The 288,358-nt window shown below is 36.4% G+C and overlaps 6 protein-coding genes, 5 long non-coding RNA genes, 2 other non-coding genes and 1 pseudogene across 24 annotated transcripts; 9 read left to right on the top strand and 5 right to left on the bottom strand.

Moving 5' to 3' along the window:
- Positions 1–94,034: 94,034 nt before the first annotated feature.
- On the bottom strand, positions 94,035–95,179 carry LOC147477639 (deoxyhypusine hydroxylase pseudogene; annotated as a pseudogene).
- Positions 95,180–111,170: 15,991 nt separating this feature from the next.
- Positions 111,171–111,575, top strand: LOC147477638 (protein NDR1-like). The gene has a single exon (XM_086586048.1). The coding sequence runs from the start codon at positions 111,171–111,173 to the stop codon at positions 111,573–111,575; it is 405 nt and encodes a 134-aa protein (XP_086442174.1).
- A 2,676-nt stretch (positions 111,576–114,251) lies between these two features.
- On the top strand, positions 114,252–148,530 carry LOC147477633 (uncharacterized). Of its 3 annotated transcripts, none has more exons than XR_015209598.1 (6): positions 114,252–114,402; positions 115,204–115,337; positions 116,564–116,629; positions 145,010–145,091; positions 147,389–147,648; positions 148,253–148,530. It is a non-coding gene; the product is annotated as an uncharacterized LOC147477633 (long non-coding RNA). The 3 variants fall into 3 exon arrangements; XR_015209596.1 differs by having other exon boundaries at positions 115,190–115,337; XR_015209597.1 differs by having other exon boundaries at positions 115,190–115,337; positions 116,133–116,629.
- LOC147477637 (uncharacterized) lies at positions 118,384–121,799 on the bottom strand. The gene is made up of 2 exons (XR_015209599.1): positions 120,021–121,799; positions 118,384–119,930 (listed from the first exon to the last, which is right to left on the bottom strand). It is a non-coding gene; the product is annotated as an uncharacterized LOC147477637 (long non-coding RNA).
- On the bottom strand, positions 122,002–125,841 carry LOC147477636 (putative sodium/metabolite cotransporter BASS5, chloroplastic). 10 transcript variants are annotated; one of them, XR_015209593.1, is made up of 8 exons: positions 124,768–125,840; positions 124,598–124,671; positions 124,452–124,508; positions 124,237–124,270; positions 124,067–124,136; positions 123,897–123,981; positions 123,034–123,723; positions 122,002–122,860 (listed from the first exon to the last, which is right to left on the bottom strand). XR_015209593.1 is itself a non-coding variant. In XM_086585005.1 (7 exons), exons 1-5 carry the CDS (start codon positions 124,841–124,843, stop codon positions 123,978–123,980), a joined length of 258 nt encoding a protein of 85 aa, XP_086441131.1. In that variant the 5' UTR covers positions 124,844–125,841; the 3' UTR covers positions 122,002–122,860; positions 123,034–123,723; positions 123,897–123,977. The 10 variants fall into 10 exon arrangements, 4 of the variants coding, with proteins under 4 accessions (XP_086441131.1, XP_086441132.1, XP_086441129.1 ...); XR_015209595.1 differs by having other exon boundaries at positions 124,598–124,639; XR_015209590.1 differs by having other exon boundaries at positions 124,598–125,840.
- Positions 125,997–136,822, bottom strand: LOC147477635 (uncharacterized). The gene is made up of 2 exons (XR_015209600.1): positions 127,206–136,822; positions 125,997–127,125 (listed from the first exon to the last, which is right to left on the bottom strand). It is a non-coding gene; the product is annotated as an uncharacterized LOC147477635 (long non-coding RNA).
- On the bottom strand, positions 137,019–138,294 carry LOC147477634 (uncharacterized). The gene is made up of 2 exons (XR_015208863.1): positions 137,982–138,294; positions 137,019–137,412 (listed from the first exon to the last, which is right to left on the bottom strand). It is a non-coding gene; the product is annotated as an uncharacterized LOC147477634 (long non-coding RNA).
- Positions 148,531–162,270: 13,740 nt separating the features above from the next.
- Positions 162,271–162,365, top strand: LOC147477632 (small nucleolar RNA Z157/R69/R10). The gene has a single exon (XR_015210007.1). It is a non-coding gene; the product is annotated as a small nucleolar RNA Z157/R69/R10 (small nucleolar RNA).
- Positions 162,366–162,450: 85 nt separating this feature from the next.
- Positions 162,451–162,580, top strand: LOC147477631 (small nucleolar RNA snoR80). The gene has a single exon (XR_015210002.1). It is a non-coding gene; the product is annotated as a small nucleolar RNA snoR80 (small nucleolar RNA).
- Positions 162,581–170,863: 8,283 nt separating this feature from the next.
- On the top strand, positions 170,864–172,691 carry LOC147477630 (putative F-box protein At3g25750). Its single transcript, XM_086582289.1, has 2 exons — positions 170,864–170,961; positions 171,306–172,691. Exon 2 carries the CDS (start codon positions 171,318–171,320, stop codon positions 172,581–172,583), a length of 1,266 nt encoding a protein of 421 aa, XP_086438415.1. The 5' UTR covers positions 170,864–170,961; positions 171,306–171,317; the 3' UTR covers positions 172,584–172,691.
- Positions 172,692–174,103: 1,412 nt separating this feature from the next.
- LOC147477629 (putative F-box protein At3g25750) lies at positions 174,104–175,733 on the top strand. Its single transcript, XM_086582288.1, has 2 exons — positions 174,104–174,269; positions 174,376–175,733. Exons 1-2 carry the CDS (start codon positions 174,249–174,251, stop codon positions 175,624–175,626), a joined length of 1,272 nt encoding a protein of 423 aa, XP_086438414.1. The 5' UTR covers positions 174,104–174,248; the 3' UTR covers positions 175,627–175,733.
- A 1,172-nt stretch (positions 175,734–176,905) lies between these two features.
- Positions 176,906–183,724, top strand: LOC147477628 (F-box protein At2g26160-like). Its single transcript, XM_086582290.1, has 4 exons — positions 176,906–179,135; positions 179,264–179,311; positions 182,667–182,823; positions 182,916–183,724. Exon 1 carries the CDS (start codon positions 176,906–176,908, stop codon positions 178,127–178,129), a length of 1,224 nt encoding a protein of 407 aa, XP_086438416.1. The 3' UTR covers positions 178,130–179,135; positions 179,264–179,311; positions 182,667–182,823; positions 182,916–183,724.
- A 1,474-nt stretch (positions 183,725–185,198) lies between these two features.
- On the top strand, positions 185,199–187,086 carry LOC147477627 (uncharacterized). The gene is made up of 2 exons (XR_015209477.1): positions 185,199–185,337; positions 185,934–187,086. It is a non-coding gene; the product is annotated as an uncharacterized LOC147477627 (long non-coding RNA).
- Positions 187,087–207,278: 20,192 nt separating this feature from the next.
- Positions 207,279–211,304, top strand: LOC147477626 (cysteine-rich receptor-like protein kinase 10). The gene is made up of 7 exons (XM_086582038.1): positions 207,279–208,089; positions 208,168–208,296; positions 209,057–209,178; positions 209,301–209,511; positions 209,640–209,877; positions 210,025–210,175; positions 210,371–211,304. The coding sequence occupies exons 1-7, from the start codon at positions 207,312–207,314 to the stop codon at positions 210,674–210,676; spliced, it is 1,935 nt and encodes a 644-aa protein (XP_086438164.1). The 5' UTR covers positions 207,279–207,311; the 3' UTR covers positions 210,677–211,304.
- The last annotated feature ends 77,054 nt before the right edge of the window (positions 211,305–288,358 follow it).

Below are 288,358 nucleotides of genomic sequence, written 5' to 3'. Positions count from 1 at the left end.
GTAGAGCTATGAGATATGAATATTATATTGACTTTCACTAAAATTTTGATGTGGACGGTTCTTTGTCTTTTTCAGTTTGGTTGTTTAATTGTTATCCACATGTTCTGCTTTATCATATAATTTCCCTGTTTGTGAAACATAAATAGTGTTTTGCAATGCCAAATGAAATTCTCATTCTTATAACGGGGAATACTTAGCATGGGCATGGTTTAAAGGCTAACGAATGGTTGTTAGTTAGACTTATTAGGATTACCAACTATCTTAACTTTGATGATCTTGCTTTATATTAAATTATTATAAAAAATATTAGTAACTATGTAGAGCTATGAGATATGAATATTATATTGATCACTCATCTATATTTTATCCAACTTGAAATCCCTACTGTCCATAAAAAGAAAAAAACCCTCATTTGATAAATCTCTTGGACTTATTTTTGTTGTTTAATAATAGAATTTTGATTGAAGTTATATAAAAATGTTCAATGAAGCGAATATGATATTGCCACTATTTTCAATGCAAAACTATCCCTACTACGTTTTTATCACTATAGCAGAAATTCCCCAAAACTTGGTGGTGTTGATGAATATCAGAAACACATAAAAAAAACAAAGTAAACTTATACCAGAACTTAGCAATGGAAAATTTTCAAACAATCATGAAGGTGATCAATCAAAATTTAAGCAATCATAAACCAATCATGAAGCCATACATAAAACACCGTAAAGTTTCGTAAACAACAAATTGCTGTAAAAACACAATATCTATAAATAAAATCCTATAACCTCATGGTTTTTTATCACAAAGCCCAAGATCTTAAAAGAAAAGCCCAAACGTTGCGTGTGATTGGGCCTCATAGTTAGTTAATAAAACCCAAATATAATACATGAATAGCACGTGTCATCAAGTAAGATATATTTTTGTTGATGTTTAACACATATGTGAGTTGTTGAAGTGAGTAAAGTAAATGGTCATCCTCTCTCTCTCTTCCTCATTTTCTGAAAATCAAATTTCAATGAAGCGAATATGATATTGTCACTATTTTCAATGCAAAACTATACTTGGCGAGACATCCTTACTACATTTAATCACTGTAGCAGAAATTCCCCAAAACTTGGTGGCCTGGTGTTGATGAATATCAGAAACGCATAAAAAAAAACAAAGAAAACTTATACCATAACTTAGCAATGGAAAATTTTCAAACAATCAGGAAGCTGGAAATAATAGTAGGGTATCTCAATCGACACGCGTTGTTAATTTAATGAGTTGTTAAATTTTTCCTTAATTTTGACTGCCATGTGTGTGGTTAATAATCGTAGAAAGTAATGACTACACTATTTTCTATATCATTGTTGGGAGTTTCCATTTTCGTCAGTTGTCAATCACTCTCTCAATCTCTCTCAGGTACTGTTCTTCATCTACTTTAGTGAAACAAACTAAAATGTGCTGATATGCATGTATCATGTATGTGTATGTTACTTCATATTTTTTTCTCAAGAATTAATCTTTGATCTTGTTGTGCTCATGACTTCATGTTCTTATTATATATATCGTGGTGGTTCTAATAGTTATATATAATCTTGGTGTCTTACGAACGGGTGCCATTATATCATTATAGAATGGGCACTTAGCCAGAGTCCCTTGATCATACCACCCAATCAATTGCCATTGTGACTCCTAAAAATAAGTTTGATAAGCAAAAAATGATACCTAGGTTTATGTAGTCATAACCAAGTACTACTGAGAGGCTAAGATAGTAGACAACATTGCATCAACTGTGAATCAAGTATATAAGAACAAACCTAGAGAAAAAATGATGGCGGTATCAAGAAAATAATAAATTTATTGGTAAATGCACCTACCCAATCTCCTTCCCATGGGTAGCGATCAGAGAAAGCGAGTGATCTCATCCTAGTTGTGTAGTTAAATCGCTACTTTGTCGATACTCGTTTGAAGAGTGATAAGAGCCCAAAACTGTAGTTTTAACCCCTTAAGAATATTACTTTTAGACCAATTATATGATTAATAAGTAAAAGTTAGCACTGTTATCGTGTTCTTATGTATTTCAAGCATTGGAGTGGAATATGTGCAGAAATGTGGCCCTTTTACGAGATAAAGGAGCAAGGGTTGGTTGCTAAGAAGTTCTATGATAAAAGGCCAAGATTCAAGGATAAAAACATTTTTTAAAGCCCGGTCAAAGCTAAAAAGTCAAAGTCAACGCGGGCAGAAACAACACACAAAAGTCAGCAAAACTTCCGAAGGCCGTATCTTTGGACTCAAACCTCGGAATTGGGCTTACCTTATGTCAAAACGACTAGCTTGGAAAGCATTTTCCAATGGTCCAAGCCTTGACCCAATCAAAGGAGCAGAAGTGGACAAAAAGGGCTATTGAAGTCATTTCCAGCTGAAAAGCCCTTTGTAGACTGAAGTAATGAGGTTTTGGGCTCCATTTTCCGGCCCAAAACATGGCTCCTCAGCCCATGTACGAATTTGTGGATCTGGTCTCGTCCATATGAAGAGACAAAGACTTAGCTCTTAAGCTACTTAGATTTAGATCAGAGAAAATTAGTTTTTAACTTAGTTTTTACTTAGCAACTTAGTTTCTACTTAGTTTTGAATTAGTGAATGATCAAATACTTAGTTTTAATTCATTAAATTAGTTTCTATAGATTAATCTAGTTAGTTGTCAATTTTATTAGTTGTTAGAACAAGTTTTGAATTTTAGAATAAAATACTTAGCTTATATTTCAATATTTAATTTCGAATTCAATCTTTCATTCATAGATTTAGTTGTTTTAAATTGATAATTAGTATTTATACTCTTAGTTCTAAATTAGTTTTAAATCGAGTTTTAATCCATTTTGAATCTTAGACTATTGTTCAATTAGATTAATAAAGTTAATTAGCTATTCAATAATGACTTGTTTTGATTGTTCTTGTTTTAGAAATGATAGTATAATTATTCAAGGCTAAAACCTCCATTAGAGGGATTTGAGGAAGCCTTGATGAAACTTGATTGTTGTTAGCGTAGAATTGTTTGTAATAATCTATTCTATTCTAGAAAATAATTAGTTCACCATGAGAATGAGGTTGATTGCTTCACATGCTAGTTGTTAGTTGATAGAGATTACCATAAACAATTAGGGATTAGAAACACCCAATTGTTATGCGATAGCATTGCAATTTGGATTATGATATTTCTTCATTAAGTTATTAAGTCGAATCAAGGTGGAATCAAATTTCCCTAATTCATTATCATATTGTCAATTTAGTATTGAATTACCATAATTTCATTTAGCGCATCTTGATTAGTATAAATTCCATCGTTACTCTCATTGACTTTGATAGACTGATTATCGTAGTTAACGTGAATTCTAAAGAACTAGGAGTGGAACGAATTCTCTACTCCACTTATTGCAATAGCATCGAGAGTGTAGAACTTTGATACATTAGCCTGAAATTAGCTTTAGTTTTACTTACCTTTGCGTAATTATATTCGTAGGTAAAACTATCGTTTTTACCTTTTATCAAATGGCGCCGAGAGTGTAGAACTTTGATAATATAAAGCATTGAAAATAGTTCTAGTTTTACTTACGTTTGAGTTTCATCGCTTATTCGTAGGTAAAACTATCATTTTGACCTTTTATCAAATGGCGCCGCTGCTATCTTAGATATATTTAGATATATTTTCGTTCGTATTGTTAGTCTTCCCAAAGTCCCATTAAACCCACCCACCCTTGTTTGGTTCTAACAGTGATTGTTTAGTTCAGAAACTAAAATAAATTCCCAGAAAAAGCCTGAGCGCGCCCTGCACCCATCCAAGGCAAAGTTCGAGCGCCCCCTGCGCTGAAATGCCTGGAACTCGAGTTAGTCAGGAGAGCGACCTGCGCCCTATCAAGGTTATTTCTGAGCGCGACATACGTGTTAGTACAAACTTCCATTTCTTCAAGTTATTCAGTGTTTCTAACTTGTTAAATACACTGAGCTCGCATATAGAAGATGTTATTCATAAGCGAAGCAAGGAGGCATTCAGGTACTTCTTTCTTCCACTCCTCGCCTCTCCTGTTAGAGGATTTATACTAGCATATCAGGATTATTTTGAGTGTTGTCGTGTTTCTTCAATATTGGACTTAGCCTTGCATGAGATTAAGGTCAGGTCGAAGAAAAATGCCTAACGTAATCAAACGTCAACGTCAACAAACACACCTATCTAGTATACCACTCACTACACCTCTAGCTAGTATACCACACACTACACCTGAAATAATGGCTGAAGAAAAAGAGTCTCCTCTCTCTAACTTTTACAAAGCCTTGAACGATAGCCCAAAATCTTGCATCGTTCTTGCAGACCCAGTGGGGGATTTCCGAATCCCCCCAAATATATTTAATTTGTTACCCGTTTTTCATGGGTTAGACCATGAAAAACCTTATCAGCACATGTGTAGGATTGAACAAGTCCTTACCACATTCCATCATCCTACGGTTAGTGCGGAACAAATTAAACTGAGGGTGTTTCCTTTCACCCTAGCCGACAAGGCAGCGTCTTGGTTAACTGCCCAAGCGCCTAATTCTGTGGACTTATGGGCCAAACTTGTTCAACTATTTATGGAACATTTTTACCCACCACTGAAGACAGATGAAATGCTTTCCAAGATTCATTTTTTTCGACAGAATCCTCATGAATCATTTTCAGAGGCTTGGAATCGTTTCACTGACCTTCTTACAGAGTGTCCACATCATAACCTTGCGAAAGACACGTTAGTTCGTGCCTTTTTCAAGGGACTGTTACACCACCATAAAGAGGTCCTTGATATAATGAATATGGGTAGTTTTCTCAGTAAAGGAGCCTTAGAGGCTTCTAAATTTTTAGAAGATCAAACAAAGCGTAATAATAACTGGGTAGTGACAATATCTCCCGCTCCGCTAGTTCTTCTTCAACAATTAAGGCTGCTGATATGTTTGAGATTAAACCCGATCCTGAGCTTAAAACTTTAATCGAATCTCTCACTAAAAAGGTAGAAGCTATTTTTGTTTAACAAAGGCCTATCCCCGTCATGAATGTCAACTCTAATCCATGTAATTTCTGTTTGAGTCCTGAGCATCCCGACTCCTATTGTCCTCTCGCCTATGAACAACAAACATCACAACCAGATAATGTTTGCTCAATTAATAGCTATCCTATTCCTAACGCCCCTTGGAGACAACATCCCAACTTCAGTTGGAGAAATAATCAATAAGTTACACTTTCAGGGTATAATAATCAAAATGTTAGGCCAGCAAACAATTACAACCAAGCTCCACCACGACAAGGACAAGGACAAGGGAATTATAATAATTATAACAATAATAATGATAATGATAATAGAGGTATCGTTCCTGTTAATCATAACTATCACAACCCACCTGTTAATAATCAACGTGACATAGTTCCTGTCACACAACCTGTAACAAACACTCCTCCTCAACCGGATTGTTTTAACGCCTTTATGCAAACCCAACAACAGATTTTACAGTCCATCCAACTTTCCTTATAGCAGTTAACACAAGAGAAAGTACAACCAAAAGGTGTGTTTCCAGGTCAAGCGATACCAAATCCTAAAACAACAAACACAGCTTTTGAGGTAAACGGTAATACTAGTAAGGAAAATGCAAACGTAGGTGAGCTAAATACCATCACCACTCTCCGTTCTGGCAGAGTGGTTGATAACGCCGTAACTATGCCTATAGTTACCCCACCAGTAGTCCCTACACCGGATATTGAACTAGATACCGAAATAGAAACTGAAGATCCTACCCCTGTAGAGGTACCAGTTAAACCACAACCTAAGAAACAAAAAGCCAAGGTTAGATATCCTGTTGATCTATACGCTAAATATAGAGAGAAACCACCGTTTCCCCAGAGATTAGCAATGTTAACCAAGGATTCAAATTTCGACGAGATTAGGGAAGTTTTTAAGAATCTAACGATAAACCTACCTTTTCTTGAAGCTATAAAAAAGTTACCACAACATGCTAAGTTTCTTAAAGAGTTGTGCACTACTAGGTGTAAAACAAATATTCCAAAAGACGTCTTTCTAATTGAACAATTTCTAACTTTATCTGAAAATAATGGAATCGTTTAAGTACAAGGACCATGGTCGTCCTACTGTACAATGCACCTTAGGAAATTCTCACACGACCACTACTTTATTAGACCTGGGGGCAAGTGTTAACTTACTCCCGCATTATCTATACAAACAAATAGGTCTACAAGAGATGCAACCTACTAAAATGATGTTGCAATTAGCTGATCGGTCTATTAAGTATCCTAAGGGTGTGGTTGAAAATGTGTTTGTTAAAGTTTAGGATTTCTACTATCCTGTTGATTTTGTTATCCTCGATACAGAAGTCGCTAACTACTGTTCGATCATTTTAGGCCCCCTTTCTTGGCAATCGCTAACGCCACTATATAAACCGCCATGATGGTTCGATGTCCATGTCTTTTGGCCATCTTTATGTTGAGGTAAATGTTTTTAAAATGACAAAACAGTTACTTGGTACAACTATTTTTGGGGAGGTTAGCATGATTGAGAGTTTTAGCTCAAGATTATTTTAATAACACATTTCCAGAAAACCAAATGCATAAATTCCTTTCTTTTGAAAGTTCAGATTTTGAGGATGACTCCTACGTAGAGGAAGTCAATGCCCTCTTCAAGTCTACACCTACTTTAGACCCTTCTGTCACTCCATATACTGAGTTTGAAGACTTGCTCCCTAAGCAAGTCTTCACTACTCAAGATGAGGACCCTCTAGAAGCATTTATCGACATTCCTCCCACCCCGGTGCTTAAACCTCTTCCTTCGAAGTTGAAGTATATTCAACTTGATCTGGATGGTAGTCATCTAGTAATTATATCTTCTTTGTTATCTGTGGATGAAGAGGCACAGTTGATTAGGGTAATTAGGGAACATCGTTCTGCGATTGGTTGGTCCCTAGACGAGATTAAGGGAATTGACCCTAATGTTTGCAATCATCGTATCCATTTGGAGGATAACGCAAAGACTTCTCGCGAACCTCAGCATCGCTTGAACCCTGCCATGAAAGAGGTGGTCAGGGAAGAAGTCTTATGGTTACTCGATGCGGGTATCATATACCTAATCTCCGATAGCGAATGGGTAAGTCCCATTCATGTAGTTCCTAAGAAATCAGGGATTACCATGATACGTAATGCTAAGGGTGAATATGTTTCCACGCATGGTCTTATGAAATGGAGAATATGTATCGATTACAGACGTTTAAATGTCATGACACGAAAGGATCATTTTCCTTTACCCTTTATAGATCAGATGCTAGAACGTCTAGCTGGTCATGCTTTTTATTGTTTTTTGGATGGCTACTCTGGCTATTTTCATATTATTATTGATATTGATGACCAAGAAAAGACTACCTTCACATGTCCTTTTGGAACATATGCCTATAAACGAATGTCTTTTGGCCTTTATAACGCTCATGGTACCTTCTAGCGGTGTATGCTTCATATATTTAGTGACATGGTAGAACGCTTCATAGAAGTTTTCATGGATGATTTTCCTATCTATAGAGACTCTTTCACTGACTGCCTGTCTAACCTGTCTAAGGTTTTGACACGGTGTGAAGAGAAGAGTCTGGTTTTAAATTGAGAAAAATGTCATTTCATGGTTAAAAAAGGAATTGTCCTAGGTCACATTGTATCTAGTGATGGCATCGAAGTAGATAAGGCCAAACTAGATAAGATAGTGTCTCTACCTATACCACGGACTATCCGTGATATTAGAGCCTTTCTAGGCCATGCAGGTTTTATAGGCGTTTTATCAAAGATTTTTCAAAAATAGCTAGGCCTTTAACTAATCTGCTTTTAAAGGATGCCATCTTTGATTTTAATTTTAATTGTAAATAGGCTTTTGAAACTTTAAATGCCATCTTAACATTTGCACCCATTATACAGCCTCCCGATTGGTCTAAACCTTTCGAACTCATGTGTGATGCTAGTGATTATACTGTTGGTGCTGTGTTGGGACAGAAACTAGATAATAAGTCCACACCATTATTTATTATGCTAGTAAAACATTAAACGATGCTCAAAGGAATTATACAACTACAGAAAAAGAATTCTTAGCTGTCGTTTATGCTTTAGATAAGTTTCGTCCTTATTTGGTTGGTACTAAGATTTTAGTTTATACAGACTATGCAGCCCTTAGGTACCTTCTTGCAAAGAAGGATGCTAAACAGAGATTAATCCGATGGATTCTTCTCCTGCAAGAGTTCATATTAGAAATTAAGGACAAAAAAGGGTTCGAAAATGTAGTTGTCGACCACTTATCTAGACTAACAAATGACGATGATAGTGATTCTGAGTCCATACCTGACTCTTTTCCTTATGAGCATCTGTATGATATTTTTTCTACACCATGGTATGCTGACATTGTGAATTATTTAGCTTCTAATATTATTCCTGATGTTTGGTCAAGAAATGAACGTAAAAAGTTCTTGGCTAGAGTTAAGCTATACTACTGGGATGAGCCCTACCTTTTTAAGTATTGTGCGGACCAAATTATTCGTCGCTGTATTCCCTAGTGGGAATATAATGAGGTTCTATCACTCTGCCATGACAAAGAGTGTGGTGGCCATTTCAGTAGTATGAAAACAGCTACTAAAATTCTTCAATGTGGGTTTTATTGGCTTACCCTTTTTAAAGATGCCCAAGTGCATTGCAAGACGTGTGTTCGTTGCCAACAGCTTGGGCAAATCACCAAGCGTAATATGATGCCATTAAACCCAATCATGGTGGTAGAAATTTTTGATGTATGGGGCATTGATTTCATGGGTATTTTTCCTGTTTCCCACGGTTTCATTTATATTCTAGTTGTCGTGGACTACGTGTCTAAATGGATAGAGGTCATGGCTTGCCGTAGCAATGACCATAAGACAGTTGTGTTTTTTGCTAAGGAGTATATTTTCTGTCCATTTGGCATTCCTAAAGCCATCATTAGTGATGGTGGAACACATTTTTGTAATAGAGTTATTGCGTCTCTAGTTAAAAAGTATGGAGTTACACATAAAGTGGCAGCTCCTTATCATCCACAAACTAGCGGCCAAGTAGAAGTTTCTAATAGGGAAATCAAAAAATCTTAGAAACAACTGTAAATCCTGATAGGAAAGATTGGTCTAAGCGTCTAACTGATGCCTTATGGGCGTATAGGACTGCTTTTAAAACTCCTGTAGGTATGTCTCCCTTCAGACTTGTATTTGGGAAACCTTGTCATTTGCCTGTTGAATTGGAACAACGTGCTATGTGGGCTATAAAAAGCTTTAACTTCAATATTGATGAGGCGGGTGTCAAGCGTAAGTTGCAATTAAATGAGCTTGAAGAAATCCGTAGCGATTCTTATGATCTCGCAAAGGATTATAAAGCTAACATGAAACATGTTCATGATAAGCAAATCTTGCGCAAAGAGTTTGTGGTAGGTCAAAAGGTCTTGCTTTACAACTCCTGTCTACATATTTTCCTGGGAAATTAAAAACCCGTTGGTCTGGTCCTTTTTTGGTTACTGAAGTCACCCCTTACGGGGCAATCACCTTGGTAAATCCCAAGGACAACAATGCCTTCCAAGTCAATGGCCAACAGTTAAAACATTTTCACGAGTTAATGTCCCCTGATGTAGAGGAAGTCCTTTTACAGGACCTTGTCTATGAGGACTGACCTTTGTTGTTTGGTGTACTTCCTTTCACTTCCATACATTAGTAAGTGCACCATTCAGGTAACCGGGCCCTCCCTATGGAGTGTGTGGCTATAAGTACCGGATCCTAAGACCACGTTTAACATAATTCACATTTTCCACTCTTGCATATTTTCTCGGTTTTTGAGTCATGTTCCTCTATGGTGTGAATTATGTCTTTATTGCTTTTTGTTTTTCTTATATTAATCCGTAGTCATAAAAAGAAAAAATATTAAAACCATAAAAATTGTAATCTAGGAAGTCTCGGGAATCTGACTTTAAAAGACCCACGTTTAAAACAAATTTTCTAAACTCTGTTCTATAAAATTTGTTTGGGGGTGGGGTGTTGGTCTTTCCATCCTTGATTGCTCAACTTTCCATTTTTGTTGCTTATGCCATTTAATCATATTTTGATTCGGGTTGATATTATCTATAAATTTAGATTTCATTTGTTCGCATAACTTACGTCATTCACACACTTTGAGGCATTTTCCATCTTTTTATACGTCACCCACAATCAGAATAGAGTATTTTATGGATCATTGGATTGGAAATCCTCTGCTGATCGTTTTCATAACTCATTCGCAAAAATCGAACCGGTAACGAATCAAGAATTTCAGTTTTAAGTTTGCGTGCATAAAAACGGAATTGTTAAAAATCGAATTGGGCTTGGGCCCAAATATCGCACGCACGAGCGTCTTCCTCAAATACAAAACCAGTTCGCGATTTCATCTTCTTTATTCCGCCATTAACAAAAACCAAACCCTAACAAATATATAAAAACCACCACACCAAAAAAGTTTCCCCCACTCCAAATCTTCTCCACCACCATTATCAACAGTTTAAACCACCGAAAATATAAAAAAACCCAACAAATTCCAACCACCACCGTGCCCACTCCAAATTTTTAAGTGAGTTTGATTCAAACTCATTCCCCACATTGCACTCAAGCCCACAAATCGACTCCAAACTTCAATGGCTCAAAAACGACGAATTTTGCCGGAACAAGCTTTTAAAGCCGACCACTTTGCGCTGTTTTACAGTAACGAAATGATTCAACGGAATTGGAAAGTTTTTTGGTATTCGGAGAACGACTTTTATCACTTCGATTTGGTCGAACAATTCTATAAGAAGAGGGAGTTGGAGGGTCAGAAATTTTTTGTGAAGGTGGCTGGGACGAGGAGAGAAGTTTCTAAAGAGTTGTTGGTTGATATTTTAGGCATTACGCCAGAACACCATTTGGAAGCCACCTTGCAGGAATCCCAGTATGATGGAGTTCCTGTATTGATGAGAGACACCGTCTTGGAGGGACAGTACAATCCGAAATCTCATTGTGTCCGACAGTCATATCTGCGAACCAACCAACTGGTTGTAGCTTAGTGGATTGGTAAGAACGTCATTGGGAAAGAGAAAGTCAGCGACATTGGTTTGAACTGTCTACACATTCTCTGGATATTATAGGAGAAGAGGTATAAATTCTGCATCCTCGATTTTATATTAAATATGATTAGAGGAGTTGGAAAAAGTATTGCACCCTTCCCAGTATTGATCACTAAGATCATGATGTCATTTAGAGCTGTTACAAAATCTGATCGTATTATGTTAAAGTGGCATTCAAATGCAACTATTAATACAGAGTGTATCCAGAAGACTTGGAGGTTGCCGGAGGATAGGGCAGTTGATTCGGATGATGAGGAGGAGGATACGACATGTTTTGATGCCAATGACTTGGAGAAGTGTACTTCTGATTTAGAACGCATGTCAGTGCTGCATCGTGGCTTGCGTTCCCTTAATAATATTTGTCAAGACTTATGGACTAGGCAGGTTAGAATGCAACTAACCAAAAGAACCTTTAGATGAATTTTGAATTGCTCAACTATGGTCAAACGGATCTCCAGGCTAACATGGAGACTATCGTCCAGCGTGAGGATGAGCGTTAGGTAAAGATAAAGGCATTTATGGAGGTACAACGCCGGTTCCAAGTGGAAATTCTAGAACGCATGCCACCCATGGGGGGTTCTTCCTCAGAGGAGTCTGTGAGGCATGAGCGTCGTCGCCGAAGGACCTAGGATGGTTCGGGCCCATCTTCATCTCGTGGCTAGTGGTTTAGGAAAATTTGTGTTTTGATGTTGTTTTTATTGTTTTTAGTAGATTGGATGTTAAGTTGTTAAATTCAGTAGTTAAATTTGAATTCTGTAGTTAATTGTTATTTGAATTTCTATTTTAATTTAAATAGGGTTTTGTCTAAGCATGCAATGATTTTTGCGTAAATCCCACCTTCCCGAATTGTTTGGGGGTGGTATTATTATTTTTAGCATTGCTTTTATCGTATCCACCATTTTAGAAGTAATTTTGCAATCTATGAAAAAAAAAATGAGTTGGTTGAGAATGTTGCAAATATTGGTGTGGCTAGGATTAGATATTGTAGTAGAATGAAATTTCAATGAGTTAGGAAGTTGCTATTCTAAATTCAATCTAAAATATATTAGGTTTGTTTTGGAATAATGAATCTGGGTTGCTTCCGTTTTAGGTTTTGGAAATATTTTGTTTCCGACAATTGCCTTAATTTTTTTTTTTTTGCAACTTGTTAATTCGTTTTAGAAACTAAAACCCTATATATACTTGATTCATTCTACACTCACAACCCACACATCTCACTTTCATCTCTCACCTTGAACCTCTAAATTTTTCCTTTTATTTTTCACTTCATCCTGCTCAGAGTACACAGAGCGCGCCCCGCGCCCTACACACACCATTCCAGAGCGCACCCTACGCTGAAAATACTGTAACTCGAGTAAGACCAGAGCACGCCCTGCGCCCTACCAAGGCCATTCCGGAGCGCACCCCGCGCCCTAACCTTCGCAGCCACTATAATTTTCTGATTTTTTGTGAGTTTTTCTAGTGTTGTTGCAGCACTTCTAGAGAGTAGTTATTGTGATGACATCTCCTACAGTCATACCTGAGCAGTCTTTTGAAAACTTGTTGGGAAGTGAGACCCATGGAGGTTGGTTCCGCGATAGGATCTTGCAGTTACGATGGCGGCATGTACTGGTAAGTGATGACGACTCGTATTCACCTCAGCTTACTGCATATTTCTACAATAATGTTAAATTCTTTTGTCAACCTGATGGAGAACAAAAATTCTCCGTCATAGTTAATGACACGCCACTGGAATTCAGTAAGTCTTTGGTAGCGTTGGTTTCAGGATTGCCTTTGCCTGATCCTACAAACACGTGGGGATATATGACTGATAATGCATACCTCTATGACTATGCGTATTTCCACGAGTATTATGGGGGAGGGGTGTTTTGTGTAATGGACCAAGGGCAATATAACATAGCCCTTGGTAGCCTGTCCCTGAATGTAAACACCACCATGTTATTCATCCTGATGAATATTTTAGGGGAGTGGTAGTTTACTTCTGCAAATAGTACCGCTAGCGACATTTTCCTTGCTTTAGCTGAGGGACGTCACCTATATGACATTCCCAGAGTTTTAGTGGCTAGTCTAAAGAGAGCCCATAGCATGAGGCATAAGTATCTTCTTATGCCTATTTTGGTTTGTCGCATCATGTGCGGTTGTTTACCTGTATTCTGTACCCAGTTCACGGATTAGGTTAGGGTTGAAGTCATGACACCCACCAATTGTTTGGTTCATTTATTTCGAGTTATGACTTGGCCGGGATGGCAGGTGCAACCTCATTTGGTTGCTCCTTACACCCCATCAGACCGAGTAACACTAGACAGGTTAACACGGATGGACGACACACGGCGAAGGGCTTGGCAAGTTATCATAGCGTGCCAGGACGCAAAAGAACCGTGGTCCTATGAAGAGGAGGATGATGACACTTAAACGCTAGAGATAAGGTAACTTTTTAGTTTCAATTAGTGTCTGCTTATGTTCCAAACAATTTAATTCTTGTTATCCCCATAACGGGTGGAACTCATATAGAGTTGCGTCTGTTTTTCTTTATCAATATTAGTATGTTTTAACTTTGTTTTGCAGATGCTCTAAATTTTCACGTGTTTCAATGGTAACTCCTATCCTCCTTAATTCTTTACTTTGAGGACAAAGCATGTTTTTGTTTGGGGATGGCATAGAAACACGCGTAAATTAAGGCACCTATTAGGATATAGATATGTACAATATGCACTTGTTTTCTAGTAAAAAGTTCAAAAATTCAAAAAAATAATAAATAAATAAAAAGTTGTGCTATACACTTAGGAATATTGGTATTGTTTTCTTTCTCTATGCTCTTAATAATCTAGAAATCTCATGTTAGCTTTTGCATTAGAATAGTTTTTAGAAACTTAGTTTAATATGTAGGTAATAATCTTTGCATCTTTCTATAAATATATTACATGAGTATCTATGATTGTTTGGCAGTAAGTTTCTGAAATCTAGGCTAGAGTATTTACTCTACAAATCCTGTGAGAATATAGCCTAAAGCCTTATATGAGTGAAATATTTGAGAAATGACACAAGGGAGAAGTAAATTATGGATAGAGAAATCACACGTCCACTTGCTTGATCACTATACCATATCCTAAGCGAGAATTTAGGCCCTCTTTGGATCGATATAGCCAAAAATTCAAATCTATAAATTATTTTCCGCTAGTCGCCCCTCTGAGCCTTTCTTTAGCCTTTCATAAACCACAATTCCTTTACCCTTTTACAAAAACAAAACAGAATAAAAAATCAACCTACCCATTTTAGAATGAGTCTGAGAATAGGATGAGTGAAGAAAAGAGAAGAGAAAAACCTGTGTAAACAAAAATTAGTTAGTTGCTTTAGAAAAGAAAAAGAAAAGAAGTTTCCATCCAAAGAAAAGAAAAGAAAAAAAAATAAAAATAGAAACAAAATAAAAAATCCAAAAAATATAATAAAAGGAGTCAAAAAGCCAAAATAAAAGGGCTAAGGATGGAAACAAAGTGTAGAAGCAAAAGAACAAGGGTTTCTCTAGTTACGTAATATGAAGACCCTATTATCTCAGACTTGTCCTTTTTGAATATCCATTTCCTTCCTTCTTAAACTATCTCCTAATCCCCACAACACCTAATAAAGACCTCTAGCTCAATTGCGAATAGGTTAGTGTGATAGTAAGTGGCAGATGTGTTTGATCGACTTCGGCTTCCTTGTGTGTCATTGAGTTTGTAAGGTAAAGTGTGCCCACTGCACACTGGAGTAGTGAAACTTGAGCGAAAAAATCAGAGTATTTTTGTCTTGACTTTTATGTGAGGACCTATTTAAGGACGTTATTCCAAAGTTTCAGAAATGGACGTGTTAATGCATTTCATAGTATTACTCATTGTATATATGTTTATTTGTAGATGATTGATTATTATGCATATGTTAGCTTAGGTTTCGACTTGATTATTATGTACTCATTGCTAGTGAGATGTTTAGATAATTGAAATATAAATAAGGAAACAATAGTTTTATTTCTTAGTCGTTGTAGTATAGATGAAGTTTGTGAGTACCTTCACTGGAAAACTCTCATGAGGCTATAACTCGTCCACTAGGGAATTCCTAATGGTTTAAGGCCTTGTTACATATGGTCAATGCAATCGCACTCGGCGAAACGAGATTAGTTAGAACTCCATTTTTGGTCACTTATTCTAATTTCTCATATTTGCTTGAGGACAAGCAAAATGCTGTTTGGGGGTGGTTTAATAAGTGCCCAAAACTATAGTTTTAACCCTTTAACAATATTACTTTTAAACCAATTATGTGATTAATAAGTAAGAGTTAGTACTGTTATCGTGTTCTTATGTATTTCAGGCATTGGAGTCGAATATGTGCATAAATACGGCCCTTCTGCGAGATAAAAGAGCAAGGGTTGGTTGTTAAGAAGTGCTATGATAAAGGCCAAGGTTCAAGGAGAAAAAGCCTTTTTTAAAGCCCGGTCAAAGCTGAAAAGTCAAAGTCAACGCGGGCAGAAACAGCGCACAAAAGTTAGTAGAACTTCCGAAGGCCGTATCTTTCGACTCAGACTTCGGAATTGGGCTTACCTTATGTCAAAACGACTGTCTTGGAAAGAGCTTTCCAATGGTCCAAGCCTTAACCTAATCAGAAGAGAAGAAGTGGATGAAAAGGGTTGTTGAAGTCATTTCCAGCTGAAAAGCCCTTTGTGAATTGAAGTAATGAGGTTTTGGGCTCCATTTTCCGACCCAAAACATGGCTCCTCATCCCATGCATGAATTTTTGGATTTGGTCTCCTCCATATGAAGAGACAAAGACTTAGCTCTTAAGCTACCTAGATTTAGATCAGAGAAAATTAGTTTTCAACTGAGTTTTTACTTAGTAACTTAGTTTCTAGTTAGTTTTGAATTAGTGAATGATCAAATACTTAGTTTTAATTCATTAAATTAGTTTTTATAGATTAATCTAGTTAGTTGTCAATTTTATCAGTTGTTAGAACAAGTTTTGAATTTTAGAATAAGATACTTAGCTTATATTTCAATATTTAATTTCGAATTCAATCTTTCATTCATAAATTTAGTTGTTTTAAATTGATAATTAGTATTCATATTCTTAGTTCTAAATTAGTTTTAAATCGAGTTTTAATCCATTTTGAATCTTAGACTATTGTTAAATTAGTTTACTAAAGTTAATTAGCTATTTAATAATGACTTGTTTTGATTGTTCTTGTTTTAGAAATGATAGTATAATTATTCAAGGCTAAAACCTCCATTAGAGGGATTTGAGGAAGCCTTGATAAAACTTGATTGTTGTTAGCGTAGAATTGTTTGTAATATTCTATTCTATTTTAGAAAGTAATTAGTTCACCATGAGAATGGGGTTGATTACTTCACATACTAGTTGTTAGTTGGTAGAGATTACCATGAACAATTAGAGATTAGAAACACCCAATTATTATGCGAAAGCATTGCAATTCAAATTATGACATTTCTTCATTAGGTTATTAAGTCGAATCAAGGTGGAATCAAATTCCCCTAATTCATTATCATATTGTCAATTTAGTATTGAATTACTGTAATTTCATTTATCGCATCTTGATTAGTATAAATTCCATCGTTACTCTCATTAGCTTTGATAGACTGATTATCGTAGTTAACGTGAACTCTAAAGAACTAGGAGTGGAACGAATTCTCTACTCCACTTATTGCAATAGCATCGAGAGTGTAAAACTTTGATACATTAGCCTGAAATTAGCTTTAGTTTTACTTACTTTTGCGTAATTGTATTCGTAGGTAAAACTATCGTTTTTACCTTTTATCAAATGGCGCCGAGAGTGTAGAACTTTGATAATATAAAACATCAAAAATAGTTCTAGTTTTACTTACGTTTGAGGTTCATTGCTTATTTGTAGGTAAAACTATCGTTTTTACCTTTTATCAAAGAGCGAGTAGCAATTAGGTTTATGCTAACTAAGAGTGTAAAAATGTTTTTCGTTACAGACGTCATCCTACTTATTTAAATTAGAAACGGATAACTATATAAAATAGAATTGTTTTTAGTATGGTAAAGGCCGGACCAATCCAAGTTTAGTACGGTATTTGCAGACTTCATTGGGGCAATATATTTAGGTATATGAATCTAAGAATCTTGCTTTCCGTCACAATCATCTATCATTACTATGAGACTTATTAATGACAGTAGAATTCTTTCCTAACCATAAGACTTCATTGAACGCCCCATAAAACTTTATTGAACACCCAAAGCTCCATCCACATCCAACAGGTTCGCTTAAACCCCAAAAGCCCAATTGTCGAGTCTCTCGAGATCGCCTTTTCCTTGAGGGTGAAAGTGTGAAACAGTTTGTTGTGGTGTTGTTCACCCTCTGCCATGCTAACTCAAGAAAGCTCTCCATTTCCAGAGAAGCTGCAATTGTAGAATATAACGCAAACAATCAACCCAAGCTAGACCACAATAGTAGCAAAACCAAGGGGGGAAAAACGACATTATGAATATAGAATAGGCACTCAGCTAGAGTCCCTTGATCATACCACCCAATCGACTCAGACAATGTCATAACCTCATAATGAAAGCAAGTTATCATTTGATTTCAAGACTCGTCGAACCAAACGAGAAACTGTGCACAATAATCTGACCTACATAGTGATATTTGCTTGATAGGCACTAAATTGTAAGTTTCTTAGTTAAATTATTACTTCTGTAGGTTTTTATCACCATCTTTCTTTAAACAATGTGTCTTTATAAGATAGAATGTCGCATGATACTAAACTTTATCAAGTATTTCTACATAAGCCTTAAGAACCTTACCTTATGAACAACATTCACCAAGAATATGATCGAACTGTGATAAATTAGAGAGAGAGATTGATTTGAGAGAATATTTACTTGATTGATTTCTACTGTTTACACAATTGTTTATATAGAGATTACAAGTTCCTAATACGTACACATTGTTTCTATCTACATTAATAGAAATCCTAAAACAAATAGGAAACAAATGGTACAAGATGCGATATTGGACTAGAAGGCGCGTGCGCGCTCTAGTTGTTCTATGTCAGAGCGTGTGCGCACTCTGTCTTCTAATACTCCCCCTAAAGTTGGAGAGTGAACGTCAAGAACTCCCAACTTGCGAATTAATCTTAGAAAGGTGTCCTTGCCGAGAGGTTTAGTGAAAATGTCAGCCACCTGATCTGAGGATGGAACGAACGTAGGAGATAATAACTTGGCATGTATCTTGTCGCATAAGAAATGACAGTCCAATTCGATGTGCTTCGTTCGTTCATGGAAAACTGGATTCTGAGAGATGTGGAGTGCGGTCTGATTGTCGCAGAACATGGTCATCGGAGAAGGGTGAGAGATGCCTAAGTCATGTAGAAGATACTTCAACCATTGAAGTTCACACGCAAGAGTAGCCATGGATTGATATTCGGCTTCAACAGAAGAACGGGATACAGTGCTCTATTTCTTTGTTCTCCAGGAGATAGGACTAGAACCAAGAAAAGTGCAATAACCACTAATAGAACGACGAGTGACAGGACAGCCAGCCCAATCAGAGTTGCAGAAGCCGGAGATGTGTAAAGAACTAGTAGCGAATAAGAGAATCCCTTTGTTGGTCGAACCTTTAAGGTAGCGGAGTATACGATGAGTAGCATCGAGATGTGGAGTCCGTGGGGACTGCATGAAATAGCTGAGATAATTAACAGAATAAGTGATATCTAGTCGTGTAATTGTGAGATATAGGAGACGCCCAATCAAGCGAGGATAGACAGTAGGATCCTGAAGAAACGTGCCATCATTGGCATTGAGGTTGATGTTTTGTTCCGTAGGGAACTCAGAAATACGACCACCAATGGTACCACAACCAGACAAAATGTCCAAAAGACATTTGCGCTGTGTAAGAAATAATCCTTCTTTGGATCGAGCTACCTCAATACCCAAGAAATATTTAAGACGTCTCAAGTCCTTGATATAGAACTTTGCTTCTAAAAATTGCTTCAAGTTCTGAATGAGAGATGGATTGTTGCCTGCTGTGATTAGAATGTCATCCACATAAACAAGAAAAAAATGTAGAATTAGAACCGTGAATATGAGTGAACAGAGAATAATCAGACTTAGACTGAGTGAAGTCGGCATTGACAAAAGTGGTAGATAGTTTGGCAAACCATTGCTAAGAAGCCTGCTTGAGTCCATATAAGGACTTATTGAGGTGACAGATCCTATGCTCCCCTTGTTTGGCGAAGCCAGGAGGTAAGGTCATGTAGACAGTTTTATCCAAATCGCCTTGGAGAAAGGCATTGTGGACATCCAGCTGATGAAGGGACCAATGTCTGATAGCAGCAATGGAGAGAAGTAATCGAATAGTGACTAATTTAGCAACAGGTGCAAAAGTGTCATGATAGTCCTGTCCTTCAATCTGATTGTAACCCTTGACAACAAGACGAGCTTTGTAATGCTCAATAGATCCATCTGCATGATATTTAATCTTGAAAACCCATTTACAACTAATATACTTAAGATGAGGGGATAACGGAATAAGAGTCTATGTGTTATTTTGTTCCAAAGCTACAATTTTAGCAGCCATAGCAGCTCTCCATTCTGAAATTTTTACAGCTTGAGAAAAAAATGTTGGAACAACTGAATAAAACATTTTAGACAAAAAAAACTTTATGACAAGTAGAAAAATTAGTGTCATAAACATAGAAAACCGTAGGATATGGAGTGGAAGACCGTGTTACCTTAGAGTCCGATTGGATGAGGCTGGCCGAACGAGGGACTGTAGGTGCCTTGGTGAGAGTAGGGCAGCGATAATTTTTTATGAGAAGTGGTGGGGGGTTTCGCACTCTAGTAGATCGAGGTGAGGTAGGAGGGTTGGGGTGTGGTGGCTGAGGGAGTTCCAAAATTGTAGGTGACGGAGCTGACTGAGTTGGAAGATTGTCAGGAGGGAGGGCATGTGCGCGCTCTGTTTGTATTGGATCAGAGGGCGTGCGCACTCTATCTACTGGAGTTACAGGAGGGAGGGCGCGTGCGCGTTCGATTTGTGCTGGATCAGAGCGCGTGCGCGCTTGTCTACTAGAGTTACATGAGAGGATTGAATGTTGAAAGTTTCATTGTCTAGGATGGGTAAAGGATAAACTGGCAGATGTGATGGTAGGGAAGATAAATGTTGATAGGGGAATACATTCTCATGGAAAATCACGTCATGCGGAAGTATAAATTTTCTTAGAAGATAAATCATAAATGCGATAGCCTTTCTGAGCATAAGGATAACCAATGAAGATGCCAGATTTTCCGCAGTGATCAAACTTATTTTTAATGGAAATGTTGTGAGCAAAACATAAACAACCAAAAACACAAAGATGGGCAAAAGTGGGAGTTGTTGTAAACAAAATCTCATGAGGTGATTTGCCATTTAATAAGGTGCTAGGAATTTTGTTAATGAGATAGCCTGCGGTGAGAATGCATTCACCCCAGAAGGATAACAGGATATGAGATTGAAAACGTAATGCTCGTGCAACGTTAAGTAAGTGACGATGTTTTCTTTCAACAACAACGTTTTGTTGGGGAGTAGCAACGCAACTACGTTGGTGGATAACCCCATGTTTGGAAAAAAAAATTGTTGTATGTTATGGGATATAAATTCGGATCCATTGTCAGATCGAAGGACTTGGATTTTATGAAAATGGTCATCAATGTTGCTATGACCAGATATAAGCAAATGTATTGTAGAATGAAATTGAGTATGAACCATGGCAAAAAAAGATTGTAAATGCATGGTAGTTTCATATTTGACAGTCATAAGATAAATCCATGTAGCACGACTAAAATCATCGACAATAGTTAAGAAAAAATGAGCATTGGAATAGGATGGTAAATGAAAAAGACCCCAAATGTCACAATGAATCATTTGAAAAGGTCTAATAGTTTTTATTGAACTATGAGAAAAAGATAAACGTGTTTGCTTAGCTTGCAGACATACATTCCAAGTAGCATTATTGGAACTAGAAATGAAAGGAAACTGCTTAACTAAAATCTGGAAAGGCGTGGAAGAGAGATGTCCTAAGCGATAATGCCATAAATTATTGGTGGTATAGTTGTGGGATGAGCAAACGGAAGCTAGTTGGATATGATAGAGTCCCCAATTAAGTCGTCCCAATCCAATCTTCTTCTTCGATAACTGGTCCTGAAAAAGGCAAGAATCATTAGTGAACGTGATAGAGATAGGCTGAGACTTGAGTAGTTCACTAATGGAAAGCAAGGTAAAATGAAAAATGGGAACAAACAGAACGTTGTCAAGACGTAATAGAGGAGAGAGAATAACACTACCAACATGAGTAATTAAATGGTCTGTTCCATCCGGAAGTTTAAGAGTAGAATGTGTTAAACAAGTATGATAATGAGAAAATATATGTAATGATGAACAGACATGATTGGTAGCACTAGAGTCAATGATCCATATGGATTTAGAAAAACACGAGAGAGAGAAATACCTATCAGGTTTGCTTGTGAAGTGGTGCTACCTGAATCAAGCAAACTGAGAAGTTGGTTGTATTATTATGTGGAGAAAACAGGAGAATTGGAGTTCGTAGCAACCGAATTGGCTTGAGCAGGTTTGGGGGGATAACTGTGTAGTTTGTAACATGTACCAATATGATGTCCAACGCAGTTACAGTGATTGCAGAATGGACGAGCGCGTGAGCACGCTCTGGTTGCCTTGTATCCGAGGGCGCGCGCCCTCGAAGCTATTGTGAACTAGTGTTGTGTTGCGGAGGTTTAGTTGGGCCTAATTTCGAAGAAGAAGCCCAGTTAGTCATTTGAAAGTGGGTACTCAGGGTAGCAGCGTCTAGAGCAGAAGGAAGAGAGAGTGTATGAATCTCTTGTTGCTTCTCTTCCTGTCGGATTAAAGAATAAATCTTGGACATACTAGGAAAATGATCCATTAAGAGAATTTGACTACGAATGGATTGAAAATGAGTATCTAGGCCTTGCATAAATTTCATAGAACGACCGTCTTCAACCTCTTTGGCAAAAATAGATGCATGACCACAAGTACAAGCAGTCATAGTAACCAATTGTAAGGATTTCTCCACAGCTCAGGATCACATGTCAATCAATAAAGAAAATGAATTGAAATAGGACATACCTGCATCGATAGTGGGTGACCAAGTAAATCCTATAAGCAGCGGAACGTTGTGGTCTTCCACTCCATAACCCTTCTTGTGTTCTCTCACAATGGATGGAAAATTATGAGATTAAGAATAGGATTTGGGGTGGGGACCTCAACTTATATATTATGGGTTTATTTTTATTATGAGCCCATCATGATAATAGAAATATGCTTAAGCCCAAAAAGTGTCTGCACATATAGTTAAGACCATACTCACTTTATACATGTGTCATGACCTGACACGTGTGATTTGAGACATGTAAATGACTCGGTCATGTTACTTTAAGATCACGGTTTAGTGAGTCTTCCCAATGTCACTCGGACGTAGTTCGACAATTAACAATTGTGTAATGTGTATGATCTATGTCGGTACACCTTAAAGAGAAAAGTTCTAACAATCTCCCACTTGTACTACATAGGTCATAACCTGATATTAAACAATGTTGACCTTAAGAGCTCTAAATTTTATTGTCGAAATAATGAGTGACGTCTCAAAAACACAATCTGGTCCATTGAAAATAAAAATATAGGATCACAACGACCTTTGCCACATTTAGCATGACTAGACCCATCTGTGGTCACAATACTAATATCTCCAACGACATAGATTAAGTATGGATGTGTAGCATGAAAATGAACATGTAATGAGACAAAGAACATAATTCATCCCATAAAGATTTAAGCAAAGTGAAGTAAACAGATACCGGACGATTGTCTTGTTTGAGAAGAGTGACGGAATCCTTTAGTTGAAAGACCTTAGGTCCATTAGTTTGTGAAAAACGGTCATCTAGATCTTTCCAGATTTCGGATGTAGAGTCAGAATAGAGGCCGGATGCTTCCATGGATATCTGGAGTAACAAAATTGAGAATCCATGAAGCAACGAGGTCATCACATCGCGACTACTTGGATTTTTCTTTGGGAGTAGTGGGAGGTGTGACAAAGCCATCGACAAAACCAAACTTATTATTTGCTCAAAGGGCTCTAGAGATAGACCGTAACCAAGTCGGATAATTGTCACCGAATAACAGAGGGGAGACGAGAATAGCTGTGGGACTATCTGAGTGGTGTACAAAGAAAGGATCATCGGAACTTGGAGGAGAGTCATTAATTATTGGTGTTTGAGGCGTCGGCCATTTAGAATTGAGAGGAAGCGGAAGCTTGGAGCGGTTAGGATAATTAGGGTTTGAATCGAAATTAGGCTGATACTATGATAAATTAGAGAGAGAGAATGATTTGAGAGAATATTTACTTGATTGATTTCTATTGTTTATACAATTGTTTATATAGAGATTACAAATTTCTAATCCGTACACATTGTTTCTATCTACGTTAATAGAAATCCTAAAACAAATAGAAAACAAACGGTATAAGATGCGATACTGGAATGGAAGGCGCGTGCGCGCTCCAGTTGTTCTATGTCAGAGCGCATGCACGCTCTATCTTTTAATAAACTGTCACCAGGTAAGTAGATCTGGTTCCACTTTTATATTAAATATCGTTGTGATATTGAACTGTCGCATATGATATTTAACTGTCGAGTGATAGTTGTGATATTGAACATTTTAATCGTCGAGTGTAACATTGAACAGTTGACTACGGCGTTGAATTGTCAAGTGTGACATTAAATTGGTGAGTCTGACACTAAATTGTCGAGTGTGACATTGGACTATTGAGTCTGGCATTGAATTGTCTAGTGTGACATTGAACTGTCGAGTCTGGCATTGAATTGTCTAGCGTGACGTTGAATTGTCGAGTATAATACTGAAGTGCTTTGTTTGGAAAGAACTACACGTAGCTTGATCCCTCAATGGTACATAAGCGCCACTTGGCTCAGCCACTTTATGTTAAGTAGAATTGGTTGTTTTTATATTATTTGTATATGGTAAATTTCTCGTCAGTGTATATTTTCATTGTTCTGTGTTGTTGAGGACTGATGTCTCGATTTGTGTTCATCGAACCCACTTGCGACCTTGCTTATTGATTGTGAATATTAATCTCTTTTTTATTATATCGTTTGTTGATGTGTACTTTAGTGATCTCTTTTTATAAACTAGTTACTTGATTGTTCTGCATCTGACGAGACGGTTAAGTAGTTAGATTCTACCACTCATTATGTTTTGGAAGAGTTAATCATTAGAAGCATATTGTTTTGATTTGCATGATTATGACAAAATTTATATTTATGAAATATCAAAAATACAGAGAAAACTGCCGAATTTTATAAAAAAAGTCATATATCTTATGTATGTTATTGCTTGATATTTGGAGTGTTGATATTTGGGGTGTTATAGATGGTATTAGAGCACTGGATTCAAGTGTCCTTCTGGGCATTGGTATCCTAAAAGTTTTCATAACCACGTTAGCCACGCTTAAGTTCAAGATTTGGGTACTAGGTACATGAGAACGTCTACTAAATATAGTATGTATTGGTTTTGTTGGAGGCTGTGGTTGGTAAAGTTTTGAGTTGTTTATTTATTCCTTGTGGATGGGTGGATTCTTTTTTCTTTTCTGTGGCATTTTTTGTTCTTACTAGATTTCAATTATGTTTACGGATTGTAATTAAATGACGTATATTATTGGCGAAGAAAACTTGTATTATATTCTTTGATAGATAATGTTTGGAGGTTGTGATTAACTCATGCTTTTGTTGTTTTGCTGAGTGAAATGGAGTTGTGAGTGTTGCCACAATAAGATGGCGGTTTCTTTGCTATTTGTTGCATGTGAAAGACATATAGTATCCAGGTTACGTACTTGATTATAACTTGCGTGTTTAAATCAAGTTAGTATTTGAATTTCTTGGTTCTTGAGAGTGTATACCTGGAATTATTAGCATTGTTGAACGACGACAAGATTGCTAGAAATTATTTTCTATTCCACAGAGTTCAAGTTGTTGATCATTTCAAGCTTCATAAAGCTAATTGAGACTCTAGTACACGGTGGAGTCCTTTGGAGCGAGTAGAACTCTAATGAACATCGTATGGACTCTTTTGGAGCGAAATTTAATTAATTTAGCATGTATTTCGACTCATTTAGAGCGTATAGAGCTCTATAGAGTGTAATTGACTCCTTCGGAACGTGGGGAGCTTTATTGAGCAGATGACTCCCTTTGTAGCGTAATTGACTCCTTTGGAGGGTGTGGAGCTCTATTGAGCAGATGTCTCCCTTTGGAGGGTGTGGAGCTCTATTGATCGGATGACTCCCTTTGGAGTGTAATTAACTCCTTTGGAGCGTGTGGAGCTATATTGAGTGGATGACTCCCTTTGGAGTGTAATTGACGGCTCCGTTTGGAGTGTGCGGAGCTCTATTGAGCGGAGGACTCATTTGGAGAGCTGAGAGCTCTATGAACGTATTGACTTCTTTTGAGCAAAGTTGACCCTTTGGGCATATAGTGACCCATAGTAGTATATTAGTCTAATTATGAGTAGAAATACTATTTGTGCGATAATGTTAGCAAGCTAGGGTTACATTATTACTTTTATATTTGTATATACTCTCTAATATACTATGATTTCTTACTTTGGAAGAGTATGTTAAGAGCATTTCTAGGTGGTGGTAGCATACTCTTCATATTTGAAGAATGCGACCACAGAAACTGGTCACAAATTTCGACCAACTCTAGGTGGTCGCAAATTCGATTACCAAAAAACAACCCACGCGACATTAGCACTGTCGCGCGACAGTTGTAATGTCGCCTATGTATAATTTGAAAACAACCCACGCGACATTAGGAGTGGCGCCAGTAAACCCCCACGACATTAGGAGTGGCGCGCAAGTAAAAAAAAAAACTACACGACATTAGGGTGGCGTCGCGGCGATGCTGTAACCGGGCGTGTGAATCTTGGTCAAAGTCAAAAAAGATGTGGGGCGACATTTGCAATGGCGCGCGATATTACCAATGTCGCTCCGCATCCGCATCCAAATTGCCAAATTTGCGAACAAGAATGCGGACAGACAGGTGATGCGACCACAAATACGTCCACCTAAAGATGGTATTTCCGGAAATTCTGACGCATTCCTTCAAATTTGAAGGATGCGACCATGGATACGTCCACCTAGAGATGCTCTAAGAAAGGTAATGGGTATTGGTAATCCTTCATTGACTAAGTATTCTCTTAAATTGTTAAACATTGTTTCATTAAGGAACTATTCTACCTTAGAAACCGTGAGTTTTAATTTTAGGGTAATTTTGACTTAACCCCCCACAGATGGGTAGCGGTTTGACTAAACCCCCCATTTTTAAAATCATTTGAGTTTGCCCCCCACTCCGTCAATTTTGTGTGTAACAGACGTTGGTATTTTAGCTATTGACCATTTTACCCTTATGAAATATTGCCCCCCACATTAACACGTTAAACCTAGCTTTGCGAAAACCCCCCAAACGTTGCCATTATTTAATTCTTGCACTCTCTCTCTTGTACTTTACATATTGGCCATTTTGCCCTTATGTTGGGTTTCCCGCCACATTAAAACGTAATACCCATTTGGGAAAACCACCCAAATATTGCCCTAATCTAACTCTCTCTCTATTCTCTCTCTCTCTCTCTCGATTCTCTCGATCTCTGTATGTGGAGATTGTTGGTAAGTCTCGTTCTCGTTTATCTCTCGATCTCTGTATGTTGTAGTTTCAGAGAAAATGGCTGCTTTAAGGTATCGAGTTCTTAGATTGCATATTAATGGTGAATGGAGAGAAGCTACTAGGGATGGTGTTAGGCGTAATGTTATGGGTGGGCATGAACTAAATACAGAGTTAGTTGATGGCGAGAAGGCAAACATGGCAGAATTAGTTGAGTGGATCACAAAACATGTTGACTGCAACTGTAACCCTATATTGGAGATTAATTGGAATAAACGAGGAAATCTAAGGCAACTAGTTTCTGATGATGATTTGAAGTACATGTGGGTTCATGCAAAAGCCGATAGAAGTGGATATACTAATTTGTATGTGAAAATTACTGAGGTTGAGGAATTGTCGAGTAGTAGTGCTGATGAGGAAGAAGTAAGTGACGATGAGGAAGAAGTAAGTGATGATGATGTTGTAATTGTAGGAGGGAAACCATGCAAGAAGGGGATTGAATTTGATCTCGATGAGTGGCCAACTGTGGAAGAAGTTAATAGGATTGTGGACTTAACAAGTGGTTCATGTAAGGGTAGAAAACTTTTAAAATACAATATTGATGGTAGTAGGTCTCAGCCCCAGACTTTAAGTGGTGAATCACTTGGAGGGGACCATTTGGGTGGGGTAGAAACCCAACCTAGTTGGTCTACTGAAGGAAGACCAGAAAGCTCTAAGTCCCAAAGCAGCTCTAAACAGAGTCAAAAGAAAAGTAAGGCAAACTATACTTCCCAAGCCTCTTCTTCTCAAGTTGCAGGTACGTCTTCATTTATTGGGTTTACTTCTGAGCTTATTTTTCATTTCTTCTTCTTACATATTTCATTACCCCTTATTCATTAGATGAAGTTGTTGATGACTACTTCAACTTGGATTTTCTAAACTTTGGAGTGGATGACCATGTTGCTGGTACTGCTAATGTGACCACTGATAATGGTATATTAATTAGATTGGTTTTAATTTCATATGTGACCTTTTTCTGTTATAGTGTCTAATTACATTGGTTTTAATTTCATATGTAGATGAAACCCAAACTGGTGGAGCACATACAGAAGGGGGTAGATTAAATGTGGATCAAATTGATGCAGAAGAGGCTTACCATAGTGAGTTCTCATCAAATGAAGAATACATACCTGATGCAGTAGAGAGTGATAGTGAAGAAGAATAGTTGGTTGAAGAAAACTTGAGAGGAAATGATAATGTTGTAGATGAAAGAGATGTTGGTAGGATAAATGAGGTCTTGGAGAGAACATACAACATACCAACTGATGAAGGAGTGGTTGGGGTTCCACAATCTTTGAAGTTGGAGGTTGGGCAGTGCTGGAAGGATAGGTATGAGTGTAGGGATTATGTCAGACTTTATGCTATTAGTAATAAGTTTGTTGTTGAATACACAAGAAATGATAGTAATAAGATTGAATGGAAATGCAAGGCTGATGGCTGTCCCTAGATGATTTATGTGAGGGTGTTACCAAATAAACATACAATAAAGTGTAGGAAGTTGGTGAACACACATACATGTGAGTCTGATAGGGAAGACAAGAATCCAATGGCAAATGCAAGCTGGATAGCAACCAGACTTGAGAAAGAAATGAGGCTTCATTATAGGGTATACACACCTAATGATGTTATGGTGGAAATGATGGATAAGTATCAGGTTAGGATTAAGTATTGGCAAGCTTGGCATGCAAAGAACATGGCAATGGAGAAGATCCATGGTTGTTATGATACTTCTTATGCAAAATTACCTGAGTTGTGTAGGCAGCTTTTGCAAGCTAACCCAGGAAGTGTTGCAAAGCACTCTAGACATGAAAATTTTCATAGTTTTATGACTGTGTGTATTGCATTCAAGGCTAGTCTAGATGGTTTTGTGCAAGGCTGTAGGCCTATGATAGGACTTGATGGTTGTTTCTTGAAGGGGAAGCATGGAGGTGTCTGCCTATCTATTATTGCATTGGATGGTAACAATGGATTGTTCCTTGTTGCTTTTTATTTGTGTATTGCTGAAAATACAGAGACGTGGACTGATTTTCTAGAGAAGATGGCACCACACTTAAATAGGCACCCTCAGAAGTTGACTATTATCTCTGACAGGCAGAAATGATTGTGTTCTGCAGTTGCAACTGTTTTCCCTGATTGTAACCAAAGGTATTGTTTCAGACACATGATCAAGAACATGAAAACTAAGTACAGAGGAGTTGAGCTTGAAACCTGGAGTGCTGCCAAAACATATTCAGAGTCAGAGTTTACAAAACTGATGGATGAGCTGGAAAAGCTTGACAGTGGAGCAAAAGACTATCTGATGGGTGAAGACCAAAGGTTGTGGGCAAGATCATACTTTGATGAAGTATGTAAGTCTGATCATTTGTCTAACAACTTTTCAGAAGCATGGAATAGTCATATATTGATGGCTAGAGACAAACCCATTGTCAAAATGATTTCACAAGTGATGATCTTGCAAATGAAGTTATTATATGACAGGAAAGAGAAATGTGAGCTATGGAATGATAATGATTTAGTGCCAAGGGTTAAGGATATTATTATTGACCTTAGCAGCAAAATTGGAAATTTGAATGTGAGTGGTTCAGCAATTGAAGGCACATTTTTAGTGACTAATGTCTTTACTGGAAAATGGTGGAATGTAGACTTAAAGAGACACACATGTGATTGTCATGAATGGCAAGTCACTGGCATTCCTTGCCTTCATGCTGTAGCTGTCATTAAACCAAGGAGGCAACAATGGATTGAGTAAGATCATTGAATTTCTCTTTCTGTGAATCATTTCTGTCTGTCTTTTTGTGAATCATTTATATCTATCTTTACATTAATCATTTTACGTCTGTCTTTACTCGTGAATTATTTTTCTACGTGAATTATTTCTCGTCTCTTTACATCAAGGGAATTTTGACTTAACCCCCCAAAGTTTGGTAGCGTTTTGACTAAACCCCCCAAAGTTGGATAGTGTTTTGATTAAACCCCCCATTTTAAAAATCATTTATGTCCTGTCTTTCTATGAATCATTTTTGTGAATAATTTCTGCTATACTGTGAATCATTTATGTATTTTTGTGAATCATTTCTGTCTGTCTTTCTGTGAAGGGGTCATTTATGTATTTTCTATCTTCTTCTTTCTGTGAGTCATTTATGTGAATCATTTCTGTCTTTCTGTGAATCATTATACCTCCATATATTTGTATTGTTTTAGGTATTGTAGCCCTTATTTCTCTGCAGCAACTTACAAAAGAGCTTGTGCTGGTCACATTGTACCTTACTTGCATGAAGATGAATGGCCTATTGTAAGTATAGTTGCACTCCATTTCATGTTTGGTGTTATAGTTGTAGTATGTTATCTGATAGTAGTGTGTTTGTAACAGCCTACTCAAGAAGAGTATATCTATCCACCAATCAGACAAAAACAGCCTGGCAGGCCAAGGGTGAATAGAAGAAGAGGTGCAGATGAATCTAACGAAGTAAGGTGTTCAAGGTGCCAAGTTTATGGGCATAATGCCAGAGGTTGTCAAGGAGGTCAGGTGGGAGATAATGCCAATGCAGAAGCCACTGCCATTGCAGCTGCTACCAGAGAATCTCATAGAGGAAGAGGAAGGCCTGGGAGACCAAGAACAAGGCCACTCCCAAACCCCTTTCTTCTTAGACCAATCAATGCACAAGATGGGAGTCAAGTTGCTGAAGGTGATTTGCCAGCAAGAGGTAGAGGCAGAGGTGTTAGGGGTAGGGGTACAAGTGGTGAGGATGAGAGCCAACTGCCTACAAGTGAATATGGGAGTCAAGTTGTTGAAGGTGATTTGCCAGCAAGAGGTAGAGGCAGAGGTGTTAGAGGTAGGGGTAGGGGTAGGGGTACAAGTGGTGAGGATGAGAGCCAAGTGACTACAAGTGAAGATGGGAGTCAACTGCCTGCAAGTGGGAGAGGAAGTAAAGGTGGTAGAAGCAGGAGTAGGGGTAGGGGGAGAAATGCTACAGATGGGAGCCAAGAGGGGACTGCAAGTGAGGATGGGGGTGGAAGAGGTAGATGCAGAGGAGGTGCTAGGGGTAGGAGGAGGGGGGGAAGTTCACAAGGTCCACAACCTAGCCAGTCTGAACCTATTCAAACTCAAGAAAGTGTTGCTCCATTGAGGCCAGCCCTGAACATACCTGCAATGCCACCAATGCCACCTCCAAGAAAGAGGTCCAGGAAGGGTACAACATCCTCTCAAGCTTCTTCACAGGCAGAGTCTTGACTACATTAATGCTATGTTTTTTATGGGGTTTTGTAAGTGTTGTGTTATGGATTTGTTGTAAGACTGAGGTTAACTTAAGTGTTATGTATAAGACTTCAATGATTTGCTGTAAGACTTCAATGATTTGTGTAAAATGTACTTGATTTGTTGTGTCAGGCTTGAGTCAAGTGCTATGTAAAATATACTTGATTTGTTATTCTATTAAGTGTTAGAGAAGTGTTATGTATGCTTAAGTGTTGTGTTATGGATTTGTTGTAAGACTTCAATGACTTAAGTGCTGTGTTTTGATCATTTTAAGGCATGTTTGCTATTATGCATTTTTGATCATATTAACATGTCAGACTTAAATGTAGACTTGAACACTATGTCAGAATTAAATATAGACTTGAACATGTCCATTACATTAAAATGCTAATTTCCTCACAAGTTCAGTTACATCAGACACATTGCCTTCAATATTCATCTTAATAACACCATCAATACACAACTTAAGTTTCCCCTCCTCTTTAGACTTCTCTTTGTTCTTCACTTCATTCCTTTCCACTTCCACTTCCACAGCCTTCCCTTTTGCTTTAGTTGGTACATCTATCCATTTGTAACCATTGCATCTTGGTGCACTATTACATCTGGGGAATCTCAATCCTTTAGTGTGTTCTTGCCCACTCCAGCGAACCCTCATAGTATCTGGACATCCTAAAACACAGGGATAATCAAGCCAACGACAATCAACCTTCCAGTGCCCTGCATCCCCACAAAGAAAACAAGACCCATAGTTGATTGCTTTTGATGATGACATTGCAATCTGAAAACAGAACAAAACAAATTAAGGTTGAGGTTTAATATTAGTTAGTGTAAACCCCCCAAACGTCAATATGCTATTTGCATAAACCCCCTAATGTTTAAGTAAACAGTCAACGAAGAAGAAGAAGAAGAAGCAGAAGAAGAAGAAGGCCAAGAAGAAGATTAAGTGTAAGAATATAACCTGAGATGGTTGATTTGTGTTGCTAACCTCGCAAGTGCCACCGCCCATAAAAATGAGATGAGATTTGTGTTGATTTCAGACTAAAGGGTCGAGGAGGAGGAGATGTTGATTTATACAAACTCAACGACTATTTCATAAGGGCAAAATGGCCAATATGTAAAGTACGAGAGAGAGAGAGAATGCAAGAATTAAATAATGTCACAGCCCGAATTTCTAAACAATAACAAAGTGAATATTTGAGATAAAGAAAATCTCAAACATCACTAGGTTCACTTGTTTAAAAACCCAGACTATGACAGGGGATACTACACATACAAAACCCTAACAGCCATGTCATAAAAGAATCAACTTAAATAACAAAAATCCTAACAATTATCCGCAATTTCTTTATTAAGATAACATCCTTCCAAATAAAACATCAAACAACTCTCCAAATAAATTCCTCACTACCATGTTCTCATTCCATGAAAAAGATAAACTACATTATTACATTCTTCCAATAAAGAATCAGACCTAAAAGAAAACTAATGGACTACTCCAGGCACGAATCCCAATCACACGCCGCGGTTCCACTGCCTTCCACCTATGTTCCCAAGAACACACCCACGTTGCCAAAACAAAGCAAACATGGGTCAGCAAAATGGAATTTGCTGGTATGAGTAGACTAACTACATATAAACATTTCAAACTTTACTTATCCAACTAACACTTTAAATCTATCATAACCTAATCATTCTCAGCTTGGAAGACAGGTAGTTCCGTCATCTCAAACGGCAAAGTTTCTTCCCAAGCAAAACTTCCATTTTATTAACTTCCATCTTATTAACTCATTCTAATAACTCCTTTTTATATCTAAATAATTGAATTACACTTACCGATATCCGCTGCTGTATAAGGGTAGGACCGCGTCCCTACACAAAATATTATTAAGTCCTACCCTCCTACAAAAGAAAGTTAGAACTTGTATATAACATATGTACATATCCTATCTGTATTCAAAAGTAAGCCCAAACACACTCGCATCATCAAATCAATTTCTCTTATCACTTAATCAATTACTTTTCTTATACACCCACCCTTTAGTACCTACTCCACGATTTGCACTCCACACATTTGCCAAATCACACATTTCTGTGTGCCTCTCTCCCACCGAATACCACAATATCATAGCCATCTCGGGGCTTTCATACCCATCTATTTAATGTGGGGGACCATATTTCAAAAGGGTAAAATGGTCAATAGCTAAAATACCAACGTCTGTTACACACAAAATTGACGGAGTGGGGGGCAAACTCAAATGATTTTAAAAATGGGGGGTTTAGTCAAACCGCTACCCATCTGTGGGGGGTTAAGTCAAAATTACCCTTAATTTTAAAGGTGTATTCCTAATCCAAATATGAGCGCTTGATCAGATCTACAAGTGAAGATACAAATTATATAGCAAATAACTTTGAAACTTGCTCTTGCATCCCATGATACTACTAGGCATACTCACATATTGAACATTAGTTTATACAAATATTATTCAATAGTTCATTTGGCAATGAAAAGGAGTGGGTGCTCGTGTATGTGTGCATATGCACATGTAAAAGAGCCCAAAGTATAGATATTGAAGCAAACCAAATAGAAACTGATTGAGGCTTGCATTTGGTACAAATTCATAGATGAGAAGCTTTTCATTCCCTTCCAAGCAGAAGCGTAAAAGCCTTACAAGATTCATGTGTGTTGAAGTTTGGCTAGTGACAGAACGACCTGAGTTTCTAGAGAGCCTCTTTACAGTTATTTCCTGCCCATCGGAAAGTTTACCCTATAGATAGAGATGGGGGTGGGGAGTGTTTGTAAAAGTTTACCCTATAGATAGAGACGGGAGGTTTTAGTTTAGCATACATTTAACAAGAAATTGGGCCGAAGTCTAATTTGGATTCAAAACAACTCTAGAGGACTGGGTTTTTTTTATAATCACTCTCAAAACCATTTACATCGGTCGAAACAACTTAGGAACCCAATTTTTTTTATTTTAATAACTTTTAAAGACAAAATAATTTGGCCCCGTATATATATTTTTTTAAATACCACTTTCACCCTTCGATTTGTTTTATAAGTAATCAAAAAAATTTAAAATTACCATTCGTCTTCTTTTCTCCGGAGTGAGTGAGAGAGAGGGAATCGGCGACTAATGGAGTAGTAGTTACTCAGATGCAATCATGGTGATGTTGGTAATAGACCAGCATCAACATCTTACTCTTTAGAATACCATTTTGGCTTTAAAGCTTGTGATCTATCATTTTTTTTTCTAACATATCTAACATCTACTTTTCTTTTGAGTTGATTGACTGTTCGGAATATGGTGTGATGAACTAGTGCTAGATGCAGAGATTTCATATTTGAAGAGAGTTTTTTAAGGTTTCAGCCGTGAGATGAAGTCGATCATCTTTTCGTAAAGTAAGTTCTCGATCTTTTACTCCTTTTTTTTATTAGATCTTACTACCTCTTTATATGTTGGTGATATGGATATGTGTTGGGGATTATACCAATACCAATCGATTCCCCACTACACAGATAACTTGTATTTGAACACAATTCAACTCCGGACAAAATCTTAATATCAACTACAGCCTATACTAACATGCCCAACTCGCTAAACAACTATTAACAACAGATAATAATGTAAAGCAGTAAAAGCAAACCACAACACAAAGATTTACCGTGGTTCGGCCAATGATGCCTACTTCCACAAGAGCCAGTTCTTTATAAAGTGGGAAGGAAGATTACAATCTCTCCTTTCAGTCTCTCACCTTACTAGATCACTCTTATCTCTTTACAGGGTTGTATCTCTGTAAAGGTTATCTCTCAATCTTGATAGCTTTCAAGATTGGGTTTCTGTCTCTTTGTTTTAGTATGGATTCCAATCCTTCTGACTTGTTAGGTTAGGTTTTTCCAAAAACCTTGATTTTGGTTTTTATCTCCAAAAACCAAATTTCGCGGGTACTGTAGCAAAAGGCCCACGAAATTAGACACGGCGCTGGCGCCCTCTTTGAACGCTGGCACGCTTGGACGTCTTGGAGTCCGAGCGCTGGTCGCCTAGCCTCCTCTGGAACTGGCGCGAAGTCGCCCTATCTGCCTGGCGCGCTCTGACATGCACGATGCCGAATTTGCCCCGTTTCTCTCCAGCTCTGTTTTCTCTCCTCATGTGAGGGGATAACTCAACAATCTCCCCTCGAGCGGTGAGGGGGATACCTCCATGCAATTGCCAAATCAACAGGAGGAGTCTGCTACCATTCCGGCGGTAGCACAACAACTATCAAACTTACCTTTCGGTAAGACTTTGGTCATCATATCCGACCCGTTCTTGTCGGTATGGATCTTCTCGATACACAAATATGCTTGTCTTCGAAAGTACTTCTCTAATCGATGATAACGCATTATGTATGTGCTTGGATCTAGAATGAAAACTCGGATTCTTGCTCAAGTGGATGGCGCTCTGACTGTCACATAGAACTACAAACTGTTTCTGCTTTAGCCCTAGTTCGTCGAAGAACCTCTTCATCCATAGCATCTCTTTGCAACACTCAGTGGCTGCAATATACTCGGCTTCTGTAGTGGAGAGGGCAACACACTTTTGCAACTTAGATTGCCAAGAAACTGCTCCCCCTGCAAAAGTAACTAGATAACCGGAGGTGGACTTCATCGAGTCAACATCACCTGCCATGTCTGCATCAGTGTAGCCTTCAAGTAAGGGCTTACTTCCACCAAAACACAAACATGATTTGGAAGTGCCTTGGAGATATCTCAATATCCACTTAACATCTTCCCAATGTTCTTTACCCGGATTTGACAGAAATCTGCTTACAACCCCAACGGTGAAAGCAATATCCGGTCTAGTACACACCATGGCATACATCAAACTGCCCACTGCGGATGCATAAGGAATCTTTTCCATCTGACTCTGTTCATGCTCACCTTTAGGACACATCTCTTTGGTCATGCAGACCTGGCCACCAAGCGGACAACTGACTGGCTTCGCTTGATCCATGTTGAATCTCTTCAACACCTTCTTAATATAGCTTTCTTGAGAAAGCCATAACTTCCCACTCTTTCTGTCACGAGTGATCCGCATCCCAAGTATCTGCTTTGCTTGACCCAAATCCTTCATCTCAAAGGACTTACTCAAGTCTTTCTTCAGCTTGGATATCTTGTTGATGTTTGGGCCAACTATCAACATATCATCCACATACAACAATAGCACTATGAAATCTCCATCTGGAAATCTCTGAAAAAACGCACAATGATCGGAAGTAGACTTCTTGTATCCTTGCTTCGCCATAAAGGAGTCAAACTTTATGTACCACTGTCTCGGTGCTTGCTTCAACCCATACAAGCTCTTTATCAGCTTGCATACTAGGTGCTCCTTGCCTTTGACCTCAAACCCCTCTGGCTGGTCCATGTAGACATCTTCTTCAAGGTCTCCATGAAGAAAAGCTGTCTTAACATCTAGCTGCTCAACCTCTAGGTTCATACTTGCGGCCATACCCAATACCACCCGGATAGAAGTCATCTTCACTACAGGAGAGAAAACCTCATCAAAATCAATTCCTTTCCTTTGACCAAATCCCTTCACAACAAGGCGAGCTTTGTGCCTTGGGTGAGGATTGTTCTCCTCATGCTTGACTTTGTATATCCACTTATTCTTGAGAACTTTTCTCCCTGTGGGTTTCTCAACTAACTCATAAGTGTGATTCTTATGCAAAGAATCCATCTCGTCATGCATGGCCTTCAACCACTTTTCTTTGTCTGTACCTTCAAGTGCCTCTTGATAGTACATAGGTTCTCCACCATCCGATAGTAGCGTACGTATGTGGTGGATACCTGGTTAAAGCTAGTCTCTCTCTGTCAGACCTCCTTGCCCCATCTGCTGGTGCCTCAGGAGGATGCACTTCTGCTTGCTCTGGTGGTGGTTCATGCATCTCATCTGCATCTTCTATACCAATAGGTTCTATCCCATCATGAGCAATAGGATTCTCATCATGAGCTTCAAACTCATGGTTCTCAGCATTCTCAATGCGCTACGCGCGTTCCACAGTAGGAACTTCTGGTTCGAATCAACAAGATCATTGGTGAAAGCCTGTAGCTTCTCACCCTCCTCAAAGTCTACTATGGTTTGGTCTTCTAAGAACACAACATCTCGACTTCGGATTACCTTCTTGTTAATCGGATCATAGAGTTTGTAACCAAACTTTTCATCTCCATAACCCAGAAAAATGCACTGCTTGGCTTTGTCATCAAGCTTGGATCTCTCATCCTTAGGAATATGCACAAATGCCCTGCACCCAAATACCCTCAAGTATCCATAATCAACATCTCTGCCTGACCATACTCTCTTTGGATAATCACTATTCAAATGCTTTGCCAGCGACAGGTTGATCACATGCACGGCTGTACGCATTGCTTCTACCCAGTAGCTTCTAGGTAGCTTAGAGTGAGATAGCATGCATCTCATCCTCTCAACAATGGTACGGTTCATTCTCTCTACTATTCCATTTTGTTGCGGTGTCTTGGGAACGGTCTGCTCATGACGAATCCCATGACTCTAGCAATACACTTCAAATGGCCCAATGTACTCACCCCCATTATCTGAGCGAATACACTTCAACAACTTCCCAGTCTCTCTTTCCACCATGCTGTGGAATTTCTCAAACACGCCAAGTACTTCATCCTTGGTCTTCAGACTACAGGCCCATATCTTTCTTGGCGATCATCAATGAATGTCAAGAAGTCTGAAAACTCCACGGTGGGACTTCACTCTCATAGGACCACATAAGTCCAGGTGCACTAGTTCAAGGACGGTGTCCTTTCGTGAAGAGACGAGGAATCTTTGGAAAGACACCACGTGTTTCCTTTCCTACCAAACGATGAGTACATGTATCTAAATGTGTACCTTTAATGTCCGCACGGCCTTTTGCTTAGCAAGAACTTCCATCCCTTTTATGCCCATGTGACCGCGGTCTCTTGTGTCACAGTTCGGATGAAGCTTCTTCTTACGCGCGTTAAATTACTTTACACAAAACTAGCCTGTGTTTTGTAAAGAGAGCAAGTTTTCTTTCTCTCGGCTGCTACAATGGAACCTCTGCTTTCGGTTTCCATACCCGTTACCAAACGAGTTTACAAAGCCATCGTCATCTAATTTCCCAAATTTAAATTAGGCTTAACGTATATGTCGGGGGACATGTCGTACATCCTTGAGTGTCAAGGTGTAGCCGACATTGGTTTCTATATGAACATCTCCAATGCCTATAATCTTGAGACTCCACTGTTACCCATCCTTACTTCACCATATTCACCACGGTTGTAGGTAGTGAAGAATCTCCGTCGGCGATTAATGGCGTGATAGGATGCTCCCGTATCTATCACCCACTCGTATCGACATGAGGTACTGAGGCGGCACACACCACAATCGACACAATTCCTACTAGGTCGCCGACTAGTGCGGTAGTATCTCTGCTTTGTGTTTCCGTTCCTCGCACCATGTCTTCATGTACCGCGGTTATTTTCTCATCCCTCTTGATTGTCCGCACTCATATCTGAAGTGGCCTTTGGTGGCACAATAGTAACATTGCCTCTCGCCTTAGGAGTTCTAGCTTCACCCCTAGATTTATACGTCATCACCTCTAGAGCGAGATGGTTTTCTGTTTCGACCTCTCCCCCATTTCTCTGTGAAAAGGATCTCTGAGTGAGAAGTGCTGCTTCTTGCACTCCTTCTAGTCTCCTCATTCAACAAAGACGTGGTAGCCATTTCCATGGTAACAATTCCATCCTTGGCTGCTCCATGTAGAGAAACTGCTAGTGTCTCCCAACTTTCGGGTAGAGAGCCTAATAGAAACAAAGCCTCAACTTCGTCTCCCAAATTGATCTTCATCAAATGCATATGATTGATGATATTCTGTACTTCATTAAGATGCTCAGACATTTAAGAACCTTCTTGGTACTTCGTGTCTGCAAACTTCTTAACGACTAGCACTTTGTTTCCACCCGACTTCCTCTCATATAGGTCTTCGAGTTTCTTCCACAGACTGAAGGCTGTAGTCTCTTGGGGCACATGGTGAAAGACATTGTCGTCAATCCACTGTCGAATGTATCAAATCGCTTTTCTGTCAAGCTTTTTCCACTCAGCCTCATCAGTCTTTTCTGGTTTTACTCCCTCATTCTCAATGGGAAGTGCCAAGTCCTTGCAGTATAGCAAGTCTTCCATCTTGGCCTTCCAGATGGTGTAGTTCTTCCTATTCATACTCATCATGCGAATGTTCACGGAATGGTCCATCTCTACAAGTTATTTAACCTCAAATCTTCTCTTAGGAATTTCGTCAAACACCTTCTGACCAAGATTCGGATAACACCCTAGGCTATTCTAACCAAGGCTCCGATACCACTTGTTGGGGATTATACCAATACCAATCGATTCCCCACTACACAGATAACTTGTATTTGAACACAATTCAACTCCGGACAAAATCTTAATATCAACTACAGCCTATACTAACATGCCCAACTCGCTAAACAACTATTAACAACAGATAATAATATAAAGCAGTAAAAGCAAACCACAACACAAAGATTTACCGTGGTTCGGCCAATGATGCCTACTTCCACAAGAGCCAGTTCTTTATAAAGTGGGAAGGAAGATTACAATCTCTCCTTTCAGTCTCTCACCTTACTAGATCACTCTTATCTCTTTACAGGGTTGTATCTCTGTAAAGGTTATCTCTCAATCTTGATAGCTTTCAAGATTGGGTTTCTCTCTCTTTGTTTTAGTATGGATTCCAATCCTTCTGACTTGTTAGGTTAGGTTTTTCCAAAAACCTTGATTTTGGTTTTTATCTCCAAAAACCAAATTTCGCGGGTACTGTAGCAAAAGGCCCACGAAATTAGACTGGCGCTGGCGCCCCTCTTTGAAGCTTGGTAGCTCAACGTACTAAGTCTGGAAATAGCTGGTCGCTTCATATGAGCGAATTCGCCTAGCCCTCTTGGAACCTGGCGAGAGTCGCCTATCTGGCCTTGGTATCTTCGACATGCGATGCGAATTTGCCCCGTTTCTCTCCAGCTCTGTTTTCTCTCCTCATGTGAGGGATAACTCCAACAATATGTTGTGACCAAAATTGAGCTCATTTCTGTAAATGGACCAAAAATTTTATCATATTAATTAGTTATCTAAAGTTGCAAATTGAATGTGAATTAGGAAATTTGTATTTTTTTCATAGTTCTTGATGAACTGGATTTTATCTTGCTGAGTTGATAAGTTGTTGATTGCATTATCAATTGCCATCAGTCATTAATTTGGTTTACTTTGATAATAGAGATGTGGGCAGGTCCAAGTTGATTTCTAGTTTGTTGAACCTACTTGTACATGCAGGTCAAGGATGCATTGGTGAATATGGATTGTAGCATCAAGGAAGCTGCATATCACGCTTGGCTTGGATACTACAATTCAATTAAGGCGATAGGATGTGATAAAAATACACTAGTAAAAAAGCGCGAAGTCGCTTTACGTGACTCAATTGGCTGCATAAGCCTCCCCGCACTTTTCAGGAAAATGGCAGTCAAGATGGGTTTGAGAGACATCCCCGGCATCCGAATAAGAAAGTAGAATGTGTACAATCAACCATTCGGACCTCGATGTGAGTCCGACACTATTTATATTTTCAAGATGTAGTCCGGCGCTATTTTTCTCTCTCTCTCTCTCTCTTTTCAATACATCTTGTTCTAGAGAAATGTCAAATATGTTGTAATTTAGTTGCTTTTGGAGCTTAAAGCACGTTTCTAATGTCAGTTCACTTCTGTACCTACACATTACATTATATATTACAAAGTTATACCAGTTTATTTTCTGTTCTTCATTTAATAGTAATCTTCCTTTTGTTCTCTGTGTAACTTGCTTTGTTGAATGTGGATCGAGGATGCCCATACCTGCATCTGGATAGCAAATGGCAGTTCGAATCCGCCAAGATCCTTTGACAAGATAGACTTGAAGCAGCACATTGTAAATTCTTCATGTTCTAACAAAAGTACAAAAGCACGTACCCCACTTCAAATTACTGGGTATGAATAATGATTGTTCATATTCCAATAGTATTCTCACTGATCATTCTTCATGTTGTTGAGATATGAACAATTATTGTTCATAGTTCAATATGGGTATGAACAATCATTGTTCATAGTTTAATAATGTTCTCACTGATCATTCCTCATGTTGTTAAGGTATGAACAATCATTGTTCATAGTCCAATAGTGTTCTCACTAATCATTCCTCATGTTATTGAGGTATGAACAATAATTGTTTAGTATGAATAATCTATCCAATAGTGTTCTCAATGATCATTTTTTATGTTGTTAAGGTACGAACAATAATTGTTCATAGTCTAATATGGGTATGAACAATGATTGTTCATAGTCCAATAGTGTTCTCACTAATCATTCCTCATGTTGTTGATTATTGTTCATAGTCCAATATGGGTATGAACAATGATTGTTCATAGTCCAATAGTGTTCTCACTGATCATTCCTCATGTTGTTGAGGTATGAACAATCACTAGGAGTATGAACAATGATTGTTCATAGTTGATCCACTAGGGGTATGAACAATGATTGTTCATTGTGAACAATCATTGCTTTCATAGTCCAATAAGTATGAACAATCATTGTTCATAGTCTACTAGAGATATGAACAATTATTGTTCAGTGAGAACAATGATTGTTCATAGTCCGCTCGGACTATCATGGTCCAATAGGTATAGGAATGAACAATGATTGTTCACAGTTGATCCATTAGGGGTATGAGCAATGATTGTTCAGTGTAAACAATCATTGTTCATAGTCCACTAGGAGTATGAACAATCATTGTTCATAGTTAAATAGGTATAGGTATGAACAATGATTGTTCAATAGGACTATGAACAATCATTCTTCATAGTCCACTAGGGGTATGAACAATTATTGTTCATAGTCAATCCACTACGGGTATGAACAATGGTTGTTCAGTATGAACTATGATTATTCGTAGTGCAATAGGTATGAACAATCATTGTTCATAGTCCACTAGGAGTATGAACAATGATTGTTCATAGTCGATCCACTATGAGTATGAACAATGATGGTTCACTACGAGTATGAACAATGAACAATGATGGTTCACTATGAGTACGAGTATGAACAATGATTGTGCATAGGTATGAACAATGATTGTTTATAGTCCACTACGAGTATGAAACAATGATTGTTCACTGTGAACAATGATTGCTCATAATCCACTATACTTATGAACAATGATTGTTCAGTGTGAACAATCATTGTTCATAGTCGAAATAGATGGTGAGCATATTACAAGGTTTTTAGAAATGTATTATGTTCAAATTGAAGTAAACAATGTGTATTCTTTTTTCTTCTCGCCTTAAGCAAGGAAATGACACTAACTCCCTCCTCTATAGAAAAGAAAACATTTGCTCACACTATAAGATCATCTCTACAATTGTAAAAAAGCCTCCCCTCAAATATAGAATTCTGGTTCCCCAAAAGCTGTGATGGTTGTGCTTGCAAATTGCATCAACGGAAAATCAACAAAAAATTCTCAATTTTAGGAATTAATTGAATTCCTAGTGGTTAGCACAGCCACATGTGGGGGTTTATTTGAATACTTTAGAATGATTAGTTGATTGCGCCTCAGTTTCTTTCAGTGTTTTGGGTTGTGCGCGCGATAATTGGGGAGTTTCCAATTTTGGAGGGTTTTGAAGAACAGACGAAGGGTGGTGGTGGGGGTTAAGTTGGCTTTTTAAGTTTTAGGGGTAGATTGGAGATTTCATCTACCCGGTCCGTATGCCTTATTATGAAAAAAAAGAAGTGGTTATGCGGGTGATTATTTTGTCGGTTTTGTCCTTGATACTCACTCGCTGTACATTTAAACGGTCCTGTTAAGTTTATTATTGAGTATGGAAATATTGTATAACCTTGTAAACAAGACCAAAGCCACCTTCCCCAAGCTTATTAGAATCGCATAAGTCCTCAGTGGCAGCTCTTACTGTATCAAAGTTGAATTGCAGGGATTCAACACTACTTATCTCATCCACATCTGCCAAAGTAAACATCAATAACAATCATAAGCAAAATAATATATCGTACATCTCTTCATCTTATAATTCGAGAAAAGGACACTTCACTGAGGAAACAAAGATAAACAAATAAATAAAGAAAATAATCCTGCTGACGAGCTTCTTGGTTATTGATTTATCCGCAAACTAATTGAGATAAAAGAAGAATCAAATCTATACTTACCCTTGACCATATCGATTCCCTTCTTTTTGCGCAAACAGAAGGAAATGGTGATCATGAATAGAAGCAGCAGTACCACCACAATTACTGTAGTAACTGTAGAAACCGTTATGGTTTTGCCGAATGATTTACTACGAACCGCGAAACACCCACGCGCAGCGAAATAAGGGGCGTCACGGTTTGGTTAGAAATTTACCTTTAGATCAGCTGTGATAACTCTAAGAATCCAGAATTAGCAACCTCTTGATTTTCTGTTGTATTCCTATGCACATAGTGGACATTGTGTGGGCAACGATCTTCCAACCTCTTCTTTTCACTTGGCCTCTCTCTCTCTCACAACCTTAGAACCGAATTGGATCTGTTTTTTCTTGAGTGATGTCTAAGAAAAAAAAAAGGGCCAGAGAAAGAGGTTTCTTTTTATGGACTACAACAGGGACCATGAGGAGAAATTAGGGTTGAGCCTCCTGACGGGCTTGGGCTTCCCATGTTCGCCGAGAACACGTCCAAGTCCGTCAACAAATGGCTTATTCCACTAAAGGCCATTGTTGCACTACCGCCCCAATCCCAAATTACGTGTCAGCGTTTATGGGCTCCATATTTTATGCTCGTTGATCTTCTCGTGTTTAAGATATCGAATGCCCGTTGATTAAGTCAAGTTACTGACAACTACATTAATCAACTTCTTATGTCCTTGAGTAGTACCACTCAACCTCATTGTCATGTCGGATCAAATCCACCTGCAGGGTTTACATGACAATCCTTATGAGCTCCTCAAGGGGACATTATCAGCCCAACTTCTTGCAGGACACGGATTCATTCTATAATCAACAGCACACCTTACATACAATGTCATTACCCAATCCATCGAGTTTGTTGATTCACAAATGAATCTCACTCATTGATGATTTAAAGTAATGTACAATGCACGTAAGTGCCCGTTATTATATCCGGATTAAGAGGACAAGCATCCATAATAACAGAGGCGTTTGTTCTCTTATATAGTCAGTATAAAGATAAACAACCTCACTTGGTCCTGTTCAATACACACAAAGTGTACTAGTATAATCCTATAGTCAAGATAAATTAATACCAGATTATACTACAATCATACCAATGGTTTGTCCAAATCCATCTAGGTTGTGAACGTTACTTATACTTTATAAGATACTGATGATATGATCTTCTGTGTGTCACCACACACCATATCATCTACAACATAAAGTATTAGACACATGCATATAACTAATAACATATATAATATGCATAACATTTGCCCATATGATTCTCATTCAAAATATAAAGAATTAGAGTTATTACAAAAGTAATGCTTTTAATATATAACCCTATCAGGAACTACTATAATGACGATATTTTTGTTAGGTGTGAGTCCCACACCATCTGGCATGAAGATGTACTGTTCGTGTGAAAAAGTCCGAGCACACGCGTGGTTAGATTGGCCTTGCCCAAGGCGTGTCCGCGCCCTTGCCGTGAAAAAGAAGATAGTATTTTTTTAGCCTCTCACGAAACATGTCTACTGGAGTTTGGGAAAAACTGAAAATATAAGAGGGCGCATGCGCTTAGATTGGCCTTGCCAAGAGCGCGCCCGCGCTTATGCCTATACATACCGGGTTCTGATTTTCTACCATAAAATCAAGATCGTGATTTTCACTGATATTTTCACCCCCAATATAAATAGAAGAGTTTCAGGTTTTGGGAAACCAAGTCTTGAATAGAAACCCAATTCTATGAGCAACCAAAATTGAGAGGAAACCCTTGCAAAGAGAAAAAACTTGTAAGGAGAGAAGAGTGATCTAGTAAGTTTGGAGAGACTTGAGATGAGTGATTATAATCTTTCTTTCCACACTTATAAAAGGATTTACTCTTGTGGAAGTAGACATCATTGGCCGAACCACGTTATATCTTGTGTTGTGGTATGTTTTACTTTCTTTATATTACTATTGTTTGTTTATGATAGTTATATCCATAGTTTAGGTTTGTGGTTATTGGTTATAGTGAAAGTTTAGATTTTTTTATTGGAATAGTAAATTGTCTAAGTGCAAGCTATCTTAGTGGGGATCGATTGGTATCGTTTTCCCCAACAATTTTTCGATGATTTCTTCCCCTGTCTTGGAAAAAGACAAAACGGATAGGTTGATGAACACGTACAAAAGTTGACATCAACTGTACAAAAAGATTCTGCTAGTTACCTGATCATATTTTATATATTATACTTGCATAACCCAGCTCCGTTATGCTTTGGTATGCTTTAGTGCCTTACCACCATTCCCATGGCGTTTTCTTCTAATCAAATAATTTACTGGACTAACTGAATGAAGGCCTACGCAACTTGGTAAGACATAGCATTTTACTAACTCGCAAACTCAATAAGTGCGCAGTCCTCTTTACATACACAAAGTAGGACCCTGTATTAGAGAAATCTTAACAATGTAATAAAGTAGTTTAGAAATAACTGTTTTCTGTTAGGCTGTTATGCCAGCTGTCTGTTCTGTTATAGTTAAGTTAGGATTCTATTTCTGTACAAGTATATAAACACTGATATTAGCTTGTAAAATTTTCATTCAACAAAAATATAATTTTCAGACAGAATCTCAAATGTCTTCATGGTATCAGAGTCGCAACCATGCGGTCTTCTTCTTCGATCCAGTTCCGCCATTAAAGCTTCAAAGCTAAGCTTCTTCAATTGTTAATTTCAATACTTAGTAGTTATTGAAAAGATCTATGCAAATTTGATTTCAATTACTTGTTCAATTCGATTCAAAACCTAGAAGTTCAATTTGATTCAATTCTTTTATCTCAAATATCAATTTTTCTTTCTTGAAACTTCAATTCAGTTCGTATTATCTTCTTACTGATTTCGTATAAATCTTGTTTCAAGTTCATATCTGTTTCAAGTCAAATATGAATACTAAAGATTCAATCTCTTCGTTAGTCATCAATATCACAAATTTTGTTCCTATTAAACTCAACACAGAGAACTTTCTCATTTGGAGACAACTATTTCTTCCTCTTATTCGAAGTTTTGATCTTGGTTCTTACCTTGATGGCTCTTTTTCTTGTCTTGAAAAATTCAAGAAAGATGCTCAAGGTGTAATTACAAATGTTGTTGATCCCAAATACACTGAGTGGATTAGAACTGATCAAACACTCATGATTTGGATCAATTCTACTTTATCAGAATCAGTGTTACCTTATACTGTTGGTGCACCTAATGCTAGAGCTCTTTGGATAACACTAGAAACTCGATTTGCTCATATATCAAGGTCTCATGTAATTCAATTGAAAGAAAGACTTCAAACTGTTAGTAAAGGAAACAAGTCAATGGCTGAATATCTTCAAAGTGTTAAAGGGATATGTGATGCACTAGCTGCTGCTGGAGAACCAGTTCATGATAGTGATGGAATATTCCATGTTTTAAAAGGCTTACCAGAAGGATATGAGGCATTTGCCACTTCAGCTAGGATGCATTTACAGGACTTAACTCTGGATTCTTTACACAGTTTGATTCTTAGTGAGGAAATTGCTATTCAAAGCAGACATAGAAATATTCTTACTTCAGAGAATGGTGCTCAAGCCTTTGCTGCAATGCAAGGCAACTTTCACAGTCAAGGAAGAGGGAATTTCTCAAATTTCAGAGGAAACAATTACAACAGAGGAAGAGGAAATTTTTATATGAATGGAGGAAGAGGAAGAGGAAACTTTAATCAGTTCACTTCATCAAATTTCAACAATGGTGCATCCTCAAGTAACAACAACTTCTCAAATGGAACTTCAAATTATAACAACAATGGCACTAGACCAGTGTGTCAAATCTGCAACAAAGTTGGACATCTTGCAATTGACTGTCATAATCGCATGAATCATGCTTTGGCAGGCAAGATTCCATCTCAAAAGCTATCTGCTATGATAGCAGAAAGAGCAGCTTACAACACTTATTCCTCCTTCTACAATGAGAATTTCAATCCTGATGATAACTATAACACACCATCAAATGACAACTCTGCTTCTGCATTTTATGCTTCATCTGGCCCTCACACAAACACTACTTATTATACTGGAAATGGTGCTTACAACTCACAGTTCAATGGAGCAAATGCATCTACTTCTTATGGACAAAGTTCAGCTCAGCCAACTCAATGGTTTGCATACACTGGTGCAACTAATCATGTAACAGCTAATCTCAATAATCTTTCTCTGCATGAGGATTACAAAGGCAAGGATGCAGTGACTGTTGGAAATGGTAAATCTCTCACCATATCTAATACTGGTTACTCTTTAGTTCATCCTGCATCATCACACACAAACTTTGCTTTAAAAGACATTTTACATGTACCTCATATTTCTCAAAATCTATTACCAGTCCATCGATTTACAACTGATAATAATTGTTCCATAACCTTTGACTCATTAAAATATGTTGTGAAAGACAACATCTCGGGGAAGATGCTTTTCCAAGGACCACATAGACATAGTCTATATCCCCTCAAGCTCTTTCCTCATAAGAAGTTTCACTCATCAGCACAACCTTCTCAACAGCCTTCCTCACAACCTTCCAGTCCATGCACTTACATTGGTGAAAGGACTTCATCTGCTACTTAGCATGCCAGAATTGGCCATCCATCTCTTGTTATTTTGAATAAAATTGTTACTTCAAATAATCTTCCTGTTGAAGGACATATTGTACCTGATTTCTGTACTTCATGTAAGCTCGGTAAAAGCACAAAATTACCTTTTCTTTCATCAGATTCCAAATATAATAAACCATTGCATCTTGTTCATTGTGATCTTTGGGGTCCTGCTCCAGTGGCTTCTATCAATGGTGTTTTATACTATGCTAGTTTTGTTGATGATTATTCAAAATATTGTTGGATATATCCTATTCATAAAAAGTCTGATTTCTATTTTGTGTTTCAAATCTTCAAAACCATCAATGAAAACTTACTCAGCTCAAAACTTAAAATTCTCAGAACAAATCAAGGCGGTGAGTTTACAAGTACAAAACTTGAGATTTATCTTCAACAATCTGGTATTACACACCAGTTTTCTTGTGCTCACACACCTGAACAAAATGGTGTAGCTGAAAGGAAACACAGACACATTGTTGACATGGCTAGAACTCTTTTAGCTCATAGTGGTGTTCCTCTCATCTACTGGTCTGACCTTTTTCAATCTTGTGTTTTCCTCATTAACAAGTTACCATCCAAATCCCTTCAATACATTTCACCTTAGGAAACACTATTTCAAAAGTCACCTAATTATAATTTTCTCAAAGTCTATGGTTGTTCATGTTATCCTTGGCTTAGACCATATAACTCCAACAAACTGCAACCTAGAAGTATTGAATGTACATTCATTGGTTACAGTCTTCAACATCTTGGATATAAATGTTTAGATTCTAAAACTGGTAGAATCTATATTTCAAGGCATGTAGTATTTAATGAAAAATCATTTCCATTCAAAAGCTCACCACTTTTATCTTCTGCTTCCTCTCCCTGCTTATGTCCTCATGATATTTATGTTCCACATGTCTCTACTTCCATTCCTACTAACACACCATCAACTTCTATTCAAAATGCATCGGCATCTGAACATATTACAATTCCTACTTCTCCTCTACAGTCCACTTCACAACATCACTCTTTAACTCCTCATCACTTACCTATTAATCTTAATTCTGAACAATCCACCTCTTCTTAACAGTCATCACAAAATTCAACTTCTTTAGCTTCAACACGCAACATTATACCTATTCCATCACCTCCTCCACAACCAGTGCAAAATCCTAATCAACATACCATGATCACTCGAGCCAAAAATGGTGTACACAAACCAAAGAAAGTACTTATCACCACAAAATATCCCATGACTGCTTTTACATCATCACTTCAGTCTTTACCAGAAGTTCCAACAAGTCACATTCAGGCAATGAAGAATTCTCAATGGAGACAAGCAATGACAGAGGAATTTAATGCTCTACAACAAACTGGTACATGGTCCTTAGTTCCATTTGATCCTTTATATAATTTGATTGGAGCTAAGTGGGTTTTCAGGCTTAAACTACACTCTGACAATTCCATTCAAAAATTTAAAGCTAGATTAGTTGCCAAAGGATATCATCAACAACCTGGAATTGATTTTGGTGAAACCTTTAGTCCAGTTGTCAAGCCTCAGACTATCAGAATAGTTCTAGCTTTAGCAGTTCAATATGGTTGGAAACTTAAACAAGTGGATGTGTGTAATGCATTTCTGCATGGGCATCTTCAAGAAGAAGTATTTATGGTTCAACCACCAGGTTTTGTTGATCCTACAAAACCTACACATGTGTGCAAGCTACACAAGTCTCTCTATGGCCTAAAACAAGCACCTCATGCTTGGTATGCTGAATTACATCAAGCTCTCCTCAGTCTGCAGTTTGAAACTTCATCAGCAGACACTTCTCTTTTTGTCAAGTCTGTTGGTACATACATTATCATCCTTTTAGTATATGTTGATGATATAATACTTACTGGCAGTTCTGAAACACTGATTCAAGAAGTCACTCATCAGCTGAGTAAGAAATTCTCTATGAAGGATCTTGGTAAGCTAAATTATTTCCTCGGTCTTGAAGTTCACAAAAAAGCAGATTCTTTACATCTTTGTCAAGCCAAATATGCTAGAGAACTTGTTCAGAAAGATAAAATGGATGGAGCCAAGCCACTTTCTACACCATGTACAAGTTTTAAACTTGACTCTGAATTAGGAGATATCTATGATGATCCTTCCTTATACAGATCATTAGTTGGAGGATTACAGTACTTAGTCTGGACAAGGCCTAATATTAGCTTTGCAGTAAATCAGGTCTCACAATTCATGCATGCTCCAAGGACATCTCATTTCAGTGCAGTTAAAAGAATACTTAGTACATCAAAGGCACTTTAAGTTATGGTGTTTGTTTCAAAAGTGGACCACAACAACTTATATCCTATTCTCGATGATCGATCAATGGGCTCTCCACATGACAGAAGATCAACAGGTGGTTATATTGTATTCTTGGGAAACTGTCCAATAGCATGGTCAGCAAAGAAACAATCAACAGTAGCAAGATCCTCTACTGAAGCAGAGTACATATCCTTGGCTAACACAGCTGCCGAACTCTATTTTCTCAATCAGATACTTCTCAGTCTTAGAGTGCACATTAAGGATTCTCCAATCATCTGGTGTGACAATATAAGTTCCATTGCTCTTGCTTCTAATCCAATATTTCATGCCAGAACTAAGCATGTGGAAGTTGACTACCATTACATTTGTGAACTGGTGACTAGTAAAGTGTTGCAGGTCAAGTACTTGTGCACTCAAGATCAAGTAGCTGACATCTTTACAAAAGGTCTCACATCTGCCAGATTTCAAGCATTAATGTACAAGCTCTCAGTGTTGCCACTTCCAGCTTGAGGGGGTGTATTAGAGAAATCTTAACAATGTAATAAAGTAGTTTAGAAATAACTGTTTTACGTTAGGTCATATGTTATGCCACCCCTGCGATACATTATAGTTAAGTTAGGATTCTATTTCTGTACAAGTATATAAACACTGATATTAGCTTGTAAAATTTTCATTCAACAAAAATATAATTTTCAGACAGAATCTCAAATGTCTTCACCCTGCACCTATTGGTAAAACTAATCTAAACTTTTCAGATCAAATAAGATGAACACCAACTTCAACCAAAAGGAATTAGACTTTAGATCAAAGAGCAAATATGTTTCGGTTATATTACATATATAGAGTGCACTCCGTAAACAACTTTGTTTGCTTTTTGGTGACAAGTGCAACAACTTAAGCATCATGAGTGATCACTTCACATGATACACAACTTTATTTGTAAGACTGAGCAACCCGTTTGCTATGACTGAATGATAAATCTTCTATCAAATCTTGCATCAATAAAGCTAGCTGCATTGCAGGGTTGTAGCAGAGCCCCATCTCAGAAAATCAAGTGACCAAATTAAATTTAGTTGCATGAAAATTCGTTTAATATAAGTTTGATTGCTTACCGTTGGTTGTATTCGTGTTTGTGGTGCTGTTATTCGAGGAGGAGGAGCTGGAGCTGGAGGTAAAGCAGGAATGATTGTGCCGAGTACAAAGAAATTGTAAATCTCATACCTTACGTTACAACTTGGTTTAATAACTCTTCCACCTCGTCTCCTATCACAACAAGTATGAAGCTCAAAAACAGATCTGTTTAGACATCTACCAGTCAGTTGTACTTATGTAGGATTGTATCGATATCTCATGCGTGATTCCTATTATATATACAATTACGTTATACCACATGCATAAAATAGCGCAGCGGAAACAGAAGATCATACCTTGGTCACAGCTTTCAATTTGAAGTTCCAAGCTTTGATCTACAGGAAAAGATGTTCTTGGAACACTCAAGATCTTCTTCTTCTTAACTTTGCTGGAGTCAAGTTCCAACCACGAACGGGAAGCAACCTTTTTTCACGAACCAAGAACCAAGAACTGACAATGGCTAGGGAGGATACCACCTATGGAATCTCCACAAATTACTGGCTTCTACTTTAGAAAATGTTGGAGGCTGCCATTAAAGGAGAGAGAGCTTTTCTTGTTGTTTGGATGATCAATATGTGAGAGGTGGGGGGTCTATTTATAGAGGTTCCCACCTCCTCAATATTGGATAGGATAGAGTCCTATACTCATCTAATATCAGATAGGATAGAGTCATATACTCATCTAATATCTGATAGGATAGAGTCCTATACTCATCTAATATCAGATAGGATAGAGTCATATACTCATCTAATATCTGATAGGATAGAGTCCTATACTTATCTAATATCTGATAGGATAGAGTCCTATACTCATCTAATATCAGATAGGATAGAGTCCTATACTCAGTGGCTTATCCTTATCTTGGTGGGCGTCTATCCAACCTTATTTCCAACATCCCCCACTCGCCCACAACGGCGAAGAAGGTTTCTAAGAGAAGCATTTAAGTAGAATGCTTAGCCATTTGTGTGTCTCACACGGCAAATGGTTCGTGTGACCCTAGCACACGTATCATGATATCTGTGAAGTAGCAAGTCGCAATGAAAAGCACGACACAGTGATCTACCATGAAAGTGATCTTAAAGAAGACGAATCCAGAAACCTAATATCCGGAGAGTGTGTGTATACCCCAAGATCTGTTTGTTTCATCACTTTGACAAATAGCACTCATCCCTATGAGTCCACACCATAAAGTCAAAAACGTATCACATGATTCACAATTATCATCAATTGTCCCGCGGGTAGAATCCGAAAGTGATTGTGTGATAAACCTTCCAGTTCTTTTACCCTTTCTTTGCATAAAGTCATTGTCGCCGAGTTCTACTAACTTCCCAAGATGCATCCAAATAACCTTTTAGTAAGAGCTTGTGGGGAGCAAACCAAAGTTACGAGTAGTCCTCTTATTTTCTTGACAAGGTCAAAAGTTTATGGAGGGTACCATTCGATATGTTTTAAACAAAAAATATATCAATAGAGCTCACATAGCAAGAATTTTAGGGATATTTCTTTTCTTGCTCTCAGGTGGTCAACTATACACATGTTGTGTGAAAACATGTCATGGCAAGAGTATCTAATTTGTTTACTCAACAATAGATATCTGTATGTCCACTCATACCATGCAAGTGTTGTCATCCCTAATGACAATTCCAAGGATACTATGCTCCCACTTGGCAACAACCGTTTGTAGGTTTAGGCGAAATCTTCCCTATGAAGCCTGTTTCTTCTTATCCAATTATAAGAAGGGGCATGACTCGGCACTAGGTCCACCCTTCCTATAAGGTTTAGTGACTTGTCAAGCTAAACTCCCACTGTTTAAAATGGAAGTGACTGTTCATGTGAGTGAACCAGTCAACCCTACTGACATACATATGAGATGATAAACAGTATAATGAGAATGCAATCGATCTGGAAAGAATGCACTTTTATTCATTAAACCATCAAAGTGTTCTTAACATAATCACATCCTCTTTAACCCAAGCATTTTTACATGTGCAAGGAAGAGTTCCTTTGGAATAGGTTTGGTCAATGGATCCACAACCATCTGATCAGTGGATATATGTTGTAGAACCACTTTCTTCTTCAAGATCATTTGTCGATGCGTGAGTGGTATTTTTTACTCTATATGCTTGGTTCTTCCATGGTACTTTGGATCTTTAGCATATGCAAGAGCAGCCATCTTTGTCGATCCGGATGTGAACTAGTTCAAGACTCTTGAGAACACCGACAAGTGTTTGATGAATCGTCCCGAGCCACCACGACCTCCTATGTGGCGAGCAACATCATGAATATACTACTCGGCTTCCATAGTTGAAAGTGCTATGGAAGTTTGCTTCTTCTTTGCTCCAGGATATAGCACCTCCATTCATTATGTAGGTATATCCCGAAGTTGACTTCCTCTCATCAAGGTCTCGGCCCGGTCGACATCGAGTTACCCAATCGACTTAAGATCTTTCCCTTGGTAGACAAGTGAGTAGTCCACGGTGCCTTTTAGATACCTCATTATCTTCTTGACAGCCTTCCGATTAATGCGACCCGAGGATTTGTTTGGAACCTTGATACTAACCCAACTGCGCATAGCGGATATCCGGCCTTGTACACAACATTGCATACATAACACTTCCTTCCATTTGGCTGAGTATGGTACATTTTTCATAGCCTGAGTTTGAAAGAGGATTCTTGGGAGACATTTTAGAACTCAAAGACTCTCCTAGGACTTCTTTGGGAGATCCACTTGCTTACAATCACTCATGTTGAATCTTTCCAAAACCTTCTTGATATATGTCTCCTGAGACAAAGATAACAAGCGTTTGGGCCGATCACGAGTTATTTTAACTCCTAAGACATAACTAGCTTCACCCATGTCCTTCATTTCGAAGTTTAATGACAACCACTCCTTAGTGGAATTTATCAATGCCTTATTGTTACCTGCTAACAAAATGTCATCCACATATAGAGATAGAATCACAAAACCATTTTTACATGTCTTGACATATACGCAATGGTCCTCATTTACCATTTCAAATTTGTCTTGAAGCATTGCTTCATGGAATCTCAGATTCCACTGTCTAGAGGCTTGTTTTAAACCATATATGGATCTGTTCAGTTTACACACTTTGTGTTCCTGACCCTTGATTGAAAAACCAGTGGGTTGATCCATATAGATTTCCTCTTGTAATTCTCCATTGAGAAAAGCAATTTTGACATCCATCTGGTAAAGCTCTAAATCTAAATGGGCAACCATTGACAAGAGGAGACGTATGGAGGCAAATCTCACTACTGGTGAGAAGGTGTCCTCATAGTCTATTCCTTCTTTTTGGGTGTAACCTTTTGCAACAAGCCTAACTTTGAATTTGTCTATGTTCCCTTCCGCATTTTTCTTGATCTTGAGAACCCACTTGTTCCCAATAGACCTCCTGTTTGGAGGTAGATCAACTAAGTCCCATACTTTGTTTTTCTTCATAGACTCCAATTCTTCCTTCATAGCTTCCATCCACTTACTTGTATTGGACCCAGAAATAGCCTCCTTGAACGTTTTAGGTTCATCAGATATTTCTGTAAGTGCAAACCAGTTCACATCTGGACTGATAGCATGGCTGCTCTTGAGAACACTGACAAGTGTTTGATGAATCGTCTGAGCCACATAGCCTCCTGTGTGGCAGAGCAACATGTAATATACTCAGCTTCCATAGTTGAAAGTGCTATGGAAGTTTGCATCTTGCTGCTCTAGGATATAGCACCTCCATTCATTATGTAGGTATATCCTGAAGTTGACTTCCTCTCATCAAGGTCTCCAGCCCAGTCGGCATCGGAGTACCCAATCAACTTAAGATCTTTCCCTTGGTAGACAAGTGAGTAGTCCACGGTGCCTTTTAGATACCTCATTATCTTCTTGACAGCCTTCCAGTGTGCGACCCCAGGATTTGTTTGGAATCTTGATATTAACCCAACTGCATAGCAGATGTCTGGCCTTGTACACAACATTGCATACATAACGCTTCCGACTGCGCTTGAGTATGGTACATTTTTCATAGCCTGAGTTTCAGTAGGATTCTTGGGAGACATTTTAGAACTCAAAGACTCTCCTAGACTTACTGGGAGATCCACTTGCTTACAATCAGTCATGTTGAATCTTTCCAAAACCTTCTTGATATATGTCTCCTGAGACAAAGATAACAAGCGTTTAGGCAGATCACGAGTTATTTTAACTCCTAAGACATAACTAGCTTCACCCATGTCCTTCATTTCGAAGTTTAATGACAACCACTCCTTAGTGGAATTTATCAATGCCTTATTGTTACCTGCTAACAAAATGTCATCCACATATAGAGATAGAATCACAAAACCATTTTTACATGTCTTGACATATACGCAATGGTCCTCATTTACCATTTCGAATTTGTCTTGAAGCATTGCTTCATGGAATCTCAGATTCCACTGTCTAGAGGCTTGTTTTAAACCATATATGGATCTGTTCAGTTTACACACTTTGTGTTCCTGACCACCCTTGATTGAAAAACCAGTGGGTTGATCCATATAGATTTCCTCTTGTAATTCTCCATTGAGAAAAGCAGTTTTGACATCCATCTGGTAAAGCTCTAAATCTAAATGGGCAACCATTGACAAGAGGAGACGTATGGATGCAAATCTCACTTTTGTGAGAAGGTGTCCTCATAGTCTATTTCTTCTTTTTTGGTGTAACCTTTTGCAACAAGCCTAGCTTTGAATTTGTCTATGTTCCTTCCGCATTTTTCTTGATCTTGAGAACCCACTTGTTCCCAATAGATCTCCCCGTTTGGAGGTAGATCAACTAAGTCCCATACTTTGTTTTTTTTTTCATCGACTCCAATTCTTCCTTCATAGCTTCCATCCACTTACTTGTATTGGACCCGAAATAGCCTCATTGAACGTTTTAGGTTCATCGATATTTCTGTAAGTGCATTGGTCATATTTATCTCCCTTCAATCTCAAACCGGCGTTTGGGGATATGGCCTCTAACACTCTTACGAGGTTGGGATTGATCAATCATTTGACCAATGTCATTGTTACTAGAATCGGGGTTGATGAAAGTTTCATCTTCGCCTTGTTCATCGCCAGCTTATAAGGTTATCAACTTCAGTAAAGTTGTATATCCTTATCAACCTCACCCCTCATTGGGTATTGATCCTCTAAGAATCGGCGTTACGTGCTTCTATTTACGTGACATGCCCTTGAGTATCCTCCCCTAGGAAGACATACCCCTTAGAAGTCTCACTGTATATTATAAAGATACACTTCTTTCCAGGAGCACTCAACTTTCCAAATTCTCAATTTTGAGAAGTGACAAAGGCAGCACACCCCCATGGTCTAAGGTAGTTCAAAACGGGTTATCTACCAGTCCATAGTTCATAGGGTGTTTTGTCAACAGTTTTTGAAGGAACTAGGTTAAGTATGTGCGCAGCCGTTAACAATGCATCACCCCAAAATGAGATAGGTAAGTTAGCCTGAGCCATCATAGATCTAACCATGTCCAGCAGGGTTCTATTCCTTCTCTCAGAGACACCATTCTGCTGAGGGGTATAAGGAATAGTTAGCTGTCTAGCTATACCCTTATTTTCACTGAGTTCCTTAAACTCATCAGAAAGATATTCACGTCCGCGGTCAGTTCTTAAGGCCTTTATTGTCCTATCAAGTGATTCTCAACTAGGTTCTTGTACTTTTTAAAACAGTCCAAGGCGTCTGATTTGTGAGACATCAAGTACACGGTCCCATAACGTGTATAGTCATCTGGGAAGGTAATGAAATACAAAGCCCCATGCCTTGTTGTTACAGTCATTGGTCCACAGATGTCTGAGTGAATAAGTTGTAAAGGATAAGTTGCCCTTTGGGCTTTCCCAAAAGGTTTCTTGGTGGTTTTTCCAGCAAGACAACTTTCACAGGTTTCTATTTTTAACAGAGGTTAAGTTACCTAACAACCCTCCCCTTGCTAAGCGGTCTATCCTACTGTGTCCAATATGTCCTAGTCTAGCATGCCACAATTGGCAACCAACCATTTTAGACATGAAAACTTCAGTTTGTGCTAAGTGTAATGTCATAAAAGAATTCATTAAATAAGCATGACCTATCAAACTGTTATTTAAAGATATCTCAAGCGAGTTCTGGGAAAAATTAAACACATAGGATTCTTGAAGTAATTTCAAAACTGATAAAAGATTTCTCCTAATTGAGGGTACAAAGAGTACTTCTTCAATAAGGATGGATCTCCCACTCGCAAAATCCAACCTACAAGTGCCTCGTGCCCAAAACATCAGCTACACTTTGGTTTCCCATGTGGACTCTCCGAGTTCCTTGTGGAAGTTTCCGGAAATCTTCAAACAGGGACCTATCCCGCTTATGTGTGCATCCATTGCTGAATCTACAATCCAATATTGTGATGAATCAGACAGCATGATAGTACTTATCACATTGACAGTACTTAAAGTAAAACTCACCTCAGGAGAAGGACATGCCCTAGCATAGTGTCCCATCTGATGACAACGGAAGCATTCAACACTAGTCATGTCTATCGACTTCCTAGGTTTCTTTTGTTGTGGGTTAGGCTTGGCCTTTTCCTTGCCTTTCCCTTTTCCACTTTTCTTGTTCCAAGGAGCCTTCCTCTTTTTGGAGTTGACAACATTTGCTTCAGTTTGAACAACAGGCTTTTCATTGAGAAGCCTTTGTTCCTCAAGCTCACATTTCCTTTGCACCTGCAAAAATTTTGTGATATGTCGTCATCGTCAAGATAAGGCGAAATTGTTCCCAAGTTTTAGGTAAAGACCTAATGACATCTTGAATTTGTTGTTCATTTGACAGACTCATCCCGCTTAGGCTAACTTCGGAACCATGTTTCTCATCACCGTGTAATGTTGTGTCATAGAGGTATGGGGCAGCTTTGATAAATTTGTCAAAGCTCATTTGTAGCCTCCTCACTGTGCGTAGTCGTACCCCCAGGTCCGCCTTTATCGCTTCCCATAGCTCTTTTAGCCGATCCAAGGCCATCATACCGCATCATGAAGTCATTCCTCATGGTGCCAAGTATGGCAATTCGGGCAACATTATCTTTGCTTGTATACTCATTGTACTTCTTAAGTACAAAGGCAGATAAGCGGCTTGTGTTAATCCTTCAAATGTAGGTTACGCTCTTGTCTCGGTTATTACATCAATGACCTTCCTATCTCGCAATTAGCCTAACTTTCCTAGACCAAAGTTCGTAATTCTTATTGTTTAACAAGTCCTTTTCGGGTAGCATCGTAAAACGGGATTTTCCATCGGTGCCATTCTATCAAGTTTGAATTCCAAAAATAAGATACTACGAATAAGAATCATCTCTTAAATTAAATCTAAGTAATCCACATTTTCACATATGAGATGATCATGATAATCTACTAGCATGATTCTAGCCATTAAATAAAATCAATGCATTTGACTATCAATAACATAGAATATGCAAAAATCTACTACTTAAATTTCCATTTCATAAAATTGTTTCTACAAAAAAAAGAGTTTCCTATCTTTCAAAACCAATGTAGAACTAAAATGAGCTAGTCAACCATGAACATAGAAGCCACGGGTGCCGTGGAGTCATCCTCATCCTCACAATCACTATCACCATTTTGAAATTACTAGCCACTTCCTCTGTTTCCCCGTGAGGTGGGAAAATAAACCCGATGACACATCATATGGATTTGGTTCCTTAGCATCGCCCCCATAATCGATGTAGGAGAGATTTAAGTGGTCGAGCCTCATTCCTATCCCGAATAGGACTTGGGGCTCTTTGGTGTATATATTCGGTGATGGTGGCTCTGTCTCTATCTTATCGATTTCAAGACAAGACTCTTGAAAGTTCTCCTATATTGCTTAGCGATCATGCGTTTCTTGGAAGCCCGCCTCCCAAGATCCGGTTCCGTTTTCCTACAAGTTTGGTCTATGTGACTTAGGCATTGTGCCTTAGTTTTCATATGACCGTTGATAGAAAAACAAACAATTTTATATACATGCAATAGTAAAAAATCAGATTCAAATAATTCTCGCATGGTAAAAATAAACATCCTAATGTCAATTTTTAATTGTGGAAAAAATACATGTGAAAAAAATCCTAAAATTTATAGAGAAATAATCTCGAAATAAATTCCTATGTAAAAATTTCTAAGAAAAAAAATTTCCTAGAAAAAAAAAATTTCCACTAATTATTTCCCATAAATAATTTATTTTGCAAAAAAAATTAAGCAATATCTAATTAATTTTAAACAACCTAATTATTTAAAAATTAATTAAAAGATTTTGAAAAAACCGCAGTTTTTCAAAAATTGTAGATCACAAAATCAAAACCGCAAACAAAAGCATGCAAACCATGGAAAACTGGCTCGATGCCAATGTAGGATTGTATCGATATCTCATGCATGATTCCTATGATATATACAATTACGTTATACCACATGCATAAAATAGCGTATCGGAAACAGAAGATCATACCTTGGTCACAGCTTTCAATTTGAAGTTCCAAGCTTTGATCTACAGGAGAAAATGTTCTTGGCACACTCAAGATCTTCTTCTTCTTAACTTTGCTGGAGTCAAGTTTCAACCACGAACGGGAAGCAACCTTTTTTCATGAACCAAGAACCAAGAACTGACAATGGCTAGGGAGGATACCACCTATGGAATCTCCATAAATTACTGGCTTCTACTTTAGAAAATGTTGGAGGCTGCCATTAAAGGAGAGAGAGTTTTTCTTGTTGTTTGGATGATCAATATGTGAGAGGTGGGGGGTCTATTTATATAGGTTCCCACCTCCTCAATATTGGATAGGATAGAGTCATATACTCATCTAATATCTGATAGGATAGAGTCCTATATTCATCTAATATCTGATAGGATAGAGTCCTATACTCATCTAATATCAGATAGGATAGAGTCCTATACTCAGTGGTTTATCCTTATCTTGGTGGGCGTCTATCCAACCTTATTTCCAACAACTTAAATCTTGAGTGCACTGGGCAAGTCCAAATATATTATTAGAGCTTGTAAAATAATTTTCACCAACTGCAAACAAACTGGATGAATTAGAAACAGCTCGTGCCACTATGCCTTCCATCAACTCGTTTGGTCTCGGAGTGAACTGATTCGCGTCGCTAATATCTCTTGTATTAACCAAATAAACAGTTGGATCAAGCTGCATAGTAGATATAAAAGGCTTGTCTGAGTAGTGCATCAAACACTCATCGTAAAAAAGAACTGATTCTTTCTTGAACGGGCACCGAATTGTGACCTCTTCAGTTGCAGTGATTGTTCAGATGTCTTCAGTTTTGGAGTCTTGGTTTCAGAGATAATAAGTGGTCAGAAGAACAATTCTTTCTATTATTCAGAACGTGCCGAAGACCTTTTAAGCTATGTGAGTATGCCATGGTTGTTATTTATCCTTTTTCTTTATTCTCTATTTCTCTTTAAGCTATTGTCCTCACTGTAAGAACAACAAATAGAGCTAAGAAAATGAAACTTAAATACATATATTCTTGGACACTGTCGAAGATACCACTGCTTTTACTTTTCCTGAAATAATCCTATGATGAATTGTTGCAGGCATGGAGACGTGGGAGGAAGGGAATACTTTAGAGTTGATAGAACCAACACTGAGAGAACGCTATTCAAGAAATGAAGTAATGAGATGCATACACATCGGCTTGTTATGTGTTCAAGAAGATATAACAAGGAGACCTACGATGGCATTGGTTGTTCTAATGCTAAACAGCTACTCTGCCACCCTTCCATTACCTACTGCACCTGCATTTTTTGTACGTAGGTAGTAGCAGAAAGGAACTTTCCTGGAAAACCGGGGAGCATGGACCAAACACAAATAATTCAAGCCAATCAGTTCTGCTAGACCGATATATTAGTAGTTTCATGTCAGAGTCCATTACCGAATTATACCCTCGTTAACACTCATGGATGGAGTTTTATGAATTAGAATATGTTACTTATTTGTTAAGGTTGCCTTTCGAGACATATTAATAATGGAAGTAATCATAATTGTACACGTTCATGCGATTATTAGCCATCTACAATTGAATGACATTATGAGCCATCTACAAGTGAATCTTTTTTCATAGCTACTGTAAGTTCGAATTGAAGTTAACTATGTGATGCAGAAATGTAGTACTTGGTTAGACTCCTGTTTCAACCAAATATGATCAAAACATTAAGTGGTTACGAGATACATGAATAACGTAGAAAAGTAGTGAAAAAAGTGATAGAGAGAATGATGATACTGTACTTTTCGGTTGCCTACGTACCCAAATTATCGATCGGATCATGTCTCAAGAACGTAGTTCTTTATAAAAAATAGTTTGGTATTTATATGTCTAGACTAAAGATTTTTTGTAGCTCAAGTAATTGTAATTGAATATGACTCTTAATTGATTATTATCTCTTTGATATAAAACGAATCTAGCCATAAATTAATGTACGTAAGTGGCAAGCCATGTGGCTAGGGTTCAGCCCTAGACACATGAGTTAATGGGCATGTACATTGATCTATGATATTGCAAATTAGGCCTTAGCCCTGTTGATTAAATGAATAAAGTGAAAACTCCTATCAATGGACGTTTGCTACGTAGGTGTGGGCCGAAATACCGCCCCCTCTTTGACATGTGAACGAAGTCTATATGGCAAAGAAAAGAAAATTAAAAAAAAAATGTAAAGAAAAATCGTAAGAAAAAAGAACGAACATAATGATTTGTAAAGCGGTAGACGAATAATGGTGTGAAATGACAAATTAGTGTGGTGGTGGTGGTGAGATGAAAGTAATGGCATAAAGAATGAATGTAAAGAATTAAAGATGAAAAAGAAAAAATTGCAAACTAATTTGCATGTAGGCGTCGAATGTGGAATTAAGTGAAAATGGTGAAGTTAAAGTTGGTGGCATAGGGCAATTAAAGAAGGGTCACGGTATTGACACCCCATAAAATAAAATTGGCACCCCTTTGACCAATTCAAAGGTACTAGCACTCCTCTATTAATCATACAAAAAATACTGACGGCAAGCGGTTGCTGCGTGATCGCACAATCCACGGCATCGGGTTGCCGCGAGATCCCATATCCCACGGAAAGTGGTTGGCGTGGGTCCTTTTTTCTTTTAAATTTTTTTTAATAGCCACCGTAAAAAAAGTTAGTTGCCGCAAGATGATTGTGTTTACTAAAATAGAGTCTTTGCTTGTGTTAATTATCAAAACTCTTCTTCATTAATTTGATCACAAAATTTTCTTATAACATATGAAAATATTTGCCGCGAGATAGCAAATTATGGCTCGATTGTACATTTTTTTTGTCATGGTTTTGGTGTTGTTCTTGGAGTGTATAAAGAAGCTTTAAAGAAGAAAATTAGGTATCCATATGTCGTGTGTGCTCAATACGCAAAATTTGAAGTGAAAAAAAACAAAAAACACAAAAAAAAATGTTCTGCAGCAACTGCCTGCCGTGGGATATAGGATCTCGCGACAACCCAATGTCGTGGATTGTGCGATCTTGCAGCAACTGCCTACCGTGGGATATGAGATCTTGCGGCAACCCGATGCCGTAGAACTATAGGCATGTGGGGGTGTAAAAGGACATATAAGAAATAACCATTATTGTTTTACTTTTTGCCAAAGGGGCTCCAATCCCTTAAAGTGGGGTGCTATTACTGTGCCCCTTAAAGAAAAAGAATTGGCTAATAAAGGTGTTCATAACCAACAAGGGCTTAGAATATGATTGTGAGTAAAAACAAATTTTGGCAAAAACATGTGCACGTGGGCCTAATAATGATTAGAATTGGTGTGGCTGTGAAATTTAACCGGATTGGAAAAGAGATAGAGCTAGTGTCCAAGTATAAGTTGAACTTGAATAGTAATTGCACATGATTCTATTAGGATTTGAAGAGAGAGAAATTGGAAGCAGAGAAAAATAAAATAGAAAAACGTATCTCATCTCTCCGAGCTCAACGCCTCGATAATAAAAAAATAAGAAGAAGAAGCTAATTATTATGAAAATGAATACGGACTTTCTCCTTATATGATATATCATTATAGTCGTCATCTTTTACTTCCTTCTTTCGGTGTACAAGCTCAGTCGAAACTATTGAAGTCTTCAATTTTAGTGGTTGGAGCTGGAGGTTTGGGTTCATCTGCTTTGTTATATCTTGCCGCCAGTATTGTTGGGCAGTTGGGTATTATTGATAATGATGTGGTCGAGCTGAACAATCTGCATCGGCAGGTCATCCATGCTGAAGCGTTTATTGGTCAGTCGAAAGTGAAGTCTGATGCTGCAGCTTGCCAAGCGAAACGCTAATTCTAACAAATATGTTTCGGAGCTCTTTGAAGAGAACCTTATTAGAGGAAGAGGTATCTTTTTTCTTGGGTTCCTGCTGCGTTTGAAACAATGATGCTTGCAAAAGATGATGTGGCAAAGAGTATGCAAAAAAAGAAAGATCTCAATCTCTTATAAAAAAATAAAAAAGCTGGAGAAAATTTTCGGCTCAGAAATTTGATATAATTCGAATTTTTGCCGCACGGAGAAACGATGGTATTATGAACAAAATATATTCACAAAAAGAGTCGACAGAGAAAATTTTCGTGCAGAAAGGTGTCAATTAATGTCGTGGAAGAATTAAAGAAGCTGACAGAAGTTTCGTTGAGAAAGATCGGCTCAATGCCTTAGAAAAAATAATGAAGTTGTCGGAAAGTTTTAATTCGCTCGGAAAGATTCACTCAGAAAAATCAGCTCAAGCCTTAGAAAATATAATAAAACTGTCGGAAAGGTTCGCTTAGAAAGATCAGCTCAATGCTTAGAAAAAATAATGAAGCTGTCGGAAAGTTTCAATTCACTCAGAAAAATCGGCTCAATGCCTTAGAAAAAATAATAAAACTGTCGGAAAGTTTTGCTTATAAAGATCTGCTCAATGCTTAGAAAATAATTAATTCGGAAGATATTTAACCGAAAGCACTTAGAGAAGAAAATGAAGATTTAATCGAGCGACCATAAGACTATTGACAGAGACAGTAACATAAACGGGAGATGAACTAGAACGTGAAAAGATAAATTACAAAGATTTGTACGAGTTGTCTATGCGAAAAACTAGTAAGGAACCATTGGATTTTCCCAAACCAATGATTATGTGATTGCATGAATGTAATTTCATAGAGCTAAAAATTCTTTTGATGAAAAATAAAAATAAAGTACGTATGGGTTTGCTATTGAATATTGTTATTGTGTCAGAGAACATACCTGTGAAAAACTGACAGTGTTATTGATTTACGTAGTTGAAATGGAATAGAATGAGACGCCCCCATGTAGAAAAAAATGCCCCCAATGCTAACTGAACTTGGCAAAGAGTTTGTCGTAGCGATAGTAAAAGCGTGGTAACTTCGTCAGATTTTGTCGTAGTGACAATAACGTATTAAGCGAGCGTAACAACGTTCAAACTTAGACTGACGAAGCTAAACGTGGTAACTTCGTTAGATTTTGTTGTAGTGATAGTAAAGTACTAAGTGAGCGTAAAAGCGTTCAAACTTAGACTGACGAAGCTAAACGTGGTAACTTCGTCAGATTTTGTCGTAGCAATCGTAACAAACTAAGTGAGCGTAAAAGCGTTTAAACTTATACTGACGAAGCTAAACGTGATAACTTCGTCAGATTTTGTCGTAGCAATAGTAACAAACTAAGCGAGCGTAAAAACGTTCAAACTTAGACTGACGAAGCTAAACGTGATAACTTCGTCAGATTTTGTCGTAGCGATAATAACGAACTAAGCGAGTGTAAAAGCGTTCAAACTTAAACTGATGGAGATAAATGTGATAACTTTGTCAGATTTTGTTGTAACGATAGTAACGAACTAAGCGAGTGTAAAAGCGTTCAAACTTAGACTGACGAAGCTAAATGTGGTAACTTCGTCAGATTTTATCGTAGCGATAGTAACGAACTAACCGAGCATAAAAGCGTTCAAACTTAGACTGACGAAGCTAAATGTGGTAACTTCGTCAGATTTTGTCGTAGCGATAGTATGGTGATGAGAAATTGTGACTAATCTTAAAGTTAAAATAAAATTGTGAAATTTCTTCGACGACATATTATTTTCTATTGTCAGAAGTCAACAATGATGGAATACCAAAACGTCAAATAATGTCACTCCATAAGAAATTTTTAACGTCTAAAACATGGATCTGGGCTTTCACTCACTTAGTAAAATAATTAGTTGTGACGAGCAAGAAACGAACACTGTCAGGGGCTGTCAGAAATAAACCAACAATGTCAAGGCCTTATTTCGCAAATGACCAAGGGTTATGGATTGGATGACGTTTCTTCATCAGACTCAGATTGGGCTGGCAAAAGAGATAGAAGATCAACACCGGGTTATTTATTTTACCTTTGTTGGAGGTAATCAAGTTACTTGGAAGAGCAAGAAACAAAAGGTTATTTCATTATTCAGTGCAGAGGACGAGTATCGAGCAATGGTGAAAGGCATTTGTGAATTACTTTGGTTAAAAAGGCTTATGGGGGAGTTGGGTTTCTCTTCTGGAGAGCCTATGAAGTTATTTTGTTAACCAGTTTGCAATTAAGATTGCAGAAAACCCAATACAACATGAGCGAACAAAGCATGTGGGAATAGACCGGAACTTTATCTATGAGAAGTTGGAGAACAAGGAAATTACAGTGCCATTTGTTAATACTAAAGGTTAGCTTGCCGATATGTTAACAAACGCTCTCTCGAACACAGCATTTGTCGATTCTCTTGTCAAGTTGGGTATATATGATATATATGCTCCACCTTGAGGGGGAGTGTCATAAGCGCATAAATGTTATATATTTACGCTCAATTTTATATTAGTTAGTTTATTTAATTTATTCGTTTGATTTAGTTAGTGTATTTTTGATGATTTTGCATAATTGGATTTGAGTTGATTAAAAGTGCCGAAACTATCGAGATTCGGGATGTTAGTGCGTGAGTTCGTGGTTAGGTGCTTGGCGTTGGTTATTCAGTTCTGGAGAGGTGCCTGGTAATGGTTTGTTTGCGTGCATTAGATTTGGCTGCTAATGAGAATTTAAAACCAATGGAGTCGTTATTGATCTCGACTTGGTACCTTAAATTAGCACCTGATCGTAACAGAGAAACAAGGCTATAGCTATGAATAGGCACATAAAGACGAAACTTAAGTGGGCACGTGACGAAGGTGGAAGCTTACATGCCGCATGAGCCAAGGGGGGTTGACTTAATGAGATGGTTAAAAATATGGGCCAAAGTTAATGTTCAGGCCCAAGAGCTAAATGTGGACAGACCAGACCATGTGCAACTACTTGAATCTTCAAAGCCCACATTAGTATCTAATCTTTGGACCACCTGATCAAATCCTTGTTTCTATTTTTTCACTCACAAACAGAAACAAAAAGAGGAACAAAAGACCGAAATTCCTTGTTCCAATCAAACTGATCGAATCTGAAACTCTCGTTACCGGATTAGAAACTTCTAAATTGCATTCCAAATCAAACACTGTCCTAACCAAACCACTATATATACCAGTAAAAACCAAAATGAGGGGGATCTTTGGAGAGCATGAATTGGAGCCATAAGCGAAACTCGAGCAGAGACATGAGTTTTTCTACACTTTTATTTAATTTTATTTCAATCATTATGTGTAGCTAAACTCTGTCTAGGACTTTGATGAAATTTTAGATTACTGTTTGTGTATTGGGATTGATTTTGATGATTTCCAGTTGGTTTAATATCGTTCTATTCTTCTAAGTTCGTAATTTGATAGCAAGAATTTATCTTTCATATAGTATGTCACACATGCGATATAGTTCGATATTCGTCGTTATTGATTAAGCATGTTTTAACTGTTTGTATCAAGTTTAGATATTACTCGTGCCGTAAAAAGACAAGTAATCTTTTGAGTTTGATCATTAATGCTGGACTTTTAGATAGTACATGTTTAGTTAAAAGTTATCACGATCATATCATCGAGAAAGAAATTGATTCTCATCGATAATGCTACTCGTATAAAATCTGGAATATTGAAATTGATTCTATAAATACAAACTGGGGTCTAAGGTGGATTCAACAGTCCTAGAATTTTCTCCATTGAATTTCTCAATTTAATTTATTGCCTTCGTAGTAATTAGTTAATTAGTTAATAGTTAATAGTTAATAGTACTTCCATAAAAAGAATATTGTTCGAATTAGTTAAGTATAATTTTAATACTCATTTGTTCTAAGTAGCAATTCCTGTGGGATCGACCCGTTCGCCGCAACTATTTTCAATGATAGATGTGGTTTAACTAGGGTTAGATTAGTCTATTTATTTAGGTTGAGAAAAATGGTCTATCAAGTTTTTGGCGCCGCTGTCGGGAATTGCAGTGGTGCAATCAAGTTTAGGTTTAGTCGTAGTTTAGTTTTAATCCGTAGTCTATGTGTTTGCTTTTGATTTTTACAGGTTTAGGTTAAGAAAAAAAAAATAAAAATAAATAAATAAATAAAAAAAAAATATATATATATATATATATATATATATATATATATATATATATATATATATATATATTAGAGCATATAGGTTCCAAGCTTAAGAGAGGAGAATCAAAGGAGCTTGCTTGTCCTCACCCGGCATCGCAAGTGGCCTTTGAAGGCTCACGACGGAGGTACGCTTTTAACTTTGTGGGGTTGAACTTGTGTGTTTGTTTGTTTTCGTTTTTTTTCTTGCATCTAGGATTGGTTAAGTCACCTTTAACTAGCCTTACGCATCTTGTATTAGGATAGGTTTTAGCCCGCTCACTAGGAACACTACAAAAAAAGTGACTTTTAGCATCGGGTTTTTTTTGCTACGGCCAGGGTTTGGTTGCTAGAACATAGTTGTTGCCATGCCAAGTAGTATTGGTGGCAAGAATTACCTTTTAGCCACGCCTTTCACAACCCGTGCCCAGAAGTGCACTTCTTGCAACCGGTTCAGTCTAATCGTGGCTTTAAGTTACAGCTCTTACAACAAGTTAGTTTTGGCCGCGGCTTTAAGTACTTGTTCCCGCTGCTGTTTTCATTCTTTCCCTCCGTTTGTTTTGGTAAAAATTGAATCTTTTTTTTTTTCGATAAACTTAAAAATTGAATCTTGAAACCTCTCAAATAAGTGAATAACAAAAGAAAACGAAGAAAACTAAGATATCTTCACTGCTTCTGCTTCTGTAACCGGCTTCTACCTCGTTCTTCATCTCACAGCTTCATCGAACTTTATCACTCCTTCTTTGCTACACTTGTAGGTAATCAATCTCTTTCTTTGCTGCACTTGTAGAATTGTAATAAGATGCTTTTTTTGTGATTTGTTAGAAATTGTTCATTAGTAGAAAAAATGGAGTAGCATTCTTTTATCGATCCTTTTCTTAATTGTATGTAGATGTGTAAGGACATTTGATCTGATCTTTCGGTAAATGATTTGAATTTTCTAGTGTTAGAATATTGAATATAGATGAGTTTCTAATCAAATCGATATTATTTTTGGGTAAAATGTTTGACTTTAAGTTTAAAGCTTTAGCTTTGTTTTATGTAAAGGTAAAGTTTAGAACTTGTGCATTAAAATTTTACATATAAACAGTTTCAGTCAAAGGCCGTTGTCCAGGAATATGTCAAATCCTATTAAGATGTGGGTGTAGTTTCAAAGGTGCTACATTTTCAGTAGTTTCTAAATGACTTGAGTTTTTGTTGCAACGAGGGCTTTTAGTCTGTGTCTTAGTTCTATAATTGAGAGTTGCGAATGCAAATTTTGAACCAATTGCATTTGTTTTTTATTATTTATAATTTGCAACTACCTGTGAGTTATAACTTGTCGTTTATGATTGGTTCAACTATTTGTTAATTGCTGAAAGTTGGGAAAAACACATACCAATTTTACTTACATCTGCTCTATGTGATTGAGCTTTATGATAATGTAGTCAGCCATGCTTGGCTTAGGTTACTGTGAGTTGTTCAAGGTGCTATAACTACCTCATCTCTGAGTCCTTTTAGACAAATGAATTATGTTTAATTTCTTAGGTCCTACAGTGAGACCTCATCTCTGATGATTCATTTTCAGGAATACTTGGGAGCAACACCTTGAAATGTTGCACTTCCAGTTCTAGCAGCAATGTTTCCAATTACTGACTGAACAAAGTCTTCCGACTCTTGTTCAGCTTAGCATTTTCATACGTATGGATCAAGTTCTTTAGCATTCTTTTTATTTAAAGGTAAATTTTAGAACTTGTGCATGGAAACTTTATATATAAATAATTTCAGTCAAAGTATGAGATATCAAATATGAGGATTGAGCTAACCAATGTTTGAGTGTTCATGAAACAGTAACACTGAATATAATGTGTTTCAAGGGTTAAAACTAGTTGTATCAAATTTAATTTCCTGAAATTTTATATGTTTTTCGCTTCAGTTTAATCTTATTTTGTTTTTATAGTTTGGTCTACATGTTTATTCTTATATTTTGGCCTATAACTTTTGGATCTTGGTACTTAATCTCTTCTCTAGTGGTTCAATCTCGTATAACAGTTGAATTTTTGCTGTATTTCTTAGGTTTGGCGTCAACACCAACGGGTCAAGAAAGTAATGTGATTTTGGCTGTATTTCATCTCTTCTCGAGTTGGTTCAATAAATGTTTCTTTCTGTGACTTATTCAAGTTCTACATTTCTTAAACTGAATGCAATCTTCTATTCCTTAGTTGAATGCCATCTTGTAATTCTTGGCTAGTCATTTTATAATTCTGACAATAATATCATGTTAAGTCGTTTGTCAAAGATATATATATATATATATATATATATAATATATATATATATATATATAAACACTGATTAAAACACTGACAAGAAGAAGACACGATAGAAGAACACTTGATTAAACTGAACTTTTATTTATAAGATGGAGGTTTATATTACAGGGGGGAAAAGTGAGAGCACACTGGGCTTAAAACAAAATGAAAGATAAAAAGAAAGATAAAATTGAAAGGTGTCCCTCAACAAGGGTGAGGTATCCCTTTTATACTAGTCAGATCTCAAAATATAATTTGGAGTCCGCACAGGAAGTGGCTACGTGTGCTAAAGAAGTCGCAATCGACTGGGCCACCTTGACAAGGCATACTTGTCTTTTACTTCTGTCTTGAAAGGATAAGAATCCTTATAATGCTTAACTTTTGACTTTTGAGAAAAGCAAAAGGTAGGATGTCCCACTCAGGGGTCCCACATAGACAAAAGCATTGAAAAATTCAGCTGTAAGGATAAGAATCCAAAGCAAGATAATGCTGATTCTGTTACTGGTCCTTATCATGGGTCATGATGTTATGATAATTTCTTCTCTTTATGGAGAATAATACCGTTTGATGTCCTCTTCAAGGGCCATAGATATTCTTCTGGAAAGTCTAGAGGACTTGCTGTTAAAACCTAAACTTTTCTATTTATAAGAAATGGGCTTGGGCTCCTGCTTAGCCTTAAGAGCTTCTTTGAACTTGGCCCAAATGTCAATAGGTTCTGCTGGAGGTTTAGAAGAACTCGGATATATCTGAGTTAAAGTTTCTGTAAGATCAAAATTGTCACCCAATTCCTCTTCTGGCTAACCTTCTCCTGCTAAGCAAGCAAATTGGTTTGCTTCTTCTTGACTATTAATTGATGTCATAGAAACATCATCATGCTGAGAAGAGACCATTGCATTTTCTGAAGGTGAAATTTCCTTAGTACCAGGGGATGCTATAGTTGGTAACTTAAAGGAATTCAAAAAATGACTTTTAAGCTTTTCCATGCATAAGTCATTAATTTGACTCTCTGAGAAACTAGGATTCTAAAATTTGATAAGATTCTTCATCATATCAAAAGGGTTATCTGTATCCACATCTTCGATAGGATTAATTCTGGGAGTCTGTTCAATGAATGACTTCAAATCATTCTCAATGCTGATAATGGCTTCTTCTGTTGGAAAAGTAATCCACCATCTTGAATAAAACTTCCTTTTGAGAACTGGAATTTTAAGGTGATTATATTCACATTTGAAATCCCACTTGAAAATCCATGGTATACCATATATGGTAAAAAAAGGTTAAAGATGATAACCCTCTTGGCCTTTTATCATCACCTTTCAGCTGAGGATGATAGTCCGACCATTTTAGAAAAATATCTAAAAGGTTCTCAGGGAGAATCTCCAATTCTGGTCCAAAATATTCCCACCACTGGAAAATCCAATATGGATAGTCAGTCTTGATAGATTGGGGACATAGTTTAATAAACCATGAATGTTTCCTGTAAGCATTCTGATAGAAAAACACATTAGTAAAAGCTGAGATATAGTCCCAGTAATTATAAAGGATATTTGTCGACTCAATTTTCGACACTTGTTGGGATCCAAACCCCACTTATTATAAGAGATAATTCTCTTAAATATTGCTTTGCTGTAAGAGATCGAACTATATTCCGAATCAGGTTTTTGTAATGTATGGTTAATATCCATACTAGAAGTAGCCGAAACTAAAATTTCTTCATAGATATATCTATGTTTGCCGTCAACAACAGGATACTGTTGTGTGTCAAAATATCTTCTTTGAATTTTCCAAGGATCAGGCATCCACTGCTCATCACCTGGTTGAAGATAAATGACTGTCTGATCAGCCCTTTTATTAGGGACATAAGGAGTCAGAGGAGTAAGAACTGCCTCTTTCATTGACTTTCCTTTCTGCTGTGATAATGGAGGAAATTGCTCCGTATTGTCAAGATAATTATATTTTCCTTTGCTTTTTCCACGGCCTTTGCCTCTTTGAGAGGTGCTCATGATCCCTGCAAATATTTTCTAGTTAGAAAATCTGGCAAAGAATTAAAGTCACCCTTGATATATTCAATATCAAAATCAAAGGCAGAGATATTAGCTTGCCATCCTGCAAAAATCTATTTAGAAGCAATATTCTTGATATCTTTTTGTAATACCTGTTTAACAGCACTACAATCAATACGTACCAAGAACTTCTAATTTAATAAATCATCCTGGAATTTATGAATATATTTTACCAGGGAGAGAATCTCCTGTTTTATAGTACAATAATTAATTTGTGCTTTCTTCCAAGTTCCAGAAGTAAAACGGATTAATTCTTCTTTACTAGAAATAGGATTCTTTAGTTTTAAGATACCACCATAACCAATATTGGAAGCATCTGTTTCAACAATTTTAAACCATTCAAAATTAGGCAAAGATAAGCAAGGTAATTGCTTTGCTTTAAGCTTAATCTTTTGTACTGCAAGAGTATGGGCTGTACTCCAAGTGGTTGGAACCTTAGTCAGTCTGGAGTATATAATAAAGGTATCCTGTGAAAGATTCTTATAATAGTCTGCCAAATAATTAAGACTACCAAGAAATCTCTGTAATTGAGTTTTGTCTAAAATTTCATCAAGAAATTTAGATGCAAACTCAATACTTCTGTCTATAGGAATTATTTTTCCTTCAGTAATGTTATGACCAAGAAAACGAACAGTTGTTTGAAACAACTTCATCTTAGGTGCAGACACTACTAAACCATTACGTTTAATAAGCTCTTTAAAAATCTTTAAATGTTTAATATGCTGGTCTAGAGATTTAGAATAAATCAGAATATCATCAATATAAATAATAGAAAAATCCGAATAAAGATTACAAATATCATTCATAATATTCTGAAACTCAGAAGGAGCATTCTTTAAACCAAAGGGCATTACGGTCCATTCATAATGTCCAAAAGGTACAGTAAAGACAGTTTTATACCTATCTTCAGGAGCTATCTGGACTTGCCAATATCCTGACTTAAGGTCAAACTTTGAGAAGATGATTGCTGTTGATAAGCGATCTAATAAATCCTTTTTATTAGGAATAGGATATTTAATCCATTGTAAGGCATCATTAAGAGGTTTGAAATTAATAACCAGTTTGGGAACACCTCTTTCCTTCTCAGCTGCTTTGTTGACATAAAAAGCTATACAACTCCAAGGAGATTTACTTGGAGTAATCAACTTCTTATCCAGAAGACTCTGGATCTCTTTTTGACATAAAGTCAAATAATCTGATTTCATTTGACTAGGTCTAGCTTTAGTGGGAATAAACCTTTCATTAAAGGTTGATTCATACGGTAAAGAGACAATATGCTTTTTTCTTTCCCAAAAAGCATTGGGGATTTCCCCACTACAAACTTCAGTAATAAACTGATTTTTAATCTGTTCAATTTGTAACTGAAATTCCTTAGTGTTAAGTCTCTGTTGCAGTTTTAAAGAAGTTATTTCTTCTTTGAGAAAGTTTAATTGACTTTCTTTAGCTATCAAATTATTATTAATCACAGCAATCTGCTTCTGCACAGGAGGAGTTATAAATTCAAAAATAACTCTTTTGTTATTAATAGTTGCATGAATACCTATATTAGTAATACTAGTAATACTAGTAATAGGCATGATGGAATTAAGGAAAGGATTCCCTAATATAGTATCCTGAGACATATCTTTAACCAGAAGGAAAGTAGAAGATAAACAATATCCTTCTTTGCAGATGAATACATCTGTCAACTTATATGCAACCTGCATGGGTGCACCACTAGCAGTAGAAAGGTTTTGAGTAGATTTCTCAAAATATTTAGTAGGCACTAAACCTTCTTGAATGCAATTCAGATTTGCTCCACTATCAATAAGAGCTATATGATTAGTAAGAGTATATTCTCCTTTAATAACCAAAGTGACATAAACATTCCATCTTTGGAATATAGTATTATCCACCTTGTTATAGTTCTGAAGGACATAACTATCTGAAAGATTCTGATTAATCTTTAAGGCTTTTATTTCTGTTTTAAGGTTATTAACCTCATACTGTAAATCAGGAACATTAGTAATACGAGAATTACCCTTAAAATAAAGAGTACTCGGAAGTCTCATATTATTATAATAATTAAGATTCTGTAAAGTCATAAAGTTCTGAAGATAATTAAGATTATATATCTTATCTTGTGGATTAATCTTAAATTTTCTTATCTTCAAAAGATTATTATAGTCTTGTGGTCTAGTAGAACACTGACTAGTCTTATGACCATGATGATCACATTTACTACATAAACGAAGAGCTTTGGCTTTAGGCCTGAGTCTCTTCCAATGCTGCTTCTCTTTAAGACTTTTTGGTTTCTTATAAGATTTAGATTTATTATTAGCCTCAGTAACTAATATGTTACTATCCTTTATATTTAAAGGAGTTATTGGAGGATTAACAGAGGAAATCTTCTTATTATTTAATAGAATACTTCTGATCGTATTCTAACACTCCAATATAATTATTTACAGGTTCATCATTCTTATTAGCCTGAGAATTTACTGTGATATGAGATAAATCTATTTTTACCTCCGATTGATTGGGTAAATTATTACCCTGAGAAATAGGTTTTACCATATTATTATCTACAGGAGTAAAGGTACATTTTTCAATAGTAATAGTCTGCTTTTCTGCAGGAATTACTGGTTGAGAAATAATCTTTCCCTGTAGTTGATTATTGCTTACCTCTTTATTAGGTAAATTAACCTCTTTATTAATTAAGGTATTATTATCAGGTAAATCCATCTTTACCTTGGCCATTAGCCTAGCCTCTTGTTTGGCTTTAAGATAATCACTAATATCTTTTCTCAGAGTTGCACGCTCAACTCTACCATTCAGAATTTTATGATTATGATACTCTAGACAAAACCATTTTGCAAGAGTAGTATGATTTCTCTAATGATAATCATAATAATAATCCTAAGGTCTAAGCATAGGTTTCAATTATGTAGGAGTAAAATATTTACTCAACTCTTCATATTTTAATTTATAAAATTGATAAGTTTCATAAGGTGTATAATCCATTATAAAACAAAATCCATTTCTGACGCTGTGGGAGATTCCCTAGCTTTCTGTGTATAAATACCGTGCGGTATTTGTTTATTAGAGATACGAATCTCTTATATAGATTGATTATATTGTGATATGGATTCAGTATCTGAAACTGAATGCCTAGAAGATTGTGGTATGGAGATCTTATAAGAGGATCTCGAAGACAAACTTCTACCAACAAAATGTTTCTTAAAGTTTAATATAACTTCACCTTCTGTTGATTGAATTATTTGATCTAAATCATTATTAATGATTGGCTATGGTTGAACAGCGTTTCTGCAAATCCATGAATTTGGAAATTGAATTTCACTCCAAGGAATCATCCTGGGTGTTGCTACACTAGAAGTTAAAAGATTTGTATCTATTAACATAGTTTTACCTAATGTAGTTTTATACCGTGCATTAGGTGTTAAAGTTTGTAACACCTTATAGTGAATTTTGTATGTAATTCCTATCACCTCAAATCCAGGTAAAAAGTTATAACCTTTAGCCTGAATTTGCAATGATAAAGAATCATAAAGATTTCTATCTGACAAAGATAAACTTAAATTAGGATAGACATCAAAATAGACTAGTCCATGACAAAGACTAGTCTCTACAGCTCCCATGAGGGACAGTAAATAGTCGAAACACCTAGCATCTCTGAGAGTTGCTTGAATACAAGCATTCATACCCAAAAGAGTCAAAGGTCTGAAAGCAACCTGTATTAATCCTACATAAATAAATTTATAATTTTTCACATAAAGATATAAATCACGAGGACTTAAAAGATGCAAATTATTACTCATGGAATTTAAACTAATAGTTTGTTCCATAGTTTTTACAGCAATTTTACTGGTCAAATTTTCAATCCAGTTACCATATTTATATATGGTTTTGGGATCCATATTAAGAATCATCCATTTATTCATTTTGTCCTGTGTGTCGAGATCATACTCGATTAATTCTGCGTTTTTAATTGAACTCAGATCATCATTATTTGATGACTGTGCCATGGGTGTTGAGGTGTTAGTGCAAAACAGATAGAGTATAATGAATTATAATCATACCAAACAGTATTAAAACTATTCATGATGCAATTATTGATACATCGTCTTCTTCTCCAAATATTATAAACAATACAATCAAAATCAAGTCTTCAGTGTTTATATTAAGTAAAACCACGTCTGTCAACGCTTTACGGGGAGCAAATGGCCTAAACGTATATCCTGCTAAACGGCACTGCAATATATATATATATACCCTACGCGACTTGAGTGACGTCCCAGAGTTACCAATATAAACGTAAAGAAACAATAATATATTTGGGCATTGCAAAGATTCGTTACGGTTTTCTACCGTTACAAAACTATTCCATATGTAAAAAAAATAATTTCCCCCAAAACCACTATTTTTGGGAGACTATTGAACCTGCATAAAGATGCCCCCACTTATTGGGTATTCTACAATCATCCATAACATAAATAAGAAATCTCACAAGTACATCCAATCACATAATATTTTATTAAAATAACATTACCAAAACCTCTTTCATAAATAGGACTTGCCACGAATGAAATACACATTGTTTTCCAATAAATGGGACTTGTTTTAAACTCAAGCTCTCAAACGTCATTTGTACAGAACTCCCACCTTCAGTAGTTGCAAGCATCAGGGGATGACTTTGGGATGATATCATCAGAAAAGTCCCTTTCATCATATACACCAATAAAAATAAACAAAAGAGAGTCAGGCAATAGAAAACAAATATGTATAGATATATACTTATATCCTATTCTTAAGTAGTAGCTCCTTATACTCAAACTACGGAATTCATAAAAGAGAGTATGGTAGGAGACTACTAGCAATAGAAGCATAGTATAGACATGAAAGTTTATGTAACGCCCCAAAACCCTATAACCTTGTCAGACACCTTGACGAAAGACATAAATTTTTTGGCAGAGTCTCCTTTATATTTTCAACATTTCATAGATATAAATCCTGTCATAACCTGAAAATCAAATAATATATTTCCATAACATATATTAAAACCTCACTCAAATATATATTGATTCATAGAACCAGACTACTTAACCATCTCGACCAATGCTAGTTAAGTCAAATAACCAATCCTCGAATCAAAAGGACACCATAAATTATATTCCAAAATTAAAATGAAAGCAATATATACATCACTTCCACTTATATCAGTGTTATACACCTCTATTAGTTCCAATCAGAGATACCACATTTTGAATATATACACACTACTCACATACCCATCTTCCAAAACAAAACTCATGAATATTCTAACATCTGGCATACAATTGTCACATATGAAATGAAAGAAAACCACACAAGGACCTTACCTTTCATTAACTGCTCGACCTCCTGTTGTTGCTCTACATCTACGTTCCGGAACGCTAAAGCTAGTTCCTCACTCGGAGGTATTTTAGTTCCTTATTCCTATAACAAAATAACTGAAGTAACATATACGTGATTATACACAATAACTACATTTAACATTACATTTACCTTTAACCGAGTTAGTTTCATAAAGTAGACATAACACAAAAAACCAGTCCAATCAACACAAAAATTCAGAACCAGCACATTCACTTGATCAAAGACAAAGATCAAACCATGATTGCTCAGTCAAAACCCACAAAATAATTACACCAAAAGAAATGACACTATCATGCTAGCCTATTCATGATTATGCAAGTACAAGGTCAATCTAAATCAATGTCTATACACAGAAGAATATACTCACCATGCCATGCTTGGATTTCTTTTCCCCGAAAACTTTCATCTACAAATCACCGCCACCGATAATACATAATTTCTATGCATGCATCATTATTGGTTTTTAAATAGTTCCCTTAACAAAAGCTAAAATCAGCTCAATGATCCAAGAAAAAAAAGCACTACACCAAGTATCATCGTAATAACATCCAAATACATAGTGCAAGTAATAAAAGCATTAAGATTTTAAATCTGCTATAAACGACTAGAAAGGTATAGTAATAATCTCTAAACATAACAACTGTACCTTGAAAGATCTTTCCATTTATTTCAACCTCATTTGACTCCATGACCTCCTGGATTGCAGCGCCGACATCACACAAACCTACATCTATTCCAGCTTCCTTCAGGATATAAGAGAAACACCACATAACAGATACGATGTATGGACATTAATGTAGAGCAAAATAAATTACGACACATGAGCATATTGTTGTCATTAACCTTAATAATTACCATCCATAATACTAGAATATGCAATGCAGTTTACTTTCAGAGCTAGAAACTAGAAGAAGAAAATGTACTACATACTAATTCCAAGTTCATATATGCATTCATTGTGCAGTGATACATCTAAAACATATAAAATAGAAATGGGTTGAGTGGCTAAGGTTTTATGTACTGAAATGTTAGTTGTTTTTTTTTATGTAACATTAATTAAGTAAGTAAATATGCAAGGATGAGATGATTCTTTAAGTGTTCAAGAAGAATTCATTGCAAGATCAAACATTATCAACCAATGTAGAATTGTATGCAAAGACTGTGAAGAAATGGGATACCTTAATTCCAGTATTGGTTGCCTCTCGCGATGCCTCAAGTAACGGATTAAACATGGGATTAAAGGCTACTGTAAATGCACAATCAACTATATGTCCTGGAAACATTAGGAATAGAAACAATGATAATTAATCTGAAAATAAAATATCTAATTGCCCAAAAAAAAGTAAAACCCCTAAATACATGTTTAGCCTTCCTTTGATTAGGTCCGATTAGCAATAGAAGAAAACTTCTGCCACATAAGCCTGATAGACTGCTACAAGATTATAGCCTCACCTCAATTAGATGAACTATGAGAATTAATAATGGATGACGACAGATAAAAAGTATAACATCTCATATTGAAAATAGAATGTCTCATGAGTTGTTTCCTTGGATTAGTTTGGGATGGTGTCAAATGGGTTGATTTGCTCAAAGTGTCGGACTATAACAGAAGGAATCAACTGACAAGCATAAAAAGATGATATGATTTGTGCACAAGAAATTGTTCCACATTAAAGAAGTGTAAAACACACAAGTTTAAGAGAAGGAGCAATTTAGGCAAAGTGAACTCTATTTCCACAATTTCAATGGAAAGGATTTTGGGGTGGGAACTATTTTGGGATATAACCCCAACTCTAGGAACAAAAATAAAGTTAGATCTAACTACGCCAACCATGAATCAATACTTGACTAAGTGAAAGAAAACAAATATGAAAGCACTTACTTTGGCCATGACTTAATGCCTAAATTCAGCCAACATACAATACTACGATTTCATTCAGATGGATCCCTTCCACCTACAAAGGCTGAAGAACACCATAAAGGCAACCCCATCACCATCTTCTCCATCACTTCATTAATTAACTCTCTCCCTTCAAGTGTTAGCTTTCATAAGGAATTAACTAGACGAGTCAAAAGTAATTACAGCCTCACTTTTATGACCTAAACACATAGAATGTGAAGCACATTATCTGGCACAAGTTAAGCATCTAGAAAACACGTTTGAGTCAAATCATTAAACATGTTGCAGATGTAAAGGGAGAACAATCCGCTCATAAATTTAAATAAGTATCCCCAATCAAAATTGCATTAAGCAAAATCTGTCAAAATATATGATTAAGTAACCCCAATCAAATATGAATTTGTAACCAAATATTCCAATCAAAATATAAGCTTGAAAATAAAAATCTAATCATTAAATGATATGAAAAATCTTTAATAAAAGAACCATCACTGAATCTAATAATGTACATTCATAAACTCGACCAACCACATACCTGTTAAGTTTAGAAGATACCCACACGAGACCTGTGGAGGATGGGTAGAAAATTTTAAACTTTTCACCAAGGTTCCACTTCTCAGCAAAGGCCCTTCAATATTCAGCAATGATCAGTAGCTGACCTGCAATCATAAAAGATCAGCAAAAACACGAAATCAAAATCAAAATGGACAGAGGGAAAAAAAAATTGAAACCAAGTATATTAAAATTAAACAACTCTGGTAAGTGTTTTGTCTGACTAAGAGATCAAAACAAAACAAGATTTATGGCAGTTAAGAAGAAAACTTAGAGCTCTTCAACAACCAACACAAAACCTCAATTCCAAAATTGAAAATTTGAGCGACAAAATCGATAGTTCTTATCATAAACACAGTAATTCGTTTTCCAACGCATCAACTCAAACCCTAAGTATGCAAAAACAAAAACGAGAATTTAAACGAAAAGGAAGACGAAAAAAATCCAAATTTTCACAACGTCTAAACAAATAAAGAAGAAAAGAGAGACGATCACAATAAAGAAAGAACATTTATCTATAAGACATATCGGTCATGATTTGAGCAGCCCTTTATCTGATACATTGACGAGAGGGAGATGAGCATGGGCTTCAGACTCATTAGGCTTAAGCTTTGGAATTATGTTTCTTTTTTATTTTATTTTATTTTATTTCTAATTTTTGACGTTTCCAACGGCAAGCATGTGTTAGTATACCGTAAGAAAATAATTAAACTAATTGTTCGATATTCACAAACGGAAAACTATGATTGCTTACGCTTACCTACCGTTAGCACACTACTAACGGTTAGAAACCGTTAGAATGTCAAAATTGTGTGCGTTACAAAATCACCCAAATGGTGTAGTGTAGTAGAGCTTATGCATCAAAATCGATTAAACAAAGATATGGAAAGAGAACCCGATAAAAAAAGTAATTAATTATATCTATTTTTTGCTTCCACTTATACTTGGACCCGACATTAAAATGATATTTTCACAAATGAGAAGCCGCAATCGGTTTTAATCTAGGGAGGGTAATCAAAACGTTCATTTAAAAAAAAAAAAAAAAAAAAAAAAAAACTATTGTGTATTTCTCGATTGCTCAAAGCCAACATATGAGAATAATAAAAACAGAGATATTCAATATCATCAAAATATGGTTGTATAGAATGGAGGTGAAGAAATGATTTTTTGTGGGTTTTTTCCATGGAGAAGTTTTAGGGGTTTCCATCTCATTAAGGCTATCCCCATTATCATTCCCAACCACGGCCACCCCTTGAATGGAATGGAGTTTAGATTGTTATAGTTGTTCAGGAATGTAAAAACCTTGAAAGACGGCGCAATATTCTAGTTGTGAAGGAAAAAGCATAATAAGTTGTAGGTTAAAGGAAATGCGAAGATTATATTATGATATAATCTGAACGGTATATATAGTTAAACCAATCCTTATATATATTCAGACACTTGGTATAGTGATTGAAGATGACATTACTATGAATAAATAAGAGAAAAAAATAAATTGCCTACTCAAAAACTATACCATGAATGAAGCACCATTAAAATACATTGTTTAGTTTCAAACATCCCACATCATACTAGAACTTCAAATCCTACAATCAGTATATGCCAAAGCCAGATGATGAATATAACATATCTAGGCGCAGTCTATTCAAAGAAAACATATGTAATTGATCTATTTAACTTCTTTTTCAATTAGGAAATGCAACTTTTTTTTATCAGTGGTTATTAGACTATCTAAACAATCACAACACTACCAAACAAATTATTCAAATTATAAAGTATTACACAAACTTTAGGAAAGGACATTGCCAAAGTCACTTAATATACTACTCAAGATATGAACATGACCTTGGTGGATGATTTGAACCGCACCATCTCTTGAGATGTATTTTCGCACTCAAGTGCTTTTCCATTGAGCTAAATATCCATTTTAAGATATTTCGAAATATAATGTGCAGGAAAAAAAATATACACTATTTATCCACAACAACAGTCATATACAAAATCAAATTACATAAAAACAAAGCACCACCCTAAATAAAAACAATATAAAAGAAAGAGATTTATTAACCTATTTTTCACCTTAATATTTTAGACATGGATGCAACCACAATTGCACTTAAATGTAAAAAAAGTACACATTAGTCCTACTAATACATAAAATCCACGTAACGCATAAGCTTGAATCAACTTACAATTTTCAATCTGGGAGAAACATCTAAACAGTACATTAATGATAGCAATAGTGGATCTGTGAATGCCAAACTCACTACCTTTTTGCCAACTTCATCTTCTTCTTTTTTCAACAATCTTTATGCCATCTTTATCTATCTGAAGGAGCTTTAGTATTCTTAGATTGGAGCAGTGCAAACATTTCATTAGTTGGAAGGCCATGAATGAAAGACGCAAATATGTTGAAAAATTTGTATTGGGTTTTTCAATGGCTCTTCAGCTTCATTTAAACATCATCTTTAGACTGCATTGGTTCAAAAGTAATGTCGCTAGGCCCTTCAGTTTAATTTCATTTGACCATCCTCTTTAAGCAGCATTGGTTCAAAGTTAGGGTATTATGGTGTTATATGAGTAAGCAATTAGATAGGTGACGTAGACATTCTAAACAAAAGGTGTGTTCCATATGATAGAGAAGTCCCTGTTAGTTAATCTAAATAAAAAACTAATTGAATGAAGATAACAAACAATTGAGCTTCAAGCAGTTAAATATGCAACCCTACAACAAACCTCTTATATAATCTAATAGAGATGTCATCAGTTAATAAGGTTTATTGACAAAGCAAGATGAACAGAGAAGTCCAAGAAAGGAACAAACATTAATACTTTATGAACATGACTCACTTTCATTTTGCTAGTATAGATACCCGTGTTACACACTGTTTTGACATACTACAGTGGATGCCTTTGAATCAATCCTCTGGTTTACATTTTGCTACTATAAATACACATGTTACACATTAATGCACCCCAATCCAGTTTTGCGTTCTTGTAAAAAATCAGAAACTTAAATCTCTAAGCAGAAACACTATAAATTAAAAATATGTTTTTACTTTTTGACATGTAAAAGAATATATAAAAACTTGCAAGGGATCCATTTATAAGTAATTAAGCCACTTGCAATAATTGTAATTATCCTAGCGCAACTCAGCAAACTCTTCTTTCAAGATAAACATAGTATTTTTTTTTTTGGGATAACATAATAGTATAGGGAAACCATTCTTAAACAATATGACTATTGAAAATATATAGGACCTAAACACTATCCTAATTCCAGCATATGAAGCAGGAGATTAAGTTACCAATCAAGTAAAGTGAAATGAACTAAGTAAGAGCATGTAGATAATTTTGTTTGCAAATTTGGAGCAATAACACCAACAGCTAGTGCCAAAGATTGACGTCGTATGTATTGTACGCCAACGATAGTTATTTCTCTTTGTCAGCCTCATTCTTGTGAAAGCATGTAGTATCCAACTTTAGAAGATATACATAGCTTATAGATTGGTTATGTACCAACAATGGGAAGAATATAGATTAAACCCAAAAGCATTAGCTCTTAACGAAAAATAGGACAACCTTGTCGCTTATAATAAAATTAAATCCGGTTTTGACTCAAAGTTCCTAGCTAGGACCTATGGTGGAGAAGGGAAATAACCTTATCCATTACAAAATTCTATGTACTGATGTGATTAATAATAGACAAAATAATGGGTTATAGACAAACTCTAAATAATGTAATGTACTTTTAAAAGGAAATACAAATCAAGTCCTAAGCTCCTAAACCAAAGAACACGTTTCACATAGAATTCTTCTATTTATCATTCCCTGGTTATATCTCAATTACATAGATTTATATCATGTAATACAACAACACAAATTTAAAGGCACAACAACCAGACTATGATAATTTCAATTCCATTATATTAAAAAAAAATATACTACACTTGAATAAAAACTATTGATCAATGTACGTGCGAAGAGGGTACTTGGAACCAATATAATAATTGTTGGTATAGAAATGATATCACCTTTCAGTAAAATCAACAATGGCACCAAGTTAAATCTCCTAACCTCGCATACTACAAATGTTCCAAATTAAGCCATTCATTATCTTAATGAAATAATGTACAATCTAAAAAAAAAAAAAAAAAAAAACTAAGAAAACCCAAATTCACAAGAATAAATAGAATTGCAAAACTAATCCAAACAATATCATATAAAACAATTTGCTGAAATCTAATCATTCATCTCATCTCAACCCATATTAGAAACAGAATAACACATAAGACCTGCAATCAAAACTAAATAATTTACGAACAACCCTATCAATCAAGTGATAATCTCAAAAGAAATTATTTGATAGATGATAAGAGAATGTCCATTAATAAAAAAAAAAAGGTAAAAATAAACTAAATGTCTCCAAAATGATGATTCAAAAATATAATAGAGTGTGTTAGACAAAGAAAATAAAGACAACGATTGATTGATTCATTGGTCGAGAATTAAGAGTTTGTTGAAACAAAATACACCAATAACATACCGAATGTACAAAAATCTATTTAGACCAATATAATATTTTCTTGATATACCACCATAAACTCAAAACTCCATAATTGGTCAGTTTCAGGTTCAATGTGTATGTTAAGTGAAGGATAAATACTTTTCACTTCAGCGGAGTTTTAATGTACTCACCTTGCAGGCAAGCTTCTACATTAGTCAACTAACTCCACAAAACTTGCGCCATATCACCATGTTTTGCAATATGACTCGAATCAATAGCATGTCCACTTTTGTTTAATTAGCCTATTAAAGCCATGACTGTGGATCCCTAGTTGGTAGATTAGTGCAAGATGAAATACAGTGCTATAAATAAAATACATCCATTAGCAGTAAATTATTACCATGCGGAGTAACAATCTAGAAAAAAGCTTAAGATAATACTTTGATAGCAGCATGGAAGTGACTAACCCACACATCCAAATCGATAAACCACTTGAATCTTTCTGAAGCAATATTTTCAGTAGAAAACAACATTTCCCAACTATCATAGACCTGTAATTCTAGATAAATAAGCACAAAATCATTAGGCAGAATAAGATTGTATTTTGTATCCCTTTATTGAGGTTTCATTATGAGTCATCAAATTTGAAGAAGAAGGAAAAAAAAAGGTTTAGTTGTAGACAGTTAACAAATAAAAAGGTAAAATAAAAAATAACAACAAAAATAAAAGAATGGAGATGCAAAACCGGTTGAGTTAAAAGCCAACGCATATGGAAATTTACACCTATAACTAATTCATTCTCTTATAAGTTAATGGAGTAAACTCCGCAGTGATGGGACTCTGAGAGGTTATGCTTCTCTATTGGGTTAAAGAATATGCAACTATATATCTCAACAAACACTCAAACTAACTCCATACATCAACCTAAATATATTGAGATATTCTTATCTTGTAACTTATACACTTGTTTGAAATGGATATTCCTCATGAGTTGTTGAGCCAGTTTCAATTATCTGGTACATGAATTACAACACTATGGTTAGCTACCATGCAACCTGTAAGGGGGGGGGGTGTAAAAATCAATGAAAAGTAGATTTTACAATATCAAAATAACAAACACCTAGAAACACGCCAAACAATATAATAAAGCATAGTGTTATCTGATTAGCTCCATCTCATTTTCTCCACTTTTTTCATTCATAATGATGTGCTCTACTTCTCAAGTGTGAGGGCAGTTGCCTTCGTTTCATGTACTATTCCATATCTCACCAGTTCAAGTTACATTTTCCTCTCTTTCACCATGATTGCATGATAAAGCGCCTACAACATAATGTGTAATCCCTATTAGCTAATATGAGTTATACGATCCCATAATACCATCCATATAATAAAACTTGAATAGTTATATTTAACGAATTTGAGTAACAACTTCGAAAGGGTTACTCAAAAACTATACCATGAATGAAGCACCATTAAAATACATTGTTTAGTTTCAAACATCCCACATCATACCAGAACTTCAAATCCTACAATCAGTATATGCCGAAGCTAGTTGATGAATATAACATATCTAGGCGCAGTCTATTCAAAGAAAACATATGTAATTGATCTATTTAGCTTCTTTTTCAATTAGGAAATGCAACTTTTTTTTATCAGTGGTTATTGGACTATCTCTATCCTATCCATCTCTTACCATTCCTTTAAACAATCACAACACTACCAAACAAATTATTCAAATTATAAAGTATTACACAAACTTTAGGAAAGGACATTGCCAGAGTCACTTAATATACTACTCAAGATATGAACATGACCTTGGTGGATGATTTGAACCACACCATCTCTTGAGATGTATTTTCGCACTTAAGTGCTTTTCCATTGAGCTAAATATCCATTTTAAGATATTTCGAAATATAATGTACAAGAAAAAAAATATACACTATTTATCCACAACAACAGTCATATACAAAATCAAACTACATAAAAACAAAGCACCGCCTTAACCAAAACAATATAAAAGAAAGAGATTTATTAACCTATTTTTCACCATAATATTTTAGACATGGATGCAACCACAATTGCACTTAAATGTAAAAAACGTACACATTAGTCCTACTAATACATAAAATCCACGTAACGCATAAGCTTGAATCAACTTACAATTTTCAATTTGGGAGAAACATCTAAACAGTACATTAATGATAGCAATAGTGGATCTGTGAATGCCAAACTCACTACCCTTTCTGCCAAGTTCATCTTCTTCTTTTTTCAACAATCTTTATGTCATCTTTATCTATCTGAAGGAGCTTCAGTATTCTTAGATTGGAGCAGTGCAAACATTTCATTAGTTGGAAGGCCATGAATGAAAGACGCAAATATGTTGAAAAATCTGTATTGGGGTTTTTCAATGGCTCTTCAGCTTCATTTAAACATCATCTTTAGACAGCATTGGTTCAAAAGTAATGTCGCTAGGCCCTTCAGTTTAATTTCATTTGACCATCCTCTTTAGGCAGCATTGGTTCAAAGTTAGGGTATTATGGTGTTATATGAGTAAGCAATTAGATAGGTGACGTAGACATTCTAAACAAAAAGATGTGTTCCATATGATAGAGAAGTCCCTGTTAGTGACTCTAAATAAAAAACTAATTGAATGAAGATAACAAACAATTGAGCTTCAAGCAGTTAAAGATGCCATCCTACAACAAACCTCTTATATAATCTAATAGAGATGTCTTCAGCTAATAAGTTTTATTGACAAAGCAAGATGAACAGAGAAGTCTAAGAAAGGAACAAACATTAATACTTTACGAACATGACTCACTTTCATTTTGCTAGTATAGATACCCGTGTTACACACTGTTTTGACATACTACAATGGATGCCTTTGAATCAATCCTCTGGTTTACATTTTGCTACTATAAATACACATGTTACACATTAATGCACCCCAATCCAGTTTTGCGTTCTTGTAAAAAATCAGAAACTTAAATCTCTAAGCAGAAACACTATAAATTAAAAATATGTTTTCACTTTTTGACATGTAAAAGAATATATAAAAACTTGCAAGGGATCCATTTATAAGTAATTAAACCACTTGCAATAATTGTAATTATCCTAGTGCAACTCAGCAAACTCTTCTTTCAAGATAAACATAGTATTTTTTTTTTGGGATAACATAATAGTATAGGGAAACCATTCTTAAACAATATGACTATTGAAAATATATAGGACCTACACACTATCCTAATTCCAGCATATGAAGCAGGAGATTAAGTTACCAATCAAGTAAAGTGAAATGAACTAAGTAAGAGCATGTAGATAATTTTGTTTGCACATTTGGAGCAATAACACCAACAGCTAGTGCCAAAGATTGACATAGTATGTATTGTATGCCAACGATAGTTATTTTCTCTTTGTCAGCCTCGTTCTATTGAGAGCATGTAGTATCCAACTTTGGAAGATATACATAGCTTATAGATTGGTTATGTACCAACAATGGGAAGAATCTAGATTAAACCCAAAAGCATTAGCTCTTAACGAAAAATAGGACAATCTTGTCGCTTATAATAAAATTAAATCCGGTTTTGACTCAAAGTTCCTAGCTAGGACCTATGGTGGAGAAGGGAAATAACCTTATCCATTACAAAATTCTATGTACTGATGTGATTAATAATAGACAAAATAATGGGTTATAGACAAACTCTAAATAATGTAATGTACTTTTAAAAGGAAATACAAATCAAGTCCTAAGCTCCTAAACCAAAGAACACGTTTCACATAGAATTCTTCTATTTATCATTCCCTGGTTATATCTCAATTACGTAGATTTATATCATGTAATACAACAACACAAATTTAAAGGCACAACAACCAGACTATGATAATTTCAATTCCATTGTATTAAAAAACAAAACTACATGCAGTTGAATAAAAACTATTGATCAATGTATGTGTGAAGACGGTACTTGGAACCAATATAATAATTGTTGGTATAGAAATGAAATCACCTTTCAGTAAAAATCAACAATGGTACCAAGTTAATTCTCTTAACCTCGCATACTACATATGTTCCAAATTAGCGCCATTACTGCTACTGAAATAATGTACAATCTAAAAAAAACTAAGAAAACCCAAATTCACAAAAATAAATAGAATTGCAAAACTAATCCAAACAATATCATATAAAACAGTTTGTTGAAATCTAATCATTCATCTCATCTCAACCCATATTAGAAATAGAATAACACATAAGACCTGCAATCAAAACTAAATAATTTACGAACAACCCTATCAATCAAGTGATAATCTCAAAAGAAATTATTCGATAGATGATAAGAGAGTGTCCATTAATAACAAAAAGGTAAAAATAAACTAAATGTCTCCAAAATGATGATTCGGAAAAATAATAGAGTGTGTTAGACAAAGAAAATAAAGACAACGATTGATTGATTCATTGGTCGAGAATTAAGAGTTTGTTGAAACAAAATACACCAATAACATATCGAATGTACAAAAATCTATTTAGACCAATATAATATTTTCTTGATATACCATCGTAAACTCAAAACTCCATAATTGGTCAGTTTCAGGTTCAATGTGTATGTTAAGTGAAGGATAAATATTTTTCACTTCAGCAGAGTTTTAATGTACTCACCTTGCAGGCAAGCTTCTACATCAGTCAACTAACTCCGCAAAACTTGCGCCATATCACCATGTTTTGCAATATGACTCAAATCAATAGCATGTCCACTTTTGTTTAATTAGCCTATTAAAGCCATGACTGTGGATCCCTAGTTGGTAGATTAGTGCAAGACGAAATACAGTGCTATAAACAAAATACATCCATTAGCAGTAAATTATTACCATGCGGAGTAACAATCTAGAAAAAAACCTAAGATAATACTTTGATAGCAGCATGGAAGTGACTAACCCACACATCCAAATCGATAAACCACTTGAAGCTTTCTGAAGCAATATTTTCAGTAGAAAACAACATTTCCCAACTATCATAGACCTGTAATTCTAGATAAATAAGCACAAAAATCATTAAGCAGAATAAGATTGTATTTTGTATCCCTTTATTGAGGTTTCATTATGAGTCATCAAATTTGAAAGAAGAAGGCAAAAAAAAAGGTTTAGTTGTAGACAGTTAACAAATAAAAAGGTAAAATAAAAAATAACAACAAAAATAAAAGAATGGAAATGCAAAACCGGTTGAGTTAAAAGCCAACGCATATGGAAATTTACACCTAGAACTAATTCATTCTCTTATAAGTTAATGGAGTAAACTCCGCAGTGATGGGACTCTGAGAGGTTATGCTTCTCTATTGGGTTAAAGAATATGCAACTATATATCTCAACAAACATTCAGACTAACTTCATACATCAACCTAAATATATTGAGAGATTCTTATCTTGTAACTTATACACTTGTTTGAAATGGATATTCCTCATGAGTTGTTGAGCCAGTTTCAATTATGTGGTACATGAATTACAACACTATGGTTAGCTACCATGCAACCTGTAAGGGGGGTGTAAAAATCAAAGAAAAGTAGATTTTACAATATCAAAATAACAAACACCTAGAAACACGCCAAACAATATAATAAAGCATAGTGTTACCTTCTTGATTAAATCTAAGCATAGATATAGTTTGATGTCCCTTCTTAATCCCACATGCAAATATCTGATTAGCTCCATCTCATTTTCTCCACTTTTTTCATTCACAATGATGTGCTATACTTCTCAAGTGTGAGGGCAGTTGCCTTCGTTTCATCTACTATTCCATATCTCACCAGTTCAAGTTGCATTTTCCTCTCTTTCAACATGATTGCATGATAAAGCGCCTACAACATAATGTGTAATCCCTATTAGCTAATATGAGTTATAAGATCCCATAATACCATCCATATAATAAAACTTGAATAGTTATATTTAACGAATTTGAATGCAATTTGACCTGAATATTTCCTATCGATAGAGTGAAAGGTAATAGTCCACTGAGTACGTTAATTACATTGAGTAACACCTCCAGATGCAATTGAGAAGGCAAAAGTACAAAAGAATAAGTATCAGAATACAAAGAGCAGGGGTATATTTGTACAAAAGAGCGCGACTGTTCCAATTTCAAAAAAAGTTCTACATAAAACATTAAATCTAAAATTAGTAGTTATTACACTATCAGTATTCAATGACTCGCTTTAGTACTTTGAAAGGTTTTCGCTTGCAACTTGGTAGGCTAAAGGAGTGGACCTGATTTTATGGGCAATAGTTATTCTTGGGCATACAATACATTTTGACTAAAGACATTTGGCAGAAGATATAGAATTATGTATACTCTGAATTGATCTGAATGAGATCCATTTCATTTCCTAAATTTTAGAGTTGAGCTCATATCCAAAGTGTACTGAGCTTAACATATTGTAGAGATGAGAACTTTGTTCCAACCCCGTGTTTAGGTAGCACCGAGATTGGCTACAGAGGCATGGCCAAAGTCTCCTTGGAAGATAGCTCTTATTAATTACGTCTAAATCATATTTTCCTAATTCCAATTACATGCAATTAATTAGGAAAATTATCCATGTCCTGGAGTACACATCCGCCTTTAACTTATGTCAACCCAATTCAAAAATTATATGGGCCTATAAGGGATATAAAGATGGCAATGCACAAAGTTCTTTTAGATGTGCTAAAAATAGGGTCGAGGTTCTTAATGGAAAATTAATTGCTATAAACCACATGGAATGCCCAGTGGTAGATCCCATAATGAAAAGGCACACAAAAACATTAGGTGTTGGGGATTGGGAGATATGTTGAGTTCGTTGTTATAAACATGGGTTGTCTAGATGATCTGCTCTATATGATGTTCAATTTTATTTAGTTTTTATGCAAGGCGATTCATGTCATTTAATTGTATTTCATGCTAAGCGCATGTCTTGTGGTAGTCAGTATACTTTTTTTTTTTTTTTTTTTTTTTTTTTTTCCATAGTCAATTATGGTTCCTTTCCTCAGTCTTACCCCTAATCATTTACATTAAGCTAGGGGAACAATCAAAAAATTCTTAAAAAGAAAAACTTGTAATCAAAGAAACTTGAAAAAATTTCTTGTGCTACCTTTTAGATAATACTTGTCAATGTATATGATCCTTATAATTTTGGTTGGCGCCTGAACTCAATAATTGCCTACAATGAGCTCTAGATCATCATGTATGAAATGATGATTCACTACATATCAAAAACAAAAAGTAACTTTTTTGAGTTTCATCTTGAGAGTCATACATTACATACCATCAAAAATAATAATTCAATATCAGTTTCAACTTGAAAGTGATGCTACTTAAGTAGTTGCCAAAGTCACACTGCTATACATACATTAAATCTGTTAAACAAAATCAGGTCAAAGCTAGTACCTACATTTCAGGGGAAGTACCAATATTTAGTAAAATTAATAAAACATTACTCGAGTGATATTAAAAATTGTATTACATATATCATATATGATAATTAAATTAAACTGGTAAAAGGTGTATTACATACATGCTCTATCCATCATTCTCCTTGGAAAAAAAAATTTAGTTGAGGCAGGCATGAATAAAATCAATTTTAATATGATTTTCTAATAGTAGTATTCAATATTTAAATAGTTTACTAATACGCAAAAGTTGATTACTAATAGTTTACTAATGATATGTAGTATAATTTTTACTATGTTAAGTTTGTTAACATTATATTTAGAAAGTTCAATGCCCATGGTCCCGGGATTAGTTGAGGTGCACGTAAGCTAGCCCGGACACCCGGTTAGCCAAAAAAAAATGAAAGTTCAATGCTGGATAACCAAAGCAAATGGTATCAAAATTTTCAGATCTATTGTTCTCAATGTAATGACCACAATGTTGCACTTAAGTGGTTGTGAAGGATAGGCAATATGGATTGTGGGAGATGTATGCTAAATCATACCATGATAATGATATAGGCTACAGGTTGGGTGTTAGCGACTTCGTACAAAGGTTGTTTTTGCATGCATCCATCCCAACTTTACTTAGAATATGATGATGTAGCATTCATATAGAACATCTTTCCTAAGTCAGATGATAATTACAGTACATAGAGGAGGCCATGAAATAAAAAGTGAGTAAACAAAATCATACATCAACATGGGTATTTTTTTTTTCTTATGGGTATTAAAAGAGAATAAACAGAAACATGCGAAAAGTACACATATATAATCGAAGAAGAATAATAAAGGAGTATGATCGTGACCTGGTCACCAGAGAACATGCCGAATTGAATATGCCTTATTGGATACTTTGCTAGATTTCTTTGCGAAGAAACTAAAAAAGTAGAACCCATAAGATTTCATTTAATGACTCAATTTTCTTTTAACGATAGTATAAGCATGTTAATTGGAACAATTGTTACCTCTTGTCTACCTGATATGCACATATATAAACATGTCCATTGCTTGATACATGTTCATGCAGTCATATCCAATACAAAATACGGAAGGTTTAAAGCAGTAATGATAGTATGCAGGTGATAATATGCAAGGTCTTATGTCTTACCACATAAAGCATGGTTGAATAAGGAAAATATTGTAGCATATAAACCTTTTACCCAAAGAAAATTCCATTCAACATAGATATCTAACTTTCATGCTTGCTACTGATGGATATAATCTAAGTCCCAATAATTTTTCAAGTTATAACAGGGCAACATGGGTTAATTCCAAGACGATGAATGGTGTAGCCATTAGCACTTATTTAAGTGAGTGCTCATAATATATTACTTACAGTCAATCAATGTATCATCAACCATTGTACTTAATCAGCAAAACTGAAATAGTCAATTGAAATTTAACTCTTAACTCATTAATTAAATCAAAATAATAATAATAATAATAAATTAATTAAAGAAAACAAAATAGTAGAAGAAGAACATAGAGAAAGCACCTGTGATGGAGAGAGATGTCATGGTTGCAGAAGACTCATGAGGAGGATTGGCGTGAAGAAAATCGCTAAAAAAAGTTTTAAAAAAAAAATCTAATTTAATTTTCCAATTTTTGCGTCATTGTAAAGAGCACGGAGGAACAACCTTGTATTTTTGGGTTTAATTTTTATTTTTTCTTTTTATTATTTCTTTTGTATGTAAGGCAAAGGTTTGGGGATTTTTTTTCTTTTGTTTTTTCAAAAAATTGTAGCTTTATACATAATTAATCACATGAAGGGAGAAAATTGAAGAGTACATTTGAAAAGTTCCTCTCAAGAAGGCACTTAAAAATAATCCCAATATGAAAATCAATTGCAAGTGTCCCATGGGTGGGTAGACGCGAAGTCGCATATTACTCAACCTAGCTAAATTTGGTTGACACATGCCTAGTAAATGGCACACTACTGCCATTTGACTGATAAAAAAACATGCAAGGCATCGAAGTCTGATAGAGCAGGCTATTGCACCTGAGGTGTCTACATGAAGAGATACTCAAAGGACTTTCCAGATTTTCAAACTCCAACATGCTGAGAGCAACTTCACAGCTTTGGGAGACAATGGGTTCAACATCCTTTGCAAACTCCTCAAGAAGCTCGACACTTTGGCTATCTGCAATTGATCCAAGTGCTTCAGCTGCTTCATGTCTAACCATCGGATGCTCACTAACATCCTTTAAGTACTCTAGAAAGGGCAGCAGTGGTAGCTTTATTTTGAAGTTGGCCTAAGACATATGCTACCTCATGTCGCAGAAGAGCACTTCTAGCACCTAAGGAATCAACAATGGCATTGAAAGGTACATCTTCACAACGATTTCAAAGAGCAAAGAGAGCCGCATATTGCTGATACATGCCTCTCTCTTCATCCAGAAGAATTTCCCTTAGCTGATCTACAGAAGAACAGCAAGAAGCAGGTGTGGCTGGATCAACAGAAAGAAACGGTGATGCTACCTCTTTTGTTGAATCCTCATTTTGACAAATATTCTTCTGTTGCTCTATTCCTTCAAGAGCTAACTCACATGTTTCTCTCACCTCCTGAGCAGGACACCAATGTCTTTTCTAGAAGGGGAGTATTACCTTCCAAACCAATAGCCCCAAGAGCTTCAGCAGCCTCGTGGCGAACAATGTGGTGTAAAGAAAGATCCTGGAGAACCTTTTCTAAAGCAGGAACCACTTCCGCATCTTGCATTTGACCTAACGCAAACACTGCCTCATGGGCAAGCATATTTGAAGAATCTTTAGTTGCAAGAATAAGTGCTTCACGCGGTCCAGAGCCACGTAGATTACTAAGTGAGAACAAAGCTTTAAAACATTTTGATATTGGTTAAGTTTGGTCGAGTAATCTTTCGCAGAGGAACTTTTCGATTTCGGGTGATGATTCGAAGATTTTTGCCAACGCCATTTTTTTTTTTTTTTTTGTTATTTCTTCCTTAGTCTCAAGACATTGCTCTAAGATTTGAGAAAGCATTACACATGGGTTGGAATAAACTTCTTGGGTCGAATATGACTCTACTGCAGCAGTGATGGCCTTCCAAAGCATTTGATCAAGTGCATTGGAAGTCAAGGGCTACTTGGAACCGGATTGGCACATGATCATCAGCACATGGAGGGAAGTCAATTTTGAAGTAGAATGCTATGCAAGGAAAGGAGGTACTCTGCCTATTCTCTAAGAATTGAGAAAACATTACATATGGGTTAGAAGAAACTTTTTGGGTCAAATCTAACTCAACTGTAGCAGTGATGGCCTTCCAAAATAATCGATCAAGTGCATTGGAAGTCATGGGCTACTTGGGACCAGATTGGCGCATGATCACTAGTACATGTAGGGAAGTCAATTTTGAAGCAGAAAGCTGTGCAAGGAAAGGAGATACTCTGCCTATTCATTTTGTTATAAATCAAATCAATTACCTTTAGCGAAAAAATGAGACTTCCATGGTTAGTCTCATTTCTCCCAATGAACTAAGTTGTGAGTAGAGACATTACACAGCTCGTAGTAGCTCTAACAGTAGTAGAATAATTTTTTTTTACATGAACAAAAATACTATCTATGGTCACCAAACCCAGTTGAAAGAGTTGGAAGTCTTCAAAAATAGTTTCACTGCTTGTCGAGCATCCCCTTCGAAATTAACAGCCTCCATTCTACTTTGCCTGGCTACATTGACTGTTAGTCTCATTTTTTTCCAATGAATTAAGTTGTGAGTAGAGACATTACACAGCTCGTAGTAGCTTTAATAGTAGTAGAATAATTTTTTTTACATGAACAAAAATACTATCTATGGTCACCAAACCCAGTTGAAAGAGTTGGAAGTCTTCAGAAATAGTTTCACTACTTGTCGAGCATCCCCTTCGAAAGTAACAACTTCCATTCTACTTTGCCTGGCTACATTGACTACCGATTCTAGTGCCAAGAGGTTGGCCTCCCCTTTGCTAATTGTTCTTGCCATTTGAGTAGTTGCCGTGTGGCTTTCTCCTCCTGCATTTCTATAAATCATAGCCAAGAAAGCAATTCGTTTTCTTTTACTAAAGTCCCGCTTGTGTGTTTTAACAGTTGCATCATGTAGTTTTCTTAAGCCATTAACAGGAGTTTTCTACTGCATCAATTGAGCAGAGTAAAACTTCCATGTACTCATACTCATTTTCTTGATCAAGAAATATGTCAAAATTTGACAGATCCAGAAGGAATATATGAAGTGTTAATTATGTGGGAAAACTCGGTAAGTAAGTGCGTAATCTGATCAAGAAAGTAACTATTGATTAAACCCAAATAGATTCATTACCTCTCCGAGACTTAGGCAAACCATCAATAAAATCAATAGAAATGTGTTCCCATTTCCACATCGGTATCTCTAATGGTTGCAATAATCCAGAAGGCCTTTGATGTTCTGCCTTAACCTACTGACAAGTTAAACACTGAAAAATATATTCACCGACATCTCTTTTTATCCCTTCCCACCAAAAGGTCCTCTTCAAGTCATGGTACATCTTCGTTCCTCCAAGATAAATTGTAAATCGAGAAGGATGAGCTTCATATAATATCTCCTTCTTTAACTCTGCATCATCTGGTGCACACAATCTCCCATGAAATCTCAATCCTCCCTCATAATCAACTACCCAATCAGACGAACAATCATCTAAAATATCAATGACCAGATCATCTAACCGACTAAAAAGAAATTGGTTTTTGTGTTGCATGGTAATCACTCTACTGAAAATCACTGGCCTAACCTCCAAACTGCATATATACCCTTCATCTGTACCTGGTGTAGTCCGGACGTCATAAGCTGCTATAGTCTCTAAACTCTTCCACTCTTGCACCATAAGAGTGGTCAAAACACCAGGCAATCGACTAAGTGCATCCGCAACTACATTGCCCTTGCCTGGGTGATACTGAATCTCGAAGTCATAACTATTTATGAATTCCATCCATCTCTGTTGTCTCATGTTCAACTCTTTCTATGAATAAAGATACTTCAAACTCTTGTCATCTGTGTAAAGCTCGAACTTCTCACCATATAAATAATGCCTCCACACCTTCAAAGCGAAAACCACTAGCGCTAACTCCAAGTCATGGGTAGGATAATGTCTCTCATGTATCTTCAACTATCGTGAAGCATACGACACCACCTTCTGGTCTTGCATTAACACACACCCCAAACCAGTTCCACTAGCATCTATAAAAACTGCTAGTTTTCCGCCTCTAGTCGGGATTACTAGAATTGGAGCTGTAGACAACCTCTATTTCAATTCTAAGAAAGCCTTCTCACAATCATTAGTCCACATAAACTTCACATCCTTCCTAATTAACTTCGTGAGCGGAGCTGCAATAAGCGACAACTTCTCAATAAATCTTCGGTAGTATCCAGCTAACCCCAAAAAACTCCTAATCTCTATAACAGTGGTTGGTTGTTTCCATTCTTTCACTGCAGCAACCTTCTCAAGGTCTACAGCAATCCCTTCACTAGATACCACATGTCCTAAGAAACGAATTTCTTCTTCCCAAAAATGGCACTTGCTAAACTTAGCATACAACTTCTGTTCTCTAAACGTCTGCATCGCTATCTTCAAATGCATTTTATGTTCTTCTGTGTTTTGTGAATACACTAAAATGTCATCAATGAAAACAATCACAAATTTATCCAAATAGGGCCTGAAAATACGATTCATCAGGTCCATAAAGAATGCAGGTGCATTCGTCAACCCAAAAGGCATCACAGAAAACTCATACAAACCATACCGAGTTCTAAATGCAGTCAAAGGAATGCTCTTCTCCTCAACTCCCATATGATAATAACCAGTCCTTAAATCAAACATTGAAAATACCTTAGCCCCTTTCAACTAGTCCAACAAATCATCAATCCTAGGAAGCGGATACTTATTTTTTATAGTCACCTAGTTCAAATTCCTGAAGTCAATACACATCCTCAAAGTACCATCCTTCTTCAAAACAAAAATAGTAGGCGCACCCCATGGTGAGTTGCTCGGTCGTATGAACCTGGTCATACACACCTTAAAAGATTCAAACCCATATACTCAAAAGATATGGTTAAGCCAAAAACAAAATCACTAAAACTTAAACTCTTACCCCTTCTTGAGTAATTCCTCGACTTGCACTTTCATTTTGCCCAATAGCTTAGGCGCCAACCGGTAAGCCGACTTTGAAACTGGTGCAGTTCCTGGTAACAAGTCTATAAGAAACTCCACCTCCCTCTTGGGTGGCAACCCTGGAATCTCCTAAAAAACATCTTCGAAGTCTCTCACTACTTCCACATCGCTGATATCCCTCATAGGTATCTCTATAGAGCACAGGAAACTAGACATCATAGAGTCCTCCTTACTAACACAAGTGTGAATCAACCTCATAATGTCAGGTGTATTCACTATAACTTCTCTCCTCACACAATCCAAGGTAACATAATAACGCGTCAACCAGTCCATACCAAGTATGAAATGGAAACCCTCAAACCCCAAAACTATCAAGTTTACCACAAAGACACGGTCTAAGAAATACAACTTAAAACCTTTGCACTCGTCATATAAGGTAATAGAACCTCCTAGTGGTGTCTCAACACACAAAGGTTTAGATAAGGGTGTAGTTTTAAAACGTTCTTTCTCAACATACTGACGAGATATAAAGGAATGTGAAGCACCCGAATCAAACAAAACTTTGAATATAAACTGAGATGAACTAAAGGTACCTTCAACATTCCCATGTCCTAGCATAGCTGCATAGGCTCTAGCACGAGTGACTGGTGCTGGTGCTGGTGCTCTGTTCTGCTGATTGCCCTGCTTGGTAGGGCAATAACGAGATAAATGACCCACCTGTTTACACTCCCAGCAAGCCCTTTCAATAGGAACTATGGCTCTAAGTGCTGGTGCAGGTAAAGGTAACGTTGTTGGTCGATACGGAAGAGCGGGAGCACGACCCTAAAACTGGTTACCCTGCCTTGGCTACTGATTCCCCTGAGGTCTATAGCCTCTAGGGTGCCCCGGTGGCCTATAACCACCCTGCTGTGCAAATCCTCCCTAGGGGGTCGGAATACACCATGCTGGTGAAATCCTCCCTGAAGCCCCTGGGATGGTGGTCTCTGAAACGGACCTCTGAGCAAAATCATAAGGCCTAAACCTATTCGGCTGCCTGCACTCAATAGGCCTAGGGCCAACAACTGGTATCTCACCAAACTTCCTCTTCCCCCTCGACTCTCTTAGGGTTGCATTCTGCTCCCATATCTCAATGCCAAGTCCAACACACGATCAAATGTGTCCCCGTCAAAAGGAATCAACTTGCTGGACAAGTAATTCTCTAGTCCACATATGAACTTTTGGTTTTTCCTCTTATCAGTATCCACAAGATGGGGAGCAAACCTCGATAACTCATTAAACTTGGTCACATACCCAGTCACAAACTTCCCGTCTTGAGTTAACTCAGAGAACTGTTGAGCCAACTGCTCTTTTATTGCTTCAGGAATGAACTTACTCTCAAATCTAATCTTGAAGTCCTCCCAAGTCAAAGTTCTAGTGTCCAGACTAGGGGTGAGAGCTCGCCACCAAAACCTAGCAGCGTCATCAAGTTGGTGAGCAGCTAACTCCTGCTTCTGTACCTCAGTAAGCTGCATACGCTCAAATACATTTTCACAACTTTGAATCCAAGACTCCGCTGCGATCGCGTTCCCAACACCAGTAAATCGCTACCCACCAAGAGTACCAAACTCCTTATTGCACTTAGCAAAAGGATCTCCTTGAATATCTTTGGTTATTACAGATAGGCCGCAATAACGATTCAACTGTCCTCGACATGCATGTTTGGAGTGTTCACTGCAGGTCCAGTAGTATTGCCATTTCATGTCTCAACCATGATCTACAGTTTCAAACAAAACTCCTGTTAATATTCACATATTTCCAAAATTCTCAACACTATAACCCATATTCCACATCCGAGGATCACTTAGACTTTCTTAATCTAAGCTATCCTAAGCTCCGATACCAAAATATTACAGCCCGAATTTCTAAACAATTACAAAGTGAATATTTGAAATATAAATATCTCAAACATCACTAGGTTCAATTGTCTAAAAACCTAGGTTATGTCAGGGTGGATACAACACATGCCAAAACCGAAAACCCACATCATAAAGAATCAACTTAAATTAAATAATCCCAAGAATTATCCACCATCACTTTATTAAGAAGCTATCTTCCGTCCAAAACAAAACGTCAAACAAACTCTAAGAATAAAAGTCCTCACTACCATATTCTCATGTCATGCTGAAAATGTAAACTACGTTATTACATCATTCCAATAAGAATCGGACCTAATAAAAGAACTAACGGACTGCTCCAGGCAAGAATCCAAATCACACACCGTGGTTCCACTGCCTTCCACCTATGTTCCCAAGAACACACCCACGTTGCCAAAACAAAGCAAGCATGGGTCAGCAAAATAGAATTTGCTGGTATGAGTAGACTAACAACATAAAATAATTTCCAGACTTTAATTATCCAACAAACACTTTATATGTACCCATATCTTAATCATTCTCAACTTGGAAGATAGGTAGTTCCGTCATTTCAACCGGCATAGTTTCTTCCTAAGCAAGACTTCCATTATATAAACTCACTATAATAACTCATTTTAATAACTTAGTAATTTAATTAAATCTTACCGATACCACTTATGTATAAGGGTAGGACAGCGTCCCTACACAAAATATTATTAAGTCCTACCCTCCTGCAAACGAAAGTTAGAAATTCTAAATAAACATTTGTAAATATCCTTTAAGTATGCACATGCAAGTCCAAGCACACCCGTAAAATCAAATCAATTTCTTTTATTAATTAATCGATTTCTTTTCTTATACACCCACCCTTTAGTACCTACTCCACGATTTGCACTCCACACATTTGCCAAATTATCACACTGTGTGCCTCTCTCCCACCGAATACCACAATATCATAGCCATATCTGGGCTTTCATACATATATTTCACAGCCTCTTTGGGCATAAAACTCAGGTCATTCATGGCACATTCAATGAATACCTTAGGTCATTCCCGCCACATTCAAGGAATACATATCATATCACTAACAGGCCATTAATGGCACATTCAATGAATGCCCTGGGTCATTTCCGCCACATTCAAGGAATACCTAACCCTACATTCTCGTACACTCAAGGAATACAACTAACCCCGCAAGGCGAATACCTTAGTTCCTCTCTAGGGCAATCCAAACAATTTGGTCATTCATGGCACATTCAATGAATACCTAGTTGGGCTTGGGCCTAACATTAGTTAGTTGTTGGGCCGGATTCTATTATTTTTGGGTTGGGTCGAAATCTATTTTTGTTTTGGGTCGAAACCTATTAGTTTTGGGCCAGTTCTATTTTGGATGGGTGATGTCCATATAACTTAAAATAAATCCAAGTAGGCCAGGTTATAAATTTATGGGCTTAAGTTTAGATTGGGCTCGGAAAAGACTAAACACTTTAGGCCTTAGTCTTTGGGTTTTTGGTTGGATGAGTTTAGGACTGGTTGACTATTGCTGACCTTTGGCAGATTGACTTTGACCAGTTGACCAAGTTTGACCTTTGACTCGACAAATGATTAGGTCTATTATGATAGGACTACGGCTATTAGCATGCTTGGCGTTAGGCTAAGACTTTATATATATACGTGTGTACGTGTATTAACTAATATGTGATATATCAGTCTTTTATGATATACGACGCTATGACACTTAGACATCAATCTATATTAATAACGCGTAAACAATAATACATGAAACAATATACTCCTCCGTTCTCTGAAATAACAAATGCAATAAAATTTAATAGTGTTCTCAACAAATTTACCACACCCTTTTAGAATCTCTCCACACCTCAGTTTTGGAAATGAGATTTTATGACTGAAGATGTCATGTGATAGGTGGGTATTCATTGACTGTGCCATAAATGACCTAGGTATTCATTGAATGTGGCGAGCATGACCTAAGTTACATAGGTACTAAAGGGTGGGTGTATAAGAAAAGTAATTAACTAATTGATAAGAGAAATTAATTTGATTGTGCGAGTGTGCTTGGGTTTACATTTGAATACCTATAGAATATTTACATATGATATATAAAATTTCTAACTTCCGTTTGTAGGAGGGTAGGACTTAATAATCTTTTATGTAGGGACGCTGTCCTACCCTTATATCGAAGTGGATATCGGTGAGATTTAATTCAATTATAAAGTAATTAAAATGGGTTATTATAATAAGTTAATATAATGATAGTCTTGCTTGGGAAGAAACTATGTCGGTTAAAATGACAGAACTACCTGTCTTCCAAGCTGAGAATGATTAAGTTATGGAAATATATAAAGTGATTGTTTGGATAATTAAAGTATGACATTGTATTTATGTTATTAGTCTACTCATACCAGCAAATTCCATTTTGCTGACCCATGTTTGCTTTGTTTTGGCAACGTGGGTGTGTTCTTGGGAACATAGGTGGAAGGCAGTGGAACCACGGCGATTGATTTAGATTTGTTTCCTGGAGCAATCCGCTAGTTCTTTTATTAGGTCTGATCTTTTTTGGAAGTATGTAATAACGTAGTTTCATATTCATCATGACATGAGAATACGATGTTGAAGACCTATTATTCTTAGAGTTTTATATTGATGATTTTTGGACGGAAGATAGTCTTTTAATAAAGTGATGGTTGAGAAATTTTGGAGATGTTTTGTTGTTAAGTTGATTCTTTTATGATGTGGGTTTTTCGGTTTTGGCATGAGTTGTGTCCACCCAGTCATAGCCTGGGTTTTTAGACAATTGAACATAGTGATGTTTGAGATATTTATATTTCAAATATTCACTTTGTAATTGTTTAAAAATTTGGGCTATGACATTTTGGTATCAGAGCCTAGGTTAGCCTAGATTTGGAAGGTCTAGGTGATCCTCGGAATGTGGTGATTGGGTGTATTTGAGTTTAAGATGTTTGAAGTACTAATAGAAGTCCGTTTTATTTTAAGGTGATGGCTGGAGATGACAATGACATTACTGGTACTGGAAGTAATACCATATCTGCTGATTTGGGAGCAATATTAACTTAGTTGGAGCAAACTATTCAGAGGGGTCAACATGCTAATCTAGGGGATCCTTTTGCTAGGAGAAACAAGGATTTTGCAACTTTAGGAGGCCAGAAGTTCAAGGGAGAGAAAGGGGCCATTGATGCTGAGAAATGGGTTACTATGTGTGAGTCCGTGTTTGCTAAGATGTAACTCACTGAGGTGCAGAAGTAGGAGTTGGCTTCCCACCAGTTGGAGGGGACAGCTTTATTTTGGTGGAGGTCTATCAAGGATAATGTGGATGTAGGAACTATGACTTGGGAGGATTTCCAGGTAAGATTTGAGGGAAGGTTTGTTCCTAATGTTGTTAAGGAGCAATTAACTGAGAAATTCTTTAATCTGACCAAAGGAGGGGAAACTGTTACGGAGTACGTGACTAAGTTCAATGAACTATCGAGGTATGCTCCTGATACCCAAGTAAAAAAGAACCAGAAGTTCATCCGTGGACTAGAGCCATATCTATCGAGTTATTTGATACCATTTGATTCAGAAACTTTTGATCGCGTGTTAGATTTGGCATTAAAATATGAACAATTGGATAATGAACCCAAAGATGAGAGGTTTAAAGAGAATGCCCCAAAACAAGTCAGCTTACACCTTATTTCTAGTCAACCACGTCAAGGGCAGAGAAAAAGTCGCCATCACCCATATAATAGGCAAACAAGTAAGCATGTGAATAAGGACGTTAGTACTTCACTAAAAAAATTTGATGGTAATTGTTTGAACTGTGGGGAAGTTGGGCATACTATTCGAAGATGTTCTAAACCAAATGAACTAGTAGGCAAATGTTATAAATGTGGACAGTTGGGACACTTTGTTAAGAACTACAATGGTTAATGTTAGGTATGTTTGAATTTGTTATTTACTAGTTCCTCTATTGGTACTTAGCATGCAAGAAATTATCGTATGATTATGAAAATAAAATGCTGGTTGTTTTAACAGTTAGTTTCTTATGAAATTTATAATCGAAATTGTTTAGCATGTTATAGTGTTATTTTCCTAACGGAGTTTTCTATTTTAAGTAAGTATTGGCTAAAGAAGAAATTGTTATTTTAAAATTTCATATTTGAGTAATTTGGAATTATCCAAGGAATAAAGAAACCCTTTCGGTGAATGTTGAATTTGGAATTGTTGATATTGTCCAAGTTATGTATATCGTTGGTGTGTGATCCAATATACATAGCATCTCTCTGTATGCATCATTGGAGTTGATCCAATGTATACATGTACACCATTGGAGTGTGATCCAGTATGCATACCACACATCATTGGTGTTTGATCCTATGTGATAGTAGAGAGCTTGTATGCATCGTTGGTGTGTGAACCAGTGTATACTTGTATATCGTTGGTGTGTGAGCCAGTGTGCATGTCTCACATTGTAGGTGTTTGATCCTATGTGATTGTGAACATAGTGTAGGTCGTTGATGATATGAATTAGCCTATACGTTTTATATATTCATTTTCGAACATGTGGTGTTCATGAGACACAGAGAGAAATGTTGATATATTTGTAAACACTAAGGTGGTGGATGAAACACATGAGTTTTTAAACGAATAGTTTTGACAGGGAAAATTGTTGAAAAGTAAATTATTATATGTATATTTATTGTTAAACTCTTTGGATTAGTTGGGAAATACTAAGAGTGGAACTAACTGCCTCGGTGTGAGAGGAACTACCTTGTCTTCTTAGTATGATTTAACTCGAAGAATATGAGTTTTGCTAAATTGAGAAATAATGAGTTTACTTAAGTGTTGGCAATTGAAGAAACTAATTACGTTTATTCTTTTGAGTTGTGTATACTAGCGTATACACGTATTTCTTGGGTTCTATACGTATATAGACACACTTTCAAAGTATATGATTTGCATATTATTTTGCCTATCTATATGATGTTGTATATGTGTATTCCTTTTAAGGTGTGTATACTTGGGTATACACTTATATCTCATTTTTTATATTTGTTTATCATGACCTTTTGGTGTAAGTTGTAAATGAAGTGTAATTAATCTTGCTGACATGTTTTAAATTATCACATAAACTTCAGTCGTTGAGATATGATCAGTTAACTTAGAAGAATTATTGCTTGGCGTAGTGTTTGTTTTGTTAATCTACGTTATCTCCTAGAATCTCGGGACGAGATTCCTTTAAGGTGTGTATATTACAACACCCCATGTTTTATTAATTATATTTTCCTAGTACAATAAATAATAATAATAATAATAATAGATAGATAAAGATTATAAAGAGATAGGGTAAAGATAGAGGATAAACCCCATTCGCTATTTTCGGGGGGTTTTCAAATAAAAAAAATGGGAAACACGTAAGAGTTTATGGGGAGAGTTTAAACACAGAGGAAAAAAGAGAGTTATACTGAGAGAGGAAAAGGAAGATTTTTCTGATAGCTGATATCAGCGGGTAGTAGGAGCGTATCATGGGTGAGTAGTTTAGTTTTCTTTTTCTTGTCTATACAGAGATAAAAAGTTTTACTATAGTACAATGTTTCCGCTTATTTTTCTGCTCTTCCTCTCATCGGTGATTATTCTGGTTGTTATTGTTAAAATCGGTTAGATTTATTGAACTGTTGGAACTCTGAAGGAGTTAATGGCTGCGCAAGCTAAGCCCAGAGGATAGAGAAATCGTCCCTGAAGGAGTTAAAACCTGTATATTGTTTGAATGTTTATTATGTGTATAATGTTGTTGTTAATGGTTTGATGTTTGGTGGTAGTAGGGGTGTGTGAGGGTTGTCGAATGTGGACTGTCTAAGCTTGGAGGGGTCGTTAATGGTGGACGACCCAGCGTGGAGGAAGGGTTATTGATGTGGATTATTTCGTAGTTGGTTTGGCTGTCTGATAGTTGTTGGTAGTGTGTGTGTGAGTACTGTAGAGTGGGGGGATGTTAAAGCTTGAAGGGGGTTGTTAATAGCGGTCGGGGGTTGAGTTTTGGATGTAAGAGGAATCGAGTTATGATGGTATCGATAGATGGGGGTTTTCAGAAGGGTTAAAACCATTGGGTTTAGAGGGGTCAAATGTGGATGGTTGATCGGTGGAAGTGGTGGAGGAGAGGCTGCTGGTGAGGGAGGAAGACGACCTGTTTGGTCGGTTGGGCTTGGGCCTAACATTAGTTAGTTGTTGGGCCGGATTCTATTATTTTTGGATTGGGCCAAAATCTATTTTTGTTTTGGGCCGAAACCTATTAGTTTTGGGCCAGTTCTATTTTGGATGGGTGATGTCCATAGAACTTAAAATAAATCCAAGAGGGTCAGGTTATAAATTTATGGGCTTAAGTTTAGATTAAGCTTGGAAAAGACTAAACACTTTAGGCCTTAGTCTTTAGGTTTTTGGTTGGATGAGTTTAGGACTGGTTGACTATTGTTGACCCTTGGCAGGTTGACTTTGACAAGTTGACCAAGTTTGACCTTTGGCTCGACAAATGATTCGGTCTATTATGATAGAACTAGGGCTATTAGCGTGCTTGGCGTTAGGCTAAGACTTTATATATATACGTGTGTACGTGTATTAACCAATATGTGATATATCAGTCTTTTATGATATACGACGCTATGACACTTAGACATCAATCTATATTAATAATGAGTAAACAATAATACAAGAAACAATATACTCCTCCGTTCTCTGAAATAACATATGCAATAAAATTCAATAGTGTTCTCAACAAATTTACCACACCCTTTTAGAATCTCTCCACGCCTCAGTTTTGGAAATGGGATTTTATAACTGAAGATGTCATGTGATAGGTGGGTATTCATTGACTGTGCCATGAATGACCTGGGTATTCATTGAATGTGGCGAGCATGACCTAAGGTACATAGGTACTAAAGGGTGGGTGTATAAGAAAAGTAATTAACTAATTAATAAGAGAAATTAATTTGATTGTGCGAGTGTGCTTGGGTTTACATTTGAATACGTATAGGATATCTACATATGATATATAAAATTTCTAACTTCCGTTTACAGGAGGGTAGGACTTAATAATCTTTTGTGCAGGGACGCTGTCCTACCCTTATACCGAAGTGGATATCGGTGAGATTTAATTCAATTATTAAGTAATTAAAATGGGTTATTATAATGAGTTTATAGAATGGAAGTCTTGCTTGGGAAGAAACTATGCCCGTTGAAATGACGGAACTACTTGTCTTTCAAGCTGAGAATGATTAAGTTATGGAAATATATAAAGTGATTGTTTGGATAATTAAAGTATGACATTGTATTTATGTTGTTACTCTACTCATACCAGCAAATTCCATTTTGCTGACCCATGTTTGCTTTGTTTTGGCAACGTGGGTGTGTTCTTGGGAACATAAGTAGAAGGCAGTGGAACCACGACGATTGATTTGGATTTGTTTCCTGGAGCAGTCCTTTAGTTCTTTTATTAGGTCTGATCTTTTTTGGAAATATGTAATAACGTAGTTTCATATTCATCATGACATGAGAATACGATGTTGAAGACCTATTATTCTTAGAGTTTTATATTGATGATTTTTGGACGGAAGATAGTCTTTTAATAAAGTGATAGTTGAGAAATTTTGGAGATGTTTTGTTGTTAAGTTGATTCTTTTATGATGTGGGTTTTCGGTTTTGGCATGAGTTGTATTCACCCCGTCATAGCCTGGGTTTTTAGACAATTGAACATAGTGATGTTTGAGATATTTATATTTTAAATATTCATTTTGTAATTGTTTAGAAATTCGAGCTGTGACAGGAGCCGTGGGGTTATTAGAACTTCAAGAGGCGTTGCTTTGGGTTTTGTTTATTTGGAATTCGGGGAGGTTAAAGTAATATAAGAATAGATAAGGGAGATTTAAACAAATCTGGAGAGGTGTTTCTAATTATTAGCACCTCCTCTTTTTTAGGAGCCACTAATATTACTCGGGGTGTAAAATAGAGCGATATAGTGAGGAGAAAGAATGTGCGCGAGCTTTTATATATATATAGATAGATTTTCGTCTCAGCCCCGGCTGCCCGGGAAAAGAAAATTTTGTAGCTCCGCCTTTGAGTGGGTGTACTTCCACTTTAACGCATGCCACACGCCCACACAATTTGTGTGCCCCACGATGCAACTTAATGATAAAAATCTTGCTTTCGCACCATAATTTGAAAAATATAACTGTGAATCTGGGGACCGAATTGAACCCATTTAGAGTGATGTAGTCATGCTAGCTATATTGCTACAATTTCAGTACAATATGGCGATGTGGAAGTTGAGATTACTGAATGTCAACATACCTGACCAGCATTGATGTCAACTTAAGTTGTGTAAGCTGCACAGAAGGTTTAGTTGCAAATTCCAATACCAAAGTCAGAATTTTCTGGTAAAGACAGACAGTCATGAATGTGAACTATTTTTTTTTTTTTGAAAAGTTTGCTGGGGTTAAGGCAGACCCCCACCTGTTTATTGCACATAGAGAAGCATTACATACCCTCCCTAAGAGTATGGTCATTAGAAGGAGGTACACAGAACATAAGGCATCAAACCTAAAACGATTTCTCCCTACACTGGCATAAAACCACAATCAGCAACCCCATCAACCATAGCCTGAGGGACCATCTGCCTTCAATCCACAAGCCCCAATCAAAGACAAAGGGAGCATACAAAGACTACAACAGGCATGAAGCCCTCACACAAGTGACATTACACATACCACAAGCAAGTATTCATAGGAATCATCTCATTTGATCTCCTACTTTTTAGCCTTCAATTGCTTTACTATCTTAGGATGATCTTTCCTAAGATGAAGTTGCGTTTTCTCATAGTCACAGAAAAAACACCCACAAGCACAACACACATATGTGAGCCCCATAGTGTCGTCCCAAAACTCTTTTGTATAATCTTCAAGATACCTCTTTTTGTTTTTGGTTAGTGACTTTACCTTCTTCATCATTGCGAGAGTAGGCTCAATTTCTCCCGAAGAACGTTCTTGGATTCTTTTGCTTCTTTTTGGCTTTACAGTTGACCAATCCTCTGAAGACGTTTCATGCCTCGACCTGTTTTTAGGCTAGTGGTCATTAAACATTTCTTCCTCATAATCTGATTGGTCATCCATATCATCTACCTCCTCATTTTCAGCAACTAACCCTTCGTACATATTTCTTTCTCGGCTATTGGGTAGTTGGGGAAGAGAAGTAATCGTATTCACTTTTTCTGCTTCCCTTACCTTCTCTGTACCTTTGACTGAGGCTTGTAGTGTCTGTACTTACAGTACCTTCAAGATCTCCCTTACAGCATTGTTATTCCATACCACTATAGCCTGACTATTCTCTGTAATTCTTTCTTGTTCTTGAAAAACCCCATGTCCCTCTTCAACCTCCAGATCTACTGGTGTTACCTCCACTGGACTTGGTATTTCCCTAGATGTAGAACCTACATTCAAACCTCTATTTACTTCTTGCGGTGTACTCTTTCTTACCCAAACTTGGGTGGGTTTCTCCGGACATTTGTTCTCCTTGTGACCATATATTTTACATAGAGCACATGAAATAGGAACCCACGGATATTCCAGCTTTATAGTTACCTCTTTTCCAAGCATTTTAACTTTAACTTCAGTTCTAAAATCAAAGTCTATGGAAACTACCACGCAGACATTTGCATAGTTAAGCCTTTGTTTCCGTTTAGTTTGCTCATCCATTCTCTTAGGCTTACCCACCAGGCTTGCCACAAACCCCAGACCATCATCAGTCCACAACTCTTTTGGTAGATCCATTAGTTTTACCCAAATAGGAAGGGATTTTATTTCATTCTTCTGAGCTTCAACTTCCTGGGTCCACTGTGTTATAACAAACAGTTTACCTGCGAGAAATATTGGCTCTGCATCTAGAACCTTTCTCCTATCTTCTTCCACGTTGAACTTGAAGTAATATAGTTCTTTGTCAGTGGAAATAGAGAAATCCCCTTTAAGCTTCCAAATTTTGCTCAGTGTGTTCTTTACAAATAGAAATGGCAATCTTTTTCCAAAGAAGAAACCCACCACATATTCGCTCCAAAAGTCGGCACCTTGATGCACTATGTTGTTAGCGATCTCAGCAACTCCCTCCACCAATTCATAAGAAAATCTACGCAATAGCATATCAGGATTAGATGAAGAGCTCGCTTCATTTTGGAAAAGAGAACTCCAAGCGGGGTTGTGATGTCTGTGAGAACCAAGAGAGGGTTCTACAGGGGTGAGGGGGATGGTTGATTGATCAGCCATGATAAAACGAGATTTAGTAGTTTGTGAGTGTTGCAGAGAAGAAAACTACTAAAAAAAGGTGGGGAAAGCATGGGAAGAGCAGATAAGGATATCTATCCTACCCAAAAACTTGCTACTAAAGGAAAGAATACGGAGCACAGGATCGTGAAATAGAAGAATCTTAAGTGACTCCCGATCGCCTAAGGAGAGTCCCTATTAAGTGACTCCCGAGGTTGCAAGTTTGGGTGCTAATGTGAACTATTTAAGTAAGGGAATATTTTCAGAACCATTATATATTATTTTCTCCAAACCATTTTTCGTTTATATTACTGAGTTGACCAAAACAAGGAGCGAGAGTTGAACTTTCCATTTTGTTTCTTTTTCTTTCAGCTTTCGTTAATATATACTCTCATAAGCATAAGTTAACAATCATCCACGCGCAAACATTGTGGCATTGTGCCTCTCATGCAATAGTACGCTATAACTCTGCGTGACCAAACTTGTTATCAGAGAAATGCTTTCATAGAAATTGATCCAAACAGTTGCAACAAAACCTTCTGGCGTTTGCTAACTTGTTTTTCTTGGGATTTTATACTCCGTTCCAATGGCAAATTCAAGCAGAGGTTCTCATCTGCACATCCCAGGATTCATTTTCAACCTAAGTCTTGCTATTTTCTTCCTCTGCTTTGGCTTGGTGTGTTCTGATCCTGTTCTCTCGATTGAAGAAATCTACGTTCCTGCCCTCGACAAAACCTCTAATGACACCGAGAATACCACTATATTCTTCGACATTAAATTCAACAACAGAGACGATGGCAGCGAAAGTTACCCCAAAACTTACTACGACACCCTCAATGTCACCATTTACTATGCCCAAAACTTAAATGTTCCAGTGGGAAATGTGACAATTCCTGGGTTTCGTCAAGGAACAGGTAGGACAACTTATCGAAAAGAGACGGTTAGAACTGTTGGAGTACCTTGGGAAACCGCTTATTACAGAGGTTTCTAACGGCACAACAATGTTCCAGGTGGATTTGAAGACAATGATAAGGTATAAATATACTTTTCAGATGCCGAAGCGCCATTCCTTTTTCTTAAAGGTAATGTAATAGTCAACGATCAAGGTAGCATGGTGAAACGTAAGAAGAAGGGGGTGCTGCTATCTTCTGCATCTTTACAAGTTAGCAATTTTGCACTTGTAGGTGTATTGGTTGGCTTTGTTTTGTATCTGCTTTGGTTCTAAGTTGAACTTTGAACTATATTTTTATTTTTATTTTATAATCAAAAAATATATTTATTGATATGAAAAATAAATCAAACAAATGATTTAGAGGTCGAGCGCGCTACAAATTGCGCCGTTAGTCCTTTATGAATAACAAATTCAATCCTTCTAAACACAAATTCGTGAGACCAGCTGTCATCACATTGTTGTCTAATGTACACTTTCTACACCCTCCTAAACAACTCACAAATTCAATCCTTCTAAACATATATTCGTGAGACCAGCTGTCATCACATTGTTGTCTAATGTACACTTTCTACACCCTCCTAAACAACTCAACAGCATCTGGCGCCAAAAAACCAAATATATCAAATGCAAATGGGACAAAATAGTGTTGGTTAGCCATGCACGCTCCTTTATGTTTCTCTGCCTTCGATGTAGTTGCACTAATAGCTGTTTGCCTTACTCCAAAAACTCTATTAACAAAACCAACAAAAAGAGATACCCCTGTGACATCCACACAAAAAGAGATACCCCTGTGATTGCAGGGCGAAACGTCGATCTACCTTTTTTAGGATCACTAAGCGAGGAAGTTGACAGGAGCCTCCTTCACTTGTATACCAACACGCTAGACCGCATTATATAAAATGTCACGTACATGATCATGTTTGTATGTAAACCCGGCCTGAAAAGTGCTTGCACTGTGTCGCATGATCTCCAAAAGCGTCAAGGCAACTTTTCATACATACATGACAGCAGTATACAAAGGGATTATGAGGCAGTAACGAAAAATAACCCGATACTCAACCGGCGACATACGTTGTCCACGACCACCCATAGGAATAGCAAGGAGAAAGTCTTTGACATGTCCAGACTGTACACAACTAATAACATCTTTTTGACGATCTGACAAGTTAAATTCCCTCTCAAGACCTGTAATAATTTGGTCAAGATCAGGAAGATGCATATGCAGTTCAGCAGTTGCGATATCAAAAACATCACCCATAGGCGTGTGTGTTTACGATATCTAAAAATGTGGTTTTGGAGCGCCTCGGTCTGAATCTGTGAGGCTACAAAGGAAAATGTGATGACATCTTCTGCATAACATATACCAAGACCACCAAAACGGAGTGGAAGGGTCGACAAACGCCGCTGAAGATCATCGAAACCAGTTCCATCAGAAACAACAATGCCCTGAACAGCAGACCGGATACCATAGTCAAACATAGTCGCTGCTTTCCTAAAGTGAACAAGTGGACAAATACGTCGAGCAAATATCAATTTAGGTAACCCTCACATGCTCGTAAGAGTGTCAATTCACACTGGGGGTCTTTCAGCTACGCTAGTGTATTCAGCAGCTTAAGACTTTTCTCAACACACTTACCAATAAGACCAAAGATAAAAGATATGTCCATACTGACTACTCCACCAAGTAATTTGACCCTAAGCTGCTGCCAAGATTTACTAATGGGAAAAAACGGGATTAGAGCGTCGTGGGTCCACTAATGGCCAAAAGTTCTATGTCTTGTTTTCATTAAGGACGAGCCCTAATGATGGCCCTACTTCTCGGATAATGTGTAATGCTATTGCAACATGTTCTATGTCACAATCCAATCATCTAAGTACCATGCCTGTAACTCTAAATGACAAGCAGACTAAATACGCAACACTAGTGGATGTATGTAAAACTAGTGCAAAAAGAAGGGGCTCGATAATGTTTATTTTATTTTATTTTTTGCTAGATAAAAGTGCTAGAATTTCCATTTTAATAGAGCTCGAAAAATACATGGGTGAGAGCTTTATATTAAAACTATAAAATAGACCCGTGCATACACACTGGCTCTTTTAAAAACTTGCTCAACAATCATAACCATACATATATAAATTTTCTAATAAATCGTGATTCCTGTTTTCGTCGCTAACCCGTTTTAATTTCCTAAGAAATTGTTTTAATCAAGTCTTAAAAACCCATTTTTATTTCTCAACAAATTGTTTTATTTATGTTTTAAAAATCCATTTTTATTTCTCAACAAATTGTTTTATTTAAGTTTTAAAAATCCATTTTTTAATTGGTGGATGGATCCCGTTTTTAATAGGAAAGAGATTCTCGTTTTAATTAGAAATTCTAGATTTTTCTTTTTCAATAAAGGGATTCCCCGTGATAATAGGAGAATGATTCCCGTTTTAATTAGAAGTGGTATAATTTATTTTTTCAATAGGAGATGAATTCTCGTTTTAATAGGAGTTCATGACATGGAATTTTAAAAGAGCTCGAAAAATACCGTTGTGGGAGTTCTAATATTAATTTTATCTTATATATAATGCGAAAACCTGATTTCCTCAATTAGGCCCCGTATTACCAGTTTTAATCCCAAGGGTACCCAAAAGTTTCACCTCCTAAATTTTCGAGTAGTACAAATTGCAAGGGTAAAGACGTAGTTACATATTTCCAAGCTCTTAAAAGTTAAAACTCGAGCAACAGAGGCACCGTTTCAGATCCAATCTTCGTGAATAAACAATGATCCAGGTTCTCTTCGTCTCTCTTCCTCCAAAACACTATATTTAAGAAACACTACATGCTCCCTCATTCTCAAAGAGTTTAATTGTGGAAAAGGTAACTGAACTTCTTCATAATACAATTTTCTTTGTTTAATTGTGGCAAAAGGTTAACCACTCTTTGAATTGGTAGGTTACAAAACGGTTGCCATTTTGTTTTCAAGAAACAAGTTTGGATTTACGAATTTAATTATTGTCAGTCTTTTACTGCGATCGGATTTCCCGGTCTTATTACTGTCAAAAGTATCCCATTCTTAGTTTACCTTAGCTGGTGCGGTTTAATTTGTTGTGGTTGTATGTGCCATCTTATTGTACTACACAGTACACACTGCAGTATGTTATCTACTTCAATGAACATTCTCTTTCTTCCGTTTTAAGTTTAACGTTGCTATTTGCAAAAAAATTGACACTTCAAGTTACATGAACCCAACTACACACTTGAAAGGATAATGGGCATACATACATTATGGCTAAAATTTTATATTCACTTCAGTTTATTCTTTGCAGTTTTAGCCTGTGCTTCTATAATCATTGTTTTGAGTTGGTTATGAATTTTGCATTATGTCTTCGGATTCATATCTCTTCCGATCTATGTTCATGCACCGTTATGAATATTTATGAAGGTTTCATATGTGACGCACTATGTGGAAGGTGTAAATAACGTCGTCATTCATCTTGGCCGGTTTCATTATATTTTATTTCAAAGTTCACATAATTATGTATTTTCTTTGTTATGATGGAAATTGAGTAGACTGTAAACGTAATGTGTTGTTAATTGCTAATGAACTTAGTTGTGAATGAACCTTAACCTGTTTTTTTTTTTTGTTGATCACATCATCTGCAAGTAATTGATTTATAGGTTGAACAGGCGTTACTACTCAATCAATTACACGAAGAATTAAGTTGAGGAGAAGATGCTTCTGAACCTACTCAAGAAGAAGTGTGCACTGATCGCTTTATACCCATTTCAATACCAGCAAGCAGACTATCAAGGTTATTGAATGTTCATTCTCATCACGTATATATTCTATTTTCTTCCTGTCATATGTTTTGTTTGCCAACTGATTATACTTATAGGTTTGACTGCCCGACATGAATAGCTTTTTAATTTTCTAACAACTGTGTCTATTCGGCACTACCACCTATTTGACACAGGAGTAGTGCGAACTAAATTTCTTTTTGAGTTTCACATGTACCACTTCAATACAATCTCCGCTTGGGTCTCTTTGAGAACCTAAGGATGTACTTGAAATCTGGATTGTATAAATTGTGTCATTAATGGGTGACCTTTTGTATGCAACTCACATATTAGTTGTTTAGTAGAATTACTAAACATGGGATACATACTACAATTTTTGTTTCATGATCATTATGCCAAGTGCCCAGTTATTTGGATGGTTTAGAATGACTTTAACCATTTCTTTGATCCCATGGTTGAAGATTGTTTATCAACCACTGACATCATGTAATATTCTATCATTTGAAGTATAAGATCCTTTTGACAACCACTAGACACCCAAATAGAGAGGAGCTGAGTAATTTCTTTGTATGCTAGCTAGAAATTTTAACGTACTCTGACCATGACCAGGCACATAGTTTAGATTAACTATACTAACATAATAAATTGCACTCACTAGTACAAAAAAAGGTTTTTGTGAATGTTGTAAAAGGTTATTTGTGACTGTTGTTTTCGAAACGGTTTCAAATGGTAGAAAATAGTTTTTATGACTTTTAAAATGTTTTTTGTGATGGTCATTTTCTAAAGGGTTCAAATGGTTTTTTTTATAGGAAAGAAGGTACATGTGTGGCTTTTTATTTGTGTCCATTCCCCCAAAACAGTTACATATTCCCCGACTTTTATGTGACTGTCTTGGATCCAAATATTTCAGCCCACTAACTAGAACAACTTGGAACAAAGCCCACGTTCGGTCTCCCCCTTCCTTTCAACAGAAAACAGTTCCAACCCTTCCACAAACACTTCCAATATCACTACACCAATATCACTCTATTCCAAGTTAGTTCTAGGTCTTTTTATTTTACTTCAACCCCCTAAAATTTCACGCCGGTGATTTCGATTACGCAATTCAATTTTTTTTCTTTTCTCTGTTAAATATTGATTCTATGATAATCTTTGGGTTTATGTGAACTCAATTATTTCTTTCAAAATCACGTTATACCCATAGCTATTTTCTCAAAAAAATCTGACTTTTTCTCAAAAGATCGAGATGGAAGGACACTTAAACAGAGGGGGTTGCACCGTTTCAGGATCGTTGTTTGGCTATAAGGTACTTCGAGACTGAAACTCTCATTGAAATTCTTTGTTCTTCTATTTATTTTTGTTACTTGTAATTTTGCACATTGAAATTCTTAGCTTTTTGTTCATAGATTTCCAAAACTTTGGGGCTTTAGTTGAACGTATTAATAATTCTGGATAAATCTATGTATATATGTTGTTCTCAACTTGAAATCTATAAGACGTACTGTGTAAAAGAGGTAGAAGGATACAAGAGTTTATCTTTTCTGTTTTGAGGGACATCAAATTAAAAGCAAACTGTTACTGATCCATTTCTAGCTTCTCATTTTCTTATTTTCAGCGTCCTAAATTTTAAGTACATGTTAAGTGTAAAAGGGGGCTGGGGTACTTGATAAATTATATAATATATCCTGGAAAATGGGAGACCTGATTACTAGTATTTGGCAATATATGCAAGAGTTGATTGCTATGTTTTTATATAATAGTGCATGGATATGTTGTTGAGTTTGTCTGTTGTCAATGTTATCCCTGTTGGTTCACTTTGGACCTCTTCACTATGAAGTTCAATAGGCACAACTTGATGTAAGCTTCTTGAATCGGTATTTCATCCTAGGATTGCTCTACATGTTGGTGATTGCTTGCTAATGTTAATAATTGTAATAACACTTATAAGGAAAAACTTAGCAGTTGGTGATTGCACTGATTTTGGTTCTAGTTGAGGAGATGATGATAAATCCTCACTGGGAACTTCTTATTTTATTTTTCTCCATAATGAAGATAAAAAAAACTCTTACTATTGCTTGCTTTAATTATTTTTCCTACTTTAATAAGTTGTATATGCATTCAGCTTGAGGACATGGATAGTATTGTATTTGCATCGGACTTTCTGTAGGGCTATTTCTACTTGTGTTTAAATGGTTAAATTAGGAGGCTGCTGCATTAGATGAAATCATACTGGAATTGTTGCACTATTTGTTGTGCATTATCTGGTGAGGTCTAGTAGATAATTTTAGTGCTATTAGGAAGACTTATTGTTGGCCGCTTTGTACGTGTCCATTTAAGAAGCACCAATAGCTAGACGTCTTCTGATTTTGATTGTAAACAATTTTATTTGGTACAGATAATACATTTTTGTGGAGGACTTGTACTTACTTTTTTAGACCATATTTCTACCTGTAGTATTTATGTACTAGGTATTACCCGTGCCTTCGGCACGAATGGCTATGAAATTTCCGCATTGATGTCATAAAGAGTAAAATAGAAGCTATTTTTTTTTTCTAAGTTAATTTGCTCTTCATGGGCATTGGGAAGAAAGTAGGTATTACAATAGTAATACTTATTACATTAATTACAACATAAAATTCTTGACACATTCGGTTTAAGGTGCTTCATCTCCTACCCGGACCATATTCAACAAAGCGTTTAACAAACAGAGCAAATACATTGTCTCTTTATAAAAAGCTATAACATAGTCATTGATAAGATTGCATGTCTAGTTAGATAATCAACAACTTTGCTTTCCTACACAATATGTATAGATCACTTCTCACTACTAAAAAAAAGACTTGTGATGACGGCTAAAAGCCATCATGAAACAGGTTTAATGACATTTTTTCATTTAAAAACCAACCGTCATTATAAAGCCCGTCGTAAAAGTTAACAAAAAGCGTCATAAAGTTTATGATGGTTCTGGAAAAGCTGACATCAAAGCTCGAACTTAATATGACAAAAATTCATTTATAAACGTCAAGAAAAAGCGTTACCCTGAGAAGTTCTGGATCCTTTTGCATGACATGTTTTACTTAACCGTCATAGTTTATTAGAAAAAGCGTCAAGAACTAAACTTTCGTTTATGACTGTTTTTATTTAAGCGTTACCCTAAGAAACAAAAAAGTCAAGAAATTAAGACTAAAAACTGTTAAGAATTGGTATGTAACACGACAGTTCTTTGGAAGCCATCATAACTTTTTTATTTTCCTGTAAATCTAAAAATTCCAAAAATTCCTGTAAATTTGAAATTCCTATAAAAAAAATACATTCATACATTCAGACACCTGGAGTCATTACGGAAACCGAATCATACTTTCATTACCAACATACATCATTCCAAGAACTTGTTCATATTACATGATTTATTCATGGAGAAAAAATTAAATAACTCAAGCACTTGATTCAAAATCAAGTCTCATAATCCAACAACAATGCAATTTACATAATCCATCCAACAAATTGCTAATAAACCGATCCATCTCAAACAAACTTAATTGAGTTACTGTGTTATCTCACTTATAACCTAAAAAACAATATGAAAAAGAATGTGTTAGTTTGTTTAATAAGTAAACTAAAAATATAATCATATAACGACTTCTACACAGTATTAAAAAAATTCACGAACAATGTGTTAGCACAATAAGTTAATAACTACTAAATGAAAGAGATACAATCAACTATGACAGAGAATCATGTTGGTTAAGCCCCAAATAACGCACACCACTGTAGGATATATCTGATCCGTATATCTCCCACAAGTACACAAATAACCCTTTAGCTAATAGGCAGAGGAAAGAACATATGAAATCAGACCTAAATTTGAAATGTCTGGTGGAAAAACTTCAGACTAAAGCTTCATATATATACAACCTCAAAATACCTATCAAACATAAAAGATATATAAATGGCAGGTGCCGACTAGCAAAGTCAGTAAAACCTTTGGGTGATGATACCAGAGATCTAGGGCTCGAACCCCTCCAACATCTAAAAGTTACTGATCTCATTTAAAGCAAGCTTACCAATAAAAAAAAAAAAAAGACAACATGGAGACACACAAGCATACACACTGAAAGAACAAAAATGCACACCGGCCACATGTCATGTTGCTAGATATATATAGACATAAAAATCAATTTAGATGCTAGAATGAAATTGGTCATACTTCCATCATTTGTTGTTTTTGTTGGCTACCACCTACCTGTATATTATGTTTTTCTGGGAATATATAAGTGATCTTAGTTGTGAGTTAAACATATTACGGTATGAATTAGAACTCGATCTCAGGAAGAACTACTTACATATCGCCTTTTCGGGGGTTTATCCGAATCACTGACATTGCTAGTGCAGGCAAGAGTATAGATGCTATATATATCAATGTTCCCAAGCTCAAGAGTAATTACATCAAAAATCTTACTACAATTCTCTAGGTTGTGCACAAAAGAAGCATGGCTACTGAAAATGTTGTGAAGCTTGTAGGTTTGATCAGAAATCAAACCAGTGGACCACAAAAATTCTGAACGCCCCAATTGGTCATTGAAATTATCGGTTAGAGCATTTCCCACCTGCATTACATATGTTTCTTCTTTCAACTGTTTGAATGTTCCCATGGTGCATAATCAAGAGATACGAATAAAAGGGAACTGAGTACATACCATGTAGCCCTTGAGATTGATTGGTTTTTACCCTGTAGACGACTGATACCTCATAATGGCTTGGGCCTATGACAAAACAAAATATGCCAATATTTAATGGAACTAGCCATTTGGCCCGGCCTATGGCCGGACTTACTACATAAATAGCTAATGACTCAAAAGCCTAAAGTCCACTTGAATAAATAATATATGTATATTGATAGCTAATGATTAATTGCATACTTTGTTTGAAGAGTTTATGTTTTTCTATTTTTTTTAAAGAGATAAGCAACAGCCTCATAAGGATTAATAATTGACAAAACCATTACACTGTTAAACACGGTATTCTATAATTACTATTTACAATAATCATGGATCAAAATAAAATATTACCAACCACTATGCAATGATACCTATGAGAGTAATAGTCCCTTCATCAATATTAACCAAGCCTTGTAGTAGTAAGCTGCAAAACCTAGTTGGCTATATACGTAAACATACCCACCATGAGTAGTATATGGCATAATCAGTTTACAAAGGCCTAATATATAACACAGAACACACAAAATGCGATTTTGTAGGTATAATCCTTGAAGGTCTTATAGTATTTCCCCTAACTTGTAGGGCAAAAATCTTGGGCCTTACCCAAACAGGGGTGAGTGCCTACTTGGGTTCTAGGCTTCCAGCACTCAATGAAACGAAAAAGTAAAAGAAATAGAGTAAAAAACTACTAACCTTGCTGCAGTCTATTTTACAATTGCCCACAGCACCATACTTCCTCACATCAGAAACTTTGGTATAGGGTCTAGCTCTTACAACCAATGCAAAGTGAAAGGCCAAACAAACCCATAAGAGAAGAGTTAAGCTTGACCTAAAATCAAAGGCAAAAAATGATGTCGTACACGTAATATGAAGTGAGATAACAAATGCCTTAGAGCAATCTGTGACATATACCATCCTTACTTTCAATTTTCTTTTACAGATAATTTTCTTGTTAGAGCGCTACACAAAACCTTGTAAAACACCCTCTCTAAGGGAGCAGCAGCTTTGATGAACCTAAGGTTAAGGTATCAAAAGAATTTGTTCCTTATCTTGCAAACAATATGAGTCGGCCATGTCTATGTCCGGGCCGAAAAATGAAAATAATATAGTTTAAAGTGGACAAACATAAATAATTGAAATGGTTTCCTTACGGTCCATGATTCTACCTTTAGAATGTTTACCCGATTATGGCAATCGGCGATTCGGAGAATCCGAAAATTATAATACAAATCCAATGTTTCTTGATCGGGAACAAATCCTTACACCTCGATTCACGGTGGATCGATCCACATTTTCAATGAGACTATGACCAATTCAACAACGAAGAGGCTTAAAGATATGCAGGAAAATAATAACTAATTAAGAAGACTCGCAAGAAACTATTTCGCATTTTGTGCTACCTCTGCTTCTAGTACTGCACTACTGCTTCCAACATGATATCTGATCCTTTTGCATCATCTATCATTACATAAAACCATGAAATCTTGTAACATATTGAAACTAAGAAATGTAAAGAAGCAAAAGCATCAAATGAACAAACATGTAATATCCAAGTTTAAAATTTAAACGTATAAACAGAACCGACCGGCGGTCTTAAGTGGGTCATGGATGCAAGAGAGTCGACTCAATGCACACAGAAGAAGATGACGGATATGTCATATATTTTATGGATATGCATACTTAACTTAATAATAGTTAGTAATAGCCTAATAAGTAAAACATTTCATACACACAATATTTAAAAAAAAAAAAAAAAAAAACAAAGGTCCCAATAGCCAAGAGTCACTGAAAATGATCAAAAGCAAGAATTGATGCAAAGTGGATGGGATACCATAGTGAATTTCAACACGCGGATTTAAATCCTTTAATGTCACATTTTGTCAGTAGAAAAAGGTTGTTTTTATTTTGAATGTCGAATTAAGAACTTAACCCGCAATTTGATATCAAGTAGGTAGTAACATGACAAAAGCAATTTATATTTCCAAATATCAAAACATCTATGAGCTCATTGTCAAGGGACACGTTAGACCAAATTCCAAATTTAATCCTTAAAAGGTGAATAGAACAGCTTATGTTCACTGCACTTGAGAAAAAAATATCATAGTTAACAATTAAGAATTTAAGATAATATTGAATTATCAGATTCTCATAGCCACCATTTCAATGTTTTGTCATTTCTTTATCACAGTGTCCACCGATCTAAAGTAGAAAATTTTGAAACCCCATCCAGTGATACACAGGAACATGGCTAGCTTCTACTTCAATATTTGGTCCTCTCTCCTCTTTTCAAATGTTCAAATTCAGAATTTGTTCCTTATTTCCCCTGCATTTCCAGTGAGTACTTCTATTGCTCCCATCTTCAACATGGATTTGGCAAACTGTACCATGAATGCATTGCCATTCTGTAGTTATCACGTTTGGCGGAACTCTGTGCTCCATCATTTCACGGAAAATTCTAATAGCATCATTCCCCTGTACGAACAGAGAATCTGTGAGATTTAGATGGTAACTGCGACACAGCATCATAGGTATAGCTAGACATTTTCCTTCCAACATGCCCACAGATGTAGACGGCTTGTTTCACAGGCATAGTGATTGGAGAGAAGCCTCTCATAGTGGCATAGCTTGGAGTACAGACACCGAAATCTGCATTCAGATACACCAAAAGTCACTACATCATATAAATTTTAGGACAACAATCCTGCCCAACATATCCAGCAAGAATAACTCCTGGTCGGTTGAATGCTTCAATGAAATCTTTTTCACTTGAATTAACACCAACTGCAAACATCAAAAATCCCAGCGCTGGTGCATAATACCTGAAAATTGTATTCCATCAATAAGACAGGACAAAACAGGAGTTGGTGACCGCATGAGAATGCTGTGCAGAAAGGTCAAGTGCATAATTTTCAGCTTATCTCTAAAATTGAAAACTAAGTAAACAAATTGAATCATAAACGCAACCACTTCCAATAAAAACAAATTTATTAACCTTGTTGTAAACTAAGTGAAAGAGGTGGGAAAGCAACATGTAGTTTTCTTAATCAACTGAGGGTAGAATCCCATATAGCAACTATCTTCAAGATTAAAAAAGAAAAGTGGGCAATGAACCAGTTGACTACTTCAATATTTGGTCCTCTCTCCTCTTTTCAAATGTTCAAATTCAGAATTTGTTCCTTATTTCCCCTGCATTTCCAGTGAGTACTTCTATTGCTCCCATCTTCAACATGGATTTGGCAAACTGTACCATGAATGCATTGCCATTCTGTAGTTATCACGTTTGGCGGAACTCTGTGCTCCATCATTTCACAGAAAATTCTAATAGCATCATTCCCCTGTACGAACAGAGAATCTGTGAGATTTAGATGGTAACTGCGACACAGCATCATAGGTATAGCTAGACATTTTCCTTCCAACATGCCCACAGATGTAGACGGCTTGTTTCACAGGCATAGTGATTGGAGAGAAGCCTCTCATAGTGGCATAGCTTGGAGTACAGACACCGAAATCTGCATTCAAATACACCAAAAGTCACTACATCATATAAATTTTAGGACAACAATCCTGCCCAACATATCCAGCAAGAATAACTCCTGGTCTGTTGAATGCTTCAATGAAATCTTTTTCACTTGAATTAACACCAACTGCAAACATCAAAAATCCCAGCGCTGGTGCATAATACCTGAAAATTGTATTCCATCAATAAGACAGGACAAAACAGGAGTTGGTGACCGCATGAGAATGCTGTGCAGAAAGGTCAAGTGCATAATTTTCAGCTTATCTCTAAAATTGAAAACTAAGTAAACAAATTGAATCATAAACGCAACCACTTCCAATAAAAACAAATTTATTAACCTTGTTGTAAACCAAGTGAAAGAGGTGGGAAAGCAACATGTAGTTTTCTTAATCAACTGAGGGTAGAATCCCATATAGCAACTATCTTCAAGATTAAAAAAGATAAGTGGGCAATGAACCAGTTGATAAAATATTTGCATGGTGACATCCAAAAGGAAGACAATACCCACCTTTTAAGATTCAAAAGAGGCGGTTCATCTGGATATTTTTGCGTGTGCGAAAATATTAAAGCCATTTGAACTGCGCCAAAAGTTTATCAAGTATCAGATCTTACTGCTTAAGAGTAATAAAAGAGAGAAGACCAAAAGGTAATAAAAACTCGATGAGCATATTGTCAAACCTGGAAGAGTTGTCGATTCATCCACCTCATCGTCCTGTCGAACAAAACAAACGAATATATGAAACATGGAAACAGGGAACAAAACATTGATAAAACCACCCTGTAACACATTCTCATCGCAATTCAGGATTATCATTCTGTACTGCTGCGTATTTTTCCATAAACTCTTACAGACCGATTAAGATAACAGAATAGCATAAGAAGAAAACCATTACGTGTAATCTGAAAGCATCTACTAGTCGTACTTAGCCCACTCTCATTGCTTTCGATTTCTAATGCAAAAAGATATAACAACAAAACATATTACTAACCAATTGGACCATATACTGTTATCATATACAAGTTGACACATAGCACAAACCTGAGGAATAAAAGAATTCACTCCCTTCAATATCTTCAACACCTGAAAGAAACAATTACCAAAAAAAAAAACACCTGAAAGAAACTACATTATCATAAATTAATGAAACCGAAAAAAAACAATCAAACGGTCAACATGCATTTGAAAACTAAATAAAAAAATAATCTCACCTGCTGGGTCTGATTCGAAGGGTTTGGTGGAACCGGATTGGGTTGGTAAGAATCTAAACTCTTTTCTGATACACATCTAATTACTGCAGGGAGAAGAATAAGAGAGAAGTTTGAAGAGAGGAGATAAGATTTAAGAATGGAGATAAGATTTAAGAAAGAGGTTTTTATCTACTTATCTATTTTGGGTTTTTATATATTTTGGGCTACGAACAATTGAAATCGCCAAAAAAAAGGCGTAGAATTCATTTTTTTAGATAAAATCTGATGTGTCAGTTTGAGAGAAAAAAAGGGGGCTGACGTGGGTCACTGGGAGCATTCTCAACTACTCAGTATTAATGGTCTTTGATAGTAAAGAAAAATAATCAATCATGTTAGTTAAACGTTTCCTTTCTATTTACTTAATGATTCAATTGGGGGTAAAAAATGGTCAGATATTGATAACGCAACGACTCTATGTTTCTAATGAAAATGACACCCTAGTGCTGTGGTGTGGTTTTCTGTTTTCCATCTGAAGACATTAAGGGATCAAGTCTCCACGCTAGAGAGACTATGCGAGACTATGCCATTTGGAGTCCTGCCATCACAAAAGCAATTGTGATATGCCTTAAACCACTCTCTATTACCAAAATAAGTGTGCTATTCTTTTCCAAAATAAAGTCCGCTTCATTATGACAGCTAGGTCACCTTGACTTGACAAAAAGGATTCCAGTCTATAAGACACTTTGATCTTTGTTCTACCAACATCTTTTCATGATTTTATGATTGATTAATTAGTTAAATTACCCCGGGGTAAAATCAAATACAGTTACTTAGCTTACTTGTGTGCCAAGACTTACTGTTTTAGAATAAAACTACCAGTTAAACTTTTCATTACCTGCATAACTTTCGCCGGTTATATAGAAATCCCTTCCTTTATATTGAGGAAATCTCTCAAACCACTTGAGTAAGAATACTAACGAGTCATCAGTTGTAAACATGTAAGTTCTGATAATAGTAAAAGAGATTATGTTAGTTTAAAGTCCTATATATAGCATTTTCAGGTCTAAATTATTTGGACTCATACTAGTCCTTATATCTCCATTTGTCAGATATTCAGATGGATTGCTGGAATAGGAGAACCCTATACCAACAGGTGATTCAAGGAATATGATGTTGGCCACTGCAAAAAAGATGCATTGGATTCACAGTAAGAATTGCATAAGAGAGTTTGTGGGATGATAATTAAACTAGATATGATTTTCCTAATAGCAATGGTTTCAAATTTGATAACCTTTTTTGTTGCCCTCCCCCACCCCAAAACCAGATTTTATTGGTAAGAAAACCCAAAGCACACCATTCTATTGGCATCCTTGATCATATATATAGCTGTATTAACTTACAGCTAATGGCGGAGAGAACATCCACCAGTTTAAGGTAATTAAGCACCATTCTTTAAGAAAGAAAGTTGTCTTCCCAAAAATAGATACCCTTAGATGGGAAAAAAATGTCGAATTTCAAAGTAATCTACCCGCGATTACCATTTTGTCTTCTTTGTTACAAAACTACCCATCAAACACAGCATTTAGCCTTATATACAATCAAAGGAAAGCTTGAAGAACATGATGAATGAATTTGACTGGAGCGAAGTTCATCAAGATCTCTTAGATGCAATGAAAGAAAAGCTTGAAGAAGTTCTAGAGCAGATGGTACACAAAAATAACCAGTCGACAAACGACCATCTTTGAAAATGCTAACCAAATCTTAGTGAACTATACGAAAAGTGCTTACCTTGATTCCAAGAATAAGGATTGAGATAGAGGGTCTTTCCATCAGGATTAATACTAAAAGGGCCTATTCTCACTGCTTCGGGACCAACTGACGAACACCCAGGTCCTAAAGATTAGAATCTTCTTAGATCAGAACCAAAAATAATATACAGAAGATAGTAGGTACACTGCACAACAAATAATTGTGAGGAAATTTATGTAAACATAATTGGTAGTATGTTTTAGGTAGGTCTAGAAATGCTGTTTAGGAAAATGACCTATACTTGTACTGCAGAGACTAAAAGAATAAGAAAGCAAGTTTAAGTTGTGCATTTTAGTTTTCTGATCCATCTCATTTAATCACCTAAGAGCAAAAAAAACAGACCTCATTCGAGCAAGTATGATCAGAAAGCAAGTTTTCTGATCATAGAAATTATAATAGTATAGAAGAGCAAAAAAAAACAGACCTCATTCGAGCCAAATAACAAGAGGTTTTGAAGAAGGGTCCTCGACAGCTTCTAAGAACCAATAAAACAGATTCCTCCCAGACTCTTCATTCACTGTGACTGCTGGCTTGTTGTCACATATATTACCCTTGACAATGTGAATTAAACTGTGAAACAGACTCAGGCCAAGATCAAACTAAAACCCTATAAAAAAATCACACGAAAAGACGAAGGCACAGGATCCCACCTTTCCCATCTATCTTCCATATCATATCGACATTGCGGGTTTTACAAACTTCCACTTTTCCATATTTGCAAACACCGGATGTTCACTGATTCTACTTATACCCTTTCCTCGTCAAGCTTTGCAGCCAAACATAATAACAATATAAGAGATCATCAAATTTAAGGCCAGTAATGCTAATATAAATGGGGAAATTAGAAAATCTAAATTGGACATAAAAAATATATAGAACTGTAGACGTCAAAAGTAAGAATTTAAGAAATCGCAAATCAATAGAACAACCTCAGGGTAGATAATAAGATTATTAAAAAAAATCCAGAACCTTTGTCTTATATAAGCTGCCTAACAAACTCAATTCATAACCCCTAATTAAGCGAGTGAATACAAAATACCTTCTTATTTCCGCTCGAGAGATCAGAATAATTTTTTTACTTTTTCTCAACTTTGTTAATGGAAACGAACTACACAAAAGCATCCAACTTTTCAAACTTTTCGATCAATTTAAGAATCCGTCATTACTCCACCAAACGTACTCATCCCGCCCATTCTCAAATTAAAAAGCTTTAAATTCACAAATTGAAGAAAAATGGTTATGGTTTAGTCGTTCATAGAAAATTAATTAAGGAATCCTTCCTTGGCAAAATTTGCTAGGTCTTCAGTTAGAGTTTGAGAGAGGAATATGGTCGAGTGTAAGAAGATGAAGATGGACTGAAACAATAAAGGTTTTCAGGAAGGAAGCCAAGAAGGGAATTAAGTCGATAAGCTGAGAGGTGTTTTTAATTTGAAATTTCACCTTAAGATTTGTTAGATATTCTGAATAAGAGAAAAACGATTTGCTCTTTTGCCCTTTAGCCCAGTGCTAGGTCTGATTAATGTTGACGGTTCACTTTTTGTCCTCACGATGGTTTTTCTTTTGTCCAAGTTCCTGACGGTTGAATATAGTACGAGAACTTGCACCAAAAAATTCATAAAATCATAATATTTTCTTGACTGTTAACTTGACTGTTTTAGGAAACCCGTCATAAAATCATAATATTTTCTTGACGCCTGTGTCATACACGACATAATGTTCCAACAACCGTCATAAAGTCATAATAGTTTTTTAACGCCTGTGTCATACACGACATAATGTTGTAACAGCCGTCATAAAATCATAATATTTTCTTGATGCCTATGTCATACAAGACATAATGTTTCATGAGCGGTCATAAAAATATCATTAAGACACCTATCTTGACGGTTTTCAATAAAGCCGTCAAGATAGATAAAAAACAAACGTCATCATGTCTTTTTTTTAGTAGTGTCTAGTCTTCCAAATCGGTAATGAGTTCCAACATTGCCATGGAAGAGCATCAAAATCATTTATGATCTCAATAGCTCATTAGCGATTGTTTGACAATAACATTATGAAAAACCCAAGCAGTTAGGCCAACTTTAAACTCAATCGAGCCGACTCAACTTAGAGAAGAATTTACTGAATTCGGAATCACAGCCTAAAAAACTCATCTTAAAAACACCAAGAATTTATCAATGTCATCTGCAATTCAAATGACCCAACAAAACTATTATTGAACCAATCACAAATCTAATAGTATAGCTATTCTTCGTTGTTTTTTTTCCACACAAAACCTAGATATCAAGCAATAGAAATACTCATATATTAGAAATTTAAATCTGATGGAAATACATATTGATGTAACGGTGTCAACAATGACCAGAAAAACCATGCATCAACTAATAACTTATATCAAGTATACAAAGTATCAAAGAAATAGCTCAACAAAAGCACCTGAGTGATTCAAACCAATAATTTTCCACTCTATCTTAAATACCCATATATTGATTCTTTCTCTCAATAAATGGTACTGTTTAAATTAAGCTATTCATATTTCATTAGCAAGAAGAATAAATGAGAGAGAGGAGGGAGGTGTACATTGAGTTGTCAATCCTGCTAGACATTGAGTTAAACCATCATGATTTTCCCGAATTCAGAGCCAATTAGAAAAATAAAGACCAACTGCTACATACCTAAAAATGAATAAAAATAACATTTCAGCTGCTATGCTACTAAACATGGAAATATAGATTCAAATGCGACAGAATTGACACATTTCTAAAATAGAGATACCTAGTGTGTGGAGAGCCCTTGATTGGCTTCTAACCATGCTTCCCCATGAATACTCATCAGGTGGTATATCAACAACCTTGTTACTTAGTTAGTACCTTAATTGATCTCTTCACTCTTAGTTTTCTACATAAAACACAATAGCAGTTAGCAACTAAGCATACGTAAGCGTAGTAAACTCACATTATGAATGATATGAAATTAAACTTTTCTCTTCGAGCAATGTCATTTATCACTACTTCCACATTTGACACTTCCATCTACTCCCCTAACAGAACACCTCCTTTATTTTGTGTGTTCGACGTGTTTCTAAAATAGATATCCTAATAAGCGGCAACATACTGCTTATGCAACAACCATTTATATATCTAATACCCATTTCTACCGAAAGTAATACACTACTCTTCTAAGCTTGGTCAATCGACATTTTGAAATTAACCAATCAAATTAAGCAATTTCTGCGAAAGCGCCCATCATATTTAAGGTTTTTGCTAGATCACAGGGAATTACATAGAATTGTAACCTACAAGTGAAGCGGAATACTAAGTGAATATGGCAACATCTGTGTATTATAAATATCCAAAACCCTTACCAATTATCAAAAGCATTGCAGAATTGTTGAACTTTGGTATTCCTCTAGGGTTACACTAAAAATATGTGATTTATGGTGGTATTCCCAACTGGTTTTGATTGCTTGATAAAAAGAGCTTTCACCCATTACATGCCAGGAACCAGAGTTGATTAAATGTTTTATAAACTTGCAATCTAACAAAAAAATAATAATAATAAAATATAAAAAAAGATAGAACAAAAATCAAAACAATAAGGAATTAGTTAGAACAATAAACATTCATGAGATAACCTACATTACATGAGATATGCAGATTGTCTAGCAGGAATATTAATTAAACCTGTCATATAAAACCTGCTCATGTCGTCTCCTTGAGATATCCAATTGACTTTTCTAAGAAAGAAGAACCTGTTACAAAAAAATGGGAAAATATATTGGAAATTAAAATATTGAAGTAGAGAATGAGAGATTAACGTTGAAAATAAAAGAGGAACTCACCTGATCTTGAGAGAACCCAAAAAAAAAGATGCATTCAAAGTTGATCCTTTGTAAGATAACAAAATTTCAACCGTATAGGCATAATAAACAATCAAAAACATTTCTTTTAGATTCACAACAAAATGAGGAGGATAGTCAACATTTCTTTTTCTAATTGGCTTCCATTGTGTGGTTTTTCTTCAATTGAGTTGGTCAGCGAGAGAGATGGAGATAAAATGCTACCCTGGATTGGGGAAGACGATTAGGCGGGGGAATGGAATTAATGAATGAGTAATTGAGAAATTAAACTATGGAGCTAAAATGGAAGGTGAGAATAATAAAGTTAAACTGATGCGTGAGTCTTGGGGAGTGGGTTTTCTAGTGGTACAATTAAGAGGCACAAATTGAAGAAACTCCATGAGAGGCGTTTTAGGCAGTAAAGAGCTAGGAAGAAGGAGAACGCAAGAGAGTTTAATTGGTGTTGGAAGTTTGCGGGTCTATTGGGGTGTTCAGCTTTTTTTTAATAAAACTTTTTTAGTTTGGAAATTAAATAAGGTAAGATGAATGAACATGCTTCTTTTAGTCATTTAGAAGCCCAAACCCATATTTATGGCACTTAATAGTTCTAAGTCATCTACATAACATTTAATTCATTAATTAAACCTTTTTAAATGTCATTGAGAATTAGCCTCAAAGTAGTTTCAAAACGATCCAAGTCATCTCTCCCACTAAAAATATTTTTTTTCTATAAATTCTACATCTGACTACAAAAGAATCAACGCGATCAAACTGTCACTTACAATATCCAAGCCAGGGGTTGTCATCGACTATATATTTACCTAATTCTCAAAACTCTCGGAGAGGAGCTTCAAGGCTATAAAACATGCACTCACAGAAGTATTAAAATTGTTACTTAGCTATAGGCTAACACAACTTTTAAAATTTTGAAAAACAGTCGTAGGCTAATGACCTTTATTTCTCACATTCCCCACTCCAGATGTCTTTCTGAAAAACTACCAATACAAAAACAAAATCGAGATCTTCATAGATAAAGATTAACAAAAATAGCACACAAAAAAGGGAAATCAATACTATTATATGCATCTTTTGATAAATGCAAGCAATGTGAATCTAATAAAACAAAGCAGATGATTAAGGGCAGAACTCCAAAGTGTGGGCAGGACTATAATGGTATGTACCACCACCAGCTTTATTTCTCACATTGCCCACTCCATATGTCTTTCTGAAAATCTACCAATACAAAAACAAAATCGAGATCTTCATAGATAAAGATTAACAAAAGTAGCACACAAAAAAGGGAAATCAATACTATTATATGCATCTTTTGATAAATGCAGACAATGTGAATCTAATAAAACAAAGAAGATTAAGGGCAGAACTCCAAAGTGTGGGCAGGACTATAATGGTATGTACCACCACCAGCTATGAACGAAGAAGTTATTGCAGCTTCAATTAAGAGACTTTGCTTTGTGAAATAGTGTTTTGGTACCCATTAACAAATTATAGAATATAGTAAACAGTAGCAAAATCAATAAAAAGAACAATATCAAATCAACCATATGAAATGAAAAAAAAAGGCGATTACATAATCCTTGCAAACAACCATAACAAACTTGGCAAGTAAGTACCTCTTAGCAAAGGCTTGCACTTATCTAGAGTATAAGGCATATGTAGCAGGAAATGAAAAGGAAAAGTTATTATTTGCCACTGATTCTCAACCGTTTTCAAATAACTTAAATATTGGTGTAACCGATTGCCACCAGACAACTCAATTAGTTCAGCACTTTTTTTTTTGATAATCAATTAGTTCAGCACTTACCCACTCTGACAGAGGGTATCAAGAATACTATTAATTTTGTAAGATAAACTTAATATCATGTTGATACTCACAAGATAGTTTGATTTATACATAGCTTGGTGTCTTGGCATCAATCTTGCTAAACATGTTGTAGCAATCTTTAAAATCATGTAATACCTCGAGTTTAATACTCATGGATGCAGTTGTGTTCTAGCAATATATTGGCATTTCTTCAAACAATATACTCACGGATCCAGTTGTTTTCTAGCAATATATTGTCATTTTTTCAAACAATATACATTTAATTAAACAGTATACATACTTTTATTGATATTCACTTAAGGCAAACCATGTTCATAAGTCCTCGAACTAACACCGACAAAAAACAACTTCTCAAAAAAAAAAAAAAAAAAAAAGGTAAGACGAAAACAATTTACCATGGTGTTTATTGGACTTGGTTGATCAGTGTAAAGTTCTTCTTATAAGAACATCCTTCCTTCATTTCCATCTTCGACGACACTTTAGAGCACTGAACCAATCCTCTTCTGCATCAAACATAGCCGACAAAAAATCTTTAATTCCAAACCATCAAATTGTAAGGAAAAATAAATAAATAAGAAGACAGCCAATTAAAAAATAATAATCACCAACACCAATGAACAAAAGTCTGGTCGATTTAAGTTCTATATTCCAATTTAATAAATTAAATTCTAACATTTAAATATTTCAAAAGAATGTTGTTCAAAAGGGATGATAAGTACTATACATGATAGGAAAACAACTGTAAAATACAAAAATGGATTGACAAACTCAGCATAGAATGCTTAGATTAGTTATGTAGAACCCATAGCTCATTTATACATTCTCTTCGACATTTACGCAAACAACTATTTGACAGTTCCCCTAACACCAAATCCAACCATTTATAGTTCTGCATTACCAAACAAAAAGTGAAACAAAAGTTAAAACAACAAAAAATATATGAAGAACCAGTCATAGAAATACATTTAAATATAGTGTTCACAATTGTAGTTATGTATTGTGTCAAAGGAGCATAACAATTAAATAAAAACACCTAAGAATCAATTACTGAATTAGGGGGAAAAAATTCTAAAGTAGTACTTTCTGAAGATCGTATCCTTTTTGAGATCGTTGCATCTTATCTTTGGAAAGAGAGTGGTGATGTGAGGATTTATAGTGGTACAATTAAATAGAATATGGGTATAACTGATCCGAGCATTGGGGAGTGAGGATTGACTATGGAATATGAGGGAGACTCTCCATTATTCTCATTTCACTTTTCTTTTTTCTAATAAATGCATTTATATTTTTATACCCATGAATTATTTCAATGTAGTTATTTATTTCTACACTGATGCGAGTATTGGGGATTAATCCCACGTCTGAAGCCCAACTATTTAATAGAAATTCATTTGTAATGAAAGTTCGCAATTAACCCATTATTAAATTTCCACACCTCCTCCCCAGTGGCATCTGAAATCAAACTTTAACTATGGTAGATTAGGAGTTCAAGAGATGAAAGAGTTTCAGTTATTATAGAAGTAGAAGAGTCGATTAGAAGGGGGACTTTATGGAAGCCATTATGTGAGAGTGTTTTTGTTTTATATCACCAGAGACTATGGATGGAAAGTGTGATGGAAATCTAGAACTAAGTAAAGTGAACAGTTTACCAATTTGGTCAGATGGAAAGTCTTTCTTAACCACATTTCGTAGTTTGAGAAATGAGAACTCCCTACATGATTGTTTTTTGAATTTTTAGTTACTATTTTGAGAATAATGAAGGTGTTATTGAGAAGGGTTATGGCCATTCCAGCTCGACCTAACAGTATCACCGAATGCTAGAGATGGAGTGATATCAGAATCTGAATGTAGTGAAACTTGAAAGTGAGAAGGTTGAAACCAGGCAATTGAAAGGATAGTTCGACGGTTTGACCAACGCATAAAAATGTTAAAACGAAGTCAATAGAGAAGCCTCATGCATACAAAACCCCAAATAACCATATTTTTTTTCTACCAAGACAAAAAAGTGAAAACCCCATGGAAAAGTAAACATGCCTTGTTTATCTAAGCAAGGCATAGAAACACATATTCCTGCAATACTTTCCTTCCAATATTCAGTTCCTTTTGTTGCCCCTATTCAACTCAAAAGTTCATGTATAATCAAGTTTTGAATCTCAAACACAGTTTACAAAACTACAAAAGCATAAATTTGAAAATGAAAAAGAAAAGAGGAAAGCATGCCATTTCCATGGAAATCACCATAAGAGCAATAATGTAGTTGTTTTGCATAGTAAAATCACATAAGTGTAGATACTAACACTATTACTACCATGCAAATTTCTTGAAAGAAAAAATGTACTATAAACACACGAAATTCACTGTCTCTTCTCCTCTGTTTCAATCGTTACTTGGTTTCTATATTTCAACCAACACCCCCATGTGCCTTCGAAATTCACTTGTTGTCGTCTTTCACTTCAACTCTACAATCGGGACGCATTTTTTTAAAACAACTTTCCGCTTACATTTTCCCCGGTTTTATGATAGTAAGGTCAACCAATTGATAAATTATTTAAAATGTCCAAAGAAAGTTTTACCATGTAAGACCCGTAATTCTTCTTCAGAAAGGCTCGCAATAGGAGCTGGATTTCCATTCCTAAATGTTGGATCGCACCTTCGAATCTGAAAGGTAACAATGCAAAGTGTTGGTAATATGGTTCTCAATATTAACAGGATGCGTAACCAATAACGAACTCTTGCCAAAACCAAAAACCAAACTATTTAGCCAAAAATGATTTATTTGTAACCAGACATTCTTGGCAGAGAATGGACCTTTGAATCAATACATTGACTAAGTTGTCTAAAAAAACTCAAAATTAGTAACATCATTGTTTTCCAAATTGATGTAAAGCAAAATATACATTGCATGAATATTTGTAACCACACACATTCACGGCAGAGGTAATACACATTGGATGAATATGAAGAGAGCTTAAGTAATCATCTAATTTAGGTGAAATGATAACTTAGGTGTATGGTTACTATGAAGAGCTTTTCTTGAAAAAATAAAAGAAAGGAATAATTATAAATAAAATAATAAATCTAACCTGTCAAAGCTCTAGGAAAACAGATAACAGGATTAGAGTTGCACTTCTTGATTAGAGTTTATACCCTTTTCCAATTAATGGTCAAGTCGAGTTTTGATTGGCTGCAAGTTCGTCATTGGACCTGAGTTAAGGAAAAAAAAATTACTTCGTTGAGGCACTTTAACAAACAATAGTTCTTTCTGTATTACTGATCAGAATATAAATACTTCTATTAAGCACTTCAACAAACACACCCTGAAGTATAACTCGAATCCCATATTCAGTCAAGAAAACAACAAATTAGAAAAGAAAAATGAAATCAAAATATATTGTTAAAAAAAATTGCTTAGCCAAGAACAAAGAAAATTTACAAATTGTAACATATGTGATTCAAGTGAATAATCAACACTACTCAGAAAGAACATTTAGTGAAGTCGAGAGTTAAACCAGGGCGTACTTAGACATGCACGAAACAATTGTACTTGAAAGGCTATCTTCATGTGACAAGTGTTCCTACACAATGCAAACAAAGAGCCTAGCTGATAAAACACAATCATATCAGGCACAGATGAAGAGGAGAAAGCCACAAAGAGAAGAAGGAATATGAGTGATCATCGTTCTAAAATAGAGTGATTTATTTTCAGGATAGAAGAGTCGGTATTCCGGTTTTGGAATGGTTTCCAACTTGTTTTTTTGTTGGATTCTGACGTTACTCAAAAAGAATCCTTTAATGCCGTTTTAGCTAGGAAACGCTAGTTTGAAACTTTTAAGTTCGTGGGTCTATTCAAAGTTGGTTACACTCAATAGTCAATACACATAAATGGTTACATACTTACACATGCATTTTCAATTTTGCACCCATAAAAAAACACCCCCACAATAAAAATTTAAAGTGAAACCCCGTAAGTCATTAAATATTTAAGTGTGTAAATAAAAGATCCGTTTCATTTTTTTTCGATAATGAGTTTATGTTAGAATCCTACAATGAGTTTATCACAACCCTTTATTATTACATTCAATGAATTAAGGCTATTTAATTCGCAAGTCATTTAATTCGCCATATTTTTAAAACATTTTTATACATGAAGACTACTCAAAAGTCAAAACTGTTTAAAAATGATCCCAACCGCTCACGTGTCCCCATCTAACTCAAATCCCAACGAAATCCCCACCACCCTTTGTCTATCCATTTTGTTTTATTATAATAGACTAGGTATAACCCGTGCCTTCAGCACGGTTGTCTTTAGGTTTCTTAAAAAAACAAAGTTAATATATATAATTACTCAATATAATTTGTTTAATGTTCACCAAAAAAAACATATATTCCTATAAGACATGTCAACTTTAACATGTGTAGTTGCAGTTTTTGACTTAATTGAATAATTTTTAATTATATTAATATGAGCTCTTATGGTCAACACAGTACATATTTTTATTTAGATACTTTAGTAGGATTTTTTTTTAATAAAAAAAATATAGTTAATTGTTAATGATGTTATTATATCCAATTGATCTACATTTCTAGTGGCCATGTTTATTGGTATAGTTTTTTAAATCATGGAATATGTCTAGAAACTTGACAATGGTATATGTATTTTACAAAATAGACCTCTTTAATTAAATATATTGCATACAAAGACACAATATATATAGTTAAGGAGCTACTTAATGCTTACAATTTGCAAGCAATGCAACTTGTACAACTATGACTCCCACCAAATATCACCTTCAATAAACTTCATTAAATATGTGTCTACTCTTTGTACAGATAAAAGTAAAAAACTTTGATGAAATAAAATACACAACAATACAATATTAACCAAATATGCATTAAGTTAAACCCATTCAAAGGTCAACCACCCATAAGGTCAAGCTTCAGTGATGATCCTTCAAAAAATGCCAACTTTTACTTATACTTCTAAATTCATTTTGGGAGGTTCATCAATTTCCACAATCCACTTGTATTCGATGGACTATAAGGTTGGTGGTACCTTGTTGTCAAGCCAATGCAAACACCTTATACTAATTTCTCTTGGGCATTCTTGATTGAGACGTGTTTGATGCAACTGGGTGAATACCCATTCCAATATATGCATTAGCTAGGTGTTGCAGTCCTGTGGAAAAGAGTAATGTTAGACTTTAGGAGGCTAAATTTCTCATCTAGGATTATCCGGAAAAAAAGAGCAATTTAACATCGCTCGACTTTAAGCTCGATCAAGTCGACTCAGCTTAGTGAAATTTCCACTATTTGAAAGTACTTATAAAAACAGATCTAGCCATCAACTTAGTCAAATCTCAAAAAGTCTGCACTTCTAATAACTGTTTTGGTTCCCAGTTGATTCAAAATTGTATCGATTTCAAATACCATAAGAATTCTATAATTCATAGATTTTTTCCCGGCTTTCTTGAGAAGAGTCCTAGGGATTCTTATTGTATTGTGAAAAAGAGATGCATATGTGTACATTTAGTCCCAAATTAGGTATGGGGATTGTGAAAATCTATTTACGCTACCTTCTGAAAATTTTGGTTCTACATGACACCACTCATGAAACCATTTAATCCAACAATGGAGGATGAGTAACGACAACAACACAAAAATGAAATCTTTTCAACAAATTAGTTAGCATATACGATAAAAAAAACATTCATTCCATTTCAAAATCTATAAAGAAAAGAAAATGACCTTTATCTTGGAAACCACTATTGTGGAAGTCACAAACATACCTGTAAAAAAAAGGGAAAATAAAAAGTCTGACTTCAAATAGTGAAGAGTGACTACAATGAATACACACAAATCATTCCCAAACCAAAAATTGGTTTTATAGACATGTTGCCATTGCTAGCTTCTTATATACGTCTAGTCCATATAATATTCTACTACTCAAAAAACCCTAGCAAGAATCATTAACACCTACCATGCTAGCCACTACTTCTTCCACGAACAAATTCTAACTAAATCAGGGTAAACTATTATGCTTATATGATGACCCTCAATGCAATTAAAATTGAAAACGCGTCTTGACAAAGAAAACAAAAGTACTTCCTACCATTTTCTTGGATACATGCTATATAAAAACAAAGTCAAAACATTTGCAATTAATTTAGGATCATAACCCTATTCATCAATAATAGGTTGGTGCTAACCTCGACCGGATTACGCGGTATGTCAAGACTCAATGCATGAACACTTCACATTGTAATCTTAAGCACATACATAAACTATTATTCTTAAAGATGTGGACCTGAAAGTATAAGATTCAACAAAAGTTTAGAATGAACATCCACACAAAAAAAAATGTTAAACCACAAAAACACGAAGTACAAAATTGGTCATATTATGAATAAACAAATTCATTCTTCAACCATATATGAACCGCATAAACAAACTAATATAAATGACACCCAAATGCCTCAACCCCACTAAGCTATATGTATATTAGAAAATAACATATTGAGATAAGGAACAGGAGTATTTCTATCCAATATTATCAGGTGAAAGGGAATGCCTGGTGCTCTAGGCTCCCCAAATTGTGTTTTTGATAACAATTTGCCTACGGAGGCCAACCGGTTCAATCATGAAACAATGGCCACTACAATTATTAGGAGATGAGATCGAGTATCCCTTGTACAACAATAATCCTCTCTTATTATCTTCCTGCTCACCCCGCTTAAGCTATTATTGTTTTAAGGTTACCACCCCATGCTTTATGTTGCCGCCTCCGCTTTAGGTAGTATCGCTTGTATGTTTGCCAACCTTTTCAACTACCAACTTGCCTCTCATGAATACACAATTCAATATGCAAACACGACCACTATATACTATGGCAACCCAAAGGGCATAGTTTTTTTAGTTCAAACCATACTATTTTGCAAACAGATATAATTAAGAAAAATCCGACCCATGTAGAAACAACACGACAAACCATGGAAAGTATAGTCTTAAGCATACTGGAAAAGAAAAATAAATATGAAACATAACAAAGTCTATGTAAGGATCAAACAACTGCCGGTTGCAAGACTTTGAGTCTACGTGTGACATAGTTTTTTTAGTTCAAACCATACTATTTTGCAAACATATATAATTAAGAAAATCTGACCCATGTAGAAACAACACGACAAACCATGGAAAGTATAGTCTTAAGCATACTGGAAAAGAAAAATAAATATGAAACATAACAAAGTCTATGTAAGGATCAAACAACTGCCGGTTGCAAGACTTTGAGTCTACGTGTGATTGGAACAATTAAAATTAGAAATAGGATGCCCATACCATTTCTATGGAATAAAATAAAACCTAGAAGCCTATGTTTTCTTACAATGCTTCTTGTCTCGTTTTAAGGCTCACTCAACCAACTTCTTGTGTTTTGTATTCTTTCACGGCTCTTTCCTAAATATATGAAGTCAAAGTAATAAATTAAGGAGGAACATCTAAAATTAATGTCATCTTTCACTTTTGCTTTTTTTCCAAATCTTTTGGTAAAGTAAAGGCTATATAGTATGTAATTTTTTCATGAGTAGTATACCTTGTTTAGAAAAAACCAAAGTTTAGAAAAATACTACAAAAAGAAAGAGAAAAAGAAAAACATAATTAAGAAACCGTAACTTAAAATGAGCAAGTATGACACTTCACCCCAAAGAAATCTGAGATCCATGAGAACTGATGAAGTGGGATAAGACGTGCTTCAACTCAAATAAAGTACAGTAAGAAATGAAAGTATATAGTCCAATTCATGCCAACGAAACATTAAAAATCTACCGAGTTTAGTCCTTTCAAAAAGAAAAAAATAAAAGAAACAGAAAATTAGTGGTTTAGTAACTATGCAAGGGTTTGTAACGTGTGTTTTGAATTTATTATCCTTGATAATGCTACTTTTCAAGCTAACACTATAAACTCATTCCCAATTCATATTGTCTTCTACTCAGTCACCTACACCATCAACATTCATAACTACTCTGAAAATTAGCATGTACTAATTTTTTTAGTTAGATCAAATAATTGCTTATGGATAGTGATGTAAAATAAGTCGTCACTATCACTATTTGAACAATGATGATAAAGATATTCTTAATAGATAAATTCAAACATGCACGGTCTAATAAAATTTCATGTGATGTAAGCGAGATACCTCGACAAACGATAGGAACAAAATCGCAAACTACATATTCAAAATTGATATGGCAAAACAATACAACAAAAACTCTATTTAATATCAAACCTGGGTGGATATAAATTATTTGCCATGGAGAGAATACCCGAAAGACCAAGATGTTTCAACTCGGGTTTTATCTCATCAAATTTCTAACCATTTATTGATTCGCCCACCACGACTTGTACCAATGGGATCTCCACCTTGCACAACAAAATCCTCAATAATGCGGTGGAATTTGACATTGTCGTAATAACCTCTTCGAGATAGCTCAATGAAGTTTCTACAAGTTCTTGGAGCATGTTTGTAGTACAACTTCGATAGTGAATGGACCCATGGAAGTTTCTAGTGTGACCTCGGTGGTCCACCTTCTACACATGTTGACTGTACTCAATCCCAATGTGTTAAGATCCAAATTCACAAATGCATGGTTCTGCCAGAGTATAAGTAGACCAACAATGGATGACCTCTTAAGCTTATCAATAGTTTCTCCACAATGTAGCACTTGTACTAAAATAAATAGCATAATACGACAAAAAAAATGGAAAAATACAATTAGTAAAGTACACACTTTTATATCAAAAAGAGAGAATGGGTTAGAGTAGTTAGTTAGGCAACTAAATTGATGCATATTTCATCGAGTCGTTGCTTGAAAAAAATTGTCCATATGTAATATTTTAGAAATACATGTAATAAAAGGATGAATCATAGTCCGATTGCACAAAGTCTCTGTATAAATAATTGAAGATCAATTTCATCAAATAGATACTAATCAAAGCAAAGGAAGGACTCAAAGACACCATAGTGCTAACCCACAATGATTGCAAATCAAGAAGAGAGAAAGCACAAGTGTTAGTATTCAACACAAACTAATTAGCCCATCTCTCATTTCTCTCTACCTTACTCTTTCTTTCCTTAAGTTTCTAGTTCCAACCAAACCTCTCAAAAAAAGGCCACTGATTTCTTGTGTTTTTTCTACCAATTTTGTTCCTAATTAAACATACATTTATGTCTCTTTTTACTTCTTGTCGTTCTTATCTTTCCCCTGTCTAGCTATTTAGGTAACTTCTCTTAGCATATTTCTTTCTCAATGTAGTGCTACATCAAATTATGGCAGAGTGGAAGAAAAATATTTTGGCATTCGCCCACAAACCACAAAAATAATAAAAATCACATGAATCACAACCAATACGCACCCAAAAAAATATATTAAAATGTCGGCCCAAAAGTTATGTGCAATGTAGGAACAAAAATACCCAAATCTATCTCAGACACCGGTTCCCCAAAATCGTGGTGCAAACATAAAGTCTTATGTTTCTTCCGAACATCACTACGCTGCATTACCAAAAGCAATGGACCGAGGTGACAAATTGTCACAGTTGATTTAATCTTCGATGTACAATCCAAGGACTTCCCGATGTAACTCTCCTTTCCTCCATTAGAACTGAAATTGTTCGGTAAAGGGAATAATGAAATTCCTACTTAATTGGAACAACAAAAAATATAAAAAGGACCAATCATGGAAACGCGTGTACATCGAAAAACAGTTTTCACATTTATAGTTATGTACTATCTTGAAACTCATTAGAATTTAGAAGGAGCTATGTACCAAAGAAATTCTGAAATTTGGACGAAAATAAAACAAAATCACAATAATTATATCAAATCCCATAATATTGAACTACTTAAATTTAGGGAATACTTTCGCAATTCGTACCTTTTGAAGACCTTTCATGAGATGGTTATAGCAAGTAACTTTTTGGAAATCAAGAACAGATGGAATATCTCACTAAACATGAGAGTGATTGTGTAGAGGCTTATATTTATAGTGGGAGAGTTAAGAGACTCCATTAGAGGCGTTTTCGGTTTTCAAGTCAATAAAGAAGAAGTTAATAGAGATTAGAGAGGGAGTTACGACAAAGAGAGTTTAATTGCCCAAGAAGTTCGCGGGTCTTTAAAATTAAGGCCGGGGTTTCTTTTCTAAAATACATGTTTTACTCTTATCCAAGCCCAAGCCCAAGCCCAAGCCCAAGCCATTCATCTCACTTGAATCCTCCATCATATCTTAGGCCTAAATCCTAATACAATCTTGGCCACCCATTTTTGGAAAGGCAGGGAGGAGAGATGAACAATTTTGGGGCTTTAAACTTGACCTCACCCGCACCATAGTAATTAGATGGAGAGCATTGAGGGTTCAAAATATATTGTTTGAGAGAAAACTTTTAGATTTCAAAAGCAATTCAATTCATCCACCCAAAAAAATTCCATTGTATTATGGTGGAAATGGACGCTTCAAAATTTCTTAAATGGTGTAGAAATTTAAATATAACTATTAATACAAATGTATTTTTTTTTTAGTAATTGATTAACTTTTTTAATACAATCCTTAAAAGCACTTAATAAATGTCATTAATACTTTTAAATGGCATTGAATAGGAGTTTCAAAATGTTCTAGATCGTATATCTGTCCCAATCTAACTCAGATCCCCACGCGATCCCGATCTCTCTTTGTCTTGCCATTGTGTTTTATTATAATAGACGTAAGGGTCTGAAATCGAAAACTAATTGAAGGGAAAGCAAATTGAATCATGTAAAGAACCTGTTGGAATCCTGGCAGTAAGAGTTCGGTTAGCTGAGGCCGAAAATCTAGAGCAAGAAACAAACAGAGAACATGAATTGTTAAATGAACAATTAGAAAAGATGGACGGTGATGTAAAGAAATAGGCATTAGTAATAGAAAAGCACCTCTTTGAACAATGCCGAAACTGGAGCGAGAGTCTAGCGATTTGTGAGAGGGCGAATGATCCAGGTTTTATACTGAGAGTAGAGGAGCAACGTAAGGGAAAAATCATTGTTGTTTTAATAGCAGTCAGTATTGGTTATTTTGGAAGGCCAAATGAGAGAGAGGAGTTACTGATGATCTGTGAAATTAGTCGCTGAGGATAGGCATTTTTATGAGGATGTGAAATTAGTGGTTGTGAAATTAACTCATGCCGCTTCTTTGAGAGCTTGAAAGGTGGGAGCTAGACTATACTATTAGTGGGAGATGAAGTTGGATCGTTAAGCTCACTCAATTTAATTTATCGTGCTAGAGTGTAGTGTGGTTGAAGCCCAAGCCCATTCAAATTAGATCCGGAAGTCAGTGTTTAGAATGTATATATTTGAGAAAGAAAACTCATAAATTAGTCGTTAACTTTGTTTTAAATGCAATAAATAGGAAAGAGCCAAATGGGAAAGAAGAGCAATTTGATTTATGTCCATTATTTTTTTAGTAATTGAAAATTTGATAATATTAAGAATCCAATGTACAACCAATGCATGCATTGCATTGAATTTGCATTAAAAGAATTCCCTCATCAATTAATAAGGGCCAATGAAATTAAATTGATAATATTAAGAGTCAATTCTCTCATCAATTAATAAGGGTCAATGAAATTAAATTGATAATATTAAGAATCCAATGTACAACCAATACATGCATGCATTGAATTTACAACATTTAATTCATTAAATAAATCTGTTTAAATGCCATTGAGAATTAGAAACGGTTTCAAAATGATATAAGTCATACACGTGTCTCTCTTCAGATCCCCATGCACACCTAACTCAGATCCCCACGCGATCCCGACCTCTCTTTGTCCTGCCATTGTGTTTTATTATAATAGATATCAATATATAGATTATTAGCTTATTATTAGATCAAAAGTTTAAGGCTATTTATGTTTGCTAGATAGTTTTCAATGCAGGAGGCAACACCCTCTCTTCCCCTAACTCATTCAATCGACTCCACGATTAGTTTCCTTGAACATTACTCAAGGCATTAGGTCACATGTCTCTCTTGCTTTCTTTGATCAAATTATAAATTAGTTTTTAACCACTATTGATCAGGTACGTTAGAAGGCTACAAGCTTGCTACGCAAGTTTTTTTTTTTCTGGATGTGTTAGGGCATCACCAATGGGGCCTGGATACGGGCCTCTATCTCCAGATTTAACGGACTTTAGCAAAAAACTGTTTCCAACGCAGCGCCTAAATGGACCTCCAATTTAACCATCCTGGATATTTGTCTTCATTTCTACAAATGTTTATAAAGAACCTGAAGCCCAAAACTTTGCACATGACTTCACTTAAGTCAGCACGTGACTTCACTTTTTGATTTTTCAGTCTTCTTTCACATGTTATAAAGGAGCAGTCATCTTCTCCGTTGGAACACCCATGATATAGAGTTTTAGGTCCTCCTTATTGACCTCCAAAACGCTGACGTGGCCCTCCAAAATGCTGACGTGGTCCTGGGTTTTAAAGGCCTGCATTGGTGATGCCCTTAGTGTCTAGTATAGCTTTGAGTTTTTTCTCAACTAGTTTAAATTGATTTTCTAAAGTTTGTCATTAAGCTAAGTTTTTCTCATTTTCTTTGTTCTTTCCTTATTATTGTGTCCTAAGTGGATGGGTAACTAGAAAAATTATGAGAAGATATGGTTTGGTTCTAGGATTCTTTTCGATCAGGTAACCTCTCTCTCTCTCTCTCTCTCTCTCTCTCTCTTTTTGTGCTCTCTTTTATTTTTTCAGGTTTGGTGGGTTTCGTCATTTCTTTTTGTCTTATGGTTTGTTATTGGATTTTGCTAATTGGAGAACAAAAGTTTTCAGCTAGGTTAGTTTTATCAGCCAAAAATTTAATTTTTATTATTATCTTCAAGTTGTTTTTTTGCTGCAGTGTGAACTCTTGTTGTTTTGTTTCGAAGACAAATTTTGCAGTATAGCAGTTCATATTTGTATGCTAAATTTCATATTCTTGCGCCTTTCAAAATAAATTTTGTTTAAAGATAAATTTATGAATGCATAAGGGACAATAGATAGTACCTTAACTGATTCCTCATAGTCAATTGGATACGAGTGTACTAGTCAGTTTTATTTGAGAAAAGTGCCCCTTTTGGTATAATATCTTTGCAGTTACATAGTAATTGATCTACCATATAAATATATGGTGACTGTTATTGTATTGAAAATGAGAATCAGTAGGAGGAGTTGTATCAACTTGTTATTGGGTTACTTACACATTCTTGTACACACTAATATGTATGAATATGTGCTTGTATGTGGTTTTTCTGATATGTTAAATGAAACATAATAAATATAGGAGAGTACTTGAATAACTTATAGAGGTTATTAACAGGTTTTAAGCTAACCATGCAAAATTTGCATGTTGGGGGTTAAAGTGTTTTAGTTCTTTATTGATTAGAGTATGTTATGATTAGAACGCCGAAGTCCGTATAAGAGGCCTATGTAGAGTTCTTTGTTTATGATGTTTGATCATTGTTTATATATATATATATATATATATATATATATATATATATATATATATATATATATATATATATATATATATGTTAGAGCTGCTTAGTGTGTGATCTCATATATGTTTAATATTGGATCCTTATGTATTTTTGCTTGGAAGAATTGAAATTAAGTGATTTAGGTTTAATGTTTTACGTATGTCATTTGGTTACAATTAGGCAGGTGCGGGAATCGTAATGAGAGTAAGTTTTACGATAACTTAAATATTTATTGCTATGGGTGTCATTATTTCTAGTCGTGTTTATATCCACCCGATTGCCATATTAGAGATATCTTTATTTGTTTAGTTTGTTTAGTCGATATTAGTTAGGTACTCCGGTGATCTGGCATTTGTCAATCCTTCGTTTATGGGTATATTTGGAATATGTAGGGTTAGATGGTTTTGTTGAGGTTGTTTTGGTAACGTGGAGATGTATGTATGTTAGTTACATTCACTACAAGAAAATGGGCTTTTTGCCACGGAAGCCCGATCTTTTTACCCACGGCTAATTACCCTAGCTAAATATCCAACAGATGTTGGCCGTCACTACTGCTCAAAGTTCCGTAGCACTATTTTGGAACTCGTAGCCACTATTAAGCGACACTTTTATCCATGGTTGCTGCTACGGTTTCAACCGTGGGATACATGTGTGAATGGTTTTAGATCTTGTTATGCTGTCAAAAGCCGTAGGCAAAAGTCCACCTTATCACATATTATCTAAAACACAAGAAAACTTTAGAAAGATAGCTTGAAACTGCTTGTATTCAACACTTCAAACCAACAAGAAGATCTGTCACTCCCAGTGACTGGTTGAATCGGAGTTATTATTAAATTGTTGGGATTTATGGGTGGAGGACGGACGCACCTCTTTTTATTTTGATATTCAAAAGTAAAAAATTATCTCTTTTGTGTTCTTCCGTAAGGTAATTCTACAAATACCAACTTTTTTATATTTTCGCTAATTGGGGTTTCACTTGTCATGTTTAATTGAATTAATGTTGAAGCTTTGTTTTTTCGAGAACCCTAGTTCTTATAAGCCTAATTTCTTGAGTATTTAGGGTTTGGAAAACGAAATCTGATTTGAAAACATTTACTGGATTTCAAATAGAAACTAAAACTACAATTGTTGAGCTCATATAATATGAGAGATAAGAGATAATATGAATCAGAGGTAGTGGCGAGATTTACTTCAGTTCAATTCCCTTTTTCTGTTTTTGGTAGCATTGTGTTGCCTTGGCAATTAGTATTTTTTACCAACTTATTTTTCAACTCTGCCTTTGTTAGAATTTAATCATATGCCGCTCAGTTTTATTCATCAGTCCTTCAATGTTATAATTAATCCAGCCATTAAGCATGTCATCAGCTTGTATGGAATTAGAACCCCTTACTTGATAACTGAATTAGAAACTCAAGTATCAAAGAAGAAAATAACAAAAAAAAAATTGGTACTCGTCTTGCAGGCACTCGGCTTGGCTCGTTGTTTTATGTTACAATATACTACAATTGCATCCTACTAAATTGGAGATGAAATTAATTAAAATGTTACAATATACTACAATTTCATCTGAAGATCTATTGGATCAGTTTATGAGGGTGTTCAATTTTTCTAGGTTCCACAACTAGCGGGTGCATATTAAGGGATGTATGTGAGGTCTTTGGGTCGTGTGTGCCCAATGTATCCTGGACGCTTCCAACTGGAGAAGAAATCAATGTTCATAATGTGCTTTCAAATGCATTTATTCTTTTATTGAGGCTGTCTTCATGAACGGTACAGATTGGCCAAGCCCTGCTGCATTTCTGTCCACTGCCGAGGAGCAGATTAAAAGAATTCTTGCTACCACAGGTGTCGATGTCCCAAGCCTCGCTCAAGGTGCTACTTGAACCATCAAACTAATATGTGTATTATGAAATGAGCTATGCGTTTAACATAAACTATGCTACCTACATCTCAAATGCATAAATACGGGGCCTACCACTGAATGGTTTATACCAATCGGGTTAAGAAAAAGTGGTAACAAAGGATGAATAGGCCAACTGTCCCTGTGAAGCTTAGTATGAACAGTCCGTGATGATCCAGATGTTTGGATAAGTAGTGTACATATGTTTTAAGAGTCCTTGGACATCCTTCTGTATAGACCGCAGGTAGAATGTATTTGGTTAGGTGGTATGTTTGTCCAACCCTCTGTAGTAAGGTAGTAAGGACACTCCATTTTGTATGTCAAAAAAAGAGTTCTTATGTTATATATAAGTGAGGTAAAATTGGGTGATGTTGTGTTCAAATTTTATAGTGCGTGGTTTTTCAATTAGGATTGGTTTCTATCTCGAAGGATTCTATTGATTTATGACATTTACCTTTGTAGTTCTTTTACGGAATTCATAGTATCAAGTCTTAGTTGCTTTAGTTCAGACCACGTCAAATTCTAAGAACAAATAAAGTGTTTGTTTCTAATAATTTTCTTTTGTTTCTTTCCCAGCTGATTATGAAGAATGCCTTGCTTCCAAGGTCAGTAGTTGCCAAGCGTTAGGCTATGTCACTATTCAAATTGAAGCCATATCCCTGAAGACGGACCATAAGCTTGTTGACATACATGCAACTTTGGCAGAATTGGGATGTTTCTTCTGTTCGATTGTGATATTATCTTTTGGATTGGGAAGTAACATTTTTTTTTCAATATATCAGTCATTTGTATTTTGATGTCAACCGTAACTTATGATTTTTTAATTGAATGACTTATATTTTTTCTCATCAAAAGATGTTGCTCTTTTGGTTTTGTATTTGCACTTGGAGTACTGTCTGTTGGTAAAACAAGTTGTGGTTCAGTATTATGGATGATTAGTGGTTGTGTAGTAGGAAATAATGTGTAGAAGCAGGTGGAAGGGAAACTAATTGCCCATTTTTTTATATTTAAAAAGGTCTTTTGCCACGGTCCAAAGTTGTGGCTAATGTTAGTATACCCCATGGAAACTCTGCTTTTGCGACGGTTAATGACCGTGGCTATTGGTGGCTTTTGCCACGGTCATGATTGTGGGATAAGCATTACCGACATACAAAAAGCCCACGGTCTTGCGACGCATTTTGTTCGTGGGTAAAAGTTTTTTGCCACAGTTTTGGTCCGTGGCTTAAAACCTGTTTTCTTATAGTGATTGTATAAGTTGTGTATTAGGGTTTTTTGGATGTTGTTTATATATTTATAGTTTTCTTCTTATTCGAGGATTGGTTACTTGACTTAACTAGCATTGGTCGAGAAGGTTAAGTAACTGGTTCTACGAATCAGTATATCTTTTAGTAGTTGGGTTTACAACTGAGGTATGAGATTTTATATTTAGTTTGGATGTATTTTTATTAAATTTTCAGGTTATGACAGATTTTATATTTATGAAATGTCAAAAATACAGAGAAGACTTTGCCGAAAATTTTCCAGATAAGCCATGTGTCATAAGTTTGAGTTTTAGGGCATTACATCCCCCTTTGTCCAACTGTTACAAATGTTGCTATCTGACTTTGTACAAACCTATTTTCTTGTTCTCTAAAGCTTAGAAGCACTTGTTATATGGATTTTATTTGTTTTGCAGTTCTCTTTACTAGAATAATCATTGGAGCCAGATAAATTATTTTTTTGTCATTCACTTTATCTTTAGCATTTTTAAGATTTTGTGGGATCAACAATAGTTGCTAGGTATTCGATGAAGATGGCCTAGTATTGTAGTGTGGTAGCTGCCCAAGCCTTATTTTGATCTTTTAGTTCCTTAGTATTTATTTTTTATTTCTTATATTTTTAACTTTTGCAAATCAAGAAACTTTCTAGCCAGCAAGAAAACTTCCACCTCGGATAGATGCCAAAGCTCGTAGTTTGTTTCGTGTCTCTAAGAATGTCTTTCGAACTATGATGAAGACTAACCAAGAGTGTTTGACGTGAATGTGACTTGGTCACAATTCTTTCTTAATCTATTCATTTGAATATTATTAAGTACATATTGATTACTTAAGTCTTATGTCTATTTTTGCTACTGGAATGTTCAATGGAGTTAGCATTTATAAATGCTATTTGAATTTTAATGGATTATATTTTAGGTGTATATTTGTTGTAGATCTAATTCAACATGAAATATCTGTTTTCAAATATATATATTTATTATTATTATTATTATTATTTTGAAAAAAATTGTAACATTTATCACGGTTGTGCCAAAACTGGCACAAAATATACTTTTTTTTGTGACGGTTTTTGAGCAGTTGTTACTGTTTTATGTGGTGGAGATAGGCTAGTCTGGAACAAATATTTGTGACGACTTTGGGGGGAAAAAATGACCCCACTCCGTCACGGTTTTGGAAGAAAAATAAAACAGTGACAAAAGACTTATATAAAGCCTTTTTTGTTGTAGTGACCAGTGAATATTTTTGGTATTTCTTTAATTTCGTCCGATTCAATGAATGTCCATCTTTTGGAAATGTGAAATGCTCTGTAGAATGAATTTTCAAACAATGTACCTTTGTTATTGCATAAATGTCCAGCATACAACAATGAACTAAACACAAACCTCTAGAAATGATTATCATGTTGCGTTTTTATGAAAAATATCAACATAGATCGATATTCTATAAGAACTGCAATGTGTTATTTGTTATATAATTTTGCTTTTGAGTAACTACAATTTGGTTGTTTGTTTTGTTCAAAATTTTGCGCTGTCTTGAAGGTTGGTCTACCTAAAATGATTAACGGTATTGTACGGATCGGAGAAGGCAACATTTACCTTTAAAGGCCATAAATTGTCAAAGAAAAATGGTTAGCTTCATGTACCCTCTAAATACACTGAACCTACTCATATTTTAGTGGACTTTATTCCAATGGGCCACATGAAAAGAAAATTGTTGTTGTTGTTGTTGCGTTTTTTTTTTTTTTTTTTTTTTTTTTTTTTTTTTCATATCTTTGATCCTAAGGCATGGTTTTATCATCTTATAGCATATTAGTGGATATTGGATACACTGATTCTTCATTTGACAGGTTTCTTTGTCTTTAATATTTGATGCAAATAAAGATCTCTTCTAAGTTAATTATGTTTTCCAGAGTTTCGAATAAACGTGTTGTTGCAGTGGTCGTCGTCGTCCCAGTTCAGAGGGTTGAAGGGTAGTGATTAATGATTTTTGCTTGGTCAAAAACCAAGGCATACAACATCCAATCAATCTTGGACATAACAAACCCCCTATTCAGGTAAGTAGGTCTGAATGCACCTTAACACATTTTCTATCATTGATTACTCTTCTGCCGTGCATTTATATGATTATTACCATAAAGAAATATTTTACTGTTTAAGAGTGGTTTATACAAAATGTATGTCCTATAGACTTCAGGCTGGTTATGCATTTAGTATAACGAACACAACATGCTTTCCAAACAGAAGTTGTTTACTATTCATGTTAGTATGTTTTTATTTTTACAGTTTTAATGCTTATAATGAATAGAAAAGAATTACTGACCAACAATCGACAAAGATAAAGGACCAAAAAGGAAAATAAGATTAGTTTTGTGACTCTCAGGCTCGCTACCTAAGGGACTATCACCTTCTGCAGGTAGGACTTATGCACAATTTAATTAAGGTACTTATCTTGGATTCTTATCAATTTTGTTGTATATAGTTTTGTCAACTTAGCTAGATACTCATAGCTGAAACTTTATTGTGAGTTGACCTGCATGCAATCCACAATTATATTTATTAACTACATTTAGAATGCATGCAAAACTGTAAAGGTACAAAAGTTTGCATTAGAACTTATGTTTAGAAGACTGCCACTGTTTTAGAATTAGAAGGCCCTCAACCAAGTAACACCATCTTGGTCAAAATATTAATTAAGACTTAATATTTATTGCTATAGATTTGTAATACCATCATGAACTAATTTTATACTGTGGTTCTATTAGATGTTTACACACAAGTATTACAAAGTAAATATTTGCTCCATTTGAGTACACCTCTATTAGATGTTTACACAAGTATTATAAAGTAAATATTTGCTCCATTTGAGTACACCTAAACAACAAATAAAGCCACATTCGTATATATATCCCACTAGAATAACAAGAAATTAGTTTTGTAACTCATCTATATGTGCATGTAAATAGACTTTTCTTTAATGGGGTATGAGCTTCTACAAGTAGGACTTATGCATAGTTTAAGGTAATCTTAGATTCTTGGCCATTTCTGTGGATTTTTATTTTCTACGACATACATGCCCGAAGCTTTCCATTCTTATGATGTAAGGTAGTTTAACCGCCACATTCAGCAGGAGACAATGAATCGTTGATCTATGACATAATAACCTTAAGGCGGCATTTGTAAACACCCAAGGAATGAACCTAAAATTCCCCTGTTTCAGTCAGGTAACAAAATTCATCGACAGGTCCATATGGGTCACATCCGACGTCTATGAGAGTCTCAAATGCTAGCAGCATCTTTGTGAGAACGCCAATGTGAAGTTTTTTTTTTCTGCAGGGCTATGCCAATTTCATTTTTGTATCTAAATATATTAAGCATTAAACAGTAGTTTATTTGTAAGAATGTCATTCAGAACTTGCTTAAGCATACTGGATTTCAATGTAAATGCAAATCTTTATTTGTATTTTCTAAAGCAGTGCTTATGCTCAAAATTTTCTTGAGTGTAAATGACTAATGAGTTAGCAAATAACATGCCATCCCCACTCTTTTTCCAAATAATTATCTTTGTAACATGTGCAACACACGTGCCCATTAACTAGTATATATAGATAGAAAATAGACTCGTGCATACGCATCGGTTCTTTTTAAAACTTGCTCAACAATCATAACTATACATATATAAATTTTCTAACAAATCGTGATTACCGTTTTCGTTGCTAACCCTTCCTATTATTTTAGCACACAAAAATTGTACTTTATTTGATAACAACTATGAATCCTAATTTGATTTGAAGAACCAACGTTACTAGAAACCATCCTATCTCTGTATATAGATGCAGGTAGATGATGCAACCACATAAGATCGTTATTCTCTTCAACAAGGTTTCAAAGTTTCATCTTGTGTGAGATCGTATAATCCATTTATGGTAACTTCAAATTCTTGCTGCCTACAGTGCTTAGGGTACACTATCACTTTCTTCCTCTGCCTTAGCGTAGTGGGTTCTGCACCTATTATCTCAATTGAAAACTTCTACGTTCCTGCCCTCGACAAAACCTCTAATGACTTGGAGAATACCACTGTTTTCTTAGTCCTTCAATTCAACAACCTTGGGGATCGTGAAAGAAAAAGTTTCCCAAGAACTAATTACTACGACCCTCAATGTTACCATTTATTTTGGCCAGAAACCAATTGTTCCAGTGGGGAGTGTGTCAATCCCTAGCTGTCGTCAAGGAATTGATAAGATAACTCATCGCCAAGAGATGTCTAGGGTTTTTACCGATATCTCATGCATGATTCCTACGATATATACAATTACGCTATACCACATGCATAAAATAGCGCAGCGGAAGCAGAAGATCGTACCTTGGTCATAGCTTTCAATTCGAAGTTCCAAGCTTTGATCTATCGGAGAAGATGATGTTCTTGGCACACTCAAGATCTTCTTCTCAACTTAGCTAGAGTCAAGTTCCAACCACGAACGGGAAGCAACCTTTGTTCACGAACCAAGAACCAAGAACTGACAATGGCTAGCAATGGAGGTTACCACCTATGGAATCTCCACGAAAAACTAGCTTCTTCTTTAGAAAATGTTGGAGGCCACCATTAAAGGAGAGAGAGCTTTTCTTGTTGTTGGGATGATCAATATGTGAGGGGTGGGGGTTCTATTTATAGAGCTCTCCCACCTCCTCAAAATTGGATAGGATAGAGTCCCATACTTATCCAAAATCGGCTAAGGATAGAGTCCTATACTCATCTAATATTGGCTAGGATAGAGTCCTACACTCATCCCAATACCTGGTGGTTATCCTTATCCCAATGGTTTATCCTTATCTTGGTGGGCGTTTATCCATAATTATTTCCAACATCACCCACTCGCCCACAACGGTGAAGAAGGTTTCTAAGAGAAGCATTTAAGTAGAATGCTCAGCCATTTGTGTGTCTCACACGACAAATGATTCGTGTGACCCTAGCACACGTATCATGATATCTGTGAAGTAGCAAATCGTAATGAAAAGTACGACACAGTGATCTACCATGAAAGTAATCTTAAAGAAGACGAATTCGGAAACCTAATATCCGGAGAGTTTGTGTATACCCCAAGATCTGTTTGTTTCATCACTTTGACAAATAGCACTCATCCCTATGAGTCCACACCATAAAGTCAAAAACGTATCACATGATTCACAATTATCATCAATTGTCCTGGCCAGGTAGAATCCCAGCGATTGTGTGATAAACCTTCAGTTCTTTTACCATTTGCACGCAAGTCATTGTCGTCAGAGTTCTACCAACTTCCCAATATGCATCTAGTCAGCCTTTTAGTAAGAGCTTGTGGGGAGCAAACCAAAGTTACGAGTTGTCCTCTTATTTTCTTGACAAGGTCAAAAGTTTAAGGAGGGTACCATTCGATATGTCTTAAACAAAAAACATATCAATAGAGCTCACATAGCAAGAATTTTTTTAGGGATATTTATTTTCTTGCTCTCAGGTGGTCAACTATACACATGTTGTGTGAAAACATGTCATGGCAAGAGTATCTAATTTGTTTACTCAACAATAGATATCTGTATGTCCACTCATACCATGCAAGTGTTGTCATCCCTAATGACAATACCAAGGATACTTTGCTCCCACTTGGCAACAACCGTTTGTGAGTTTAGACAGAATCTTCCCTATGAAGCATGTTTCTTCTGATCCAATTATAAGAAGGGGCATGACTCGGCACTAGGTCCACCCTTCCCATAAGGTTTAGTGACTTGTCAAGCTAAACTCCCACTGTTTAAAATGGAAGTGATTGTTCATGTGAGTGAACCAGTCAACCCTACTAACATACATATGAGATGATAAACAGTATAATGAGAATGCAATCGATCTGGAAAGAATGCACATTTATTTATTAAACCATCAAAGTGTTCTTAGCATAATCACATCCTCTTTAACCCAAGCATTTTTACACGTGCAAGGAAGAGTTCCTTTGGAATAGGTTTGGTCAGTGGATCCGCAACCATCTGATCAGTGGATATATGTTGTAGAACCACTTTCTTCTTCAGTATCATTTGTCGTACATAGTGGTATTTTAACTCTATATGCTTGGTTCTTCCATGGTACTTTGGATCTTTAGCATATGCAAGAGCAGCCATGCTGTCAGTCCAGATGTGAACTGGTTCAGCAGGTCTTGAGAACACTGACAAGTGTTTGATGAATCGTCTGAGCCACACAGCCTCTCGTAGTGGCAAAGCAAAGATCTGATATACTCGGCTTCCATAGTTGAAAGTGCTATGGAAGTTTGCTTCTTGCTGCTCCAGATATAGCACCTCCATTCATTATGTAGGTATATCCTAAAGTTGACTTCCTCTCATCAAGGTCTCCAGCCTAGTCGGCATCAGAGTACCTAATCAGCTTAAGATATTTCCCTTGGTAGACAAGTGACTAGTCTACGGTGCCTTTGAGATACCTCATTATCTTCTTGACAGCCTTCTAGTATGCGACCCTAGGATTTGTTTGGAACCTTGATACTAACCCAACTGCATAGCAGATGTCTGGCCTTGTACACAACATTGCATACATAAGGCTTCCGACTGCGCTTGAGTATGGTACATTTTTCATAGCCTGAATTTCAGTAGGATTCTTGGGAGACATTTTAGAACTCAAAGACTCTCCTAGACTTACTGGGAGATCCACTTGCTTGCAATCAGTCATGTTGAATCTTTCCAAAACCTTCTTGATATATGTCTCCTAAGACAAAGACAACAAGCGTTTGGGCCGATCCCGAGTTATTTTAACTCCTAAGACATAACTAGCTTCACCCATGTCCTTCATTTTGAAGTTTAATGACAACCACTCCTTAGTGGAATTTATCAATGCCTTGTTGTTACCTGCTAACAAAATGTCATCCACATATAGAGATAGAATCACAAAACCATTTTTAGATATCTTGACATATACGCAATGGTCCTCATTTACCATTTCGAATTTGTCTTAAAGCATAGCTTCATGGAATCTCATATTCCACTATCTAGAGGCCTGTTTTAAACCATATATGGATCTGTTCAGTTTACACACTTTGTGTTCCTGACCCTTGATTGAAAAACCAGTGGGTTGATCCATATAGATTTCCTTTTGCAATTCTCCATTGAGAAAAGCAGTTTTGACATTCATCTGGTAAAGCTCTAAATCTAAGTGGGCAACCATTGACAAGAGGAGACGGATGGAGGCAAATCTCACTACTGGTGAGAAGGTGTCCTCATAGTCTATTCCTTCTTTTTGGGTGTAACCTTTTCCAACAAGCCTGGCTTTGAATTTGTCTATGTTCCCTTTCGCATTTTTCTTGATCTTGAGAACCCACCTGTTCCCAATAGATCTCCTGTTTGGAGGTAGATCAACTAAGTCCCATACTTTGTTTTTCTTCATCGACTCCAATTCTTTCTTCATAGCTTCCATCCACTTACTTGTATTAGACCTAGAAATAGCCTTCTTGAACGTTTTAGGTTCATCAGATATTTCTGTAAGTGCATTGGTCATATTTATCTCCCCTTCAATCTCAAACCGACGTTTGGGGATATGGCCTCTAACACTCTTACGAGGTTAGGATTGATCAATCAGTTGACCAATGCCATTGTCACTGGAATCAGAGTTGATGAAAGTTTCATCTTCGCCTTGTTCATCAGCAGTTATAAGGTTGTCAACTTCGTAAAGTTGTAGATCCTTATCAACCTCACCCCTCATTGGGTATTGATCCTCTAAGAATCTGATGTTACGTGCTTCTATTTCTGTGACATGCCCTTGAGTATCCTCCCCTAGGAAGACATACCCCTTAGAAGTCTCACTGTATCTTATAAAGACACACTTCTTTCCAGGAGCACTCAACTTTCCAAATTCTCGATTTTGAGAAGTGACAAAGGCTGCACACCCCCATGGTCTAAAGTAGTTCAAAACGGGTTGTCTACCAGTCCATAGTTCATAGGGTGTTTTGTCAACAGATTTTGAAGGAACTAGGTTAAGTATGTGCGCAACCGTTAACAATGCATCACCCCAAAATGAGATGGGCAAGTTAGCCTGAGCCATCATAAACCTAACCATGTCCAAATAGGTTCTATTCCTTCTCGAGAGACACCATTCTCACCGGGGGTATAAGGAATAGTTAGCTGTCTAGCTATACCCTTATTTTCACAGAGTTCCTTAAACTCATCAGAAAGATACTCACGTCCGCGGTCAGTTCTTAAGGCCTTTATTGTCATATCAAGTTGATTCTCAACAAGGTTCTTGTACTTTTTAAAACAGTCCAAGGCGTCTGATTTGTGAGACATCAAGTACACGGTCCCATAACGTGTATAGTAATCTGTGAAGGTAATGAAATGCAAAGCCCCATGCCTTGCTGTTACATTCATTGGTCCACAGATGTCTGAGTGAATAAGTTGTAAAGGATAAGTTGCCCTTTGGGCTTTCCCAAAAGGTTTCTTGGTGGCCTTTCCAAAGAAGACAACTTTCACGAGGTTTCCATTTTAACAGAGGTTAAGTTACCTAACAACCCTCCCCTTGCTAAGCGTTCTATCCTACTGTGTCCAATATGTCCTAGTCTAGCATGCCACAATTGGCAACCAACCATTTTAGACATAAAAACTTCAGTTTGTGCTAAGTGTAATGTCATAAAAGAACTCATTAAATAAGCATGACGTATCAAACTGTTATTTAAAGATATCTCAAGCGAGTTCTGGAAAAAAATTAAACACATAGGATTCTTGAAGTAATTTCAAAACTGATAAAAGATTTCTCCTAATCGAGGGTACAAAGAGTACTTCTTCAATAAGGATGGATCTCCCACTCGCAAAATCCAACCTACAAGTGCCTGTGCCCAAAACATCAACTACACTTTGGTTTCCCATGTGGACTCTTCGAGTTCCTTGTGGAAGTTTCTGGAAATCTTCAAACAGGGACCTATCCCGGCTTATGTGGTCTGTCACTGCTGAATCTACAATCCAATATTGTGATGAATCGACAAAAGCGGACAAGATTTCTTATCACATTGACAAGATTTTAAAGTAAAACTTACCTCAGGAGAAGGACATGCCCTAGCATAGTGTCCTATCTGATGACAGTGGAAGCATTCAACACTAGTCATGTCTATCGACTTCCTAGGTTTCTTTTGCTGTGGGTCAGGCTTGGCCTTTTCCTTGCCTTTCCCTTTTACACTTTTCTTGTTCCAAGGAGCCTTCCTCTTTTTGGAGTTGACAACATTTGCTTCAATTTGAACAACTTGCTTTTCATTGAGAAGCCTTTGTTCCTCAAGCTCACATTTCCTTTGCACCTGTGCAAAGTTTGTGATACTGTCGTCATGCATCAAGATAAGATGAAATTGTTCCCAAGTTTTAGGTAAAGACCTAATGACATCTTGAATTTGATGTTCATTTAACAGGACATATCCTTCTTGGGCTAACTCAGCAACCATGTTCCTCATCACCGTGCAATGTTGTGTCATAGAGGTATGGGGCATCTTGATAAATTTGTCAAAGTTCATTTGTAGCCTCCTTAGCTGTGCAGTAGTCGTTCCCCCAAGATCTGCCTTTACTGCTTCCCATAGCTCTGTAGCCAATCCAAGGCCATCATACCGCATCATGAAGTCATTCCTCATGGTGCCAAGTATGGCAATTCGGGCCACATTGTCTCTACTTGTATACTCATTGTACTTCCTAAGTGCAGCAGTATAAGCAGCTTGTGTTATTCCTTCATGGGATTACGCTCTTGTTTCAGTTATTACGTTAATGACCTTCCTATCTGCCAGAATTAGCCTAACTTTCCTAGACCAAAGTTCGTAATTCTTATAGTTTAACAAGTCCTTTTCAGGTAGCATGGTAACTGGGATTTTCCATCGGGTGCCATTCTATCAAATTTGAATTCCAAAAATAAGATACTACGAATAAGAATCATCTCTTAAAATAAATCTAAGTAATCCACATTTTCACATATGAGATGATCATGATAATCTACTAGCATGATTCTAGCCATTAAATAAAATCAATGCATTTGACTATCAATAACATAGAATATGCAAACAATCTACTACTTAAATTTCCATTTAATAAAATTGTTTCTACAAAAAAGAAGTTTTCTATCTTTCAAAAACAATGTGGAACTAAAAAGAGTCAGTCAACCATGAACATAGAAACGTCCTGGGTGCCTAGGAGGGTCATCCTCATCCTCACAGTCACTATCAGCTATTTGAAAAATACTAGCCACTTCCTCTGTTTCCCTGTGAGGTGGGAAAATAAACCCTGATGACACATCATATAGATTTGGTTCCTTAGCATCGTCCCATAACTGATGTAGGAGAGATTTAAGTGGTCGAGCCTCATTCCTATCCTGAATAGGACTGGGGATCTTTGGTGTATATTCTGGTGATGGTGGCTATCCTATCAGATTTCAAGATAGTACGCTTCAAAGCTCTCCTGTATTGCTTTGTAGTCATGCGTTTCTTGGAAGCCCGTCTCCCAAGATCTAGTTTAGTTTTCCTACAAGTCTCGGGTCTATGCGACTTAGGCATTGTGCCTTAGTTTTCATATGACCGTTGATAGAAAACATACAATTTTATTTACATGCAATAGTAAAAATCCAAATTAAAATAATTACTGCATGGTAAAAATAAACATCCTAATGTCAATTTTTTAATTGTGGAAAAATAAAAAATTTTAAGGAAAAAATTTTCCTAAAAAAAAAATTTCCACTAAAATAGCCAAATTATTTCCCATAAATAATTTATTTTGCAAAAAAATATTTAAGCAATTTCTAATTAATTTTAAACAACCTAATTATTTAAAAATTAATTAAAAGATTTTGAAAAAAACAATTTTCCAAAAAAATGTAGATCACAAGATCAAAACTACAAACAAAAGCATGCACACTATGGAAAACCTGGCTCTGATACCAATCTAGGGTTTTTACCGATATCTCATGTATGATTCCTACGATATATACAATTACGCTATACCACATGCATAAAATAGCGCAGCAGAAACTGAAGATCGTACCTTGGTCACAGCTTTCAATTCGAAGTTCCAAGCTTTGATCTACCGGAGAAGATGATGTTCTTGGCACACTCAAGATCTTCTTATTCTCAACTTAGCTAGAGTCAAGTTCCAACCACGAATGGGAAGCAACCTTTGTTCACGAACCAAGAACTAAGAACTGACAATGGCTAGCAATGGAGGTTACCACCTATGGAATCTCCACAAAAAACTAGCTTCTTCTTTAGAAAACGTTGGAGGCCACCATTAAAAGAGAGGGAGCTTTTCTTGTTGTTGGGATAATCAATATGTGAGGGCTGGGGGGTCTATTTATAGAGCTCTCCTACCTCCTCAAAATTGGATAGGCCGGATAGAGTCCCATACTTATCCAAAATCGGCTAAGGATAGAGTCCTATACTCATCTAATATTGGCTAGGATAGAGTCCTACACTCATCCCAATACCTGGTGTTATCCTTATCCCAGTGGTTTATCCTTATCTTGGTGGGCGTTTATCCATAATTATTTCCAACAAGATGGTTGGAACTGTAGGAGTACCTTGGGAAACCGCAAGATGGGAGGTTTTTGATGGGTTAATGATGTTCCAGGTGGACTTGAATACAACTGTGAGATATAAAAAAGGCGCTGATATGTTGAAGCGATGTAGGCTTATACTTAGAGGTAATGTCACGGTTAATGATCCGGGTACCATGGTCAGACACTCAGGCGTAAGAAGAACAAGGGGGTGAAGCTATTATCAGGGGCCGTGCCAATTAGCAACTTTACATATGTGTTGGGAGGGTTTGTTTTGCTTTTGCATTAGGTTTAAGATGGAATTTGAATTCGTGATTTGTTACTGTAAGTACCTTCCATTCTACATTTCATATCACTACAGCACACGTGTCCACAACCCAAGTCGTATCTGCATCAGCTCGTACCACATTGTCAGTATGTTGTAACGATCCAGACTCAGGTCGTCCAAAATCTCAGTTACAGCCATATATGGAAGCAAATCATTCAGCGCAATCCTGGAGCTCAGTCAACACACCAATCAATGAGACATTAACTTTATAACATCAGGAGTAATGACGAATCATCAAGATAGCACACAATGTGGATCTACACTTGACAAACGGCCTGGAGCAAATATGGAAGGTCAGCTCAAATATCTATAAGTAGAGAGAAATAAACTACGTAAGGCTTGATTTAAGTTTACCCCTAAAAACTTGATACGTAGGCAACTCTTGTCCTAAGAAGAGTGCAGTCATTCCTTTACAAACAGAACATCAGGTCGTTCACCCCAAAACATCAAAAATCTACCATTTACATGGGAAAAACTTGCAATTGTAACCCTTGAGCTACATTTTTTTAACTCTTTATCTATCACTTTGCTTGTTTGATGAATCTTAAAGTACACCTTATTTTATGTGAACCTTCCGAGTTTTTTCCATAGATTGTATCGACCGTAAGTATCTTCAAATAATTTATGTATACTATGACGTTTTCATTTCTTTTTGTGGCGTGTGTTAATTTTAAGGAAACAGAGAGAAAGAACTAGTAATAAGATGCAAGATGACCAAGTATTCCTATTTCTTTCTGTGTCGTCCAATTTTCAATTTGTTACACTGGCAGCAAGCAGCTAGTATCATGTACATGTAGGAGGATGAAGTCTCAAGTGTTTAATAAGCCATCCCAAAAACATGGTTTATTACTTTTCTGCATTCTCTACCCCCTTCTCCCCTAAATTTTGTCTGAGGTCATTCAAGCCCTACTCCTTTCTCTCTGTTCTCGTATCGCTAATTATCCAGAATGCACATTGATACCGTTGCACTGAACTTTCAATTCGGCACGGTTGTTACACTGAAAGTGACGATGACGCTTGGTAAACAACTTTCAGGCAACGATTATTGTTGCACTGAAAAGTGAGGATGGAATTTTGGGTCAAGGTCAATGCAGTATATGGGCTGGATTGTTGTACGTGGTGCTAAGCCTGGGATGTTTTGTATGATTATATCTTAACGTTGGGCCGAACAAAAGTTTGAGTTGGGCCATTAGGTTAACTGATCAAAGTTAAGATTGAACGGCTTGGATTATCTCAAAACAAAAGTATGCTCTCGACTTCCACCGTTGATTCTATAAACCCTAATTTCCAAATGTCTTCTATAAAAGCAACTGTCCTCCACTTTTCTTTCTACGTGCTTCTCCTTTTTCCTCCTTTCGGCCTTATTCTCTGAAAGCTTCTTGTTTTCATTATCTTAATTAATATATTTTTAAGATCTTTTTATAATTTTTTTTTTTGTTATTTTCCATAATTTTTTATAGAGAATTATAGAGAATGTGTTTTGGGGTGCGGTGATGAGGTCTATATTAGGACTAGAGTTTCCGATCTGGGTTTAACTCAGAAGTTGAAGATCACCCTTGGCTGTCTGAGCACCCTAATAAAATTCTAATATTCATTTTATCAAATTATTTTGTTTTTGTTTATTTTACATCTATATAGGTCTGAATTGAAAAGCGTCCTTTACCAATTCAAGGGGATGATATAGTTTCTCTTGGTATAATGGCTTGGACGCAATAGTTAATTTTACGTGGTTATCCTGATTCTTGGCTTATTTAACCGTGCCATGTTATCCTGGAAACGCCACAAACATGCTATTGAACAAGGGATAAAGTTTGTCTTGTTTTGGGTTTAATTTATAATTTTAGTACATCTTGGATTTAAAAAATTGAGTTATCATTGTTGTAAATCTTGGATGTGTTTCTAAGCTTTATGGGTATTTCTTAATTTATATATAACTATGAAGTTATTGAAAATTGAATTTGTACTTGTTGGACTATAGGTGTAACCAATGCTAAATGTCTTCTCATTGCCGTTTCAGATGGTAGGAATTTACTTAAAAATGGATAACTGTCCTGTAAATAAAGAACAGTTTTTAATGTGCTATTTCCCGCAACTCTGATAATCAGTTTGCTCAATGAAAAAGAAAGCCTTAAAAGAATAAAGAGTGCTACAAAAATTTGATAATTTTCCGTTTGTGCGGGAGTTTGGGACTTGATTCCGAATTGGAGTTGTACTTTTCAGCAGGAGCCAGTTAACGCTCCTTCACACATGTACTGTTCAATGGGGCTTTCAGTCTTTGCGTCATGATATAAAATTTGCGCTTTTGACCCGTTTCAACTTTACAGTGCTTCCACAAATTTGACTATAACGAACAGGCATTCAGGCACAAGTGGATAACAAATGTAGCTCATAGTGCCCCTAGGAGGCGCTGTTTACCAAGGTTGATAAGTTGAGCACTTCCTCACCAAACAAGAATTTCACTCGCACCATTTCCCATTTATTCGTATATTTGATGAACCTTCTTAGGAAAACCGGAGAGAAGAAAGCTCTTATCGCGATGGATACCTTAGTTTTTTCAGTACATTGAATCTGTGGTGTTTCTTTAGGAAAGCTAATTACCTGGAATTGAATGAGGAGATGTACCTGCTTCATCCCTTCACTAGGAATGTCTTGGACCTCCCACCACTCAAAATAAACTTCAACATATTTCACCATAAATTTTCTGTGGGAAGAGGTTTCCTCTATACTGAGTTACTGACCCCGTAAATACCAATACCACGGAATAAGACACAGACTGTACGTTTGATATTCCCTTTTTCCCTGATCATTAGCATCCCTAATCTGCTTGGCCGGCACCATGTTTGCTATGAGTTATACTTTACTAGGAGAGTATTGAAACAAAATATCAGTAATTCAGTATATTGGTCTCACATTTTACAATGGAGAGTGTTATTGTGTGAGGTTTGGTGGACAGGTTGAATTAGTGAAGGGCCTTGAGTCCCTAGACGGCTCTTCTCCACATACTATTTCACTACTTCCATCCCACAGCTATAATTTTACAAGGGATAGCATGTACCTGGTCGCAACTTCTTCCAACCTATTGAGGGTTGTACGGATTTCGAACAAGTTTGGTATAACCCAATGCTTCAAGGTTCTCAAATTTGATTGTCACGAACTGAAGTGGGTACGGTGGAGGTGGAAAATCTAGATAATTGTGCTTTGTTCATTGGCCTGAATAACTCATTCTCTGTTGTCGTGTCTGATTTTTCTGGATATGGAGGGTATTGCATTTACTTTTTCACAGACAAGGATAAAGGTATCTTCAATTTGGAAAATGGTAATATCAATTATATCAGACAATTTGTCCAAGTGACTCCAAACTAATCTGTCCGCGCGCCATCGGTTTTCAGTAAACTCATACCTGATTGATGCAAGTGTTATATCGTTAGCTAAAAATTCTTATGAAGTCTTCTCGTGCTGTATTCATAATAACAAGTTATTTTCTTCAGTGGCCCTGAGAAGTGTGTACTGAGGTGATAAGTTATTTTCTTCAGTGAAACCATTCTTCAGTGTGTACCTGATAGGTGTGTACTGAAATCTTTGTTTCTCAATCAACAAGCCTGTACCCTGGTGGTAGACTAAGGTGCACAAACAGCTGAGGCTTAGCCGCTTTGGCTTCAACTTCTTGGGGGAACGCCTGAACCCTGATCAAGAATTCTAGTCCTAAGTTGTAGAAAAGAAAATGTACTTCCATAGTGCCATTTCAATGTACAATGCAATTTTCCCATGCCATCTTAACTTATGCTACGTTCTCAGTATAATGTGGGTCGATGTCGGAAGTCTGGGTAATTATGCATTGTTTGTGTGCTCGAATGACTCATTCTCAGTTGTGGCGCCTGACTTGCCTGGATGTAAAAAGAACTGCATTTGGTAGAGGTGTCTACGATCTGCAATGTATCATTCAGACTATTCGTCCAAATGATTCCAAATTAGTTTCACCGCAACCCATTCGATTTTCAGCAAATCCATGATTAGAATGTTACAGTGTAAGCTCTATTTGTAAACAACCTTACAAACTCAAGGAGTTCGACTTGTATCAAGTAATTTATTAGTTTTTTTTTTCATTGTATGGCACTAGCTTTTTAGCTCAGTCTACCTAGCAAAAAAATTAATAATAATAGCACAGGCTACTCACTAGTTCCTATATTTTCCTCTAAATGTCTTGTTTCCGAATACTAGCTGTTCTGCGCGACCTATGGTTGGGCCTGTTAATTTAAGGCTTGTAAATTTGACTTGCGAAATTTAATTTGAGTACTTTTAAGCATGGACCAAAATATCGCCGATATATCCTATATATTGCTGATATATATCGGTATTTTGGTACACCGACATCGATATTTCTGATATATATCCATCGAATATAGAACCCTTTTTTTCCGATATATATCGGAATTTCCGATCCGATATAAAACTTTATATCGCCGATATAATCGATATTTACGATATATATCGGTTGACTTTTTTACTATTTTTTAATATAAATCCGATATTTCTAATATATTTCCGATATTATATGTCCGATATATATGATATTTCTGATATTTTAAATAGTTTGGAATTGTCACCAAAAAAATGGATATATCCGATATATATCGGTTTTTGGGTACACCGATATATTGATCGATATCGATATTTTGGGCCTTGCTTTTAAGTTATTCAGCAATGTGGTATTGTCGTGTACTGCAAATGGTAAAATTAAAAAGCTTGAGAAAGAAGAGCAAAGGCACCTCTGTGCAAACAATTCAATATAGAGAGATGAAGTACAAATGAGTTGTTAAGAGGGAAAACAAAAAAAAATGGTATGAATAAAACTAATAGAAATTTATAGCCAAATTATGCTCGAGAATACCAAAAGAATTGTTCTTGCATAAAAAAAAAGGATAAAGAATTGTTCATAATCATTAAGCTTATGTGCAACATATAAATATATATACACACACGTTACATTGTTGATATCATATATATGCATCTAAAATAACAGAATTAAGATACTCACCTTTGACGAAGCACTTAGAAAATTCCATAAAACTAATTGAATAGTAGCTTTTGCATAATAAGAATTCACCGATAAACGAAACATGTAAGAGTTTAAGTTTGTCCTAGTCACTTGAGTTTCTTCATATTTTCTAAGATCCTTTTGAGAGTGCCAAACTGATGGGCCAGTACTCGACTCTTTTAGTTGAGATGATAATAACCCAATTAGTAGCCAAAGCCGTGGCTATTAATCCACATCCCTTATCGTCATCTCTTGTGCGATACCCCCTCAGTAACAATGGAAAAACCAAATGTGACACTTACTTATTTTTCGAGACTCATCCTTGGTGTCTTAATTTCAACTGACAACTTGCTAAAAATATAAAAATCTCCAATTTCATGCAAAATATATGTTTTTTGCAATATATTACCATTTCAATATTTAATCACAACTTACAACAACGAATAATAACAAAGAGCATGCTAAAAAATAAAACAGATGATAGATTTGAAGAATGACTCCATCAAATTTTCATGATACAACTGATCTTTTTATTTTTTTTCCAAAAAAAGTATTGTGCACCACATGTTACTTGCAACAACAACCATGTGGTAGGATACATTCAGTTTCTCATCAACTCACCAAGTACAACAAATAGAACATATGGCAATCCTAATTAGATGACTTTAGACTCTTTGATTGGACATCGAATTTCACCAGTTGAATGCAACCCTTCATATGGGTTAGCTAATAGAGCAATAAATATGTTCTGGCATTTCTTTTTTTTTTCTCTACCAATCAATGACCCTAAACTTTTCAAGGTCTTAAAGACTGGGCTCAAGGCTAGAAGAAGCAGGTAGCTACTGGTTTGTTATCACCAAAGACACAAAAACAAAAGCAATTAAAGGAAATAATAACTTTGCACTTAAAACTATAAAAAACAACATACAATTTTCAAAGAGAATCTAAAAGCAACCACCAACCTCCTAGATGTGCAATAAGCTTAGGTGATGTGCAGGAAGTAAAGCTTTTGTTTGCTTTAACTCTCCAGCCGATGTGTCTGTCAAGCACCAAGCTGCATCAAGCAACTACACAATTTTTAAAAAAAATATCATAAATCTCTTTCAACGTATATGGACTTGATTAACATAGCAGGTAGCCTTTGGTGAAGAAGGTGGTAGCCTTACAGTTTTTGACGTGGGAATAGAGAAACAATATTGACTTCTCAAGACAGGGACAAATATACAAACATTCTCAAGTTTAGCAGAAAACTGAAATAAAGAAAAACAAATCATGCCTGTCATAAGGGAACTATCAATTTGATCAATCTATATTTGAAACGAATAACTATTAAAAAAGAAGATACAAATGGGAAAATGTATGTGTCACAGTATTGATTTATACTAATAGTGTAGAATTTAATGTAACGAAATAATAAGTAGGAGTATAAATGAACTATGCATGTCATTGTCATGTAAACAAAATTATGATAGTAGTACAATCTACAAAGACGGAGACTGGGACATAGATATTATAGTAACTCTTGAAATGAAGATTCGAAAGGACTGCGTGAAACAACAAACATTAACTATTTGGAGAATCACACCACACAACTTTTTCAAATAAAATGATTGGGTAATCTCTAACCATTTAACATTCAAAAGTAGTTTAAGAATGGGCAAGTCCCAAATTGTATTAGACACGCATGCAAAACTAAATTAGGTACCCATGAAATTCGAGTACGTTAGAACAACACTATCGATATTTAAATCCCGAAAGACGTAAATTAGGTAGGTGGGGGACTTATAAAAACTCAATTTGTGATTTAAGGAAATAAAATGTACGGTTGCAAAATGTGCAAATTAATAAGTGGGCAAATAAGGCCTCACTGTTGCCAACACATTTAGATTCCCATCATTGTTCTCTCCCATCCTTGAGCAAAACCTGATGGTGTGCAACACAACAAAATTGATAAAAACACAATAGATCGAAAAACTACACCTGTACTATAACCAAGGTTGGTTTATAAATAGAAAATCAAATTTTCATATACTCAAAAGCATATTAACTAATCGAAGAAAATAATGAGCAAACATTTTCCTGTATGACAACAATTCGTCCGGCAAGGCGAACGTGCAACTCTTATAGATCATACCTCTTCAAGCTACTGCCTCCAAAGTTCAAACGATCCAACATAAGCAGCGAGCACAAATTCGATTCCCCCAAGGAACTTACAATTAATAATAGTTTTTATTTGTTTTCTACTAATGGAGCATGCAACAACCGTCGGACGCCCTCTGTCATCGATAATGGAATTGTATTGTCCAATGCTCGACGCTAGCCCTATCCAGGCTCACATCTCGAAAGTAGATCGACATGCTTCCTGAGGCACTTGGTTTTTCGTTATTAGATTAATGCTAAAAACACTTGGGATCCTAAACTGAAACCTTGTGGGTAGCTTATGTTCAATGATACGGTACTAATCCATTATGATTTTATAGGGCTTAGTCTTATAGAATGACATATTTATCACTCGAAACTATGACATATTTATCACTCGGAACTGTCAAAATCATTGGTTAAGCGATGAAATTCGTTCTTAGGTTCTAATACTAAAATCAATATCTTCAAATTTTCCTTGCCACCTTCACACACACACACACACATATAGGGGGAGGGATAGAGGCACATTCTTGTGCGCACATTATTATTATTATTATTTTGATTGGTAAGCCTGTTTTAAATGAGATCAGTAACTCTTTGATGCTGGTGGGGTTCGAGTCCCAGACCTCTGGTATCATCACCCAAAGGTTTTACCGTGTGCACATTATAGCCACATTGTAAATTAATCTAAGCAAAATCATGGACTTAAAAGTTGAATTAAGGGCTGATTTTTTTTATAAATATGATCTCCCTACCATGGAGAACATGCTCACAAAAATTCAGCTCATTCAAAAAAGTCTAACATTAGAACATGCTCACAAAACTTTTAGACCGTTAGATGAAAAGTTTAAAAATGAACACAAATGAACACTAATTTTTACATAGTTAAACATATCCAAACATTATGAATTTTTGTGAGAATGATCTTCATGGTAGGGAGATCATCTCTACAAAAAACTAGGCCTTAATTCATTTATATGTCAAAAGTGTGTCTATAATGTGCGCATAATGAATATGCCTCTATCCCTCCCCACATATAGAAATGCTCTAGTCAGGACCAGTCCGCACAAAATAAAATCAGGACCTAAAAATAACACGTGATTTCCCCTATTCTCCCTCTCTTATTTTCTCTCTCATATTCTCTCTCTCCACTAAAAAATAGCCAAACTCCCACTTTCTCTCTCTCTTCCTCTACCAAAATTTATATCATAAACAAATAATCACTCCCACTTCTTTGTCTTATCATTAATTATCTTGTACTCCACAGCCATTAATGGTCACTAAGGTAAGGAATATCATACTATTATAGTTTGATTCTTACCAAAAAAATTTGACGAGATATTCACAATAAGAATCGACTCTTGATTTGCAATTTCATTTAGATTGGAATAAGCAAACCGAACTTTGAAACCATTTTTTTTTTTTTTTTGAAGGGCAAGTTTGAATCCATTTACACAAACTATGAATAATTTGACCAACACTAAGCCAAACCATAAAGTAAATTCAAGAGATCGAAAAAGAAAAATAAAGCAATGCAAACTTGCTCCCTTTGCTTGTTTCAAGCCCAATTAAATTAGAGTTATCTCTTTTATCTCATTTCCCTTTCTTCAATAGATTTTAAGAAAAATGGACATGGAAGTGACAAAAGAGACAAAGATTGAAATTACCAAAATTTATCTCTAAATTTTCGCTGTTATTAAATTAGAGGAAAGAGAGAGGATATATATATATATAAAAAAGAATTTTTACGACTTTACATTCATATACAACACACTTAAGAGTTTAATCAATTAGCAAGAGATCCGAAGATGTACTAATCATTGAAAACAACTAACTATACCATAATACATTTTTAAAAAAAAACCAACGAATATCGAAGAGACAAAAAAAATTATAAATGATAAATTCATATGAAACGGCGAGCCCGCCAAGAAACTTGAGCAATATCATAAAGTCCTATATTAACTATTATCTTCATCAGCATAAAGTTGCACAAAAGTCACTTCCCTAATCCTTATTTCCTTCTCACAAAAGCAACCATCACAACACAAACAATACTCATCAGTAATACTTCAAGGAAAAAATACTCACTCTCCGGTCTCAATATAACTTAAGACAGAATACTCGAAAAGGATCAATAAGTAGATCCCATTGAAGCTTTCTAGTGTTTTCAAGGATCATTAAGTCCTTTATGGCTTCCAAAGCTTCTACACAACCGATACAAATCTAATAAATGAATCAAATTTAAACAAAAACAAAGACTTAGGCAGTCAAAAATCTCACCTCAACATATCCGATAACCGCTTTCCTACTCTGTTCAGATACAATAGTTGGTTGTATCTCTTCAGCTATTTCTTGGGGCTTTGAAATTTTCAAAAATTGGGAAGCACAAAGAAAAATCTATCTTTTGTATATGAAGAAACGCCCTTCCTTTCTTCCATTATTTTTTACCCATAAAAACCATCAATGGTAAATTTGGTTTTAGAACGATTTCTTCAATTGGAGAAAAAAAAAAGTGAAGATGAGTTACCCAACTGGAGGATTCATCAATCTTGTCTTCTTCTACAAGAGATAGATTTGAGAGATCTTGTCACTATAGTTTTTTTGTGAGAGAGTTTGGAGTATTTCACATTTTCACGAATCAATTGGGTTTTGTTTATGTTTTGTGGTTAATTACTTAATTACCCCCAGCGTATAATTAAAAAAAAAGCGTGTATTTGGTTTTTTTAATTCCTAAACATTTGAAAAGACCAAAACGTTTTTTCCAAAATTATAAAATATATCAATAATAAGGTTAAATTAGTAATCAATCAATTAATTATTTTTCAAAATTTCGGCCTAAACATTCCGGTATTCAGCATCTTGGAATTTCGGTATTTTAGAATATCGAGCATTGAGTCGTTGTCTCGTTGATAACTACGAAGTTGAAACTTGGCATTTCCCAATTCCCATTCTCTTTCTCTGGCTTATCCTACACTGCGTAAACCGAAATCAGGTAATCTCATTTTTCCACTGCAAAATTATTGTTTCAACTGGATCTTCCCATAATTCTTATGTATGTGTTGGCTGATCAAGTTAATAGAGAATAGGAGAGACTGACAGAAAGCATAAAATTAAGATGATCAATTTTTTGCACATATTTTGAAATAGTTTTTATAAATCCACTGTTTAAAGTGATCCCATGTTGGATGTTGTATGCCAATGAGTTCAATATGCTGTAGAATCAGATAAGAAATTTAGAACAGCATTTTTTTTTATTAATTATTACATCCTATATACGTGTCTAGTCTAATTTTTCGGTCTGCACTTGGTAAGATTAACATTCACGCTTACATACAGTTTTGCTAGGCAATGGAGATGACGAAAGGAGTTAGTTGGGAGAGTTCGGGTAGTTGGAGCCAACTTCCTGAAGAACTTTTAAGTCTAATAAATGAGCGTCTTTCTCTTCTTGATTTGATCCGGTTCAGTTGTGTTTGTCCTACATGGAGATGTGTTTCAGCATCTGAAATCTCCAACAGAAGATATCGTTTACCATGGCTGATACTTCCCAATGAATTTGAGTCCAATTCCAACGAAAAAGACTGCTCTTCTCGTGATCTTTTCCTTGGTTATGGTGATATGTATGCACGAATGTTTCATATGCATTGCAAACAAGACACATATTATTGTGATGGATTGCTTAGTTTTTATAGTGTACTGGAGAGAAAAATTTACAGAGTAGAGACACCACATGGACAAAGAATCTGCGGTACTTCTTTTGGATGGCTAATTATTATCGGCGAAAACTCTGATATGAAATTATTTCATCCCTTCACTGGGAAAGTCTTGGACCTCCCTCCACTCCAGGTTAGCAACAACGCACTTCGCTACAAATATCGTTTGGAAACAGGTATACTCTATAATGCTACCATGAATGCCGAGGAATGCTATGCAGACTACATTCGTAATGCTCACAAGGATGAGGTGGTTGCATCCTGTGGATCTGATTCTTCTAATTCTATATGTCACCCTCCTATAGTCCTCAATATCCCATTGCATCTAGGGAAGATAGTTCACAAACAATTGCACTTTACTAGGCCTGGAAAGGATGACTCTTGGATTGCGATAGAAAGTGAACGTGGAAATCACTACGATGATCTTATATATTTCAATGGAGAATATTATGCTCTCAAGTTTGGTGGAGATGTTGTTGTTGTCAAGGGCCTTGATGGCTATTCGATGCCGACAACCTCTTTAGTTGCATCATCTAACAAATTTGTTTTTTCAAGGGATAGCTTTTATCTGGTGGCAACTTCTTCAGATCTATTGAAAGTCACAAGGATTTTAGATGATTTTAATGCTACTCAACGTTTCCTGGTGCAAAAACTTGATTTTGCTGAAGCTAAGTGGCTGGAAGTCGATAGTCTCACTAATTGTGCATTGTTTGTGGGCGTGAATGATTCATTCTCAGTTGTGGCATCTGAATTTCCAGGATGTAAAGAGAATTGCATTTACTTCTTCACAGGTGAGGATAAAGGAGTCTTCAATCTGCAAGATGGTACTATTCAGACTATATGCCCAAGTGATTCCAAATTTATTTCTCCGCAACCTATTCGATTTTCGGCAAATCCGTGCTAGATTGTTACGATGTAAATCTAAGTGTAATCAACCTTATAAACTCAAGGAGTTTTGACTCCCATGAAGTTATAGTTATCCAACTTACTGGTTCGTATATTTTACTCAAAACGCCTTGTTTCAATCTCATTCCGATCAGTTGCTAATTTGCTATTGACTTCCACATTTGAATCCCAAGGAAAACTTGGGAAAAGATCAAAATTGTTGCATCTCACAGTTAGGTAGGTTTAATATATGTATAACACAATGTTTCAGGGTTCTCAAACTAGATTTGGGTGAATTCAAGCGGTGAGGAAGTGGAAATTCTTGATTAGTACGCTTTGTTCCTGGGCATGAATAAAATAAAATAGTGAAGTAAAAAAAGTTAAAAGTTTGCTGTTGTAAATATTCAACGGAAGGGTGATAGTGTGATACTAGTACTACCCTACTTTTTCAGCATTTCGGAATTTCAATCAAATCTTCTTGCTTCCAGTTTGCTCTTAGATCAGCCCACGCGAACTCAGAAAGGAATATTATAGAGGTGCAATTACTTCATCCCTTCACTAGGGAAATTCTGGACCTCCCAAGCGAAACAGGTCTTCTTTATATGATCTACAAAAGTTCAACTCATTTGAGATCAGTAACTCTTTGATGCTGGCGGGCTTCAACTCATCACCTAAAGGTTTTACCGATTTTGCTAGTCGGCACTTGCTAAAAGAATTGACAGAAAAATCATTGAGCCTCACGTTCAGTATGAATTTCATAAGTTGTTATTTACTAGGCCTGGAAAGGATAACACATGGATCGAAACAGAAGACCCATTGCATTGTTAGGTATAATGGAAAGGTTGACGTAGTGAAGGACCTTGATGGCTCTCCTCCGCCGGTTGGATGGATTAGAAGTGATAATATCTACGATTATACACGATAAAAAAGTTTTGCGGTTTTGAAATTAGATTCTATCGAATTCAAGATGGTGGAAGTTGATAATCTTGGTGATATTGCATTGTTTGTGGGATTGAATAACTCATTCTCCGGTTTCTCCCTTGTGGCATCTGATTTCCCTGGATGTAAAGCGAATTGCATTTACTTCTTCACGGACAAGGAAAAAGGTGTCTTCAATTTGGAAGATGGTATTATCAAAACAATTGTTCTCAACATGTCTATAAGTTGTTGGAAAGTGAGAAGAAATAATTCTTTAGTTGATTGTGTCGTTCATTCTCTTCTTGGCACTATGATTTTCCTTTTGTAATCTGTTAGTTGATTTTGTAATCTGTTTGTTAAATACATAGCGTCTTCCCACTGTCCAATGTCCAATTGCCTTTTCTTTCCGTTTTTTCAGTCTTTTGAAAAGCTCTGTATGCATAATTATTCAACACACATATTCTGCAAGGAATTCAATAATTCACCACAAAGGCAAGAAGTCTGATAATCAAGTTGGGCACTGTGTTGAATGTTGAGGTGAATGTGTACACTAAAATCAAGTTGGACAGTTTGTGATGATAATATCTACACCATCGTTTACTTGATGCATTTGTTTGACAGTAAACTATAATTTCCTCAAAACTTTTGGAATTTTCGCTCAGCTTGATATTCGGCCTAGTTGGCATCTTGAACATTTTGACTATAAAAAATGAGATGAAGTACCAAACTTTGGATTTCCCATTCTCGATTTTGGCTCTTCCTCCCTATGCAGTGTAAACGAATTCAGGTACGCAAGTGAAGCTAAGTAATGTCTTTTTTATTATTATCTCCAACCTATGTTCTGCTTTAAAATCAGTCAGATTAAAATTCACGTGCACTTACATGTTTGCTAGGCAATGGAAATGACGAAAAGAATTAGTTCGAATAGTTCGAGTAGTTGGAGCCAACTTCCTGATGAACTCTTAAGTCTAATAAATGAACCTCTTTCTCTTCTTGATTTGATCCGGTTTAGTTGCGTTTGTCCTACATGGAGATCCGTTTCAGCATCTGAAATCTCCCACAGAAGATATCAATTACCATGGCTGATACTTCCCAATGAAGTTGAACCCAATTCCAACGAAGAAGGCAGCTCTTCTCGCGATCGTTTCCGTGGTTTAAGTGGTATGTACACACGAAGTAGGAAACAGGACTCCATTTATCGCGACGGACTCCTAAGTTTTTACAGTATTTTGGAGAGAAAAATATGCAAAGTAGAGATACCAAATAAACATCGAATCTGCGGTACTTATTATGGATGGCTACTTACCATTGGCGAGAACTCTGATATGAGATTATTTCATCCCTTTACTGGGAAAGTCTTGGACCTCCCTCCACTCAAGTTCCGCCAGTGTCTTCGCTACAAATATAGATTGGAAACAGGTTTCCTCTATAATGCCACCATAAATACCAATACCAAGGAATGCGGCATTTGTAATATTCAAGTGGATGAGGTGATCCCCTCTAATGATCCTGATTGCAAAAGTTCTGTTTCTCATCCTTGTGTTGTCCTCAGTGTCCCTTCGCGTCGTGGGAGGGTGCTTCACAAGCAATTGTTCTTTACTAGGCCTGGAACGGATGACTCCTGGATTGCGTTAGGAATTGAACGTGAGCACCACTACAATGGTCTTTTATATTACAAAGGAGAATACTATGCTCTCCAGTTTGGTGGAGATCTTGTTTTAGTGAAGGGGCTTGATGGCGCTCCCCTGCCTACTGCCTCGTTAGTTACATCATCTCGCAATTTTAATTTCTCGAGGAATGGCATTTATCTGGTGGCAACTTCTTCAGATCTATTGAAGGTCACAAGGTTTTGTGATAATTCTCGGGCTACTCAACGTTTCCTGGTGCATAAACTTGATTTTGCTGAAACTAAGTGGCTGGAAGTCGAAAGTCTCAGTAATTGTGCATTGTTTGTGGGCGTGAATGACTCATTCTCAATTGTGGCGTCTGACTTTCCAGGATGTCATGAGAATTGCATTTACTTCTTCACAGGTGAGGATAAAGGAATCTTCAATCTGCAAGACGGTACAATTCAGACTATTTGTCCTAGTGATTCCAAATTTATTTCTCTGCAACCTATTGGATTTTCAGCAAATCCGATATAGGCTGTTACAGTTTAAATCTAAATGTAAACAACCTTATAAACTCAGAGTTTGACTCCCATGAAGTTATCTTTTTTAAATTAATGGCACTACCTTTTGAGCTCAGGCTACCCACTGGTTCTTATATGTTCCTAAAAATGTCTTGTTTCTATTGTTATTATGTTTAGTTGCTAACTTGGTACAGACTTCGACATTTGAATCCAAAGGACAACTTGGAAAATTTCAAAATTGTTGCATCTCACAGTCAGGTAGGTTTAATATTGGTATAACACAATGTTTCAAGTGGTGAGGAAGTGGAAAATCTTTATTAGTACGCTTTGTTTCTGGGCATGAATAACTCGTTCACCCATGTTGCCTGTTGTGTATAATATTAAAAGGTGTAAACCTTTGAAGGGCGCTGCTACACAAATCCATGAGAGATTGTTACAATGTAACCTCTAATTGTAAACAACCTTACAAAGTGCAAACTGAAAGAGTTCGATTAGTCTCAAGTTATTTATTAGTTTCTTTTTTCATGGCATGGCACGCTACTAACTGGTTCGGTGGTTTCTATATTTTCTTCCAAGTGTCTTGTTTCCATTCTCATTACGTTTAGTTGGGAAAAAGTGAGTCAGGCTTCTCAAACTAGATTTTTGGTGGCTTATGAATCGGAAAATATTGCAAATTCATGGGGCAACTAAAACTTTTGAAATTTTTCCAAAAATGTCGGCTTACAAATTCAGGTTTTCGGCATCTCGGAATTTCGGTCAGATATATAGTCTTGGACAGTTGAACGTTGATAACCACAACTTGGCATTTCCCACTTTCTTTCTCGGCTCTTCAGGTAATCTCTTTTTCACTGCAAAATTATATGTGTCTGTGTGCCGATCAAGTTAATAGAGAATAGAAGAGACATACAGAAAGCATAAAACTAAGATGATCAAATTTTTGTACATATTTTGAAGTGGTTTTGATATATTGACAGTGGCAGGTTTCCTGAATTTTGATGTTTTTATTGTTGTTGTAAAAAGAATCACTGTTGAAAACCAATTAATTTAAACAAAAAATGTTTCGTGAAGCTGCAACATATTGGATGTGGTATGCCAAAGAGTTCAATATGCTGTAGAATCTGTGGTGGATTGCTACTGTAATTTGACTTACAATAGGCAAAGGTCTTTTTGTTGGCCTTCCATCTGTGATTAGAAACTTAGAACAGTAATTTTATATTATTACATCCTATATACGTCTTATCGGATTATTTGATCTGCTCTTAGTTAAGTCAGATTAACGATCACGCTAGGAAATGGAGAAGACGAAAGAAGTTAGTTTGGATAGTTCTCGTAGTTGGAGCCAACTTCCTGGAGAACTCTTAAGTCTAATAAATGAACGTCTTTCTCTTCTTGATTTGATCCGATTCAGTTGTGTTTGTCCTACATGGAGATCTGTTTCCGCATCTGAAATCTCCCACAGAAGATATCAATTACCATGGTTGATACTTCCAAATGAAGTTGAGCTCAACTCCCACAAAGAAGACAGCTCTTCTGATGATCTTTTCCTTCCATTTGGTGGTATTTATGCACTAATGTCTCGTAGGCATCACAAACAAGATGCATATTATCATGATGGATTGCTGAGTTTTTACAGTATATTCGAGAGAAAAGTTTACAAAGTTGAGGTACCGGATAGACAACGAATCTGCGGTACTTCTTTTGGATGGCTACTTACCACTGGCGAAAACTCTGATATGAAATTATTTCATCCCTTCACTGGGAAAGTCTTGGACCTCCCTCCACTCCAGGTCAGCAACAACTCACTTCGCTACAAATATAGTTTGGAAACAGGTATACTCTATAATGCTACCATAAATGCCGAGGAATGCTATGCAGACTACATTCGTAATATTTACACGGATGAGGCGGTTGCATCTTGTGGATCTGATTCTTCAAATTCTATATCTCACCCTCCTGTAGTCCTCAATATTCCTTTGCTTTTTGGGAAGATAGTTCACAAACAATTGTACTTTACTAGGCCTGGAAAGGATGACTCTTGGATTGCGATAGAAAGTGAACATGGAAATAACTACGATGATCTTACATATTTCAATGGAGAATATTATGCTCTCAAGTTTGGTGGAGATGTTCTTGTTGTCAAGGGCCTTGATGGCTATTCGATACCTACAACCTCTTTAGTTGCATCATCTAACAAATTTGTTTCTTCAAGGGATAGCTTTTATCTGGTGGCAACTTCTTCAGATCTATTGAAAGTCACAAGGACTTTATTAGATGATTTTCTTGCTACTCAACATTTCCTGGTGCAAAAACTTGATTTTGCGGGAACTAAGTGGCTGGAAGTTGAAAGTCTCAGTAATTGTGCATTGTTTGTGGGCGTGAATGTCTCATTCTCAGTTGTGGCATCTGACTTTCCAGGATGTGAAGAGAACTGCATTTACTTCTTCACAGGTGAGGATAAAGGTGTCTTCAATCTGCAAGACGGTACTATTCAGACTATTTGTCCAAGTGATTCCTAATATGTTTCTCTAGCTGCAACCCATACAGTTTTTAGTAGATTTCTAATAAATTGTTCCATTGTAAGTTTAAATTTTAAATTCGCTCCATTAACTCAAAGATTGCAAGTATACACTTCTGGTAAGCTAGTTGTGAGTTTTCCATTTCATTATATAAAATCTTTTGGAAACTTATGCTATGCAAAATAAGCTATTGGAGGCTGGACTGTATTAGTTCAGTTCTGAATGTGGTGTTCTAGCTCTCTGCCAGCTGTCGCTCACCGTGATCAATTGTCAGTCTAGGCACAACAATTACTGTCGATTTGAACATCCATTAACTATTCGTTATGGATCGAAATAGAAGATTGTTCTACCAATGAGAATTTATGCTGTCAGGTGTGATGGAAAGTGAAACGTAGTAAGGTTTCCCCTGTTGAAACTTCTTCTGAATTAGTGAAGGTCATAAGAATCTCCAGCTGTGTTGGTGAACATTATAGGGGGTGGAAGTTGGAAATCTCTGTAATCTTGCCTTGTTTATGGGCATTTACTTCTTTACAAGCCAGAAAAAAGGTGTCTTCAATTTGGAAGATGGCACTAGCAAGACGATTCGTCAAAGTGATTTCCATTCATTCTTATTTCTTAGAATGTAGGAACAGATTTTTTTTTGCAGACCAAAGTCTTCCAAGTTTTTCGAGGTTGGGTTTGGTGACGTGAACTATAAGGGTACGTTTGGCAACTCTCGGAATTCTCACATTAACTAATTTTCGTGGATATTACCATTCTCATGGGCTGTTTGGTAAAAATAACTGCATGAATTAGAATCCCCATGAGAATAGGACTACCACGTTCGGCTGTATTTGAAGTCACACCCAATTGCGTGAGAAACGGGAATAAGATTTTGGGGGAATTCTCGCAAAGTTAGTTGCCGAGAATAGTTGGGTTTGTTACACTCAAATCTATTTAACAACTCCACTCTCCAAGCTTCATCGCCTACCTCAAACATATTCTCTTTTCCAACAAGTTCAACAAGGTATAGTAAAGTCTTTTTTTTTTTTCCCATTGTATGTCTTCTTCTTTGTTGATACACAAAGTCTTCTTCTTTAATTTTCATTGTTTTCTCTTCATTGATATGCAAAGTCTTCTTCTTGAAAATACTAGGTGCGCAGGTTCGAAAATCGTTTTGTAGTAGCGGTGATACTCTTGCAGGTATTTTGTTTTGGTATTTTTTTTCCCTCTGTTTTCATGTTGGCATGCTTAGAATAAGTGTGGTGCTGATTATAATTACAGTCATTATAAGAACGATCACTATAATGGTAGTTTTCATATTTTTTTTTATTCATAATTGTTGTGATTTAGACTTGGTGGAAACCGCTCTTTTTGTATTTGTGTTGGTTGTCCGGAAGCCATTATCGTTGTTTCTTGTGAGGGCACCGAGCATGCACAAGGTTATTAGCAAGAATGTGGACATTTGTGTCATAATGTACTTGGCCATCTCCCCAACGCTTGAAACTTGGAGCCAGTTCTTGAGGGGAGAAAACATTTAGAGAGCCACCGAGATGACCCAAGTGTCTTCCTAACTAACTGAAGCCCCTATATATAATGAAAGAAATCAAATAGGTTAGAAACAAAAGCACAAGATTTACACTCTTGAATTAGTGCTACTTGATAGTGTTGTTTAAAATCTAAAAAGTATCTAAGCATATGGTATTGGAACCGCCAATCGTGGACAGAGAGTCCTAGCTACTTTCAAATCACCGCTTGTCTTCTTACTATACAATGGAGTTGTGTGGCACCTCCCATAACTTTTCAACAACCTTAAAACTTAGCAATGAGTTAAAACTTTACAAGATCAACATTTTGTTTTTTGTATCCGCATTATCTTTTTCTTTGTGGTCCTTCTTTATCTGGGATTAGTATTTGGAATCAAAAGGGTAGTTTATAGCCACCCTTGTCTTCTCTACTCTGGGTTCTATATTCAATGAGTTGCGTTGCAACATAGGTACTTTTTAGTTAAACATCATTTAGACTGGATTCCAAAGATAAGAAACGTTCCTATAGATTAGCTTATTTACACTTAATTATTTCTTTCTCAAAGGATTAAGCTCATTTTTCGAAACGATCTTTGAAATCGTGGGGTTGTTTTGAACTTTTGATATCTTGTCATATAGCCTATAATTGACTGAAGTTTAGGTTTAGCTTCAAATACTAAGGATCAGCTGGTTCCTGTAAGGCTGTAACAGAACAACTTGTTTCTCAATGATTCCTGGTATAATGTTTAGTTCTAATATGAGATCAGCTGGTTCTGAAAGAGAAGAACTTGTTTCTCAGTCCCCTTGTTGTAACATCCAAATATTAGATCATAGGAAATATAAAGACACTTAAGACTTCTAAAGCTGGAACCTAAACAACCGGAATACTAGAAAAGTAATCTTGTAAACTTTGTCTTAGAACTATGGCTTTAAGCCTTTAACGTACATGCAAGATAGTGAAGACACCAAGAATTGAACACCTGCAGAAAAAATAAACATAGCTTACCTCAAATGCGATAAGCAAGGGTAATCAACCAATGAATGATCATAAGATATGAACATTGTTTCTACTGTTTATTACAATGTCTACATTTCATTTAGTCAATCATGTTATAAGAAAGTAAGATATACATTTGACTAGCTTATCACAACCTTGTTACTTACTTACTAAATAATAAGTAAATAATATTGCAGCCAAATTATTAGTGATGATATGCTCTACTGTTTATATTTTTTTTTCTCATAACTTGTTACTTACTTTTGTATATATGCTCTGGAAATGTAGGAAAATGACAAATGATTACCGAGCTATTACATGGATTTGTTGTATTGTTGCATGGATTTATTATCGATTGGATTGTTTATTGTATACATAGATCGAGAACCATCTAGGAATAGGGATTTAGAGAGACATCAAATTCTTAGGAGGCTTTACATGGAAAGTGATAACAATTGTCATGACATGCTCGTCGAATGAATAGGATTGCATTTCATAGGTTGTGTGCTGATTAAAGGGAAAGGGTTTGCAATCTAGTAGGTGGGTTGATGTAGAGGAGCAAGTGGCTCTATTCCTTCTCATTGTTGGCCATGACACACGATTAGGCACAGTGCATTTGGTGTCATAAGATCTTACAAACAATTGCATCGGCATTTTCACAATGTCTTGCAAGCTATCCTAAAACTTGGAAAAGAAGTTGTGAAGCCTGCACGACGTGTTTTTTTTCCCACAAATGGGTCATAGTGTACACCCAAGACCTTGGGCGTGAGATATTTTCAAGGTAAATACTAGTTATGTACATCATAAAGTTTAAGGGCACTCAAATTCTTAGAGACCATTCACATTTAAATTTTTTATAGGATTGTGTTGGTGCACTAGACGGTTCTTTCATGCCAAGAATGGTACCCTTAGATGACCAACCACGTTACGCGAACCGCAAGGGTGATATTAGACATAACGCTTTGGTTGCTTGCTCTTTTGATATGAAGATAACATACGCTTTTAGCTGGGTGGGAAGGATCAGTTCATGACAAGTGGGATGTTGAGATCCTCTCTAACAAGAGTTAGAGACAAGTTAATTGTTCCAAATGGTATACCTCTCAACTGTATTTTTTTTTTTGTAACTTATTATATATAATCGATTTCATGTTCACATATATTTTCCTAAATTCGATTCGTAGGCAAGTATTACCTTGGTGATGCGGGTTTCCACACGCTCCTGGTTTTATGACGCCTTATCGTGGGACTAGATATCATCTGGCTGAACGTTTAGGACGAGAACCAGAAACAGCCAAGGAGTTATACAACTATCGCCACTCATCTTTGCGCAATGTGATTGAGCGTGTATTTGGGTTGTTAAAAAAACGTTTCGCTTACTTGAGGACAACCCCGTTTTATCCTGTTGATACACAGATAAAGCTAATACTTGCTTGTTGTATTTTGCATAACATAATACTAGATGATGATCCAAATGATAATGGCAATGAATGGGTAGACGAGCCTGAGGAGCAACACAATGATTTAGTAAATGACCAGGAGGAAATTGCAGCACTTGAACCAAATAATGACTGGACAAATTTTAGGAATCAACTTACAACGACAATGTGGAATGAACGCCCCCCTCGTAGAAATAATTAGTTTGTCTTTATATGATATGATTTTATGATAAATATTTTTTTATGAAATTTCATCTTTGTGGTATGTTAATAGTATTTTTTATTATTATTTTGAGCAACTTTATTGGTTTTATTTTTTATCCATTTATTTGTTGGGGTCGGGTAATAATTAATAGGACTAATTTTACATTGTAAATTAGATGAATATATTTTCAACTATTTTATTAAATAGGTATGGAATCCCAATCTGAATCTGGACCAGAGTTTCAACAATTCGGTCATTTATTTTGGAATGACCAGATGGACCAGTGATGTTGGACACGCTATGTGAACAACCGTAAACTTGGTAACAAAGGCCAAGGGGATGGAAAGTCAGTAGCATATACAAATGTGGTTAACAATGTGTTGCACATATGCAGAATGAAAATCACGAGTACCAATGCTAGAAACCGTTTGAAGACATGGAAGAAAATTGTGAGCGGAGTGTAGGAATTACTAGGTTTGAGTGGTTTTGGCTGGGATGACTGTAAGAAAACTGTTACTGCCGATGAGTCTGTTTGGACTGATGCTTTGAAGGTATTAGTTTTATGTATTATGTGTCATATTTTTTTTTTCCTAATATCCAATAAGAAGTAAACATTTAACACTTGTTATTTCATATTTGACAGGGAAGAAAACATTTGAAAAAACTAAAGGGCAAGGGAATTGAGAATTATGCAGAACTTCTTGAAGTGGTAGGGAATGATCAAGCAAATGGCTTGAGAGAGACAACTACAACCATGGCTGATGAAGACATGCATGCTAATGATGATACAGAAGACAATGTGAACATGGAGGATGCCGATGATAATGTTGGGGATGAGGACACAATGCCGCCTACTCCTAATTCGTCCTCATCCAACCCAATCCTTGCTCAACCAAATGACAAACTAAAGGGTCGTCGGTCTGTGATTGTAGGGGTGCAACGTGAGATGGTTGGAATGCGTAAGGAAATTGGTCGCATTGCAGGTGCTATGGAGTCGACAAATGAAATGAATGATTCTCTCTGGGCTCCTGTGAGGGAAGCTTTAAAAGCCTTTGCTGATGTGGATGAAGACATTAAAATTGAAGCTATGGAGTGGTTTGCTCAAGATGTTGAGAAGCGAAGAATGTTTCTCAATATGGACGAACATCAACGTCAACGATGGCTCGTTAGGAAGTTTAATTACAACCCGATGCCATATCCAACTCAATTTTAGTTGATATTTGGTATAAACTAAGGAACTACAGTTTTAGTAGAATAAAGTAGTGTGGAAAACACTTGTTTAACATTTAGGATTTATGATTTTTAGGTTCGTTAAACTTTTTATTCCTAGTCTGGTTAGGGAGATGGTTACATTGCTTAGGCTAATAAGTAGTCTTTTAATTATTAAGTCTTTAAAATAATTGATGTGCTAATGATGTTTGTTTATTAGTGTTTGTGTTTTGCTTTGTTAAACATTATTTAGTTATATGAAATATTTACATATATAAATATTTGGTGTTAATACTTATTTAGACAGGTATGCCAACTTTTTTACCACGTCGTCGTGTTATGTGGACAACTGAAATGGACTCTGTTTTGGTGGACACATTGAGAGAGCTGGAAGATGACATTAATAGAAGGGGCTTTAGAATTATTTCTTTTTGTATTGCCAATAAAGTGAGTTGCATATGCGGTGTTGACGCCTCGGTCCCAATATACAGTCGGGTTCATCAATGGAAAAAAGATCAATGAGGATATACACAAAATTGATGTCAATTGCGGGGTTTGCATGGGATGATGAAACAAATCAGGTACAAGCCGAGGAAGCTATTTGGAGCTCTCTATCAACAATGCCGGTACTACCAAATTATATATACAAATATTCTATATACATGCCATTTTAGTTAATACACATATGATTGACACATTTTGTAAATTTAACAGAGAGAAGGCATTTGCTACTTATATCTTGGAAGATCACTTCCCTCTGCACTAACGCTTTCTTTGAATTTTTTAACGATCAAAATAATGAATGAGAATGAACCCCTATTGAAAACCAATTATCCGAGGAGATTGGAGATCAAGTGCAACCCCGACGATTGAAGAAATACCCTTCTATTTTTAAATATTTTTAGTTGATTTTTTGAATTTCAATTTTTTTTTTTTTTTTTTTTTTTTTTTTTTTTTTTTTTTTTTTTTTTTTTTTTTTTTTTTTAATTTCAATAAGTTTTTATGTACTTCTGTCTAAAGTACGTAAAAATTCTATGACAGGACATTTGTTTCTTATTTTTATGCTACAACTATTTTTAAATAAATTGATGTTCTATAATTTTGACAATGCCCATTTTATATGTTAGCTTAGATAAATTATAATTGACGATGTATAATATGTTGTACTGTATAAAATTTGATCTTCAGATTTATATATTGTGTTTGGAAAGACTATTATTTTGGTTTTGTGAAATACTTGACCAAAAAAAAATTAACAAAAATGGTTTGGGAAATTGATGTGAGAATTCTTAGCAGCCAAACAACATGTGGGAAATTGACAGTGAGAATTACTGAGAATTCTCACAGTTTGCCAAACAACTATAATTCTCACATAATCATGAGAATCGGATTCCATTAGAATTCTAACTCTCACGAGAATTCCATTTCTCGTTTCCAAACGCACCCTAAGAGTTCAATATTTACCAATCAAATGATAAGAGTTCTGGCCGGAAACTCACAATCATTTGTCGTGAATCCCCCAGATAGAGTTGCTTTCTGTTCATTTTTGACCTCAACTATCAAATTCAATAATTAACAAAGAAGCCTTGTAATCAGTTGGAAACACCTCAGAAGTTGTAGCTTCAACGTAGAATTCAACACCATCGTTTCCTTGATGCATTTGTTTGACAGTAAACTAAATTTTCCTCATAACTTTTGGAATTTTCGTAATATCTCTTAGCCTAATGTTTCCAGTCTCTGGGGATTCCGCCCTGTTGGCATCTTGAACATTTTGACTATAGAAATACCAAACTTTGGATTTCCCAATCTATATTTTGGTTCTTTCTCCGAGCCCTCTGCAATGGAAACGAATTCAGGTGCGCAAGTGAAGCCATGTTATTGTGTTTTTTCGTTTCTTCATTTTCATGCCCAAGTTTGTATTGTTGCTTGTCTTTAGTCAAGTTGAATTCATGTTTTTTTTCTTGGTTGATACTTGTTCCTGTTATTTGTGTTTTTATTACGCTGATCAACAGTCAAAAGACGACTATGACTGAAAACATAAAGCTAAGTTGATCAAATATTACAGAATCAAGTATCACCACAAAAAAACCAAACAAAATCTACTAACTAAAATCAAAGAGCATATATGGAATTAAGAAATCTACAACCATTCACTTTACTTGTACAAATGAAGTTACTAGAGTTCAGATTTTACAATCAACTTTCCAAACATTAAATATTCTAACATAGCGTAATTTCATCTCTCAAAACTCAGAACAGACAACGAGTTCAACATATAGTATAATCAGTGGTTGATACTGTTGTGTTTTGACTTATAACATAGGTATTAGTGTTGTCTTCCATTGGTTGGAACAAGTAATGTCTTATTAATAACTCTTACCTCTGATCTGATTCTATGTTCTGCTTTAAAATCCGTCAGATTAAAATTTACGTGCACTTACATCTTTGCCAGGCAATGGAGATGACGAAAGGAGTTAGTCCGGGTAGTTGGAGCCAACTTCCTGATGAACTCTTAAGCCTAATCAATGAACGTCTTTCTCTTCTTGATTTGATCCGGTTTAGTTGCGTTTGCCCTACATGGAGATCAGTTTCCGCATCTGAAATCTCCCACAGAAGATATCAATTACCATGGCTGATACTTCCCAATGAAGTTGAGCCCAACGAAGAAGACAGCTCTTCTCATGATCCTTTCATTCGTTTTGGTGGTATTTACACACTAATTTCTCGTATGCATCGCAAGCAAGACACCATTTATCGCGATGGACTTCTTAGTTTTTACAGTATTTTGGAGAGTAAAATATACAAAGTAGAGATGCCAGATAAACATCGAATCTGCGGTACTTCTTATGGATGGCTAATTACCATTGGCGAGAACTCTGATATGAGATTATTTCATCCCTTTACTGGAAAAGTCTTGGACCTCCCTCCACTCAAGTTCCGCCAGTGTCTTCGCTACAAATATAGATTGGGAACCGGTTTCCTCTATAATGCCACCATAAATACCAATACCAATTCAAGGAATGCGACACAGACTACATTTGTAATATTCGTGTGGATGAGGTGATCCCCTCTAGGGATCCTGATTGCAATAGTTCTGTTTCTCATCCTCGTGTTGTCCTCAGTGTCCCTTCGCTTCATGGGAAGATACTTTGCAAGCGATTGTTGTTTACTAGGCCTGGAAAGAATGACTCCTGGATTGCAGTAGGAATTGAATGTGAGAGCCACTACAATGATCTTTTATATTACAAAGGAGAATACTACGGTCTCCTGTTTGATGGAGAAGTTGTTGTAGTGAAGGGGCTTGCTGATGGCGCTCCCCTGCGTACTACCTCAAGAGTTACATCATCCGACAATTTTGATTTTTCAAGCGTTTATCTTGTGGCAACTTCTTTAGATCTTTTGAAGGTCACAAGGTTTTGTGATAATTCTGAGGCTACTCTGCGGTTTGTGGTTCAAAAACTAGATATTGGTAAATCTTAGTGGATAGAAGTCGAAAGTCTATGTAATTGTGCATTATTTGTGGGCGTGAATGACTCATTCTCCGTTGTGGCATCTGACTTTCCTGGATGTAAAGAGTGTTAGAAAAATGAATTTGCACAAATCCATTAAAATATGAATGAGTAGTTTGTCTCCCAAGTTATCCCACTTGAGATGAAATGAGTTTTTCTTGAAACAGTAGGTAAAGTGAGAAAAACCTTTTCAAAATGATGTACTTGATCGAAAGAGTGCATTATGTCGAAAATGTGCGACTTTTTCGAATATGTGTCTTGGTTCAAAAGGTGATTCATCATCTTAAAAAAGGTGTGACCTTTCGAAATAGGCACCGGTTCAAAAAGATGTTTTATCTTAGAAATGGTGTGTCTTTTCAAAAACATGTGACTTTTCAAAAGAGTTCTTACTTTTTTCCAAGAGTCACTGTGTTGTTTTGAAGAGGCACCATTCACCTATAAATAGTGGATGAATTTGGAGAGAAAGACACACCAGATCACATAAAGTTCTGATCTTTCTCTTCTCCCCTTCTTAGTCAAATATTATGTTGTGTTCACGATTCTATAGAATTGAAGTGCTAGCTTTCTATAAAAGGAAATCTGTTCTATCTTGGGAGATAGTTTCCCATCAACCTTCAAGCACTGAGGGGGGAAATCTGTCTTAAGGACATAGTGTATTTACACTAGGCTCGGATTTAACTAAGAAGTACAAAACACGTATAAGACAAAATATTTATATGGTTTAATTATTGGTAAAGAGTAAGTACAATTAAGTTGTATATTCCTAACAAAGAAAATTGCATATACTTCTTCACGAGTGAGGACAAAGGTATCTTCAATCTGGAAGATGGTACAATTCAGATTATTTGTCCAAGTGATTCCTAATTTATTTCTCTGCAGCCCCTACGGTTTTTAGTAGATTTCTAATAAATTGTTCCAACCCCGTAAGTTTAATTTTTAAAAACCCTCGATAAACTCAAAGATTGCAAGTATAGATTTATGTTAAGCTAATTGTGAGTTTCTCGGCCTTTTCATTATGTAGAATCTTTTGGAAACTTATGTTATGCAAATTTCAAAGTAAGTTGGACAGTATTAGCTCTTTACTGAATGTGGTGTTCTTGCTCTCTGCTGGCTGTCGCTGACAATTTATATTGCAAAAATTAACTGAGTATTGACGGGTGATCAATTGTCAGTCTAGGCACAACAATTAATGTCGATCAAAATAGAGATAGTTCGGGTGTGAAGGAAAGTGTGATGTAGTAACGGGTATTGACACAATAATAGCAACGGTAAGGTTTCCCTTGTTGAAACATCCTGACATACTGAAACCCCGCAGAAGAATAGGTTCAACATAGAATTTTATTGGTTATCGAAAAAAAAAAAAAAAAAAAAAAGATAGAATTTTATCATTAGTAGGAAACTCCTTGGCAACCATCGTTGTTTCGTTACGCTCAAACTCTTTCTCATAAAAAGTAACTTCTCAATATTAATCCTTCAACTAGATTTTGGACCCAGGCATACGCCAGGATCTATTAAATATTTTGTGTGTTGAAAAGACTTTACAAAATGTCTCACACAAATTTTCGAATCAGAATATATTTTATTGAAAATAAACTGAAATACGTTAGAGCAGCGATTATGGTGCATAAGTATTTGGAAACTAAGGGATCAAATTGAGATAGTCTCTTCACTTTGTGGTTTAGGATATTAATCCGTAATTTTCAAATGAAATTATCTTAAACTCGATCTAGCTTGTATAATAGTTTTCTTAGATTTATGGTGATTTAGCGGCAAATTTTTGAATCAGAATATATTTTTATTTAAAAATAAACTTAAATACGTTAATGAGCAGCGATTATGGTGCATAAGTACTTGAAAATTAATGAGCAACAATTATGGTGCATAAGTATACTACTTCTACTTGAAAAGATTTATCACATGAACGTGTTCTACGATGAATTGATGAATACAAAAAAAATTCTCTTTCAAGAAAATGCGTTCACCTACTTAGAATATTCCCCCAAGTATTTTCTCTTTTTCTTGGTGATTGTTTGTATACATGCAAAATATATTTATTAAATTCCAACATGAATAACAGAGAAGATCATGTCGTTCTATGTCTTTCGTCAAATGTGAACATGTCAAAGTGTTAACGTAAGATTGGGTGGGAAAAATGAGTAATGACCATTAATTTTCAGATTTGAACAATCTAATAATCAAATAGATGAAAGAAGAGTGTGTCTTTCAAATAATATTTTCTTTTCAAACTTGAAGCTTCAAACACACACCTTGAACTTACAATAAAATGTTCAAATATTCCATCTTATTCCACCTTTTTTCTTATTTCTTATAGTAGATTTAGCTATTCTCAATGTTTCTACAAGCACATTATATTACAAAACAAAATTCGGATGAAGAAATAGTACCACAAAGTTCTTCCAATATTGCACTAATGTTGAAAGGGTTAAATTTGATGGTATCAATAAAGTGCCACAAAAATAAGTACAACAATAATTCACAAACACTCTTCACTCTTTTGGACCAAAGAATTATCATCCATCAATTATCAGTAGAACACTCGTAAGAATTTTTAAGTTTCGATATATTTTACTCCAAAATTATTAAAATTCCTATAATCAAAAAATGTTTAGGTGGTTCTCTTTGCAACCAAAGTTTGTTGTGTATCGAATAAAGGTTGTTGAGCTATTACAAGTTCAACTGTAGTTCCATCGCTTTGAAATGCTCATCACAGTGCAAATTCAATAATAACTTTCTTATGCAATACCAAAAGTAGCTCATATAGGACATCATATTATTATGCAACTTGGCAAGATCCTACTCCATGATGATATGGATATTCTATAAGCATCCACACCCATTTATAAAGTTAGAGAGACGAAACATACTTGGCAGGATCCTACTCCATGATATGAACATTCTATAATCACCCTGACCCATATCTTTTAGTACTATCACATCTTCCTGCACTCATAATTAGCACAAATTTTGAAGATTTATTTTTATCACTATCCCATCTTCCTGTACTCAGGAAAAAAAAAGAAAAAAACTTAGGAAACCAAAGATAGCTGCCTCAATCAGTTAATTTAATCATCGCTCCTGAATGATGTAATTTCACTCATCGTATCTTGTATTTGTTCTAAGAGTCAATTCCAATTTCTGTTCCAGGAGCTGAAATGAAATGTAAGAAGGTTGTATATATTCAGTTAAAAAAAAGCCAATGTATTGCTTATAAATGAAATTAGTTAAGTACAAATACTTAAGGTTTTGCTTCCCATTTGGGCCCTAAAGGAAACCGTCCCAAGTGCCAAATACAATTTTGCTTTTGAGTTCATTTGTGTTTCCCGATGATATCCGAATACAAAATCTAGATTGTTATAGTCAGCTCTTATTGTGATGGAAAAAGCTCTATGGATTCACATGGAAACGTACTCTATTGCTCTATACACATTGAATAGAAAAACATCACATGCATAACCATGCATTACATCTACCTATTTTCCAAATATGACTATTGATGATCGTTCGATCCTTTCATAGTGTTCTTAAACTGATAGAAGCACAGTTCTCTACATTAATGAGAAAGAACTTGGGAGAGTTTGCACCTTGGCATTGATCTCGTGTTAATTTTGGCATTTTCTGAATTGAGTGTTTGAGTGTATATATGTGAGAGGTTGTGTTTGGATGATTATTAGATATATCATTAGATTGTCTAAAGAAACAATGTCATAGAAAGAAGCATAAATCAAATGTGCAAATAAAAGCACCCCTTCATAATAAGCCGATGTTCTTTTTACAGATTTAGACTTTCAATATGTATTATCATATTGTAGCCTGCATGTGTTTGAAAATCAGAATGAGATCCAAGAAAGAAAAACAAAAATAAAGAAAAGTGCATATGTTAAAAATGTGAGAGTACGTGATGGGTATTCGGGCAATTATTCGGGAAATATATTGGTCTACTTCTTAAGAAGTTAATAACCAACAACAAATGCAAATTCCAAGTATATGAAAGGGTTATGCGAATAACATTTTGAGTGTTCTAATTCGGTATATCTCACATAATTCTTAGAGAATGTGGGGAACCGTCGAAAGCTGATTTTACACCATATAATAAGTTATTAAATGAAGAATATGTAGTGTTTTTGAGGTTGCGTTAAGGATATATTCGAAATAAGTCGGTGCTTTATCATAGACACTAAAAGTGTATGATTTGTAATAGGGAATTATCTTCTACAAATCACCTATTTTTTAGTAATTTTTTTTATTTGATCAAATATATAAGAATTGGAAATACACTCAAACTCTCCAAATATAAGAATTAGAAATACACTCAAATTCTCCAAAGAGGTTCCATGTACGTGCCACATAGGAGAGAGAAAAAAAAGATAAACTCACGTATTAGAGTACCACCTAGGAGAGAGAAATTAAAATCCTCTATTGGAGGTCTCTGCTTTAGTATATAGATAATAAATTTTCTAGTTCTTTTAACTCAAACCACAATCTTAGTTATGAAAACATTGAAGTTGATGAGAAGTGAATGGAGCCAACTTCTCAATGAACTTTTACATCAAATAAGTGAACGTCTCTCTCTTCTTGATTTGATCCGATTCAGTTGTGTCTGCTCTAATTTGATATCTGTTTCAGCAGCAGATATCCGCCACAGAAAACATCGCTTACCATGTTTAATAGGTCCATCTAGTGGCCGACAATCCCAACCTTGGCCAAGCAGGAGGTTATTCTAACTGTCTCCTTGGATTTTTAAGTATTTTTGATAGAATGATTCCTAAAGTTGAATTAGATGAGTTGAATGAACAACGAGTATGTGGTTCGTTCTTTGGATGGCTGATTACCACTAAGAAGAATTACAAGCAGGTGCAATTACTGTTGGAAAACTAATACTTTGTTACCTGATGTCCAGCAGCAGTAAGAATAAAGAACCAATAAATTATAGCAGTAGCAACGAACAGTCGAGGATTGTGAAATCACAATGTCCTGAACGCGAAATTTTCGCTGGTATACACTGACAGCCTCTGACACACACCTCCCAGGATTCAACAACAAATGATCCCAATTCCCACAAGACAACACTCCAGTGAGCTCTCGGAACTCTCACAATGTGTGGTTCGACTGATGGTCTTATAGAAAAAAAATCAATACGAACGTTGCTAGATCCGCTTATTAGTGTGATCGAGGAGATCGTGTGTGGAGTCTAATGCAAGAAAGAAAGAAAAAAGCCCAAAACTAGTTTAAACAAGCCCATTCCCATGTGATGTGATGCCCAATTGTGTGGATTTGCAAACCACCTCCAAAGACGGGCACACACACAAAGGTTTTTTGGAGCTCCTTCGGGTTTGGGGGGCTCTAAACCCAGGTGGCCTTGTGGGCGCGTGAGCACCTTTATATCTCTCTACACAACTACACCTAAGCAAAGGCATAAGCCTTATAGACACTAGTAAATGGGCACGTGTGTTGCATGTGTCACAAAAATAGAAAATATTCTTTTGGGAAGAATGATGCAAATATGGTGCTAGTAAACACAATTGGGTATAGGTCCACGGCTCCGAAAACATTAATGTTGTAAATATATAATAGCATTTGATAACTACCAGTTTTAAATTTTAGTCTAAACAATCCAATAACTATTAGATGCTGGTGAAACAAATGAAAGAAAGTTAAAGAGATGACTGTAGATGGAACTAAAAGTGATTTGACACATACTCATTCTATGTGCATGAAGAAAAATTGACAATTAGAGCAAACAAAATCCGGAAAAATGTGCCAAAGAATAACAACTCATTTTGTTAAACATGCTATAATGTACTTTAAAGAAAGAAATGTAAATTTTCATACGCATAGAAATGTCACTAACAAAATTGACTTGGAACGGTAGTGTCATAATATTGATAACTAAAATAAAAAAGAAATAACATCATTGATACAACGTCGAATATATATACAAATGTCATTGCACAATTAGGCTAAACGTATATTTGTACACTTGTGAAAGCACTTGGGAGATGGTCTGTTGAGAGATGCAACATGAGCTCTGTAGGTGGCCTCTTCCAGTGCTGATTCTAGTTATCTGTAAAAGGCGCATTATTCAGACCTAGATATTGGACTTTTTTTATAGTAAAATCGCCTATATTGGGTCTGAAATCAACTAATTGCATATTGAAGTGGATTTGATTTGACTTTGGTAAAGTATAGACATCAGCATTGAAGGGAAACAATGACTTAACCTGAAAAAAAATTGGGTTTGACCTTGGACCCAAGCTCGACATTATTGGGGGCTTTGTAAATGTTCTTCAATGCTGGCACTGAGACTTCAAAGTAGTTACCATTGTAAGTCTGATTGAATGCTTCATTGGTGACATCAACACACCTGTACATTTCATTCTTTCCAATAAGTTTTTCTCTTTTTCCAAAGTGAGTGGGGCTTTTCCATATGACAACGAATTTCATGGATATATAACTCTTAAATGCATCAAATAGAACTACAAATAAATCATACCACCGATATGATTACATTCTTTCAACGCTTCAAAAAAGGTTTGTCCATAACTAATCCTATCATATGTGAATTTCGGTTCTACAATGGAAACACAAATCAGTCTCAAAAGAATTGAAGAGAGGCGAAAAAAAAGAAAAAGAAAAAGAAAAAGAAAATAAAAGAAAGGCCGAGTCACAATGAACTTAAGAAACAAATGTGAGCAGGTAACTAAAGTCCATTACAAACCAAAATAACCATAAGAAATTTAAAAAATAAAATAAATAAATAAAGATTCAAAGAGAGGAAATGAAAACTAATAATTTCATAACCAAAAAAGAAGGAAACATTTAAAAAACAAATTATCATATAACATAGCTAAATCAATTTGAAGAAATATTGAAAGAGTAATCAGAGAAGTCAAACAGTATAAAGGATCAAGAACTGTCACTTAACTCGATATTGTCTGCACCATATTAAGTATATTGAGTAACATTCTCTTTAACCCATTTGGCTCAAGACCTATTTATAAGCAACTTTCAGTCAAGCATCATTGTCAATGATGTCATCGTTATTTGCAGAGTTACACTAACACTGACGCATGTGACCATATCCAACAAGGATACGAAGTGTTTAACACAACAAATTAAATATCAAAACTTGAGGTATATCACATATAATATGTGTCCAAGTTGTGTTTGACGTGGATACATAGACGACACAAACTATATTCAAAATATGGCATCTCCATACAGATGTTAATTGTAAACAGGAAAAGTCAATAAGGACAAATCAATGCCTACTGGAATACTTTATCCTGACAAAAGAAAAGTTGTTAATGACTGTAACATCTCATAAGTGTTCCGAAGATAAATCGATGGATAACTAGAAATCAGAGCCTGAAGCAATTATTAAGAAGGAAGGTCTACACACAAATACAAATATTCTAAGTGGAAGGTTATGTATATCCACATAAATAGAAAATGGAAGTACTTGTTATTTGGCATAACTTGAACATTGGTATTCCTTGGAACAAATCTGATTCATATCTTCGTCCTGTATGCTCTAATATAAAAAAAAGGAAAATTTTCACACATGAATAAGAGTGAAACTAATGTTTACAAAAGTTGCGCTACGATTCATATATTCTTTTTAAAACTATTCATAACAATTGAAAGAAAGAGCAAGTAGTAATCATAGTTGAGCCTAGCAGTATTATACGGAGAAGGCAACAGTAAACCATGAAAGTGGTAAATTCACTAAATTGACATGGTAAAGTAGATAGCTTCATATTCCTTCTCAATGCATGCACCAAACCACATTATTCAATATTCACTAAGTAAGATGAATATAAAAAATTTGGAAAGTTTGAAGACAGAACAAAATTAAAAATTTGGTACAATAGATAATGCTTAACACACATCTTCATTGACCTAATTAAAAGAGCCGCTTACCAATGTTAATGTGCTACATCTTCAAATATGCATACAATTCTATGAAAAACTTAAAAAAACACGTCTCCCTCAAAACAAACACAATTCAGACTACCTTAGTCAATGTCTACATATAAAAGTTTAGTCTCATAAGAATCACTAATGCTTTCATGCATGTAATAAGGTGTCAATTTTTCATTTACCAACAACTAACTTAAAACAACATTTGAAACTAAAAAACAACAAAAGTTTCCCTTCAAACCTATTTTAGATATTTAATTACGCCGTCACTGATGTCATCGAATACGAATATGAAATTCAAAGTACGATACTTAAAATGCAGACCTATATTCAGGAATGATCATCGAAACAAAGACATAAAAAATTGCAAATTGCGTCAATGGTACTTCTAGTACTCTTTGCTTTGGCATGAAAATTAGGAAAATTGTGCTTGTTATTAACTTATTATTGATAGAAAATGTGTGAATGGGGTTGTATTATGTTATGTTATCAATTCTACGTGACTCGTTCGTATGCTTTTCCCTTTTCTTAAACTTATCTTTAAGTTGAAGTGTATATGGGAAATTGGGGATGGTGGGTATACAAAACAGTGAAATGAGGACTCACAGGAACAGCAAAAAGGATAATAGTTCATTCCTCTAGGTGAATCACACGACCACTCACCTCCTATCAGTTGCAACCCTCAACGAAGTGTTTCAACTGTCCATTAGATGACCAACTCTGTCGTATCTTCTTTGTTTAGAACTTGCTAACCAATGCCAAAAAGTGGCTTAATTTCAATCTGGCATTTCTCATTTGATGGAGTAACACCTCTAGATGCAAATTCTCTTGATTCTCCATATAATCCATATTACCAAATTTCTCCCTGGACCTAGTGATGGAATCAAAGAAGAACTGCACTATACCAAAAAAGGAGATTACTTATAGGTTGAAAACCAAAGTTCAATGTACCTAAATACTCCAGCATTATCAGACAGGTCTTGATGATTGATACACAAATATTACCCCAGTAATATTCGAACATTCCCACAAAATAATTGAAAAAAAAAAAAAAAATACCAAAGTTGCAGGCAATAGATAAGATTAATTTGAATTCGAAAATAAGATTAATTGAAGACAATATCAAAAAGAAAACCTTTTATATATATATATATATATATATATATATATATATATATATATATGAAAGGTAGACAGTAGTAATTTGAATTCGAAAATAAGATTAATTTATGATAGATGTTCTGTGAAAATATTGCCTCTTCGATGCCTGCAAATGAAGTGACACCAATTCAAGCGAGCAATTATAGTACTATATCAGGGGGTCAGCGCGAAAAAAAATCCCTAAACAATTTACAATTTTATTTTTTAAAATATAAAAAATAACAAAATAACAAAATAGTGTTTGTTAAGAAAGCTAGTCTAGAGCGCAGTAGGAACATTTTTTTTTTTTTCGTTTCCTTTTCTATTCCGACTCTAAAGTTGTCACTACAGAATGTTTAGAAGCAACAAATTGCAGAAAGTTATTGTAATTGTAAGTTAGTTATTGTAAATTAGTTGTATATAAACAACAAAGCAACATGTAACACATAATGAATGACACCAACTATAAAACGAATAATATAAGATAAGAATAAGAATTGTTAAATACAAAAACAAAAAGTCTACCTTTGCTTGCAAGTCTTCAATTCATGGTGGAGCAAGTCTTCAATTCAGTGTAGAAAAAATAGAAAGTGAAAAACCATTTACGGTCGGAAGTGAGCGCCATTTCGAAAGGGAGGAGAATGGAAGAAATAGATAAGGTAAGTTGTGTTTGAAACTTTGAAAGAGAGAGAGGTGAGACATACTGTTTTGAGGAAGTAGACCGTAATGTAACCGTTTTTTGTCAAATGTCCAACATACCCTTTGACTTAAAGTTCTCCGAAAATTTAGGGGGTGAAATTTTCGGGTATCCCTGGGATTAAAAAGTTTGGATTAAAACTGTTAATACGAGGCCTAATCAAGAAAATCAGGTTTCAGCATTATATATAAGATAAGAAGCTTAAGTTCTTTCTCCAATGTAGGACTCAAGTCCCACACTTAAGTGTAGTAAAAGAGAAAAGGTCATGGATTCAAACCCAACCAAATACATGTTTCATACATATTAAAAAACTAAGTAATGTTTTGATAACAATTATTTCATCCTTTCACTAGGAAAATTGTAGACCTTCCCCAAATCGGAGTGTGCATGGTTAATGATAGAGCGAGATAGAATGCAAACTAGTTTATTTTATACCGTCTATGATAATTCTACTGATTGGAACTCTACTAGTATGGTTTCTCACCCTCCCGCAGTACTGATACTCCCGACTGGGCACATGAAGATGATTACCTATAAATTGGTCTTTATTACTAGGCCTGGAAAGGATGATGCATGGACCGAAACAGAATATAGTTGCAAAGATCTTAAGCTCTACAATGGAGTGATTTATGCTCTTGGGTGTTATGGAAAGGTTTGTGTATTGAAGGGCCTTGACGGTTCTTCTCTGCCTACCATGCAATCCGTTATATCACTGGACAACTATGAAGAGGGTAGTGTTTTGCTGATTGAAATGTCTTCTGACTTATTGAAAGTCGTCCAAATCTCCAGTTATGTTGGTAGATTTAAGACTCAATGTTTTAAGGTTTTCAAACTAGATTTAGGTGAATCCAAGTGGGTGGAAGTTGAATATCTCGGTAACATAGTGTTGTTTGTTTGCTTGAGTTACTCATTCTCCCTTATGGCTTCTAATTTTCCTGGATGTAAAGGGAATTACATTTACTTCTTCTCGCACGACGATAAAGGTATCTTCAATCTGGAAGATGGTACTGTCGAGACAATTTATCAAAGTAATGCCCATTGTGGTTATCAACTTCATTAGCTCCTAAGTATTTTGCTCAACCGCAATTACACAAGAATCAACAATTAAGTCTCATGTTCATCTACACAAGTAACAAGTTCAACCAAAGCACAAAATAAAACAAAAACCAACATATTAGACTAATGTAAATGCATTTCCAATTTGCAGTGTTGATTTCAATGCAACACTCATGTTGCATTCGACCCAACACTCTCTATCACTATCTCATTGTTGTAATGTTGCTTAAATTGAAACCGTAGAGTGTAAAATTAGTAGTGGGTTGAATGTTAGCTAAAGGCAATGAAATTAAACATATATATGAAGATGAAAATTTAGTTTCAATTCTCAACTCTTTTAAAAGTTGGTTGTTGTTTGTTTCGAATAGATCTCAATTTTTGTTGTACAAAATCGACCAAATCATCATTAATTTATTTCATTTCGGATTTTCATGTTGTACTTTCGGTTCAATTTGGGGGAAATATGGTTTGTTTTTTAGTTTTTGAATTTTGATATATTTAGATTTTTGTTTACGAAATATTGAGTGAGAGATAAATTTGTAATATTACCAACAAATGGAATGGGCTTTTGAAATAATTACAAAAATATGTCTTTAATCCTTAATTAAATTGGAACTATGGGTTTGAGGCCCAATCTCTGTTTTTAACTTCTTCTTCTATGTATATATTTTCTTTTGGCTAAAGAACTTCTACGTATTTAGTTTATTTAGTTGCCAGAATAAAATAAGGGATCCTTAAAAGAAAGCTAAAATTGTGGGCAGGTTTGTAGTACTAGTCCACCAAATTTGAGGTGATAACTGAACGTGTCATAGTTTGTCATTGTTTACATTAAATCTAGTCTTTCTCATGGAACCGTGTTGACGGATGGTTCTTCAAGTTCCATCGACAGTCTTACAAAGCCATCTTACAATCATATTAAATTACGCGCTCACTCAGTAATAGAACATTCCTTCCTCCATGATGAAGTCCCTGCCTACGCGCCTTCAACTGTTCTATGGCAAAGTAACTTGATTTTGGGCACCTTGTCTGCTTTAGTGATTTTGAGATATTTCTTTCTTGCATTTTTGCACATGACTCCGTCGAACTTTCCATCCAACCCTGATAAAACAGTCATACAACTTGGAGCTTATTGGCTTGATCCGGTGGGATTTGAGGTATTGCTTTTAGAGCATTTGTAATGCAGGGGGTTTCAAGGGGTTTGTGACTATAGTCACCAGCTTTGGCCAAAAACTGCTCTGCAATGCAGAGGTGATTATCTGGTGAATACTTTGCCCAGTTGATTTCAAGGTGAAACTCATCACCGAGATAGTAGCTGACTTGTTAATTTCAGACGAGATGTTGGATTCCGTCTGGATTACAAAACTCACCAAATGGAATCCAACATCCCGTCTCACTATATTTCTTTTTTTCCAGACTGAATCAAACATCCCGTCCGGAGTTCTATCGGCTAGTTCACCAACGGTCAGAAAGTCAAAACGGTCAAAATGGTCAAAATAAAAAACTTTGGTATACATACAACATTTCTTTCATTTCAACTCACACTTCCAACAATCATATATCATATTTCTTCTTCCTTAAAATCAGTTCTTCAAAAAAACAAAATATCAAATGGCATAAACTCAAGCATCTCAAGCAAAAGCAAAAACTCACTTTAGCATGTCCGAAGATCAAACTCTATGTCTTGCTTGGATAAAAATTAGTGAAGACTCCATTGTTGGTGCTTTCCAAAATGCAAAAGGATTTTGGAATCGTATAACAAACGAGTTCAATCAAGCACGTGGGTCGGATAGGTCTTCCGATTCAATTAGTGGTAGATGGAAATATATTTCAAAATGATGAACAAGTTCGTGGCAATTGTGAATGCGGTGGAGGCTCGACATGCAAGTGGTACAACAATACAAAGCCGGGTAATTACAACGTTGTCAATTTGGAATTTATTTATTATCTTAGTCTTAGTCTAATTATTTCCGTCTTAGTCTAATTATCTTAGTGTATTTATTATTTTCATTTTAGTTTTAGTCTAATTATTATCTTAGTCTAATTATTATTTTAGTTTAATTATCTTAGTCTTATTTTAGTAATTATTATAGTCTAATTATTTCTATTTTATTTTTTAGTTGTCCGAGGCAAGAATGACGTACCAACTACAAGAAAAAATTGTTTTTTCACTTGATTATTGTTACGTTATACTCAAGGATAATCCAAAGTGGAGTAACGTTTTTGAGGCAAGGTTAAGCCGCCCCACAAAAGGAAAAGGTCACAAAAATGATGGTGAAGATTCAACTTCTAATTCACCAAGTGTTGGTGGAGTTAAATTGGAGGGTTCTCAAGAAATAGAGCGTCCTCAAGAAATGGAGCGTCCTCTTGGATCGAAGAAAGTCAAATCCAAGAGAAACCAAGAAAAATCAGTTGGTATGTTGGAATGTTACTTTACACGTTTAGAGGATACATTTTCACAGGATGCAAATGAAACACAAAAATGCTTAGAACTTAGGGAAAATGAACTTGCATATGGTCAAAGAACTGTGATGGCAAGAGAAGAAAAAAATCGGATTCAAATGGAAAAAAATCAAGTTCAATTGGAAAAAAATCAGCTTCTAAAGATGCAATATGAAGCTAAGATTTTAGCGACCGATACAAGTGTCCTCTATCCCGATACCGCTTTTTTAATCGAGCAACAACAAGCTGAAATACGTGCTGAATGAGCAAGGGCTAGAGGTGGTTCTAGCTCTAACTAAGCGTATGTAATATCTAGTATTTTATTTTAATTAAAGTACTATGTATTTTAATTAATGCACTATGTATTTTAATTTCACTGTCTTTTTAATTAATGCACTATGTATTTTTATTTCATTGTATTTTTAATTAATGAACTATGTATTTTTATCTCACTGTTTTTTTTTTTTTTTTTTTAATTAATGCACTATGTATGTTCTTTCCAATATAATTATTTTCATAGAAATACAATTAAAAACAGTGAGATAAAAATACAACTCATTAAACACATAAGAACTTATTGGAATTACATAGGAAATACATTAGGAAATATATATGAAATACATAGGAAAGACGTTGGAACTTAATAGTTCACGTTAGGAAATACATAGGAAATACTTTGGAACTTCATAGTTCACATTAGGAAATACATAGGGAATACATAAGAAATACATGGGAAATACACTTTCATTTCCATTTTAATTTTTGCCTCCTTCTCCCTCCTCTGGATCCGACCAATTTGGATCATAAAATGGTACCGGATCTGCTGTTTCTTCAATGTCAATCCAATTAAAAACATACTCAACTAAGTCCTTTTGAAGATTAGTATGTGTAACTTCATTTCTGATCTTATTTCTTGCTTCAATCATCTGATAGACAAAATGAAAACCATCCTCTTCCTGAAAGAGATCAGGTATTGTTTCTTTCCTCTGACCTTTCCAATTCCAAACTCCACTTTCACGTTCATTCTCAACAATCATATTATGCATTATAATGCATGCCTTCATTATGTCTCCAAGAACAACAACACTATGACAACGCGCAGAAGCCTTAACAATATGCCATTGTGCCTGCAAAACTCCAAACGTCCTTTCAACATCCTTTCTTGCAGCTTCTTGGCGTTGAGTAAACATCTTTTTATGCTTATTTCTTGGATAACGAATAGCTTGAATAAATGTGCCCCATTTTGGGTAAATACCATCAGCAAGATAATATCCCATATCATAGTCATTACCATTCACATTAAATGCAACAGCAGAAGCCTCACCTTGCTTTAATGATTCAAAAACATGAGAACGATGAAACACATTAATGTCATTATGTGAACTTGGTAATCCGAAGAATGCCAGATCCAACAGTGTTTGTCTGCAACGGCTTCAAGTACCAAAGTTGGTTCCTTCTTGTACCATACATGTGTTCCAGCCCATCCACTTGGACAATTATTCCACACCCAGTGCATACAATCGATTGATCCAAGCATTCCCGAAAACCCCTGCCGCATTTTCAGCTAATATCCTAGCGATTAATGCGCCTCGGTTGGTCGCCTCTCAAGTACTCTTCCTCAAACGCCGTGATTATTGCCTTGCACCAACGCTTCATAGATACATTTGCTGTGGAATCTCCAATTTGTAAATACTCATCCGTTGAATCAGAAGAACAACCAGTTGCTAATTGTGCAACTGCAGCTAGTCCCTTCTGTAACCCAGAAATTGATTGCCGACCCAATCCATCCACCTTGTCTTTAAAGTAATCGTCAAATGATGCAACAGTTTTCAACATATACATAAAAAGCTCTCTTGTCATCATGTACCTTCATCTAAACTTATGAGGAGGCCACCTACACGGTGTTGTGAAGTAATCCTTCATTATCTTTTGTTTACTAAAATCATCACCATCTCTAAACGTGTACCCTCTGCCCTTCACAGATCCACCGCATTTGTCTGTATCCACATCTTCAAGTTCAATGGCTGCTTGAGTCATTAATGCCCCAGCAGTGGATAATAACTGCAACCTCCTCCTCCTCCTTCGCCTCATCATATCATTATGCTCATCTCTTACTCTTTCCATGTAGTCATTTTCAGAGGAAGTACCAGAAGACGACCCGGTAAAACCAGAAGACGAACTATTACGTACTACTAGATCCTCCCCATAACCTTTGGTTAAATGCAATTCTTTCTTCTCTTGACATTTCTTCTATTTTCAGCTTGGTTGTGGGGAAGAAGATGGTTGTTTGTTTGTTTGATCTAAAAGAAAGAAGAGTAAAACGAAATATGAAAGCTAAGGTCACATGTGATAAGGTCACATGTGATAGTTTGATTTTGGTCCACTCTCCAATTGACAACACATTTTATTAGATTTTTTTTCACTCTCCAAGTAACAACACATTGTATCCAAATGTCTATCCAAATGTATTCTCAATAATTCCAATTTATGGCCCACCATTCACAAATACAATGTATGGAATAGTAAAAGGCGCAGTGGGAAGGAACCATTAACGAGACGTCCCGTCTCAGTCTAAAACTACCAGACGGGATGTTACATTCCGTCTCGGTCTACACTATACATTATTCCTGTCAGAACCTGTCAGGACTAAACCACCTGCAAAAATGAGTGATATTCCATCAAAATTTTCTGTTTCAACCAAGACATAGGAAATGAGTTAAATGCGAGGTCTAGCCTAACCTATGAACTTTTGGAACAAGCGAAATGAGTGAAACGAGTGAAATGAGTTAAACGAATGTGAAATTTTTGGAAAGATACGAACTTATAATTTTCTGAATTTTTTTTGCCATAACCTCATTTGTTTTATTGACATATTCATATCCAAAACCTGCTAATATACTTTGGAAATAATAAATAAGACAAACAACAATCATAAACAACACCCAAGTTTAACACAGAAACTCGGTAAATAAACTAACTTATAATTTCTGAAATTTTTTGGACATAACCTCCTTTGTTTAATGACATATTCATATCCAAAACTCATCAAAAAGGCAACCTGCTAAATCAATAGTCGTTACAAACAACAATTTCAAACGCCATAAGACAAGTAATGGCGCACAATTATTACAAACTACAAAAAAAAATATCTACTGAGACCTCCTCCCCCTACGAGAAGGCTCGGTCGAAGAGCTCTCCCCCCTACGTCGTTGTCGCCTCTCTGGTTGAGGTTGAGCTTGAGGTGTGGCACTTGCAGCATTCTCCAACTCTTGCACACGTCTCTGAAACTGCAAAGTTCGATTCCGCTCTTCTTGTAAGCACTCAAAACTGCGACGAGAGGACTCCATGAAGGACGCACGCATGACATAATTGAGAGAGCTGTAGTTAAGGAGCTCCGACCTTACTTCATCCTGTTTAACAAAACAAATGCATGTTAGGGGTTATAGTGAATAATAATAATAATAAATCATGAATAAATTCAAATCATACTAACCTCGACAAACTGCTCAAACTGTACTAACAAATTTGCTACCACTGCGGCATCTACTGGTGGAATCGGTATGCTCATATCTTGCCCCTGAGAAGTAATCATGCTCCAGTGCCAAAGGTCATCCTCATCAAATATCTGTGGAGTTCTTTACGACATGTGAATATCATGAAACACCCTGGGCTGTGACTGTGGCAACTCCACTCCTTCTGGGAAATGAATGTCGGGCCTCAATGCTTCAGAAGTAACCCCTTCAAAATTGGTGCCCCGGTAACCCTCTTCCAATACAAGTCATAGTCTCCCGTAAAAATGAAAGATGATGCGTCTGGCCAATCATTTGGGTTTGCTTTATAGTGTGAAAGAGCAGCAGGAAGAATATCAGAGGCTGTCATATCTATGGGTGGTGGGTAAGGTATAACAATTTCTCCAGATACTTGCCGCCAACATCTGTCCCCAAGGTACAATGCAGTTACTAACCCTATAAGTATCATTCGCCGCTGAGAAAGAAACATTGCTCTATGACACATATAAGATAGTCTACGGTACTCAGTGTTCTCGGGAACATCTGGAATATCCGCATAAGGGGTCTGAAATATGAAGGACTCGGCCCAGGGTTGCCACTCAATGCGAGTAGCTCCTAAAAGCTCAATCTGCTGACGAGTGTTGTGAATATTATGCGATAGATCCCTATACCCCCTCTGCCTATGATGAAGCCCCCATGCTTGAATACGTGGAATCAGGTCATGAGTCTCATCCTCTTCCAACCTCTTCAACACAGGATGCATCACACGAAAATGTTCGTACCACCAATACTAAATCAATAGAATAAATACAATATCAATATATAAGTAAATATATATATATATATATATATATATATATATATATATATATAAACATGTCAATATTAACAATTAGATAAATAAATGAAATAAAACAATAACTTAATAAATAAGACTTACCGGTATAATCCAAACAAAGCCGCACAAATTGTCTTTAGTGGCTTTCGTCTCAACTGCGAGGTCTAACCAGCGATAAAGGTATGCCAAGATGGATTGACCCCAGTCATAATCCCACATCCTCTCTACGTCTGAGATAGCGGCCATCCACCCGATATGTAAATAACTATCAGCATATCCAAATAATACCGCGCCAACAAAGTAAAAGAGGAAGGCACGTACATGCTCGTGGATCGACTCCTCACCAATATAATAGTCTTTCGGCTTTCCCTTGAGTCTATTCAAATATCTCGAAGTAAACCAACTCATATTTATAGCTCCTCCCTTAAACTGCTTAGCCGATAATCTCAAAAACCCGTCTTCCTCATCATTTTCATCGAAATCAAAACCTTCAAAGAAACTCATCGCCGTAGTAAAAACCTCTAAATTTTCATCAAAAAGAACGACATCTCCATAACCAATTGGGATACCCGTGAGCATTGTGAAATCAAGAGGGATAATCCCAAGCTCACCCCATGGAAAATGGAATGTGTGGGTAGTTTGCCACCACCGCTCAACTATCCCAAACAACAACGCTTAATCATTTTGTCCCAAATTAGAATTCAAAAAATTTCCAAATGATGTGGCGGCTATAATATGGGTAACCGTGACAAAATTAGGATCCGTTTTTGACTCATACAACGCCACCACGACACAACATTTGAAAGTGCACAACGCACTTTCCATAGGTGTACTTCCTACATTCAACCAACACGCAATACGATATAATTACAATTAATTTTTTTTTAAAATAATGCGACAAATTCAAACTAATTACACAACAACAAACTTGATATAAACTAACATAAATAATAATAATTAACATAAAAAAAAAATCTAAAACTTACCTGAGACTCCGCCACTTGATTGGCTACGTGTCGGACCGATGTTGACGCTAATAGTGGGTGTTCCTCGATTTCACAACGCGGTGGAAAATTGAACCCAAGTTCAATTTCGTCCTCCTCGCCCACATTTTGCGTTCGCGATGACGAACCTTTTTGCCCCTTTTTTTTGGAAATTTTAAAACTTCCAAACCATCTACTACGCTCTTCGTGTGGTGAGGTTAGTGAGGATGCATTGGGGGGTGGAGAAGTCATTAGGAATGGAAGTTTGTGATAAAAGGTTGTTAATAGAGGCTAAAAAATCGCAATGGAGGCTGGAAAGAAAGTGAAAATTGAGCTTGTTCGTGTCTGTTCATATTGAGTAACCAGACGGGATGTTACATTCCGTCTCAATCAAAAGCCTCCAGACGGAATCTAACATCCCGTCTGAGATATTTTATTCACCTCTGCATTGCACAGTTTCACCTTGGTTTTCACCGATTTGGTGAAAATGGGGTGAATAAGTACTGAGGTAGCGGTGATAAGGGGGGGGGGGCGGAAATAGTCACCTGCATTGCAAATGCTCTTAACCCATTTTGCTGATGGGAGTATGAGAGTATCTTGGCACCAAAATGAATAGATGTGTAAGGTGTACACTATAAGTTAACTGCCTTGACTGACTATCCAAAAGAGAAAATCCCCACTACGGCACAGCCAACATCACCTAACTCTTAAAATAAAAAAACCCTTTTGATCACTATTAAACTTTTGTCAATTTTATAGATCTGGTGGTATATTGGAGGTTCTGATGATGTATACTTTCCTAGTCCCATCTTTATCATAAACCGTAATAGAATGACATTTTAAAATAGACACCTCTTCTCATTTGTTCGCTAAACGTGCTTTTAAACAATTGGACATACATGACAGTCCTATTCTCTTCAGAAAATAATACTTGCGAGCAAACAGTGTTTCAAAATGTCCACCTTCTCTAGCCAATGGACACTAGAAATGAAGCGGAAATAGACAAGTTCAATTGTATCAAGCTTTCCTTGACTGACTTCCGAAATTTACTTCCAATGCATTTAGCTCATTACACTAGTGGAGGCATGAACCATTGCGTATTGGAATTGGCCCCTAACCGAGGCACATTTGCCCATCTCGCCAAGTGAGCATTCTTAAATAACTTTTGATCCTGGGAGTTGGTGCCCTTTCAACGATTCAGCTAAGCTAGGAGCTGTTGTTTACACAGCACCTAATTGGTTAAGTCTTGGGAGTCGAAATGCAATCTTTGGGACCATTGAACTCATCATATCTTACTCATCTCAATAGCGAATCTGCAGATGCCATATATTTTGAGAAATTAATGAGAAAAAAGGCCATAGTCATTGCTTAATAAGTACTACGTAGGTCAAAATCATCGCGTTTCCCTCTATTACTGCTTTATTTCTTGAACACTAGAAAACGGAGACCAGATATAATCTGGTCCTGGAACGGAACAGTGCTGATTGCAAGACCAATCCTACAGTATAAAACTTGACAGCAAGATGTATCAAAAGTCAACAATCAAGGAAGTAGGTGATCCCATTCCCATCTCACTGAAGAAATCAAGAGTCAAATCTCATTTTAAAAAAAAAGTTCATCAGCTTTGAAGTCACAAGTGACCAGGAACGTGTCTTTGGTCTAGACTTTAAAACTTCTTTTAAGATCAATACAAAACAATACAATAGCGAAGAACAGAAATGAGGAAAATGTATGTACCTCGTTTCATGTATTTGATCATCATATTTTCATGTTTTCTTCTTTTTCATAACCATGTCCAAGCTCAAGAACCAATACTTGAAATATGCTCCAACACTGCAAACTACACCTCCAATAGCCAATTCCAGACCAATCTCAACATCCTCCTTCCTTCCCTTCTTCCAGATGGTACTCGAGATGGATTCTTTAATACAAGTATTGGAACTAGTCCTGATATAGTATATGGTCTAGTCCAATGCAGAGGTGATATCTCAATGGAAGATTGTCGAAGTTGTTTGAATAATTCAGCTGTGGAGATTATCCGAAGATGTCCAAATCGAAAAGACGCTGCACTGCGATATGATCATTGCATTTTACGCTACTCCAATACGCGGTTCTTCTCCCAAGTTGATAGTACTCGCCGGGGGCTACTCAACCCGGCAAATGTTTCTGATGCTGATGCTAATCGTTACAACAGGCAGTTAGGAAGCCTATTGAACAGTCTGTCTACTACTGCTGCGTCTGTAGTAACAAAATTTGGTGCTGCATCAACTGATTACGCAGACTTCAAAAGAATATATGGTTTGGTCATGTGTACTAGAGATTTACCAGCTACTCAATGTTTTTCTTGTCTACAAAGTATGATCGGATGGATACCAAGTTGTTGTACCAACAGAGAAGGAGCCCGGATTTTCAGTACAACTTGTTATATAAGATATGAGATTTATCCATTTGTTCAAATTTCATCACAATCACCATCTCCTCCTCCCCCAGTCCAAGGTAATATGATTAAAAGAACTGCATAGTAAGATTATGGTATTGGAAATGAATTGTATTTGAGTATTGTTGTTTGTGCAGGCAAATCTGTCAACGTTGTTGCGATTGTTGTTCCAGTAATTGTTGCGGTAATCTTAGCTGCAATTTGCGTATATTTTATAACTAAGAGAACCAGGAAGAACAGGAGGAAAAGAAAGCCAGAATTGATTTGTAAGTTGGATTCTGTATTCTAGGGAATCTGATTTTTAACTTATTGATAACTACAGAATCCACAAGCACAGGCTAATTGTTATATATTCAGATTTGTGTCTTCGGATTACTATTACTTAACAGCAGCATTAAGATACTAATTATATCAATTTATTTGAATCTTCCCCCCTTTAACCCTCAAGTTAAGTTACTCAGTCAAGTGACTAATCTGATTAGTAAGAGTTGTCCACTAGTGTAACGCCAAGAACAAAAATTAAGGTCTAGGATCCTGCGTTTTTGTCAATATTAGCACATATGTCGTGAACACAAAATCTGTTCTTTTGGCCACTTAGGCCCAAGTGGCTGAATTTTTTTAAGAAGTTTTTTCCCCTTGATTAGATCCCCATGATCATGACTTTTTTTAATCTCGAGATGTGTAATTTGGTGTCTAATGAGTGATAAAAAGTTGCGGCAAGTCTCATGCTTCTTATAAAAACCTTTTGGGACTGCATTCTACATGCCACAGTCAATTAGGATGTGGAGATTGCTTAGCTTGGTTAAATATATGATACTGAAGACAAAAACAGAGGTCATTGTTTCAGAAATGCGAAATGCGGCCTTCTAGTTATGTTCATGAACTAATTTAGAACAACACCAAAGGCTTAATATAAGACTGATGACAGGGTGAAAGTGAATATGTATCTACGATAGCATCTCTAATTTCCAATTAGAACTTTTTATCTGATAACATCAATCCATTAATTATCATTCATTTATGTAGACGAGAATGATATCAGAAGCGAAGACTCCTTGCAATTTGATTTGAATATGATCAGGACGGCTACAAATGATTTTTCTGATGCTAATAAGCTTGGAGAAGGCGGATTTGGCGCAGTATACAAGGTAAATTCAATTATATAGCCTTAGGTCTGTTGCATTTTTATCAAATTTGAGATTTGAGAACTTTTTTGAAGGTTTATTATGTGGCAACTATAGTTCTCTTAATATATAGCACCTGTTTACAGGGTGAGCTTCTTGATGGGCAAGAAATAGCAGTGAAGAGGCTCTCTAAGAAGTCCGGGCAAGGCTCACTAGAATTTAAAAATGAAGTTGTTTTGCTGCATAAGCTTCAACATAGGAATCTTGTTAGGCTTTTGGGATTCTGTTTTGCTGGAGACGAAAAACTACTTATTTATGAATACGTTCCAAACAGAAGCCTCGACAAATATATATTTGGTTTGTCTCACTGATCCATTACTATTCTTTATTTCTGTCTCCGGCCTAGGATATACTTGTACTAGAGGATGCCTTCTATAAAGATGATGTAATGTGTTTTGCTAATTATTTTTCTACTCCTTGAACAGTTCCAGATAGAAGGGCTGATTTAGATTGGGAAAGGCGCTACAAGATCATAGGAGGGATTGCTCGGGGACTACTTTATCTTCATGAGGATTCTCGACTCAGGATCATCCATCGGGACCTCAAAGCCGGAAATATTTTATTAGATGAGGAGATGAATGCCAAAATTTCAGATTTCGGGATGGCAAAGCTTTTTGGAGTAGATCAAACTCAGGGCAATACAAGTAGAATTGTTGGAACATAGTAAGTACAACAAATATGAACTACTTGTGTTATTTTATTTGAAGTGGCATATTACATTTTGGAATCAGAATTACACCTTCGATTGACTGCTCTAAAATAGGATGCATTCTTGGTTCCCATCTAAAAGAAAACTAATTGTCGATGTAGTGGGTATATGGCTCCAGAGTATGCAATGCATGGACAATTCTCGGTGAAATCAGATGTCTTCAGTTTTGGCGTCTTGGTGTTAGAGATAATAAGTGGTCATAAGAACAATTCTTTCTATGAATCAGAACGCGCCGAAGACCTTTTAAGCTATGTGAGTATGGCCATTGTTGTTATTTATCCTTTTTCTTTATTCCTTTTATGCTGCAATCGTCACTATAAGAACAACAAATAGAGTTAAGAATACCAAACTTAAATACATACATTCTTGGACAAATACATACATTCTTGGACACAGTCCAAGATACCACCACTTTTACTGAAATAAACCTATGATGAATTGCTGCAGGCATGGAGACAGTGGGAGGAAGGGACGGCTTTAGAGTTGGTAGAACTGACACTGCGAGAACACTATTCAAGAAATGAAGTAATGAGATGTATACAAACTGGCTTGTTATGCGTTCAAGATGAAGTAGCAAGGAGACCTACAATGGCATCGGTTGTTTCAATGCTAAACAGCTACTCTGTCACCCTTCCATTACCTACTGCACCTGCCTTTTTTGTAAGTCAACCAATTCTGCCGGAGCGATCTATTAGTAGTTCCATACCAGAGTCCATTAATGAAGCATCAATTACCGAGTTACAACCTCGTTAATACTCGTGAATGGATGAAGAGTACTATGAATTATAATGTGTTGGCTTTTTGTTAAGGTTGCCTTTCATGACGTAGTAATGGAATTAATCATAATTGTCTGCAGAAGACCCAATTATTTGTTAGGCTTTTGGGATTCTGTTTGGCTGCAGAAGACCTAATTATTTAGCAAGTCCAAATGTTTTCTTAGAGCTTGTGAAATAATTTTCACCAACCACAGACAAACTGGATGAATTAGAAACAGCTCGTGCCACTATGCCTTCCATCAACATGTTCAGTCTCGGAGTGAACTGATCCACGTCACTAATCTTTTCTATTAACCAAAGCAACAGTCAGATCAAGCTGCATATATTAGATATAAAAGGCTTGTCGGAGTAGTGCAGCCAACGCTCTTCGGAAAAAATAACTGATTCATTCTGGAACGGGCACCGAATTGTGACCTCTTCAGTTGCAGTTTTGGCACACTTCTTGCTGTCTTCAGAATTAGAATCAGCTCTGCATTGGAAAAGCCCATAAATTCCATATGAATTACTTCTCACGTTGTTCATAAAAAAAGCTTGTATTATTTGGACTAGTAGTGCTATTATTGGATATAGAAGAAAGTAAATGGCTGAGATTAGCTTCATGTGTTGTTAGTTGTGTAATTTCCTTCTAAACATAACTTAGTAACATAGGTTTGGCCAGTGCGGAGGAAAAAAAGTCACAACAAGTCAACAAAGTCAAGGCCTAGAAATTTCTGATGATGGTGATACTTCTCTTGGTAGGGTCAAGAAAGACTTGGTGAAATAGTGACCGGAGTCAAGATAACTGTTTCTTCTAATCATTATGGGGAGTTCGGGGATATAGATGAAAGCAGGATGCTGAGATCAGCTTGAAATGTGATGTTTGTTGTGTAATTTCCTCCTAAACAAAATACATAAACAAAGGTTTGGGCAGTGCTGTGTACTACCAGTGTAGAAGAAAAAGCAAAGAATAACAAACCAAAGAAACCCATTGAGAATTCTGGTTTGCAGAGATGTACCAGTGATAATGGTTTGTTGGGGGTTATCAGTACAACTTGCATGAACCATTATGTGGATGTGGATGGTTAGGAAGAAAAGTCACAACAAAGTCAAGACCTGGAAATTTCTTATCAGTGATACTTATCTTGGTAGGGTCCGGACGAAAATGGAAGTATGCTTGCTATTTTCATGAAGGATGGACATCTTCAAACCAAAGTACTGGACCTTCGAAGCTTGCTTTTTCTCGTAATGGTCTTGTTAGCAGGAATAATGTTTGGGGGATTTTTCAGAATTGGTGGTGGAATGTTAATAACTCCGTTTCTTCAGATAGGGTTACCACCTAAGGTATACAGCACAGCCAGTTCAACGCAAGTTTACCCACTAAACTGAAATCCCAATATACCCATATCCTACGCGTCATGATAAACGTCTCTTGATTCCGTCGTCACTTCTTGACAATGCACGTAACATCATCTACTTGTTCTTGTTGTATGCGAATAAAGAAAACAATGAAGAGACAAGGACAGAAGTAACAGGTAATAAACCAAGGCGCGGATTAGGCTGTCCTTAAGGAAATATTTTACCCCTTCCAGTGGTGCAGAAAGGCAGCAATGGCGTCTTCCTCACAAGATTCAATGGTTAATAGCAGTCTGACTTTGCACTATAACAAACTACTCTCTAGAACGGCAGATAACTCTCTCTGGCGGCTATAGTAAGAAGAGAAGAAGAAAAAGGTAGGGAACGAGATCTATTTCTCTGGTGCGAGTTGCCGTCTCTAGGATTCACGAGTTCTGTTGAAGTGAGTTCTCTATGGACGCACAGTCCTCTTTTATAGAGACTAGGGGGCTATTTGTTTTTTTGGGTTAAGTTATAAGAGGGTCTTATAAGACCATGTGTTATAAGAGGGTCTTATAAGATGGTCTTATAAAGTGGTTTGTTTTTAATTTTAAGTTCCTCTTATAAGCACTTTTAAAAATAGAAAAAACAAATACATGACATCTTATGGATGGTTATTTGACAAATATAACCCTACTTTACATCACATTTAACTTGAATATATTAATTTGAAATAAACGTATAGTTTGATTTTCGGTTTCAAATCAATTTTGATAATTAGAATATCGATTTTAGAAAACTACCTTAATTGGCGGTGGTAGTGGTAGTGGTCTTAATAGCAAGGTGGTGGTGGTAGTGGAGGTGATGATATTGGTTTTAATAGCACGGTGATGGTGGTGGTAGTAGAAGTGGTGGATGTCTTAATAGCACGGTGGTGATGGTGATAGTCTTAATAGTACGGTGGTGGTGGTAGTAGAGGTGATGATATTGGTCTTAATAGTACGGTGGTAGTGGTGGTGGTGGTGGTGGTGATTTTAATAGCACAGTAGTGGTGGTGATAGTCTTAATAGTACGATGGTAGTGGTGGTGGAGGTAATGATGGTGGTAGTGGTGGTGGTGGTAGTGGCAGCAGTGGTGGTGGTGGTGGTGGTAGTCGGTGGTGGCTAGGGTAATAGAGTTATTTGGAAAATAAGATAATGAAAAGGGAAGAAGAGAGAAATGAGGCTAGGGGTATATGGACGGGGGTGTTTGAGTCATTTTTCAAGTTATAAGACTTATAGAATTGAAGTAGATCTAATTTTGGTACTTATAGAATTGGAGCCTCTTATAAGACATTTCTAGTAGAATGCCTCTTATAAGAGGCAAAAAACAAATAAAAAAAATGTCCAAAATCACTGGGCCACATCTTATAAGAGGTTATAAGACCTCAAGGTCTTATAAGAGGCAAAAACAAATGGCCCCTAGGTCGGTCACAGATATGAGAAGGACTCATACTATAACTCTAAGTTTAGGCAATTGGTATAGCCATTACCCACTAGGCAGTAAGCCCAAGCCCAAGCCCTAACCCGACACGACGCGACTCAGCTCGGTGCGGACGGGCACACGCGCGTGTGTGGCCTTGGGTGAGTCCTCCCTCCTAACACAAAAGCATTTGTACCCCAAGGGCACACCCTTATGGTAGAGGAATGTCTCTTATACTTCACTTGCTAGTGGTGGATAACCAATGTGGGACTATCTTCATTGCACTAAAGTGGAGAGAACACTCTTTGTTCATCTCCTCCACTTTGCACACACATACTAGTATTTAGAAATACACAAGAGATTCCAATAATCTCCCACTATTTCAAAATACTAATAGTCTCCCACTATTTTGAAATAGGATATTACAAAATAAATAGGTTAACGAAATGCCAGAGAGAATCGAAAAAAACAATGCATAAGATACTGGTGCTTTACGGGCTTGAACCAGTCATAGGGTAACATGTCTTACAATACGTGAAAGTGGTCGATTAACCTAAAGCACCTTTGAACCAACATTCCCTTGTAGTAAAATAGATCACATGCACCCACACTGCTCTTTCATTATATGCCAGTTCTGCGGTGTTGCGCTTTTTGGCCCCTGCGCTGCTTGTGTTCCATGAATGCTCTAGAGTACTTGCCCGAAAACTCATAAGAACCGACCCAGTTCTACATTCACGTAGGTGGATATCCATCAAGTGTACATTGTAGTTAAAATACACTATCTCATTAAAAAAAAATGGACTATGGATTCCAATAAGATTAAAATAACTCATCCTTACTCATTGCAATTCAAGTTATACAAAGTATACAAAAATACTATCTCGTCATAGGGTGGGACGTCTCAAAAAAGACGATAGCATACCAGAGCGACTAGGTGACTTGTTTTTCCCTTTGAACCTACTTCATGGGATCTCCAATCACATAGGTGGGGTTGCCGTCAGTGTCGCCTTCTATCATAGGCAAAAGTCTCATCCCCCTCGACGTGTCAACCATTTGTCTCCTGCTAAGCAGTTTGGTCAGAGGATCGGCCAAATTTAACTCTGACCTCACATAATCTAGAGCCACAACTGCAGATTCCAGCAGCTGATTAATAAACTGTAGTTTCAAACGGATATGTCTGCTTTTCCCATTGTACAATTTGCTCTTTACCTTTGCTATTGCAGCTTGACAGTCACAATGCATAGGTACAGCTGGAGGCGGTTTTGTACCAATAGGAAGATCTGCCAAGAGGTTTCTAAGCCACTCAGCCTCAGCACTTGCTTTATCTAAAGCAATAAGCTCAGACTCCATGGTTGAACGAGCTATCAAGATCTGCTTAGAAGATTTCCAAGCGACTGCACCTCCACCAAGGGTGAATATATAATCACTAGTGGACTTGATATCATGAGAATCAGATATTCAGTTTGCATCATAATAACCCTCTATCACAAGTGGAGTTTGTGTAAAACGTATGCCGTAATTCATTGTTCCTCTCAAGTACTTGGCTAGTCTATCTAACACACTCTAATGTTCCTTGCTAGGACAATGAGTATATCTGCTTAACCTGTTAACTGCATAAGCAATCTCAGGTCTAGTGCAATTCATCAAGTACATGAGACTACCAATAATTTGGGCATATTTAGACTGAAGGACACTATGTTGAATATTTTTCTGAAGTTCACTAGTTGCCTCATAAGGTGTCGACACAGGCTTACTATCATAATAGTAAAACTTCTTCAAAAACTTCTCAACATAATGCTCTTGTAAAAGCGTATAGCCATCACTATTTCTAATGATTTTGATTCCAAGAATCACATCAGCTTCTCCCAAATCTTTCATTTCAAATTGGGAGGATAAGAACATCTTAGTGTTTCTCACAACATCAAGGCTAGGGTTCATGATTAACATGTCATCCACATATAGACAGATAATCACATATGTATTCACATCAAAAGATTTAAAGTAAATACATTTATTAGCATCATTTATTTGATATTCATTGGACATCATGACACTGTCAAACTTTTCATGCCATTGTTTTGGCACTTGTTTCAACCCATATAAAGACTTAACTAATTTGCATACCTTTTGCTCATTCCCTGGTACTATAATACCCTCAGGCTGCATCATATATATTTATTCATCAAGATCACCATTCAAAAATACAGTTTTTACATCCATTTGATGAATAAATAAATTATGAATAGCAGATAGAGCCATTAGAACTTTTATAGATGAAATCCTAGTTATAGGAGCATAAGTATCAAAATAGTCAATATTTTTTTTTCTTGGAGAATCACTTGACCACTAGTCTAGCCTTGTATTTATCAATGGAACCATCTAGCTTTAGTTTCTTTTTGAAGATCCACTTGTAACGTTTAGGTTTCGCCCCGCCCCCCCCCAGGAGGTAGATCAACTATCTCCTATGTGTGATTAAATATAATCGAATCTAGTTCTGAGTTTATAGCATCTTTCCAGAAAGGTGCATCTCTAGAACTGATTGCCTCATTATACGTCACAGGATCATCATCAACAAGAAACGTGTAAAAGTCATCACAAAAATTGGTGGATTTTCTATCTCTTTTATTCTTCTGAATTTCTTATTTAGAAATTTCAAGATCTGTTGATTGTTGTTCACTAGGAGCAAGCAACCTCTCAATGCCAATTTTCAAAGGAAACATATCTTAAAGAAATCAGCATATCTTAAAGAAATCACATAGGAGTTAGCATCGACAAGGTTATTATCAGATTTTACTACTAAAAATCTATATACAACACTATTATGAGCATAACCAATAAACATACAATCAACAGTTCTAGGTCCCAATTTTCTCTTTTTAGGTTCGTTCAATAGAACATTTGCAAGACACCCCCACATTTTGAAGTATTTCAGGTTAGGTACATGACCTTTCCATAAATCATATGGTGTCTTATTCCCTGTTTTCTTGTTGGGTATCCTATTTTGTATATGGCAAGCAGATAGGATTGCTTCCCCCCATAAGTTCAGGGAAGCTCCATAACTTACAAGCATAGCATTCATCATCTCTTTTAGGGTTCTATTTTTTTGTTTTGCTACTCCATTAGACTCAGGAGAGTATAGTGGAGTAGTCTTATGAATAATGTCATTCTTGTCACAAAAGTCCTGGAAGGGGTTAGACTCATATTCTCCACCCCTGTCAGACCGAAGTATTTTAATCCTACAGTTAAGCTGGTTCTCAACTTCAGCTTTGTACTTGAGAAACATCTCACCTGCCTCATGCTTGTTTCTAAGTAAATATACCATGGCGTGCTTAGAGAAGTCATCTATGAATGTAATATAATAAAACTTCCCCCCTCTAGACATGATACTTCTGAATTCACCCAAATCTATATGAATAAGGGTTAGTAATCCAGTTTTATCTCTAGAAACAGTTCTGGAAGGTTTTTTTGTGGCTTTAGTCTCAACACATATCTCACATTTATCATTAGAAAAATTAGAAATATTATACAATAAACCACATGCTTTCATCATTTTCATATACTAAACATTCACATGTCCTATTCTACCATGCCATATATTAAAAGAGTCAAGCAAGTAAGCAGAAGCAGATTTATTCTCATTAATAATAATGTTGTCAAGTACATTTAACATGAAAAGACCACTGTTATTACAATAACCCTTCCCAACAAAACTCTCATTCTTACTCAGAACGAACTTGTCACTTTCAAAAGTCACCTTGACGTCAGCTTTTCCCAGTAATGACACAGAAATAAGATTCTGACGAATCTCAGGAATATGGAGAACATTACTAAGTGAAAGGGTTTTCCCTGAAGTTAACTTCAGAATAATCTTGCATGTTCCCTCAACAGGAACAGACCTTGAGTCACCCATATAGACCTTTTCATCTTTCACTAGTATGTAGTCTGAGAAGGCTTCAACATCACCACAGATGTAGTGGGTGGCACCAGAATCTAGTACCCAGTTCTTCCTCCCAGTGGCCATGAACACTTGTGACATTACAGTAGCAATTATATCATCTCCCTCAACTAAATTAGCATTGGGAGGATCATCAGTGTCCTTCTTGTGCCTACACTGAAAAGCCCTATGTCCAGGTTTACCACAAACATAACAATTTCCATTGCCAGTACCACTCCTTTTAAAAGAAGTGCCTTTGACCTTGAAATTCTTATTTTTGTTGTACTTCTGTTTTCTAGAGTTTTTGTTGGATTTGCTGGGATTACCTTCAATGATATTGGTTTTGGAATGGAATTCCTTAGACAACACCTCATCCCGAGTCTTGTTCTTTTCCTCTATGTGAATGTGAATGATCACATCCTCAAGAGTCATTTGCTTGCGTTTATGCTTCATACTATTCTTATATTGTTTCCAAGACTCGGGGAGTTTCTCAATTAAACATCCAGCAACAAAGGTCTCGGGTAAATCAATACCTTCAGTCTTCAAATCATTAACTAGCACATGAAAATCATGGATTTGAGATGTTACATCTCTATCATCTTTCATATGGAACTTTAGAAAATTCCCTACAGCATATTTCTGAGTACCAACATCCTCTATTATATATTTTTTGTTCAAACTCTCCCATATGTCATGTGCATTCTTATTTGAACAATAAATATCAAAAATTTCATTGAACAAGGTACTCAAAATAGCATGACGACATACCTAATTCCCATTAAGCCAAGCAGCGTGATTTCTTTCAAAATCATTAGAACCCTCCATGGGTGCTGTATCAGTGAGATACTTTGTATAGTTGAGTACATCTAGGGTTGAGAACACCCTTTCTCTCCATCGCTTGAAGTGTGAACCGTTGAAGTATTCAATCTTTGACACATTGGGCAAGTTGCGAGCATTAAGTAGAGGTGCAGCATCTCTCATAGTTGAAGTAACCTCCATGACTCTTGAATTGGTTTCTTTGATTGGCGTGGTGTTTGCTGGTGTAGACATCTTGGTTCTTTCCCTAAGATTGTTGTATGTGCAGAAAGGCAGCAGTGGCGTCTTCCTCACAGGATTCAATGGTTAACAGCAGTCTGACTTTGCACTAGAACAAACTACTCTCTAGAATGGCAGTATAGCTCTCTCTGGCGGCTATAGTAAGAAGAGAAGAAGAAAAAGGTAGGGAACGAGATCTGTTTCTCTGGTGTGAGTTGTTGTCTTTAGGATTCACGAGTTCTGTTGACGCACGGTCCTCTTTTATAGAGACTAGGTCGATCAAAGATATGAGAAGGACTCATACTATAATTCTAAGTCGGTTTCTAAAAAGAGATAAGGAAGAGAAACCAACTTGAATTTTAGGCAATTGGTACAGCCACTACCCACTAGGCAGTATGCCCAAGCCCAAACCCGACCCGACACGACGCGACTCGGCTCGGTGCCGTGCGGGCGGGCGCGCGTGTGTGGCCTTAGGTGAGTCCTCCCTCCTAACACAAAAGCATTTGTACCCTAAGGGCACGCCCTTATGGTAGTGGGACTATCTTCACTTGCTAGTAGTGGATAACCAATGTGGGACTATCTTCATTACACTAAAGTGGAGAGAACACTCTTTGTTCATCTCCTCCACTTTGCACACACACACTAGTATTTAGAAATACACAAGAGATTCCAACAGTTCTATCATGGTTTTCCTCTATGCTTCAATGTCAGCTGCCCCAATACCTGTTGTTAGGTATGACAATATATGCCAATATTTTTACAGTAGGTTGCTTCGTGGCTTCGTTTCTTGGGTTAATGATAGTGCAGATGTAAGATATGATATAATAGTCCAAAGACCACTATATCATATCCTCCATAAAGTGGTCAACAAGTCAAAACCTTATAAAGTTTTGGTTTCTAAATTGATGTGGGTTACTCCTTAAGTAAATATCCTATTACTCATGCCTTAATTGCATTGGCTAATTAAGAGAAGAAGGTTAAATAACTTACTCCACCAATTATGGGAAGGTGGAAAAGGACTTTGAAACCACCGTCCTCTCTCCATCCTTTATATAGGAGTGGAGAAACCCCATATTTCTCTACTACAACAATCAACACATTAAAGCTTATAAAGGTTTGGAAGAGAAACGGTGATTTGCTTTTCATTATCGGATTCTACACATTATTTTTGCTATGGATCAAGGTACAACCTTTTATTGATTCATTATTTACATTCTTCATATTATGTGAAATAATATGTGATTCATGATCCTCTCTATTAAATTTATGCTTACATTTGATATCGGAGCGCAAGGTTTTGAATTACGTTTATTTTCCGTTAAAGCATATGATTATAATTGTATAATGAAGTCATAGAGCTATATCATGATTGGGTGACCAAGTTTTGTCGATTCTATACCGGCGAAAGAATTTGATATACTGATTCATGGTCGTTATGCGTGTGTGGGAATCTAATATCATCGTATCATGTGTAATGGGCTTCGGTTAGAAACTTAATTAGTTTGGATGTTTCCTTTTAATTAAGGTTAGATTTTTGAAAGCTTTTTCTGAGCATGTACTAGAAAGGCTTTCACATTATGATATTCTATTATTCTTCTCCGGATTCTGACTAGTTATCGATGGATAGTGCAGATATTATGCCGTTTTATTTGTCAAGATCCATTAGAGTTACAAGATTAATTTTGGTGGCTTTTAATGTATACTGGTATGAAGGGTTTCTTAAACCCATGAACTTTCAATCGGAATCTGGTGTTTCTTTAATGAACGGTTTTGTTTGGATGTCGAAATTTATTGTTAATAGTAATGGGTTTTGTCCTACACAGTGGTTTTGAAGTTATAATCACCGTCTTTTTTGGGTGTTTAAATCACCCCCATACTTTTTTTTATGGTACTGTTTTGTTTTAGGTTTCATTGAGGAAGATGATGAGTCAAGTCAACTAAATTACTATGTTGTTCCAACCTCCCATTTATATTTTGGAATCTAATGCAATTGTTCTGATTTACCCTTATGTTGTTCTGGTTATTAAAATCTGTTTTGTACTGTTCTATTTTTTATGATCAAACCAGAACAAATCTGAACTAGTGAACCAGATCGAACCCAAAACTCGTTTATAGACCCATATAACTTGTTTTTGGCCATATATAATTCGTTTTAAGTCTGTTTTTAACGCATAAATAGCCATTACGTAGGCTTTTACGAATCCCACATTATAGAAAGGCTTAAAACATTATTTGAATTTGTTTGGGAACAACCTCAGGTATATGAATGCATGCTCTATTTAACGAAGAATACATGATCATTTTCCGCTGCATATCACGTTTTAATTATATGATCATATTATGATATTAATGTTGTTACTCATTATAATATTATTGATGTCAATTAAGAACATGGTATACACAATTTACCATTTTGGTAGCCACCGCCTAAAACCTTAAGAAATTATGAATGTCATATTACTATTGATGACAAACTTAAATTCATTTTAGATATTTGAAGTCATATTTTTTTTTTATAACATTGTCAGATATATCTATATGATATTTTTTTTAAAGGTTTGTCAAGTTGGGTTTATTGACTTAATTAATGAGCTAAGCTTGCATGCATTACTTGTTCTTTGTGTTCAATAGCATGCATATGATAGGATGATTATTTCTATTATGTTACCAAGAACGTTGTCTATTAATTCCTACTTTAATGATGGTTGCATAGTGAAAACAATTTGAACCCATTATTAATTCGTACATTATGATAGTACGTTTGTTTGTTATTCCGTTGCATATTTATATTTCACTATGATTATGAATTTTTTTATCAATGTCATTCCATGATTTGGTACTCACAAATTAACTTTGGAGCTGCCAAAGTGGCTCAATATTATGATATTGTGAATACTTTATTATTATTGTTATTGACATTAAATTGATGTTATTTATGGTAACAAATGGCGATCTATTAGGATCCTCATGGTGATTGTTGTCATTTCACGAGTTGATATTTGCGAATATTATCGTTTGGTAGTCACCAAAGTGAACATAACATCAAGAAGTTGTAAGTATCATTCGTATTATCGTTATTGACATTTTATATTGCAATTTTCTAATCATGAGGAATGTTTTATTGGCCCAAAGGTTGATAATCATTTCATTGGTTAAGAAATTGAGATAGGGTAATCCGTTTGTATTTTTAATTGGAACTAAACTGGATACCCAAAGGTAATAGACTTATCCAATTTTGATATACAATATTATTTAGCCCTATTATAATAATATTAATATGTGAGTGAACTCTTTGTGTGTTGCATCATTAGCCCAAAGGCACTGTTGTAATGATACTACTTTGTTCATCACTTCATTTTAAAATTTACGTATTGTATATCAAAACATTTATATAGTGAGCATTATTTTTTTGAGTCCCTATTCATATTGCATAAAGTTTGTAAAAATCTAAAATGTTTAAGAGTTTATGATATGATATATCTATATATGAAACTTTTAGAACTTAACTGACAATGTGTATAATGGGTTAAATCAAAATTTAGTTAAGAATGTGATGAGTCCTTACATTGAATGAATTTCTTACATTCTTCGTTTAAGCAATTCCAGAATTCGTTTTGTACGATGAAGGGTATTGGAATGTCATTAATTCGGTTGACTAAATTGGTCATTTAAGAAGAGGTAAGACTTAAACTATAACCATAATTCATCTTATGCGTTAAAGACCAGGACATAAGGAGAAGAGATTGTCCAAGCTAAAATGACCTACTCACGTTATTTAGGTTTTTAAAGAAGAATAAGACATGAAGTGCTTCTACTTCATTAAGAAATTGAAGCATCTTCAGAAAGACTGTCATAACAGAATGGTATGATTTGAAATAGAGAGTCAGCACTTTGCTTTTGTATTTTCGAATCAAGCCATATTCTTCTAATACTTGGTGTATCTACTTAAGTGCTACTGTACATGTTCTTATTATGATGATAATGGATGATCATTTTGATATGGAAATGGAATATATATATGAGTCCTTTCACCCTTATTCATTATCTAACTAACCTTATGTGATTACTTATACTAACAAGAATTCCATAACCATTTGAATGGAACCTCAATGATCATACATCTTCGAGTTGGAACTAAATGTAGCTAAGTTAGTGACGTGTCGTCTTTATTGTAGAATAAAAGACTTAGCTTGGAATCATCTTCAAGACAATTATTGATAGATTGGTAGAGTGTATGATTCTTCTAGATCTTAGTTTACTAATCTTTTAGGTGAATGTGTGTGAATTGTATTAATGAAAATGATTCAAACACATCCCTAAAGAGCCACAATAAGTTTCAACATTTGTATCCATTCTACCACTTAATATTTCGTGATGAAGTTATCTTAACACACTTACAGATGAAAATTGACATCATGATTGTGTCGATTTATTGCATAATAAATCTCTTTAATGTACATTACGAATGTACATTCTTAAGTTTGAGAAGCAACTAGACATAAAGTGAAGATGTCATAGCTAATCGAAGTGGTGATTATTACTAAAGCTAAACTCCATGTCCTGGCGTATTTGTAAAGTTTCTAGAAAGGCGTGACCTTTATAGACATAGTTAGGAGAATGTTAAGTAAATCATTTATACCCATGTCGCTGTGGATTGAAACTCTAAAAGACGCTATGTATGTATAAAGTTTCTATAAAAGCAGTTCCAAAGAACTTCTTTTATAGAAACATATTAAGGCACCTGCAAGTTAATGATGCTTAGCGAAGTTAGAGTTTTATATTCTCTATGAAAGAAAATTGGATTTTCAATCAAGTTATTGGTTGCTTTTTAATAAGTTGCCTTAGAAAATCCAAAGGGTATTTACTTATCTAGCTATGGTACAAGAATAATTGAAACCAATAATGTTAGATTCTCTAAGATTGGTGAAATCAGTGGGAGTGACATACCACAAAGATATTGTGATGCAATTCAGAAATGTGGTAAATATAGAAGTTTGGGTGTTTGTCCCCGTACCTTTCACTTCTAAGAAAGTTATTGTTCCTCATATTGTTAATTAGTTTGACAATAATGAACACCAACTGACTGATGATCACGTACACTCCATAATGAAATGTCACAAATGAACAGATAGTAGAATAACTACAAGGAATTGCATTACAAAATCTCAAATAGAAAAGAGGTTTAAAATTCCAAATAAGTTTGTGGTATATCTCTACAAGAGTCTAAGTAAAGGGACTATGAAGACTTGGTTTCATTTAACAGGCCATAGTATATGTATTGATTCTACTAAATGGATTAACATTATAAAGCAAAGTTGAAATCTACGGAACATAATGACGTCTAGGATCTTCTCGAATTGCCTAAAGGATACAAGTTCGTTGAGTCTAGCTTCAAGACTAAGCTCGACAGTACAGGCAATATTGAGAGAAATAATGATGGACTTGTTCTAAAGATTTCATCTTAAAGAAAGGTGTTGATTATTTTATGAGTCTCTATTTGTATCCTAAAATGACTCTATATAGAATCATCATAGCTAGGTGACTCATTTTAATTTTTAGTTACACCAAATATATGTAAAACCGCCTTCCTTCATGAAACTTTATGTAAGTATTGTAAACGTAAGAGCCATAGTATGAACTTAAACAAAATTCCTATAATGATAGCTTAAGTTTAATGATATCATTAATTCCTTCGATTGCATGGAAAAGACTGTCTAGCAATGTATATAATTGAAGGTCAGTGGGAGTTAGTTTATAATTTCAGTCTTGTATGTTTCTGACTTTTACGCTAAGCAACTGTGATTTTGGTTTATTACACAAAACTAAGAATATTGAAGAGGCAAATTATGGAGTTGTCTCAAAAAGCATATATATCTTAGTAAACTTCCTTATAGATTATCTATATTGATTTGTTCAGCTACTAACGTACTTTATATGAATAGGTGACTATCTGCTCACATTTATGATGATTTATCACATATTCATGTGATTGAATGTTTAAACTCATATCAGACAGATTATCTTGCTACTGCTGAGTTTATGGTTTGCTTTGAGGTCACAATTTATGATATATAGTGTGCATATTATCTTAGAGCTTGGATTAGTTCTTTACATTATTGCCAAGTTGCTAAAACTTATGTTGCACCCTATCTTCTCCAAGAGTTATACCCAAGATTTAGGTGCAAGATTATATTTGGAGAACACTTATGAATTGTAGAAACATTGAGTGTATACTAATGATAATAGCACCAACTTATAATAATTGATCCATTAACCATTTGGTTTCTATCAAACACGTATAATTATGAAACGTCGACTAAAATAAGAGTATTTGATATAACCCATGACGCAATGATGGTTAATTGGATTGAAATTTTATGTTTATTTGATCTAACACCTAAAGAGCTCAATTATCATGTTTCTATAATTTCTGTTTCATTAGTGGGAGTACGTACTTATTATGAATGAAACAGAATATTATTATTGGACACTAATAGGCAATAAATTTTTGCCTAACTTCTCACTTATAGATCATATTAAGCAAGTTGCTAGTGACGTGGTATATGGAAGGAAAGATGTCACGCACGTGCATATTTGACATAATATCGCCATAACTCACATTAGTAATTTGTTTGATAATGATGTTATGATACCCAAATTATGTTAAGGCATGTATTGGATATATTTTCAAAACATGATCGCAATTATGTTGTTTTTATTGTTAATCCACACGAGTCGTTTTACAGAACGTTTTATAAAATAAAATCCCTGTATAGTTTTGTCATATAGACCAAGTGGGAGAATGTAAGATATGATATAATAGTCCAAAGACCACTATATCATATCCTCCATAAAGTGGTCAACAAGTCAAAACCTTATAGAGTTTCGGTTTCTAAATTGATGTGGGTTACATTAAGAGAAGAAGGTTAAATAACTTACTTCACCAATTATGGGAAGGTGGAAGACTAAAGGACTTTGAAACAACCGTCCTCTCTCCATCCTTTATATAGGAGTGAAGAAACCACCATATTTCTCTACTACAATAATCAACATATTAAAGCTTATAAAGGTTTGGAAGAGAAACGGTGATTTGCTATTCATTATCGGATTCTACACATTATTTTTGCTATGGATCAAGGTACAACCTTTTATTGATTCATTAGTTACATTCTTCATATTATTATGTGAAATAATATGTGATTCATGATCCACTCTATTAAATTTGTGCTTACAGCAGAGTCATACTAAAATATGGGAGAGCCTCGGTCATAGTATTCTTAGTTTGCACAGTTGTGGCTTTAAGCACTGTTCTAATTAGCAGTTTTGGAATAAGAGATTAGGGAACACAATTCTAACTATCAAAAGTAAATAAACAAATTAAATATATATACAAGCAAATATAATTCTCAACATAATCGAATTCCCTATGTTTTACCGATAACTATGTAGTTTTCTTATTTCGCCAGCTTATATGCTTAGTTCATTCAACAACTAAGGCAGCACGTTTTACCAAAAAAGACAAGTAACTAATTCTATTAATTAAACAGCAACAACAACACAATTTGGTTTTCATATGAATTAGTTTTGGATTCCACAATTCGAGGATACATTCAAGTATTCGACGAGCTACTATTGATATGTTAATAACTTAATCACTTATTCAGATAAGTTAACAGTCCTCCAAAGCCTTTCACATACATGGCAAAAGTTTAAGAAAGCGGTTCGCAGTTCATTATGAAGTTTGCAAGAGTTGTTTTTTTTTGATAAGTTAAAATTTATTGATTATAGTGAAAAAGAAATAGTTACAGAATGTGAGTGAGTTCCTCACACTAAGCTACATGAAAGTAAAAGTAGCATTTAAACTCCTACTAAGACTTTAACAGAGTTAATGTCACACCCCAAATTTCCAGAAAATTTAAAATAGAGAAATATCAAAGATATAATTATCTCAATCGTCACTATATTTAATCATTTGAAAATCCAGGATGAAACGAAACCCTAATAACATATTATCAACCACGATATTAAAATCTGAGATCAAATCTAAAACCAAAAGGAGCAATCCTTCAATCACACTATTAAACTACAAAGAAACTAACCAACATGATCTATTACATTTGCCTCAAAACAAAACCATACACTTCATAAAAACTTAAACCAGAAGACTCCAAGAGCAAGTCCAAATAATGCACGTGTCCTCATCCACTGCACTCCACCATCTATGTTTCCAAGAACACACCCACGTTGCAAAACAAAGCAAACATGGGTCAGCAAATTGAATTTGCTGGTAAGAGTAAGACTAAAATAAAAATAACATGTTTAATATTTCAAATAAAAGAATATACTATTACAATCATTTCAACTTGGAAAACAAGTTAGGTCTGTTTTCTCAAAACAGCATGTAGTTTTTTTCCAAGTAAGATTTCACCCCCAATATATAATTCTAAGAATCTCATATAACAGTACTCATCATTCCTACTTTTCCAAAATAACTCACAACATAATTACCACTTACATTCTACTTATTAAATGCACATATGATAACCTAATTAAATATGAGTTTGATACACTTAACATTTAAGCCAACACGTCGTCTTAAGGTAGGATATTTACGTCCATGCATAAAAGATTAATAGATTTTACCCTCCTGCAAAACAGAGTTAGACATCACAATAAAATGATTTATCTCAGCCAGTCAAATTTTCATTCATAATCAAACCTTATTTAAGACATTTAAGTCTAATTGATACAATCTGGTTCGTCCCGTATATTCGGGGAATACCACTTATCATAATTAGTTTTCGAACCTGTCCTACGAACGGGTGCCGTTATATTAATTTATTAAGAAAATTATTAGTAACTATGTGGAGCTATGAGATATGAATATTATATTGGCTTTTGCTAAATTTTTTATGTGGATGGTACGGTTCTTTGTCTTCTCCAGTTCGGTTGTGTAACTGTTATCCACTGTAGAGCTATGAGATATGAATATTATATTGACTTTCACTAAAATTTTGATGTGGACGGTTCTTTGTCTTTTCCAGTTTGGTTGTTTAATTGTTATCCACATGTTCTACTTTATCATATAATTTTCCCGTTTGTGAAACATAAATAGTGTTTTGCAATGCCAAATGAAATTCTCATTCTTATAACGAGGAATACTTAGCATGAGCATGGTTTAAAGTCTAACGAATGGTTGTTAGTTTGACTTATTAGGATTACCAACTATCTTAACTTTGATGATCTTGCTTTATATTAAATTATTATGAAAAATATTAGTAACTATGTAGAGCTATGAGATATGAATATTATATTGATCACTCATCTATATTTTATCCAACTTGGAATCCCTACTGTCCATAAAAAGAAAAAACCCTCATTTGATAAATCTCTTGGACTTATTTTTGTTGTTTAATAATAGAATTTTGATTGAAGTTATGTGAAAATGTTCAATGAAGCGAATATGATATTGCCACTATTTTCAATGCAAAACTATCCCTACTACGTTTTTATCACTATAGTAGAAATTCCCCAAAACTTGGTGGTGTTGATGAATATCAGAAACATATAAAAAAAACAAAGTAAACTTATACCAGAACTTAGCAATGGAAAATTTTCAAACAATCATGAAGGTGATCAATCAAAATTTAAGCAATCATAAACCAATCATGAAGCCATACATAAAACACCGTAAAGTTTCGTAAACAACAAATTGATGTAAAAACACAATATCTATAAATAAAATCCTATAACCTCATGATTTTTTATCACAAAGCCCAAGATCTTAAAAGCAAAGCCCAAACCTTGTGTGTGATTGGGCCTCATAGTTAGTTAATAAAAAAACCCAAATATAATACATGAATAGCACGTGTCATTAAGTAAGATAGATTTTTGTTGATGTTTAACACGTATGTGAGTTGTTGAAGTGAGTAAAGTAAATGGTCATCCTCTCTATTTTCCTCATTTTCTGAAAATCAAATTTCAATGAAGCGAATATGATATTGTCACTATTTTCAATGCAAAACTATACTTGGCAAGACATCCCTACTACATTTATATCACTGTAGCAGAAATTCCCCAAAACTTGGTGGCCTGGTGTTGATGAGTATCAGAAATGCATAAAAAAAAACAATGAAAACTTATACCATAACTTAGCAATGGAAAATTTTCAAACAATCATGAAGCTGTAAATAATAGTAGGGTATCTCAATCGACACGCGTTGTTAATTTAATGAGTTGTTAAATTTTTCCTGAATTTTGACTGCCATGTGTGTGGTTAATAATCGTAGAAAGTAATGACTACACTATTTTCTATATCATTATTGGGAGTTTCTATTTTCGTCAGTTGTCAATCACTCTCTCGATCTCTCTCAGGTACTGTTCTTCATCTACTTTAGTGAAACAAACTAAAATGTGCTGATATGCATGTATCATGTATGTGATGTTGCTTCATATTTTTTTCTCAAGAATTAATCTTTGATCTTGTTGTGTTCATGACTTCATGTTCTTATTATATATGTCGTGGTGGCTCTAATAGTTATATATAATCTTGGTGTCCTACGAACGGGTGCCATTATATCATTATAGAATGGGCACTCAGCCAGAGTCCCTTGATCATACCACCCAATCAATTGCCATTGTGACTCCTGAAAATAAGTTTGATAAGAATAAAATGATACCTAGGTTTATGTAGTCATAACCAAGTACTACTGAGAGGCTAAGCTAGTAGACAACATTGCATCAACTGTGAATCAAGTATGTAAGAACAAACCTAGAGAAAAAATGATGGCGGTATCAAGAAAATAATAAATTTATTGGTAAATGCACCTATCCAATCTCCTTCCCATGGGTAGCGATCAGAGAAAGCGAGTGATCTCATCCTAGTTGTGTAGTTAAATCACTACTTTGTTGATACTCATTTGAAGAGTGATAAGAGCCCAAAATTGTAGTTTTAACCCTTTAACAATATTACTTTTAGACCAATTATGTGATTAATAAGTAAGAGTTAGTACTGTTATCGTGTTCTTATGTATTTCAGGCATTGGAGTCGAATATGTGCAGAAATGCGGCCCTTTTGGAGATAAAGGAGCAAGGGTTGGTTGCTAAGAAGTTCTATGATAAAAGGCCAAGATACTGAAAAGTCAAAGTCAACGCGAACAGAAATAGCGCACAAAAGTTAGTAGAACTTCTGAAGGCCGTATCTTTGGACTCAGACCTCAGAATTGGGCTTACCTTATGTCAAAACGACCATCTTGAAAAACGCTTTCCAATGGTCTAAGCCTTAACCCAATCAGAGGAGCAGAAGTAGACGAAAAAGGCTGTTGAAGTCATTTCCAGCTGGAAGCCCTTTATGGACTGAAGTAATGAGGTTTTGGGCTCGATTTTCCGGCCCAAAACATGGCTCCTCAGCCCATGCACGAATTTGTAGATCTGGTCTCCTCCATATGAAGAGACAAAGACTTAGCTCTTAAGCTACCTAGATTTAGATTAGAGAAAATTAGTTTTTAACTTAGTTTTTACTTAGCAACTTAGTTTCTAGTTAGTTTTGAATTAGTGAATGATCAAATACTTAGTTTTAATTCATTAAATTAGTTTTTATAGATTAATCTAGTTAGTTGTCAATTTTATTAGTTGTTAGAACAAGTTTTGAATTTTAGAATAAAATACTTAGTTTATATTTCAATATTTAATTTCGAATTCAGTCTTTCATTCATAGATTTAGTTGTTTTAAATTGATAATTAATATTTATATTCTAAGTTCTAAATTAGTTCAAAATTAGTTTTAAATCGAGTTTTAATCCATTTTGAATCTTAGACTATTGTTAAATTAGATTAATAAAGTTAATTAGCTATTCAATAATGACTTGTTTTGATTGTTTTTGTTTTAGAAATGATAGTATAATTATTCAAGGCTAAAACCTCCATTAGAGGGGTTTGAAGAAGCCTTGATGAAACTTGATTGTTGTTAGCGTAGAATTGTTTGTAATAATCTATTCTATTCTAGAAAGTAATTAGTTCACCATGAGAATGAGATTGATTGCTTCACATGCTAGTTGTTAGTTGGTAGAGATTACCATGAATAATTAGGGATTAGAAACACCCAATTGTTATGCGAAAGCATTGCAATTTGGATTATGACATTTCTTCGTTAGGTTATTAAGTCGAATCAAGGTGGAATCAAATTCCCCTAATTCATTATCATATTGTCAATTTAGTATTGAATTGTCGTAATTTCATTTATCGCATCTTGATTATTATAAATTCCATCGTTACTCTCATTGACTTTGATAGACTGATTATCGTAGTTAACGTGAATTCTAAAGAACTAGGAGTGGAACGAATTCTCTACTTCACTTATTGCAATAGCATTGAGAGTGTAGAACTTTGATACATTAGCATGAAATTAGCTTTAGTCTTACTTACCTTTGCATAATTATATTCGTAGGTAAAACTGTCGGTTTTACCTTTTATCAAATGGTGTCGAGAGTGTAGAACTTTGATAATATAAAGCATAAAAAATAGTTCTAGTTTACTTACGTTTGAGTTTCATCGCTTATTCGTAGGTAAAACTATCATTTTTACCTTTTATCAAATGGCGCCGCTGCCATCTTAGTTCTATTTAGATTTGTTTTCGTTCGTATTGTTAGTCTTCCCATAGTCCCATTAAACCCACCCACCCTTGTTTGGTTCTAACAGTGATTGTTTGGTTCAAAAACTAAAAAAAATTCCCAGAAAAAAAGCCTGCGCCATCCAAGGCAAAGTTTGAGCCCCGCTGAAACGCTGGAACTCGAAGTTAGTCGGAGCGACCGCCCCCCCTATCTAGGTTATTTCGAAATAAGAACCCGCCCTCTTACGACAACCCCGATTTTCACTGGTTAGTACAAACTTCCATTTCTTCAAGTTATTCAATGTTTCTAACTTGTTAAATACACTAAGCTCGCGTATAGAAGACGTTATTCATAAGCGAAGCAAGGAGGCATTCAGGTACTTCTTTCTTCCACTCCTCGCCTCTCCTGTTAGAGGATTTATACTAGCATATCAGGATTGTTTTGAGTGTTGTCGTATTTCTTCAATATTGGACTTAACCTTGCATGAGATTAAGATCAGGTCGAAGAAAAACGCCTAACGTAATCAAATGTCAACGTTAACAAACACACCTATCTAGTATACCACTCACTACACCTCTAACTAGTATACCACACACTACACCTAAAATAATGGCTGAAGAAAAAGAGTCTCCTCTCTCTGACTTTTACAAAGCCTTGAACGATAGCCCAAAATCTTGTATCGTTCTTGCAGACCCAGTGGGGGATTTCCGAATCCCCCAAAATATATTTAATTTATTACCCGTTTTTCATGGGTTAGACCATGTAAAACCTTATCAGCACATGCGTAGAATTTAACAAGTCCTTAGCACATTCCATCATTCTACGGTTGGTGCGGAACAAATTAAACTGAGAGTGTTTCCTTTCACCCTAGCAGAAAAGGCGGCGTCTTGGTTAATTGCCCAAGCGCCTAATTCTGTGGACTCATGGGCCAAACTTGTTCAACTATTTATGGAACATTTTTACCCACCACTGAAGACAAATGAAATGCTTTTCAAGATTCATTTTTTTCGACAGAATCCTCATGAATCCTTTTCAGAGGCTTGGAATCGTTTCACTGACCTTCTTATAGAGTGTCCACATCATAACCTTAAGACACGTTAGTTCGTGCCTTTTTCAAGGGACTGTTACACCACCATAAAGAGGTCCTTGATATAATGAATGTGGATAGTTTCCTCAGTAAAGGAGTGATAAGCACCCAAAACTGTAATATTAAACCCCGAGAGACATAGCATTTTGGTCGATTATGTGTTTAATAATCATGTAATAATTATATTTTCGCATTTTTGGGTTTCCAATTTTAAATGAATATAGTGACAAAACGTGCATCAAAGTACAGAATGCGGGAATATTTGAGTTTCCCACTCGACCCGGAAGCCGGGTTTCCAAAAAGAATGAAACCGGTCGCGGGGCATATATGAAGAAGCAGAACCGCGGAACTTCCGGCTCAAATCGATAAATCTAGGTGCCGACGCGTCGCTGCAGAAGAAAGTACAAAGTACAAGAATACGGAATATTTGGAATTCCCGCCAATCTCCGTGAAGCCCAACAAAAGCCCCGACTAGAGCCGGGTTTCCAAAAGAACGTAACCAAAGTCAAGAAGAAGGGGCCCACACATAAAGAGGCCGGAAATTTCCGAAGCTCAAATCGGGTAAATCTAGGTGCCGACGTTGGCTAGTGAAGCCGCTATATGGCGACGGCGACGTTTTCTCAAGAAGGACAAAAGTAGTAAAAACGCCAATTTCGGCGCCGCCACTGGACACACTAAGTGGACACACTCTGCGGGCCCAGAAGGCATGATGAGTCAGCATAGGCAGGTGGCAAGTGATGAGTTCAATTTGGTGCCACCTTGCAAGAGGAAAGACACGTACCAATTCAATGTTTGAATTGAATTGGGCTAAAAGACGAAAATAAAACATATAAAGACAAAACCTTATAAGCTAAAGGACAAAATTTAATACGGTTAAAACAAAACTTTGATTCTCAAAGTTTTGAACTTTTCAATTAGGTAACAAACAAACCTGATTAATTGTTAGGATTTCACGGAAGCGGTCTTCCTTTATATATATGAGGGGTAGCCTTCATTATTACCCCTTCAGCATTTTCATGCTTTAGCTTCCGCCAATTTAGTTTCTTTCAAGATTTACATTCTGTCATTTTTATTTCAGCAGCCTTAATACGCAGTTATTTTTTACCTTAATAACAGCTTATTTCTTTCCTTGTTTAATTTCGTCCCCGCATTTATTTACTTAATGTATACAACAAGTTTTATTATTCCTTCTATGATGATGAAGCTAATCCCCTCGTCGGGAGGTTATGTTTGCCGTGTAAAAATCGGATTGACTCGTTAATATTCTAGGATCACTACTTAGAATTAGACATAGAATTAACATCCGGGTCCCAAAATGATCGAGATCAGATAAAGTTAGAGTGCCGATGCTCCAGATAGTCGCTACGAAAAAATGTCTCGCTACACTCTCCGTGTCGGTGACTCTCCAATTCATCCAAATTGATGTGAACCTCGTGCCGAGCAGAAATAATATACCGTAGATGAGGTATTATCAAACTCCTTATGCTAGTGAAATGCGACCTAGAGATGTGGGCATGCACTAGGGATCAATACTCGACGTCGTCTCCGAAACGAGACGAACTAGAGATGTAGTGATTTAGTAATAAAAACTGTTGAAAAATGATTCTTGCATGAGTATGATTAACTCTCTCCCTGCTTCTCTACTTTTATTTACCTACATATAATCGCCGTAGTAATTTATATTATTTGCATTACCGCTATTTTAATTAAAACCAACTAAAAGAAACCTAAAAATCCTACTCACCTAAAGTTGTAACTCCAAATTGAACCTATCCGCGCCCTAAGGTTTGGACGATCCCTTACTCGACCTATCCTACCAATCCCACGCGAGTAAGGTAACTTGACTAAAACGCACGACAATACGGACGCTTGACTTTGACTTTGACTTGGGACTGGACCTCGGACTTTGACTCCGTGGACCTCGGACTTAAGAAAATAAGTAACCAAAACCAATAAACGCGCCTAAAAAGCGTTTATCAAATGGCCACAAGACGTACACGGAAGGACTCGACTTAACGTAATAACCGGAATACATCCATAAAAGCCCCTCCCTTACCTCATCATCTTTTTAATTGTCATTTCGTTATAATACTAACTATTTACCGTCATTTTTTTTCTACTAACAAATAACCGTGGAGCCAAGTTTTGTTTATCTTCATTAGCACAATCTAAGTACTCCATAGGAATTTGAAGTACTAAACAGACAAAAGAGTCTCGACGAGACTGAATTAGTAAGCAAGTTTAAACTAACCTCGAGTATCAACACCGGTTTTCGTGTATGTGCCACTTTCCTTTTTCACTTTTGGGCTCTTTGGTCCTGTTTCTTCTAGTAGCATAAGCTCGGGAGTAGTCGATCGCTATACGAGGAATCGCGGGACGCCAGGTTTCAAACTCTTAAACTCCTCAAACTTTGTCGAGGATATTATTCGCTATAACCTGTTTTACCTCGTATATTTGTATGTTAACATGAGAACTCTGTGCATGTAAAGGTGGTTCGACATTACATATTCACATTAACACAATATGATTCAAATATATTTTGATATATGCGTAGTTTCAAACCACCTGCTTAGAATATTTTTGTATGTGTATGTTACATCAATTCACATACACGGTATTCAATTGCATGAGTTAGTTCTCGACATTCCCCTAGCTCACGTATAACTTACATATAGTTGCACGTATAGGCACTATAGATTTGCATGAGTAGACTTTCTACGTAAACTAGTATATGTTAGTTAGTTTCTATTTCTAGCATTTATCGTTTTTAATTGCATGTTTCGTAATCACGTCTCCATAATACACTAATTACGTAAATTAAAAAAAAAAAAAAAAAAAAAAAAAAAAAAAAAAAAAAAATTAAAAAATATTAAAAAAATTAAAAATTAAAAAAAAAATCATAGTAATTAAAAATTTTCATCTAAATCATCTTAATAACACCCCGCATAATACACCATCATAAATCATCCTATTCCATCGCCTAGAAACTTGAAAAAATTGAGGTTGCCTTAATTAAGGAACGTGCTAGCACGAACAACCTCCCTCAATTCTCTCAGGAGACCTGGCAGCTGGAATATTCACACGTTATCCTAGCTTCCCTGCTCGAGTTAGCAACAGCTCAGGAAGGCGTGTTTCAACTCCCTCCTAAAAACTCCAGTCATTATTCGCTCTTATGAGCACTAAATTAAAATTTATATTTGTATGAGACTACGGTCCGTAAACATAAGGAATTAGAACTTACATATCATCGCCGAAAATACAAGAAACAACTGCTCATGTTATCTCCTAGGCATAGTTCCTCCTCCGTAAATCAACCTCGCAAACATCTCCGCTTCCATTATCTCCTTTAATTATGGTCAAGAAAATCTCACAAATGAAAACCCCTTCGATTTCTATATCGCCCTTACAGAAGGACTCCGCTTCCCTCGCATTAAACTCGACGCGATTGTAGGTGATTTTCGTATTCCGCCAAACATTTTCGGTTTGTTACCTGCTTACCATGGTTTAGACCATGAAAACCGTGATAATCATCTTCGCCGGATGCAACAAGTAGTCACCACTTTCCGCCATCCGATCGTTACCAACGAACAAGTCTTGCTTAGGTTGTTTCCCTTCACCCTAGTCGACAAAGCTTCAGTTTGGCTCGCGGGAAGTTACGCAATCCATTGACACATGGGCCAAACTAGTTCAAGCATTCATGATAAAGTTCTATACTCAAAAGAAAACTACAGAAATGCTTCAAAAGATTCAATTCTTTCGCCAAAGACCCCGTGAATCCTTTTCGAAGCGTGGAGCAGATTTATCGATCTACTTCTCGAATGTCCCCATCATCAACTCGACACCACCAGATTAGTCCGTTTCATTTTTAATGGTCTCTCCGACCATCAAAAGGAAACATTAGACATCATGAACGGCGGTTGTTTCATGGACAAGGGCGCCATCAAGCATACACTTTTCTTGAGAAACAAGCCTCACGGCACCCATTGGGAAACACCGATTCTTCTAGATCTTCTAAAGACACTCCTACCAAAGTTACGCCTATGTTCGAGGTCAAACCCGATCCGAATTAAAAACTCTAATCGAGACCTTAAAACAAAAGGTCGATGCTCTTTCGGGTACAAGTAAATGAACAAAACCCAAACAGTCATGGCTGCCAACGCTTCCCATGCCCTCTTTGCTTAAGTCCCGAAAGCCGATTCTTATTGTCCTTTTGGTATACGAGTGTCCTCCCCAACCTTCAAGAGGCTTGTGCTTTCAACATCCCTAACGCACCTTTGGCGACAACATCCGAATTTAGCTTGGGCCCCCCGCCCAACAACAAGCTCCTCCGTGTGGCAACAACGCTCTCAGTCGACCACCACCCGCTAATTACAATTCCTATCGCCAAGGAAATCCTCCACAATTTCAGCAAGGGCAAAGTAATTTTCCCAACAACGCAAATATGGGATACCAAAACAACCGCGAACCTTTGTTCCCGCTTAACCAAGGATATGGCTACCAAAATCAACCCGTGAATAATAACCGCGGAACTAGTTCCCCGCCGCCCTTTGGTATAATCCATACCGATAAAACGGCTGAAACTTTCCCCGACATACATGAATCAACAGAATCAAATCCTAGCTTCTATCCAATCAGCCTCTCCAAATTGTTAGCTCAGATAAAGTCAAAAGGGCGGTTCCCGCCCAAGCGGCTTCCAAACCCTAAGCCTACCCAACACTGCTTTGAACTCAACAATGCACCAGACCTAGTAATCCAAGCCGGGTGAGGTAAATGCCATTACCACTCTTCGCTCGGGCCGAACCATCGAAAATAATATACGATGCCGCATTTTAGAATCGACGGAAGGAAGCTACGAACGCCCTCCCGCCAACTCCTACCTCGCGAACCTATAACGGACGGTTGTACCTTTAAAATCTACACCCACGCCCCTAGGAAAAGATACCACCGATCCTTATACGCGATTCCGCCAAAAGCTCCGCTTCCTTCGCCCGCTTGGTAAAGAACAAACGTGACTTAACATTTTGATGAGATCCGCGGAAACCTTCAAAAATTTGACCATAAACTTACCTTTCCTAGATGCTTAAAGCATTTTACCCAAGCATGCCAAGTTTTTGAAGGACATGTGCACCACCAAACGACGCATCGAATGTACCTCAACAAGCCGCTCTCATCGAAAGCAGTTTCCCTTACCACTACCAATGGTGTGGTAAAGTATAGGACCCGTGTCGACTAACCGTATCTTTGCACGCCATGCGACAAGTATACCGCCATCGCGACTTTTAGACCTAGGTGCCAGTGTCAACCTACTTCCTACTACTTATTTAAGCAGTTAGGTCTTCATGAATTGAAACCTACCAATATGACTCTCGCAACTCGCTGGATCGCTTCCATCAAGTACCCAAAAGGCATAGTAGAGAACGCTATAGTAAAGGTCCAAGATTTTTACTATCCAAATTGATTTTGTCATTCTAGATAATCGAAGTATCTTGTGACTCCATCCCTATCATCTTGGGACGCCCTTTCCTTTGCAACCGCTAACGCCTCATAAATTGTCGGATGGTTCAATGACATTGTCTTCGAACCTTTCTCATTTAACTCAACGTGATTCAAAATAATGAAACAGCTTTCCGATCCTATAATGGAGGGCTAGATTAGCCCGGTTGATAGTCCGAACATGATTATTTCAAAACTCTTTTCCCCCTGACGAGATACACCAATTTCTTTCTTTTGATAATCCGAGTTTGACGATGACTCGTACATAAGGGATGTCCATGCATTATTAGAGTCGGGCATCTAACTATTTGACCCTAATGCTCGTGCAAACTAATTCGTAAGAACCGGATTCGCTTTTTTCCATTGAAGAGATGATCCCTCACTTAATCCTTGATCCCCAATCCTCCAACTCCGGATTTAAAACCTCTACCCCCGATTTGAAGTACGCATATCTCGATCCCGATGGTAGTCACCCTATAATAATTTCTGCTCACTTGACTACGCATCGAAGAGACACGCTTTGATTCATGTCATTCGTGAACACCGCCCGCTTATCGGATGGTCCTTAGATGATATCAAGGGAATAGACCCTAGCATATGCACGCATCGTGATACATCTTGATGACGGCACAAAGACATCACGAAACCACAACGCCTTTTAATCCCGCCATGAAGGAAGTAGTGAGAGAGGAAGTTCTATCGCTTTTTGATGCGGTATCATATACCCTATCTCGATAGTGATCGGTTAGTCCCGGCCCACGCTTGTTCCCAAAAAGTCCGCATTCAAGTTGTGCAAAATGAAAATGGTGAATGCATCTCCACTCGCATTCCTTTGAAATGGAGAATTTGCATCGACTATCGCGAAACTTAATGCCGTAACCCGTGAAGATCATTTTCCTCTCCCATTCATTGACCAGATGCTAGAACGCGTTTGCCGGTCATGCTTACTACTTTTTTCTTTGATGGCTATTCCGATACTTCCAAATTGTCATCGATCCCGCCGATCAAGAAAAGACAACCTTCACGGTCCCTTTGAACCTTTGCATACGCATCTAATGCCTTTTGGCCTTTGTAATGCCCCGTGCACTTTCCAACGCCGCATGCTTCACATTTTTAGTGATATGGTGGAACGCTATATGGAAATCTTCATGGACGACTTTTTCCATTTAACGGAAATTCCTTTTACGAATTGTTTATCCAACCTTTCTAAAGTATTAACGCTGCCATGCAAGAGAAAAATCTGGTACTCAATCGGGAGAAGTGTCATTTCATGGTTACCAAAGGACTTGTTCTAGGTCATATTGTTTCAAAAGACGGATAGAGGTTGATAAGGCTAAAATTGTTAAAATTTCTTCGCTACCTTTTCCACGCATTCGCGGATATCCGCGGCTTTTTAGGCCACGCCACCGGTTTTACAGAGATTCATTCAGATTTTTCTAAAGTTGCTCGACCTTTAACCAATCTCCTACTTAAGGATGCAAGATTCGACTTTAATTTCAATTGCAAACAAGCTTTTGATACACTAAAACCGCCTCGACTACCGCCCTATTATTCAACCCCCGATTGGTCTCAACCATTCGAACCGATGTGTGACGCTTAGCGACTTTTGCTATTGGTGCCGTGTTAGGCAAACGACGCGACGACAAACCCGTTGTCATTTATTACGCTTAGTAAAACTCTTTAACGACGCCAACGTAATTATACCACAACCGAAAAGAGTTCCTAGCTGTTGTTTATGCTTTGATAAGTTTCACCCTACCTAGTTGGAACATCGACCATCGTATATACCATCCATGCCGCAATTCGTACTTACTTTCGCTAAAAGGACGAAAACAACGATTGTTCCACACTGATCCTTCTTTTTAAGAATTCACCCCGAAATCAAAGACAAGAAAGGAACTGAAAATGTCGTGAGCCGATCATTTATCAAGACTGGTTGGTGACATCGATAGTGATTCTCGAAACTATCGGTGATTCCTTCCCGCGCATCTAATACTTGTACTCTATTTTCTCATCTCCATGGTACGCCGGATATCGTTAACTACCTAGTTACCGAGGAAGTCCCTCCTTTTGGTCACGCCCCGATCATAAAAAAATTCTTATCCATCAAAATATTATTTCGATGAACCCTACCTCTTTAAGTATTGTTCCGACCAACTCATTCGTCGTCGCCGCATTCCCGACCGGGAACACACCGACGCTTTATCCTTTTGCCATGAACAATCTTATGAGGTCATTTTAGTGGAAAGAAAAACTGCGGCCAAGGTGTTACAATGTGGTTTTACCGCCTACCCTTTTCGCGATGCACACCTAACATTATGCGAGCTTGCATTCGTTGTCAACACCTAGGTCGAATTACCAAAAGAAATATGATGCCCCTAAATCCTATCTTAATTGTGGAAATTTTTGATGTTTGGGGCATTGATTTTATGGGACCCTTCCCTATTTCTCAAGGTTTTCTATACATTTTAGTCGCCAGACTATGTGTCCAAATGGATTGAGGCACTCGCGATGTCGCCGAATGACCATAAGACTCAAGCCGTGAGATTTGTAAAAGAAAACATTTTCTCTCGCTTTGGTGTTCCCAAAGCTATCATCAGCGATGGGGTACACATTTTTGTAACAAAATTTTGGGTTTTAATGAAGAAATATGGAGTTACTCACAAGGTTGTTACTCCATACCACCCACAAACGAAAGTGGCCAAGTGGAAGTCTCCAAATGAGAGATAAAGTCTATTCGAGAAAAAACTGGCAACCCATCAAGAAAGGATCGGTCTTCCGCTTCGGATGCCTTGTGGGCATACCGAACAAAGATTTAAGACACCTATAGGGATGTCTCCTTACCGCATTGTTTTGGAAAACCTTGTCATCCGCCAAATTGAACTTGAGCATCGCGGCTTTTGGGCCATCAAAAGCCCCAATTACAATATCATCGAGGCAGGTGAGAAGTTTAAAACCGCAATTAAACGAGCTTGAGGAGATTCGAGTGATGCTTATGATCTCTCAAATCCTACAAAGCTAATATGAAAAGAGTGCACGACAAGCACATTTTGGCGTAAGGATTTCAAAATTGGCCAAAAAGTTTTATCAGCATAACCCGTGATTACACATCTTTCCCCGTAAATTGAAAACACGATGGTCCGGTCCTTTCATTGTGTCACCGTGAAACATTATGGGGCAATCTCTTTGCTTAATCCAAAAGATAACAGTGAATTTCAAGTCAATGGACAACGCCAAAACATTACCACACTAATTACGCCACCGATGTTGAATGTACTCTTCTTCGTAACCCAAAGATACACCGACTAGATGTTTCGCTTACGCATCTAATCTTGTTCTATAGAGTAGTACCATTTTGGTAGCCGCCATCTTCTATCTTATGATCTCCAAAGTTCTTTGAAGTGTGTGGGTTGCAAGGAACCTTAGTCCACGAAAACTCTTTTACGTAATCCGAGTATAAATGTATTCTCGCAACACGAAAGCAAACGCGGCTTTTCGGTAAACGATGGGTACCTAAAATTTCACCTCCTTCCTTTTCTTCCCTTTTCTACTCTCTACCTCGCGAACTTCAGCTAATCATTTGGTGTAAGTCTCACTCATCACTTAATAGGGAATGGTCGTAGTTCTTTTGCTCGTAAACGACGCGGCGCCGCCAAGGATGGGCTGGTGTATGCATTGCCAAACACCCTTCCGCGCTCTAGGCTCGACTTCCTATCCGATACTAGCCAGCTTTAAGGTATACTTTTGTCTAACACCACCGCGCGAGATAATCTCCGCCGCCGCCCGCTTCCCCACGTGACGGGATTCGCCTTGAGAATCCGACGATAAAAGACTCGATTCGCCTTGAGAATCCGACGATAAAAGACTCGATTCGCCTTGAGAATCCGACGCTAAAAGACTCACCTTGTAAATATGTTTATTTTGTTACCTTTTTCCCTTTGCATTAAGTTTTGCACAAGGGATTCGTGGTCAAACCTCGATGTTGCATACTTGGAACACAAACGGGCAATGGATTCCACCGCATCAACCCTAGAATTGGTTACTTTGAGTCCCTTTGGGGCGCTTTGAGGATAGCCGTGATGTAAAAGGGCAATTTTAATAGATCAGAAATACAAGACGGTCCAGATGGTACCGCCCCTGCCCCTAACCCCATAATACATAGAGGTGAAGCCACAGTCCGGGTCGATCGGGTTCGCCCGTCCAGAGCCGACATGACAGTTGTCTATGATTTAAGATGGTGACTCCGACATTCAGTTTTTTTCACGATATCTCCCTTTGTATGTAAATAAAACCCTTACACTTTCCTTCTAAAAAAAAAAAAAAAAAAAAAAAAAAAAAAAACTTTCAAGAATGACTCATACAATTGATAGAATTTTTCGTACGATCATTTCGATATCTCATTCGGCCCAATTCGAGCCCAAACGAAGTCATGGGTACGATTTAGATTTTAGGTTTAAATCGGCTTTAGGTTTGATTTGGGCTTCGAAAAATTTTGGCCCAACCCAAATATCGATTTTCTCGCCCATTTAAACCCAACCAACCCGTAACACGCCCACTATTCCACGATTCGCCTCCTAAAACCGGATCTTGCCCCTCTCGTGATCGGGCCTCGCACGAGATAGGCCCACACTAAAACCAGTCTCGCTACGAGACCCTCACAGTCCGGATCAAAATTTCCTTCCGCCGATCATCCCAATTCTCCCCTCATCAATAATCCATAGCCATCCTCCCTCTTAGATCAGCAATGGCTGGAAACAGACGGATTTGTGTGGAAAAAAATTTTGGAAATTTGTTTGAAAACGGGATGTTTGCTCCATTCTTTGATCACGAAATTCACTCTAGAGGATGGGAGAGTTTGTTATATGCCAATGGAGGGCTTTTATTCTAAGGATTTGGTGATGAAATTCTACGACAATGGAAGCTTTAATGGCGACCATTTTTGATCACCGCCGAGGGTGTGCGACACGGTCACACCGGTGTTGCTCTCCCGATCACGGGCATTCCAATCGGGTCGACCACGGATCGACTTCAAGAAGCAGTCCGCGGTACCCACGGACTTACGACCTAATGCTCTCGACACGCTTTATCGAGGGAGAGTACAACATCGACGGAAAATGCGCCAGACGATCGGGCGGTGCGACGGTAAAACCAGCTAGCAAGAACTCAATGGTCGGACCAACGCCATTGGCACCTCGAAGCCTTCCGACATCAACAAGACCTTCCTCCACCTTCTTTGATCCTCCAGAGCGAAAGGGTAACTTCGTGATCGCTACCTTTCTTTTGATATTATCACACATGCCACTCTTAGGTTCCGCCCCCTTGCCGCTCTAGTAACGCAAGTCATGATTAATCTGGGATTTTTGTCCGCCACCCCACTACTCCCTATACCACAATATGAGAATATGCTGGTGTTTAAGAAATGCATACAAGACCCTTTGGGAACCCACAAAGACCTAGGGCAGCCGAAAGCACGCCAGCGTAGGATCCTCTCACCCACCATACTTTGATGAGATCGCCATGAGTAAGATCACCCAACCCATAGAGGCCCTACGCAAAGTGAACGCTGGTCCGAGAGACATGTACACTCGCCGTATCGATGAGACGCACCTTTGGGCGAAGTTAAGGACAGATATGACCACTCGCCACGAAGTCGATGACGATAAAGATGGGTGAATTCCAGCAGAGATGAGAGCCTCCATGACTACATTTCAGATTAGATGCTTACCGCCGCAAACCGGGCCAAATAATGTTCATGGCGAGCCAAAGATCAATTTCAGGTTCGTGATGGATACTCTTGGTGATATCCAGAGCGCTTAGCCTCCACGGGAGCTCGTGATCGCACGACGTCGCAGACTCCCTCGGTTCTTCTTCTTCAAGCCCCCCCTCGGGACTCTCGCTACAAAGACTGAGGATCATCATCAAGAGCTAGTTTTATTTATTCCGGTCTTGTATAATATTTTTATTAGATACTTTTATTTACGGTTTTGAATTTTCTAATAGTACATGGTTCCTAAATATTTTTATCTTGATATATTAGCTATATCTAATAGTATATAGGTAGGAACATATATTGCTAATAATAAATTATATACATATATATATAAATATATTTCATATGTCATACTTAAACAACAAATTTTAACGTAACTAACACGTTCAGAAACCGATAATGAAAACGCATCAAAAAACGGTCAGAAAACGGTCATGAACCACATCTAAAAACGGTCATGAACCACAACTAAAAAAACGGTCAGAAAACGGTCATAACCACATCTAGAAAACGGTCAGAAAACGGTCAGAAAACGGCAATTTTCTTTCTATAAATAAGTTCAACTCTTCCTCCATATTCACTCATTTCTTATTCTTCCCTCTACACTTCTTATTCTAAAAAACGTTTTTAGATCACTCCAAGTTCAAGATTCATGGATGCACTAGAAAAGTTTGAGCAGCAGCAGCTTGAATATGCTACTCAAGTTTTCATGCTCGGTTGTTTTATTATAGTCATGTTGTTAATGTGGCATATAATTCTATCTAATATTTAGGTTTGTAGTTAAGTCATCGTATCATTATGTTGTGTTTCCATACCATTGTACGCTTCTTACATCCTATTGTGATAGTATATCTACATTTTCCTTGTCCTTCTACTTACGCTTAAAAAAAAAAACAAACAAAAACAAACAAACAAACAGGGGCACTACTTGTCACATGCCCCATTCTTTCATCCACACTTCATCCACTTTTACATATCTTAGAAGATACACGGGAGGCATATCTAGACAATGCAAAGAAGAGGAAGTGGAGGAAGTCCGAAAGCTATGATAGATTGGCAAGGACGCTGGCGAATGGCATTTCTACAAGGACGAGGCAAGGAAGGACTATCCCCCGTTCAAGGTCAGGGCAATGTGAGTTGATGCTTGTACATATTTGTTTTATGTTTTGATGTGAAATAAATAAGTGACCTAACAAAGGTGCTACTCTAACAAAGGTGGCTTCTACTTTTATGATGTATAATATATAGTGTGTTAAATAAATTTCTGGAAAGATGTCACTTTTATTTTGCTCAAAGCCTCTCGTGTATACTCTTTCTTCCTCTTAACACTTTGAGGACACAAAGTCCCAACTGTTTGGGGTGGTGAGAACCTTTTGCAAAAATTAGGCATGCATAGTCAGTATATGGTTACTTAATGTCTAAATAAACGATTTTTAGTGACAAATTCTCGCTTCTCTTTATATGATGAAAAATATTTAGAAATCTCACCCTAGCATCAAAATTAGGACTTGTTCTTAGAAACTTAAATTAATAATGTGATGCAATAGTTTTACATCTTTTCATGAGCATTCACGACCGACTATCATTAAATGTACACAAAGAAGAAGTTTCGACCCACGGTTAGACAACTTAGTTTCCATATCCCGTAAGAATCTAACCAAAAGCCTCAAAATGTATGATATATGAGTAATGACACAGAGGAGTAGTTCTTCCAATAGAGAAGTTCACACGCCTACTTACTTGATCACTACCCAAATCCTAGGCGAATTTAGGCCTTCTTTGATCGATATAGCCAAAAAATTCGCGACTGTAAAATTTTTTTTTTCGCTTAGTTGCCCAATCAACCTTTCATTAATCCTTTCTACTTCACCAATAAAATCATTACCCATCTAGTAACCACAAATAAATAAGCCTACCTAGATGATGAGTATGAGAAATAGGATGAAGTGCAGAAAAAATGAAGAGAAAAACCTTGTCACAAATCAAAATCGCCACTGCTTCTTAAGAAAAGAAAAATAAAAATAAAAATAGAAATATGTTTCCAAAAATCAAAAAGAAATATCAAGGTTAGAATTTCCCCAAAGATCAAATCAAAAGGGAATACAAAAGCTTGAAAAATCCAAGTATGGAAACCATGTTGGAAGCAAAGAAAGAAAAAAGGATTTCTCTAGTATAAATATCTCGAAGACCTTATTCTCTCATACTTATCATTTTTTTGAACTTTCCATTCCATTTTCTTCTACACTACCACCTAAGCCCCATAACACCTAATAAAGACCTCTAGCTCAATTAGGAATAGGATAGTGTGATAATAAGTAGTAGTTGTGACTTCTAATTCCTCGCCCTCCTCGACCATCATCGAGTATATGAGAGGAAACGCAGCCCACCGCACACCGGAGATAGCAAAGCTTGAGTGGAAAAATAAGAGAGAAATTGTGTTTCGACACATACCTGTGAGAACCTACTTAAGGACGCTTATCCAAAGGATCCGTAAACGCCCCCGCCAGACATTTCATTATTAGATCACCGCATGCATGCTCATAATGTAGATGTTTCGATTATTGTATGTATATTAACTTGAATTTCGAAGAATAAAAATCTTGTTTCCTTTGCTAGAGAGATGACTAGATACCTGAGATTAATTAAGGAAACAAGCATTTGTTACTAAGTCGCCAGAGTATAAATGAAGTTTGTGAGTATCTTCTCTCGAAAACTCTCACGAGGCTATAACTCGGCCACTAGGGAATTCCTAGCGTTCAAGGCCTTGTTGCATACGGTCAATGCAACCGCGACTCTGCTGCGAAATGAGATTTAGCTTAGACAACACATTTTGATCACTTATCGCTTTATCGTCTCTTCTTTGCTTGAGGACAAGCAAAGTGCCGCTTTGGGGTGGTGTGATAAGCACCCAAAACCGTAATATTAAACCCCGAGACATAGCATTTTGGTCGACATGTGTTTAATAATCATGTAATAATTATATTTTCGTGACTTTGCAGGTTTCCGCAATTTAAATGAATATAGTGACAAAACGTGCATCAAAGTACGTGAAATGCGGAATATTTGAGTTTCCCACTCGACCCGCGGAAGCGAAGTTTCCAAAAGAATAAGAACCAAGCGGGGACGGGCCCATATATGAAGAAGCACGGAACTTCCGGCTCAAATCGGATAAATCTAGGTGCCGACGCCGGGCTAGTGAAGCTGCAAAGTACAAGAATACGGAATATTTGGAATTCCCGCCAATCTCCGTGAAAGCCCAACAAAAGCCCCACTAGAGCCGGGTTTCCAAAAGAACGTAACCGGTCAAGGAAGGGCCCACACATAAAGAGGCGCGAAATTTCCGGCTCAAATCGGGTAAATCTAGGTGCCGACGCAAGCTAGTGAAGCCGCTATGGCTTAATTCGGCTTAATTACAAGCAAAGGACAAAGTAGTAAAACGCCAATTTTCGGCCATCGACACACACTCACTCAAGGGCCCGTAAGGCATGATGAGTCAAGATAGGCAGGTGGCAAGTGATGAGTTCAATTTGGTGCCACCTTGCAAGAGGAAAGATAACGCACTAATTCAATGTTTGAATTGAATTGGGCTAAAAGATCGAAAATAAAACATATAAAGACAAAACCTTATAAGCTAAAGGACAAAATTTAATACGGTTAAAAACAAAACTTTGATTCTCAAAGTTTTGAACTTTTCAATTAGGTAACAAACAAACCCTGATTAATTGTTAGGATTTCACGCGAAGGGTCTTCCGCCTATATATATGAGGGGTAGCCTTCATTATTACCCCTTCAAAGATTTTCATGCTTTAGCTTCGCTTTAGTTTCTTTTCAAGATTTACATTCTCATTATTTTTATTTCAGCAATTTAATACAAGAAATTATTTTACCTTAATAATGCTTATTTCTTTCCTTGTTTAATTTCTCATGTCCCGCATTTATTTACTTAATGTATACAACAAGTTTTATTATTCCTTCTATGATGATGAGCTAATCCCCCCCGTGGGGAGGGTTATCTTTGCGCCGTAAAAAAATCGGATTGACTCGTTAATATTCTAGGATCACTACTTAGAATTAGACATAGAATTAACATCCGTCCCAAAATGACCGGGACTATACAAAAGTTGGAGTGCCGATGCTCCAGATAGCCTCTCGCTAATCAAAATGTCTCAAGGCTACGACTCTCAGTGTCGACAATCTCCAATTCGTCCAAATTGATGTGAACTCCTGCGCCGAGCAGAAATAATATACCATAGATGAGGTATTATCGAAACTCCTTATGCTAGTGAAATGCGACCTAGAGATGTGGGCATGCACTAGGGATCAATACTCGACGTCGTCTCCGAAACGAGACGAACTAGAGATGTAGTGATTTAGTAATAAAAACTGTTGAAAAATGATTCTTGCATGAGCATGATTAACTCTCTCCCTGTTTCTCTACTTTTATTTACCTACATATAATCGCCGTAGTAATTTATATTATTTGCATTACCGCTATTTTAATTAAAACCAACTAAAAGAAACCTAAAAATCCTACTCACCTAAAGTTGTAACTCCAAAGGAACCTATCCGCGGTACTTGCTAAGGTTTGGGCGATCCCTTTACTCGACCTATCCTACCAATCCCACGTGAGTAAGGTAACTTGACTAAAACGTCACGACAATACGGACGTTGGACTTTGACTTTGGACTTGGACTGCGGGACCTCGGACTTTGATCGTGGACCTCGGACTTAAGAAAATAAGTAACCAAACCAATAAACGTGCCTAAAAAGCGTTCTATCAAGGAGCCTCAGAGGCTTATAAATTTTTAGAAGATCAAACAAAACGTAATAATAACTGGGGGTAGTGACAATATCTCCCGCTAGTTCTTCTTCAACTTTAAAGGCGGTCACGGTATATTTGAGATTAAACCCGATCCAGAGCTTAAAACTTTAATCGAATCTCTCACTAAAAAGGTAGAAGCTATTTATGTTCAACAAAAGCATATCCCCGTCATGAATGTCAACTCTAATCCTTATAATTTATGTTTGAGTCCTGAGCATCCCGACTCCTATTGTCCTCTCGCCTATGAATAACAAACATCACAACCAGATAATGTTTGCTCAATTAATAGCTATCCTATTCCTAACGCCCCTTGGAGACAACATCCCAACTTCAGTTGGAGAAATAATCAACAAGTTACACCTCCAGGGTATAATAATCAAAATGTTAGGCCAGCAAACAATTACAACCAAGCTCCACCACGACAAGGACAAGGACAAGGACAAGGGAATTAAAATAATTATAACAATAATAATTATAATGCTAATAGAGGTATCGTTCCGGTTAATCATAACTATCACAACCCACCTGTTAATAATCAACGTGACATAGTTCCCCACCACACAACCTGTAAATAAACACTCCTCCTCAACCGATCATTTTGACGCTTTATGCAAACCCAACAATAGAGCTTTACATAGTCCATCCAACTTTCCTTATAGCGGTTAACACAAGAGAAAGTACAACCAAAAGGTGTGTTTCCCAGTCGTTTATACCAAATCCTAAAATAACAAACACAGCCTTTGAGGTAAATGGTAATACTAGTAAGGAAAATGCAAATGTAGGTAAGCTAAATGCCATCACCACTCTCCGTTCTGGCAGAGCTAGTGGTTGATAACGCCGTAACTATGCCTGTAGTTACCCCACCAAGAGTATTTCTACACCGGATATTGAACTAGATACCGAAATAGAAACTGAAGATCCTACCCCTATAGAGGTACCAGTTAAACCACAACCTAAGAAACAGAAAGCCAAGGTTAGACATCCTGTTGATCCATACGCTAAATATAGAGAGAAACCACCATTTCCCCAGATTAGAAATGTTAACCAAGGATTCAAATTTCGAATGAGATTAGGGAAGTTTTAAGAATATAACGATAAACCTACCTTTTCTTGAAGCTATAGAAAAGTTACCACAACATGCTAAGTTTTTAAAAGAATTGGCACAACTAGGGCGAAAACAAATATTCCAAAAGATGTCTTTCTAACTGAACAATTTCCAATGTTATCTGAAAATAATGGAATTGTTAAGTACAAAGACCCTGGTCGTCCTACTGTACAATGCACCTTAGGAGATACTCACACGACCACTGCTTTTATTAGACCTGGGGGTAAGTGTTAACTTACTCCCCGTGATTATCTATACAAACAAATAGGTCTACAGAGATGCAACCTACTAAAATGACGTTCCAATTAGTCGATCGGTCTATTAAGTATCCTAAGGGTGTGGTAGAAAATGTGCTTATTAAAGTTCGGGATTTCTACTATCCCCGCTGATTTTGTTATCCACGATACGGTCGCTAATGACTCACCCGTTCGATCATTTTAGAAGGCCCTTTCTTGGCAACCGCCAACGCCAGCTTATAAACTGCGTGATGGTTCGATGTCCATGTCTTTTGGCCATCTTTCATTGAGGTAAATGTTTTTAAAATGACGAAATAGTTACCTGATACGACTATCGATGGGGAGGTTAGCATGATCGAGAGCTTAGCTCAAGATTATTTTAATAACACGTTTCCAAAAAACCAAATGCATAAATTCCTTTCTTTCGGAAGTTCAGATTTTGAGGATGACTCCTACGTAGAGGAAGTCAATGCCCTCTTTGAGTCTACACCTACTTTAGACCCTTCTGTCGCTCCATCTACTGAGTTTGAAGACTTGCTCCCTAAGCAAGTCTTCAGTACTCAAGATGAGGACCCTCCAGAAGCATTTATCGACATTCCTCCCACCCCGGTGCTTAAACCTCTTCCTTCGGAGTTGAAGTATATTCAACTTGATCCGGATGGTAGTCATCTAGTAATTATATCTTCTCTCGTTATCTGCCCGGATGAAGCAGCCTTGATTAGGGTAATTAGGGAACATCGTTCTGCGATTGGTTGGTCCTTAGACGACATTAAGGGAATTGACCCTAATGTTTGCACTCATCGTATCTATTTGAAAGATAACGCAAAGACTTCTCGCAAACCTCAGCATCGCTTGAACCTTGCCATGAAAGAGGTGGTCAGGGAAGAAGTCTTTAATTTACCGATGTGAGTATCATATACCCAATCTCCTCGATAGTGAATGGGTAAGTCCCATTCATGTAGTTCCTAAGAAATCGGGGATTACCATGATACGTAATGCTAAGGGTGAATATGTTTCCACACATGGTCATATAAAATGGAGAATCAGATAGATTATAGACGTTTAAATGCCATGACACCCAAAGGATCATTTTTTTTTACCCTTTATAGATCGGATGCTTGAACGCCTAGTCGGTCATGCTTTTATTGTTTTGGATGGCTACTCCGGGCTATTTTTCAGATTATTATTGATATTGACGACCAAGAAAAGACTACTTTCACATGTCCTTTCGAACATATGCATATAAATGAATGCCTTTTGGCCTTTGTAACGCCCCGGTACCTTCTAGCGGTGTATGCTTCATATATTTAGTGACATGGTAGAACGCTTCATAGAAGTTTTCATGGATGATTTTTCTATCTATGGAGACTCTTTCACTTGACCGCATGTCTAACCCTTTCTAAGGTTTTGACACGGTGAAGAAGAGAAGAGTCCGGTTTTAAATTGGAAAAATGTCATTTCACCTGATAAAAAGGAATTGTCCTAGGTCACATTGTATCTAGTGATGGCATCGAAGTAGATAAGGCGGACTAGATAAGATAGTGTCTCTACCTATACCACGGACCGACTGCGGATATATTAGAGCCTTTCTAGGCCATGCAGGTTTTATAGGCGTTTTATCAAAGATTTTTCAAAATAGCTAGGCCTTTAACTAATCTGCTTTTAAAGGATGCCATATTTGATTTTTATTTTCACTTTAAGAAACGGGCTTTTGAAACTTTAAAAGCCGCCTTAACATCTGCACCCATTATACAGCCTCCCGATTGGTCTAAACCTTTCGAACTCATGTGTGATGCTAGTGATTATGTTGTTGGTGCTGTGTTGGGACAGTGATAAGCACGTAAATGCTACATTATTTATGCCCAATTTTATATCAGTTAGTCTATTTATTTTATTTGTTTGATTAAGTTGGTGTATTTTCAGTGATTTTGTAGGAATTGAAGCGGACTTGATTAATAGTGTCGATATTGGTAGGAATCAGAATGGTCAGTACGGGAGTTCAATATTTGGTTGCCTTAGATTCTTCAATTCAACAGGTGCAAGTATTGGCGAATACATTGTCTTTGTTTGATATGGATCGGCTATGGTTTGGGTTATTGGTTTGGACCTTGTTATTTTGGGCTCAACTAAGCAACAAAGAATAAAAGGTAAATGGCCCATAAGCTTAAGTATACCCCAAATAAACCACGGGCAAGTATTAAAGCCCACATTAGTACCTAGCAACTTGGACCACCGGATAAGACCTTTTAGTCTCCATCTCTCACACGGACAGGAGGAAGTTTCCCTTTGAATTCCAACAAACACAAAAGCTTGAGACTCGAACAAACCAAATATCCGAACCGACCGAGCCACACCGGCCCGATCACCCATGAGCTTAAACCCCTTATTTCTAATCCCCTTTTGTTTGGAGAAAAATAAAGATCAATTCTAAGAGACGCGTGCACGTTTGATCTTTTGGGTTTGCAATCCAATCCCCGAATTTCAGCTAACTTCGACCAAATTAAATACTTCTAATTCAAATCAAACTCTGGAGGTTAATCCATTATATATAGAAGAGAGGAACAGTAGAGGGGGGCGCTCCAGAACACAGAAGACAGAACATAACACCGGAGAGCCGAAGAGCGAGAATTGGATACGCACGGAAATCGAGAACGAGACGAAGGAAAGCCAAGGAGATTTCACTGTCAACATGAGTTCTCCTAACCTTTACTTTATTTTCAGTTTAATTATTATGTGTAGCTAAACTATTATCTAGGGCTTAGATGAAGCCCTAGACTTACGTAGGTTTTTTATGTTTAATTAGTTTACTGTTCTCGGAACTTAAAGATTAAGCTTGATTGATTTCTTTAGAGAGTGATAGGATTACTTTCATTAATTATATCTTGCATGTTTTCATGTCTCGACTAATTAATAGTTAGATTATTCTCTTTATTAATATCAATGCACTCGTTTATCGCTTAAATAAATGCGTGAAGAGTTGTGCTATAAAACTTTCCATTCCATTTTCTTCTACACTACCACCTAAGCCCCATAACACCTAATAAAGACCTCCTAGCTCAATTGGGAATAGGATAAGTGTGATAATAAGTAGTAGTTAGGACTTCACCTCGCCTCCGGCTCCGGCTATTGTCATTGAGTATGTGAGGGAAACGCGGTGCCCATCGCATTACCACCGGAGATAGCAAAGCTTGATTATGGAAAAATAAAGAGAAATTGCGGTTTTCGGCTTAATACCTGCGGAGAACCTACTTAAGGACGCCATCCAAAGGATCCAAAACGCCCCGCTTACATTTCATTATTAGATCACTTTGCATGCATGCTCATAATGTAGATGTTTCGATTATTGTATGTATATTAACTTGAATTTCGAAAAGAATAAAATCCTTGTTTCCCGCTTTAGAGATGACTAGATACCGAGATTAATTAAAGGAAACAAGCATTTGTTACTAAGTCGTTGAAGTATAAAATGAAGTTTGTGAGTATCTTCTCGAAAACTCTCACGAGGCTATAACTTCGTCCACTAGGGAATTCCTAGCGGTTCAAGGCCTTGTTGCATACGGTCAATGCAACGCTCTCGAAATGAGATTTAGCTTAGACAACACATTTTTGATCACTTATCGTTTTAATGTCTTCTTTGCTCGAGGACAAGCAAAGTGCGTTTGGGGTGGTGTGATAAGCACCCAAAACTGTAATATTAAACCCAGAGACATAGCATTTTTTGGTCGATTATGTGTTTAATAATCATGTAATAATTATATTTTCGTACTTTTGCAGGTTCGCAATTTAAATGAATATAGTGACAAGCGTGCATCAAAGTGAGGAACGGGAATATTTGGAGTTTCCCCACCGACCCCCGTGAAGTCGAAGTTTCCAAAAGAAACGAGAACCCAGGGGACGGGCCCATATATGAAGAAGCACGGAACTTCCAAGCTCAAATCGATAAATCTAGGTGCCGACGCGTCTTAAATAGTGAAGCTGCAAAAATTACAAGAATCGGGAATATTTGGAATTCCCGCTCAATCTCCGTGAAAAGCCCAACAAAAAGCCCGACTAGAGCGAAGTTTCAAAAGAACGTAATCCTTTTGAGGGAAGGGCCCACACATAAAGAGGCAGAAATTCCGGCTCAAATCGGGTAAAATCTAGGTCCGACGCGTTGGTGAGTTAAAATTTCTTGTGGCGACGACGACTGGCATAAGGACAAAAGTAGTAAAACGCCATTTCGGCTTACATCGACACACACTCTGCGGGCCTTAAGGCATGATGAGTCAAAGATAGGCAGGTGGCAAGTGATGAGTTCAATTTGTGCCACCTTGCAAGGAAAGACACGTACCGATTCAATGTTTGAATTGAATTGGGGCTAAAAGACGAAAATAAAACATATAAGGACAAAACCTTATAAGCTAAAAAGGACAAAATTTAATACGGTTAAAACAAAACTTTGATTCTCAAAGTTTTGAACTTTTCAATTAGGTAACAAACAAACCCTGATTAATTGTTAGGATTTCACGTAAGGTCTTCTTTTATATATATGAGGGGGTAGCCTTCATTATTACCCCCTTCAAACATTTTCATGCTTTAGCTTCATTTCAATTTAGTTTCTTTCAAGACTTACATTACATTCTCATCATTTTATTTCAGCACTTAATTGGGTAAAATTATTTTACCTTAATAATGGTTATTTCTTTCCCTTGTTTAATTTTCATCTCGCATTTATTTACTTAATGTATACAACAAGTTTTATTATTCCTTCTATGATGATGAGCTAATCCCCTCGGAGAGGGTTATGCTTTCGCTGTAAAATCCCGGATTGACTCGTTAATATTCTAGGATCACTACTTAGAATTAGACATAAATTAACATCCGTCCCCAAATGACGAGATCAGACAAAGTTGAGGTCGATGCTCCGGGACAGTCGGTCTACAATCTAAAATGTCTCCGTAGCGACTCTACAGTGTCGGGCCTCTCCGTTCGTCCAGTGATGTGAACTGCGTAGGAGCAGAAATAATATAATATAGATGAGGTATTATCGAAACTCCTTCTTTAGTGAAACGCGACCCAGAGATGTGGGCATGCACTAGGGATCAATCTTCGACGCGTCGTCTCCAAACGAAGGCTAACTAGAGATGTAGTGATTTAGTAATAAAAACTTTGAAAAATGATTCTTGCATGAGCATGATTAACTCTCCCCTGTTTCTCTACTTTTATTTACCTACATATAATCATTTTGTAGTAATTTATATTATTTGCATTACCGTTATTTTAATTAAAACCAACTAAAAGAAACCTAAAATCCTACTCACCTAAAGTTGTAACTCCGGTTGTGAACCTATCCGCGGTTCTCTAAGGTTTGGACGATCCCTTTACTCGACCTATCCTACCAATCCCACTTGAGTAAGGTAACTTGACTAAAACGCACGACAATACGGACGCTGGACTTTGGACTTCTCAGAGGCTTATAAATTTTTAGAAGATCAAACAAAACGTAATAATAAGCGGGGTAGTGACAATATCTCCCGCTCTGCTAGTTCTTCTTCAACAGTTAAGGCCGCCGGTATATTTGAGATTAAACCCGATCCAGAGCTTAAAACTTTAATCGAATCTCTCACTAAAAAGGTAGAAGCTATTTATGTTCAACAAAAGCATATCCCCGTCATGAATGTCAACTCTAATCCTTATAATTTATGTTTGAGTCCTGAGCATCCCGACTCCTATTGTCCTCTCGCCTATGAATAACAAACATCACAACCAGATAATGTTTGCTCAATTAATAGCTATCCTATTCCTAACCTTGGAGACAACATCCCAACTTCCGGTTGGAGAAATAATCAACAAGTTACACCTCCAGGGTATAATAATCAAAATGTTAGGCCAGCAAACAATTACAACCAAGCTCCACCACGACAAGGACAAGGACAAGGACAAGGGAATTAAAATAATTATAACAATAATAATTATAATGCTAATAGAGGTATCGTTCCGGTTAATCATAACTATCACAACCCACCTGTTAATAATCAACGTGACATAGTTCCTGTCACACAACCTGTAACAAACACTCCTCCTCAACCAGATCATTTTGACGCCTTTATGCAAACCCAACAATAGAGCTTACAGTCCATCCAACTTTCCTTATAGCAGTTAACACAAGAGAAAGTACAACCAAAAGGTGTGTTTCCAGGTCAAGCGATACCAAATCCTAAAATAACAAACACAGCCTTTGAGGTAAATGGTAATACTAGTAAGGAAAATGCAAATGTAGGTAAGCTAAATGCCATCACCACTCTCCGTTCTGGCAGAGCTAGTGGTTGATAACGCCGTAACTATGCCTGTAGTTACCCCACCAGTAGCCCCTACACCGGATATTGAACTAGATACCGAAATAGAAACTGAAGATCCTACCCCTATAGAGGTACCAGTTAAACCACAACCTAAGAAACAGAAAGCCAAGGTTAGACATCCTGTTGATCCATACGCTAAATATAGAGAGAAACCACCATTTCCCCAGAGATTAGAAATGTTAACCAAGGATTCAAATTTCGACGAGATTAGGGAAGTTTTTAAGAATATAACGATAAACCTACCTTTTCTTGAAGCTATAGAAAAGTTACCACAACATGCTAAGTTTTTTAAAGAATTGTGCACAACTAGGCGTAAAACAAATATTCCAAAAGATGTCTTTCTAACTGAACAATTTCCAATGTTATCTGAAAATAATGGAATTGTTAAGTACAAAGACCCTGGTCGTCCTACTGTACAATGCACCTTAGGAGATACTCACACGACCACTGCTTTATTAGACCTAGGGGTAAGTGTTAACTTACTCCCGTATTATCTATACAAACAAATAGGTCTACAGGAGATGCAACCTACTAAAATGACGTTCCAATTAGCTGATCGGTCTATTAAGTATCCTAAGGGTGTGGTAGAAAATGTGCTTATTAAAGTTCAGGATTTCTACTATCCTGCTGATTTTGTTATCCACGATACAGAAGTCGCTAATGACTCTGTTCCGATCATTTTAGGGCGTCCTTTCTTGGCAACTGCCAACGCGCTTATAAACTGCCGTGATGGTTCGATGTCCATGTCTTTTGGCCATCTTTCTGTTGAGGTAAATGTTTTTAAAATGACGAAATAGTTACCTGATACGACTATCGATGGGGAGGTTAGCATGATCGAGAGCTTAGCTCAAGATTATTTTAATAACACGTTTCCAAAAAACCAAATGCATAAATTCCTTTCTTTCGGAAGTTCAGATTTTGAGGATGACTCCTACGTAGAGGAAGTCAATGCCCTCTTTGAGTCTACACCTACTTTAGACCCTTCTGTCGCTCCATCTACTGAGTTTGAAGACTTGCTCCCTAAGCAAGTCTTCAGTACTCAAGATGAGGACCCTCCAGAAGCATTTATCGACATTCCTCCCACCCCGGTGCTTAAACCTCTTCCTTCGGAGTTGAAGTATATTCAACTTGATCCGGATGGTAGTCATCTAGTAATTATATCTTCTCTGTTATCTGCGGATGAAGAGGCACAGTTGATTAGGGTAATTAGGGAACATCATTCTGCGATTGGTTGGTCCTTAGACGACATTAAGGGAATTGACCCTAATGTTTGCACTCATCGTATCTATTTGAAAGATAACGCAAAGACTTCTCGCAAACCTCAGCATCGCTTGAACCTTGCCATGAAAGAGGTGGTCAGGGAAGAAGTCTTACGGTTACTCGATGTGAGTATCATATACCCAATCTCTGATAGTGAATGGGTAAGTCCCATTCATGTAGTTCCTAAGAAATCAGGGATTACCATGATACGTAATGCTAAGGGTGAATATGTTTCCACACATGGTCATATAAAATGGAGAATCTGTATAGATTATAGACGTTTAAATGCCATGACACGAAAGGATCATTTTCTTTTACCCTTTATAGATCAGATGCTTGAACGTCTAGCTGGTCATGCTTTTTATTGTTTTTTGGATGGCTACTCTGGCTATTTTCAGATTATTATTGATATTGACGACCAAGAAAAGACTACTTTCACATGTCCTTTTGGAACATATGCATATAAATGAATGCCTTTTGGCCTTTGTAACGCTCCTGGTACCTTCTAGCGGTGTATGCTTCATATATTTAGTGACATGGTAGAACGCTTCATAGAAGTTTTCATGGATGATTTTTCTATCTATGGAGACTCTTTCACTGACTGCATGTCTAACCTGTCTAAGGTTTTGACACGGTGTGAAGAGAAGAGTCTGGTTTTAAATTGGGAAAAATGTCATTTCACGGATAAAAAAGGAATTGTCCTAGGTCACATTGTATCTAGTGATGGCATCGAAGTAGATAAGGCCAGACTAGATAAGATAGTGTCTCTACCTATACCACGGACTGTCTGTGATATTAGAGCCTTTCTAGGCCATGCAGGTTTTTATAGGCGTTTTATCAAAGATTTTTCAAAAATAGCTAGGCCTTTAACTAATCTGCTTTTAAAGGATGCCATATTTGATTTTTATTTTCACTGTAAACAGGCTTTTGAAACTTTAAAAGCCGCCTTAACATCTGCACCCATTATACAGCCTCCCGATTGGTCTAAACCTTTCGAACTCATGTGTGATGCTAGTGATTATGTTGTTGGTGCTGTGTTGGGACAGTGATAAGCACGTAAATGCTACATTATTTATGCCCAATTTTATATCAGTTAGTCTATTTATTTTATTTGTTTGATTAAGTTGGTGTATTTTCAGTGATTTTGTAGGAATTGAAGCGGACTTGATTAATAGTGTCGATATTGGTAGGAATCAGAATGGTCAGTACGGGAGTTCAATATTTGGTTGCCTTAGATTCTTCAATTCAACAGGTGCAAGTATTGGCGAATACATTGTCTTTGTTTGATATGGATCGGCTATGGTTTGGGTTATTGGTTTGGACCTTGTTATTTTGGGCTCAACTAAGCAACAAAAGAATAAAAGGTAAATGGCCCATAAGCTTAAGTATACCCCAAATAAGCCACCGAAGCAAGTATTAAAGCCCACATTAGTACCTAGCAACTTGGACCACCAGATAAGACCTTTAGTCTCCATCTCTCACGCGAACAGGAGGAAGTTTCCCTTGAATTCCAACAGCACAAAAGTGCGAGACTCGAACAAACCAAATATCCGAACCGACCGAGCCACACCGTCTGATCACCCATGAGCTTAAACCCTTATTTCTAATCCCCTTTTTGTTTGGAGAAAACAGTATCCAATTCCTAAGAGACGTGCACAGTTTGATCTTTGGGTTTGCAATCCAATCCCGAATTTCACGCAACTCGACCAAATTAAATACTTCTAATTCAAATCAAACTCTGGAGGTTAATCCATTATATATAGAAGAGAGGAACAAGAGAGGGGGCTCGAAACACGTACATTTAACATAACACGAGAGCCAAGAGGCGAGAATTGGATCGCCACGAAATCGAGAACGAGACGAAGGAAAGCCAAGGAGATTTCACTGTCAACATGAGTTCTCCTAACCTTTACTTTATTTTCAGTTTAATTATTATGTGTAGCTAAACTATTATCTAGGGCTTAGATGAAGCCCTAGACTTAAATGAGGTTTTTATGTTTAATTAGTTTCTTGTTCGGAACTTAAAGATTAAGCTTGATTGATTTCTTTAGAGAGTGATAGGATTACTTTCATTAATTATATCTTGCATGTTTTCATGTCTCGACTAATTAATAGTTAGATTATTCTCTTATTAATATCAATGCACTACGTTTATCGTTTAAATAAATCTGTGAAGAGTTGTGCTATAAAAAGACAACTCTTGCTAGGGATTTATATTTTCGTTTTGCTGAAATCCAATCAATCTAATAAATATAAGAGCTTCATGATCACATCTTCGAGTAAAGCAAAGGGTTACCTTTCCCTCATGCTACTCGTAATTAAAGAAGAACTATAAACCGATTTGACTAAGATAACTACTACAACGGTCTAGGGTGGATTCAATGCCTTAGTGTTTTCTTCGTTAATAGTTAATCCATTTAATTTATTGCTTTCGTAGTAATTAGTTAATTTTAGTTAATAGTAATTCAAACTTCCATAAAAGAATATTGTTCGAATTAGTTAAGTATAATTTTAATACCCGTTTGTCCGAAGTAGCAATCCCTGTGGGATCGACCCGTTTGCCACAACTATTTTCAACGATAGCTGTGTGCTTGCGGTTTAACTAGGGTTAGATTAGTCTATTTAATTAGACCGACTAATTTCCTATCAAGTTTTTGGCGCCGCTGCCGGGGATTGCAGTGGTACAATCGAGTTTTAGGGTCTCACTTAACGTAATTCATAGTTTAGGTTTAGTCGTAGTTTAGTTTTATTCCGTAGTCTAAGTGTTTGCTTTTGATTTTTACAGGTTTAAAAATATATATATATATATTAGAGCATACAAGTTCAAAGCTTAATAGAGAATAATCAAAGGAGCTTGTTTGTCGTCACCCGGCGTCGCAAGTGGCCCTTGAAGGCTCACGCCGGAGGTACGCTTTTAACTTTGTGGGGTTGAACTTGTGTGTTTGTCTGTTTTCGTATTTTTTCTTGCATTTAGGATTGGTTAAGTCACCTTTGACCAGCCTTAGGCATATTGCATTAGGACAGGTTTTAGCCCGCTCACTAGGAAAGCTTGTTTGACACGTGGATCGAGTGACGGTGCTTTTAGCACAAGAACTGGGAATCGTGTTATCCGGGTTTAGGAGCATTTATTTTAAACCTTAATTAAAAATTCAATTTGGTTTGAGATTTGTTGCCTATTTTCTGTGATTGTGCATCATCCCGCATCTTTAGTTTTACGTCTGTTGTCTTTCATTGTAGAGTTAGGTTTTCATCATCCAGAGTCAGAAGTTGTGTATGGTAGAAACCCGTTCTGAAAATCCTGATATAGCACCTTTTGATCTGGAAATCGAAAGAACATTTCATAAGGGACCTACTAATCCAAACCAAGGCGAGTTAAAAAATGGCAGCAGAACCCGAAGTTAAAACCCTTAAGGACTACTATTATCCAGTCCTTAATTCTAATCCTTCTTGCATTGATTTGCCTGCGTGTGATGCTAATTTTGAGTTAAGGGCGGCCATCATAAACTTGCTTCCCCAGTTCCATGGTCTTGATTCTGAAGACCCTTATCTTCACGTTAAGGAGTTCTTAGATATATGTGGTACTCTAACTTCCCTAGAGTCCAACCAGAGATTATCAAACTCCGCCTCTTTCCTTTTTCACTGAAGGATAAGGCAAAGTTGTGGTTGAATTCCTTAGAGTCTAAGTCTATCACTACTTGGGATGAGTTGAACATTAAGTTTCTCATTAAATTCTTTCCCATGCACAAGACTACTAGCCTTCGGCGACATCATGCATTTTACTCAAAAAGAGGGTGAAGAGTTTTATATATGTTGGGAGAGATTTAAAGATCTTCTTTTGAGGTGTCCTCACCATAATTTTGTGAAATGACAATTAGTGCAGTTTTTCTTTGAGGGGTTGTCGATTTCACACCGTCAATTTGTTGAGTCCCGAAGTGGGGCAGATATCCTCTCTTTGCAAGAGGACGCAGCTTGGAAACTTTTTGAGACAATCTCTGAAAGTTCTCAGCAATGGGAATCTCCAGGAAGGATCTATGATAAAAGTGTACAAGTAGCTGCTGAACCAAAAAGGGGTGGTGTTTATGAGGTGAGAGGCGATTTTGAGATGAGTGCCAAACTAGCCAATCTTGCTAGGGAGGTGGAATCCTTGAAGTTAAAAGGGGAGAGTTCTCATGTCAAGTCAGTTAGTCAAGTATGTCACTATGTGAGAGTCCCGCAGACACGACCAAACGTGTGTTCTTCTATCTGCGTTCAATGAGTGTATAGCTGAACAAGCTAATGCACTCAACACATATAATAAGAAACCGTTTGGTGACCCTTACTCTAACACATATAACCCTGGGTGGAGGAATCATCCCAATTTTTCATAGAAAAATGGGCCGCATCAAACTGATCCAGGGGTGTCACCTGTGAATCCTCCTTCCCAGTCATATGCTCAAGTTCCTTCCAACTAGTTTCAGCAATACCAGCAACCACCTCCACCATCTAAGAAACCATCTCTTGAGGACACTCTTAGTCTCTTCATGCAGAGTTCCCTTCAATTTCATCAAGACACCCAACGATTTCAAAAAGATACCCAACAGAGTTTGCATTCGAACGCACAATCTATTGCGAAGTTAGAAATTCAAATGGGTCAAATTGCTAATACTTTGAATGAGAGGGAAAATGGTAGGTTTCCTAGTCAACCAGTGGCTAATCCAAAGGGACAGTATGAAATAGGCTCTAACTTGAGCCAAGAGCACCACCAGGAGCAAGCCAAGTCTATTACCGTTCTTAGAAGTGGTAAACATTTTGATAATAGGGTTGAGATGCCTAGGGATGTTGAGGTCAGATCTGATCCTATAGAGTGTGAGGGCGAGAAGAGTGATGTAAGTGGTTCTAATAGTCGTGATGCTTCTAAAAAGTGCTTAGAGCCTCCTACGTGTTTCGAGTCTAGTCCTGTACCATCTTATATACCAAAAGCTCCTTTTCCTGAGAGGTTAGTTCATGCTAAAAAAGGAAATACTTTTAATGAGATAATGGAGATGTTTAAGCAAGTTCATATTAATATTCCGTTACTTGATGCTATAAAACAAGTTCCTTCTTATGCCAAGTTTCTTAAGGATATGTGTACATAAAAGCGTAAGTTGAATGTGCATAAGAAAGCTTTCCTTCGAGCAAGTGAGTTCGATTATTCAAAACCGACTCCACCTAAGTTTAGAGATCCGGGATGCCCTACTATTTCCTGTGTTATAGGTGATCATATGATTGAGAAGGCATTACTTGATTTGGGGGCTAGTGTTAATTTGTTACCTTATTCGGTTTATTTCTGAGCTTGGTCTTGGTAAATTGAAAAACCTCGCCCGATTACACTTCAATGGCGATAGGTATGTCGGGGTTCCACGTGGTATTGTTGAAGATGTTTTGATTCAGGTTGATAAATTTTATTTCCCAGTTGATTTTATTGTTCTAGAAACACAACTGTTTCAAGATCTTAAACACCATATTCTGTCATCTTAGGTCGCCCATTTTTGCCACATCCAATGCTATCATTAAGCGTCAGAATGGAGTGTTGAAGCTTTCTTTTGGTAATATGACTACAGAACTTAATGTGTTTAATGTGACTCAACAACCTCCCCTGAACCGATGATCTTTGGGATGTTAATCTTATTGAAAGTGTGGTTCACAAGACTTTCTTGGAAAGTTATTCGATGACCCTCTTGAGTCTTGTTTAACTCACTTTGGTGGTGATTTTGATGTGGATAATTCTATTTGTGAAGTAAATGCTTTGCTTGATGTCACCCCAATCTTAGATACTAATAAGTGAAAACCAAGGTAGAACCTCTTTCTCTTTCTTCGAGTCTAAACCAGGTTCCTTCCATAGAGAGTCCTCCTAAGCTTGAGTTGAAACTATTACGATACTCTTAAGTATGTCTTTTGGGACTGATGAGACTTTTTTTTGTTATTGCTTCTAATCTTGATAGTGAACAAGAGAGTAAATTGCTTAGGGTTCTTAGAGACCATCAAACGACTTTAGGGTGGACTATTGTCGATATTAATGGGATAAGCCCTCACCGATTGCATGCATCATATCCATCTTGAAGAGAATGCTAAACCATGCCGTGAGTTTCAGAGACGGCTTAATCCTAACATGAGAGAGGTAGTGAGAGTCGAGGTTCTCAAGTTGTTAGATGCGGGTATCATTTACCCCATCTCTGATAGTCAATGGGTGAGTCCGGTTCAGGTTGTCCCTAAGAAGTCTGGTATTACGGTAGTTAAGAATGCGAATGGCGAATTAGTTCCTACCCGTATGACTACTGGGTGGCGTTTTTGCATTGACTATCGTACGTTGAATCTAGCCACTAGGAAAGATCACTTTCCTCTTCCTTTTATTGACCAAATGCTTAAACGGTTAGCCGGTCATAAGTATTATTGTTTTCTCGATGGTTATTTCGGTTATTATCAAATATGTATTACACCTGAGGATCAAGAAAAGACTACATTTACTTGTCCTTTTGAAACTTTTGCCTACCGTCGTATGCCATTTGGGTTATGTAATGCACCTGGTACCTTCCAGAGATGCATGCTTAGCATCTTTTCTGACATGGTAGAAAGGTTTCTTGAGGTGTTTATGGATGATTTCTCCGTATTTGGTGATTCTTTTGATGAGGGTTTGCACCATTTGGAATTAGTGTTAATTAGGTGCAAGGAGAAGAATCTTGTGTTGAATTGGGAGAAGTGTCATTTTATGGTTCAACAGGGTATTGTTCTTGGTCATATTGTTTCTACTAAAGGAATTGAGGTCGATAAGGCCAAGGTTGATGTCATTTCTGGCCTTCCACCACCTAAGACTGTGAAAGATATTAGGTCATTCTTAGGTCATGCTGGATTTTATAGGCGTTTCATTAAAGACTTTAGCAAGATTTCTCGCCCCTTATGCAATTTACTTGGTAAGGACGTTGATTTTGTCTTTGATGATGATTGTTTGAAAACTTTTGAGAAGCTTAAGCATTTATTGACTACCGCTCCTATCATACAACCACCTGATTGGAGTGTGCCTTTTGAGTTAATGTGTGATGCGTCGGACTATGCTATTGGGGCTGTTTTAGGTTAACGGTTTGATAAATTGCCCCATGTAATTTATTATGCAAGTCGAACTCTTAATGATGCCCAAATGAATTACACTACAACCGAGAAGGAGTTGTTAGTCTGTTGTGGTTTGCTTTTAGACAAGTTTAGGTCTTATCTCATAGGGTCTAAGGTTGTCGTGTTTCTTGATCATTCGGCTTTGAAGTATCTTCTTTCTAAAAAGGATGCTAAAGTAGCGTCTTATTCGTTGGGTCCTCTTATTACAAGAGTTTGACATTGAGATTAGGGATAAAAAGTGGAGAGAACATGGTCACTGACCACTTGTCTAGGCTTATAGTAGAGTCTTCTACTAGTCTTTTGCCTTTGAATGAGTCCTTCCCCGATGATGAGCAACTTTTTTTGTCTCCCGGTTGCCTTGGTATGCAGATATTGTTAATTATCTTGTTACACATCAGTTTCCTTCTCATTGGAGAAAGGAAGATAAATCTAAGTTTCTTCTTCGAGGTTAAGTATTTTTCCGGGATGACCCATACTTGTTTAAGTCATGCTCGATCGATTGTTAGGAGATGTGTTCCGAGAGTGAGTTTTAGTAGTATTCTCTCCTTTTACCATGACCATGCATGTGGTGGTCACTTTGGTCCTAAGAAGATGGCTGCTAAGGTTTTGCAGTGTGGTTTTTATTGGCCCACTTTTTTAGAGATGCACATGAGTTTTGTTTAGGATGTGATCGATGCGATGCGTCAGACGGGTAATATTTCCCATGGGAACATGATGCCTCTTTCCCCTATTTTGGTTGTTGAGCTTTTTGATGTGTGGGGTATAGACTTCATGGGTCCTTTTCCTCCTTCCTTTGGTTATCTTTATATTCTTGTTGCGGTAGATTATGTTTCTAAGTGGGTTGAGGAGGTGCCATGTAAAACGAATGATCACAAGGTTGTAGTTAACTTTTTGAAATATAATATATTTTCTCGTTTTGGTACTCCTCGTGCAATTATAAGCGATAATGGTACTCATTTTACACATCGTGCATTTGAATCCTTGATAAAAAAGTACTCTATTACTCATAAACTTGCTACCCCTTACCATCCCCAAACTAGTGGCCAAGTTGAGGTATCTAATAGGAAATTAAACGGATTTTAGAAAAAGGCACGATGCGATCGACCGTAAGGATTGGTCTCAACGTCTTAATGATTCCCTTTGGGCTTATAGGACTGCTTATAAGACTCCCATTGGTATGTCTCCTTATAGGCTTGTGTTTGGGAAGGCATGTCATTTGCCTGTGGAATTAGAACATCGTGTTTTCTCGGGCCATTAAAACTTTTAACTTTGACATCGTGAGAAGCAGGTTCACAACGTAAGCTCCAATTGAATGAGTTAGCTGAGTTAAGGAATGAGGCATATGAGAATGCCAAAATTTACAAAGAGCGGACTAAGATTTTTCATGATAAATCTATTCTTCGCAAGTCTTTTGAACCTAATCAAAAAGTTTTGCTATATAATTCTCGTTTGCGTCTTTTTCCTGGTAAATTACGTTCTAGGTGGACTGGTCCTTTCATTATTAAAATTGTTTTTCCTCATGGTGCTGTTGAGATAGAGGATGCTACGGATGGTCGTGTGTTTAAAGTTAATGGTGAACGCTTGAAACCATATCTTGATGGTTTTACAAATACGGAGGTGGAAGAGGTGGATCTTATTGATCCTGTTTATCATGACTAAATGAGTATGCTTGTTGTATTTTAGTAGTTTAGATTTTGATTTTCTTTTGTAAGAGTCGCTTCGTATTGTTCCCAAATTTTTCATTCTAGCCCCTAGTCTCCATTTGGGTTACCCAATGAGAAACATATTATTGTGATTTTCAGGTTATGACAGGTTTTGTATTTATGAAATGTTGAAAATACAAAGGAAACTCTGTCGAATTTTTTTCAATTTTGGGGCGTTCATTTTGTGTTTAGTTGGTAGACAAAATGCTAATCTAAGAATTGGGTATGCGAAGCATTCGTTTGCTAGAGACGTTAACTGTAGCGCTTATGGGAGGAAACCCATGTTTTTATTTCCGTTGAGTCTTTTGTGCATGTGTATCATGCATTCCACTCTAGCACATTTTCTCCACCTTTTTGGAGACGTGTAACTCTATGGGATGAGACACGTGACACATTTTAGTCATTGTAGTAACTTGGTTCCTCTTTTATATTATCATTGTTATATCTTTTGTGAGGTACTAATTTCTACAGGTGACTCAAAGATATTATTTTTCGTTTTTGGAAGCTCTTGGTAACCTCTTTCCTTATATACTTTTACTTGTCCATGTTGTTATCTTTTAAATTGCGCATTTATGTTAACATTGAGGACAATGTCTATAAGAAGTTTGGGGGTGGGAACAAAATGTTTGTTTAGCGAAAAATAAATATGTCCAACATGATATGATTAATGGTGATTTTCTATGATGAGAAAATAAAAAAGTCACTTTTGAAGTTATTGTTGCTTTTAGACTATTTTCTACCTCTAGAAATAGATTTTGTTGATGAAGTCTAAGCCAAAGTGGAATATGCACTATTAGCCACCTGATACATGTCAAATTGAAGAGTAATTTAATCTCCTAGTGAACTAGAAGAGGAATATAGAGACTTAACCCGTGAGACTTGAGCCTTTGAATTTCTTGGAGAGTTCTTACGTAAATTCTGAGTCCAAGTTGACTCAATCATTCTTCTGTGCTTAAATTTGTTGTATGGTCTCATTTTTTTTTTCTTATTTTGGTCGATCACGAAGTGACATCAACTGGGGAGATAGCCATTAGGTCTTGTAGTCTATTCGAAGCGGAATATCATACTGATAAGTCAAGTAGTAAGCCAATTAGCCTTTATCTATACCACCTAGTAGGATTTTCATGTTAACCCTTTTGAGCCTTATATATTAAGCCTTTTCTTCTCAAACCAACTATACTTAACCCAACTCCAGATAAGGAGTGTAAACCCATATTATTGGCCTTACCCATATTTCTGAGAATTTCTAAAAGACTAAGGAGAAAGCTAGAAGAAAGAAGATTCGGATGGAAAATTTACCAAAATCAAATGAAGAAAATCATTCCTTTTGCTCAAAGTGATTTCTAAAAAAAAAAAAAAAAAAAAAAAAAAAAAAAAAAAATCATTGAGCAGAAGTAGTGAGAAAGTCAAGTAATGTGATCTACAAAGTGAAGAAATTTTCCAAGAAGATCAAGTGCAAGAAAAGTCTTTAGTTTATTCTCAGAAATTTTTGAATCATTTTTACCATTTTCTTGTCAACCTATCCTAAGCCCCATCTTAATACCCAGACTTATCACAAAAGCATGATATGAAGTGTAAAATAGGTGAGAGGATGCTAAAGTGAAGGACCCGACACTTCACATGTGATTGATGTTCTTTCCATGAGACTAATTTGTTTTTGAAATTTTATAAGTCTGTCTTTCTGGCTAAGTATGTGGGATGTTCTATTATTTTACTCATTTCCCTGCATTCAGAGGTAAAATTGAAAACTTATCTAAGAGAGAGACTTTCTGGTGAGTGTATGAATGGTGAGGATTAAGGTTGATATATTCTTTGGATAGTAAGTTAGGAATTCCGTTACTTGGATAAGAGATTGTATTAGTTTGGCTAAAAACACACACACGCTTTGGTTTGGCACAGTAATCAATGATTTCTATCTTTGGAAGTAGTGATGTGTCTTGGTGATGATGATGTAAACTGTGGTAATTGCTGATTTTTGAATTTGTTTATCAGTGGGAGAAAAAGTTTATTTGTATCTATGAGAAAATTATATCACCATTGGTTATGCTATGTTAATGTTTGTGGGTACCGTTTCTGAAAACCCTCACGAGACTAAACTCGTCCACTAGGGGTAACCTAGGGGTTTAAAAGGCTTGTTACACATGCTAAGTGTAATCGTGATTCCTACAAAAGTGAGTTAGAAATATTGTTTTTGTTATTAGTTTAGATTTAGTTTTGCTCGAGGACTAGCAAAATGTAAGTTTGGGGGTATTTGATAAGCACGTAAATGCTACATTATTTATGCCCAATTTTATATCAGTTAGTCAATTTATTTTATTTGTTTGATTAAGTTGGTGTATTTTCAGTGATTTTGTAGGAATTGAAGCGGACTTGATTAATAGTGTCGATATTGGCAGGAATCGGAATGGTCAGTACGGGAGTTCAATATTTGGTTGCATTAGATTCTTCAGTTCAACAGGTGCAAGTATTGGCGAATACATTGTCTTTGTTTGGTATGGATCGGCTATGGTTTGGGTTATTGGTTTGAACCTTGTTATTTTGGGCTCAACTAAGCAACAAAAGAATAAAAGGTAAATGGCCCATAAGCTTAAGTATACCCACATGACCACCAGCCCATGTGCATACCAAATAAGCCACCGAAGCAAGTATTAAAGCCCACATTAGTACCTAGCAACTTGGACCACCAGATAAGACCTTTAGTCTCCATCTCTCACGCGAACAGGAGGAAGTTTCCCTTGAATTCCAACAGCACAAAAGTGCGAGACTCGAACAAACCAAATATCCGAACTGACCGAGCCGCACCGTCTGATCACCCATGAGCTTAAACCCTTATTTCTAATCCCCTTTTTGTTTGGAGAAAATAGTATCCAATTCCTAAGAGACGTGCACAGTTCGATCTTTGGGTTTGCAATCCAATCCCAAATTTCACGCAACTCGACCGAATTAAATACTTCTAATTCAAATCAAACTCTGGAGGTTAATCCATTATATATAGAAGAGAGGAACAGTAGGGGGCTTCTAGAACACGTAAGAACGAGAACATAACACCGGAGAGTCAAGAGAGAATTGGATACGCCGCGAAATCGAGAGCGAGACGAAGGAAAGCCAAGGAGATTTCACTGTCGACATGAGTTCTCCTAACCTTTACTTTATTTTCAGTTTAATTATTATGTGTAGCTAAACTATTAGCTAGGGCTTAGATGAAGCCCTAGACTTGCGTAGGTTTTTTATGTTTAATTCGTTTACTGTTCTCGGAACTTAAAGATTAAACTTGATTGATTTCTTTAAATAGTGATATGATTACTTTCATTAATTATATCTTGCATGTTTTCATGTCTCGACTAATTAATAGTTAGATTATTCTCTTATTAATATCAACGCACTACGTTTATCGTTTAAATAAATCTGTGAAGAGTTGTGCTATAAAAAGACAACTCTTGCTAGGGATTTATATTTTCGTTTGCTGAAATCCAATCAATCTAATAAATATAAGAGCTTCATGATCACATCTTCGAGTAAGCAAGGGTTACCTTTCCCTCATGCTACTCATAATTAAAAGAGAACTATAAACTAATTTGACTAAGATAACCTACAACGGTCTAGGGTGGATTCGAATGCCCTAGTGTTTTCTTTGTTAATAGTTAATCCATTTAATTTATTACTTTCGTAGTAATTAGTTAATTTTAGTTAATAGTAATTCAAACTTCCATAAAAGAATATTGTTCGAATTAGTTAAGTATAATTTTAATACCCGTTTGTCCGAAGTAGCAATCCCTGTGGGATCGACCCGTTTCCTGCAACTATTTTCAATGATAGTTGTGCGCTTGCGGTTTAACTAGGGTTAGATTAGTCTATTTAATTAGACCGACTAATTTCCTATCAGAAAGAAACTAGATAATAAGTCCACCGTTATTTATTATGCTAGTAAAACATTACATGATTCTCAAAGGAATTATACAACTACGAAAAAAGAATTTTTAGCTATCGTTTATGCTTTAGATAAGTTTTGTCCTTATTTGGTTGGTACTAAGACTTTAGTTTATACGGACCATGCATCCCTTAGGTACCTTATCGCAAAAAATGATGCTAAACAGAGATTAATCCGATAGGTTCTTCTCCTGCAAGAGTTCACATTAGAAATTAAGGACAAAAGAGGGGTCAAAAATGTAGTTGTCGACCACTTATCTAGACTAACAAATTACGATGATAGTGATTCTGAGTCCATACCTGACTTTTTTCCTGATAAGCATCTGTATGCTATTTTTTCTGCACCATGGTATGCTGACATTGTGAATTATTTAGCTTCTGATATTATTCCTGATGTTTGGTCAAGAAATGAACGTAATAAGTTCTTGGCTAGAGTTAAGCTATACTACTGGGATGAGCCCTACCTTTTTAAGTATTGTGCAGATCAGATTATTTATCGCTGTATTCCCCAGTGGGAATATAATGAGGTTCTATCATTCTGCCATGACAAAGAGTGTGGTGGCCATTTTAATGGTATGAAAACAGCTGCTAAAATTCTTCAATGTGGGTTTTATTGGCCTACCCTTTTTAAAGATGCCCAAGGGCATTGCAAGACGTGTGTTCGTTGCCAACAACTTGGGCAAATCACAAAGCGTAATATGATGCCATTAAACCCAATCATGGTGGTAGAAATTTTTTATGTATGGGGCATTGATTTCATGGGTCCTTTTTCTGTTTCCCATGGTTTTATTTATATTATAGTTGTCGTGGACTACGTGTCTAAATGGATAGAGGCCATGAATTGTCGTAGCAATGACCATAAGACAGTTGTGCTTTTTGTTAAGGAGTATATTTTCTGTCGATTTGGCATTCCTAAAGCCATCATTAGTGATGGTGGAACACATTTTTGCAACAGAGTTGTTGCGTCTCTAGTTAAAAAGTATGGAGTTACACATAAAGTGGCAACTCCTTATCATCCATAAACTAGCGGCCAAGTAGAAGTTTCTAATAAGGAAATAAAAAAAATGTTAGAAACAACTGTAAATCCTGATAGAAAAGATTAGTCTAAGCAGCTAACTCATGCTTTATGGGCGTATAAGACTGCTTTTAAAACTCTTATAGGTATGTCTCTCTTCATACTTGTATTTGGGAAACCTTGTCATTTGCCCGTTGAATTGGAGCACCGTGCTATGTTGGCTATAAAAAGCCTTAACTTCAATATTGATGAGGCGGGTGTCAAGCGCAAGTTGCAATTAAATGAGCTTGAAGAAATCTGTAGTGATTCTTATGATCTCACAAAGGATTATAAAGCTAACATGAAACGTGTTCATGATAAGCAAATTTTGCGCAAAGAGTTTGTGGTAGGTCAAAAGGTCTTGCTTTACAACTCCCATCTACATATTTTTCCTGGGAAATTAAAAACCTGTTGGTCTGGTCCTTTTCTGGTTACTGAAGTCACCCCTTACGGGGCAATCACCTTGGTAAATCCTAAGGACAACAGTACCTTCCAAGTCAATGGCCAACAGTTAAAATATTTTCACGAGTTAATGTCCCCTGATGTGGAGGAAGTCCTTTTACAGGACCTGTCTATGAGGACTGACCTTTGTTGTTTGGTGTACTTCCTTTCACTTCCATACATCGGTAAGTGCACCATTCAAGTAACCGAGCCCTCCCTATAGAGCGTGTAGGTGTAAGTACCGGATCCTAAGACCACGTTTAACATAATTCACGTTTTCCACTCTTGCATGTTTTCTAGGTTTTTGAGTCATGTTCCTCTATAGTGTGAATTATGTCTTTATTGCTTTTTGTTTTTCTTATATTAATCCGTATTCATAAAAAGAAAAAATATCAAAACCATAAAAATAGTAATCTAGGAAGTCTCGGGAATCTGACTTTAAAAGACCCACGTTTAAAACAAATTTTCTAAACTATGTTCTATAAAATTTGTTTGGGGGTGGGGTGTTGGTATTTCCATCCTTGATTGCTCAACTTTCCATTTTTGTTGCTTATGCCATTTAATCATATTTTGATTCGGGTTGATATTATCTATAAATTTAGATTTCATTTGTTCGCATAACTTACGTCATTCACACACTTCGAGGCATTTTCCATCTTTTTATATGTCACCCATGGTTAGAATAGAGTGTTTTATGGATCATTGGATTGGAAATCCTCTGCTGATCGTTTTCATAACTCATTCGCAAAAATCGAATCGGTAACGAATCAAGAATTTTAGTTTTAAGTTTGCGCGCATAAAAATTGAATTGTTAAAAATCGAATTGGGCTTGGGCCCAAATATCGCACGCACGTGCGTCTTCCTCAAATACAAAACCAGTTCACGATTTCATCTTCTTTATTCTGCCATTAACAAAAACCAAACCCTAACAAATAATAAAAAAAAAACAAATACCACCACGCCAAAAAAGTTTCCCCCACTCCAAATCTTCTCCACATCAACTTCACCACCATTATTAACAGTTTAAACCACCAAAAATATAAAAAAACCCAAAAAATTCCAACCACCACCGCGCCCACTCCAAATTTTTGAGTGAGTTTGATTCAAACTCACTCCCCACATTGCACTCAAGCCCACAAATCGACTCCAAACTTCAATGGCTCAAAAACGACGAATTTTGCCAGAACAAGCTTTTAAAGCCGACCACTTTACGCTATTTTACAGTAACGAAATGATTCAGCGGAATTGAAAAGTTTTGTGGTATTCGGAGAACGACTTTTATCACTCCGATTTGGTCGAACAATTCTATAAGAAGAGGGAGTTGGAGGGTCAAATTTTTTTTGTGAAGGTGGCTGGGACGAGGAGAGAAGTTTCTAGAGAGTTGTTGGCTGATATTTTAGGCATTACGCCAGAACGTCATCTAGAAGCCACCTTGCAAGAATCCCAGTATGTTGGAGTTCCTGCATTGATGAGTGACACCATCTTGGAGGGACAGTACAATCCGAAATCACATTGTGTCTGACAGTCATATCTGCGAACCAATCAGCTGGCTGTAGCTCATTGGATTGGTAAGAACATTATTGAGAAAGAGAAAGTCAGCGACATTGGTTTGAACTGTCTGCACATTCTCTGGATATTGCAGGAGAAGAGGTATAAATTCTACATCCTCAATTTTATATTAAATATGATTATAGGAGTTGCAAAAAGTATTGCACCCTTCCCGGTATTGATCACTAAGATCATGATGTCTTTTAGAGCTGTTACAAAATCTGATCGTATTATGTTAAAGTGGCATTCAAATGCAACTATTTATACAGAGTGTATCCAGAAAACTTGGAGGTTGCCGGAGGATAGGGCAGTTGATTCGGATGATGAGGAGGATGATACGATATATTTTGATGACAATGCCTTGGAGAGGTGTACTTCTGATTTAGAACACATGTCAGTGCTGCATCATGGCTTATGTTCCCTTAATAATATTTGTCGACACTTATGGACTAGGCAGGTTAGAATGCAACATAACCAAAAGAACCTTCAGATGAATTTTGAATTGCTCAACTATGGTCAAACGGATCTCCAGGCTAACATGGAGACTATCGTCCAGCGTGAGGATAAGCGTTGGGTAGAGATGAAGGCATTTATGGAGGTACATCGCCGGTTCTGAGTGGAAATTCGAGAACGCATGCCACCCATGGGGGGTTCTTTCTCAGAGGAGTATGTGAGGCATGAGCGTCGACGCCGAAGGACGGATGGCTCGGGCCCATCGTCATCCCAGGGCCCATCTTCATCTCGTGGCTAGTGGTTTAGGAAAATTTGTGTTTTGATGTTGTTTTTTATTGTTTTTAGTAGATTGGATGTTAAGTTGTTAAATTCAGTAGTTAAATTTGAATTCTGTAGTTAATTGTTATTTGAATTTCTATTTTAATTTAAATTGGGTTTTGTCAAAGTATGCAATGATTTTTGCGTAAATCCCACCTTCCCGAATTGTTTGGGGGTGGTATTATTATTTTTAGCATTGCTTTTATCTTATCCACCATTTTATAAGTAATTTTGCAATCTATGAAAAAAAAAATGAGTTGGTTGAGAATGTTGCAAATATTGGTGTGTCTAGGATTAGATATTGTAGTAGGATGAAATTTCAATGAGTTAGGAAGTTGCTATTCTAAATTCAATCTAAAAGATATTAGGCTTGTTTTGGAATAATGAATCTGGGTTGTTTCCATTTTAGGTTTTGGAAATATTTTGTTTCCGGCAATTGCCTTAAAATTTTTTTTGGCAACTTGTTAATTCGTTTTAGAAACTAAAACCCTATATATACTTGATTCATTCTACACTCACAACCCACACATCTCACTTTCATCTCTCACCTTGAACCTCTAAATTTTTCCTTTTATTTTTCACTTCATCCTGCTCAGAGTACACGGAGCATTCCCCGTGCCCTACACACACCATTCCAGAGCGCACCCTGCGCAGAAAACACTATAACTTGAGCAAGACCAGAGCGCGCCCTGCGCCCTACTAAGGCAATTTCGGAGCGCACCCCGTGCCCTGACCTTCGCAACCATTATAATTTTCTGATTTTTTGTGAGTTTTTCCAGTGTTGTTGCAGCACTTCTAGAGAGTAGTTATTGTGATGACATCTCCTATAGTTATACCTAAGCAGTCTTTCGAAGACTTGTTGGGGAGTGAGACCTATGGAGGTTGGTTTCGTGACAGGATCTTGCAATTACGATGGCGGCATCTACTGGTAAGTGATGACGAATCGTATTCACCTCAGCTTACTGCATATTTCTACAATAATTTTAAATTCTTTTGTCAACCTGATGGATAACAAAAATTATCCGTCGTAGTTGATGACACGCCACTGGAATTTAGTAAGTCTTTGGTAGCGTTGGTTTCAGGATTGCCTTTGCCTGATCCTACAAACACGTGGGGATATATGACTGATAATGCATACCTCTATGACTATGCGTATTTCCACGAGTATTATGGGGGAGGGGTGTTTCATGTAATGGACCAATGGCGATATAACACAGCCCTTGGTAGCCTATCCCTGAATGTAAGCACTACCATGTTATTCATCCTGATGAATATTTTAGGGGAGTGACAATTTACTTCTGCAAATAGTACCGCTAGTGACATTTTCCTTGCTTTAGCTGAGGGACGTCACCTATATGACATTCCCAGAGTTTTAGTGGCTAGTCTAAAGAGAGCCCATAGCATGAGGCATAAGTATCTTCTTATGCCTGTTTTGGTTTGCCGCATCATACGCGGTTGTTTACCTGTATTTTGTACCCAGTTCACTGATTGGGTTAGGGTTGAAGTCATGAGACCCACCAATTGCGTGTTTCGTTCATTTCGAGTTATGACTTGGCCGGGATGGCAGGTGCAACCACATTTGGTTGCTCCTTACACCCCATCAAACCAAGTAACACTAGACAGGTTAGCACGGGTGGACGACACACGGCGAAGGGCTTGGCAAGTTATCATAGCGTGGCAGGACGCAAAAGAACCGTGGTCCTATGAAGAGGAGGATGCTGACACTTAAACACTGGAGATAAGGTAAGTTTTTAGTTTCAGTTAGTGTCTACTTATGTCCCAAGCAATTTAATTCTTGTTATCCCCATAACGGGTGGAACTCATATAGAGTTGCGTCTGTTTTTCTTTATCTATATTAGTAAATTTTAACTTTGTTTTGCAGATGCTCTAAATTTTCACGCGTTTCAATGGTAACTCCTATCCTCCTTAATTCTTTACTTTAAGGACAAAGCATGTTTTTGTTTGGGGGTGGCATAAAAACACGCGTAAATTAAGGCACCTGTTAGGATATAGATATGATATGCACTTGTTTTCTAGTAAAAAGTTCAAAAATTCAAGAAAAAAAAATAAAAAAATAAAAAGTTATGCTACACACTTAGGAATATTGGTATTGTTTTCTTTCTCTATGCTCTTAATAATCTAGAAGTCTCACGTTAGCTTTTGCATTAGAATAGTTTTTAGAAACTTAGGTTAATATGTAGATAATAATCTTTGCATTTTTCTATAAATATATTACATGAGTATCTATGATTGTTTGGCAGTAAGTTTCTGAAATCTAGGCTAGAGTACTTACTCTACAAATCCTGTGAGAATATAGGCTAAAGCCTTATATGAGTAAATTATTTGAGAAATGACACAAGGGAGAAGTAAATTCCGGATAGAGAAATCACACATCCACTTGCTTGATCACTATACCATATCCTAAGCGAGAATTTAGGCCCTCTTTGGATCGATATAGCCAAAAATTCAAACCTACGAATTATTTTCCGCTAGTCGCCCCTCTGAGCATTTCTTTAGCCTTTCATAAACCACAATTCCTTTACCCTTTTACAAAAACAAAACAAAATAAAAAATCAACCTACCCATTTTAGAATGAGTCTGAGAATAGGATGAGTGAAGAAAAAAGAAGAGAAAAACATGTGTAAACAAAAATTAGTTAGTTGCTTCAGAAAAGAAAAAGAAAAAAAGTTTACATCCAAAGAAAAGAAACGAAAAGAAAAATAAAAATAAAAACTCCAAAAAATATAATAAAAGGAGTCAAAAAGCCAAAATAAAAAGGCTAAGGATGGAAACAAAGTGTAGAAGCAAAAGAACAAGGGTTTCTCTAGTTACGTAATATGAAGACCCTATTATCTCAGACTTGTCCTTTTTGAATATCATTTCCTTCCTTTTTAAACCATCTCCTAATCCCCACAACACCTAATAAAGACCTCTAGCTCAATTAGGAATAGGTTAGTGTGATAGTAAGTGGCATATGTGTTTGATCGACTTCGGCTTCCTTGTGTGTCATTGAGTTTGTAAGGTAAAGTGTTCCCACTGCACACTGGAGTAGCGAAACTTGAGCGGAAAAATCAGAGTATTTTTGTCTTGACTTTTATGTGAGGACCTATTTAAGGACGTTATTCCAAAGTTTCATAAACGGACGTGTTATTGCATTTCATAGTATTACTCATTGTATATATGTTTATTCGTAGATGATTGATTATTATGCATATATTAGCTTAGGTTTCGACTTGATTATTCTGTATTCATTGCTAGTGAGATTAATAGATAATTGAAACATAAATAAGGAAACAATAGTTTTATTTCTTAGTCGTTGTAGTATAGATGAAGTTTGTGAGTACCTTCACTGGAAAACTCTCACGAGGCTATAACTCGTCCACTAGAGAATTCCTAATGGTTTAAGGCCTTGTTGCATATGGTCAATGCAATCGTACTAGGCGAAACGAGATTAGTTAGAACTCCATTTTTGGTCACTTATTATAATTTCTCATATTTGCTTGAGGACAAGCAAAATGCTGTTTGAGGGTGATTTGATAAGAGCCCAAAACTGTAGTTTTAACCCCTTAACAATATTACTTTTAAACTAATTATGTGATTAATAAGTAAGAGTTAGTACTGTTATTGTGTTCTTATGTATTTCAGGCATTGGAGTCGAATATGTGCAGAAATGAGGCCCTTTTGCGAGATAAAAGAGCAAGGGTTGGTTGCTAAGAAGTTCTATAATAAAAGTCTAAGATTCAAGGAGAAAAAGCCTTTTTAAAGCCCGGTCAAAGCTGAAAAGTCAAAGTCAACGCGAGCAGAAACAGCGAAAAGTCAGTAGAACTTCCGAAGGCCGTATCTTTGGACTCAGACCTCGGAATTGAGCTTACCTTATGTCAAACCGACCGTCTTGGAAAGAGCTTTCCAATGGTCTAAGACTTGACCCAATCAGAAGAGAAAAAGTGGACAAAAAGGGTAGTTGAAGTCATTTCCAGCTGAAAAGGCTTTTGTGGACTGAAGTAATGAGGTTTTGGGCTCGATTTTCCGACCCAAAATATGGCTCCTCAGCCCATGCATGAATTTGTGGATCTAGTCTCCTCCATATGAAGAGACAAAGACTTCGCTCTTAAGCTACCTAGATTTAGATCAGAGAAAATTAGTTTTCAACTTAGTTTTTACTTATCAACTTAGTTTCTAGTCAGTTTTGAATTAGTGAATGATCAAATACTTAGTTTTAATTCATTAAATTAGTTTTTATAAATTAATCTAGTTAGTTGTCAATTTTATTAGTTGTTAGAACAAGTTTTGAATTTTAGAATAAAATACTTAGTTTATATTTTAATATTTAATTTCGAATTCAATCTTTCATTCATAGATTTAGTTGTTTTAAATTGATAATTAATATTAATATTCTTAGTTCTAAATTAGTTCTAAATTAGTTTTTAATCGAGTTTTAATCCATTTTGAATCTTAGACTATTGTTAAATTAGATTAATAAAGTTAATTAGCTATTCAATAATGACTTGTTTTGATTGTTCTTGTTTTAGAAATGATAGTATAATTATTCAAGGCTAAAACCTCCATTAGAGGGGTTTGAGGAAGCCTTGATGAAATTTGATTGTTGTTAGCGAAGAATTGTTTGTAATAATCTATTCTATTCTAGAAAGTAATTAGTTCACCATGAGAATGGGGTTGATGTAGAATTGTTTGTAATAATCTATTCTATTCTAGAAAGTAATTAGTTCACCATGAGAATGGGGTTGATTGTTTCACATGCTAGTTGTTAGTTGGTAGAGATTACCATGAACAATTAGGGATTATAAACACCCAATTATTATGTGAAAGCATTGCAATTCGGATTATGACGTTTCTTTGTTAGGTTATTAGGTCGAGTCAAGGTGGAATCAAATTCCCCTAATTCATTATCGTATTGTCAATTTAGTATTGAATTGTTGTAATTTCATTTATCGCCTCTTGATTAGTATAAATTCCATCGTTACTCTCATTGACTTTGATAGACTGATTATCGTAGTTAACGTGAATTCTAAAGAACTAGGAGTAGAACGAATTCTCTACTCCACTTATTACAATAGCATCGAGAGTGTAGAACTTTGATACATTAGCCTGAAATTAGCTTTAGTTTTACTTACTTTTGTGTAATTGTATTCGTAGGTAAAACTATCATTTTTACCTTTTATCAAATGGCACCGAGAGTGTAGAACTTTGATAATATAAAGCATCGAAAATAGTTCTAGTTTTACTTACGTTTGAGTTTCATCACTTATTCGTAGGTAAAACTATCGTTTTTACCTTTTATCAAAGAGCGAGTAGCGATTAGGTTTATGCTAACTAAGAGTGTAAAAATGTTATTTGTTATAGACGTCATCCTACTTATTTAAATTAGAAACGGATAACTATATAAAATAGAAATGTTTTTAGTATGGTAAAGGCCAGACCAATCCAAGCTTAGTACGGTATTTGCAGACTTCATTAGGGCAATAGGTTTAGGCATATGAATCTAAGAATCTTGCTTTCCATCACAATCATCTATCATTACTATGAGACTTATTAATGACAGTAGAATTCTTTCCTAACCATAAGACTTCATTGAACGCACCAGAAAACTTTATTGAACACCCAAAGCTCCATCCACATCCAACAGGTTCGCTTAAACCCCAAAAGCCCAATTGTCCAGTCTCTCGAGATCGCCTTTTCCTCTAGGGTGAAAGTGTGAAATAGTTTGTTACGGAGTCGTTCACCCTCTACCATGCTAACTCAAGAAAGTTCTCAATCTCCAGAGAAGCTGCAACTTGCAGAAAATAACGCAAACAATCAACCCAAGCTAAACCACAATAGTAGCAAAACCAAGGGGAGAAAAAACGACATTATGAATATAGAATGGGCACTCAGCTAGAGTCCCTTGATCATACCACCCAATCAACTCAGACAATCTCATAACCTTATAATGAAAGCAAGCTATCATTTGATTTCAAGACTCGTCGAGCCAAACGAGAAACTGTGCACAATAATCTGACCTACATAGTGATATTTGCTTGATAGGCACTAAATTGTAAGTTTCTTAGTTAAATTATTACTTCCGCAGGTTTTTATCACCATCTTTCTTTAAACAATGTGTCTTTATAAGATAGAATGTCGCATGATACTGAACTTTATCAAGTATTTCTACGTAAGCCTTAAGAACCTTACCTTATGAACGACATTCACCAAGAATATGATCGAACTGTGATAAATTAGAGAGAGAGATTGATTTGAGAGAATATTTACTTGATTGATTTCTACCGTTTACACAATTGTTTATATAGAGATTACAAGTTCCTACGTACACATTGTTTCTATCTATGTTAATAGAAATCCTAAAACAAATAGGAAAAAAACAGTACAAGATGCGATATTGGAATGGAAGGCGCGTGCGTGCTCCAGTTCTTCTATGTCAGAGCGTGTGTGCACTCTGTCTTCTAATACTCCCCCTAAAGTTGGAGAGTGAATGTCAATAACTCCCAACTTGCGAATTAATCTTAGAAAGGTGTCCTTGCCGAGAGGTTTAGTGAAAGTGTCAGCCATCTGATCTGAGGATGGAACGAACGTAGGAGATAATAACTTGGCATGTATCTTGTCGCATAAGAAATGACAGTCCAATTCGATGTGCTTCATTCGTTCATAGAAAACTGGATTCTGAAAGATGTGGAGTGCGGTCTGATTGTCACAGAACATGGTCATCGGATAGGGGTGAGAGATGCCTAAGTCATGCAGAAGATACTTCAACCATTGAAGTTCACACGTAAGGGTAGCCATGGATCAATATTTGGCTTCAGCAGAAGAACGGAATACAGTGCTCTATTTCTTTGTTCTCATGGAGATAGAACTAGAACCAAGAAAAGTGCAATAACCACTAATAGAACGACGAGTGACAGGACAGCCAGCCCAATCAGAGTTACAGAAGCCGGAGATGTGTAAAGAACTAGTAGTGAATAAGAGAATCCCTTTGTTGGTCGAACCTTTAAGGTAGCGGAGTATACGATGAGTAGCATTGAGATGTGGAGTCCGTGGGGACTGCATGAAACAGTTGAGATAATTAACAGAATAAGTGATATCTGGTCGTGTAACTGTGAGATATAGGAGATGCCCAATCAAGCGACTATAGACAGTAGGATCCTGAAGTAACATGCCATCATTGGTATTGAGGTTGATGTTTTGTTCCATATGGAACTCAGAAATACGACCACCAGTGGTACCACAACCAGACAGAATGTCCAAAAGACATTTGCGCTGTGTAAGAAATAATCCTTCTTTGGATTGAGCTACCTCAATACCCAAGAAATATTTAAGACGTCTCAAGTCCTTGATATAGAACTTTGCTTCTAAAAATTGCTTCAAGTTCTGAATGAGAGATGGATTGTTGCCTGCTATGATTAGAATGTCATCCACATAAACAAGAAAAAATGTAGAATTAGAACCGCGAGTATGAGTGAACAGAGAATAATCAGACTTAGACTGAGTAAAGCTGGCATTGACAAAAGTGGTAGATAGTTTGGCAAACCATTGCCAAGAAGCCTGCTTGAGTCCATATAAGGACTTATTGAGGTGACAGATCCTTTGCTCCCCCTATTTGGCGAAGCTAGGAGGTAAGGTCATGTAGACAGTTTCATCCAAATCGCCTTGGAGAAAGGTATTGTGGACATCCAGCTGATGAAGGGACCAATGTCTGATAGCAGCAATGGATAGAAGTAATCGAACAGTGACTAATTTAGCAACAGGTGTAAAAGTGTCATGATAGTCTTGCCCTTCAATCTGATTGTAACCCTTGGCAACAAGACGAGCTTTGTAATGCTCAATAGATCCATCTGCATGATATTTAATCTTGAAAACCCATTTACAACTAATAGGCTTAAGATTAGGGGATAACGGAACAAGAGTCCATGTGTTATTTTGTTCTAAAGCTGCAATTTCAGCAGCCATAGCACCTCTCCATTATGGAATTTTTACAGCTTGAGAAAAAAATGTAGGAACAACTGAAGAAAACAGTTTAGACAAAAAAAACTTTATGACAAGTAGAAAAATTAGTGTCAGAAACATAGAAAGTCATAGGATATGGAGTGGAAGACCGTGTTACCTTAGAGTCCGATTGAATGAGGTTGGCTGAACGAGGGACTGTAGGTACCTTGGTGAGAGTAGGGCAGTGATAATGTTTGATGAGAAGTGGTGGGGGGTTTCGCACTCTAGTAGATCGAGGTGAGGTAGGAGGGTTGGGGTGTGGTGGTTGAGGGAGTTCCAAAATTGCAGGTGACAGAGCTGACTGGTTGGAAGATTTTCAGGAAGGAGGGCATGTGCGCGTTCTATTTGTATTGGATCAGAGGGCATGCGCGCTCTATCTACTTTGGAATTTGAGGAGGGAGGGGCGTCTTGCGATTGATTTATCTTTGGATCGAGCGGCGTCGTCTTCGTCTCTCTTGAAGTTACATGAGAGGATTGAATGTTGAAAGTTTCATTGTCTGGGATGGGTAAAGGATAAACTGGCAGATGTGATGGTGGGGAAGATAAATGTTGATAGGGGAATACATTCTCATGGAAAATCACGTCACAGGAAGTATAAATTTTCTTGGAAGATAAATCATAAATGCGATAGCCTTTCCGAGCATAAGGATAACCAATGAAGATGCCAGGTTTCCCGCAGTGATCAAACTTAGTTTTAATGGAAATGTTGTGAGCAAAACATAAACAACCAAAAACACAAAGATGGGCAAGAGTGGGAGGTGTTGTAAACAAAAGCTCATGAGGTGATTTGTCATTTAACAAGGTGCTAGGAATTTTGTTAATGAGATAGCCTGCAGTGAGAATGCATTCACCCTAGAAGGATAACAGGAGATGAGCTTGAAAACGTAATACTCGTGCAACATTAAGTAAGTGATGATGTTTTCTTTTAACAACAACGTTTTGTTGGGGAGTAGCAACGCAACTACGTTGGTGGATAACTCCATGTTTGGAAAAAAAAAATTGTTGTATGTTATGGGATATAAATTCGGATCCATTGTCAGATCGAAGGACTTGGATTTTATGAAAATGGTCATCAATGTTGCTATGGCCAGATATAGCGAATGTATTGTAGAATGAAATTAAGTATGAACCATGGAAAAAAAAGATTGTAAATGCATGGCAGTTTCATATTTGACAGTCATAAGATAAATCCATGTAGCATGACTAAAATCATTGACAATAGTTAAGAAAAAACGAGCATTGGAATAGGATGGTAAATGAAAAAGACCCCAAATGTCACAATGAATCATTTGAAAAGATCTAATAGTTTTTATTGAACTATGAGAAAAAGATAAACGTGTTTGCTTAGCTTGTGGACATACATTCCAAGTAGCATTATTGGAACTAGAAATAAAAGGAAACTGCTTAGCTAAAATCTGGGAAGGCATGGAAGAGAGATGTCCTAAGTGATAATGCCATAAATTATTGGTGGTATAGTTGTGGGATGAGCAAACGAAAACTACTTGGATATGGTAGAGTCCCCCATTAAGTCATCCTAATCCAATCTTCTTCTTCGATAACTGGTCCTAAAAAAGGCAAGAATCATTAGTGAATGTGACAGAGATAGGGTGAGACTTGACTAGTTCACTAATCGGAAGCAAGTTAAAATGAAAAATGGGAACAAACAGAACGTTGTCAAGATGCAATAGAGGAGAGAGAATAACACTACCAACATGAGTAATTAAATGGTCTGTTCCATCCGGAAGTTTAAGAGTAGAATGTGTTAAACAAGTATGATAATGAGAAAACATATGTAATGATGAACAGACATGATTAATAGCACTAGAGTCAATGATCCATATGGATTTAGAAAAACAAGAGAGAGAAATACCTATCAGGTTTGCTTGTGAAGTGGTACTACCTGAATCAAGCAAACTGAGAAGTTGGTTATATTGTTATGTGGAGAAAACAGGAGAATTGGAGTTCGTAGCAACCGAATTGGCTTGAGCAGGCTTGGGGGGATAACCGTGCAGTTTGTAACATGTACCAATATGATGTCCAACGCGGTTACAGTGATTACAGAATGGATGAGCGTGCACATCGCCCGGGTTGCCCCAGATCCGGTAGCGTAGCAGGTTCGAGTCGCATTGAACGGTGTTGTGTTGCGGAGGTTTAGACGGGCCTGATTTCGAAGAAGAAGCCCAGTTGGTCGTTTGAAAGTGGGTACTCAGGGCAGCAACGTCTGGAGCAGAAGGAAGAGAGAGTGTATGAATCTCTTGTTGCTTCTCTTCCTCTCGAATTAAAGAATAAATCTTGGACATACGAGGAAAAGGATCCATTAAGAGAATTTGACTGCGAATGGATTGAAAATGAGCATCTAGGCCTTGCATGAATTTCATAGAACGACCGTCTTTAACCTCTTTGGCAAAAATAGATGCATGACCACAAGTACAAGCAGTCATAGTAACCAATTGTAAGGATTTCTCCACAGCTCAGGATCACATGTCAATCAATAAAGAAAACGAATTGAAATAGGACATACCTGCATCCATAGTGGGTGACCAAGTAAATCCTATAAGCAGCGGAACGTTGTGGTCTTCTACTTCATAACCCTTCTTGTGTTCTCTCACAATGGATGGAATATTATGAGACTAAGAATAGGGTTTGGGGTGGGGACCTCAACTTATATATTGTGGGTTTATTTCTATTATGAGCCCATCATGATGTGCTTAAGCCCAAAAAGTGTCTGCACATATAGTTAAACCCATACTCACTTTATACACGTGTCATGACCTGACACGTGTGATTTGAGACATGTAAATGACTCGGCCATGTTACTTTAAGATCACGGTTTAGTGGGTCTTCACAATGTCACTCAGACGTAGTTCGACAATTAACAATTGTGTAATATGTATGATCTATGTAGGTACACCTTAAAGAGAAAAGTTCTAACAATCTCCCACTTGTACCACATAGGTCATAACCTGATATTAAACAATGTTGACCTTAAGAGCTCTAAATTTTATTGTCGAAATAATGAGTGACGACTCAAAAACACAATCTGGTTCATTGAAAATAAAAATATAAGATCACAATGGCCTTTGCCACATTTAGCATGACTAGACCCATCTGTGGTCACAATACTAATATCTCCAACGACATAGATTAAGTATGGATGTGTAGCATGAAAATGAACATGTAATGAGACAAAGAACCTAATTCATCCCATAAAGATTTAAGCAAAGTGAAGTATGACGATTGTCTTGTTTGAGAAGAGTGGCGGAATCTTTCAGTTGAAAGACCTTGGGTCCATTAATTTGTGAAAAACGGTCACCTAGATCTTTCCAGATTTCGATGTAGAGTCGGAATAGAGGATGCTTCCATGGATATCTGGAGTAACAGAATTGAGAATCCATAAAGCAACGAGGTCATCACATCGCAACCACTTGGATTTTTCCTTGGGAGTAGTGGGAAGTGTGACAAAATCATCGACAAAACCAAACTTATTCTTTGCTCAAAGGGCTCTAGAGATAGACCGTAACCAAGTCGGATAATTGTCACCGAATAACAGAGGGGAGATGAGAATAGCCGTGGGACTATCTGAGTGGTGTACAAAGAAAGGATCATCGGAACCTAGAGGAGAGTCATTAATTATTGGTGTTTGAGGCGTCGGCCATTGAGAATTGAGAGGAGGCGGAAGCTTGGAGCGGTTAGGGTAATTAGGGTTTGGATCGAAATTAGGCTGATACTATGATAAATTAGAGAGAGAGATTGATTTAAGAGAATATTTACTTGATTGATTTCTACTGTTTACACAATTGTTTATATAGAGATTACAAGTTTCTAATACGTACACATTGTTTCTATCTACCTTAATAGAAATCCTAAAACAAATAGAAAACAAACGGTATAAGATGCGATACTGGAATGGAAGGCGCGTGCGCGCTCCAGTTGTTCTATATCAGAGCGCATGCGCGCTCTATCTTCTAATAAACTGTCACCAGGTAAGTAGATCTACTTCCCCTTTTATATTAAATATAGTTGTGATATTGAACTGTCGCATATGATATTTAACTATCGAGTGATAGTTGTGATATTGAACATTTTAATCGTCGAGTCTGACATTAAATTGGTGATTCTGACATTAAATTGTCAAGTGTGACATTGGACTAGTGTGACAGTCTGGCATTGAATTGTCAAGTGTGACGTTGAACTGTCGAGTATAATCCTGAAGTGCTTTGTTTGGAAAGAACTATACATGGCTTGATCCCTCAAATTGTGCATGGTGCATAGGCGCCACTTGGCTGAGCCACTTTATGTCCAGTAGAATTGGTTGTTTTTATATTATTTGTATATGGTAAATTTCTCGTCAGTGTATATTTTCATTGTTCTGTGTTGTTGAGGACTGATGTCTCGATTTGTGTTCATCGAACCCACTTGCAACCTTGCTTATTGATTGTGAATATTAATCTTTTTTTTATTATATCGTTTGTTGATGTGTACTTTAGTGATCTCTTTTCATAAACTAGTTACATTAGTGTTCTGCATCTGACGAGACAGTTAAGTAGTTAGATTCTACGACTCATTATGTTTTAGAAAAGTTAATTATGAGAAGCATATTGTTTTGATTTGCATGATTATGACAAAATTTATATTTATGAAATGTCAAAAATACAGAGAAAACTGCCGAATTTTATCAAAAAAGTCATATATTTTATGTATGCTATTGCTTGATATTTGGGGTGTTATAGATGGTATCAGAGCACTGGATTCAAGTGTCCTTCCGGGCATTGGTATCCTAAAAGTTTTCATAACCACGTTAGCCACGCTTAAGTTCAAGATTTGGATACTAGGTACATGAGAACGTCTACTAAATGTAGTATGTATTGGTTTTGTTGGAGGCTGTGGTTGGTAAAGTTTTGAATTGTTTATTTATTCTTTGTGGATGGGTGGATTCTTTTTTCTTTTCTGTGGTGCCTTTTGTTCTTACTAGATTTCAATTATGTTTACGGATTGTAATTAAATGACGTATATTATTGGCGAAGAAAACTTGTATTATATTCTTTGATAGATAATGTTTGGAGGTTGTGATTAACTCATGCTTTTGTTGTTTTGCTGAGTGAAATGGAGTTGTGAGTGTTACCACAATAAGATGGCGGTTTCTCTGCTATTTGTTGCATGTGAAAGACATATAGTATCCAGGTTACGTACTTGATTATAACTTGCGTGTTTCGTACTGTTAGTATTTGAATTTCTTGGTTCTTGAGAGTGTATACCTGGAATTATTAGCATTGTTGAACGACGACAAGATTGCTAGAAATTATTTTCTATTCCACAGAGTTCAAGTTGTTGATCATTTCAAGCTTCATAAAGCTAATTGTGACTCTAATACAAGGTGGACTCCTTTGGAGCGAGTAGAACTCTAATGAACATCGTATGGACTCTTTTGGAGCGAAATTTAATTAATTTAGCATGTAATTCGACTCATTTAGAGCGTATAGAGCTCTATAGAGTGTAATTGACTCCTTTGGAACGTGGGGAGCTTTATTGAGCAGATGACTCCCTTTGGAGCGTAATTGACTCCTTTGGAGGGTGTGGAGCTCTATTGAGCAGATGTCTCCCTTCGGAGTGTAACTGACTCCTTTGAAGCGTGTGGAGCTCTATTGATCGGATGACTCCCTTTGGAGTGTAATTAACTCTTTTGGAGCGTGTGGAGCTATGTTGAGTGGATGACTCCCTTTGGACTTTTGGAGTGTAATTGATGGCTCCGTTTGGAGTGTGTGGAGCTCTATTGAGCGGAGGACTCATTTGGAGCGCTGAGAGCTCTATCGAACGTATTGACTTCTTTTGAGCAAAGTTGACCATTTGGGCATATATTGACCCATAGTAGTATATTAGTCTAATTATGAGTAGAAATACTATTTGTGCGATAATGTTAGCAAGCTAGGGTTACATTATTACTTTTATATTTGTATATACTCTCTAATATACTATGATTTCTTACTTTGGAAGAGTATGTTAAGAAAGGTAATGGGTATTGGTAATCCTTCATTGACTAAGTATTCTCTTAAATTGTTAAACATTGTTTCATTTAGGAACTATTCTACCTTAGAAACCGTGAGTTTTAATTTTAAAGGTGTATTCCCAATCCAAATATGAGCGCTTGATCAGATCTACAAGTGTAGATACAAATTATATAGCAAAATAACTTTGAAACTTGCTCTTGCATCCCATGATACTACAAGGCATAGTCACATATTGAACATTAGTTTATACAAATATTATTCAATAGTTCATTTGGCAATGAAAAGGAGTGGGTGCTCGTGTATGTGTGCATATGCACATGTAAAAGAGCCCAAAGTATAGATATTGAAGGAAACCAAATAGAAACTGATTGAGGCTTGCATTTGGTACAAATTCGTAGATGAGAAGCTTTTCATTCCCTTCCAAGCAGAAGCGTAAAAGCCTTACAAGATTCATGTGTTGAAGTTTGGCTAGTAACAGAACCTCATTCTTAAATTCTTCTATTCCTTGACCTGAGTTTCTAGAGAGCCTCTTTACAGCTATTTCCTGCCCATCGGAAAGTTTACCCTATAGATAGAGACACCGGGGGGCGGGGGTTACATAGTTTAGCATACATTTAACGAGAAATTAAGTCC

The sequence above is a fragment of the Coptis chinensis genome, chromosome 9 (assembly GCF_015680905.1).
Source record: "Coptis chinensis isolate HL-2020 chromosome 9, ASM1568090v1, whole genome shotgun sequence".
NCBI classification, from domain to species: domain Eukaryota; kingdom Viridiplantae; phylum Streptophyta; class Magnoliopsida; order Ranunculales; family Ranunculaceae; genus Coptis; species Coptis chinensis.
This window is presented reverse-complemented; position numbering and strand designations above follow the sequence as displayed.

Bases quoted from the DNA above. Each gene is read 5' to 3' on its own strand.
- LOC147477638 (XM_086586048.1), top strand. From the start codon at position 111,171: ATGGCAAATTCAAGCAGAGGTTCTCATCTGCACATCCCAGGATTCATT.
- LOC147477636 (XM_086585003.1), bottom strand. From the start codon at position 124,843: ATGTGTATCAGAAAAGAGTTTAGATTCTTACCAACCCAATCCGGTTCC. The intron at 124,271-124,597 runs GTTTGTGCTATG...TTTGTTCGACAG, and splicing joins TGAATTCTTTTATTCCTCAG to GACGATGAGGTGGATGAATC. The intron at 124,137-124,236 runs GTTTGACAATAT...CTTTTGGCGCAG, and splicing joins TGAATCGACAACTCTTCCAG to TTCAAATGGCTTTAATATTT.
- LOC147477630 (XM_086582289.1), top strand. From the start codon at position 171,318: ATGGAGATGACGAAAGGAGTTAGTTGGGAGAGTTCGGGTAGTTGGAGC.
- LOC147477629 (XM_086582288.1), top strand. From the start codon at position 174,249: ATGCAGTGTAAACGAATTCAG. The intron at 174,270-174,375 runs GTACGCAAGTGA...CATGTTTGCTAG, and splicing joins TGCAGTGTAAACGAATTCAG to GCAATGGAAATGACGAAAAG.
- LOC147477628 (XM_086582290.1), top strand. From the start codon at position 176,906: ATGGAGAAGACGAAAGAAGTTAGTTTGGATAGTTCTCGTAGTTGGAGC.
- LOC147477626 (XM_086582038.1), top strand. From the start codon at position 207,312: ATGAGGAAAATGTATGTACCTCGTTTCATGTATTTGATCATCATATTT. The intron at 208,090-208,167 runs GTAATATGATTA...TTGTTTGTGCAG, and splicing joins TCCTCCTCCCCCAGTCCAAG to GCAAATCTGTCAACGTTGTT. The intron at 209,512-209,639 runs GTTTGTCTCACT...CTCCTTGAACAG, and splicing joins CCTCGACAAATATATATTTG to TTCCAGATAGAAGGGCTGAT.